Source organism: Saccostrea echinata, unplaced genomic scaffold (assembly GCF_033153115.1).
Source record: "Saccostrea echinata isolate AGI-Se365-2 ecotype Australia unplaced genomic scaffold, CSIRO_AGI_Sech_v1 ptg000052l, whole genome shotgun sequence".
Lineage (NCBI taxonomy): Eukaryota > Metazoa > Mollusca > Bivalvia > Ostreida > Ostreidae > Saccostrea > Saccostrea echinata.
In genome coordinates this window covers 13,444,761-13,733,118 of record NW_026889801.1, presented here as the reverse complement: position 1 = coordinate 13,733,118, position 288,358 = coordinate 13,444,761, and the positions used below count along the sequence as shown (strand labels likewise).

Sequence of the window (288,358 nt, the reverse complement as noted above, 5' to 3'; positions counted from 1 at the left end):
ATGGCTGAAATATTGCCGACTCGGCGTTAAACAATAATCAATCAAGCAAGCAAGCAAATACATATGAGCCGAGTTTGCTTTAAGCATCCGGAACATCTTCAACCCGATACAGGCTGAAACTTGACCAATGAAATCCTTCGTAACGAAACAAATAAACAGTCCGCGGATACAATACAAATGAAAAATTATCGCATACAAATAAGAAATTTTACAATACAAATAAGAAATTATACAATGCAAATGGAAAATTATACAATACAAATAAAAATTATACAATACAAATGAAAAATTATACAATACAAATAGAAAATTATACAATACAAATAAAAATTATACAATGCAAATGGAAAATTATACAATGCAAATGCAAAAGATCGAATATTGCAACGTTTGACATGCCATAATAACCGATATTTTCAATTTGAAATGTGTCTAAATGATTGCAACTTGAATTTGTTCGCCATGTTTACTATTACCTTCACTGCTGAAATTTATAACGCGGTAAATATGAAACAAAAAATAAGGGAAAAGAAATATTTGATTCCATGCAAAAAAATTAACATTATATGTCTTAGGAGTGTAGTGAAATTAATAGCATTATTGTAGGTTTATAGCTTTGTTATGTAAATACATGTAATGACCTCTGACCTGGTCTGTCAACAATACGGTGAACACCCCTTGCAATGCTTGCGCCGTGCATTTCCCATGTGAACCATCAAAGAAAGCATTTTATTGTTTATATTTAAATTCACCTCCAAAAATTTCTTTAACTTTCAAAAAAGTGAGTGAAATATGTAAATTATTGTTATTGATCTTCAGTACGTTATATAGAAGGGACGGCCTGTTCTTCTAAATATGTAATGGTTGTCATGGTAACTACGCTTGATAGGTAGTCTGAAGTCAGCCCTTGCGGTCCGTACAGTTCATTCTATCAATGCTGCTAAAATATCAATCGTTTGTAAAATATAAACCATGCATAGTAAATCTCAAAACTATGAGGTGGGACAAAATTAAGATTAAAAAAAAAAATTATTCATTGATGAAATGAATTATATTTAATCGTAGCAAACAAACTAACGTTTTATTAAATCGCCACAAGAAAAAAATACACCAGCGTGAAAACAAGTTGTCTTCTTCAGCAGCCATGACAGTTCTCAAGTGATGTAATGACTTTTGATCGTTTAATACTGCAGTAGATTACCTTTTGTTATCACTAAACAGATATATAAATGTTTATGAGATATTTTTTTTTTTATTTTTGCTGCATTATTTACGTATGAAGTAAGAAAAATTCCCATATTCAGTTCAAGATCCCGCTCCCAAATTCTCATTGACTGTCCCAAAATAGAATCGGTCAAGGTCAGTAAACTAAGACTTAACTAAATATTTTGGAAAAAATTAGGCTCTGAATAATTACTTCCGAAACATTTATTTGAAAATGTTTCTGATTACATTGTATGATTTCAATTAAAAAATGGAATGATATTGTATGATCCAAAAAGAGTTGTACCCCCCCCCTCCCCCCCCCCCCCCCAGGAAAAGGCTTCATTATTGCAGCAAGAAGTACTTTCAAGTTCCTACTTTCCTACTAAGCTTGGTTTATCTAATAATAATGATAATTTATGTTTCCCATATATCTTATACTGTACTAATTCAAGGATATTAATTTTTATCAAAACAGACAATCATGAGAGCATTTTCTTATATCATATATAAAGTACATTTGATATTCTTAATTTTTATTATGATCTCTTGAACAACCAGTATGTTTTTTGGGGGTGGGGGGTGGGGTATTTGCAAGATAATCTGTTCTGCTTCACATCTGCTAAATTGTGAAAAAAACAGGTGTAGCACATTTTTCCATTTTCATTTCTGCTTTAACAGATTATATACATGTCTATTACCTGTGTATATATAAAGTATATGTATTAGCAGTGCTTAACTCTTTTATTGTTGAGGTCATATTTTGAACAAGTTAAGACCTGCAGTGTTAAAATTGTTACAAAATTTGTTACACCTTTAGTTTAATAACTGATTTGTATAAAAATACCAGCTTAGCACATTTCTTCATTTTCATTACTTTGCTTGATATGTGTCAGCAGTGCTGAACTCTTTGTTGTTGTCGTCATATTTTCAATAAATATCCATAATTTCTTTTATTAAATTTGTTAGGAAAGGTGAAATTTATGTAGCTTTTTTTGTAAGCTCCGGCGTGATTCGAATTCATGACTTGATTTATAGCTAACTGGGGGTCAAACCCATTCTGCGCTACGCCGTTACGCATCAATTTTGCAAAAAAACAAAAACAAAAACCCACCAGAATTATATTCACATTCATTGTTTATCTCAAAAGTACCTTACAATATGAATGTGTCGATGTATCTATTTTGTAAATGTCCGATATGCACATGGATGCATTCATAACAATGTCAACCCGTGCACGCACGGGTCAAAGTCTAGTATATATAAATTAGCACAAGCATTTATAATTACTATGAAAAACAAAACAAAAAAACGCACTATTTCTCGTGCTCATCACTGATATACGCCAGCCAACGACGGAGGTGAATGTATGAGCCGATGATAGAGAGTGGGGTCAAGGCCTGCAGTTATGGTCTCAAAGAAGAATAAACGTTGATAAATGTTGAGAAAGTGATCTTCAATGACGATGGGCCTTAACTTTACATAGAGGAGTGTTTTATTTATTTATTTTTTTTAGATTAAGTACACTTAAGATTTCCGGACAAATACTAATGAATCATAAGCGTTATGAAAATAATAACATTGGCAATGCACAGTTATGTTTCTGAACGAAACTCAGTTAATATCGATCTTTTCAGTGTACGACGTGAGCAGAATACTGAGTATCAAAGTGCTGAAGACATGTTGTGTAATGAATAATGGATGGATAACAGAGGTGGTTTTGTTGGCAGAAGACTCAAATAACGAAAAATATGTACTCTTGCAGACTTAATTTTTCAAAATTCTTCAACGTTTTACATTACCTATGCTGTAAGTTCTAGTACGCTTTTTCAATCATTTGTTTTTCGGCGTGTCTGTAGACTTCATAAATTTACGACTTCTCTTATATCACTTAGACAATTTCAACCAAACGCATTCTTATGTAAAGGAATTTTTTTTTCTTCAAACTAAAGACACTGTCCTCTTCCAATGTGGAGATAATCAAGAAAAAGAAAACTAGTATGGGTTTATTTAGAAATTGCGTAAGAAAAGCTTATTTGGAAAATATTTGCTAGTGTCCTCAGGTAGTGCTGATTCGAGTAAATTAGAATCAATGTCTGGCTCAAGTAAACAGGAAAGAGAGATAGCAGAGGGGTTCAGAATTTTTCACAAGAACAGGAAGAGCATTGAACAAACACAGTTAAAAGAAACAGTGCGACACTAAATCATGATAATTAAATTTGAAGCTTACCGAAATGTTTGGATTATCTTGTGTTCAACCATGGATCTTGGCAAACGTTGGGTTAGAGTGGGGCTGAATTTTACATAATGTTTACAGAGAGCACTATATTTTTGAAAATATTTTTTGTTCAGAACGGCAGAGTCATTTTCGCCTTTTTGATATTGAAGCAACCATCCCAAGTTATGTGAATCCATTTTGATTAAGGCCATTGGCAAGATTCCTGGATTTGTATAGAATTTTAAAGAACTTCTGAGCAGATGTAATGGTACCAAACATGTTATATTCTGGTACATTTAACCCATCAATCCTTTTTATATTTTTGTCAAACCAATATTTTGACAATCTTATGTAAAATTATTATAAAGAGGACCTACATAATTTCCCTTACGATTTCTTCAAAGCCAATTTATTTTATAACAATTATGTATTATATACATTGTTGTATCCTCATTTCCTCTGACATCTAAATCGCAAATATAGAAACAAGACACTGATATACTAACACCGTTCTTTATTTATTAGTTTATTAACTACTTCTCTTAGCATCTTATTATTGTTATTCCCGGTGATACCGGAGGGGACTATAGATTTCCTTCTCGTCTGTCTAGCTGTCTGCCCATCTAGCTGTCCCTCAGCAGTGTGTCTGTCAGTCTCTCCCACTTGGTTTCCCTCACTTTTTTCTACACGCTTGCAGATATTGAGCTGATTTTCTGGCATGTTAATAATCTTGAAGAGTTAGAGATCAAGATCTCATTTCATTCTACTTCGATAACTTTGAAGGAATTACGGCCTTATTAAATTTTCAAGGGTTTTCCAACTTTTTTTTTCTAAACACTTGCGGATATTCAACTGATTGTTGGTATGTAAGTCTATCTTGATGAGTACGGAAGCGTATTAGTGATACGTATTTTTTAAGTTAGTAATTCCAACTTTAAAGCTAATTTTTCCAACTTTCCAACATTAAAGTTGAAAAAGCCAACTTTATAGTTAGAAAAGCCAAGATTTATGCTGGAATTTCAAACTTAAAAGTTGGAAAAAGCCAACTTTAAAGTTGGAATTACCAACTTTTAAAGTTGAAAAAAAAAAAACAACTTTAAAGTTGGAATTACCAACTTTGAAGTTGAAAAAAAAAAAAAAAAAAAACAAGATAAAAGTTGAAAAGCCATCTTCCAACTTTAAAGTTGGAAAGCCAACTTTAAAGTTGGAATTACATGTACCAACTTCAAAGTTGGAAAAGCGAAGATAAAAGTTGGAACTACGAACTTTAAAGTTGGAAAAACCAAGATTAAATTGGAATTAGCAACATTAAAGTTGGAAAAGCCAACTTTAAAGTTGGAATTACCAACTTTAAAAAATATTACGTGACACTAAATTAAATACGCTTCCGTAGGATGGGTTATCGATCAAGTTTGCATTTTCTCCCGCTTCAATGATTTTTTGATTGAATCATGGCATTTTAAATTTGCAATGAACCAGATTACATTTGGCGATAAAGGAGTAGTATTCCTCATGCAATACTCTCCGAATGCTTGTTCGTAATGGTAAAAGGCTGGTTGACTGTTGCTATTAGGTAATTTACTTTATGTAAACAAATTGTCACAAAATATTGGCATGGATTTCTTTTTTGTTCGTAGTTACATGTACTAGATGGTGCCTACTAAACATGACCTAATACTGTTTTCAACATTTGTCAAATCTTTCCCCATTTCCAGCATTGCTACGGTACATAATAGTCTGTTGACTGTCTGTCCCCCGAACACAATGTAAAACAAAGTCACCACTGCTTTCTTTCTTGCTGTAGAAATGATTCTACCCATTGAAGGAAGAAAAAGTGCTTTTGTTTACCTATGTAACATACACTTTATTGGTTTTTACCGCGTAGAGAAAATTACACAGGAGATTACTCTCAATCTCAGTTTTATAAGAGAAAGCTCATCAATTAAACATTTTTTTTTCTCCGGATAACCATGACTTGCCAATTTTCTTAAATCAAATTCCCCTGTTGCTAATTTTGAATAAAAAAAAGATGGGTTAATAGTTATTTGATTTTTGGTGGAGGTGGGGGTCGGGGTGGGGGGCTTCAAAAACCTTTGTTTGAAGTCCAACAACAATAATCTGAAGTCCTACTTCAATGGGATTCGGAATACAGCTGCATCAATAAGTACTTGTAGTGTCTGTTTTTCTGGAGATGCATTTTTCAAGGTTTTTTTCTCTCTATATTTCCATATAAAACTTTGACACCCGCTTCACACTTCTTTCAAGGGCCTTGATTAGGAAAAATAATTTGCTCTTCACTAGATAATAATATAATTGCATTGCAATTCAAAATACCCTTTTGTATACTCTTTTTCAAAGAAACTTTATGCCAACTCTTTTTTCAACTAGCACGGGAGTCGGAAAAAATTAAGTTTTACATTGGGATGGATATCGGACAAGGGATGATAAGAAAATATCACTAGGGTTTATTGGTCAGGAAGTCAGGCATGTGGTCACTTACATTTTAAAAAAGAGGAATATTTTTATAAACATGCAGATAATTATGTCGACTTGCCAGATGCTTTTGTTGTCTTGTCATATAATTATTTCGACTTGTCAGATCTTTTTGTTAACTTGTCATTTATTCTCATGTTTAAAAATTCAACATGAAAATGCGTCCATGCCAAGTTTAGACCATCAGTGGACAACATATTTTTCTGACAAGTCGACATAATCTAACAAGTCGACATAAAAGTCTGACAAGTCAATATAAAGATCTGACTAGTCGATATATTATCTGACAATTCAACATAATTTTCTGACAAGTCGACATAATATTCTGTCGGCCAACATCATTATCTAACGAGTCGACATAACATCTGACAAGCCGACTTGTCAGAAAATTGTGTCGACTTGTCAGAAAATAATGTGCACTTGCCAAAAAAATATATTTACTTGTCAGAAAATTATATCCACTTGTCATCATAGTCCACCCTATAGCTACCTCTAGTGGTCATAATTTAAATAAACTTGAATGTACTCTATGGAATGAAGTTTTCACATACAGTCCCTGAAACGTGCTATTTTCCCACTTGAAAGGTAAGCGAACGCGGAGTGAACGATGTGTGAACTCGAACACAATTTGATAAACGGTTGATAAACGGTGAACGGTGAGCGAACGCAGAGCGCCAAGCGAACGGTGAACATACGGTGAAAGTAAGATGATTTATTCGGAATGCCTTTGATCTTTTCCTTGCATTCACTCATCAGCATTCTTTGTATTCGATAGTATTTTATGGTCAGGTGCTAAAAAACATAAATACCTCTCCCAATTAAATAAACTTTGAAATGCTAATATTACGATACGATTTTAAAATGTTCTGTTCCGAACAAATAAATACATGTAATAGATAATACAACTCCTAAATAAACTTTGGAATGCGATATAATCATACCATGTTAATAGATGGATAAATAAATAAACATTTCCAAATTGTCCTAATAAAGATGATGCATGCACATTAAGTATGCATATTTATTACTGTTTATGTTTCTTACAACAATTTCTGCACATATGTTTAATGTTTAAATTAAGCTGTTTAGTCACAGACGATTTCATAACATTGTAACTGATACCGAAATCTGTAGCTAAAATAGATACAATTATTCTGTAAAATAGATATATTTATTCTTATCTGGTCTATGAAACCATTACAAATGTTGTAGCTTTTAGAGGAGATGACCGACTTACATACATGTATTTCCGTACAATGGCGATTCCGTGTAAAAATCAACAAAATTTACCCTAAATGCGGGTGATTTAATCGAAATATTTACAAATTGGGGGCACATAAAAATTAAATGGAAATATGAAAAGGAAGAAGAATATGTAACAAATTTATTGACATACGCATATTCCATGTGTTCTTATGCTTTAGATAAATAATCAGGCGAAGTTTAAGCGAGGTGAGTTAGATGACGAGAAAAGAGTTGCAAGCCTTCTCTCTATTTTATGTATCTGTCGAGAACGATATACCGGTATTTAAAAACAGCTGATAGAAACAAAGAATCACATTATTGATAACATATTGTGCATATTAGAATACAAAAATAGGAAAAAGGCGACATATTTAAAAGAAAATAAAATGAAAGGGGGGGGGGGGTTCCATACCCCTAGTGACTGTGAAATTGATATCTAAGTAAAGTGCTGTCATGGTTTTGTATTAACAAATAATACAGAGAGAGAGAGAGAGAGAGAGAGAGAGAGAGAGAGAGATTCCGTCTTTGCCCTTCCCCTGCCAAACAAAAATTCTTAAGTTTTAATTATTTTAATACATCAGGCAGTGAAAGTAAGCAACCTTTATCAATAAATCCATTTGATTGGCAGTCATTTCGGTTTTTATTTTCCTGCTTCAAATTTACACAAGTCCACGTGCTTGTCCTGACAATCAAAATTATTTAACACTGTCTCGTCACGCTGAATGCAAAGTGCTATTGTTTCCAAAAAGTTTAAAACATTTTTATACCCCCGTAATCGAAGATTCGAGGATATATAGTTTTTGAGCTGTCCATCCGTCTAGCTATTTCTTTTTCTGTCTGTTCGCATGTTTATCTTTCCAAAAAACTTTAACATTGCCTATAACATTTGATTGGTTGGAGCTACGGCTCTCATATTTCACACGTGTATTCCTTGTGACAAGGTCTTTCTTTGGGTACCAACCTATTTGACCTCTTTACCCTTGACCCAATTTTGAAAGAATGTACCCAACTTTAACCTTGGCCATAAATTTTAAACAGTTGGAGCTAGGGCTTGCATACTTCGCATGTGTATTCCTTGTAGCAATACCTTTCTATGGATTTAAATATTTTCGACAGTTATCTTTATTAAAAAAAATCAAGATCATTTTCTTAGCTGAAGTCAAAAAGAAAAACTTATATAAATTAAAAATGCATAGTTTCTATAAATGTAATCTTCTTTGATTTTACTCTTGGTAAATGATGTGTGAAAAATCAAAAGAAATTCTCAAACAGTATAGAAGTAATAACAAAGGTTAACGTATTTAACCAAACGCAAATAAATTTGAATAGGTGATTGTTAAGAAAATAAGATCTTATAAATATCTTTTCTATGAATAAAGTCTGAAACTTCTCATAAAATATAGGGAAGATTAAATTTGTGAAACAGACAGGACTAAATTTAATAGTTATTCATTATTTAAGATATACACATTAATGGCGTGTTCCCGTGTTGTTTATATTTCATAATTAGGTGTAAAACAACAATTATGGTCTGCATTCTACCTAGATTTATCTGTATTTTACCTATGTAATTTAAAAAAAATGAAAGTTAGAGAATTTATTGAATATTTATGTCTCAATTCAGCCGGTTTTTCAAATAACAGATTAAAACAGAACAAAGTAATGACTAAATAAATGATTTTATGAAATAAGTATATCAAAGATAAAAAAAAAAGTGTTGATATCAGTGGTATGTTACTATTTCCAACTGTTTTCCTAGGTTCATCTTTACTTATTTACCAGTAATGATACAGACTATAGTAATTAAATAATTAACTCACCCTGACAATTTCCCGTTTTGCACACATTTTTTCTTTACAAGAATTTCAAATGTGTGCAAAACGGGAACAAACCACATCAATGTCGTTATCAATGGGAATACTACTTACCAGATGTGAAAAGTGGACACCCTGTAGACACATTACAAAGCTCCCTTGAACAAGTGCAGATTTGTTGGCATCTTTTGCCATAGTGTGGATATGGGCATATTTTACTGCAATTCTTTCCACTATACCCATCAATGCAAGCTACAAATGAAATACATTTCACCAAAAAAAAAAAAAAAAAAAAAAAAAAAAAAAAAACAGAAAGACAAAGCTTTCAGATTTTACGTAGATACTGTATACACTATAAACTATGAAATGATCCAAATTACTGAAAAATGTCTGCTTTGATCTTTCAGATTTACGAAGGGAAGAGATATAAAACTAATAGTAAAAATTTCCTTTAAATCATTACATAAATAAATAAATTAAAAAAGATTAAAAAATAATCAACCTGAACAATTTTGAATTATCTCGTTCCATTCAAATCCTGCACAACACCCGTTATATCTAGATAAATAAATAGAATGGATAAATAAAACGATGGCGGGAAAGTACTGTAAGGAGATATCAAGGCAAAGCTGATGAAAGTGATCAATTAATATATATCTAATCATAATCTAGAATTAATGATTCACAGCACAAAACTTGCCCATCGCATTTTATACTTTCACCACTAACAAAATATATTGCAAAGCATGTGTAAAAGTTTGTCATCACAAAAGACATGTTATTTTGAAACTAATATTACTGATAGTATACAATCTCCAGACGGTCGATATTCCTCGTATAATTTTTAAGCGCACGCATTTCCTATTTCTCGATTGTTATTAATAGTTAGAAGGAAATTTTTATCATCTGAAACGCGGAAATATGTCGCATAATTCTTATAAAAGCTAAGCTAAATCAAATATTTTTTGTTGATACAACTTCATAAAACAGTTTTTAAACATTAATGATATTTTTTAGTGAGACATTGAGAAAATTGTATCATGAAAAGCTAAAAAAGTTGACAATTTAGAAAATAATAAACATGGTTATGCATTTCTTTATTTTATACGAAAACGGAATATTAAAGAAATCACAGTTGCTTACTTAAATTGAAACCAAATGCAAATTACCTGTAAAATATTATTTATTCTGCTCTTGTACCATGTTTGGGATACCTATACTGATTTCAATTCGTATATTTTTTCCCATTCTACATCAAGAGTCAGATATATGTATGGTTCCTATGTATAGTCTGCTGCACACACGTCTCGTCACTTCGTCCCAAAAAAGATCGATCGGATTTAAGTCGGGGGACCATTTAGCGGGCCAATCAAGGACGTTGATGCCGTTCGTTTGAAGGGAATTTGTGTCAACATTGCCGAATTCTCGCGCGCATTGTCAATTTGAAAATTAAACTTTTGCCTTGTCTATACTACTGCAATAAGGGTGCTAAAAGAGCCTGAAGAATTTCGTCCACGCACCCCCTTGAAGTTAGGATTCCTTTCAAAATGTCAGGTTGTTAGCGAAAATGGTGGTTAATCGCACCCTAGACCATGGGCTTACCCCTCTAAATCTGTCGCGTTCAGGGACACAGTTGTCTGGAAGAACATTCATGTAAACGGGGGTTAATTTGACATCTTCCGTCTGTATTGCTACATGTAATCATCGAAAAAGACAACTTGTATCCAACTCTAGCGTTAATTTAGATTTTGCCTGGCCCATTGCAATCTGTAATGTCAGGGTTAATGCGGCTTAAGTTAAACTATTTCTAGTTATTTTTTTTTTAATATATTTTGAAAAATGATTATCAGGAAAAAAATGTTGTTTTTAAGTCCGTCAGTATAAAATGTTGGGGGAATAGTGCAGGTATAGAAGCATAAATAAATAGAAAATCTCTACAATATTAATAAAATACGTAAAAGAATCGCCATCCTGAAAAAGAATATATTTTTTAATCATAACAAGAGGTCCAAGGGCCTTAACGATCACCTGAGTATAATACAACAATTTAGAGGGTACATAGAGTATAAACTGAACTGAAAGGTGAAGCTTTGTTGCCCCAAAGGAAGAAAAATATGGTGACCAGGGTCAACAAAAACAGTGCGACATTTAACTCCGGACAGAACATTGTCCAGACTTTTTACTACCATTTCTTTTTGTGATGTCCAAAAATAAATTATAGCACTTAATGGGATTTCTTAGCAGTATCTACGGGTTTCATGTTGAAGTCTCAAAGATCTTCTTTTTTAAAGATATGAAGTCCTAAAAGTCATAATCCCATGGGAGAATGGAGGGATTTTTAGTCCTAACAACTATCCCACCTTTCTCCCAAGGGATAAAAAGTGTCAGATGGGATATTTTCTCCTATTGGGATTTTTTTCCCACAAATTTGCTCAAATGGGATAAATCCCACGGATATCGACAATGAGTCATTTTCCCCCATACATTGTTAAACCTGAAGTATATCCCATAGATTATGATAATAATATCTCACTCATCATAATCTAAGAGAATTATGCAAAATAATTTAAAAAAAAAAGAATAAGTGAAGTATTCATTAACAAATCATAAATTAGGTTCTAATCTGTTCCCCACTTATCACTATCACCATACAGTATATTAACAAACTATCAGTGCTTCTGTACTATTTTAATTTCTTGTTGAAAACTCTTAGATTGGCCTTTCTTGGTTTTTAATGAACATTTAATAAGACAAGTTATTTTTGTCTCATTTTTATTTATCTATTACTTACAAGTCTACCTGATCATTAAAACTATGAAAGTACCTTTTTGTATTATACAATAAAAATTCTTGCATAATTCTCTTATGCTATTAACCTTTCAAGTGCATTATTTACAGTGATTAATTATCAAAAGTAAATGGCAAAGGGAAATAACTCCTCTTAGTAGAATACAAATTAATAGAGCCCTAGCCAGGACCAGAACACTTGACCAAATGGTCCAGATGTTCAAAAATCTGGTAAAAATACCCTTCCTCATTAAAACTTTGCAGCTATGTTAAGACTGTCCGAAGGCTTAAAATGCACTAAAAATATATACTGTTTTATTTGGTCGGTGCTGTGCATTCAAACTGTAATTTGTGCATATATGTACAGCCAACTTGCGAAGAGAGTTTTATCAGGCATCAAAATAGCATATTTGTATGATGTCACATGACTTCGGTTATCACGTGAGGGTCACAAAATATTTCCGAAATGTTGCACAAAAATCGCTTCGGCACAAGTGAAAAACAAAATTATTGTGAACTTTTTGTTATACGAATCAGTTAATCATATCGTATTCTATATATAGAGTGCTGGGGGCAAGTCTGATTTTTATTTAATAGTAAATATTTCATGAGAACTTCATCTTACCCACACATTTGAGGATATTTTTCACACTAGATGGCAATTTGTACAAAATAGGCTATAAATCAAATTATCCACCAGAAAGATTCAGTTAGAGGACATATTACTTTTGTAGATTCACATAGAATATCTTGAATTTATCCATATTAATCAATTGTGCCAGTCTATTTTATACAAGATGTATAAATTCTAACTCTTTTTGCGGCCTTGTAACGGGGAACATTTCTCAGTTTACTTTCTTGTTATTTTTTGAATACGCTGTATATCAGACAAGGGAAAGAAATCATGATGTCACTGCAAAATTCACCATTATACTAAAGCTTCTAAACAATTCAGATACCTGGTGCAGGTGCAAAGAAGATTTTTAAAGAAAAAATAATTTACTACAGATTCACTATATTATCAATAGAGCCCCCCTCCCTCTCCCTCCCCACCGAGAAACACCAGAGCCTCTGATCCTGGGAGCTGAAGTTTGCTCATCAGAAGTAACCACTTTGTTTATCTGCTTAACACTAAGGAGCAGACGGGATTATTTAATAGAATTAATGTTTTTTCACTATATTATCAAAGGCCCCACCCTTACACCAGCACATCTGACTCAGGGATCATGCAATTCACTACTCTGGAAGAAGCACTCTTGCTCATCATAACTATACACTTAGCTTCTTTGCTTTTTAACCAGAAGCAGAAAAGAATATTTTTAAAGAAATTTTTCTTTTTCACTATATAATCAATAGAGCCCCCCTTTTTTCACCAGAACCCTTGAAGACGATTTTGAAAGAATTAATTCATTTTCACTCTATAATAAATAGAGCCCCGCCCTAACACCAGAACCCCTGATCCAGGGGTCATGAAATTCACAATTTTGGAAGAGGCATCCTTGCGTATCATAACAATGTACTTAGTTTGTTTAAATAATACCCAGGGGAAGAGAAGAAGATTTTCAAAGAAATAATTTACCTTCACTATAGGATCTATATAGCCCCAGCACCAGAACTCCTGTCCCTGGGGCCATGAATTTCACAGTTTTGGAAGAGGCATCCTTGCTAATCATTATAATGTACTTATTTTGCTTAAATAATACCCAGGAGCAGAGAAGAAGATTTAAAAAGAATTAATACATTTTTCACTATATAATAAATAGAGCCCCGCCCTAACACCAGAACGCATGGTCCAGGGCCATGAAATTCACAATTTTGGAAGAGGCATTCTTGCTTATCATAACTATGTATTCAATTTGTTTCAATAATACCCAGGAGTAGAGAAGATTTTCAAATAAGTAATGCAATTTCACTATATGATCTATACAGCCCCGCCCTAGTACCAGAACCCCTGACCTTGGGGTCATGAATTTCACAATTTTGGTAGAGTCACCTTTGCTTATCATAACTATGTATTCAATTTGTTTCAATAATACGCAGGAGTAGAGAAGAAGATTTTCAAAGTAATAATGCACTTTCACTATATGATCTATAAAGCCCCGCCCTAGCATCAGAACCCCTGACCCTGGGGCCATGAATTTCACAATTGTGGTAGAGGGCTCAATGCTTATTACAATCATGCCAATAGTTCGACTGCTTGATGTCCAGGAGAAGAGAAGAAGATTTTTAAAGATTGCATTAATTTTGGTGGTTTTAGCCCCACTCCTCAGGCCCCAGGGGGCAGGGACCGTGAAATTAACAAATTTTGTTCCCCTTCACACATAGATGCCATATGCTAAAATTGGCTGAAATTGGTTCAGCGGTTTCAGAGAAGAAGCTGAAAATATTCAAATGTTAATGCACGACGCACGATGGACGACGCACGACGGCGGACGAAAACAGATAGCAATAGGTCACCTAAGTCACTCAGGTGACCTAAAAATCGCTGATATCTCCATTGTGCACCTTAAATGTACTGCCTTCTGTGCAGATTGTCACCCGTCCTCTGTGACAGGATAACGTCGATGTTTTCCTTTACAAATAAACGTACATAAACTTATTTCAAGGATCTGTTATAACTCGATTTTGTTTTGATTATATAAAATATCTACCTTCAAAGTCTAACATTTGAGAAGCATTAAGCTCCAAACCTAATCGGATGGACATTTCTATAATGCAATATATACAATGAGGTTTCAGAGACATGATTTTGTACATGTGTGTATTAACAATACATTGCTGGCCAATGTATGAAAGGTTTGATTCACTTTTATTTCTTTTTTTTTTTTTTCATTTTGTTCCTGCTTCCTATATCTAACCTATTAAAAGATGATAACGCATTTCCATAATAAAGTGCATTTCCCCTGAATTTCCGATTTTCTCTATTTTGAAAACAATGAAAACAATTTTAAACCTCAGTACTTGAATCAATCTTTTCCTTCCTTATTGGGAATATACAAGGAAATAATGTAATATAAATTTTCAAAAGATCATACTTAGACTTTGCTCTTTTTTTAACAGGGCAAAAAATCTACTTTATATGGCAATTGTTTTATGGCACACAACGGAGCTTACCATGAACATTTGTCCAATCCGACTAATGAATTTCAGAGCATGATCGTCTACTACATATTTACATATTATTTCAAACAGGTGGTTCGGATAAATCTACAAAGTAATTTTTTTTTTCAATATAGGAAAGACAATTGAAACAATTAAAAAAAAATACAAAGATTAGATACTATTAAAGATGTCCTGTCCTTAAATTGTGATTTTTTTTCTGAGTTAAATACTGACTGCGATACTTTGAAATCCCTTCACAAAACTATCACAACCCAAGTGAAAATAAACTATTGTTCAAAAGTAGTCTAAGACAATAGAAAGATAAACCAGACTTGTACGTTTATAAATAAATTGTTTATAAATGTCAGCATGGAAATAGCAAATGTCTATGTACATATTGTACATAATCTGTGGAATGCACGAAAAAATTATTACGTTCTTCCGAGTTCGAGTAGAAAAATTGGAAAACATTTCTGACGTATTCTTATAGTAGCCCATGATACAATTCGATTACTCAGTGTGTAAGTCGCATTGGTACCACATGTAATGCGAACATTTATTTTGACGTAAAAAATACAATTTCCTCGACCTGTTATTTGACTGAACTACACAAAACATGGGCCCAAAGCTAAAAAAAAACTATATCTCTTTACGTTTTATTTTTAATTTAAGCTAAATGTTTTATATGTCGAATATTATGTTCTTTTCCTAAAATTGTCTTAAATCTATCTTTGAAAGCGGTATGACATGTACCCGATATCAAACAAAATGCAGACAATTTTTTTTTCGAATATTATGTTACCCTGCGGTTTTGTTCCTTTTCAGTATATTATACATGTAATTTTAATAAAATATAAAACTTTTGCTCTCCTTTATATTCACATTTAAAAAAGAGATTTGATGATGCTTATATTTATGTAAATTCAATTAAAACTATATAAAGAAACAATACATTAGTTTGTTATCTTATTGTTATCAGATTTTCTCATATTACTTCGTAATCTTTAATGTTGATTTCAATTGTAACTGCCATTTTTAGTGAAATATAGCTCATTTAAAAGAAGAGAATGAAAAAAATACCCGAGCAATTACCTGCTTATTTATTATCAATTCTGAAATATATCTTTAGGAAATGTGAATAAAGGCACCACCTTTGCATTTTCTAATTGAAAATGAGTCAACAAATATATTTTAAGATGAAAAAATGTAGATATCAAAACATTTGGAGAAAATTACGTTTTTCATACCTGTAGAAATGCACTCAAAGAAACAGTATATTTAATGTTATTCTTTAAATGTTTACCCTTTATGAATTTACTTGCTGATCCTGGCCAATGCCACGAACTGCTTGTTGTTTCTCCGTTAGAGCCTATTCCATTAGTTCTATTGGCTTTCAGAAAAATTATCAGTTATTAAACATTAATTTTATTATCGCTATTAATTACTTTAAACTTTCATCTCATTTCAGCAATTGATATTGATTTATCCTCAGATAATGTTTTTACTCTTATCGAAATTTAAAATGACTTCGATTCGTAAAAGGAGAAGAATTATTGTCCGCTATATTTTTTATCAAGATTGTCTTTCGCCACCCGCTATATTAGCCTCAGCTTTGTTCAGAGTTCAGTGTATATTGCTTCACGGATTGTAACGGAACAGACAATCATTGTCATTAAGATAGACTTGGGCGCGACAAAAATGACTTCTGTATGGCTTAACAAATTAAGTTTATTGTCTAACTAGATTATGACCCAGTAAAATGTAACTCTCAATATATCAATTACAGGCAATTGGTATAGGTTATTATGAAGAAATAAGTTTAAACCTACTAGTGAGAAGAAAAGAACAGCCTGTGGACATATGGCAAATTGTCTGGTTACAGTTGCAAGTCTGTTGGCATCTAGAACCGTATTTAGGATACACACAAGTCTTATTGCAGTTAAGTCCAACATACCCATCCCTGCATGCTGCATTAAAAATATAGCCTGCATGTAATAAAGATGAACTAAAGAGAAATAAAATACAATGTAGAAAAATTCTTTACATATTCAGTAAATAAGTACTCACGCAAACATTTTTGTAATGCTTCATTCCATATTGATCCCGAGCAACAACCATGATTTCTTTAAATTAATTGATTATGCAAAGCATTTATATTTATCATGACAATTCTCTTCTGTTTTGAATTTATATCTCTATAGAGTAAAACAGCTATTTAGTTTCCTTAATTCTATTTATCTCTAACCATGTATAGTCAGGTTTTAAAACACTGTGTGACTTTATACGTTATTGATTTCATATGATGTGCAACAAAATTGCTTGAATCATAATTAAAAAAACACATTACAAAAAATACAAACTATATACCCATCACAACCCTGAAGACGTGCACATGGAATAAAGATGAATATTAGAAAATTCTGAAGTGCTATAGACCCCTGCATGTAAAAAAGCATGTCTTCATTGGAAATTCGCATCCAACACTGTTGGTCAACAACGCACGGGAGTTTTGATTTGCTTCAATATTTTAATGACTACAGGGAAATAACAATACGTACTTTGAAAACTGAGTGAATCAAACACTAAGTGGCCTAAATAGTAAAAATGTGTAAATCCATAATTAAATCAGATGAAACTTGTACATAATTATATTTTGTTATCAATTATCATGTTCACAGATGTAAAGAAAGGAGATATAGTTATATAGCGCTTATTTGCCTGTAAGCTAATTCTTTATACATGTAGTCACAAACTGATGTAAAATTATTATTGGTTGTTTGTTTTTATTTAACTACAGACAGAGAACAAAACAAAGTATGTGATAATTTTGATAGTAAATTATGTTTGGAAATTGAATGTTCTTCAAGTATTCAATTACATTTTTAATACTCTTGACATTTACTACTCTTACATTTTTAACTACGAGAATTTAAACACAATACTAAGCACCATATATTTCATTTATTTAAGATATTTCATATATATCCACAAATTTTGCTACATGAAACTCAAATCATAGAACTGGCAATTCGCAGCTAGTTTTTGCTAGATCTCATACACATAAAATAAGACTAGATGCTGTCATAAGACAGTAATACCCGCACTAATGTGTTTGCCTCTAAATGCAGGCACGTAGCATCAGGGGGAGGGGGACCAAAGGGGACCTGCCCCCCCCCCACTTTTTTCGAAGCAGAACTTTTTACTATTGAATATGTTCATGAAAGGGTGGTTGCCCCCCCCCCCTCCCCACTTTTTGTTGCATTATAGTCAAATAAAGGTAATGTAGTAGTGTATATATAAAATTGGGGTACTGAAAGAAGTTGGAACCCACCCCCACCCCACCCCACGAAATAGGATTTTTGAGTTTTGAAAAAAAAATTTTGGCTTGTAAAGTTTTTTCAGGTAATTATAAGTTGAAATTTTTTCTCTGGCTGCCCCCCCCCCCCTTTTCAAAAACGTTGCTGCGTCCCTGAAATGAGCTCTGACTGCTCTCCTTCAAATTCTGGTAATCAGGGAAGAAGCACAGATTTAAATCAAGCATAAAATGCTCAGGTGAACATGCAGCCCATATGGGCCTCTTATGTTAATCAGGTGCGGATCCAGGAATTTTTTCAAGGGGGATCCAACCCAGAAATTTCTTGACAAGCATAAAAAAAAAAATTAAACTCCTCTCCCAAATGTAAAAATCTATTTTCTGGTGGTGGTGGTGGTGGTGGTGGTGGGGGGGGGGGGAGGTTGGCCGCTCACTCTTTAAGCTTCATATGTATAACTTTTCATACCAACTTAACAGGGGTCCGTGTTTTCTTGGGGGGGGGGATCCAAGGTCACTTTTAGTTGCTTTCATATATACATTTCGTATATAGAGGTTCCGTGCTCCCTCCCCCTCTAGATCCCCGCATGTAAATATTTCATTACCAGTCTGATATTACCTAATAATGTAAATTCTGATAAAGTGAGAATTTTTAAAAGATCTGTGTAAAAAAAAGGGGGCGGTGTTAATTTTCTACCCATAATTGGAACTTCTTGAATTTATTGTCAAAACAACAAATATTATCATTTTAGTGCATATCTTTTTTGATGAACTTAAAAAAAATTAGATGCCAAAATGACTTGTGCAAATTTTTATCAGTATTTGGGTAGGACTCGGAGAACCCCTTTCCGAATCTTGACCTAATCAACTTTGTCAAAAATCAACTCCCACCAACGATTCGCCCGTTTTCCTGTCATATTTAGAATAGATAACACAAACTTATGAAAAAAAATTGTATGTAATTATAATATAAATTTTACAAATGTACACCTTTTTGGAAAATTTCTAGACTCGTGCGTGGAATTAAGTCACACTGCGAGCACTACTTTTACCGTTATCATAATTGTTTTGCACATGGTGTATACATGTACATCATATAATAACCACTGGGATTATTAATATTTAGTGTGTGTGTTTTAAATGGATTTATTCTATCAAGTTAACAGTACCTAGAACAGGCGGTAAGTACATTATGAATATATTATTTTAAACATTTAGTATAGAACGGGGTTTGTTTGTTGTTTAACGTCCTTCTCGAGAATTTTTCACTCATATGGAGACGCCACCACTTGCCGGTGGAGGGCTGCAAATTTTAACCTATGGTCGACACTTAGGGCCATTGAGCAGTGAGGAATCTTTTTTTGTGCCAACAACTACTGCAACACGAGACCTCGGTTTATACAGTCTCATCCGAAGAACTGGTCTCCACGTCCCACAGTGGATTCGAACCCGCGACGTAAGGATCAACTCCTTACCCCATGACTCTAGAGCAGATGTTCTAACCACTGCGCCACACGGGCGACTAGAACGGGGTAAAATAATCGAAAATGAAAATGGTTAGGGGCCTATAGGTGGAAAAGGGTCAAAGATCATTGGAATGCCATAATTATACAAATTATACAATGAGACAAGTCCCTGGGGTCATTCCACTCGATCTTTGGAACCGGAAATAATAAAATAGCTTTCATTAGAGCAAAACCCCCTAAGTCATCTTTGTATTATAACACACTAAATAGGATATATGGGGTCATGAACCCCTAGAGGTCATTCCCAACCCCTAAAACTTCAAATGATCATATACATTGTATCTTGAAAATGGTTGAAAACTCTCCCCTTAACCATATATAATATTGTCCCTTGAGTCATTATGCATTAAATGGTATAAAGGTTATGACACCTTGAAGTCATACTCATCCTGAAACTGGAAATGATTACAATATGACCTGCGTCAAAAGTGTGTTAGTACTCTGCTTGACATTTTATTCAGGACCCCCTTGGGTCAGTCCACCCTCCTAGAATTAGAAAATGAAAATCACTCAGAGACCCGCTATTATACTTTGTGTACATGTACATTTGTGTATTATTCACGATTTATTTTATACCAAAACAAGTTATAAATAATTTGTGTGAATAAACGAGTCTGGGGCTGTCAAGGGGGAAAAGGGGAAGGAGTTATGTCTGTATGGTCTTAAATGTTGAAAACTCCTAAAATTTGTGAATATTAACCCGGTTGTTTCCCACTTGTCATCATTATTTACTGATCTTCCCACAACATACATGTGTCTTTATTAAATCAATAGATCATGGACTTTTTGGTCATATGCCTAGCTCTCCCTTGAATCAGGAATGGTAATATAAATATTTCAAGAATGATTAAGAACTAAAACAGGTCTTGCACAATCTCTTAAAATTGATTAAGCTCTGTACGTAGTTGAATTAGCTATACTGGTATAGCTTGGTTTTGCTATTCAAAACACTTTGATTTAGCTATTTAATCATACTTTTTTTAATGTACATTTTTATCAATATAGATAAAAGTTGCACTATGTTGATATGGGTATAAATTTTAAATTAGCTTTGAGTTTTCTGAAAACAATGCATGAAGGAAAATTGCTTTTCAAAAATTGTCTCCTGAGAATTTGCTATCACAGATATATATATTTTGCATGGGGCTATATACCTGGAGTAATCTCTCTCTCTCTCTCTCTCTCTCTCTAACATCTACTTGAGTCAAAATTAAAGTGAAATTATAAGACAATTTTTTTTTTCATTGATGACTTTTTAAGATTTTACACTAATTCATACTGCAGCAAGAATGTTATCCCTCCTAGAAAAAAAATAAGTTTACTCACTATCTTGTCTTTGATCTATATCTATAATTACAAAAGGACACAGCCAGAAGTCTTTTAACGTGGTTTGTTTCAAATTTCACTTGGAACTCCTATTAATTTGCTCAGATCAGTATTTTCAGTAGGCAGAAATGAACTTGATCAATTATGCTTGAAAAGTACTCACTGTGAACAATCACCTGACTTGTTGAAGACTATCATACAAAGGCCTGTACAAAATTGAGGTCATAATTAAATCATCATTATATCTTAGTTAAAATAAGAAGAAACACACTAGAGGTGTGATGAAATATTTAGAAACACAAAGAGTTTTATTTCTCATGCAAAATATTCTTTCTTGTGTAAAACAATTGTTCAAATGAAGGGCCAAACCTTCTTTTAAGGGGAGATAAGAATGAGTGAAAATTTAATGTTATTTCAAAAATCCTCTTCTGAAGAACCGCTGGGCCAGAAAAGTTTAAAATTATGTGAAACTTCATTACTTAGTGTAGATTCAACTTTGTCCAAATCATGACCTTTAGGGGAAGGGTGCGGCCACAATAGGGGATCAAAGTTTTGTAAACATGGGAATGTACAGTAAAACACATTTATTACAAAGTGCCTGGGATGGACGATTTTGCTTTGTTATAAGTGTAATTGCTTATATCCATTAATTTTACAATATATCTAAAAGTCACGGGGAATGAAAATCGCTTTGCTGTAAGTGTCAATTCATAATAGGCTTGTTTCGCTATAAGCATGCTTTACTGTATAAGAAAAAAAATTCCTTCTCAATAACCATTAGGCAAGAAAAGTTGAATCTTATGTGAAAGTTTCATTACATAATGTAGAAATAGATTTGTTCTTTAAAAACTACTCCTCCTACAGATTTGATGCAACAAGTAGACTATACTAGTCTACATATATTGTTTTTGTCAGTTTTTTTCTTCAATCAAATTTTGTCCGAGCCTTAACTTGACAACCCTTTGACATTAAGACTTAAAACTTGAAACATGGAGAGGTGGTATGGCATTGGGGTTGAGGCCACTTTTTTTTTTACCTTGACCTTTTGATAAGGTCAAGGTCAATCTTCACATAAAATATAGTCCAGGGTATAACCTGAGAACCCTTTGACATTAGGATTTCAAATTTGTAACATAGAAAAAAGACATTTACAAAAGATGCACTGCACTAAAATTTTGACCTTGACTTCTTTCTTCATTCAAGGTCAGATTGAGAAAAACACCTCCAAACCATAACTTAAGAACCTTTTGACATTAAAACTTCAATCTTGGAACATGGAGAGGTGGTTTGGTGCATGCAAACAAAATTTTTTACCTTGTTTTTATGCCCCGCCATGAATATGGCTGGTGCATATAGTGTTTGTCATGTCCGTCTTCCGTCCTTTCATCCTTCCGCCCTTCCGTCTGTCTTTCCGTCATGCTTTGCGTTTAGCTCTGTTCAAAGCTCAGTTTCAAAGACACTATCGAAGATATTTTTATCAAACTTCCTATGCTGATAGATATTGATGAGAGCTATGTAACTGCATCAACATTTTTTGACCTTGACCTTTCTTTTGATCTTGTCCTCACTTTTCTTAAGTAAGTGTTTAGACCAGTTTTAAAGATACCTTTCAAGATAGTGTAATTAAACTTCATATGTTGATACATACTGATGTAAGCTATTCAACTGAATCAACATTTTTTGACCTTGACCTCACTTTTCTTAAATTAGTGTTTAGCTCAGTTTTAATGAAATCATTCAAGATATCTAAATCAAACTTCATATACTGAAACATACTAATGAGAGCTATTCAACTGCATCAATATTTTTTGACCTTGACCTTTCCTTTGACCTTGACCTAACTTTTCTTAAATCTGTGTCAAAATTCATCAATGGGAATATACATTTAATTTGATCGCCGAAATATGGCTGAAATATTGCCGACTCGGCGTTAAACAATAATAATCAATCATAATCAATCCAAAAGATGATTAGGCTGTTGTGTAAAATGTAGGAGGACTTCTGGGAACCAGGGTCTTTTTGTAAAAAAAAATGCATCATTTTTCGACCCCCATTTGACCCCCAGGGTGAAAATGAATATTCCGAAACCTTATTGCACAAATACAGGACACCATCGACCACCTCCCAAAAGATGATTAGGCTACTGTGTAAAAATTTAAGAGCAGTTCAGGGAACCAGGGGCTTTTTGCATAAAAAACGTCATTTTCCGACCCCCATTTGACCCCTAGGGTGAAAATGAAAATTCCGAAACCTTATTGCACATCTACATGACACCACCAACCATCTCCCAAAAGATTATTAGGCTACTGTGTAAAATGTAAGAGGAGTTTGAGAAAGAAGAGTGTGACAGACGGATGGACGGACGGACGGACAGACATGAGTAACAACAATATACCCGAACTTTCTTTAGAAATTGCGGGGATAATGAACATAGTAATGTGTGTGAACATATTAATTTTAATCAATTAAATGACGTAAAAAAGACAAACATACAAATTTTCACAAGCAAAAATACTAAAATGAATTGATAGTGGAGGGGTAGAGTTGGTTATTGCAAATTACAATACAATAAAGCAATGCAGATCAATTCTGATTGGTCAATAAGAAAAGCTGGGGTTCAAACAGAATAACTTACAAAACATTGAGGTACTTAAAAGGATAATGGAAATATATACAATTTTTTTTAATCATAAATCAATTTATAGTGCCAATAAATGATTATTTATCTTTAAACTTGTGCTACATGCAACTCACGTCAAAACTGGCAATTCGCAGCTAGATATTGTTATATAGATCTCATACACATAAAAAAGAGGAATATTATGTGAGTAAAAGTGTCATTTAGTCAAATAAATGACGCAAAAATGCAAGCATACAATTCATTGATTGGTTTGGAAATATTTTATACCGGTACTTAAAAGTTAGAAAGTTTTTTCACAATAAATGAACATGCAAATTAAAAGCAGAGAAATGGTAAGGATTCTTTCATCAAGAATGCATTACTTGTAATCTGAAACGCGACTTACTTATTTTCTCTTTAAAATACGACCTTCCATTACAATTTTTTATAATAATTGAAATTTTCACTTATATGGAGACACCAACGATTGGCGGTGGAAGGCTGCAAATTTATATCTATTCACGGCACTCAGGGCCATTAAGCAGTGGGGTTTTTTTTTGTGCCAAACCTACTGCGACACGGGACCTCGGTTTTATCTCATCCGAAGGACCGGTCTCCACATCCAGAAGTGGATTCAAGAATTATTGTATCTTATATATGCAGCACGGGGTATGTATAATTGGCATTATATATTCAATATTGTACGCTTTAGTTTTCTTAAGTATTTCTAAATAAATGAAGAATTGAACAGACATAAACAGCATTTTCTTATCATTGCTGTTCCTTTTAATTTAACAAATTTAAACCTATAGGCACGATTAATTTTCTTACTTATATATTATAAGAGCATGAGTTCTGTATAACCTGTATCGAATGTTCTTTAAAGAGATCTGCTGTACTTTAAGCTGAAACCTTATTCCAATGGTGTCCGTTTCAAGTTTTGAACATTCACAATACTTACCACTGGATAAAATGAACTTCACTGGACTCCGAGCATAGAACGTTTTAATCGAATAAGAAACGGACAAGGCGAGCTGCTTGGAAAATTTTGCCGTCCTTCAGCATCATCTGGTAAGGTGAATTCAAGCCCCAAGTTTATAATTTATGCAACTGTTACATTTTAAAGGACCAACACAAGATTAACATATACCAGTCAGTTAGGGGAATTAAACCTAAAGTACTGGAAAAGACACAGAGCTAAAGAGATCTGTCATTCAGTCATCTTTCAAAATAGACCTTTAGTAACCTTTAAGTGAAATGAATGGCAAAGTTTCGTGCTGTGCAAGACATAAAATAAATTGAACATTTTATTTTATTGTATTTCTCCCATTTGCGTAGGAAAAAGTGACTTTTGTTCAAGATTGAGTACATTGTTGCCTTTGAACGTTTTTCCTTGAAGTAAATTGCTTCTATTCTTTATGCTAAAAAGAATAAAAGTTATAGCCCTAAACAAAATATTTTTCTCAATAATAATTTTCATTTATGTGAGGGTTTCAAGAACTACAAATAATAAGTGATCAGTTAATGGATAAAACAAATAAAAATACAACTGATTCCTCATATGTTTGAAGTAGAAATCCAAGATAAGAGGAATGAAGCAGTAATATGCGCATGAAATGGAGAAAGTAAATGGATAAATTACCGTATGTGAATGATGACATTGTTTTCATTTCCTTAGAATCGTGAAAAAAAATTGAAATATACATGTACATGTACCCTGAAGTTGTTTTCAAGACAGGTGTTGATTTATAGCGAAGGAAATTGATTTATACGTTTTTTAAAGAGAACATTGTTAATATTTTTACAACTCCCTTTTAAACGTACTATGTATTTTTGAAACTCTCTCCCTCATTCTCTCTGAATCTCAGGACAAATACATTTTTTGTTTCTATTTCAGCAAACTAAAACACATTTTATTGTTTGTAAAAAGACACTTTTAAAAGAAGTGAAACAATACTTAAACAAGAGGCCCATTGGCCTCATCGCTCACCTAAGCACATTGGCTAGGGAAAAAACAAATCAATTCAGTATTTAAAAAAAATGACAAGGGGAGGGTGAATTTTAAACTATCTGGTGATGCCCTGAGGATACTTCCATATCATATAACAAATGGCTTTTCTGTTCTTGAGTAGAAAATTTTAAAGATTTTTTCCTATTTAGTTCTTTGTAAAAATTTGATCCCCCCTTGTGGCCTCTCAATACATGTATCTCCAGGGGTCATCATTTTAACAAACTTGAATCTACACTACCTGAGGATGCAGCCATATCAATATGACTAAACATGGTTTTTTTTTTTTTGTTCTTGAGAAGAAGATTTTTCCCTATATATTCCTATGTAAAAATTTGATCCCCCATTGTGGCCCCACCCTACCCCCAGGAGTCGTGATTTGAACAAATTTAAATCTACACTACCTGAGGATGCTTCCTTGTCCATATGACTAAACAAGGTTTTGCTGTTCTTGAGAAGAAGATTTTTTCACATATATATTCCTCTGCAGAAGATTTTAAAGATTTTTTTTACCTATATATTCCTTGTAAAACTTTGATCCCACATTGTGGCCCCACCCTACCCTGGGGGTCATGATTTGATCAAACTTAAATCTATACTACCTGAAAATATTTCCATATCAATATTACTAATCATGGCTTTGCTGTTCTTGAGAAGAATATTTTTTCCCATATATTTCTATCCAAAACTTTGATCAACCATTGCCACCCCATCCTACTCTTAGGGGTCATGATTTGAACAAACCCGAATCTACACTACCTAAGAATGCTTCATGTAAGAAATAAACAACGTTATTCAGCGAACATGGCGTTATGAATAGCAATTGGTCTGATTGTAAACTCCATGATGCGCGCTAGCGCATCATGGGAAATATGCCAGCAGAGCTTTTGCTATTCATAACGCCATCATCACATAATTACCTTTGTATTTCTTATGTTTGCATTCTGTGACGTGAAGAATACAGAAGAAATCCTGGCCTGCATAAGGGCACGGGTGCTTGTGTCCAGTGATGAAAATCATGACAATAAAACTAGTAGACTGGATTAATAATTAATCCACTTTATCTCCAATAAATCACATACAATATATGATATTTGCTTATTGACCACAGTTATCTGGATACAAACCGCGCCGTCTTTTAATTCTCGTAAATTTTTGTTTTGATGCTGTTGTGACGCGTCATGACGTCATCGTCATCAAAACTATCTGAGAAAAATTATTAATAACAATATTATTAAAAAAAAAAGAGAATGTTTTTACATCGCAGGACTGTTAAGGCGTACTACGAATAAATCAACGGAATATATACGTGCATAAGTACATACTATTTTAAACTGAATTAATTTTTGTAAAGCTACTATATTATCGCATGACTTTAATTTTAATTGAAATAACATTGTATACCTCGCTCGGTACGGAATTTAGTTTGGTCACGTTATTTGACAGTCACGTGATAAAAGCATGTAATGTGTACTGTATGTAGGTCATAAACAAATTTCAATATCGCAAGGGCATACCCTAGTTAGAATTAAAAATTTCAGTAATAAATTGTATCTACATAACTTGTAGTTTATGAAAAGTGCTGCTGCTTTAAATAGAATTCGCATTTTATTAGTTTAAATTTCAAGTTATTTGGCTATAGTCGAAATATGTGTGACCTTTGCCATGTATTTTATTTATTTATTTAGTAATGCTCTCGATTTCAGGAAAGCAGCAGCACTTTTCAAGTTAAGAAATGTTTCCGTTATGCATATTCAAAAATGGTCAAGATCTATTAAGTGTATGCCCTTGCGAAAAGGCGATTTAATTAGGCACCTCGGAGTGAAACATGCACACCCTGTACATAAAAGCACGGTAGAATGAATTCAATACATTCTCTCGATAGTTTTTAAATAATGGCACAAAACAAAGGTTTCAGATTTGTAATAATGGTCTACCTAAGATTTGCAAATAATATTCTGTTTAATAATAAAATGCGTTTTTCACTGTGGAAAAATAACTTGATCCGCCTCTCACTGCACATAAAATGTGTCAAATTTTACCATGAAGACGTCATGTCGACAAGTGCATTGCGATCAGTGACTTGTTTATATCTTGCTGTGTGGGATTTAACTAGCGACAAAAATGAATGCAGTGGAAAGTTTTGATGTAGTTCATCACTCTTATGCAGTTTAAAACCGCAAATTATTTCATTTTCTGTTGTTTTGAGGAATTGCTATATTTGTGTGATGTCACAGTAGACATTTCCCGTATAAATTAGGCCCCGCCCACTTTATGCAGCCTTAACAGAGCTGCGATTGATTTTAACTTAAGAATATTTTTCTTATGTTTCTTAAGTTCTTAAAATTCTTTTTAGGAGTTAAAATCGTTCTTGAAATAGATACACTATTACAGAAATTCCGCTTTGTCTGAACGTAAAACAACCTAGCGTGAAGAGAAATCGTTCTTTGTAACTATACGCGTAAAAATGAAGAAATAAATCATAGATATACAGCTCCGTTAATTTGTAAAAACTGTTACTAAACAAATAAACACATTCACTAATTTTTTTTTTAAATTAAATACACCTCAATCAGCAATTTAGTCATTTTAAATTTCTTTAAAATCTAAAATTTATTTCTTTTGCTCAACAATTCATATATATACTTCTGAATGTGTTCTATAATCGGAGTAGCTTGTACTGCGCCAGTGTAAGAAACGAACTGCATTAATATCAGAAAACGTGCGTTCATAGTGTTATGAACGCAACTGTTGAGTGCAGGTTCATAGTGGGAGAAAACAGAGAGTAAGCAAATATTTAAGAAATAAACAACAATGTTGAAAAGTTCATTAGGAAATAAACTTGTTTGGTCACGTGATCAAATCCTGTGAAGCCCGAAGGGCTTCCCAGTAGATTTGATCACTATCCAACGAAGTTCATTGTATTGCTATGTTGTGACGCGCAATGACCTAGAAGCTGTTTGCTCTTGAAAGCTTGCCTCGCTCCAACATTTGAATATTTATATTTACATTGATGTTCAGCAGTCCATTTCAGGAAATCTCTGTTTATAATGAAAGAACAATGATCGCTACTGAGAATAATCTTATTATCATTATATGAGTTCTTTATATATGAAGTCAAAGGCGGTGGCATCGTCTTCAGTTTACATACCTTAAAAGGAATTGGGTTAAAAGGTAAGCACGATTTTAATCTAATTAAAAACATTCTTCACACCGAAGAAAAATCTAATGATCATTTGTTGAATGAAAATATATGTTTCAATAATTTATCTTTTTCATCGATTAAACAACTTAGAAGATGTTTTCCCTCTATATTCCTATGTAAAATTTTGATCCTCCCTTGTGGCCCCATCTTACCCCCAAGGGACATCATTTGAACAAACATGAATGTACACTATGTAACGAAGATTTCATGTAAGTTTTTTTTTTTGATCTATTGGTTCTTGAGAAGATTTTTAAAACAAGACACCAAATGTTCACTATTTCTGAACTATAAATCCTTGAATGAGGGCGTGGCTTTTCATTTGAACACACTTGTATCCCCTTTACCCAAGGATACTTCGTGGCATGTGTGGTTGAAATTGATCCAGTGGTTCCGGAGAAGAAGTCAAAAATGTGAAAAGTTAACAGACGGACGGACAGACGGACTACAGACAAAATATGACCAGAAAAGCTCATATGAGCTTTCAGCTAAGGTGAGTTAAAAATACAAGGCTTATATATGTTTAATTCGATGTTTAAAAGATAGTCAAATGACTCATTCCACGTTAATCTGCTATATCAATATCATCAGATTTTTATGATGAATAAAAATTAGTTTCAAATTGACGGTTTTGATAAAATATGTTTTAAAGCAGTACTTCAAAATCCAATTGTTCTTCTTTGTCGGTTTACTTTTAACAAGCAGTGACAGTACTTAAGGACATTTCCAACTGTAATTCCTGCCAGTACATATATAGCAAAGCAAACAACGGACCAGAATGAACAAAAGATAATTAATTAAACGCATGGGTTAAGATATAAAAACGAATTACTCAATGATCATCATTTAGCTCTTTAAAATGAAATGTGGTAAATCAGTTACCTTCGATTACTGGTTTTATTTTAATTTGTCTTCTATTAGGATTCCAAAAACTTTGTGATAATTTACCTAAATATTGTCCTTGAAAGGGTGCATCCAAAAATGTCTTTTTAATAAATAGCATAATCTGCATTTACCATAATAACCTGTAGAAGTCAAAACTGTACAGCCAGATTTAAAGCTGCAATCCTGTTCCAGACATTCACAATAACTTTTACACTCTTCCCCGTAGTTCGGATAACCACACATTACTGAGCAATTTAGTCCTGTGTATCCCGCTGGACATTCTGTAAATATTTCTGAGATCTAATAAACGTATATTTGAAATGTTTCCATATGAGGAATGATCTTTTTGAAAAGCATTTTTTTAAGTTTGATAAGATTAACAAAAAAAATAACTGACTTGAACAATCCTGATAGATTTCATTCCAATAGTAGTTGAGGCAGCATCCATTATTCCTGAAGTTTGAAATATTATTATACTAAAAATATAAAAAAAAAAACATCAAAATATTATTATACTTTTTAGCTCACCTGAGCCGAAGGCTCAGGAGAGCTTTTCTGATCAAAGAGTGTCCGGTGTCCGTCTGTCGTCTGGTGTCTGTCGTCCGTAAACTTTTCACATTTTCGACCTCTTCTCAAGAACCACTGGGCCAATTTCAACCAAACCTGCCACAAAGTATCCTTGGTTGAAGGGGATTTAAGTTTGTTCACAGGAAGTGAAGCGCCTTCTTTCAAGGAGAGATAATTAATAATTCATGAAAATTTGGTAGAACCTTTTAAAAATCGTTTTCTCAAGAACCACTGGGCAAGAAAAGATGAAACTTATGTGAAAACTTCATTACATAGTTTAGATTCAAGTTTGTTCATATCATAACCCCCAAGGGTAGGGCGGGGCCACAAGAGGGGGTCGAAGTTTTACATAGGGATATAAAGGAAATGCCTTTAAAAGTCTTCTCGAGAACAGTAAAGCCATAATTAGTCATATTATAATAGAAGTATCCTCATGTAGTGTAGTTTCAAGTTTGTTCCAATCATGACTCCTGGGGATAGGGCAGGGCCACAACAGGGAGTCAAAGATTACCATAGGAATATATAGGAAATATCTTTAAAAATATTCTTCTCAAGAAGAGATAAGCTATTATTAGTCATATCAATACAGAAGTATCCTCAAGTAGTGTAGACTCACATTTGTTCAAATCATGACCCCTGGGGTAAGGCGGGGCCAAAACAGTGGGTCAAAGTTTTACATAGGAATAAGTAGGTATAATGGTTAAGGGTCGTTTGAGTAAAACGAAATTTAAGACTTAAGGTCAAGATCTATTAAATGACTTTAGACCGTCTTTTCGGTGCTAGATCCATTATGACGTCATAATCAATTTAAACTTTACTTTTCCGGTACTTTACAGCTCCAATAGAATTATGTAGAAAATAAAGTATTTTCATGGCATTCAATTTGAAATCATGTGAAAAGTAATCCCGATACCTATATTCAATTTTACATTATTTTAAAGAAGAGGCTAAGAACATACAAATTACCGTTTTCTGAGAGACTGTAGGCAATCTGAATACATTTCCTTCGTCTGATATGGAAAAAACTCCCATATTCGTGACTGGCTTTCTTAATTTTTCATTGAAAATGACAGATGGTTTTTCGTCTTGTTTTCTTGCAAATCATGCCCCGACACACCTTATTTGACCGAGCTATAGTTATAAAGCATCATAAAAGGAATTTATTTCTCAAGTTTGAGAAATCTGTAGGCTCTTTTCATTTACTAGATCTTGACCTTAAAATAGTGGAATGACCTTACAGTCCTTGGAATGGACTAACCAAACCAAAGGGTATATAAGGCAAAGCTTTGGAAAAGTCAGGCATTTAGAAGCTAGCTGAAGAAGATGGACATTGAATCAGCAATAAAGAAGATAAGTTATTCCATCATTAATAGCAACAGACTCAATGAAATTGAATACATAATAGATGTGTAGGGGTTGAATACTCAGTATATTTAGACATAATTCCCATATAATACTACATGTATTAGCATGTAAGGGTGGGATGTGTCCTAATTTATGACCTTGAATTTTGGTAAGAGTTACATGTATCACCCTCTGTTTTTAATTAATAAAAAAAAGTAATTTAAAAAAAACTTATCTTGCAAAGAAATCGTTTTCAGTTGTCATTCTATTTCAAATGTTTTAATGCATCTTTCCACCACGGTATTTATTGAAATTCTTAATAATTGAATTTTTATTTTTAAATAATCGCTTGTCCCCAAAGACTTCAATACAATCTTTGTTAATTGAATACTACTTAGTTAATTACATTTTTGAAACTTTCTCTTAGTAAATCCTTTTCTACTGTAAAATGCTTTAAATTAATATCAGAGTATTATGTACGTGATAGACATTTAAGGATAGAGAATTTGGTCCTACTAGGGATGGAAAACCTCAAGGATAAGAGCAATATAAAAGTGTAAAAGTTATAAACACCAGTGGCAAGAATCCTATGGAATTGATGTTTCGTTCTAGGTGTAGTAAATCTGAAGAAGACTGAGACACCTGGTTGTTATCTAACAATGGGAACCTTAAGGAAAAACACGGTGCAAGTAATACCTTACCCAGTCCCTGTCTCCAGATAAGGGAAAATTTAAGTATTGTGTGATATACCCTCAGACAGAGGCATCTTAATAATCATTCCAGTCATTAACACAGCTAGAGTAAAGGGAAAACCATTATATCCTTTGTAAGAACCTGATCATACATGTTAATAGGAACTATCTTTCAAATCTTCCTCTCAAGGACAACTAAGCCATTTTTAGTCAAATTTATACAGAAGCAATCTTAGATATTGTAGAATCAAGTTTGTTCAAATTATGACCCCCAGGGGTTTGGGGCACAACTGAGGGTCAAATTTTTGCATAAGAATATAGAGGAATCATGTTCAAAAAACCTTCTGCTCAAGAACAGCAAAGCCATGATTAGTCAATAAAGATGTATCCTCAGATGGTGTAGATTCAGATTTGCTTAAATTTAGGGTTGGTAGGGTGGGGGCACAATGAGAGATGATTTTATTAGGAAAATATAATGAACAAAAATATCTAAAATTCTTTTGTTTAAGAACAGCAAAGCAATGATGAGTAATATTGATATGGAATCATCCTGAGGTAGCGTAAATTAAAGTTTGCTCCCTTGTTCAATACTGAACTGATTCCTGCTTATTCCTAGCCAATGTGCTCAATTGAGCGATACGGCCAATGGACCTCTTGTTTGATATCTAGTACCCACCACTGAATAAATCAGCAGTGCTTTAAATAGGTTTTCATTTCACCGTTATCTGGGAATATAAATATAAATACATGTTGAACTGCATGTACAAAAGGAAAAACTATATATCTTTCTCTTGCATGTACATATTTTTTTTAATTTTTCGTTTTATTAATTTGATATTTGTAGATAACCATTCGTCTATGCAAAATGGAATTGTGTGACGTATATAGATGCCCTATGATATACATTTATAGAAGAGTGTCAAGTGCCACATGCTTATTATTATTACATCCGTTTCCGTAAATATCAAGTTTGTGTTTGATTTGAATAAAAAGATTAAATCAGTACTTTTTTCACATTTTAAGAATAAAAAAATGAAAATGTCTCAAGTGGAAGTTTGTTGGTTTTAGTAATGTTAATAAAACTAACAAAGGAAAACCTAATGGATAATGGAAGCAAAAAGAAAAAAAAAAAGAAAAAAGAAAAATGAAAGTCGCAATTAATGGTCTGAATCATTTGAATTTGGTTTGATTTGTTAACAAACCTGTAAACAAATGCATTGAAATAAAAATAAAAGATTTTGTTTAAGGAATCTATTTGAACCTTTTTTCAAGAATTAAACATTACTCAATTATACAGGATTTTAAATCATTTGTAATATTATCCACCATTAAAACATGTTTATATGTATAAAAAAAAATCCCATTATCTATTCTTTAAAGATTTGTTTGGCTCTTTGGTCAATGTAGGAAACATTATCGATACTTCTGATGCCGACCTTGATTCGTAACCAACCTAAAACTAATTAAGATAAAATATATATTTGGAATTTGTGGATTTTTTAAAAATGATATTTACTCAAAATTTACTACAAGATAAAATACACACCCATCACAATTAGACGGATGTAGAAGAGTTGGAAAACAACAAATAATATTAGAAAGTACTTATACAATTCTCTAGAACTGGAAAACATCATTCTGATATGAAGAAACGTATGTATTGTGCAAATCACAACAAACTGGAATGCTATACTTCCTTGTTCTTTTCGACACGCAAAGCAATATAATACATAATAAATTAAAATAAGTCATGCATTTTATATATATATATATATATATATATATATATATATATATATATATATATATATATATATATATATATATATATATATATATATATATATATATGGAGAGAGGGGGGGGGGGTTGTCCATAAAATTCGTGGACAACGACGTTTTTGTCGATAGTTTGGTTTTGTTTTGTTTTTTTGTTTTTTGTTTTTGTCAAAATCGCAGTCTTAAAAGATGGCAGATAGTGAGCAAGGCCCACGGTTAAAATATCATGAATTTTGAAATAAAGTTTTCTGATTAAAATGTTATTTTTCTTCATAAAACAAGTCAAAACTTAATAGAAATTAAATATGTCTTAAATAAAACGGTTGTCGTCATATTGTAATAACTTTAGTTACGCTTATTGGACAGTTAGAGAAAATATTAAGAAAAAAACCGCAAAAAATATATTTCAAAAATTGACAGAAAAGGCGACATTTGAACGGAACAGCATACAATCGTAAAATTATCTTTACATATGGTTGAAAAGACGTCAGAGACAGACTTAATATTCAAACAACTGGAAATTAATGGAATGTATTAAGTTAATTGATTCGAAATTGATATATACAATTTTTGAACGATGTGTACATTTTGAGAGAAACTACAAGAAGTAGAAAACTACTGGTATTTGAAGAAAATACTATTATAGGATGTCCCTATTCATAGCGTTAAAAATCTAGCGTACCGTCGGACTGGACTGTGCAGCCTGTATATGCAAAGTGTTTAATACTGACGGCGCTCGAAATTATCGAACATTGTTTTGAATCTTAATAATTTACTCAATTATGGTCTATATGTAAGTATTATCGCACACACTAAGCAGTGTGGAATAAAAAAATGACATGTGTCTAGGAATATGTGATAATAATTCAAATTTATATTTTCATATTTTTGACGTTATCATAAAACTAGCTTAAGGTCAAGATCTAGTAAATGAAAAGAGCCTACAGATTTCTCAAACTTGAGAAATAAATTCCTTTTATGATGCTTTATAACTATAGCTCGGTCAAATAAGGTGTATCGGGGCATGATTTGCAAGAAAACAAGACGAAAAACCATCTTGTAAACTGTCATTTTCAATGAAAAATTAAGAAAGCCAGTCACGAATATAGGAGTTTTTTCCATATCAGACGAAGGAAATGTATTCAGATTGCCTACAGTCTCTCAGAAAACGGTAATTTGTATGTTCTTAGCCTCTTCTTTAAAATAATGTAAAATTGAATATAGGTATCGGGATTACTTTTCATATGATTTCAAATTGAATGCCATGAAAATACTTTATTTTCTACATAATTCTATTGGAGCTGTAAAATACGGGAAAAAGGAAAGTTTAAATTGATTATGACGTCATAATGGACCTAGCAATTAAAAGACGGTCTAATTAAGAAATAAGGTATCATTTTTAAACATCTATCGGGATATAAATACGGGTTGATCACGAGATCAAATTCCATAAAGCCCGAAGGGCTTTATGGTAAATTTGATCTCGTACCAACCCGTATTTATATCCCGATAGATGTTTTAAAATGATACCTTATTACTTATATTTACATTTGTGACTTATTCATATTATATATTAGCCTAATTATAACCTTTAACGCGTGAAATGTTTTATTTTTTCAAACTCAACGGCACGAGTTTGATCTATTGATTGCGCGTTGACCCTTTATGACGTCACTGAGAAATTACGTCGAACGTTTATGACGCGAGGAACCCGTGTTTATATGGATATAGATACGTGTTGAGTTTAATAGTGTTATATAAAAGAAAACATTTGCAAATGTAAATATAGTCATTTAATAGATCTTGACCTTAACGTCAAACTGGGTCGTGTGTCTTTCATATTCAATCTATTTACACCTATAAGTTTCGTAAAATAATACAATTTATTTTCACTACAGAATAAATCAAATTATTATAGCAATGTAAACATAACTCTAGTTCACTTGTACTCAATAACACTGCGGGAAAAATTTTACTGCACCTAGGCATTGTGCCGTCGTATTTTTGACTTACATTACGTCACGCTGTAGTACAACGGTTGTAAACATTTCACGAATCAGCTGTGCGAGAATGACTGTTTTTCTGAAATACGCTTAGAAAAGTCAACTTATTGTTTTCAAAAAGAAAAAAATGCAACCTCGCCAGAATTCCCACAAGGCGGAACCTCAGTCTTCAAAAGAAAAAAGAAAATTTTCGGGGAAAGCAAGACTACCAGAGAAAAAAGCCAAAAGTTTCCCCAGTACACACTCAAGAAATTAGCATCGAGGAAGTGGCCTCATCAGTTTCGGAGCTCATCTTACCAGAATTAAAACAGACTATACAGTCGATCATAACAGAGAGACAAGACAGGGGCCTGATGAACAAGTAACACCAGAACACTCTGGACCTTCAAGCATTGCAGCGGCCGCAAAAGATAAATCTGAACAACAGATTGATGTCATAATCAACCCTACACAGCCGGCGGCAAAAGAAGGTACTAATTTAGTTCCATTAAGTTTGGAATCGAGTAATTTAGTTTCCTGCTTAGAATTAAACGATGCAATAACAAGCGTTGACGATGAATGAGCTATGCATATACCTCAATCTACAAAACAAAAAAATTGTTAAAGGTGAATTTATTGAATTGCACAGTTTACTTGAGAGACATCCAATCAGCGATCAAAAGAACAAAATAGTCTTAAATAATGGTCAGTTAAATCCAGCTAATCAGATCAAGATTCTCGACATTCATACATGGTTAGATGCATTTTTTATTTTCATGAGTATATCCTTAGGTGCACATTCAGACCATGCACAACAGTTGCTTAAGTATAAGGCAAATGTAAAAGCCGCCGCTAGTCGGTCAACAGGATTTGGTTGGAGGGAATATTACAGGCAATTTCGTCTTAAGAAAGCAAGAAATGCTTGTATTCCCTGGAAAAAAAGTCGACCAAGAATTGTGGCTATTATAAATAAATTCTTCAAGTGCTCCTAGACAATTTACTCCCCATCAAAAAGTTTGTAAACTTCGACTCTGCTGCCGAGATCATTCGACAAACCTCGGCTGATTCCATCACTTTTGTGATATGTAGATGAGGTGCGAATCGGCCAAGGTATGCCGAGCGCTACCGAGATTAGAAAGACGGTGCAAATCAAAGGGAAAAAAATACATACATGCTCTAAAGCTTGCATGCAATAAAGATCAATTCTGTTAACAATGAAAATATAGATAGGTTTTTGGTAATTGCTATAAAAAAAAACTAGCATGTTATTTCGATTTAATTACTGGCAATTTCCACTATTCGTTTTGTCATATTTTTTTACGATTGAAAATCTTGAAAAATTGTTAAGTCCTACGAAAATTAGAGCATCAGAAAATTATCTCCCTTGCTTTGAACAGCATTTCAACCAATGAAATTATTGAAAATTTTCTCATCATGCAATTTCTACCAATCACAAAAGAGAGGAAGTGGATAGTCCGAAGACTGCAAAATACTTCAACTCTATATAATCTTCCAAGGAAGACGGTAATAAAACACCTATTTACTGACCATTCGGACAATAGCAAGTTTATCGTCCCCCTCGACAGCAACTATTTCCCTCGGCTGCGCCTCGAAAAATTATAGTTGCTGTCATAGGGAACGATAAACTTACTATTGTCTTCATAGCCAGTAAATATGTGTATACTATCTATCTATCTATCTATCTATCTATCTATCTATCTATCTATCTAATCAACAGAACTTTATATATATATATAAAAGAACAATTAAAAGAGATCTGCTTTGAATGAATGTTTCATTTGAATTTCGATTTCTTTAAGAAATTTGAAAATTGAACGTATAAGGTTTTGGATTATTAATTAATATTGTTTTGTTGAGAGAGTTTAAACATAAACTAGATAAAGGCTTAAGTTTTATTTACATAACATACCCATCACATCCGTTCATATTTAATACACTTGGAAAACGTATAATTGTAAATGACATCCTTACAGCATATGAAATTAGATATTCATTAGTAGCCATGTCTCTTGTCTCCTACATGTTTTTCAACAATCGGGCCAAAAATATTATTTGTACAAGCGATCAAAACTTCAAAATTAATGTATTTCCTTCCGTGTAACAAAAGCTCATGGATTTTTTCCGGGCATAACAACAAAGAAGATGGGCGAACAAGGCGAGAAAATGTCTATTGTGTGACAAAATTATTGATTGAGATCGCTTACTCAGGCATTTACTACACAATAAAGATGTTGTAAAAGCAGTCTTTTAAATAACTGGCACAGCTGATATTGAACAGCTATTGAAGGGAAAACCCAGAACCCAAAATATTAAACCATCATATTAATATATTAAATAAAACCCTAAATGAAATTTCCTTTCATATGACATGTTATATATGATATCAACTTATCGAATGGATATTTTATCATTAATCAACAAGAGAAGACCTCAACGTTTCTTCATAATATGTACATGTACTTTACTTTAAATTTCAGTTTTATTCATTGGCACAGAATATGTAAACGTATGGGTTTACATAAAAGGGGTGTGGATGAATGAATTCCAATATATTTCTTTTAACATTCTGTAGGTCACAGGAACACTTTTTCTTCTAAGTAAAAAAAAAACGCTGTGCAAAATTCTATATCCTCTTTCAAAATCTGATGACAAATAACACATAACTGTAAAATTATTTCAGCTAGGTTAAGCAATATCCCCCAAAATTGAAATTGCTGAATTTTGATTTTAAAAAATCTTAAAATTTTCCATAAATTTAGGCAATTTATATAGGTACATTGTCTGATTCAAAATGATTAGATGAAATCAGAAAACAGACCTGACTTACTTTAAAGGACAACTGTAGATGTATCTAAAATACTCCCCTTTAAAACTTTTTGCAGTCGATATTTTGTAGAGTTATGCTGGGAAACAGTCCTTGATGCCCTTCAAAGAACCAACATTAATCCCTCAGCGCCACCGACTATTTTTGCCCCGAGACGAGCAACAATTTTGGGCTGGACCTTGCAGCTTGGCACAATTTGCACAAGCAAACACTGCGTTTCCATACTTAGTCTAGTCTTTCTAGTTGTGAGACTCCAAGACGCTAAAAATGTATGCCAACGGGTGCATATAAAATCTTGTACCGTGTGATCCAGGAAACGTTCCATTTCCTTGCACAAATCAATGAGGTTGTAGTTGGCCGTTAGCCCAATTTGCTGTTAACCTTCTCCAAGTACAAGAGGCGTCAACTACATACAAATCTAATACTCTACTACGCCCGAGTGACCAGTTGTGTATTATTACAGATGGAACCTAAAGGAAGTAAGAACTTGGTGTCTTTCTTTATGTGAAGGGAAAAGACAAATCTCACCTGACAGGTTTCCTTCAGCGCAAACTCGACCTAAACCACAACTTGGTTGACCATGCGAAATTTAGGCCCTATCAATTACTGCAGCCATAGGGCATTACAGTCCATACATACTACAGTGAGCCTAATATGCGTACAAGTAATAGCTTTTCAAAAAGCTTGCCTGACTAATCAATCAATATCTTATATCAAGATGTACAATTGACTTTCTTAAATCTCATAACCAAATACTGCAGATTAACGAATATCTAAGACATGCCACTATTCAATCATTTACTAGTTAGCCCACGGGCTGACAAGTTACGTTGGGATGAAACTCTAACTTTAAGTGTGATAACGTAGATTATAATTTTGGGGGAAATAGTTAGATGATTCTAAAGAAATTCATATTACATTTACTTTCTTACTAGAGGGCGCACTTCTCTGGTCAGTGATAGATTAATGAGACGGCCTCTTTTTATATACTGGTCTGTTTTCCGTCGTTCTCGACATCGAAGTAAATTATGAACAGTTTTGACTGCCTTTTCTTGAAGTGTTTGAGACAAAAATGCTTCAATGCTGCTCTAGAATTCAAAGTAAATGGACTGTACACTTTATAGCTAGAGCAAAACAAGATATTAACCACCCCCCCCCCCCCCCCGGACGAAGCTCACACGCTGATGGTCTTACCATATACATGTACATGTATTATAAATGAGTTTAAAAATACATCTTTATGTGCAGTTTTAAAATTATTTAGTTTTTCTTTTCAATCGATTTCAGGACCTTTCTCATAATTATAATAACATAATTTTATATGAAATGAAAACTAGTACAGATCATGATGTCTTCTTCATTTTTCCGATTCTTTGCTTAGAACCTTACGGGAGTTAAGCCCATTACTCTATGGGTACTGACCTACTATTGTCACTATCTTTGTTCATCACAAAGCATGAAATAATATGCTACTGGCTGACTTTCTAACCTTGTAACGTACATTGTTAATAAATGTAATATTGAAAGTAAAGGTGGGAAACAGACTGAATCAAGAAGTGATGTCCAATTTACTAGGTCGAGGGAGTTTGCTTATGATTGGACTAGTTCACTTATGGGATAAGTAGAAAGAATAATCAGCAAATCCATTGCTTTAGTGTTGCCTGCCCATATACGAGGGGCATTTCAAAAGTTCTGGCAACTGGTATATAAAATTTTAACTACGTTACGGATTAAAATGACTCTGATACCACTGTAAAGCTTAGGCAAATATGCATTAGTAGTGACGTCATTTTACATTCAAAATGACGCATAGGTCTGCTAAAATGACGTCATAATTAGGTATACTCTGTATACTGGTCGTAAAATTGACTGATAAGGAGAACAGTTTTTTTTGTTGAGCAAAGAGCGTATTGCAAAATTCGCTCATTGCTTGGCTTTACGGCAACAGAAATAAAAGCCGATTTAGATGTAGTATATAGAGACCATGCTCTTTCATATCGAGTAATAGAAAGATGGGTAGTTCAATTTAAAGAGGGTAGAAAATCAATTGAAGATGACCCCCGTTCGGGGCGTCCAGTTTGTGCATATGGCGAAAAAGAAATCGTCGCTGTTCAAAATACGATAGCTGATGATGCTAGATATACAGTTGAGGAAATAGCGGACTTAACTAACATTAATTCGTCAGCAGTTTTTCGTATTTTAAAGGAAAACTTAAAGCTTAGGAAAGTCTGTGCTAGATGGGTGCCGCATCTTCTATCGGAAGAGCAAAAGCGCATCCGGGTAGAAATGGCTTCACAGTTACTAACAATTTATGAAGATTGTGACCAAAGGCGAATAAATGAGATTGTAACTGGTGATGAAACATTGATATATTTTTTTGAACCGGAAACTAAGCTCAATAATAAAGTTTGGATCGGTGAAAATGATACAAGGCCTCAAATTGCACGCAGAAACCGGTCTGTCTGGAGAGTAATGTACGCCTTATTTTTTGATTCTAAAGGCCCTGTTGCTCAAGTTCCGGTTCCAGAACACAGCAGTGTTACTGGTCAATTTTATGCAGAGAATGTATTGTCTCAGGTTGTAGAGCACTATAAAACGACCCGACCAACAACCAGTACTAGAGGAATAAAGCTCCTCCATGACAACGCACCTGCCCATAGATCAGAGGTAGTAACCAAATATTTAAAGGAAAATGGTATTGCCGTTTTACCACATCCACCCTACAGTCCTGACCTAGCTCCATGCGAGTTTTGGTTGAATGCCGTTATCAAAGAAGCCCTCCGAGGACGGCGATTTGAAAGTCGTCATGCTGTCAGAAGTGCCGTATTCCAGTGTATGAAGCGTATACCGAAAGAGGACTTTATATAGGGCAGCATTTTCCACGTGGATTTCAAGACTGAAAAAGTGTGTCCAAGTCAACGGAGACTATTTTGAGGGATATAATTTAATTTGTGATAATGACGCTCATTAATTTACCGCACACCAGTTGCCAGAACTTTTGAAATGCCCCTCGTACAATGTGTTCTTTTAAAAATGAGATAAAATTTACGGTTAATAAAAAATCTGAAGTTTAAGAATCAGGTTAAAAGAATAAACGTTATTTCCATAGAAGTTATCACACCCATTCAATAGAACAATCCAAGAAAAAGGCGCGAAGATAATTTACATGTGACATTTGGCGCGAAATGATTGTGTCACCCCTTTTGTAGAAGGCAAATGGACTGATCCAGTAGTTTAGAAACGCATAAAAAATGTTACACGGACATGCCCGTACAAAGAATCGCAAAAGAATAAACACGTGTATGCCAAAAAACTGAAGGAATTAAACACATCATTATTTTGCATCAGTAATACGATTATTTCTTCAGCAAACTGTATTAGTTTAAATGCAGGTAACAAATTCCAGTGTAAATCGGCTTCCAGAAAATCTAGTTCATTAAGAATGATCGCTCAGTTTCGGATCTTGAAAATTTTAATCGCACGTGGCGTCAGGCAATTAAAAGAAAGTAATCTATGTGTTTGGTATATGTAAAGCGTTTTAGAGGGAATATTCATCAAGTCCTAGAGTCTCTACATTTCTTTCAACTGCTAGTCGTTTTCAGATCTTATTTTTAAAAAGTGTGTTGTCAGCGGATACCTAGACATGAAAAAAACCGTAGAATCGGTTGCAATAACATGTCATCAAAGTGAATCCTTGCAGAAAATGCCAAATCTATACTCGGAAACAGAGCTTTTCTGATCCACCAGAGACTGACGGTTCCTCCTTTGGTGCCGCTGCACTTAGGCGCTTAGGCGAAAATGTCAGATGATATTTTAAGGAAGTGTAACCTCGAATACTTTTTCCGAGTTGTTGGATACTGAACTCATCAAGATTCATCCAGTTATTAGCTGAAGTTTACCCTCTTTATGGTCCATTTGCCGTCGTAAGAACAGATCAATTTCTTGGATTCAAGGCTTGGTACATGTAACTAACGTACTCCTTGCACTACACAGATTGCCAATGAATTTGGTCATCCAAAGAAATTATTAAAGGAATTTCGTAGGAAAGAGGATGATTTAAGCACTAGAGGAGGAAAAATTAGTACTCTGGTTCGAACCATTAAACATCTGTATATTCATTGTCTGCTTGAAATGTGGTAATAAAAGAATCAGTTTTCAAACTTGCAGACTCCACTTGCAGATCAAGATCTTATCCTATCTCAATATTATCGACAGAGGAACTACCTTTGAAAAGAATGAATTAAATGCCATTCCCATAAACTTCCACATTAACCAGACCTGTTTGTGCGGGATATATTAAGATGGTTTAAATTTCACCGTATTCTCCATCAAGGTATTTTCTGCAAACAGTAATAAACCATCAAGAATAAATGTATTGTGGACAAATAAATGTAGCAGTCATATATATGTACATACACCTACGCCTAAAGGGAGTTTATTCAGGACGGTGTCTTTTCATGTATTAGTTTATTATTATATGTACTCATATTATCATTAAAGCAAAAACCAGATATGGTAGCGCCAGAATTACATCCATATTTTTTGTCTTATACAAAGATAGCCATAAAGTATTTTATTTAAAAATACATTGATTTTACCATTTACATGTAGATAAAACATTGATTTTATATTGATATCTATTTTTAAAAGAAATCTGGTGTTATGGAGTAGCCACAATAAATCAATCCACTATTACAAAAATTTCATCCTTTGGGTGACTGATAAAAAACCATCCCATGAATGTTAAACGCATGTAGGTTAAGGCTTCCCGTAGAATATGACAGTGCACTCTGTGCCTTCACATCTCTGAACTACCAAAATATGACGTCATAATGGAAAATGACGTCAGGTCACTGCAAACCTTGAGGTGTTATGACGGGGAGAGTGTCATGAACTTTACACTTTATTTCAAGCTGCATGTAAAATGCTAGATAGCTATTGCAAAATTACACGGGTCGTTAAAGGTTTTTTAAGTTTTATATGTCCGAATATTTTAAAAATACACCGCTTACCTACCCCTGATTGAAATTCAGTATGTTCAAAATGCTTATGAAAAATATACTTTTGAAATGTTCTCTGTTTTATACCCGTGGTTGGAGGTAGAATTTATTTTGTGTGTATAAAAGAGTCTGGCGCAGGTGATTAATGAGGATTAATCTGAGAATTTTTGTGGAAATCTGTAAGAAGAGGTTGTTCTCTAACTGAATCTTGCTTGGGAAAAATGTGTGTTGGCTTTGTTTTAATACAGATTACGATATTATGTGGAAAATACCCTCAAATTTGTAGGTAAGTTGAATTTCTCAGGAAATATTTTGTACCCAAGTAATACTATGACTTTTCCCAAGCACATTTCGGATACACAAGGATACGATGAGTTTATTTATATAACAAAATGTTAATAGTTATTGTGTTAATCAGCTGCGCCGAAGCGATTTATATGAAACACTTCAAAAAATTATAAATGACCGTCACGTGATCAACAAAGTCATGTGATATCATAACAAATATGCTAATATATAGCCGAGGAAACCCTTTATATAAATTGGAAGTACTAAAGTTCAATACTTATAAATTAAAATCAAAACCGACCTCGCAATGACATATTATGGTTTGAGCGCATTTTAAAGCTTCGGGAAGCCTTAACATAGCTGCGAAAATAAAAATGAACGATGCTTTACTTGTAAACACACATTTGATAAATGAATCCTTATTTGGAAACTCCAAGTCTAACATCGATGTCATGTTGAGAACTGATCGATCGGTTATCGAGAATCATGAATGTCTAAATTTTAGATGAGGGGTTATCAAAAAATTCGTAGACTGATGCGATAAAATAAATACTATGTGGGATGTGCTTACAAAATTTAAAGAGAACATTAAACAACAAGAGTTTTAGAAATGTCGACAATTTCAGCTTGATCCTTTGAAAATCTGCCAAATTAATATTTAAATACAAAAGACATAACATGATCACGCGGTGCTTTATGACGTTCGACAGCGTCACTACTTCTCAATATCCGCTTCCTCTGCACTTTCCTTAACGAGATACCGTGGTGTTAAATATTGACTGCAGCCCATCTTGTTTTATTTATTGTCTTTAAAATTTATTGAACAGCTGATTAAAAAAAATATTGTAAATGGATCTATACAAAAGATCCTCAGTTGACTTTGTCAGCCATCTCGGTTGTTGGAGTTAAATTTCTACCGCACGCGAGTATCGTTACTGACAGGTGTGTTTTTCTCTTCTGTTGGACACACAAGTCCTGTGAGAGTGTAAATCTCGAACCGGTGACGGTCTACACTTCAACTGACATTTCGTCTAAAATACGTCTGAATGTACGTAATAGACGTATTATATTATCAATTTTAACATAAATACACACAATTGTCACAAGAAAACTGACCTTCTGTTCTCTCTCTCTCTCTCTGGTATAGTGTCCCGATAGGGCCACTTGCAAAAGTGTAACCTCGTTAGTAACGACACATCGGCGCGAAGTGATACTATGGAATCTGTTCGTGGGTAAGCAAAATTTGTTGGTTCGTGAGTAACTCATCAATCAATTAATAGATAAGTTCACAAAATATTTGTTTGTGGGTGAGAAAATTCGTGAATAAGTTTGACCCACGAAATCCACGAACATCAATTGGTGTCCAACGAACAATGACGATTCCAAAGTAACGCGCCAGCGCGAAGTAATAATGCGCCACCGCGTTGTTCACAACGCGACACCTCATTGTCACTTCGCACTGGAGCGTTGTCACTTGTAAAAATGTAGCAGCGCGTAAGTAACGTTGCATCTGCGCGAAGTGACAACGTGCCAGCACAAAATGACAACGCGCCAGGGCGTTGTTCACTCGCAACGCGACGGCGCGTTGTTATTTCGCGCTGGTGCGTTGTTACTAAAGTAAACGCGCTTATACACTTTTGCAAATGGTTCTATCGGGACACCATACTCTGGCCTGTTCCAAAATTTCAAGTTTTATTTAAAAAGTGGAACTACATAAATTGCGGCAATACCATTTATTTCTTTAGCACTCTTTAGTATTGAAATCACGAAAAGACTTCATAAAACTGACAAAATGAGGTGAAAATTGTAAACTTATAACAATTATGTCAATTCATACCATAGGTGTCGGAACCAGGGGGAGAGCCCCCTCCCCCTCCCAAAAGATAGACATAATATAGGCATTGAAAATTGCGGTTTACATTTTTTCGTTGGTTTAGCCCCCCCCCCCCCTTTCAATTAGCCACCCCACTTTCAATTTAGTTCGGACGCCTATGCATACGACTGAATGAAATTCATTATTTGATGACAAATGTTTATATAAAAAAATTGTCTGCTTTAGAATCACGATAGGTATACTTCATATTGTTAGATTGCGCCGCGTTGCCCTTACGAAATCATCGATAATTTATTAAAAGATAAACCGTATGTCATAAGTTATACCGCATGTCTCCCACTGTGGGACGTGGAGACCGGTCCTTCGGATGAGACCGTATAAACCGAGGTCCCGTGTCGCAGTAGGTGCTGGCACGAAAAAGATCCCTCACTGCTCAATGGCCGTAAGTGCCGAGTATAGGACAAAATTTGCAGCTCTTCACCGGCAAGTGGTGTCTTCTCCATTCTCAAGAGGGACGTTAAACAACATAGAAACAAACAGAAAAAAATACCGCATGTCATAATTTATTCTGTAGACCGAAAAAAAATGATGTTGAATAAATATTTTAATATTTATTTATGTACCTTATAAGCGGTTAAAACTTTACGGCGCCAACCCACGAACATTTTATAACCCCTTTGTGCATGTCAAATAATATTTATTTAACTTAAAAATGTACGACGTAAAATAGCTATTTATCAAAAGTTACCTCACAAATTTCTCGTGAAGGACAAGATCGTTTTCCATACAATTTAAATCGATTATCTATTTTACAGCTAAAATGCCTGCCGTCACTTTACGTCGACGTGTAGCATCTGTCTGGTTATCTATAAGATCAATCGGATTCCCCTGTTATTCTTCCGAGTTGTATAAGATGTATGGATTGTTTTCTGGAGAAGGAATATGATTAAATTTGTTCGCAGATAGTTAATTCTTGAAAACATTCTAGAAGATGTACACACTGAAAAACACGATTTTTCTTGTCTTCTTTTTTTTCACAATTAACAAATCATATTAAAACTACTTTGAATCACCATTCATCGTTATTAGTCAGCCCACGGGCTAGTTACGGTGGGATGAAACTGCAAGTGCGCTTGCGTAATTTGGAATTCTGGGAAAAAGATGTACACGACTTGTTCTAAAGAAACTCGTGCTATTTGCTCCAACCAAAGGGCGTGATTCTTCACAAACACCCTCTAAATAAAGACGCGACCTCGATCTATTTATAGACTGCATTGTTCTTCGTCGTTCTCGACGAAAAATTAAAGAAGAGATTGTTCTAAGTAGGAAATATGATACTATTAAAATATTTCAGTGCTTCTTATAGAAGATGAGAAGTTTATATGCAGAGCACATTTAACACTTGATATACATGTATATATACCCTCAATCGCCGTTGCAAGTTCACGGATTTGTGTGTATTCCTCTGAATGCCTGATGCAAGACTCCATCGATCAATACCTTGCATAAGACATGTACGGGTCGGAATTCACACAATAATCCACTTGCACAAAGGTCCCAAAACAGTGAAAAAAGAATCTCTTTTCACTTTAATGATGAAAGTTATGAAAACGTCAGAAGATCACTTAAGATAATTTACACGATGATAGACATGTAAGTGCCGCTTGTGCACCTGAACCGCGTCCACAGGTGAGAAACTGACCACAGTAGAAATGCAATAGTTGAGAGAAACTGCGCGGATTTATAGACCCCCCCCCCCCCAATTAGAAAGAGTGAGCGAGATGGAATCCAGTATCATTTTAGGGTGTACGTACTGTAAGTGTAAAACATTTTGAATTTCCAGTTTATTACTTTATTTTGGAAGCAATTCTATTCTTTCCTAATGACACTAAAATGGATGCTTAAAGGACAAGATAGGCTAAGACCCCTTTTTGGCCCCTGGTTTGGGGTGTCTTTTAAAATGATGCAACAGTTTATCAATAGAAACCTGTTGTCACCCCTGCCACAAAATGAGTATTGGTTCTAAGTTATGTGATACAGAGAGGTCAGAGGAAGGTCAGAAAATATATCTATTTCCGAATTTTCTCATATTTATGCAAATTTTCATCGATTTTACAGCACATTTTGTTTCAGAAAACATAGAGCACACACTTACCTATCTACCAAATTTATATATTTCATACACTAGTATCAGGTGCATCTTATGTATAAAAATCTCAGATAGGCAAGCTTGTGCTCTATGATTTCCGAAGTGAAAAGTATCTCAAATTTGACAAAATTCCACCGGAATTGAGGAAATTCGGGAAAATGTCCTACTTCTGCATCCTCTTGTGGCCTCCTTGTAAGCTTTGAATCAAAATTAGTGCTGGTTTTAAAACAAGCATCATTTTAAGTTCTTAACTACAAACTATCACAATTTAACTGTGTTCTGATTTTTACATCAAATAAGGGGCCAGATTCGGCCGTTACTATACCTTGTCCTTTTGAAATTGAATTAAATATACATACAGTATGCACCCCTACCCCTTCCCCTATCATGCATTGCCTCGAACCTGCACGATTAAAAACTTTTATCTAATAGTAATTAACGCAATCTAACCCAAGGTCTACCTTCCATTTAAGCATCATAATCTATATCATTTATAGAATTTAACAGTAAAAATGAAAATGTATACATTCTTCAACGTTCAATGATTGGGATCATAGTGGCTTTGTTCATTTCTGAGACAAACTTTCTCTGATGTCCAAAAGAAATTGGATGTCATCATAATGATCACGATTTAACCTAACTAAAATTTATTCTATGCTGTATTATATATTCATTATGTACAGCATTATGTTACAAATAAGAAAACGACTGGGCGAAATTTAACTTAGACGACAATGACTTTTAATGAACACAACATGATGGATAAAACAAATCATATACCATCACAAAACAAGAAAGAAACTTTCTGTATGCCAGTGGCTGACTCTCAGCTTTTTTTTTTAAAAAACCTAACCTTGTAGTGTTTGCAGCTGTAGTTCCCATGGTTTTCCCATGCACGCTGTGGCTTGCATCGTGCAGTGAAAACGAATCACAAAACCAGTGCTTACTGGAGTTGTTTATAAAATGTGTTGGTCAAAATTATCAAAAAAAGAACCTCTACAGCTAGGTAACTGAGTACTTATGAAATTCTGAAAAGCCGTAAACATGGTAAATACGTACGTTTTTCATCACACATACATGGTATACTCTATTGCAATATAGCCACATGTTAATCACAGGGAGCGATGTGGCCTAATTCTGAACTGAACTCCCCATTGAAAGTGCAGTGCGTCCTAATTACATGTAGAAGTAACTTACTGATAAATAGTTTCAGACAGACTTGATCTCTGATTTGAGATATAAATGAGAGACCTATATAATTTCTGCATCAAAATAAGTAAATAAATAAATAAAGCTAATATAGACTGGCCTTGCCTGTCTGAATATGCGCAATATACAGACTCTCTTTCCTACGATAGAGACAGGCAATACCAGTGTAAAGCTAATATACACTTTATACATTTACATGTATCCAGATAGAATGACAGTTTAATCAAAGTACTGAAAGCACTGATAGCAGAAATTTCAGAAAACACGACCCTGCAGGGGAATGTTGCTGAACGACTTGTGTGCAGTATATCATATCTAATGAATATGAATCTGCACCTTGTTCTGTATCTGTTTTGTAGAGCAAACTTACAATAAATATATATAATCAATATGTCTTACTAAAAATAATGAATAAATATAAAAGAGAATGCAGGAGAATTGTATTGCTTCTAATATATTGAGCTGAGCAATTAAAGAATGGGTGGACTTATCTGGCCAGAAAAAATTAAAGTTTCATAAAATGATTATTTCTTTTCATCATATAAATCCCCGATATCTTAACCGTGAAATCATGGTACAGATGTGAATTTAAAATGCTCTTTTCGAGGTAAACTAAATAAATATCGAAGGCATGGTGCCTGAAGATTTCTTGAATATCAATAGATAATCAGTGTCACGCGTTTTTCATGGTCTGAATACATAGTCAGCGCATGTTTGTCGGCTGTTCTTAAGAAAACTGTAGTTGAATATTGAACAAAATAATGTCATATTAAAAGGAGAAGAGTCGACAAACGTGCGCTCACACTTAATTTAACAAAAAACATGTTCAAAACAAAGTTCTCGTTTCCATTGTTATGGCTTAGTTAACCTTGATTTGACTTCGATTGACCTGTTAAATATTACAATTCATCACGTGATGTCCACCTGCGAGTGTACTCGTGAAAACAGTTACATCGTATTCTTAAACCTGACCTTGTTCTAAATCACATCTTTGAGCGTGTTTAATTGGTTGCCGTTTTCAGAATTTAGCAAATTAAATATTGTTTTAATTTTGCGTGTCCACACATTTTTCTTTTTAATTTCATATTGACATCCCTGTAATATGCCATACACATATTCGAATTTCTAGAGAGAGAGAGGGAGAGAGAGAGAGATGTCAACAATGACACCGATCGATAGCCCCGCCTTCTATTAATATTGATTATGTGACCTAAAAACCACTCCGGGTACATGCCAAATTCCGGAGTACGACACTAATGTTTCGTTACTTCAATTTTGATTCATGGCAACAGGACATTGCTTTTGTAAAAATGTTCTACCTAATATAACCATGTATACGTAACTCTTTCTATTGCTTGTAATATATTTTGGATTCACTTCATTTACAGCTTGGTAGAGTAGTCGCAAAAAGATCCAAAATAGGGCGTTAAGTCCACCCATTCTTTATCTTGAGATTCCGACAAATACTTTAACATCATAACTTGAAAATAATGTTTTGGAATTTTCATTTTCACCCTAGGGGTCAAATGGGGGTCGAAATATGACGTTTTTCAAATACAAAAACACCATGGTTCCCAGAATTCTTCTTACATTAAATGCAGTTGTAGTCTAATCATCTTTTGGAAGGTGATTGGTGGTGTCCTGTAGATGTGCAAAAAAGTTGCAGAATTTTCATTTTTAACCTGGGGGTTAAATGGGGATCGAAAAATGACGTCTTTCATACAAAAACACCCCGGTTCCCAGAACCCATCTTACATTTTATGCAGTACCTTCTTAGCCTTATCATCTTTTGGAAGATGATTGGTGTTGCCACGCGGGTATGTTAAGGAAGCATATAAGTCAATTCTCTGGAAATTTAGACTTTTTAAAGAAAATTAAGTTTGATAATTTACCAAAACCGCTGATAAATGTAAACTATTATTATCTATTGCATAAAGATAAAAGAGTGTCTAACGCAAAGACGTGCACCACCACCACGGCATCACGTGACTTCTATTAATAGCGAAATTTTCCTTAGTAAAAAAGCTAACAGAACAACAATACCCCCGAAGTGTAATAATTTTTTTGAGTAAATAATATAGTTGGAAAACATCTGTTTTGCCTAAAAAGTGCTGCTAGAATCCCACTGTCCCGTCAGTAAAATAATAATTCCACACATTCGCACGAAACCTTACCCGATGTTTTGAATTTTATACATATAAACCGAGATTTTTTGTAAAACCAAGCTTAACTCGGGATTCTAGCAGCACTTTCCAAGTATTTTAGGAGGCAAACTTTCCATCTGTACAAATCTTATGTTTTGAAATATACAGCTTATTGTTGTTCTGCTGCATTATTTTTGTCACAAATGACAGAGGAAAGGCCGACCGGGATACGTATATAGCTGACTGTCTTCGAAGAGAATACAATCGATGAAAATAAATTAGCATACCTGTTTTAGTAACTGAACTCCATATGAATTTCACAAAATATTCAGGATATTTGCTTTTAATCTCCATTTTACGTATCTTTGTACATGCCGTCTTAGCCAAATTCTCTTTACACGACATGATCAATTCCCAAGTTACTTGAAGTACACATATGACGTCATCGGTGGTAGATTTTAATCAAAATGACAGATACAGCATAACAAAATAAAAACATTTTATTTTTTTTAATGTTTACACGATTCTATTCATTTTCTAGAGTTAAATTACATCTCTAAATACGAATATTACGAAAACTTGTATTCTAAAATTGACGTCATCTCGCCTACTATGACGTCATAATGTACCACTGATTAAGTCAAGGTAGAATATTTTGTATGCTTCCTTATTACCCCTGCGCATAAAGATGTGCAATAAGATTTTGGAATTTTCATTTTCCCCCTTGTGGTCAAATGGGGGTCGAAATTGACGTATTTTAATACAAAAACACCCTGGTTCCCAGGAAATACCCTGTTTCTGAATTTTTTCCAGCGATGATACAGATTTCAAGTCAACTGAAGTTTATTTTACAAGCAGATGAGAAGAAATCCAATATGATCCAATATGATTTTAATTACTAGTTCTCAACCTTCAGAAAATAAGTGAATTTTTTGTTTACATGTAATTTACTTATTAAGAAGTTTGGGTGTCATACAACGTTACTTGTCTTCTGATTCCAGAACACAAGCTTTTATCCACAATTGAATTTTCATCAAACCATCAGCTCGATGTTGTTCAGCACATTTAGAGGGGGGAAATCTGCTGCAAAGCTCTCTAACAAAATTATAAGCAAAGTATGCCAAGTCATTCTTCAATCGCACTGATTTATTTAATGTGTTGGAAAATGTTCGCCTAACTTTGAAAAAAAAAAACCCATCAATTTTGACTTTGACAATTCCAACGACTTATCTACTGAAGAGTACTATAATCTAAGATGCATAACAAAAGAACAGTTCAAGATTTGTCGTGCTTTGCAACATCAATTCGCAAATCAGCAATGCGTTCAGAAAGAACATGTTTAGCCATTTTGATGACAAAATTACGAACTGGACTACCTAACCACACCTTTGGAACCATATTTTTTTTAAGAAATGTCAGATTCAAAGGAGTATACATAGCGCCAAAATGTCTCTCAGGGATTTTGTCTCTCAAAATGTTAGATTCAACCACATTAGTCATAAAGACTTTGTAGTTAAGCACACAACTCTTTTGCCAAAAAACTATTTTGTGACAATGAAGATAATACTGCAATCATAGTCTTAGATGAGACCTACATTTTTCACAAAAAAAGTTCTGATTACAAATTTCAGCGTTAGTTCTGCAGTCTTTTTAAACATCGGCCACTTTTGAAGCCGATGGTTGTGGTGGGGACAGATGGATACATTTTATCAGTCCAAGGCCCTTAGTTGTCAAATGCAAGAAATATTGATGCAGCTATAACAAAGTATACAGTGCAGGGTTGGCCGGAAAATACCATTTTGTGAGCTCAGTGCTCACAGTACCTCTAGTTTTATTGTTTATTATGTTAAAGCGTTAACTATGTTGTTATTATGTTCCCCAAACGAAGTTTGGGAACATATTGTTTTTACTCTGTTTCTTATTAAGGTCTTCCGACTTCCTTCGGAAGACCTTATTGTTTTCCGTCTGTTTTCTATTATTATTATTATTATTATTCTTTTTTTCATAGTTATGGCGATATCTCAGCTGTGAGTGAGCAGATTTCAGAGATTTTTTCGCGGAAGATGCATCATGTAAATATCTCCAGACGTGTTTTTCATTTTTTTCAAAATTCACTTCCGTTCGCGATTTTTGGGGAAATTTGTATTTTTTAAATGGCATTTTGTCCAGAATTTTTCTCGACAACGGCTAAAGATATGAAATTGAAACTCAATGAATAAATAGAACATCAAATTCCAATATGGGGAACGACCTTTATTTTTCGTCGTCGCCACTTCCGGTCGCAAACGGAAGTGAATTCAAAAAGTCCAATTTTTCAACTTTTTTGTTTTTCAATATTTTTCTTTAGAATTTACAGGGTTTATAGAGTGTTTTACAAAAATTCTAAATATGTATTCAATATTTTGATGCGTGCATTTATTGCAAAGATATGACCGATCCAAACTTTGTCCCACTGTCTGGGGTTCGAATCCTGCTGGAGGTAGTTAATTTTTTTTTCTTTGTTTTTCTCTTTTTTTCAGTTGCTAATGACTTCTCTCTCTTTAAAAGCATGTATGGTAGTTTTTGCTGATTTTTAAAAGCTTTTTTGTCAGAGATTCTGTAGAAAACCTTTCGACATATACTGAATATCTTTGCATCTATAATATGTCCTTCTAAAACTATTTTAAGGATTTCATTCTTGTCCCCAAAGCTTGACCCATTCAAAAGTTGTCACCCCTTTTGCAATAAAACCTTGTTATCGCTACTCCTCCGAAACCGTAAAACGTAGAGATTCCAAGCCTTCAGCAGTGTCTTCGACTCATTTAATACTCTCTTCATTCTATCATTGCTAAAAGCATTCTTTGGTCCCTTGTATGAGTTACTGCCCCTGAAAGTTTATGCTGCTTACATTTAATGAGCTTTTTTTAAAACGGTGTATCCTAGAGACATGGGACCAACTGCATCGGCATGTTTGACTTTGACCTTGAAATATAGGTCAAGGTCAAAGTCATTTAAAAACATAAGAAATTCCTTATATATTTGTAAAATATAGCAATTCACCAAATGACCTTGAACTTTGACCTTGACCTTTGGCCTTGACATTGGGTCAAATGAAAAGTAAGGACATGCATCCAGCTCCAGTATCAGGTAAAAACATAGAAAGTAAAGATTTCCTTGTTTTGTTTTGTTTTGTTTTTTTTGTTTTTTTTTTTTTTTTTTGGAAATGACCTTGACCTTTGATCTTGACCCAAAGGTCATAATCAGACTTAAAAATGTGAAAGTAGTTACAATTCTTAGTTTATAAGAGGCATAAAATAAATAATTCATTCCCCCCCCCCCCTTCTTAAAAAAAAATCACATCAACAACAACGTAGAATATTTCTGTAAAATTCAAACCAGACCTCGGATCGACAACATATTTGGTACATATGTAGCATAGACCTCAGAGAAACTTTCTTGAGAGTTTTACGGTGAGTCTTATAAGTTTATAGAAGTCATGAAGTTTCACGGCAAGAACTACAAGTTCTGTTGTGTTTGAAATTAAAGTGCAGGTGGACGAAGAAATGATCTAAACCTTTTATCGGCTATTTCTTCAGATGTCGTTAGTAGCATTCGATTTTCCTGATATGATACGACATTTTAATACCAAGCATTCTCTCTTTCTTTTACATTTGGAATTTATTTGATTTTTATTTAGAATTAATCAGTTTCCAGAAATAGCGATTTTCGGTATATTAAAAACAATTCTCGCTTTCATTGTCGTGTTTCCCTTCTAAAAATGCATGTTGGGAGTTTAATTTGTGCTACACATATTTAATTTAACCCAAAGAAATGCTTATTTAAATGTTTCATATTTATTTCAGGATATTCAGTCAGAAATGTTAAAATCCGAACCCGATCTTTTAAGCTTACAACAAAGCTATTTTCAAAAAATTCAGCATGCTCACAATATCGATGAATCGGGCTACAGTCCATTAATACATTTTCATTAGGGAACAGTGTTAACGTTTTCTCACGCAGCCCGTCCCTTTTTATTAAGGTCTTCCGACTTCCTTCGGAAGACCTTATTGTTTTCCGTCTGTTTTCTATTATTATTATTATTATTATTCTTTTTTTTCATAGTTATGGCGATATCTCAGCTGTGAGTGAGCAGATTTCAGAGATTTTTTCGCGGAAGATGCATCATGTAAATATCTCCAGACGTGTTTTTCATTTTTTCAAAATTCACTTCCGTTCGCGATTTTTGGGGAAATTTGTATTTTTTAAATGGCATTTTGTCCAGACTTTTTCTCGACAACGGCTAAAGATATGAAATTGAAACTCAATGAATAAATAGAACATCAAATTCCAATATGGGGAACGACCTTTATTTTTCGTCGTCGCCACTTCCGGTCGCAAACGGAAGTGAATTCAAAAAGTCCAATTTTTCAACTTTTTTGTTTTTCAATATTTTTCTTTAGAATTTACAGGGTTTATAGAGTGTTTTACAAAAATTCTAAATATGTATTCAATATTTTGATGCGTGCATTTATTGCAAAGATATGACCGATCCAAACTTTGTCCCACTGTCTGGGGTTCGAATCCTGCTGGAGGTAGTTAATTTTTTTTCTTTGTTTTTCTCTTTTTTTCAGTTGCTAATGACTTCTCTCTCTTTAAAAGCATGTATGGTAGTTTTTGCTGATTTTTAAAAGCTTTTTTGTCAGAGATTCTGTAGAAAACCTTTCGACATATACTGAATATCTTTGCATCTATAATATGTCCTTCTAAAACTATTTTAAGGATTTCATTCTTGTCCCCAAAGCTTGACCCATTCAAAAGTTGTCACCCCTTTTGCAATAAAACCTTGTTATCGCTACTCCTCCGAAACCGTAAAACGTAGAGATTCCAAGCCTTCAGCAGTGTCTTCGACTCATTTAATACTCTCTTCATTCTATCATTGCTAAAAGCATTCTTTGGTCCCTTGTATGAGTTACTGCCCCTGAAAGTTTATGCTGCTTACATTTAATGAGCTTTTTTTAAAACGGTGTATCCTAGAGACATGGGACCAACTGCATCGGCATGTTTGACTTTGACCTTGAAATATAGGTCAAGGTCAAAGTCATTTAAAAACATAAGAAATTCCTTATATATTTGTAAAATATAGCAATTCACCAAATGACCTTGAACTTTGACCTTGACCTTTGGCCTTGACATTGGGTCAAATGAAAAGTAAGGACATGCATCCAGCTCCAGTATCAGGTAAAAACATAGAAAGTAAAGATTTCCTTGTTTTGTTTTGTTTTGTTTTTTTTGTTTTTTTTGTTTTTTTTGTTTTTTTTTTGGAAATGACCTTGACCTTTGATCTTGACCCAAAGGTCATAATCAGACTTAAAGATGTGAAAGTAGTTACAATTCTTAGTTTATAAGAGGCATAAAATAAATAATTCATTCCCCCCCCCCTCTTCTTAAAAAAAAATCACATCAACAACAACGTAGAATATTTCTGTAAAATTCAAACCAGACCTCAGATCGACAACATATTTGGTACATATGTAGCATAGACCTCAGAGAAACTTTCTTGAGAGTTTTACGGTGAGTCTTATAAGTTTATAGAAGTCATGAAGTTTCACGGCAAGAACTACAAGTTCTGTTGTGTTTGAAATTAAAGTGCAGGTGGACGAAGAAATGATCTAAACCTTTTATCGGCTATTTCTTCAGATGTCGTTAGTAGCATTCGATTTTCCTGATATGATACGACATTTTAATACCAAGCATTCTCTCTTTCTTTTACATTTGGAATTTATTTGATTTTTATTTAGAATTAATCAGTTTCCAGAAATAGCGATTTTCGGTATATTAAAAACAATTCTCGCTTTCATTGTCGTGTTTCCCTTCTAAAAATGCATGTTGGGAGTTTAATTTGTGCTACACATATTTAATTTAACCCAAAGAAATGCTTATTTAAATTTTTCATATTTATTTCAGGATATTCAGTCAGAAATGTTAAAATCCGAACCCGATCTTTTAAGCTTACAACAAAGCTATTTTCAAAAAATTCAGCATGCTCACAATATCGATGAATCGGGCTACAGTCCATTAATACATTTTCATTAGGGAACAGTGTTAACGTTTTCTCACGCAGCCCGTCCCTTTTTATTAAGGTCTTCCGACTTCCTTCGGAAGACCTTATTGTTTTCCGTCTGTTTTCTATTATTATTATTATTATTATTATTATTCTTTTTTTCATAGTTATGGCGATATCTCAGCTGTGAGTGAGCAGATTTCAGAGATTTTTTCGCGGAAGATGCATCATGTAAATATCTCCAGACGTGTTTTTCATTTTTTCAAAATTCACTTCCGTTCGCGATTTTTGGGGAAATTTGTATTTTTTAAATGGCATTTTGTCCAGAATTTTTCTCGACAACGGCTAAAGATATGAAATTGAAACTCAATGAATAAATAGAACATCAAATTCCAATATGGGGAACGACCTTTATTTTTCGTCGTCGCCACTTCCGGTCGCAAACGGAAGTGAATTCAAAAAGTCCAATTTTTCAACTTTTTTGTTTTTCAATATTTTTCTTTAGAATTTACAGGGTTTATAGAGTGTTTTACAAAAATTCTAAATATGTATTCAATATTTTGATGCGTGCATTTATTGCAAAGATATGACCGATCCAAACTTTGTCCCACTGTCTGGGGTTCGAATCCTGCTGGAGGTAGTTAATTTTTTTTCTTTGTTTTTCTCTTTTTTCAGTTGCTAATGACTTCTCTCTCTTTAAAAGCATGTATGGTAGTTTTTGCTGATTTTTAAAAGCTTTTTTGTCAGAGATTCTGTAGAAAACCTTTCGACATATACTGAATATCTTTGCATCTATAATATGTCCTTCTAAAACTATTTTAAGGATTTCATTCTTGTCCCCAAAGCTTGACCCATTCAAAAGTTGTCACCCCTTTTGCAATAAAACCTTGTTATCGCTACTCCTCCGAAACCGTAAAACGTAGAGATTCCAAGCCTTCAGCAGTGTCTTCGACTCATTTAATACTCTCTTCATTCTATCATTGCTAAAAGCATTCTTTGGTCCCTTGTATGAGTTACTGCCCCTGAAAGTTTATGCTGCTTACATTTAATGAGCTTTTTTTAAAACGGTGTATCCTAGAGACATGGGACCAACTGCATCGGCATGTTTGACTTTGACCTTGAAATATAGGTCAAGGTCAAAGTCATTTAAAAACATAAGAAATTCCTTATATATTTGTAAAATATAGCAATTCACCAAATGACCTTGAACTTTGACCTTGACCTTTGGCCTTGACATTGGGTCAAATGAAAAGTAAGGACATGCATCCAGCTCCAGTATCAGGTAAAAACATAGAAAGTAAAGATTTCCTTGTTTTATTTTGTTTTGTTTTTGTTTTTGTTTTTTTTTTTGTTTTTTTTTTTTTTTTTTTGGAAATGACCTTGACCTTTGATCTTGACCCAAAGGTCATAATCAGACTTAAAAATGCGAAAGTAGTTACAATTCTTAGTTTATAAGAGGCATAAAATAAATAATTCATTCCCCCCCCCCCCTTCTTAAAAAAAAATCACATCAACAACAACGTAGAATATTTCTGTAAAATTCAAACCAGACCTCGGATCGACAACATATTTGGTACATATGTAGCATAGACCTCAGAGAAACTTTCTTGAGAGTTTTACGGTGAGTCTTATAAGTTTATAGAAGTCATGAAGTTTCACGGCAAGAACTACAAGTTCTGTTGTGTTTGAAATTAAAGTGCAGGTGGACGAAGAAATGATCTAAACCTTTTATCGGCTATTTCTTCAGATGTCGTTAGTAGCATTCGATTTTCCTGATATGATACGACATTTTAATACCAAGCATTCTCTCTTTCTTTTACATTTGGAATTTATTTGATTTTTATTTAGAATTAATCAGTTTCCAGAAATAGCGATTTTCGGTATATTAAAAACAATTCTCGCTTTCATTGTCGTGTTTCCCTTCTAAAAATGCATGTTGGGAGTTTAATTTGTGCTACACATATTTAATTTAACCCAAAGAAATGCTTATTTAAATGTTTCATATTTATTTCAGGATATTCAGTCAGAAATGTTAAAATCCGAACCCGATCTTTTAAGCTTACAACAAAGCTATTTTCAAAAAATTCAGCATGCTCACAATATCGATGAATCGGGCTACAGTCCATTAATACATTTTCATTAGGGAACAGTGTTAACGTTTTCTCACGCAGCCCGTCCCTTTTTATTAAGGTCTTCCGACTTCCTTCGGAAGACCTTATTGTTTTCCGTCTGTTTTCTATTATTAAGGTCTTCCGTTTCAGACGGAAGACCTTATAGTGATTCTACTGTTTCTTTTTATTATTATTTTTTTTTTCCCCTTTTCTTGTCGGAGCGATTTCTCAGAGATGGCTGGACGGATTTTCTTGAAATTTTCAGGAATGATAGAGAATGAAAATACCCCCAGGCGTTTTTTTCATTTTTTCAAAATTCACTTCCGGTCGTCAGATATCTCCGATTTCCGTCTTTTTAAAAAATATTTTGTCCCAGTCATATCTCAAAAACGGTAAGAGATTAAGACACCAAACTCTAATGGTTAATAGATCTTGAGGAGTAGGCAAAACCATTTGGGATAAGAGCGTCAGCCGTCACTTCCGGTTGTCACAGGAAGTGATAATAGAAATCGAAAATTTCAACTTTTCTTTTTTGAATCTTTTTTTGCATCACGTTATTGCATTTCATTTGTAGTTTTGAAATATGTCAGTCCCACCGGAAACAAAAACGACAACTTCCGGTTATAAGAGAAAAACTACATAATTTGGGTATTTTTCTTTCCCATAAATATTTTTTATAGATGACGTATTTGAACTGATTTTTACTTATGTTATTAGGACTGCAAATGTCTAGAGTAACGTCAAAAATCTTTGTAAAATTCACTTCCGGTCGCGCGTTTAGGTGTCCGTAAAATGAGAAATTTTCGGAGTGAGACCTCAGAAACGGTAAGAGATATTGACACCAAACTTTTATGAGTAATAGACCTTGAGGAGTAGACAAAATCATTTGGGTTAAGAGCGTCAATCGTCACTTCCGGTCGTCACAGGAAGTGATCAAAGAAATCGAAAATTTCAACTATTCTCTTTTGGAATAAGACTTGCATCATATAATTGTATCTTTTTCACAGTTTTGATATGTGTTGGTTCCACCCGAAACAAAAAAACAACAACTTCCGGTTATAAGAGAAAAACTACATTATAGGGTTTTTGGATTTTCCCATACATATCGCTTATATATAGAGTTCTTTAAATGATTTTTATATATGTTATTGAGACTGCAGATGTCTAAATTGACGTCAAACATCTTAGTATAATTCACTTCCGGTTGCGTATTTTCCTGCCCTCAAATTGAGATTTTATTCACCTAATTGCTCAGCACCAGTAAACGACTGAAGTCTAAAACTTTCAGGACTGATAGTCAGTCACCAGTTTTTCTACATCATGTGAAAATCGTACGTTGCCGTCAGTTTCCGTCGTGACCGGAAGCGATGCAAAAAAAGTGAATTTTCCAAGTTTTGTTTTCTTTTTACAGAAATGTTTGGCTAATGCAGATGTTAGATAGACTAAAACCATGCAAATCATTTTCACTGGGAGTGCCGGCCTAAAAACCGGACGTTGTTTCAAACATGAGTAGTTTTTCATGGAAACTTTTAGGGATGATCAGTTGTGAATAATTTAGGTGTAGAATGAACATTTTATTTGTTTGGAGTAATTTCAGTCTTGATGAAGTAAAAAAAAAAACATAGAAAGTAAATTTATTTCCGGGATTTTCTCATGACCTTGACCTTTGATCTTAACCTTTGATCTTGACCTTGAACTTCGATGACCTTGACTTTTGACCAAAAGGTCAGAATCAATAATAAATTTACTCCCCTTTCTCCCCTCCCCTTCCCCAAAAAAATCAAAAAAAAAAAAATCAGATTAATATCAGCCTAGAATATTTCTCTAGAACTCATACAACACCTCGAATCGACATAAAATTTCGGGGTTTTGCAGAAGATACCTGAAAGAAAGTTTCCTGAAAATTTGACAGTGAATCTCTGAAGTATATAGAAATTATGAATGTTAACGGCAAACACTACATCTTTTTTTCGTATCTGAAATTTAGGTGCTGATGAACATAAAAATTAATTAAAGCTTTTCTCGCTTATTTCTTCAGTTGTTATGAATAGCACTCGATTCTCTTGATATGATATGATATTTTAACACCAAGCATTCTTGCTTTCTCTAGTATGTGGAATTTATTTCAATTTTATTTAGAATTAATATTAATCGAATGAATGTCGAAAACAGCGATTTTTTCCCAGCAAATAAATTTTCACTCTCTCATTGGCACATTTTTCTTTCTAAAATGCATATCTGAAATTTTGATTCATGCTACTTACATTTAATTCAATCCACACAGAGATGCTTACCTATTATTTCAGGATATTCAGTCACATCCGAACCCGATCCGACATTTTCATATATTTGTAAACAAAGTCTCGACACTGCAGTTCTAATGCATCATAGGCTCTGAATGATTAATTCAATGCATTCCAAATATAGACCAACTCAAATAATTTTTTAAGCCGACAATCTGCATTTGCATTATACACCAATCGTGTTTCTCAATCTATTCAATACTGATCACTACATTCCATAACAAACAAAAGAACACGTGCTTTTATTCCTATTTATTCTTAAACAATTAATTTACTACCTCCATCTTCATCGGAATACGTGGTCTAGTGGTTAGCGCACAGGTCTTATAACCCGAAGGTTTTGAGTTCGATCCATGCTGGGAGAACTTTTTTTTTTTTTTTTTTTTTTTTTGCATTTTCTGCTTTTTTTTCAGAACAGTTGACAAAAGAATCAAGAAAACGGAAGACCTGTTATTCCCTAGGCAATAAGTATCTAGTTATTATTATTATTATTATTATTCTTTTTTTCATAGTTATGGCGATATCTCAGCTGTGAGTGAGCAGATTTCAGAGATTTTTTCGCGGAAGATGCATCATGTAAATATCTCCAGACGTGTTTTTCATTTTTTCAAAATTCACTTCCGTTCGCGATTTTTGGGGAAATTTGTATTTTTTAAATGGCATTTTGTCCAGAATTTTTCTCGACAACGGCTAAAGATATGAAATTGAAACTCAATGAATAAATAGAACATCAAATTCCAATATGGGGAACGACCTTTATTTTTCGTCGTCGCCACTTCCGGTCGCAAACGGAAGTGAATTCAAAAAGTCCAATTTTTCAACTTTTTTGTTTTTCAATATTTTTCTTTAGAATTTACAGGGTTTATAGAGTGTTTTACAAAAATTCTAAATATGTATTCAATATTTTGATGCGTGCATTTATTGCAAAGATATGACCGATCCAAACTTTGTCCCACTGTCTGGGGTTCGAATCCTGCTGGAGGTAGTTAATTTTTTTTCTTTGTTTTTCTCTTTTTTTCAGTTGCTAATGACTTCTCTCTCTTTAAAAGCATGTATGGTAGTTTTTGCTGATTTTTAAAAGCTTTTTTGTCAGAGATTCTGTAGAAAACCTTTCGACATATACTGAATATCTTTGCATCTATAATATGTCCTTCTAAAACTATTTTAAGGATTTCATTCTTGTCCCCAAAGCTTGACCCATTCAAAAGTTGTCACCCCTTTTGCAATAAAACCTTGTTATCGCTACTCCTCCGAAACCGTAAAACGTAGAGATTCCAAGCCTTCAGCAGTGTCTTCGACTCATTTAATACTCTCTTCATTCTATCATTGCTAAAAGCATTCTTTGGTCCCTTGTATGAGTTACTGCCCCTGAAAGTTTATGCTGCTTACATTTAATGAGCTTTTTTTAAAACGGTGTATCCTAGAGACATGGGACCAACTGCATCGGCATGTTTGACTTTGACCTTGAAATATAGGTCAAGGTCAAAGTCATTTAAAAACATAAGAAATTCCTTATATATTTGTAAAATATAGCAATTCACCAAATGACCTTGAACTTTGACCTTGACCTTTGGCCTTGACATTGGGTCAAATGAAAAGTAAGGACATGCATCCAGCTCCAGTATCAGGTAAAAACATAGAAAGTAAAGATTTCCTTGTTTTATTTTGTTTTGTTTTTGTTTTTGTTTTTGTTTTTTTTGTTTTTTTTTTTTTTTGGAAATGACCTTGACCTTTGATCTTGACCCAAAGGTCATAATCAGACTTAAAAATGTGAAAGTAGTTACAATTCTTAGTTTATAAGAGGCATAAAATAAATAATTCATTCCCCCCCCCCTTCTTAAAAAAAAATCACATCAACAACAACGTAGAATATTTCTGTAAAATTCAAACCAGACCTCGGATCGACAACATATTTGGTACATATGTAGCATAGACCTCAGAGAAACTTTCTTGAGAGTTTTACGGTGAGTCTTATAAGTTTATAGAAGTCATGAAGTTTCACGGCAAGAACTACAAGTTCTGTTGTGTTTGAAATTAAAGTGCAGGTGGACGAAGAAATGATCTAAACCTTTTATCGGCTATTTCTTCAGATGTCGTTAGTAGCATTCGATTTTCCTGATATGATACGACATTTTAATACCAAGCATTCTCTCTTTCTTTTACATTTGGAATTTATTTGATTTTTATTTAGAATTAATCAGTTTCCAGAAATAGCGATTTTCGGTATATTAAAAACAATTCTCGCTTTCATTGTCGTGTTTCCCTTCTAAAAATGCATGTTGGGAGTTTAATTTGTGCTACACATATTTAATTTAACCCAAAGAAATGCTTATTTAAATGTTTCATATTTATTTCAGGATATTCAGTCAGAAATGTTAAAATCCGAACCCGATCTTTTAAGCTTACAACAAAGCTATTTTCAAAAAATTCAGCATGCTCACAATATCGATGAATCGGGCTACAGTCCATTAATACATTTTCATTAGGGAACAGTGTTAACGTTTTCTCACGCAGCCCGTCCCTTTTTATTAAGGTCTTCCGACTTCCTTCGGAAGACCTTATTGTTTTCCGTCTGTTTTCTATTATTATTATTATTATTATTCTTTTTTTCATAGTTATGGCGATATCTCAGCTGTGAGTGAGCAGATTTCAGAGATTTTTTCGCGGAAGATGCATCATGTAAATATCTCCAGACGTGTTTTTCATTTTTTCAAAATTCACTTCCGTTCGCGATTTTTGGGGAAATTTGTATTTTTTAAATGGCATTTTGTCCAGAATTTTTCTCGACAACGGCTAAAGATATGAAATTGAAACTCAATGAATAAATAGAACATCAAATTCCAATATAGGGAACGACCTTTATTTTTCGTCGTCGCCACTTCCGGTCGCAAACGGAAGTGAATTCAAAAAGTCCAATTTTTCAACTTTTTTGTTTTTCAATATTTTTCTTTAGAATTTACAGGGTTTATAGAGTGTTTTACAAAAATTCTAAATATGTATTCAATATTTTGATGCGTGCATTTATTGCAAAGATATGACCGATCCAAACTTTGTCCCACTGTCTGGGGTTCGAATCCTGCTGGAGGTAGTTAATTTTTTTTCTTTGTTTTTCTCTTTTTTTCAGTTGCTAATGACTTCTCTCTCTTTAAAAGCATGTATGGTAGTTTTTGCTGATTTTTAAAAGCTTTTTTGTCAGAGATTCTGTAGAAAACCTTTCGACATATACTGAATATCTTTGCATCTATAATATGTCCTTCTAAAACTATTTTAAGGATTTCATTCTTGTCCCCAAAGCTTGACCCATTCAAAAGTTGTCACCCCTTTTGCAATAAAACCTTGTTATCGCTACTCCTCCGAAACCGTAAAACGTAGAGATTCCAAGCCTTCAGCAGTGTCTTCGACTCATTTAATACTCTCTTCATTCTATCATTGCTAAAAGCATTCTTTGGTCCCTTGTATGAGTTACTGCCCCTGAAAGTTTATGCTGCTTACATTTAATGAGCTTTTTTTAAAACGGTGTATCCTAGAGACATGGGACCAACTGCATCGGCATGTTTGACTTTGACCTTGAAATATAGGTCAAGGTCAAAGTCATTTAAAAACATAAGAAATTCCTTATATATTTGTAAAATATAGCAATTCACCAAATGACCTTGAACTTTGACCTTGACCTTTGGCCTTGACATTGGGTCAAATGAAAAGTAAGGACATGCATCCAGCTCCAGTATCAGGTAAAAACATAGAAAGTAAAGATTTCCTTGTTTTGTTTTGTTTTTTTTTTTTTTGTTTTTTTTGTTTTTTTTGTTTTTTTTTTGGAAATGACCTTGACCTTTGATCTTGACCCAAAGGTCATAATCAGACTTAAAGATGTGAAAGTAGTTACAATTCTTAGTTTATAAGAGGCATAAAATAAATAATTCATTCCCCCCCCCCCCCTCTTCTTAAAAAAAAATCACATCAACAACAACGTAGAATATTTCTGTAAAATTCAAACCAGACCTCAGATCGACAACATATTTGGTACATATGTAGCATAGACCTCAGAGAAACTTTCTTGAGAGTTTTACGGTGAGTCTTATAAGTTTATAGAAGTCATGAAGTTTCACGGCAAGAACTACAAGTTCTGTTGTGTTTGAAATTAAAGTGCAGGTGGACGAAGAAATGATCTAAACCTTTTATCGGCTATTTCTTCAGATGTCGTTAGTAGCATTCGATTTTCCTGATATGATACGACATTTTAATACCAAGCATTCTCTCTTTCTTTTACATTTGGAATTTATTTGATTTTTATTTAGAATTAATCAGTTTCCAGAAATAGCGATTTTCGGTATATTAAAAACAATTCTCGCTTTCATTGTCGTGTTTCCCTTCTAAAAATGCATGTTGGGAGTTTAATTTGTGCTACACATATTTAATTTAACCCAAAGAAATGCTTATTTAAATGTTTCATATTTATTTCAGGATATTCAGTCAGAAATGTTAAAATCCGAACCCGATCTTTTAAGCTTACAACAAAGCTATTTTCAAAAAATTCAGCATGCTCACAATATCGATGAATCGGGCTACAGTCCATTAATACATTTTCATTAGGGAACAGTGTTAACGTTTTCTCACGCAGCCCGTCCCTTTTTATTAAGGTCTTCCGACTTCCTTCGGAAGACCTTATTGTTTTCCGTCTGTTTTCTATTATTATTATTATTATTATTATTATTCTTTTTTTCATAGTTATGGCGATATCTCAGCTGTGAGTGAGCAGATTTCAGAGATTTTTTCGCGGAAGATGCATCATGTAAATATCTCCAGACGTGTTTTTCATTTTTTCAAAATTCACTTCCGTTCGCGATTTTTGGGGAAATTTGTATTTTTTAAATGGCATTTTGTCCAGAATTTTTCTCGACAACGGCTAAAGATATGAAATTGAAACTCAATGAATAAATAGAACATCAAATTCCAATATGGGGAACGACCTTTATTTTTCGTCGTCGCCACTTCCGGTCGCAAACGGAAGTGAATTCAAAAAGTCCAATTTTTCAACTTTTTTGTTTTTCAATATTTTTCTTTAGAATTTACAGGGTTTATAGAGTGTTTTACAAAAATTCTAAATATGTATTCAATATTTTGATGCGTGCATTTATTGCAAAGATATGACCGATCCAAACTTTGTCCCACTGTCTGGGGTTCGAATCCTGCTGGAGGTAGTTAATTTTTTTTCTTTGTTTTTCTCTTTTTTTCAGTTGCTAATGACTTCTCTCTCTTTAAAAGCATGTATGGTAGTTTTTGCTGATTTTTAAAAGCTTTTTTGTCAGAGATTCTGTAGAAAACCTTTCGACATATACTGAATATCTTTGCATCTATAATATGTCCTTCTAAAACTATTTTAAGGATTTCATTCTTGTCCCCAAAGCTTGACCCATTCAAAAGTTGTCACCCCTTTTGCAATAAAACCTTGTTATCGCTACTCCTCCGAAACCGTAAAACGTAGAGATTCCAAGCCTTCAGCAGTGTCTTCGACTCATTTAATACTCTCTTCATTCTATCATTGCTAAAAGCATTCTTTGGTCCCTTGTATGAGTTACTGCCCCTGAAAGTTTATGCTGCTTACATTTAATGAGCTTTTTTTAAAACGGTGTATCCTAGAGACATGGGACCAACTGCATCGGCATGTTTGACTTTGACCTTGAAATATAGGTCAAGGTCAAAGTCATTTAAAAACATAAGAAATTCCTTATATATTTGTAAAATATAGCAATTCACCAAATGACCTTGAACTTTGACCTTGACCTTTGGCCTTGACATTGGGTCAAATGAAAAGTAAGGACATGCATCCAGCTCCAGTATCAGGTAAAAACATAGAAAGTAAAGATTTCCTTGTTTTATTTTGTTTTGTTTTTGTTTTTGTTTTTTTTTTTGTTTTTTTTTTTTTTTTTGGAAATGACCTTGACCTTTGATCTTGACCCAAAGGTCATAATCAGACTTAAAAATGCGAAAGTAGTTACAATTCTTAGTTTATAAGAGGCATAAAATAAATAATTCATTCCCCCCCCCCCCCTTCTTAAAAAAAAATCACATCAACAACAACGTAGAATATTTCTGTAAAATTCAAACCAGACCTCGGATCGACAACATATTTGGTACATATGTAGCATAGACCTCAGAGAAACTTTCTTGAGAGTTTTACGGTGAGTCTTATAAGTTTATAGAAGTCATGAAGTTTCACGGCAAGAACTACAAGTTCTGTTGTGTTTGAAATTAAAGTGCAGGTGGACGAAGAAATGATCTAAACCTTTTATCGGCTATTTCTTCAGATGTCGTTAGTAGCATTCGATTTTCCTGATATGATACGACATTTTAATACCAAGCATTCTCTCTTTCTTTTACATTTGGAATTTATTTGATTTTTATTTAGAATTAATCAGTTTCCAGAAATAGCGATTTTCGGTATATTAAAAACAATTCTCGCTTTCATTGTCGTGTTTCCCTTCTAAAAATGCATGTTGGGAGTTTAATTTGTGCTACACATATTTAATTTAACCCAAAGAAATGCTTATTTAAATGTTTCATATTTATTTCAGGATATTCAGTCAGAAATGTTAAAATCCGAACCCGATCTTTTAAGCTTACAACAAAGCTATTTTCAAAAAATTCAGCATGCTCACAATATCGATGAATCGGGCTACAGTCCATTAATACATTTTCATTAGGGAACAGTGTTAACGTTTTCTCACGCAGCCCGTCCCTTTTTATTAAGGTCTTCCGACTTCCTTCGGAAGACCTTATTGTTTTCCGTCTGTTTTCTATTATTAAGGTCTTCCGTTTCAGACGGAAGACCTTATAGTGATTCTACTGTTTCTTTTTATTATTATTTTTTTTTTCCCCTTTTCTTGTCGGAGCGATTTCTCAGAGATGGCTGGACGGATTTTCTTGAAATTTTCAGGAATGATAGAGAATGAAAATACCCCCAGGCGTTTTTTTCATTTTTTCAAAATTCACTTCCGGTCGTCAGATATCTCCGATTTCCGTCTTTTTAAAAAATATTTTGTCCCAGTCATATCTCAAAAACGGTAAGAGATTAAGACACCAAACTCTAATGGTTAATAGATCTTGAGGAGTAGGCAAAACCATTTGGGATAAGAGCGTCAGCCGTCACTTCCGGTTGTCACAGGAAGTGATAATAGAAATCGAAAATTTCAACTTTTCTTTTTTGAATCTTTTTTTGCATCACGTTATTGCATTTCATTTGTAGTTTTGAAATATGTCAGTCCCACCGGAAACAAAAACGACAACTTCCGGTTATAAGAGAAAAACTACATAATTTGGGTATTTTTCTTTCCCATAAATATTTTTTATAGATGACGTATTTGAACTGATTTTTACTTATGTTATTAGGACTGCAAATGTCTAGAGTAACGTCAAAAATCTTTGTAAAATTCACTTCCGGTCGCGCGTTTAGGTGTCCGTAAAATGAGAAATTTTCGGAGTGAGACCTCAGAAACGGTAAGAGATTTTGACACCAAACTTTTATGAGTAATAGACCTTGAGGAGTAGACAAAATCATTTGGGTTAAGAGCGTCAATCGTCACTTCCGGTCGTCACAGGAAGTGATCAAAGAAATCGAAAATTTCAACTATTCTCTTTTGGAATAAGACTTGCATCATATAATTGTATCTTTTTCACAGTTTTGATATGTGTTGGTTCCACCCGAAACAAAAAAACAACAACTTCCGGTTATAAGAGAAAAACTACATTATAGGGTTTTTGGATTTTCCCATACATATCGCTTATATATAGAGTTCTTTAAATGATTTTTATATATGTTATTGAGACTGCAGATGTCTAAATTGACGTCAAACATCTTAGTATAATTCACTTCCGGTTGCGTATTTTCCTGCCCTCAAATTGAGATTTTATTCACCTAATTGCTCAGCACCAGTAAACGACTGAAGTCTAAAACTTTCAGGACTGATAGTCAGTCACCAGTTTTTCTACATCATGTGAAAATCGTACGTTGCCGTCAGTTTCCGTCGTGACCGGAAGCGATGCAAAAAAAGTGAATTTTCCAAGTTTTGTTTTCTTTTTACAGAAATGTTTGGCTAATGCAGATGTTAGATAGACTAAAACCATGCAAATCATTTTCACTGGGAGTGCCGGCCTAAAAACCGGACGTTGTTTCAAACATGAGTAGTTTTTCATGGAAACTTTTAGGGATGATCAGTTGTGAATAATTTAGGTGTAGAATGAACATTTTATTTGTTTGGAGTAATTTCAGTCTTGATGAAGTAAAAAAAAAAAACATAGAAAGTAAATTTATTTCCGGGATTTTCTCATGACCTTGACCTTTGATCTTAACCTTTGATCTTGACCTTGAACTTCGATGACCTTGACTTTTGACCAAAAGGTCAGAATCAATAATAAATTTACTCCCCTTTCTCCCCTCCCCTTCCCCAAAAAAATCAAAAAAAAAAAAATCAGATTAATATCAGCCTAGAATATTTCTCTAGAACTCATACAACACCTCGAATCGACATAAAATTTCGGGGTTTTGCAGAAGATACCTGAAAGAAAGTTTCCTGAAAATTTGACAGTGAATCTCTGAAGTATATAGAAATTATGAATGTTAACGGCAAACACTACATCTTTTTTTCGTATCTGAAATTTAGGTGCTGATGAACATAAAAATTAATTAAAGCTTTTCTCGCTTATTTCTTCAGTTGTTATGAATAGCACTCGATTCTCTTGATATGATATGATATTTTAACACCAAGCATTCTTGCTTTCTCTAGTATGTGGAATTTATTTCAATTTTATTTAGAATTAATATTAATCGAATGAATGTCGAAAACAGCGATTTTTTCCCAGCAAATAAATTTTCACTCTCTCATTGGCACATTTTTCTTTCTAAAATGCATATCTGAAATTTTGATTCATGCTACTTACATTTAATTCAATCCACACAGAGATGCTTACCTATTATTTCAGGATATTCAGTCACATCCGAACCCGATCCGACATTTTCATATATTTGTAAACAAAGTCTCGACACTGCAGTTCTAATGCATCATAGGCTCTGAATGATTAATTCAATGCATTCCAAATATAGACCAACTCAAATAATTTTTTAAGCCGACAATCTGCATTTGCATTATACACCAATCGTGTTTCTCAATCTATTCAATACTGATCACTACATTCCATAACAAACAAAAGAACACGTGCTTTTATTCCTATTTATTCTTAAACAATTAATTTACTACCTCCATCTTCATCGGAATACGTGGTCTAGTGGTTAGCGCACAGGTCTTATAACCCGAAGGTTTTGAGTTCGATCCATGCTGGGAGAACTTTTTTTTTTTTTTTTTTTTTTTTTGCATTTTCTGCTTTTTTTTCAGAACAGTTGACAAAAGAATCAAGAAAACGGAAGACCTGTTATTCCCTAGGCAATAAGTATCTAGTTATTATTATTATTATTATTATTCTTTTTTTCATAGTTATGGCGATATCTCAGCTGTGAGTGAGCAGATTTCAGAGATTTTTTCGCGGAAGATGCATCATGTAAATATCTCCAGACGTGTTTTTCATTTTTTCAAAATTCACTTCCGTTCGCGATTTTTGGGGAAATTTGTATTTTTTAAATGGCATTTTGTCCAGAATTTTTCTCGACAACGGCTAAAGATATGAAATTGAAACTCAATGAATAAATAGAACATCAAATTCCAATATGGGGAACGACCTTTATTTTTCGTCGTCGCCACTTCCGGTCGCAAACGGAAGTGAATTCAAAAAGTCCAATTTTTCAACTTTTTTGTTTTTCAATATTTTTCTTTAGAATTTACAGGGTTTATAGAGTGTTTTACAAAAATTCTAAATATGTATTCAATATTTTGATGCGTGCATTTATTGCAAAGATATGACCGATCCAAACTTTGTCCCACTGTCTGGGGTTCGAATCCTGCTGGAGGTAGTTAATTTTTTTTCTTTGTTTTTCTCTTTTTTTCAGTTGCTAATGACTTCTCTCTCTTTAAAAGCATGTATGGTAGTTTTTGCTGATTTTTAAAAGCTTTTTTGTCAGAGATTCTGTAGAAAACCTTTCGACATATACTGAATATCTTTGCATCTATAATATGTCCTTCTAAAACTATTTTAAGGATTTCATTCTTGTCCCCAAAGCTTGACCCATTCAAAAGTTGTCACCCCTTTTGCAATAAAACCTTGTTATCGCTACTCCTCCGAAACCGTAAAACGTAGAGATTCCAAGCCTTCAGCAGTGTCTTCGACTCATTTAATACTCTCTTCATTCTATCATTGCTAAAAGCATTCTTTGGTCCCTTGTATGAGTTACTGCCCCTGAAAGTTTATGCTGCTTACATTTAATGAGCTTTTTTTAAAACGGTGTATCCTAGAGACATGGGACCAACTGCATCGGCATGTTTGACTTTGACCTTGAAATATAGGTCAAGGTCAAAGTCATTTAAAAACATAAGAAATTCCTTATATATTTGTAAAATATAGCAATTCACCAAATGACCTTGAACTTTGACCTTGACCTTTGGCCTTGACATTGGGTCAAATGAAAAGTAAGGACATGCATCCAGCTCCAGTATCAGGTAAAAACATAGAAAGTAAAGATTTCCTTGTTTTATTTTGTTTTGTTTTTGTTTTTGTTTTTGTTTTTTTTGTTTTTTTTTTTTTTTGGAAATGACCTTGACCTTTGATCTTGACCCAAAGGTCATAATCAGACTTAAAAATGTGAAAGTAGTTACAATTCTTAGTTTATAAGAGGCATAAAATAAATAATTCATTCCCCCCCCCCTTCTTAAAAAAAAATCACATCAACAACAACGTAGAATATTTCTGTAAAATTCAAACCAGACCTCGGATCGACAACATATTTGGTACATATGTAGCATAGACCTCAGAGAAACTTTCTTGAGAGTTTTACGGTGAGTCTTATAAGTTTATAGAAGTCATGAAGTTTCACGGCAAGAACTACAAGTTCTGTTGTGTTTGAAATTAAAGTGCAGGTGGACGAAGAAATGATCTAAACCTTTTATCGGCTATTTCTTCAGATGTCGTTAGTAGCATTCGATTTTCCTGATATGATACGACATTTTAATACCAAGCATTCTCTCTTTCTTTTACATTTGGAATTTATTTGATTTTTATTTAGAATTAATCAGTTTCCAGAAATAGCGATTTTCGGTATATTAAAAACAATTCTCGCTTTCATTGTCGTGTTTCCCTTCTAAAAATGCATGTTGGGAGTTTAATTTGTGCTACACATATTTAATTTAACCCAAAGAAATGCTTATTTAAATGTTTCATATTTATTTCAGGATATTCAGTCAGAAATGTTAAAATCCGAACCCGATCTTTTAAGCTTACAACAAAGCTATTTTCAAAAAATTCAGCATGCTCACAATATCGATGAATCGGGCTACAGTCCATTAATACATTTTCATTAGGGAACAGTGTTAACGTTTTCTCACGCAGCCCGTCCCTTTTTATTAAGGTCTTCCGACTTCCTTCGGAAGACCTTATTGTTTTCCGTCTGTTTTCTATTATTATTATTATTATTATTCTTTTTTTCATAGTTATGGCGATATCTCAGCTGTGAGTGAGCAGATTTCAGAGATTTTTTCGCGGAAGATGCATCATGTAAATATCTCCAGACGTGTTTTTCATTTTTTCAAAATTCACTTCCGTTCGCGATTTTTGGGGAAATTTGTATTTTTTAAATGGCATTTTGTCCAGAATTTTTCTCGACAACGGCTAAAGATATGAAATTGAAACTCAATGAATAAATAGAACATCAAATTCCAATATAGGGAACGACCTTTATTTTTCGTCGTCGCCACTTCCGGTCGCAAACGGAAGTGAATTCAAAAAGTCCAATTTTTCAACTTTTTTGTTTTTCAATATTTTTCTTTAGAATTTACAGGGTTTATAGAGTGTTTTACAAAAATTCTAAATATGTATTCAATATTTTGATGCGTGCATTTATTGCAAAGATATGACCGATCCAAACTTTGTCCCACTGTCTGGGGTTCGAATCCTGCTGGAGGTAGTTAATTTTTTTTCTTTGTTTTTCTCTTTTTTTCAGTTGCTAATGACTTCTCTCTCTTTAAAAGCATGTATGGTAGTTTTTGCTGATTTTTAAAAGCTTTTTTGTCAGAGATTCTGTAGAAAACCTTTCGACATATACTGAATATCTTTGCATCTATAATATGTCCTTCTAAAACTATTTTAAGGATTTCATTCTTGTCCCCAAAGCTTGACCCATTCAAAAGTTGTCACCCCTTTTGCAATAAAACCTTGTTATCGCTACTCCTCCGAAACCGTAAAACGTAGAGATTCCAAGCCTTCAGCAGTGTCTTCGACTCATTTAATACTCTCTTCATTCTATCATTGCTAAAAGCATTCTTTGGTCCCTTGTATGAGTTACTGCCCCTGAAAGTTTATGCTGCTTACATTTAATGAGCTTTTTTTAAAACGGTGTATCCTAGAGACATGGGACCAACTGCATCGGCATGTTTGACTTTGACCTTGAAATATAGGTCAAGGTCAAAGTCATTTAAAAACATAAGAAATTCCTTATATATTTGTAAAATATAGCAATTCACCAAATGACCTTGAACTTTGACCTTGACCTTTGGCCTTGACATTGGGTCAAATGAAAAGTAAGGACATGCATCCAGCTCCAGTATCAGGTAAAAACATAGAAAGTAAAGATTTCCTTGTTTTGTTTTGTTTTTTTTTTTTTTTGTTTTTTTTTTTTTTTGGAAATGACCTTGACCTTTGATCTTGACCCAAAGGTCATAATCAGACTTAAAAATGTGAAAGTAGTTACAATTCTTAGTTTATAAGAGGCATAAAATAAATAATTCATTCCCCCCCCCCTTCTTAAAAAAAAATCACATCAACAACAACGTAGAATATTTCTGTAAAATTCAAACCAGACCTCGGATCGACAACATATTTGGTACATATGTAGCATAGACCTCAGAGAAACTTTCTTGAGAGTTTTACGGTGAGTCTTATAAGTTTATAGAAGTCATGAAGTTTCACGGCAAGAACTACAAGTTCTGTTGTGTTTGAAATTAAAGTGCAGGTGGACGAAGAAATGATCTAAACCTTTTATCGGCTATTTCTTCAGATGTCGTTAGTAGCATTCGATTTTCCTGATATGATACGACATTTTAATACCAAGCATTCTCTCTTTCTTTTACATTTGGAATTTATTTGATTTTTATTTAGAATTAATCAGTTTCCAGAAATAGCGATTTTCGGTATATTAAAAACAATTCTCGCTTTCATTGTCGTGTTTCCCTTCTAAAAATGCATGTTGGGAGTTTAATTTGTGCTACACATATTTAATTTAACCCAAAGAAATGCTTATTTAAATGTTTCATATTTATTTCAGGATATTCAGTCAGAAATGTTAAAATCCGAACCCGATCTTTTAAGCTTACAACAAAGCTATTTTCAAAAAATTCAGCATGCTCACAATATCGATGAATCGGGCTACAGTCCATTAATACATTTTCATTAGGGAACAGTGTTAACGTTTTCTCACGCAGCCCGTCCCTTTTTATTAAGGTCTTCCGACTTCCTTCGGAAGACCTTATTGTTTTCCGTCTGTTTTCTATTATTATTATTATTATTATTCTTTTTTTCATAGTTATGGCGATATCTCAGCTGTGAGTGAGCAGATTTCAGAGATTTTTTCGCGGAAGATGCATCATGTAAATATCTCCAGACGTGTTTTTCATTTTTTCAAAATTCACTTCCGTTCGCGATTTTTGGGGAAATTTGTATTTTTTAAATGGCATTTTGTCCAGAATTTTTCTCGACAACGGCTAAAGATATGAAATTGAAACTCAATGAATAAATAGAACATCAAATTCCAATATAGGGTACGACCTTTATTTTTCGTCGTCGCCACTTCCGGTCGCAAACGGAAGTGAATTCAAAAAGTCCAATTTTTCAACTTTTTTGTTTTTCAATATTTTTCTTTAGAATTTACAGGGTTTATAGAGTGTTTTACAAAAATTCTAAATATGTATTCAATATTTTGATGCGTGCATTTATTGCAAAGATATGACCGATCCAAACTTTGTCCCACTGTCTGGGGTTCGAATCCTGCTGGAGGTAGTTAATTTTTTTTCTTTGTTTTTCTCTTTTTTTCAGTTGCTAATGACTTCTCTCTCTTTAAAAGCATGTATGGTAGTTTTTGCTGATTTTTAAAAGCTTTTTTGTCAGAGATTCTGTAGAAAACCTTTCGACATATACTGAATATCTTTGCATCTATAATATGTCCTTCTAAAACTATTTTAAGGATTTCATTCTTGTCCCCAAAGCTTGACCCATTCAAAAGTTGTCACCCCTTTTGCAATAAAACCTTGTTATCGCTACTCCTCCGAAACCGTAAAACGTAGAGATTCCAAGCCTTCAGCAGTGTCTTCGACTCATTTAATACTCTCTTCATTCTATCATTGCTAAAAGCATTCTTTGGTCCCTTGTATGAGTTACTGCCCCTGAAAGTTTATGCTGCTTACATTTAATGAGCTTTTTTTAAAACGGTGTATCCTAGAGACATGGGACCAACTGCATCGGCATGTTTGACTTTGACCTTGAAATATAGGTCAAGGTCAAAGTCATTTAAAAACATAAGAAATTCCTTATATATTTGTAAAATATAGCAATTCACCAAATGACCTTGAACTTTGACCTTGACCTTTGGCCTTGACATTGGGTCAAATGAAAAGTAAGGACATGCATCCAGCTCCAGTATCAGGTAAAAACATAGAAAGTAAAGATTTCCTTGTTTTGTTTTGTTTTTTTTTTTTTTGTTTTTTTTTTTTTTTTGGAAATGACCTTGACCTTTGATCTTGACCCAAAGGTCATAATCAGACTTAAAGATGTGAAAGTAGTTACAATTCTTAGTTTATAAGAGGCATAAAATAAATAATTCATTTCCCCCCCCTTCTTAAAAAAAAATCACATCAACAACAACGTAGAATATTTCTGTAAAATTCAAACCAGACCTCGGATCGACAACATATTTGGTACATATGTAGCATAGACCTCAGAGAAACTTTCTTGAGAGTTTTACGGTGAGTCTTATAAGTTTATAGAAGTCATGAAGTTTCACGGCAAGAACTACAAGTTCTGTTGTGTTTGAAATTAAAGTGCAGGTGGACGAAGAAATGATCTAAACCTTTTATCGGCTATTTCTTCAGATGTCGTTAGTAGCATTCGATTTTCCTGATATGATACGACATTTTAATACCAAGCATTCTCTCTTTCTTTTACATTTGGAATTTATTTGATTTTTATTTAGAATTAATCAGTTTCCAGAAATAGCGATTTTCGGTATATTAAAAACAATTCTCGCTTTCATTGTCGTGTTTCCCTTCTAAAAATGCATGTTGGGAGTTTAATTTGTGCTACACATATTTAATTTAACCCAAAGAAATGCTTATTTAAATGTTTCATATTTATTTCAGGATATTCAGTCAGAAATGTTAAAATCCGAACCCGATCTTTTAAGCTTACAACAAAGCTATTTTCAAAAAATTCAGCATGCTCACAATATCGATGAATCGGGCTACAGTCCATTAATACATTTTCATTAGGGAACAGTGTTAACGTTTTCTCACGCAGCCCGTCCCTTTTTATTAAGGTCTTCCGGCTTCCTTCGGAAGACCTTATTGTTTTCCGTCTGTTTTCTATTATTATTATTATTATTATTCTTTTTTTTCATAGTTATGGCGATATCTCAGCTGTGAGTGAGCAGATTTCAGAGATTTTTTCGCGGAAGATGCATCATGTAAATATCTCCAGACGTGTTTTTCATTTTTTCAAAATTCACTTCCGTTCGCGATTTTTGGGGAAATTTGTATTTTTTAAATGGCATTTTGTCCAGACTTTTTCTCGACAACGGCTAAAGATATGAAATTGAAACTCAATGAATAAATAGAACATCAAATTCCAATATGGGGAACGACCTTTATTTTTCGTCGTCGCCACTTCCGGTCGCAAACGGAAGTGAATTCAAAAAGTCCAATTTTTCAACTTTTTTGTTTTTCAATATTTTTCTTTAGAATTTACAGGGTTTATAGAGTGTTTTACAAAAATTCTAAATATGTATTCAATATTTTGATGCGTGCATTTATTGCAAAGATATGACCGATCCAAACTTTGTCCCACTGTCTGGGGTTCGAATCCTGCTGGAGGTAGTTAATTTTTTTTTCTTTGTTTTTCTCTTTTTTTCAGTTGCTAATGACTTCTCTCTCTTTAAAAGCATGTATGGTAGTTTTTGCTGATTTTTAAAAGCTTTTTTGTCAGAGATTCTGTAGAAAACCTTTCGACATATACTGAATATCTTTGCATCTATAATATGTCCTTCTAAAACTATTTTAAGGATTTCATTCTTGTCCCCAAAGCTTGACCCATTCAAAAGTTGTCACCCCTTTTGCAATAAAACCTTGTTATCGCTACTCCTCCGAAACCGTAAAACGTAGAGATTCCAAGCCTTCAGCAGTGTCTTCGACTCATTTAATACTCTCTTCATTCTATCATTGCTAAAAGCATTCATTGGTCCCTTGTATGAGTTACTGCCCCTGAAAGTTTATGCTGCTTACATTTAATGAGCTTTTTTTAAAACGGTGTATCCTAGAGACATGGGACCAACTGCATCGGCATGTTTGACTTTGACCTTGAAATATAGGTCAAGGTCAAAGTCATTTAAAAACATAAGAAATTCCTTATATATTTGTAAAATATAGCAATTCACCAAATGACCTTGAACTTTGACCTTGACCTTTGGCCTTGACATTGGGTCAAATGAAAAGTAAGGACATGCATCCAGCTCCAGTATCAGGTAAAAACATAGAAAGTAAAGATTTCCTTGTTTTGTTTTGTTTTGGTTTTTTTTTTTTTTTTTTTTTTTTTTTTTTTTTTTTTTTTGAAATGACCTTGACCTTTGATCTTGACCCAAAGGTCATAATCAGACTTAAAGATGTGAAAGTAGTTACAATTCTTAGTTTATAAGAGGCATAAAATAAATAATTCATTCCCCCCCCCCCCTTCTTAAAAAAAAATCACATCAACAACAACGTAGAATATTTCTGTAAAATTCAAACCAGACCTCGGATCGACAACATATTTGGTACATATGTAGCATAGACCTCAGAGAAACTTTCTTGAGAGTTTTACGGTGAGTCTTATAAGTTTATAGAAGTCATGAAGTTTCACGGCAAGAACTACAAGTTCTGTTGTGTTTGAAATTAAAGTGCAGGTGGACGAAGAAATGATCTAAACCTTTTATCGGCTATTTCTTCAGATGTCGTTAGTAGCATTCGATTTTCCTGATATGATACGACATTTTAATACCAAGCATTCTCTCTTTCTTTTACATTTGGAATTTATTTGATTTTTATTTAGAATTAATCAGTTTCCAGAAATAGCGATTTTCGGTATATTAAAAACAATTCTCGCTTTCATTGTCGTGTTTCCCTTCTAAAAATGCATGTTGGGAGTTTAATTTGTGCTACACATATTTAATTTAACCCAAAGAAATGCTTATTTAAATGTTTCATGTTTATTTCAGGATATTCAGTCAGAAATGTTAAAATCCGAACCCGATCTTTTAAGCTTACAACAAAGCTATTTTCAAAAAATTCAGCATGCTCACAATATCGATGAATCGGGCTACAGTCCATTAATACATTTTCATTAGGGAACAGTGTTAACGTTTTCTCACGCAGCCCGTCCCTTTTTATTAAGGTCTTCCGACTTCCTTCGGAAGACCTTATTGTTTTCCGTCTGTTTTCTATTATTATTATTATTATTATTCTTTTTTTTCCATAGTTATGGCGATATCTCAGCTGTGAGTGAGCAGATTTCAGAGATTTTTTCGCGGAAGATGCATCATGTAAATATCTCCAGACGTGTTTTTCATTTTTTCAAAATTCACTTCCGTTCGCGATTTTTGGGGAAATTTGTATTTTTTAAATGGCATTTTGTCCAGAATTTTTCTCGACAACGGCTAAAGATATGAAATTGAAACTCAATGAATAAATAGAACATCAAATTCCAATATGGGGAACGACCTTTATTTTTCGTCGTCGCCACTTCCGGTCGCAAACGGAAGTGAATTCAAAAAGTCCAATTTTTCAACTTTTTTGTTTTTCAATATTTTTCTTTAGAATTTACAGGGTTTATAGAGTGTTTTACAAAAATTCTAAATATGTATTCAATATTTTGATGCGTGCATTTATTGCAAAGATATGACCGATCCAAACTTTGTCCCACTGTCTGGGGTTCGAATCCTGCTGGAGGTAGTTAATTTTTTTTTCTTTGTTTTTCTCTTTTTTTCAGTTGCTAATGACTTCTCTCTCTTTAAAAGCATGTATGGTAGTTTTTGCTGATTTTTAAAAGCTTTTTTGTCAGAGATTCTGTAGAAAACCTTTCGACATATACTGAATATCTTTGCATCTATAATATGTCCTTCTAAAACTATTTTAAGGATTTCATTCTTGTCCCCAAAGCTTGACCCATTCAAAAGTTGTCACCCCTTTTGCAATAAAACCTTGTTATCGCTACTCCTCCGAAACCGTAAAACGTAGAGATTCCAAGCCTTCAGCAGTGTCTTCGACTCATTTAATACTCTCTTCATTCTATCATTGCTAAAAGCATTCTTTGGTCCCTTGTATGAGTTACTGCCCCTGAAAGTTTATGCTGCTTACATTTAATGAGCTTTTTTTAAAACGGTGTATCCTAGAGACATGGGACCAACTGCATCGGCATGTTTGACTTTGACCTTGAAATATAGGTCAAGGTCAAAGTCATTTAAAAACATAAGAAATTCCTTATATATTTGTAAAATATAGCAATTCACCAAATGACCTTGAACTTTGACCTTGACCTTTGGCCTTGACATTGGGTCAAATGAAAAGTAAGGACATGCATCCAGCTCCAGTATCAGGTAAAAACATAGAAAGTAAAGATTTCCTTGTTTTGTTTTGTTTTGGTTTTTTTTTTTTTTTTGTTTTTTTTTTTTTTTGAAATGACCTTGACCTTTGATCTTGACCCAAAGGTCATAATCAGACTTAAAGATGTGAAAGTAGTTACAATTCTTAGTTTATAAGAGGCATAAAATAAATAATTCATTCCCCCCCCCCTTCTTAAAAAAAAATCACATCAACAACAACGTAGAATATTTCTGTAAAATTCAAACCAGACCTCGGATCGACAACATATTTGGTACATATGTAGCATAGACCTCAGAGAAACTTACTTGAGAGTTTTACGGTGAGTCTTATAAGTTTATAGAAGTCATGAAGTTTCACGGCAAGAACTACAAGTTCTGTTGTGTTTGAAATTAAAGTGCAGGTGGACGAAGAAATGATCTAAACCTTTTATCGGCTATTTCTTCAGATGTCGTTAGTAGCATTCGATTTTCCTGATATGATACGACATTTTAATACCAAGCATTCTCTCTTTCTTTTACATTTGGAATTTATTTGATTTTTATTTAGAATTAATCAGTTTCCAGAAATAGCGATTTTCGGTATATTAAAAACAATTCTCGCTTTCATTGTCGTGTTTCCCTTCTAAAAATGCATGTTGGGAGTTTAATTTGTGCTACACATATTTAATTTAACCCAAAGAAATGCTTATTTAAATGTTTCATATTTATTTCAGGATATTCAGTCAGAAATGTTAAAATCCGAACCCGATCTTTTAAGCTTACAACAAAGCTATTTTCAAAAAATTCAGCATGCTCACAATATCGATGAATCGGGCTACAGTCCATTAATACATTTTCATTAGGGAACAGTGTTAACGTTTTCTCACGCAGCCCGTCCCTTTTTATTAAGGTCTTCCGACTTCCTTCGGAAGACCTTATTGTTTTCCGTCTGTTTTCTATTATTATTATTATTATTATTCTTTTTTTTCATAGTTATGGCGATATCTCAGCTGTGAGTGAGCAGATTTCAGAGATTTTTTCGCGGAAGATGCATCATGTAAATATCTCCAGACGTGTTTTTCATTTTATCAAAATTCACTTCCGTTCGCGATTTTTGGGGAAATTTGTATTTTTTAAATGGCATTTTGTCCAGAATTTTTCTCGACAACGGCTAAAGATATGAAATTGAAACTCAATGAATAATTAGAACATCAAATTCCAATATGGGGAACGACCTTTATTTTTCGTCGTCGCCACTTCCGGTCGCAAACGGAAGTGAATTCAAAAAGTCCAATTTTTCAACTTTTTTGTTTTTCAATATTTTTCTTTAGAATTTACAGGGTTTATAGAGTGTTTTACAAAAATTCTAAATATGTATTCAATATTTTGATGCGTGCATTTATTGCAAAGATATGACCGATCCAAACTTTGTCCCACTGTCTGGGGTTCGAATCCTGCTGGAGGTAGTTAATTTTTTTTTCTTTGTTTTTCTCTTTTTTTCAGTTGCTAATGACTTCTCTCTCTTTAAAAGCATGTATGGTAGTTTTTGCTGATTTTTAAAAGCTTTTTTGTCAGAGATTCTGTAGAAAACCTTTCGACATATACTGAATATCTTTGCATCTATAATATGTCCTTCTAAAACTATTTTAAGGATTTCATTCTTGTCCCCAAAGCTTGACCCATTCAAAAGTTGTCACCCCTTTTGCAATAAAACCTTGTTATCGCTACTCCTCCGAAACCGTAAAACGTAGAGATTCCAAGCCTTCAGCAGTGTCTTCGACTCATTTAATACTCTCTTCATTCTATCATTGCTAAAAGCATTCTTTGGTCCCTTGTATGAGTTACTGCCCCTGAATGTTTATGCTGCTTACATTTAATGAGCTTTTTTTAAAACGGTGTATCCTAGAGACATGGGACCAACTGCATCGGCATGTTTGACTTTGACCTTGAAATATAGGTCAAGGTCAAAGTCATTTAAAAACATAAGAAATTCCTTATATATTTGTAAAATATAGCAATTCACCAAATGACCTTGAACTTTGACCTTGACCTTTGGCCTTGACATTGGGTCAAATGAAAAGTAAGGACATGCATCCAGCTCCAGTATCAGGTAAAAACATAGAAAGTAAAGATTTCCTTGTTTTGTTTTGTTTTGGTTTTTTTTTTTTTTTTTTTGGAAATGACCTTGACCTTTGATCTTGACCCAAAGGTCATAATCAGACTTAAAGATGTGAAAGTAGTTACAATTCTTAGTTTATAAGAGGCATAAAATAAATAATTCATTCCCCCCCCCCTTCTTAAAAAAAAATCACATCAACAACAACGTAGAATATTTCTGTAAAATTCAAACCAGACCTCGGATCGACAACATATTTGGTACATATGTAGCATAGACCTCAGAGAAACTTTCTTGAGAGTTTTACGGTGAGTCTTATAAGTTTATAGAAGTCATGAAGTTTCACGGCAAGAACTACAAGTTCTGTTGTGTTTGAAATTAAAGTGCAGGTGGACGAAGAAATGATCTAAACCTTTTATCGGCTATTTCTTCAGATGTCGTTAGTAGCATTCGATTTTCCTGATATGATACGACATTTTAATACCAAGCATTCTCTCTTTCTTTTACATTTGGAATTTATTTGATTTTTATTTAGAATTAATCAGTTTCCAGAAATAGCGATTTTCGGTATATTAAAAACAATTCTCGCTTTCATTGTCGTGTTTCCCTTCTAAAAATGCATGTTGGGAGTTTAATTTGTGCTACACATATTTAATTTAACCCAAAGAAATGCTTATTTAAATGTTTCATATTTATTTCAGGATATTCAGTCAGAAATGTTAAAATCCGAACCCGATCTTTTAAGCTTACAACAAAGCTATTTTCAAAAAATTCAGCATGCTCACAATATCGATGAATCGGGCTACAGTCCATTAATACATTTTCATTAGGGAACAGTGTTAACGTTTTCTCACGCAGCCCGTCCCTTTTTATTAAGGTCTTCCGACTTCCTTCGGAAGACCTTATTGTTTTCCGTCTGTTTTCTATTATTATTATTATTATTATTCTTTTTTTTCATAGTTATGGCGATATCTCAGCTGTGAGTGAGCAGATTTCAGAGATTTTTTCGCGGAAGATGCATCATGTAAATATCTCCAGACGTGTTTTTCATTTTTTCAAAATTCACTTCCGTTCGCGATTTTTGGGGAAATTTGTATTTTTTAAATGGCATTTTGTCCAGAATTTTTCTCGACAACGGCTAAAGATATGAAATTGAAACTCAATGAATAAATAGAACATCAAATTCCAATATGGGGAACGACCTTTATTTTTCGTCGTCGCCACTTCCGGTCGCAAACGGAAGTGAATTCAAAAAGTCCAATTTTTCAACTTTTTTGTTTTTCAATATTTTTCTTTAGAATTTACAGGGTTTATAGAGTGTTTTACAAAAATTCTAAATATGTATTCAATATTTTGATGCGTGCATTTATTGCAAAGATATGACCGATCCAAACTTTGTCCCACTGTCTGGGGTTCGAATCCTGCTGGAGGTAGTTAATTTTTTTTTCTTTGTTTTTCTCTTTTTTTCAGTTGCTAATGACTTCTCTCTCTTTAAAAGCATGTATGGTAGTTTTTGCTGATTTTTAAAAGCTTTTTTGTCAGAGATTCTGTAGAAAACCTTTCGACATATACTGAATATCTTTGCATCTATAATATGTCCTTCTAAAACTATTTTAAGGATTTCATTCTTGTCCCCAAAGCTTGACCCATTCAAAAGTTGTCACCCCTTTTGCAATAAAACCTTGTTATCGCTACTCCTCCGAAACCGTAAAACGTAGAGATTCCAAGCCTTCAGCAGTGTCTTCGACTCATTTAATACTCTCTTCATTCTATCATTGCTAAAAGCATTCTCTGGTCCCTTGTATGAGTTACTGCCCCTGAAAGTTTATGCTGCTTACATTTAATGAGCTTTTTTTAAAACGGTGTATCCTAGAGACATGGGACCAACTGCATCGGCATGTTTGACTTTGACCTTGAAATATAGGTCAAGGTCAAAGTCATTTAAAAACATAAGAAATTCCTTATATATGTAAAATATAGCAATGCACCAAATGACCTTGAACTTTGACCTTGACCTTTGGCCTTGACATTGGGTCAAATGAAAAGTAAGGACATGCATCCAGCTCCAGTATCAGGTAAAAACATAGAAAGTAAAGATTTCCTTGTTTTGTTTTGTTTTGGTTTTTTTTTTTTTTTTTTTTTTTTTGGAAATGACCTTGACCTTTGATCTTGACCCAAAGGTCATAATCAGACTTAAAAATGCGAAAGTAGTTACAATTCTTAGTTTATAAGAGGCATAAAATAAATAATTCATTCCCCCCCCCCTTCTTAAAAAAAAATCACATCAACAACAACGTAGAATATTTCTGTAAAATTCAAACCAGACCTCGGATCGACAACATATTTGGTACATATGTAGCATAGACCTCAGAGAAACTTTCTTGAGAGTTTTACGGTGAGTCTTATAAGTTTATAGAAGTCATGAAGTTTCACGGCAAGAACTACAAGTTCTGTTGTGTTTGAAATTAAAGTGCAGGTGGACGAAGAAATGATCTAAACCTTTTATCGGCTATTTCTTCAGATGTCGTTAGTAGCATTCGATTTTCCTGATATGATACGACATTTTAATACCAAGCATTCTCTCTTTCTTTTACATTTGGAATTTATTTGATTTTTATTTAGAATTAATCAGTTTCCAGAAATAGCGATTTTCGGTATATTAAAAACAATTCTCGCTTTCATTGTCGTGTTTCCCTTCTAAAAATGCATGTTGGGAGTTTAATTTGTGCTACACATATTTAATTTAACCCAAAGAAATGCTTATTTAAATGTTTCATATTTATTTCAGGATATTCAGTCAGAAATGTTAAAATCCGAACCCGATCTTTTAAGCTTACAACAAAGCTATTTTCAAAAAATTCAGCATGCTCACAATATCGATGAATCGGGCTACAGTCCATTAATACATTTTCATTAGGGAACAGTGTTAACGTTTTCTCACGCAGCCCGTCCCTTTTTATTAAGGTCTTCCGACTTCCTTCGGAAGACCTTATTGTTTTCCGTCTGTTTTCTATTATTATTATTATTATTATTCTTTTTTTTCCATAGTTATGGCGATATCTCAGCTGTGAGTGAGCAGATTTCAGAGATTTTTTCGCGGAAGATGCATCATGTAAATATCTCCAGACGTGTTTTTCATTTTTTCAAAATTCACTTCCGTTCGCGATTTTTGGGGAAATTTGTATTTTTTAAATGGCATTTTGTCCAGAATTTTTCTCGACAACGGCTAAAGATATGAAATTGAAACTCAATGAATAAATAGAACATCAAATTCCAATATGGGGAACGACCTTTATTTTTCGTCGTCGCCACTTCCGGTCGCAAACGGAAGTGAATTCAAAAAGTCCAATTTTTCAACTTTTTTGTTTTTCAATATTTTTCTTTAGAATTTACAGGGTTTATAGAGTGTTTTACAAAAATTCTAAATATGTATTCAATATTTTGATGCGTGCATTTATTGCAAAGATATGACCGATCCAAACTTTGTCCCACTGTCTGGGGTTCGAATCCTGCTGGAGGTAGTTAATTTTTTTTCTTTGTTTTTCTCTTTTTTTCAGTTGCTAATGACTTCTCTCTCTTTAAAAGCATGTATGGTAGTTTTTGCTGATTTTTAAAAGCTTTTTTGTCAGAGATTCTGTAGAAAACCTTTCGACATATACTGAATATCTTTGCATCTATAATATGTCCTTCTAAAACTATTTTAAGGATTTCATTCTTGTCCCCAAAGCTTGACCCATTCAAAAGTTGTCACCCCTTTTGCAATAAAACCTTGTTATCGCTACTCCTCCGAAACCGTAAAACGTAGAGATTCCAAGCCTTCAGCAGTGTCTTCGACTCATTTAATACTCTCTTCATTCTATCATTGCTAAAAGCATTCTCTGGTCCCTTGTATGAGTTACTGCCCCTGAAAGTTTATGCTGCTTACATTTAATGAGCTTTTTTTAAAACGGTGTATCCTAGAGACATGGGACCAACTGCATCGGCATGTTTGACTTTGACCTTGAAATATAGGTCAAGGTCAAAGTCATTTAAAAACATAAGAAATTCCTTATATATGTAAAATATAGCAATGCACCAAATGACCTTGAACTTTGACCTTGACCTTTGGCCTTGACATTGGGTCAAATGAAAAGTAAGGACATGCATCCAGCTCCAGTATCAGGTAAAAACATAGAAAGTAAAGATTTCCTTGTTTTGTTTTGGTTTGTTTTTGTTTTTTTTTTTTTTTTTTTTTTTTTTTTTTTTTGGAAATGACCTTGACCTTTGATCTTGACCCAAAGGTCATAATCAGACTTAAAGATGTGAAAGTAGTTACAATTCTTAGTTTATAAGAGGCATAAAATAAATAATTCATCCCCCCCCCTTCTTAAAAAAAAATCACATCAACAACAACGTAGAATATTTCTGTAAAATTCAAACCAGACCTCTGATCGACAACATATTTGGTACATATGTAGCATAGACCTCAGAGAAACTTTCTTGAGAGTTTTACGGTGAGTCTTATAAGTTTATAGAAGTCATGAAGTTTCACGGCAAGAACTACAAGTTCTGTTGTGTTTGAAATTAAAGTGCAGGTGGACGAAGAAATGATCTAAACCTTTTATCGGCTATTTCTTCAGATGTCGTTAGTAGCATTCGATTTTCCTGATATGATACGACATTTTAATACCAAGCATTCTCTCCTTCTTTTACATTTGGAATTTATTTGATTTTTATTTAGAATTAATCAGTTTCCAGAAATAGCGATTTTCGGTATATTAAAAACAATTCTCGCTTTCATTGTCGTGTTTCCCTTCTAAAAATGCATGTTGGGAGTTTAATTTGTGCTACACATATTTAATTTAACCCAAAGAAATGCTTATTTAAATGTTTCATATTTATTTCAGGATATTCAGTCAGAAATGTTAAAATCCGAACCCGATCTTTTAAGCTTACAACAAAGCTATTTTCAAAAAATTCAGCATGCTCACAATATCGATGAATCGGGCTACAGTCCATTAATACATTTTCATTAGGGAACAGTGTTAACGTTTTCTCACGCAGCCCGTCCCTTTTTATTAAGGTCTTCCGACTTCCTTCGGAAGACCTTATTGTTTTCCGTCTGTTTTCTATTATTATTATTATTATTATTCTTTTTTTTCATAGTTATGGCGATATCTCAGCTGTGAGTGAGCAGATTTCAGAGATTTTTTCGCGGAAGATGCATCATGTAAATATCTCCAGACGTGTTTTTCATTTTTTCAAAATTCACTTCCGTTCGCGATTTTTGGGGAAATTTGTATTTTTTAAATGGCATTTTGTCCAGAATTTTTCTCGACAACGGCTAAAGATATGAAATTGAAACTCAATGAATAAATAGAACATCAAATTCCAATATGGGAACGACCTTTATTTTTCGTCGTCGCCACTTCCGGTCGCAAACGGAAGTGAATTCAAAAAGTCCAATTTTTCAACTTTTTTGTTTTTCAATATTTTTCTTTAGAATTTACAGGGTTTATAGAGTGTTTTACAAAAATTCTAAATATGTATTCAATATTTTGATGCGTGCATTTATTGCAAAGATATGACCGATCCAAACTTTGTCCCACTGTCTGGGGTTCGAATCCTGCTGGAGGTAGTTAATTTTTTTTTCTTTGTTTTTCTCTTTTTTTCAGTTGCTAATGACTTCTCTCTCTTTAAAAGCATGTATGGTAGTTTTTGCTGATTTTTAAAAGCTTTTTTGTCAGAGATTCTGTAGAAAACCTTTCGACATATACTGAATATCTTTGCATCTATAATATGTCCTTCTAAAACTATTTTAAGGATTTCATTCTTGTCCCCAAAGCTTGACCCATTCAAAAGTTGTCACCCCTTTTGCAATAAAACCTTGTTATCGCTACTCCTCCGAAACCGTAAAACGTAGAGATTCCAAGCCTTCAGCAGTGTCTTCGACTCATTTAATACTCTCTTCATTCTATCATTGCTAAAAGCATTCTTTGGTCCCTTGTATGAGTTACTGCCCCTGAAAGTTTATGCTGCTTACATTTAATGAGCTTTTTTTAAAACGGTGTATCCTAGAGACATGGGACCAACTGCATCGGCATGTTTGACTTTGACCTTGAAATATAGGTCAAGGTCAAAGTCATTTAAAAACATAAGAAATTCCTTATATATTTGTAAAATATAGCAATGCACCAAATGACCTTGAACTTTGACCTTGACCTTTGGCCTTGACATTGGGTCAAATGAAAAGTAAGGACATGCATCCAGCTCCAGTATCAGGTAAAAACATAGAAAGTAAAGATTTCCTTGTTTTGTTTTGGTTTTTTTTTTTTTTTTTTTTTTTTTTTTTTTTTTTTTTTTTTTGGAAATGACCTTGACCTTTGATCTTGACCCAAAGGTCATAATCAGACTTAAAAATGTGAAAGTAGTTACAATTCTTAGTTTATAAGAGGCATAAAATAAATAATTCATTCCCCCCCCCTTCTTAAAAAAAAATCACATCAACAACAACGTAGAATATTTCTGTAAAATTCAAACCAGACCTCGGATCGACAACATATTTGGTACATATGTAGCATAGACCTCAGAGAAACTTTCTTGAGAGTTTTACGGTGAGTCTTATAAGTTTATAGAAGTCATGAAGTTTCACGGCAAGAACTACAAGTTCTGTTGTGTTTGAAATTAAAGTGCAGGTGGACGAAGAAATGATCTAAACCTTTTATCGGCTATTTCTTCAGATGTCGTTAGTAGCATTCGATTTTCCTGATATGATACGACATTTTAATACCAAGCATTCTCTCTTTCTTTTACATTTGGAATTTATTTGATTTTTATTTAGAATTAATCAGTTTCCAGAAATAGCGATTTTCGGTATATTAAAAACAATTCTCGCTTTCATTGTCGTGTTTCCCTTCTAAAAATGCATGTTGGGAGTTTAATTTGTGCTACACATATTTAATTTAACCCAAAGAAATGCTTATTTAAATGTTTCATATTTATTTCAGGATATTCAGTCAGAAATGTTAAAATCCGAACCCGATCTTTTAAGCTTACAACAAAGCTATTTTCAAAAAATTCAGCATGCTCACAATATCGATGAATCGGGCTACAGTCCATTAATACATTTTCATTAGGGAACAGTGTTAACGTTTTCTCACGCAGCCCGTCCCTTTTTATTAAGGTCTTCCGACTTCCTTCGGAAGACCTTATTGTTTTCCGTCTGTTTTCTATTATTATTATTATTATTATTCTTTTTTTTTCATAGTTATGGCGATATCTCAGCTGTGAGTGAGCAGATTTCAGAGATTTTTTCGCGGAAGATGCATCATGTAAATATCTCCAGACGTGTTTTTCATTTTTTCAAAATTCACTTCCGTTCGCGATTTTTGGGGAAATTTGTATTTTTTAAATGGCATTTTGTCCAGAATTTTTCTCGACAACGGCTAAAGATATGAAATTGAAACTCAATGAATAAATAGAACATCAAATTCCAATATGGGGAACGACCTTTATTTTTCGTCGTCGCCACTTCCGGTCGCAAACGGAAGTGAATTCAAAAAGTCCAATTTTTCAACTTTTTTGTTTTTCAATATTTTTCTTTAGAATTTACAGGGTTTATAGAGTGTTTTACAAAAATTCTAAATATGTATTCAATATTTTGATGCGTGCATTTATTGCAAAGATATGACCGATCCAAACTTTGTCCCACTGTCTGGGGTTCGAATCCTGCTGGAGGTAGTTAATTTTTTTTCTTTGTTTTTCTCTTTTTTTCAGTTGCTAATGACTTCTCTCTCTTTAAAAGCATGTATGGTAGTTTTTGCTGATTTTTAAAAGCTTTTTTGTCAGAGATTCTGTAGAAAACCTTTCGACATATACTGAATATCTTTGCATCTATAATATGTCCTTCTAAAACTATTTTAAGGATTTCATTCTTGTCCCCAAAGCTTGACCCATTCAAAAGTTGTCACCCCTTTTGCAATAAAACCTTGTTATCGCTACTCCTCCGAAACCGTAAAACGTAGAGATTCCAAGCCTTCAGCAGTGTCTTCGACTCATTTAATACTCTCTTCATTCTATCATTGCTAAAAGCATTCTTTGGTCCCTTGTATGAGTTACTGCCCCTGAAAGTTTATGCTGCTTACATTTAATGAGCTTTTTTTAAAACGGTGTATCCTAGAGACATGGGACCAACTGCATCGGCATGTTTGACTTTGACCTTGAAATATAGGTCAAGGTCAAAGTCATTTAAAAACATAAGAAATTCCTTATATATTTGTAAAATATAGCAATGCACCAAATGACCTTGAACTTTGACCTTGACCTTTGGCCTTGACATTGGGTCAAATGAAAAGTAAGGACATGCATCCAGCTCCAGTATCAGGTAAAAACATAGAAAGTAAAGATTTCCTTGTTTTGTTTTGGTTTGTTTTTTTTTTTTTTTTTGTTTTTTTTTTTTTTTTTGGAAATGACCTTGACCTTTGATCTTGACCCAAAGGTCATATTCAGACTTAAAGATGTGAAAGTAGTTACAATTCTTAGTTTATAAGAGGCATAAAATAAATAATTCATTCCCCCCCCCCCTTCTTAAAAAAAAATCACATCAACAACAACGTAGAATATTTCTGTAAAATTCAAACCAGACCTCTGATCGACAACATATTTGGTACATATGTAGCATAGACCTCAGAGAAACTTTCTTGAGAGTTTTACGGTGAGTCTTATAAGTTTATAGAAGTCATGAAGTTTCACGGCAAGAACTACAAGTTCTGTTGTGTTTGAAATTAAAGTGCAGGTGGACGAAGAAATGATCTAAACCTTTTATCGGCTATTTCTTCAGATGTCGTTAGTAGCATTCGATTTTCCTGATATGATACGACATTTTAATACCAAGCATTCTCTCCTTCTTTTACATTTGGAATTTATTTGATTTTTATTTAGAATTAATCAGTTTCCAGAAATAGCGATTTTCGGTATATTAAAAACAATTCTCGCTTTCATTGTCGTGTTTCCCTTCTAAAAATGCATGTTGGGAGTTTAATTTGTGCTACACATATTTAATTTAACCCAAAGAAATGCTTATTTAAATGTTTCATATTTATTTCAGGATATTCAGTCAGAAATGTTAAAATCCGAACCCGATCTTTTAAGCTTACAACAAAGCTATTTTCAAAAAAATTCAGCATGCTCACAATATCGATGAATCGGGCTACAGTCCATTAATACATTTTCATTAGGGAACAGTGTTAACGTTTTCTCACGCAGCCCGTCCCTTTTTATTAAGGTCTTCCGACTTCCTTCGGAAGACCTTATTGTTTTCCGTCTGTTTTCTATTATTATTATTATTATTATTCTTTTTTTTTCATAGTTATGGCGATATCTCAGCTGTGAGTAAGCAGATTTCAGAGATTTTTTCGCGGAAGATGCATCATGTAAATATCTCCAGACGTGTTTTTCATTTTTTCAAAATTCACTTCCGTTCGCGATTTTTGGGGAAATTTGTATTTTTTAAATGGCATTTTGTCCAGAATTTTTCTCGACAACGGCTAAAGATATGAAATTGAAACTCAATGAATAAATAGAACATCAAATTCCAATATGGGGAACGACCTTTATTTTTCGTCGTCGCCACTTCCGGTCGCAAACGGAAGTGAATTCAAAAAGTCCAATTTTTCAACTTTTTTGTTTTTCAATATTTTTCTTTAGAATTTACAGGGTTTATAGAGTGTTTTACAAAAATTCTAAATATGTATTCAATATTTTGATGCGTGCATTTATTGCAAAGATATGACCGATCCAAACTTTGTCCCACTGTCTGGGGTTCGAATCCTGCTGGAGGTAGTTAATTTTTTTTTTCTTTGTTTTTCTCTTTTTTTCAGTTGCTAATGACTTCTCTCTCTTTAAAAGCATGTATGGTAGTTTTTGCTGATTTTTAAAAGCTTTTTTGTCAGAGATTCTGTAGAAAACCTTTCGACATATACTGAATATCTTTGCATCTATAATATGTCCTTCTAAAACTATTTTAAGGATTTCATTCTTGTCCCCAAAGCTTGACCCATTCAAAAGTTGTCACCCCTTTTGCAATAAAACCTTGTTATCGCTACTCCTCCGAAACCGTAAAACGTAGAGATTCCAAGCCTTCAGCAGTGTCTTCGACTCATTTAATACTCTCTTCATTCTATCATTGCTAAAAGCATTCTTTGGTCCCTTGTATGAGTTACTGCCCCTGAAAGTTTATGCTGCTTACATTTAATGAGCTTTTTTTAAAACGGTGTATCCTAGAGACATGGGACCAACTGCATCGGCATGTTTGACTTTGACCTTGAAATATAGGTCAAGGTCAAAGTCATTTAAAAACATAAGAAATTCCTTATATATTTGTAAAATATAGCAATGCACCAAATGACCTTGAACTTTGACCTTGACCTTTGGCCTTGACATTGGGTCAAATGAAAAGTAAGGACATGCATCCAGCTCCAGTATCAGGTAAAAACATAGAAAGTAAAGATTTCCTTGTTTTGTTTTGGTTTGTTTTTTTTTTTTTTTTTTTTTTTTTTTTTTTTTTTTTTGGAAATGACCTTGACCTTTGATCTTGACCCAAAGGTCATAATCAGACTTAAAGATGTGAAAGTAGTTACAATTCTTAGTTTATAAGAGGCATAAAATAAATAATTCATTCCCCCCCCCCCCTTCTTAAAAAAAAATCACATCAACAACAACGTAGAATATTTCTGTAAAATTCAAACCAGACCTCGGATCGACAACATATTTGGTACATATGTAGCATAGACCTCAGAGAAACTTTCTTGAGAGTTTTACGGTGAGTCTTATAAGTTTATAGAAGTCATGAAGTTTCACGGCAAGAACTACAAGTTCTGTTGTGTTTGAAATTAAAGTGCAGGTGGACGAAGAAATGATCTAAACCTTTTATCGGCTATTTCTTCAGATGTCGTTAGTAGCATTCGATTTTCCTGATATGATACGACATTTTAATACCAAGCATTCTCTCCTTCTTTTACATTTGGAATTTATTTGATTTTTATTTAGAATTAATCAGTTTCCAGAAATAGCGATTTTCGGTATATTAAAAACAATTCTCGCTTTCATTGTCGTGTTTCCCTTCTAAAAATGCATGTTGGGAGTTTAATTTGTGCTACACATATTTAATTTAACCCAAAGAAATGCTTATTTAAATGTTTCATATTTATTTCAGGATATTCAGTCAGAAATGTTAAAATCCGAACCCGATCTTTTAAGCTTACAACAAAGCTATTTTCAAAAAATTCAGCATGCTCACAATATCGATGAATCGGGCTACAGTCCATTAATACATTTTCATTAGGGAACAGTGTTAACGTTTTCTCACGCAGCCCGTCCCTTTTTATTAAGGTCTTCCGACTTCCTTCGGAAGACCTTATTGTTTTCCGTCTGTTTTCTATTATTATTATTATTATTATTCTTTTTTTTTCATAGTTATGGCGATATCTCAGCTGTGAGTGAGCAGATTTCAGAGATTTTTTCGCGGAAGATGCATCATGTAAATATCTCCAGACGTGTTTTTCATTTTTTCAAAATTCACTTCCGTTCGCGATTTTTGGGGAAATTTGTATTTTTTAAATGGCATTTTGTCCAGAATTTTTCTCGACAACGGCTAAAGATATGAAATTGAAACTCAATGAATAAATAGAACATCAAATTCCAATATGGGGAACGACCTTTATTTTTCGTCGTCGCCACTTCCGGTCGCAAACGGAAGTGAATTCAAAAAGTCCAATTTTTCAACTTTTTTGTTTTTCAATATTTTTCTTTAGAATTTACAGGGTTTATAGAGTGTTTTACAAAAATTCTAAATATGTATTCAATATTTTGATGCGTGCATTTATTGCAAAGATATGACCGATCCAAACTTTGTCCCACTGTCTGGGGTTCGAATCCTGCTGGAGGTAGTTAATTTTTTTTTCTTTGTTTTTCTCTTTTTTTCAGTTGCTAATGACTTCTCTCTCTTTAAAAGCATGTATGGTAGTTTTTGCTGATTTTTAAAAGCTTTTTTGTCAGAGATTCTGTAGAAAACCTTTCGACATATACTGAATATCTTTGCATCTATAATATGTCCTTCTAAAACTATTTTAAGGATTTCATTCTTGTCCCCAAAGCTTGACCCATTCAAAAGTTGTCACCCCTTTTGCAATAAAACCTTGTTATCGCTACTCCTCCGAAACCGTAAAACGTAGAGATTCCAAGCCTTCAGCAGTGTCTTCGACTCATTTAATACTCTCTTCATTCTATCATTGCTAAAAGCATTCTTTGGTCCCTTGTATGAGTTACTGCCCCTGAAAGTTTATGCTGCTTACATTTAATGAGCTTTTTTTAAAACGGTGTATCCTAGAGACATGGGACCAACTGCATCGGCATGTTTGACTTTGACCTTGAAATATAGGTCAAGGTCAAAGTCATTTAAAAACATAAGAAATTCCTTATATATTTGTAAAATATAGCAATGCACCAAATGACCTTGAACTTTGACCTTGACCTTTGGCCTTGACATTGGGTCAAATGAAAAGTAAGGACATGCATCCAGCTCCAGTATCAGGTAAAAACATAGAAAGTAAAGATTTCCTTGTTTTGTTTTGGTTTGTTTTTTTTTTTTTTTTTTTTTTTTTTTTTTTTTTTTGGAAATGACCTTGACCTTTGATCTTGACCCAAAGGTCATAATCAGACTTAAAGATGTGAAAGTAGTTACAATTCTTAGTTTATAAGAGGCATAAAATAAATAATTCATTCCCCCCCCCCCTTCTTAAAAAAAAATCACATCAACAACAACGTAGAATATTTCTGTAAAATTCAAACCAGACCTCGGATCGACAACATATTTGGTACATATGTAGCATAGACCTCAGAGAAACTTTCTTGAGAGTTTTACGGTGAGTCTTATAAGTTTATAGAAGTCATGAAGTTTCACGGCAAGAACTACAAGTTCTGTTGTGTTTGAAATTAAAGTGCAGGTGGACGAAGAAATGATCTAAACCTTTTATCGGCTATTTCTTCAGATGTCGTTAGTAGCATTCGATTTTCCTGATATGATACGACATTTTAATACCAAGCATTCTCTCCTTCTTTTACATTTGGAATTTATTTGATTTTTATTTAGAATTAATCAGTTTCCAGAAATAGCGATTTTCGGTATATTAAAAACAATTCTCGCTTTCATTGTCGTGTTTCCCTTCTAAAAATGCATGTTGGGAGTTTAATTTGTGCTACACATATTTAATTTAACCCAAAGAAATGCTTATTTAAATGTTTCATATTTATTTCAGGATATTCAGTCAGAAATGTTAAAATCCGAACCCGATCTTTTAAGCTTACAACAAAGCTATTTTCAAAAAATTCAGCATGCTCACAATATCGATGAATCGGGCTACAGTCCATTAATACATTTTCATTAGGGAACAAGGGAACAGTGTTAACGTTTTCTCACGCACACCCGTCCCTTGTTATTTTATATACTGCTTGCAAGTTCAGGAACTATTTCCTTTTACGGAACTTCTTTATTCCCCTACCGATTCTAAAAATACGCTTGTATTTATTCTATAGTCTCAAACAATTAACTTACTCAATTTTATCGGAATGTGTAGCGCAGTGGTTAGAACACCTGCCTTTCAAACCAAGGGTTTTGAGTTCGATCCCAGGTGGAGGAGGATTTTTTTTTTTTTTTTTTTTTTTGCTTTTTTGGCATTTTTCTTTTTTTCGGCCTAAACGACACGAAAACACTTAAAAAGGTAGAAAGGCCTCTAATTGTTCTCTGAACAATTAGTTTACTTGTTATTATTAAGGTCTTTCGATATATATGATAAGATATGAATATGAAACTTGCTGAGGTGATAGAACATCAAATGTAGATATGTTGATCGACCATTATTTTCCGTCGTTCGTACTTCCAGTCGCAAACGGAAGTGAATTAAAAATGTTAAATTTGTAACTTTTTTGTTTTTCAATATTTTTCTCTGGGATTTACAGGGTTAATAGAGAGTCTTCTAAGAGTTCTAAGTCTGTTTTTATCATTTTGATTGATGCATTTGTTGCAAAGATATGTAATACAAAGATAGATTACATGATCAGTACGTACTGGTCCCTGCTGACAAAGCAGGTAACAACATTGTCTTTGTTTGTAAGACTCATTATATTAAATGTATTTTAGAGGAACTTGGATTTAATTCTACAAGTGGTAATCCAACTTATACTCATAGTTCCCTTTCTAAGGAAGAACTTCTTCAAAATCATATGTCAGTTTTGAATATTTTTAATATTCCAAACAACCAAAATGAATTCGAATTACCATATTTATATTGGATTCCGAAACTTCATAAATATCCTAACAAACAAAGATACATAGCGGGTTCCAGTATATGTTCAACCAAGCCTCTATCTTTACTCCTCACTAAGATATTAACAGTGGTGAAGGAGAAACTTCAAGAGTACTGTGCAACAATATATTCGAGAAGTGGTGTAAATCAGATGTGGATACTTAAAAATTCTAAGGAACTTTTGGAAAATTTGAAATCACAAGATTTTACCAAAATCAACAGCTTTAAAACTTACGACTTTTCAACTTTATACACAACCATTCCCCACGATAAATTAAAGTCCAGGCTTTTTGATATCATTGACAGCTGCTTTTTCAATAAAAATGGAACTCGTAAATATACTTACCTTGTCATTGGTCATTTGCAAAATTATTTTGTTAAAAAACATTCTGATTGTACACACAAGTACTCTGAAGTTGACATTAAAAAGATGCTTGAGTTTCTGATTGACAATATCTATGTGGTTTTTGGAGACCAGGTCTTCCAACAATCTATTGGAATTCCCATGGGTACCAATTGCGCCCCGTTATTAGCAGACCTTTTTTTGTATTCATATGAAGCAGAATTTGTCCAAAATCTTGTATGTGAAAAGAAGAAAACACTTGCTGTGGTCTTCAACTCGACATTTAGATATATCGACGACGTATTGTCAATTAACAATGGCTATTTCCATTCTTATGTCGATACGATATATCCTGGTGAACTTGAGATAAAAGATACCGCAGAGTCTGAAACATCTGTTTCATATTTGGATATTTTACTTGAAAACGATATTAATGGTAATCTAACAACCAAGCTTTATGATAAACGTGATGACTTTAACTTTTCAATCGTCAACTTCCCTTACTTATGCAGCAATATACCTTTATCACCTGCATACGGGGTATATATCTCTCAGTTGATTCGATACGCAAGAGCATGCTCTACGTATGTACAATTTCTAAAACGAGGTAAATTATTGACAAATAAGTTGATGAAACAAGAATATCAGCTGTCTCGTTTAAAGTCATCATTTCGTAAGTTCTATGGTCGATACAATGACCTTGTCAGCAAATACAATTTATCATTGAGTCAAATGCTGACTGACGTTTTTCATACTAATTGTTAGGCCATTACTTACACACTGAATTGTCGACGGATTTTTCCGTGATTTCCCGATCATGACAAGGAGCACACGGCGGAAGTGACCGGTCGGCAGGGGATGCTCACTCCTCCATGGCACCTGATCCCACCTCTGATGTTTGGAGGTCCGTGTTTGCTCTGCTCCTATTTTGTATTGTTTAATGGACTTTTGAGCTTGAATACTGTTCGTTATCTCCATATCTTTCATATGACCGCATTTATTGCAAAGATATGACCGATCCAAACTTTCTCGTATTGTTGCGGGTTCGAATCCTGCTGGGGCGGGAGATTGTTTCTCTCTTTTTTCAGTTGTAAATGATATTTTTCTCTGTGAAGACATGTGTGATAGTTTTTGCTTATTTTTTAAAGCTTTTTTAACAGAGATTCTACAGAAATCCTTTAATAATCATGATCTATGTTGAAAGACTGTGTTACATAAACGCAAACAAAAAATACCTTCAATAAAGTATTAAATGAAGTGAGGTAGCACAGCGATCTGGAGAAAAGTTCGGTCGGAAGACCACTTGTTGCCCTAGCAACAAGAAACGCATCTAGTTATTATTATTATTATTATTTTTCTTCCTGGGTACTTTTTTGTCCGTGAGCGATCTCCGAAACTACACATCCGATTGAGGTGAAACCTTTTTAGGGTTACTAGGCATGTTATGTAGATTTGCGGAACGAAGGTCATTTTGCGCGCACGCGCATGCACGTGCGTGCGCGTGCAATGCGTAAAATGACCAATATACTTGAAATAGCTGTAACTTTTATATTTTTTGATGAAATGCTTTGATACTCAGAATATAAGGATATATTAAAAGTATGAACAAGATGACATGGTCAACATGCACATGCATGCACGTGCGCGCACGCGCAAAGCGTAAAATGACCAATTTACTTGATATAGTTGTAACTTTGAAACTTTTTGATGAAATGCTTTGATACTCAAAATATTTGTATGTATTTAAAGTGTAGACAAGGCGACATGATCATCATGCATATGCATGCACGTGCGCGCGCGTGCAATGTGTTAAATGACCAATTTACTTAATATAGCCGTACTTTATATATTTTTTGATGAAAAGCTTTGATATTAAAAATATACAGATATATTAAAAGTGTAGACAAGATGATGTGGCCATCATGCACATGCATGCACATGCGCGCGCGTGCAATGTGTTTAATGACCAATATACTTAATATAGCCGTAACTTTTATATTTTTTTATGAAAAGCTTTGATACTAAGAATAAACAGACATATCATAAGTGTAGACAAAATGGCATGGTCATTATGAACATGCGCGTGCGCGCAATGCTAAGATGACCAATATACTTGATATAGCCGGAACTTATATATTTTTTGATGAAATGTTTTGATACTGAGAATATAAAGATGCATTTATAGTACAGACGGAATGATGTTGTCAACCTGCACATGCATGCACGTGCGCGCGCGTGAAATGCGTTAAATGACCAATATATTTAATTGCCTTATTTAATGAAGCTTGCAGGAAATAAGACACCAAAAGGGAGTTGGGGAGCGTTTGGGGAACATCTGTAACGGTCCCCGTTACAATTAATACTAGTTAGTTTCGTGATGGTGATAGAGTGTATATAATTATATAGACAAGTAAATAAATCTACTTTTTGAGTGTTTGCTGATTACCAGATTAACTATTCAGATGATCCCTGATTATTATGTATCTGTTGTTTTTAAGCAACATATCTTCATCTAACAATTTATTATGTTTTATTAAATAATTATTAAATTGTCATCCCATTGATTCTTTACAGGGTTGTATTTTACTCAGGTAACTATAAGGCCCTTGGACCTCTTCTTTTTATTGAATTTTGTTGTATTTTTACATTTACCAGTAAAACGTGTTTCGTGATTGCAATAATGATATTCGATATTCAGTTAATTGTACAGTTCTATGGCTCTTGAATAATATTCTGTTCTGGTGTAGATCGAATCAGGAGTTAAATGCAGTCGATAAAAATTCTGCATGCACATACTGCCTTTCACAAACAGCCGTTTGCTTTTGTTTTTATACATGTATGAGTGGTGAGTGTGTTGTAAGAAACAGACATCCTTTGCAAGGGAGTGCTCCGTTTTGCGTCGCCCTTGTTAATCACGTCAATATCAACACACTTCTTCTCGGATTTTTTTAGTGGATACCCATACCGTATTCATACCCAGGTACGTGTACAAATAAGTAAATCATATAAAATCAAGGTTACATCTAGAAAGAGAGGGGGCAAGGCAGGACGTATCTATTTATTGAGTGCATTTCATAATGAGTAAAACGTGACACTAGCAACATCATGTCCATTGTCAGCTTTTTCTGACACCAATGCGGCAAACTCTGTTTCTAAAATGAACAAAAATCAATTTGTTTAAAAAGTATTTTGTATTATTGATTTTCATTGTTAGTCCAAGCAGTTATCTTTTTTTTTCAAATAATTTAATATGACAAATAAAACGTGTGTGCGACCTACTATGCAAATATTTATGACATTTTCCGGAAAGCAATAGTTGCGCACTGCTTGTGATTATTACAGCTAGCGAGATAAACAGCGGTAGGTGCAATTTATACATTTCTGTTTTGAATGAGAGGGTTTTAATATCAAAGTACTGAAGGTACTGATAGGAGTTGATTTTAAGGACGATTTCAAATAAAAATTTTATGTTTTTAACCTTGTTTGCATCTTTTCAAATTATTTACAACATTATTGCTTCTTAATTTGGTATGCGAGTATCAAAAGACTAAAAAAAATGTCACGATATTAAGGAGTCAAAAAAGTAAGGCTTGTTTTGATTTGACCATAACTTTTGAATGATATGCAAAAACGTGTAAGACTTCTTCATTGCTCAAAATTTTTCAGTAATTTAAGTAATTTCAGTAATTTTCCTTACCAAAAATTTGTTTAAAAGTGCCAGAGTGACTTTTTTCGTCAGAATGTGATTCAAGTTGTTGATTCCCCTCCTATATATATATATATATATATATATATATATATATATATATATATATATATATATATATATATATATATATATATATATATATATATATATATATATATATATATATATATATATATATATATATATACAGTGGTGCCGCGTTTATCCGGACGCCATTTATCCGGACGCTTCACCATCCGGACGATATTTTTTGGGAACCGTTATTTTGTCTCATTTATCCGGAAATTCGCGTTCCGTATCCGGGCGGTCGATTTCTACTACAAAACGTAATACTTCATTGAAAAATGACTCGTTTATTCGGACGGTAATTTTCAAAAAAAAAAACTTTTTCACACTTATCACGAGTAGTGTTAATTGTTGTAAAAACATTGGCCATGCAGTCGGATTGAAGGCGGTTACCTGTGACCTACAAACAATAGTGTCTATAATTAGCGTGTGTTTATCCCAATTAAATCAACGTTTATTATGAAGCTCGAAGAATTTAGCTTACACTGTGAATTAATTAAATAAAAATCCGTTTAAAATCATATTGTTAACCGTATATACATCAGTAAATTCATGAGAATATTGAAGAATTGTAAATAAAATGAACAATAAATTATGAGCGATTTCGTAATGCTCTTTATCATATTAATTGCGTTAGTTTAAAATACGATTTTCCATTTCTAAAAACGTTACTAAATGCATTTAAAACACTTTTTTTCCCACAAGATAGTTTAGAATGGTACATAATTGAAGAAATATCTTTCTATTTAATGTACTACCGTCCTTAAACGTATATTACTTTAGAAAAATAATATTAAACTGGCGTTGGCATGGTTGGGTATAGAAGATGATTACGTTTTTCAAGGTATTTTTTAATGATCGAAATTCAAACTTAGCGTCTGCAGAAAAAAATATTGATAATCATGAAGATGGCTTGTGTTTACGTTGGATGTCTTCAATACTTTCACTGATTGCACGTGCCTGAGTTTGCTTGCAGTGCTCAGTTAATTTTATTAGTAACCCATGTAATGATAATACGGGGAATATACGGGGTTAACATTTGAACATTTTCAATGATGATGCTGAACAGTTTTGTCATATCATATGAGCTTCAATAATTATATGACGAAATAAAACAACAGCAGGTCAAAATTTGATCAGCCCATGAAGTCACATGCCAAAGAGAAGACGAATAAACTTCCCCATGTTTAAAACGTAGGTCTCAGCATAAAATTGCCTATCGTCCATTTTTTATTGTGTAAATTACATTTTAATATATTTTTTCTTTAATTAATTACTTCTTTTAAAACTATAAAATAAAAACAATAAACCAAAATATTAAAGTTTCTTTTCTTTGCCGTCAAATTTGATACAAGAATGTGCATATATACATGCTTGGAGAGTGTTTTTGAGAAGTGATTCACTTATCCGGACCATTCATTTATCCGGACGATTTCGTTGGGGACAGAGGCGTCCGGATAAACGAGGCGCCACTGTATATATATATAATCTTTGAATAAATGATTTTTAAATGTACGTTTAAATTTACATATAGAGAAATGGTGTATGTTTTGCTATTTTGCAAAGGCGCCATATTGTTTTCAATATGGCAGATTTTTGTTCAATGCATTATAAAAGAAAAAAAAAGCATAAATTAAAAAATATCCATTCGGAATAATTTCTTCCTTATTTGATTTTATCTTTTATTGTGTCCTGTATCGGAATGCAATCTTTCGTTTACAAAATGACGAAAAGTTGAAAGTTCATTTCAAGTTTGAAAATCTAAAGGGAAGCTTCATTACAACGAAATTCATGTAGAAAAAATGTGATGAAAGAGCTTACAAGGTCTTTATCAATCAAATTTATAAATATTTGTCATTTTCCGATTTCATCCTCATCTTGCGTGAAGTTGTCAAACTTGCAATTTCTGTTTCTAAGATACATGTAATCAGATGTTGTTTTCTTTTAAACTCAGTGAAAATCCCGTTTTAGACAGAATTCAGAAAAACTAAACAACACTCCCAGTGGGGAAAATGCAGGTTTTTTGTTATTACCTGAGAAAATATTGAACTTCATTATTGTCATACGATGAGGGATACGATCAAATAATTACTAATGTTTCATTATAAAAAGATTAATAATTTATTTATTTTTTTTGAAAAATATCACAAAAATAATGAATATTCATTGGCAACGATCACGTTGGCATTTATTCATGAATAAGGTGTACAACTTTAACCATGTGATGTACTCTGACCAAAGTTAAATCACGACAAATACCATCTATATTGGTGATGAGAAAATTAATACAGCAACATGTATACCAGAAATAGAGATTCTTCTCAAATTTATGCCCTCTTTCCAGATTGTATTGTTTGATAGATTTTTTGAGATCAATCACTGTCTGTTATGTTCACTTTTTTCATAGTGACTTGGATTCACAATATACATCTTCACTCTTGTAAAGGTGAAAAAGACTTACCAGATTTTCAAGTCTATTCCAATAGCTTATCTTTGATCTTACAATGTCGAAGTGTAGGGGAAATCTACCAAATTCAGATAGTACAGCAAAACTAGTTGCATATTTATGTACACCAAGTATTAATTTGCAAAATTTCAGTTTATCATAGAATGATTTGGATGACATCCTGTTTATTGTACCGCCAGGGAGGCTATTTTTTTTAGTAAATGGATTAAAATAAACCCAAATTTCATATGCATACAATAATTAAACTAGGGTTAATTGAATGACCAAAACTATGAACAGTGGTATGTCTAAATTTATTGAAACTATGAATTTTTTCTTCCTTTTTTTAATTAATTATTTGATTTATTTTTTTTATAAAGTTAATATACTTTGAGCAAAAGATAAGAGCATGAGAAATGATACACTTAGGTATTTGTATTTAGATACATTACATGACATAACAGTGTATTTACATATAAATAAATTTCGTTTGTTTATAAATTAAACCTTATTCCGTGGCATAATTCATTTTTAAATGTATCGGGTATCATTTTTATATTTTATTTTTACTTTTCGCTGGAATCTAACTAAGATTGCAGCGAGATGAAATATTTCATTACAGGTATATTAAACCTCAAAGCAACATATTTGGTCTTCGTTCGCAAATGTATACGAATCACACGGTTTTGTGTTAGAGGAAAATGGGCTATTTCAACACCCCACTCTGCTCCAAAAATACTTAATGTGCCCCAAATTAGCAAATTTCTAGATCCACTCCGAATTCCGTTCTATCAACAGTGAAATAATTGTTGAGACGATTACATGCACAGCATTAATATTCCTGCAAAAATAAAAATATTACACAAGCCATCTCAATTACACATCTAATAAAAATTAATCCTGTGTATACTATCAATAATTATCATTCCAGGCACAAAACTAAAAGGATGCTAAATTAAGTTTGTCAAGTAGGTCACGTCTGCTGCAGTTTGGAGATTTAGAACTTACACATGTTAGAGATACTGGAGGCACATAATGCCCGCTGTAATAATCAGTCTTGCTCGCTTATGTACAAAAGTCATAAACATTATAGGGTTTACATCAAATGCCTGTATCAATCTAATTTTGTGTTCTCTGTATATGACATGCATTTAAACGTATGTCTGATTATTAATCCCGTTATTATGGGACTCATATTGTCGAAGCATGGTGTTTATGCATTGTTATAATCACGCTTTCCCTTTTCCATGAAAATGACGTATCTAAGCTATTTTAGGAGCGAGTTTCCTATCTTAAAATTAGAATATATGTACTATTTTGTTATTCGCAATATCTGTAAATCTATTTTCTTACATAAATATTTAGGCCTGCCGTTTACTGAGATTATACATTGCATTTTTAAATCTTCACACCCTGCTCAATTTGTAGGTTAAAACTCTAATTTCAACCTTTCTCCGATTTTCACAACATCCTGCATTTAATCGAGGACACCCCCTTGGTAGCTGTTTGTCATTTGTATGTATTGATGCGCCTCTGGCGCGCTGACTATGAGGAGTTGATAAAATCAACTCCCAATAATGTGTTGGTGAAGTAAATATCATAATGATTTTAAATAAACAAGTTGCTGTCCTTTAAAAAAGGATTGCAATACGTGGACCATATGCATGTGTTTCCAATTCAAAGAAAACTTCTAGATTTAGTGATTCTACAAAGATGTAATTAAATTTATTTAATTTATTTACATGTATCTTGTAATTTTTATCATTATTTAAGGGGATGAAGGACACATGGTCACATGACTGTTTAACAACGTCATAGTCTCTGTTTATATAAGTGCAAAACGTGTAAACCATAAGTTCTTGTATAAATTTTTGACAATTTGTTATTACTTTAATTACCAACCTATATAGAGAAATAAAAAAAAATTAACATTCTTGTAAACTTTAACAAATTATGAAATAGATTGATCCACTCCTCTGTTTCTCTAAACTGTGCGTCCAACACGTCGTTGACGTCATACACAATCTGTTAGTACAGCAAGATCATACTCGGTGAATACAGGGGCGGTGTTATTATGTAAAAATAGGTCATAATCAGTATATGATGAAATATTTTGAGAAACGGGGAACACAAAAATTATCTTTGCATGGCTGATGACGGAAATCTTATGTAGGTATTATCTAATTTGGTTATTCAGCTTACGTGTGACGTCATAGTTGGTTTTTCCCGCATTCGAGAAATGTAAACATGACACGTTTTTGTCATGCTTATGTCTTCTTTAACGATGTCCTGTGCAATATTGAGGTCAGCTTCACCATCTGAAATTTTTACAGATAATCAATAATGTGAAGGACTTACATTTCAACGTAAATTTAAAAATATTGAATGATAGAATTTTTTGCAAATTTAGTTTTTTGTTCTTTAAGTTGTCTTAAAAAGTACGTAATTTTCCCTATCCAGATGCAGTGTGACAGAAGAAATTTGCTTTTTCGAATTTTAAACCCTATCCATACTCTGTAATATTTTAAAAGATACATGTCCCCTTCAATATTTTTTTTATCTATGCTTAAAAAATCCAATTATGGACAGAGTAATGAACCCGAAAACATGTAGAATTAAAACTCCACTTAGATACTCTAAGGCGTAGTATTTGTCAATCAATATCTCTAAAATAAGGTAGGAAACCTAATGATTTAATTGCTTTAAGATATGTGGGGCATGCTTAATTAGAAATATACAAAATATGAAAAAAATTGAATGACGGGATTTTTTTTTCAGCCCAAGGTCCTTCACCTCCTTAAGTCTGCTTAATTAGGCTGTAATGATAAAAAAAATCATGACCTTGAAATGATGTGAATATGAAATGTTGATCTAGGTATATATCACAATTGTAAAGTAGCCTTTAAAATTAACAACAGAATTAAAAGAGGCCTGTGACATGACCCGTCTAGTTTTCTTTTGAAGTCAGCCGTACAATAACTGTGATACAGAACACTTTTAGTGGGCGTTTCTTATGCAAATGAGCAGAAACTGTACTGTATCTGAAAAATATCAACGATACAGTACGGTTTATTTTTAGTGATGACGGAAAACTGAATCCGTATCTTAAATGATATAGACATAAGAATCAATCAAATCGCATGATAGCGCTGTTAGTATTTATTCAAAATTTGAGATGAATTAAGAATAGAATTTTACAATGTAAAGTTACCAGTGGCGGATAAAAAAATTTTAGAAAGGAGGGAGTGGGGGCAGTACACAAATGGTTTTCTTCGGAAAAAAAAATGTCAAAACTGGAAAATAGGAAGTTTCGTGGAGGGTAGATTCATAATCAGGCCTGCCACCATATTGTGATCGTTTCGTGTTGATAAATTAAAAGTGTATACAAGTTTAGCAAACATAATTTACGAAAGCCAAAAAAGAAAAGAAAAATCGAAAGGGGGGTGGGATACCGACGCACGCGAGTGAGTGCTGGATCTGCCTTTGGTTCCTCTACATTTTGTTTCAAACATGAAGGTAATATGCCCCATTTCTTACATCTGTTGATTTCAATTTGGAGCCAAGAATTTTGTATACACATGTATGGAGACCGGTCGATGACATTGTCGGACATTTCTCTCAGAATATGACCTCCCAGAAACATTTTTGCTTCAAATACTTTCCTATATATGATTGTTAAGTATCAAAATGTTTTGCAATTTGCACTAAATTCATAGCTTAGATTTAAAAAAAGTCAGCAATAGCTAAATAGAAAGGAAAAAAACCTACGGAATCAAACTAAATTAAATTTTGGGAAAACACATTTATATAATGCATCTCATAACTATAATTATTTAAATTGATCAATTGATAGATACCTGCACGTCCACCTCACTCGGCATTTCAGTTGCGACTGATAAAGATTGGGTACTAAGTCATCTTTCTGCAAAATCATCTGATTGGTTGAGAGAGATATATCCAAATACACATGTAAATTAGCGAGGTCATAAGAAAGGTCATGTCACAAGTCATTTAGAATACTCGTTTTCTACTGTATCGGAGATACAGGGCGGGGCCCGGCTCGAGCTATCGCTCTCGCCTTAAGCCCCGCCCTGTATCTCCGATACAGTAGGAAACTCGTACTCAAAATGACTTGTGACATGACCCATTAATATAACTTGTACGGAAAATATCTTATCATTGGAAAGATAGATGGTACACGTGTAGCACAGATCTGTAGTACGCAAAATTTTTTTGATGTTTCTCCCTTCCCCCACATGGAAAAACGTTGCTACAACCCTTTATTAAGCTATATTTGGATTGTTGTCTATCATTTTACATTGTATTTTGCAAACCTTGGTGCACAAAACTAATGCCAGTAAACATGGTAAGGACTATCTTTTAACACCTAGTAGTTGAATTAAGTTTCTAATTCAACATGTTCAAGCTGTTAAGCTATTTATATAAGTTATTCCTACTTATTAAAATGCTTGTACCATAGAATTTAGTTTGTATATAAGGATATATGTATTAAAGAGAAATTGGTTACACCAAAGAATACATAAATACGATGTGCAGATTTTAGAGCGAGGTTTGCCAATGATTGGCATATTCTAATTCGAAAAGGGCGAATTGTTCTAAGGGCAAGTTGTCTCAGAGGCGAACTCTCTAGCATTCTCACGCATGCGTAGCCTGACGTAAGCCCATGGCATCCGGTTTAACCCCGCTTATATATTTTCTGCGTGGACCTCAGGGTCCACGCAATAATTTGACAGGAAACAAAGTAAATGTACATTAGCGACTTTGTTATTGAGCAAACTCGGTGTAGATCTTGCGACTTTACGTTCATGTACGGCTAGGTGTAAAATGTGGAGAATGGAGGCTCAAAAATGGAGTGTCACAAAGTGCAGTAGGTGGAGTCTCTTATGTCAATTTTAACATATTTGCCTCTTTTATCTGTCATTCAGATTAAGACCATAAAACCTAATTAAATCTGTCAAGACTTCATGGGTTACTCTACTGTGGGATAGCGGCGCGGGACACAAATTTTACCGAAGTTCAGATGTTTCCGTTGCACCCAGCATCTGTTATATAACCAATTTGAAATTTAAATCAAAAGCACAAGCTGTATACCCCCTTTTCGTTTTTGATATCTAAAGGTCATTTTTTGGCTGAATCTTATTTTGATGTTTCTAGGTCGTTTCTCATTCTTTGAGAGAAAAAAGACAAAAGTGCACCAAAGGATAATTTAATGCTGTTTCCGTTTCATTTAGTCTCCCTTATTTTAATAAATAAATAAAAATCTAAAGCAAAGTTGTTTCCCTTGTTGACATGTGAGGGTTTCACAGTTTTCTCATTTATACATATATCTCATAAGATATTGTCAAATGGTCTACACAAAATTGAATTCAGTCAACTTCAAAGAATTATTTTTAATTGTTTAGATAATGTGACATTGTAACAAGTTCCCACAGAATGTTGGAAATTGAGATGACAGATCTAAAAAGCAAGTGCTAATATTAAAACAAGATGTTCTACCTATTGCATTTTCTGACTCAAGAGGCTCCACCCCTTGAACTATCTGACACTCCATTTTGGAGACTCCATCTTTCATATTTTACACCAAGCCGTTCAGGTGCATGAATATTTTTTTTTATACATGTATGTGTATGCATTTATGTAAATAGTTAGAGGCATACTGTGCTGTACATTACATGGCGGAAAGTACATCAACCGAATCTATCGAAATGTAGCTAGATTAATTTTTATTTTCAATTGGCACACAAACAGTACAGAAGGTACATTTAACTTGATTCTATAATCATCTTATCTATAGCAAGTTTTTTTTCTTTTTCATTTTTTTTAAATCAGGTTCAGGATGAGATTTTATTAATTTGATAAAATGAATATTTAAAATATGAAAGTCAGAATGAATCGATTCATATTTCAAATACAGTGTATCAGTGCAAGAATTTTTTTTTAAATTAGAAATTTAATATCTAGAGATCATTTGTCAAAATATTGCATCTATAAATACGTTTCATAATCTGTAAAAGTCTCTTATATCCATCCACAACTAGTTTGGCTATCAAAGGCGGATCCAGCGCCGGCGCGTGGGACGCGATCGAGCCCCCCCCCCCCCAACAATTTGAGAAATCATATGTCCATTATCCTATAATCGTGGAAAAAAAACACCTTTTATTTGTAAGAATTCGTCAGCTTCGGGGGGCATCATGCCCGGACCCCTATTAGGACCCCTAGACCCACCGGGGGCTTTAATGCAATCTCACCCCCCACCCCCCCCCCCACCCCCTCCGTTTTGAAATTCCTGGATCCGCCACGGGCTATCGAAGTTCAAATTATATCTGTGCTGAATGTAAAGAAAAAAAAAAGATTTTTGTTCTTATTTTTTCCGAGACAAATTTGATTTGACAGCAGACATTTGTATTTACAAATTTTAAAATTTTTTCCACTCTTCCCGCACGACTGGCATAAGAGCCTCGTTAAAGAATATAAAGACGTATATAAAATTCAAGTGTTGTCCACTTTTTTTTTCATTTGCATACTAATACATTAATTTTGCATAATTGAATGATGAAAACTTCCATTGATAGAACTTAGTCTAATGTGTTTATTTACATTGAGCCTTCTATCAAAATTGTGAAATTCATGGCTAGGGTAATAGGGGTTCTGTTATTAGGGTGGGACTCTCCTGATTATATAGCAAAAATGCTTAAAGCCTTCAAAATATTTTCTCTACCTATACATATTTAGCAGACAAAATAAATGCATAAATATGATGAGCAAGGGTGCATTTCCGAAATTATGATAATTGTGGCGCAAGGGTCATGGGTTTTGATGTTAGGACGGGCTCTTTAGGTCATGTAGGCCTAGTGAAAATCTTCTCTGCTCTTCAGTATTTACATGTAGCAATCTTTCTAAGTTCATGGTTATAATAACCAAGATTGACTCTTTCAAAATTGTGAAATTCATGGCCCGTGGTGGGGAATATGGCGTAAGGGAGAGGCTCTATAAATCATATTGTGAAAAAAATTTAACTATCCATCTAAATGGGCGTAATCTGAATATCAAGCATGATACCAAAAATACCAAAATACCATAGACAATCATATTAATCTAAAATTATGATATTGCAAAATATCGGGAAAATTATAGTACACGAAGTACACTGATGATGTAATCAGTGATGTCATAATTTCAGCTGTTCTCAAAATGAATTACAACTAGCAAAAAAAAATGAATTTGTAAACATTTATTATAAGCATGATATCTTAATATCTTAATAAGAAAAAAATCCAGACCAGAAAGCCTTGTCTAGTTTTCATTTATTACGGTTATTTAAGAAGTTAAAATAAAACATAATGTAAAGATAAAAGACAGTTAAATCTTGCCCCCCTCCAAAATGAGAACATGGTCAAATTGAAGTCAATCACTGAGAAAACCTTAAAGTGTATAAAGTATATATAGAAATTTTCGATTTGAGCTGAGTGTGTCAGCATACAAGATTTCAGCATCGGAGCATTTTAAGCCAACTGACAGAGATGGTTAAGTTTGCAAAATTGAATGAAAGAGCAAAAGAAGTGGTCATCAGCACATACCAGTAGTTCTGAAATGACACGTTTATAAATATGCGCATACGGGAAAAAAGGTGTGTCGATTGCAGGTTTATAAAGAAAAAAAAATAGAAGAGGGGTGGTGTGGGGGGGATGTCCATGCCTGAAGTGCCTGTGGTTATTTAGAGTTGTATATAATAGCGAGCTCAAGGAGCTCAACTGTATAACTTGTAAGAACAGAGAAGTTTGAAATTTTGAAATGAAATCTGTATATTCGTCAAGCAAATTTTTGTGTCAAAGTGAAATCTTCCCAGAATACCTTCGCTACCGGCATTCCATGCGATACATCTTGGCAAATGTTATCGTAAAGGTGAATTCTTGCAGAAACTACAGAGTCTACAATGCCCTCCGTTAAAAAACTGCATATTTAGAGTCAAATACTGAAATGCAATTTACATACGACGTCATGTGATGTAATGGTTTAGACTGTGTCTCATGTGGTTTGCAGTTTGAAGTTCCAAGTGTCACTAGGCACACCTCGGCCGATTCGTACATGAAGGAGACGGAATCATCCGAGGTTTGTCGAATTTTACAAGTGTAAGCTGGATAAAGGCTTCTGATGGTACAAGCCCAACGGTCACTCCGTAAAACATATTATAATAATATATGATAGTCATTAAAAATAGGATTCCACAACCAATCAAAAATTTAATTGAAATTATAAGAAACATTCATTTATTAAACAATCCCTCAGAACATAACTTCGTCTTCAGTGTATATTGTTAGCCGACACAATTACCGGTACGAGTCGGTATACCGACTCCGATTTATTTTCATAGTCGTTTGAAAGTACAGTAAACATGTAGTACACATATGATAGTTTTCAAATCCCTCCCTTACAAATAAAAAAAATGTTCAAGTAACGCTTCTGAGTATCCTTGAAATGAAGGTCAAATGGACTGTAACAATTATGATATTTTTTAAAAATATCAGACCTGCATATATGGCAAGTTAATTATGCTCATGCTGAAATCTCAGACTTAACCTCTCAAAAGATAAAGAATACTGTGTGTATGAGCTTTGCTTACTATTTTAAACAAGAAGTCTCTGACGTGACTGTAGCTCCACTGGTTTGTACTTATAACAAAGGAAGAGAAAAGAGACACTTGGACTTGAAACTTTGCAACAGTAATAAATAGAATAATGATCCTTGGTTTAGTCTCTTTTTGTGGCAGGATTTATTGCAATAAGACTAAAACTGTAGGAGGTGCAGCCCGTAGAAAATCTTTTACAGAAATTTCTATTTTTACTAACCATGGCAACCCCATTCATGAAGATCTAAAACCGGTATGCTAAACTTTGTAACTTAGTGTAATCTTCTTGTATGCCAAGTTATTTTGTAATCAGACTAAAATTGTAGGAGGAATAGCGTTTTAAAAGTATTTCAATGAGATTTCTATTTTTAGCAACCATGGTAACACCGTTCAACGAAATCAAAAACCGATTTACAGAATTATGTATCTTAGTATAGTCTTCTAGTATGCTAAGTTATATTAAAAATCAGACCAAAAACTATAAGAGGAGTAGCATATTGAAAGTATATCAAAGAAATTTCAATTTTTTAGTAACTATTGCAACATTGTTCATCAAAATCAAAAATCAATACGTAGAATTATGTATCTTAGAGTAATCTACTTGTGCGTCAAGTTATATTAAAATCAAAACAAAACTGTAAAAGGAGGCATTTTGAAAAAAAAAAATGTTTACAGACAGACGGACGACGGACACCTTACTATCGCATTTAAGCTCTTCTGTATGGTGGCATATTGCTGCTCCTCGTGTTCAAATTATTTTTCTATCAAATATGTCGACATGCAAGAAAATATGTCGACATGCAAGATATCTATGTCAACATGCAACATAACTATGTTGACATACAAGAAAATTGCAATCAAATAAAAATTAGAAAAAATCTTCAAAAATCTCAAAATTCGTCCATCTGTGACATTCAACATGCCAGATGCTACTTATTTATGTCAACGTGCTTTTTATTTATGTAAACTTGCGATAAATATGTTGATATGCCACTTATTTGTGTCAACATGCAACTTGGTTATATTGACATGCAAGATGAATATGTTGATATGCAACTTATTTATGTCGACATGCAACTTGATTATGTCGACATGCAACTTGGTTATGTTGACATGCCAGATAAATATTTTGACATACAACATATTTATGTTGACATGCAACTTATTTATGTTTACATGCATTTTTCAGATACAGTGCTGCTATGACCTCAACCTTAGACCTTGAAACATAATTCAAGGTCACTGCACACCCTATAAAATAAACCTCGGACGAACAAATGGACGGACGGACACACTAATTACTATAGGTCGCCTCCAGAGAGGGGCCTAAAAACGTTTTATAATCAACGGTCACGTTTCTGAATCGCCAGGACATTTTATCTTAGGAAATTCAATTTATACTTTGTTGTCCACCTCATATTATAGAAAATAATTTAAACTGCAACATTTGCTTGAATGATTTTTCGATCATTAAAATCAACTTCAGTTTTACCGGAAAAAAACCCAGAACCGTGCCTCATTGCACGTGTCTTGGGTATTAACGAATCTGCACGCTCGCACAAATGTTCAAATAGTACATCACATAATTTCTTTTGCATTTAATTTAATCATTTAATTCAAAATCTTATCATTTTGAAAATCGATCATATTTAAAAAAGTATACATCCAAAATGAAATCACAAATCTATCATATTCATTGTAAACTTTTTCGCCATCCCAGGGGCTTCAGACGTTTACATCGATTTGTGATTTTATTTTTGGATATTTACTTTTTGAAAATTATATATATATATATATATATATATATATATATATATATATATATATATATATATATATATATATATATATATATATATATATATATATATATATATATATATATCCGCTACTCAAGATAACTAAGTTTCATGTCAACATATTTATCTCGCATGTCAACATATCTAAGTTGCATGTTGACATAAACAAATTGCATGTTGACATAAATAAGTAGCATGTTAACATACCAAATAAATTTGCATATTGACATAAATAAGTTGCATTCTAACATATTTATTTTGTATGTCAACATAAATAACTTGCACGTCGTTATAAATAAGTAGATCTAGCATATTGGAAATCACATGTGGGCAATATTTAAGATTTTTTTCTTTAGATTTTTTAAAATTCTCATCTGATTGCAATTTTCTTGCATGTCAACATAGTTATATTGCATGTTGACATAACTATCTTGCATGTCGACATATTTGACACGAAAATAACTTGCACACATGGGGCAGATATATGCCACCATACTTCCGGTCTCTGGCCAGTAGAGCTAAAAATCAAGTCTAGGGTGAAGTTCAATGTCATGGGGTTAAAAATCCAAATACATTTCAAAGCTACTGTGCCAAGCAATACATGGGCAAAATATCAAATTTCTTATACCTAGTTTTCAGAATGTAAGGTGTGACAAACAGATGGAGGGACAGACAGACGCCCGACAAAATGATCCTTAAGTTGTCGCTCTGCTTTGTAAGCGAGAAAAAAAAGAACATGCATAAAGAAAATGCTCATGCAATTTAATGTTTTGAATTATCGACAATCCGATAAAAATCAACCCATAAAACTCGATCAGGCAAGATAGAATATTCAATATCAGTACAAACTACACGTGGCACTATAACTCAAAACAGCTGTTCATAAACATGGAACGTTAATTTTCCCTTAATAAAGTAAGTAAAGTTCTAGTTTATTTTCTTGTAACTATACATGTACATGTAAATGAGTTCATAGGTTTATTTAAATGATATATTTAAAGGTTGAATGTTAGAGAAATATCAAACAAAAATCTGGCAGTCATTTCATACATTATTCATCCGCTTCGAATTCAATGTTACTCAAATCACATGGTCTCTCTTGACCCATTCAGAGGGTGTAAGTTGGAACGAACTTCCGCAAAGAATTTCGACAGTTAACGAGGTTCGCTCCTGAGCTTTTGAGCAGATTTTTATTTTAACCTATATTTAAAAAAATCTGCGTAATGTTTTAATTCTTACAATAAATTTGGATTCTACAATGCCAAATAAACTATATTCAGTTAAAACTCCATGAGTAAATTCCGTACCAAAAGCATTAAGTGAGGAACTATATTTTGTGGCGGAAGGTTTTTTTTAGAAGAAAATGATCATTTTTTCTCTTTCGAAGTATTTAAAGTATGTTAAGTTTGGATTCCTATTTTTACATGCAGTCTGCACACAGAATTATTTTGAGCAGTGAACTGTTTTATACTGGTCCTAAATTATATATTTAATAAACTGTCATGAATTCAATCATCATATTTGATAAATAAATCAAATATATTATGAAAATCAAGAGGAAAAATACCCCTAATTTAAGCTCAAAATTAGCACTATTTTAGTAATATCTAAAAATTAACATCACAGACCCCCACTTTTAACTTTCTTTTCTGAATACACAAGATACCTTTAATCATTCTTCTTAAATTCAGTAAAATGTCATTACTTTTAAATGAGTTTTTTGCTTGTTAAATTTGTAATGCTAGCAAAATGAAATTTTTTGAGTGCAAAAAGGTCAAATAATTGAACGTGCGGAGTAATTTAAAAAAAATTTTCGTTGTCAAAAATTTTAATGGATCTATTCAAGATGAAATAAAACTGTGTTTGTTCCCATAACTTATTTGAATAAAAAATATCGGAGGAAAAACTTAAAAAAATGATTTATGTGTAAGACGTTTTTACAGTGCAAAAAGGTCAAACTAAATGCTCTGTAGCGCCAAAAGAAGCGCATTGACCCCAATTTTTTGTTTTGATTTTTAATTAAGCTATGTGTATAAATTCTAAAAATATGCTTGATAAAAAATTCTCATTACTTTTGATGTCAGGATCCAACCTCCTTAAATCAGAACATTACTTAAGTCTGGTTCTTTGAAATTCAAGGCAAAAAATGTTACAATATTGTCTATTAGTACTACTGTAAGTTTAATTAGAAAAAGGGGACAAACTTTAATTCTTTATAGTATTGATCCAGAACAATTGTATAGTTGCAATTTTTGTTGAAAATTGGTAAGGAAATGAACATTTTCGTCGTGTTATTGTCTTTAAGAATATGCACGTGAAGCAACAAAGGCTTTGGCATGGATTTTTTAAATAACAGTTCATAATACATGAAAAGATTTTTTTTTTCAAAGGGGTGTTCAAAAAGATTTTCCCTATAAATTGACTTTGAGGTAGGCAAAGGAACAATTCTATCGTTCGCAGATTTATTATGTGTGCGTGTCAAATTTATAGCAATTGTCACGAGAAAGCTTAATCTCGTAACTTTATTCATTTTTTTCATGCTTCTCACGTCCTCAAAATTATTTCAAATGACACACTTTATAGTTTTTACTTTGTAATTCAATAGATCTGATTGGTTTGGTAAATTTCACATGAAAAATTATTGCTAGGTTCTCGAGCGCTAGCCTTAGCCTTGAAGCTCCTTGGATGGATCGTGCCTCGCACACTAACCTCAGAAATAATGTTCAAATTTGCTAATGTAGTCATGTGGTCCAATCCGAAATTCTTCCAAATATTATTCCTTTGAAATCTGAGTTACTTTGTGGAACGCCCAATACTATGTTTCTTCTTTCCAAAGACTGCTAACAGAAAGTTTATGCAGAGCAAAATATCAAATGAGTTAAAAGGCAGTTCCGGCGGAGAAATGCGTCGATTTGATGCACATTCCTCCACCAATCACATCCGAAGTTTTTTATGGCAGGCCCGTAGGAAGCAATTTCACTTTGAGGGGGCACAAATATAATTAGATATGGAAATTGTACACATTTTAACATCCGGTTATGTAAAAAAAATTTCCGAGCTTTTATGGAAAGACCCCAGAATATGATATTAATAAACAAGAGGCCCAAGGGGCTTAACGGTCACCTGGGTATAATACAACAATTTAGAGGATCCATAGAGTATTAAATGAACTGAAAGGTGACGCTTTGTTGCCCAAAAGCAAAAAAAAAAAAAAAAAAAAAAAAAAAAAAAAAAAAAAAAGGTGATCAGGATCAACAAAATTATTAGTTTAGTATTCATTAACAGTTCATAAATTAGGTTCTAATCTGTTCCCCATTTATCACTATCATCATAGAGTATATTAACAAACTATCAGTGCTTCTGTACTATTTTATTTCCTTGTTGAAATCTCTTACATTGGCCTCTCTTGGTCTTTGATGAATATTTAAAAAGACAAGTTATTTTTGTCTCATTTTCATTTATCTATTACTGACAAGTCTACCTGATCATTAAAACAATGAAAGTACGTTTTGCATTATACAATAAAAATTCTTTCATACTTCTCTTATTCTATTAACCTTTCAAGTACATTATTTACAGTGATTAATTATCAAAAGTAAATGGCAAAGAGGAATAATTCCTCTCAGAAGAATACAAATTGATAGAGCCCTGGCCAGGACCAGAACACTTGACCAAATGGTCCAGATGTTCAAAAATCTGGTAAAAATACTCTTCCTTATTAAAAAATTTTGCCTCTGATATGTCCAGTGGCAGAGAAGATTTTTAAAGAAATAATGCATTTTTATTACAGATCCACTATATTATCAATAGAGCCCCCTCCCCTCCCCAGCGAGAAACACCAGAGCCTCTCACCCTGGGACAGAAGTTTGTTTGTTCATTATAAGTAATCTTTTTTTGTTTATCTGCTTATCACTAAGAGCAGACAGGATTATTTAATAGAATTAATGCATTTTCACTATATTATCAAGAGCCCCACCCTTACACCAGCACATCTGACCCAGGGGTCATGGAATTCACTACTCGGGAAGAAGCACTCTTGCTCATCATAACTATACACTAAGCTTCTTTGCTTTTTAACTAGGAACAGAAAAGAATATTTTCAAAGAAATTTTGCTTTTCCACTATATAATCAATAGAGCCCCCCCCCCCCCCTTTACCAGAACCCTTGAACCTGGGGCCATGAAATTCACAATTTTGGAAGAGGCATCCTTGTGTATCATAACAATGTACTTAATTTGTTTAAATAATACCCAGGGGCAGAGAAGATTTTCAAAGAAATAATGCACTTTCACTAAAGGATCCATATAGCCCCGCCCTAGCAACAGAACCCCTGACCCTGGGGCTATGAATTTCACAATTTTGGTAGAGTCACTCTTGCTTATTATAACTATGTATTTAATTTGTTTGAATAATACCCAGGAGTAGAGAAGAAGATTCTCAAAGAAATAATACATTTTCACTATATGATCTATATAGCCTCACCCTATCACCGGAATCCCTGATCCTGGGGCTATGAATTTCACAATTTTGGTAGAGGGCTTAATGCTTATTACAATCGTGCCAACAGTTTGACTGCTTGATGTCCAGGAGTAAAGAAAAATATTTAAAGATAGCACTAATTTTAATGGTTTTAGGCCCACCCCTCAGGCCCCAGGAAGGCAGGGACCATGAAATTTTCAATTGTTGTACCCCTTCACCATTGATGCTATATGCCAAAATTGGTTGAAATTGGTTCAGTGGTTCAAGAGAAGAAGCTGAAAATGTTCAAAAGTTTACGGACGACGCACGACGGACGACGTCGGACGAAAACAGATAGCAATAGGTCACCTGAGTGACTCAGGTGACCTAAAAACAGTACCACAATGGAATACTATCGATCTCAATATTATTGTTATTCCGCTTCATTATTGATAATATTGTGAAGAGATATTGCTCAAAGCACAATGACGTTTGCCGTCGAAAAGCCCACTCGAGTTTTATCATTCTGAATTTAGACCCCCTCCCCAACACCAGCACGTAGAGCATGGTCTTCTATTACTTATATTACTAAATAATCGATTTAGCAACCAGTAGTTCAATTTTCTGTGTTTTATAATGGCTACACCTACATGTATCACCTATCGTTTTGAAAAATAATTTTTTTTTTCCGATGGTGAAAATTCTTTAAGACTTTAAAATTCTAATATAATGTTTTTTTTTCCTTTCTCTCTTATTTATTTCAAAGAAAATAATGTATAAACTGATCATTTAATTTAGAATCTTTTACATTAGCCTATTAAATATTGAACCCCTATATAAATCTTCGATTTTTTTGAAAAGCATATTTAATTTGAAGTGATATTATACAAATATAGCGCTTTGTCAATCAATTCATGTATCGACTTCATATAAAAGCATATCAACTTTCGCACTTCGTGCTCAGTCGATAAGCTTTTCTTTGAAGTCGATATGGAAAAGGTCACCCCCTCCGCCCCTTACCCCAAAATAATCCAGCATTGCTATTTCAAGCTTAATTGCATGCATCACTTAAATAGATTTTCTTGTACGGTTCTGCTATACACTGTTTTGTAACTTTGTCTAAAGTACAGTCATTTAGGGTATTCCAAATCACTCCGCATTTCGTGACTCTCGGTAATTTACTTTATCGCTGATCCTCGCACGAAACGTGCACACGTGTGACAACCAAATAGTCATTAAAAGCATGGTTTTTACTTATCACATACAAAATATAAAGAGGTAATATAATATCAACATAATGCGTTAATTAAAAAAATTAATAATTTAATTCGTTAACTTGCTATCCTTTTCGAAGAAAATGTCCGTGTAGAAACGTTGCATGGTATTTCTCATCGATGTCGTGGCGTTGTCGGTGGGTGAAACAAGGCATAATTATTAGGTTTTGATAGAACGGCAATTTTATAAGCTTCTATGAGCATTAATTTTTTTTTTAACATCTGATATATATATTAGTTATGACCGCATTTGTAGCTCCCTACAGTTTGGGGTATTTTCGAACCATGCACTTGCGTGCATGACCGCAGCCGAAAAAAAATTGCTACAAATTTGTTATATGTCAGATATTTTCATAACATTGGTTTTCTTAAATGCTAGGGGTATGGAAGTAATGATTTGCCAAGGCAAGAGCTAATAAAAGTAGCCCTGGTACGATACACACTTGATCAGTGCTAATTGATCCAATACGGACATGCATATATGTACACATATATGTGCAAGTATGTCATTCATCATAATCGTGATATCAAAATATGAGTTGGTTTAATTCGTTTTCATACAATTTTATCTAAATTATCATCATTATCTTTTTTTATTGGTAGCCTATACTCGTAGAATTATGATTAGGTTCGATGTTTTGCATTGGAAAAAAAATCACATGGTTTAAAAAAATTCATAATTATAATTACAGGAAAACAATTTAGAGCCAAAGTAATTTTGGAACCATTACTTTGTTGGTATTTGCTTTTCTGTATGATCCGCTTCTGAGAACGCTGTTTTATAGTGCAACTACAGGGGCTTTAATAACTTTAATATATACAAAAACAATCATCCAGATAATAATTCTTTTTATTTTTTAAGCCTTTTGGTAAACAATACCAACTAATTCATTCATTATAATGTTGTTATCTTTCCGCTTTTAACCCATTTCGAAATACCCGAAAGTGACCTGCATACAATACACTAAAAAGGTGATGTAAATATAACTCCCGTCAAGGTCGCTTATCAAAGATAGACTCGCCCAATAAAGTAAATCTGATTTTTCATAGGATTGGCTCTCCTTTAATACCAAACAACCACTTAAAAACTTGTTAATAAAATCGTTTGCAGTCAAAATGTAATAGATGATTCAGAATACCCTAAATGATGTAGTTTGCTCTTTCATTTTGATTGCTCAAGATCTGTTTGTCATTTTGTTCCATCAGTTAATGATTATTATAATTTCAAACAGTAAATGCTTTAATTTTACAGTATTAAAAGTACAAAATAAATATTGACTGGCCATATGTTACCAATGCGTCATTAAAAAAAGTTACTATTAATATCCTTCCAATCAATACAAAACCCCCCTTTCTTTATTTTACGCTTCTAGAGATAATTGTATGACTTGGAATAATATCAATATAATTAAACATTGTTTTTGGTAAAATTATAGGGTATCTCATCACTACCGGCTTTGTTTTTCATTTAATAGGAAAACCTTGAAGTTTCATTTTACACCTTGTGTCATGAAAACAGCAACCTTTTGTTTTGTAGAAACTGGGTCTCATTTCAAGAATGAAGAATTAGCTGCCTTTTAATTTTGAAAGAAGGTTTGATAACAATAAAGCGGCGTTGTTTTTCATTTAATACAGAAAACCTTCAGTTTTCATTTTACACAAATGCCTTGAGCAAAAGCAGCATAGAACAGCAACCTTTTGTACAAGGAACGGCGTTGATTTCAAGATTATAAACATATTTCGTTATAGATAAAATTCTTGATTGAGCTGCACATATTTTTTTTATCTTGTTTTATTTATAAGTCAGTAAAAAATACTCATAAAATTAATTTTCTATAAAGTATAGATCGGTTTTGTGTGAAAATAAATGAATTTGATTCACGTCACGAAAATCGAGGAACGTTGTTTTTTGATTCAAGAAATTTAATATTCGTGAATGTGCTTTCAATTAAGGAAAAATTAAAATACCTTAATAAAGTATAGAGTGATATACATGTAATTATGCATTTTACTGTAATAAATTAAAAATTGTTTAGGAATTTTAACTTTATCATTGGTATTATGACTTTTAAATTGAAATTATCGTTCCCCTTTTATTAGCAACCTTGAATTACACTGCTAAAGTGTCAATATGCTATAAATATACATACATGTACCCTCACCCCACCTTCTCCTACCACCTTACCACAGGATCATGAAGTCAAATTAAAGTGAGTTGAAAAGACATGATAATGCAGCAAATTTCATGAAAATCCAACTCTTTAAGATTTTAAACTTTTTTTACACAAGAAAATATGTCGCCCCGGACGCCTCTATATAATTATTTTATTCTGTGTGTCTGAAAGTCACAAACCACAGTCAAAATGTGCTATGTTCTCCCTTAAAACATTTTTGTGACATCATTCTTTTGTTTTTACAGTCTCATATTTCAGAGAATGTCCTAGCCTGGTCCAATATTAATTTCAGGAGTACAGTATTATATATCTAATCAGAGGCGTAGTCACAAACTTAAAAGTGGGGGGGGGGGGGGGGGGCTCAAATCCAAGAAAGATCTAAAACGTGTAATATAAAGAAATTAACAGGCCTGTAGGAAGCAATTTCACAACCATATATTTTCAGTTGGGGGCACTATCAATTAACCGAAATTCCTTGACAAGCAAAAAAAAAAAAAAAAAAAAAATGTTATTATTGAGGGGGCACAATGATATATATAAAATAATTATTGGATGGTAGTTGTTGCTGAAAATAAAATACATTTGCCATAAAATGAGGTTTACTATAATTTCAGCATAGCTGTGATTTTGTTCTACATTAAGTGGGGGGGGGGGCACAGACATACTCTTGCCCCCCCATATCTGAAAGGGGGGGGGGCTAGTGCCCCCGCTGCCCCCCCCCGTGACTACGCCTATGCTAATATTGTCCTCCAAAACAATATTGGACTGTGTGAAACAAAGGCTGACGTGCATAATGAATGAATAAGGCCATGAAAGGACCAAAAAAAAAATTATGCATTTTATATAGAAATCAATATCTCGTTATCCAATTCAAGCTATATAGAAATCAATTACATCTTGTAAGATTCCAATTCAAGCTATATAGAAATCAATTACATCTTGTAAGATTCCAATTCAACCTATATAGAAATCAACGTCTCGACATCCACGCTATATAGAAATCAACATCTCGTAATCCAATTCAAGGAAAGAAACTTCCAAAGTAAGATTATCACAAATAAATCCACGAAAATGGTTCACTCAAGAATGTTAGCATTCAGGGGAAGAAAAAGCGACATACGGACAAGTTTACACTCGACCTGCAAAGCCCATACAACTCTAATTTTTTCCAGGAAAAATTAATTTCAATATATTTCTAAATTAATTTACGAACTAAAGATGTGGCGATTTCGATATCCAAGGGACAAAACAGCTCTTTCCTGGAATATTTGCCTACTGGCCACTTACAATCTTTATTCGTTATAAAAAGGATCCTTTATAATGCCCTCAGAATCGCTTAATGTCATGAAGTTGCTCAGCTCTTTTAATATATTGTAATATATCAACTGTCGGGTATGGATGTAGAAAGACCATAAAATATATGCATATTTTATCGTGTTTGCCTTTATTTTGGTGCTCCTTCACAGTCAAATTACACTGACATTTACGTTTAGAACTGTGATATTATTGTTTTAAAAAAATCCTGAATTATTTAGAGGCTTGTCCATTTTGCAAGTAATTGATATGAATATATGAGATGCACGATTTTGACACAATTTAACGTTTAACAAAAAAAAAAAAAAAAAAAAAAAAAACGACGCTTATAATGATTTTTAGAATCACTCTTTTGGGAAAAATATCAATGGCTGGAATAATCAGGAGAATATAATAATTTTGTTTTTTAATTCTCATTTCAAGCAACCTAAAATACAGATAGCTGCATTATTTGTTTTGTGAATCTCACTGTTTTTACGTGATTGAATATAAGATATAGTAATATTAATTAAGGTCCAATGATTGTTTCCCTTACATAATACATGTAACAAGCCTTTATGACGGTCATAATTAAGGCAAAGCATTAAGCTGACGTTAAAGAGATGGGCATCTCTCCTTTTCTGTCTCTCCTAAAGTATGCCAAAGAATCTAAATCGATATTTTCTACAGAACCCAAGGATTATTCACGATACGCATGTATTTCAGGAAACAGTGCTTTGGGTGGCTGTGCACGTTTCTTATGACTAATACACCATACTGCTTGTGATTCTGAGTTATAATTAGGTTTTCTGTTGGATTTCTTACGGGAAATTATATATCAAACATGACATAAGGTAAACGCTTTTTTATGCCATTATGGCATTTTGGCTTCGATATTTTTGGTCATGTTAACTTTCTGTTTTCTTTGAATCAATAATTTAATTATTTTACACGGATCTGTCTGATATTTTTTTTTTTATGAGCTTGATGATTAATATGTTGAATCACGTGAATTTGTCGATTTCTCGAACGCTGTATACATGTAACATCAGGGTGTTGATAAAATGCAATGATAGATAAGTAAATGTAGAAGGTTTCTCATGTATCCCAGGTTACACTTTCCTTACACGTACCTTTCAACAGGTCCAGATGGCCCGTTATGGCCTTGCATAGTTTGATTTTTTATGATAAGAAGAGACATCATTATAAGACCACAGATCATTAACTTGCAAAATTGGAAATATGCAGTCAAAATGTTTAATGATAGACAATGAAATGGGCGGGTACAATTCGACACGGACGTCCGAGAAAACATTTGATTGAAATTCTAGTTTGAAATTCATTTTCAATCCACCTGAACTGTTTTTCAAACCTAAGTGTGAATGTATGATCCAAAAGACAAATAATTTCAATTCCCAAATACATGTTGTTTGAAATTCATATTTATATGAATATTTTAGCCTACAATTTCAAGGACATGCAAAAGTAATAGAAGACAGAGATTATTTTTTTCAGGGGATGGCCATTTGATTCTAGAAGGGGGGGGGGGGTGTCAAAAATTCTCGAGTCAGATCATGCCTTCACATGACAGAATATATTTATCTCTAGGATGACAAAAGATTTTATTTAGTGTTTATCTTCACTGAAAAATATTTGACAAACAAAAGCAAGGAGAGGTTGGCCAAACTAAAAGTAAACTTTCATATTTATTTCCAAGATCGTTCAGCCCACTTCCCAGAACACACATACACATACCAAACAAATAGTTGTTCCTTTATATTTCTTTAAAAATACTGGACAGAAAATTCTAATTTTTATAAATATCAAACTATTTCAAAAATGAAATATTTGCCAACTGGGTCAATCACTAACACCGTGATTCTAGCGTAACTGAGGTGGATTGAAAATGAATTTCAAACTAGAATTTCAATCCAATGTTTTTTCGGACGTCCGTGAAGAATCGTACCCGCCCATTTCATTGTCTCTCATTTAATGTTTTGACCGTAACAGATGGAAATGACGTAAGCTGTATATTTCCAATTTTGCCAGTTAATGTTCCGCGGTCTTATCGACTCTAACCGGTGTGAGTGTAGGTATATATAAATAGCCTTGATTCTTATTGTCATCTCCCTCGGGAGATTGCACATTGAACAGGTCGAGGAAACTATATTCTCTTACGCCAGAATAAACAATATATTTACATTCTAAATGTGACAACGAGATTTACACACTGACTAATCGGTTAAAAATGAGTTAAACTACATTATGGCTTACTACAAAAATAGTTCTGAAATTTTATGCCAAGTTCTCTACTCGTTCTGGGAAGCATACTATAGTATTATAATTTTTTCTTCCGTGCACACGAACGTAAAAGGCAGCAGTTAATGGCTGTGAAATTACTCTAGGCTTAATTTTTTTTGTTAAGGTCTTCCGCTCCCGCTTCCGCTTCCAGCGGGAGACCTTCTACTGATTTTGATGGTTAAGATTATTAGGGTCTTCCGTCTCCAACGGAAGACCCTTCTATTATTCTATTGTTTCTTTTTCACTTTTATTATTAGGGTCTTCCGTCTCCAACGGAAGACCCTTCTATTATTCTATTGTTTCTTTTTCACTTTTATTAGGGTCTTCCGTCTCCAACGGAAGACCCTTCTATTATTGTATTGTTTCTTTTTCACTTTTATTAGGGTCTTCCGTCTCCAACGGAAGACCCTTCTATTATTCTATTGTTTCTTTTTCACTATTATTATTATTATTTTTTTCTGTCCAAATTTTGTGCAGACGATTTTTCAGAGATGGTTAGATGGATTCACTTGAAATTTTCAGAGATGATGTATCATGATGTAAACCTAATACATTTTCTTTAATTTTTGGAAATTCACTTCCGGTCGGATGTTATCGCCCTTTAATCGAATTTTTAGTGACCATTTTGTCTACACAAAAACTCAAAAATGACAAAAGCTAGAGTGCTGAAATTTTCAGTGATAATAGAGGACATGTTCTAGTTGTGCACCTCAGTTTTCAAATTTTCTGGAAGTGCCGAGTATGAAAGCTCGGTAGGGGTCAAAATTTAGGACATAAATCAGGAGTGAATTTTCGAGACAATTTTTATCATATCTTCAAAACTATAAATATTTTCTTAAAACATATTGAACAGAAATTGTGTAGAATTACAAGATCTTTTTTATGATATCAAGAAAAAAGGGCTGAGTCATCACATTAGGGGCCAAGAGGGGCCAAAAGTCTTAAATCCATAACTCTTAAACGATCAATATTTTGATATACATTACTAAAGCAAAAATGTTAATCTGAACAATCTACAACTATATATTATGATAAAAATCTCATATGTTACATACAAATGTAATTAGGGGCCATAAGGGGCCAGAATGCTAAATCTTTGACGCTTTATATCTCGAAAGTGGGAAATATTTTGCTAAGCAATATTGAACAAAAGATGTTCAAAATAATGTGCTACACAATATGTAACGTTTCAATATTTGCTAAGCGTCCCCATTAAGGAGTTGAAGGGCCGGCCCCTAAATATTTCTTTTGCATATATCTCGGAAACGAAAAAAAATTTCTGAATAGTTGTTAAACAAAATGTGTTCAAAATCATAAGAGCCTTAATGTGATATCAAGAAAAAGGGGCTGGCCCCTCAAAATCGGGGCCGATAGGGGCCGAAAGTCTTTCATCAATAACTCTTTAACGATCAATATTTTGTAAAATATTACTGCAGCAAAAATGTTTATCTGAGCAAACTACAACTATATATTATGTTATTCACATCATATGTTACATAATTAGGGGTCGCGAGGGGCCGAAATACTAAATCTTTGACGCTTTATATCTCGAAAGTGGGAAATATTTTGCTAAGCAATATTGAATATAAGATATTCACAATAATGTTCTGAACAATATTTAACCTTTCAATATTTGCTAAACGTCTCCATTAAGGAGTTGAAGGGCCGGTCCCTAAATATTTCTTTTGCATACATCTCGAAAACGAAAAAGAATTTCTGAATAGTTGTTCAACAAAAAGTGTTCAAAATCATAAGAGCTTTAAGGCGATATCAAGAAAAAGGGGCTGGCCCCTCAAAATAAGGGCCGAAAGTCTTTCATCAATAACTCTTAAACGATCAATATTTTGTAATACATTACTAAGGCAAAATAGATCATCTTCACCTTCCTTAACTATATAACATGTTGGTGGCATCATATGTTACGTTATAAGGGGACATTAGGGGCCAGGATGCTAAATCTTTGACGCTTTATATCTCGAAAGTGGGAAATATTTTGCTAAGCAATATTGAATAAAAGGTGTTCACAATAATGTTCTGAACAATATGTAACCTTCAACTTTTGCTAAACGTCTCCATTAAGGAGTTGAAGGGCCGGCCCCTAAATATTTCTTTTGCATATATCTCGGAAACGGAAAAGAATTTCTGCATAGTTGTTGAACAAAAAGTGTAGTAGGGGCCAAGACGGGCCGAAAGTCTTTAATCTATAATCTTTAATGATCAATTTTTTGTTATAGATTACTGAAGCAAAATTGGTCGTCTTAACAATTTATTTATATCATTATCTTTGAACGAAAGTCTCAGTCAAATTCTTATCACATCTTATCAAAAATCGGACGGAAGACCCACTCGTTGCTCGCAACGAGATCGCATCTAGTTATTAGGGTCTTTCGTCTCCAACGGAAGACCCTTCTATTATTCTATTGTTTCTTTTTCACTTTTATTATTATTAGGGTCTTCCGTCTCCAACGGAAGACCCTTCTATTATTCTATTGTTTCTTTTTCACTATTATTATTATTATTTTTTTCTGTCCAAATTTTGTGCAGACGATTTCTCAGAGATGGTTGGATGGATTCACTTGAAATTTTCAGAGATGATGTATCATGATGTAAACCTAATACGGTTTCTTTAATTTTTGGAAATTCACTTCCGGTCGGAAGTTATCGCCCTTTAACCGAATTTTTAGTGACCATTTTGTCTACACAAAAACTCAAAAATGACAAAAGCTAGAGTGCTGAAATTTTCAGTGATAATAGAGGACATGTTTTAGTTGTGCACCTCAGTTTTCAAATTTTCTGGAAGTGCCTAGTATGGAAGCTCGGTAGGGGTCAAAATTTAGGACATGAATCAGGAGTGAATTTTCGAGACATTTTTTATCATATCTTCAAAACTATGAATATTTTCTTAAAACATATTGAACAGAAATTGTGTAGAATAATAAGATCTTTTTTACGATATCAAGAAAAAAGGGCTGACTCATCACATTAGGGGCCAAGAGGGGCCAAAAGTCTTAAATCCATAACTCTTAAACGATCAATATTTTGATATACATTACTACACCAAAAATGTTTATATGAACAATCTACAACTATATGTTATAATAAAAATCTCATATGTTACATAATTAGGGGCCATAAGGGGCCAGAATGCTAAATCTTTGACACTTTGTATCTCGAAAATGGGAAATATTTTGATAAGCAATATTGAAAAAAAGATGTTCAAAATAATGTGCTTAACAATATGCAACCTTTCAATATTTGCTAAGCGTCCCCATTAAGGAGTTGAAGGGCCGGCCCCTAAATATTTCTTTTTCATATATCTCGGAAACGAAAAAGAGTTCTGCATAGTTGTTAAACAAAATGTGTTCAATATCATAAGAACTTTAATGTGATATCAAGAAAAAGGGGCTGGCCCCTCAAAATCGGGGCCGATAGGGGCCGAAAGTCTTTCATGAATAACTCTTTAACGATCAATATTTTGTAAAATATTACTGCAGCAAAAATGTTTATCTGAGCAAACTACAACTATATATTATATTATTCACATCATATGTTACATAATTAGGGGTCGTGAGGGGCCGAAATACTAAATCTTTGACGCTTTATATCTCGAAAGTGGGAAATATTTTGATAAGCAATATTGAATAAAAGATATTAACAATAATGCTCTGAACAATATGTAACCTTTCAATATTTTCTAAATGTCTCCATTAAGGAGTTGAAGGGCCGGCCCCTAAATATTTCTTTTGCATACATCTCGAAAACGAAAAAGAATTTCTGAATAGTTGTTGAACAAAAAGTGTTCAAAATCATAAGAGCTTTAAGGTGATATCAAGAAAAAGGGGCTGGCCCCTCAAAATAAGGGCCGATAGGGGCCGAAAGTCTTTCATCAATAACTCTTAAACGATCAATATTTTGTAATACATTACTAGGGCAAAATAGATCATCTTCACTTTCCTTAATTATATATCATGTTGTTGGCATCATATGTTACGTTATAAGGGGACATTAGGGGCCAGAATGCTAAATCTTTGATGCTTTATATCTCGAAAGTGGGAAATATTTTGATAAGCAATATTGAATAAAAGATGTTCACAATAATGTTCTGAACAATATGTAACCTTCAACTTTTGCTAAACGTCTCCATTAAAGAGTTGAAGGGCCGGCCCCTATTATTTCTTTTGCAGATATCTCGGAAACGAAAAAGAATTTCTGAATAGTTGTTGAACAAAAAGTGTTCAAAATCATAAGAGATTTAAGGTGTTACATGTATCAAGAAAAAGGGGCTGGCCCCTCAAAATAAGGGCCGGTAGGGGTCCTAAAACGATCAATATTTTGTAATACATTACTAAGGCAAAATAGATCATCTTTACACTCCTCAACTATATAACATGTTGTTGGCATCATATGTTATGTTATAAGGGGACATTAGGGGCCAGAATGCTAAATCTTTGACGCTTTATAACTCGAAAGTGGGAAATATTTTCATAAGCAATATTGAATGAAAGATGTTCACAATAATGTCCTGAATAATATGTTACCTTTCAATTTTTGCTAAACGTTCCCATTAAGGAGTTGAAGGGCCGGCCCCTATTATTTCTTTTGCAGATATCTCAGAAACGAAAAAGAATTTTTTGAATAGTTGTTGAACAAAAAGTGTTGTAGGGGCCAAGACGGACCGAAAGTCTTTAATCTATAATCTTTAATGATCAATATTTTGTTATAGATTACTGAAGCAAAATTGGTCGTCTTAACAATTTATTTATATCATTATATTTGAACGAAAGTCTGAGTCAAATTCTTATCACATCTTATCAAAAATCGGACGGAAGACCCACTCGTTGCTCGCAACGAGATCGCATCTAGTTATTATTATTTTTTTCTGTCCAAATTTTGTGCAGACGATTTCTCAGAGATGGTTGGATGGATTCACTTGAAATTTTCAGAGATGATGTATCATGATCTAAACCTTATTCATATTTTTTATTTTTTGGAAATTCACTTCCGGTCGGAGGTTATCGCCCTTTAATCGAATTTTTAGTGACCATTTTGTCTACACAAAAACTCAAAAACGACAAAAGCTAGAGTGCTGAAATTTTCAGTGATAATAGAGGACATGTCATAGTTGTGCACCTCAGTTTTCAAATTTTCTGGAAGTGCCTAGTATAGAAACTCGGTAGGGGTCGAAATTTAGGACATGAATCAGGAGTGAATTTTCGAGACATTTTTTATCATATCTTCAAAACTATGAATATTTGCCTAAAACATATTGAACAGAAATTGTGTAGAATTACTAGATCTTTTATATGATATCAAGAAAAAAGGGCTGACTCATCACATTAGGGGCCAAAAGGGGCAAAAAGTCTTAAATCCATAACTCCTTAACGATCAATATTTTGTTATACATTACTAAAGCAAAAATGTTTATCTGAACAATCTACAACTATATATTATAATAAAAATCTCATATGTTACATAATTAGGGGCCATAAGGGGCCAGAATGCTAAATCTTTGACGCTTTATATCTCGGAAGTGGGAAATATTTTGATAAGCAATATTGAACAAAAGATGTTCAAAATAATGCTCTAAACAATATGTAACCTTTCAATATTTGCTAAACGTCCCCATTAAGGAGTTGAAGGGCCGGCCCCTAAATATTTCTTTTGCATGTATCTCGGAAACGAAAAAGAATTTCTCAATAGTTGTTGAACAAAATGTGTTCAAAATCATAAGAGCTTTAAGGTGATATCAAGAAAAAGGGGTTTGGCCCCTCAAAATCGGGGCCAATAGGGGTCGAAAGTCTTTCATCAATAACTCTTTAACGATCAATATTTTGTAAAATATTACTGCAGCAAAAATGTTTATCTGATCAAACTAAAACTATATATTATATTATTCACATCACATGTTACATAATTAGGGGTCATGGGGGGCCGAAATACTAAATCTTTGACGCTTTATATCTTGAAAGTGGGAAATGTTTTGATAAGCAATATTGAATAAAAGATGTTAACAATAATGTTCTGAACAATATGTAACCTTTCAATTTTTGCTAAACGTCTCCATTAAGGAGTTGAAGGGCCGGCCCCTAAATATTTCTTTTGCAGATATCTCAGAAACGAAAAAGAATTTCTGAGTAGTTGTTGAACGAAAAGTGTTCAAAATCATAAGAGCTTTAAGGTGATATCAAGAAAAAGGGACTTGCCCCTCAAAATAAGGGCCAATAGGGGCCGAAAGTCTTTCATCAATAACTCTTAAACGATCAATATTTTGTAATACATTACTAAGGCAGAATAGATCATCATCACACTCCTTAACTACACTACGGTCAACGCGGATCCCGTATTTTCCCGCGCCCCCGCGATGGTGTTTTAATCCTTTCCGCGATACACCGTCGCGGTTTTATCATCGCGGTGATCGCGGGGACACGAGATTACCGTGACGGTGTGCTCTACAGTATTTTACTCAATGTGAAGTCGATAATCCTTAATGTCAAAGTAAAGATATTAAACTGTGAATATATAAGATCGTTTTTTTTAAAATGTGGCTTAAACATGTTAAAGTCATAGTGTCATATTTTTGATAAGTTCAGGCTTACTCAAATTAAAATGGTCTTTCTATTTGTTTTATTACCTTATATAAAAGATAGGACTTTTCTTTAAATTACACAATTTAAATCAATCGCGTTTTATAGATATTAGAAATTTAAAACAATAACTGATTTATTTTATATCGACTCCGCATTTAAATGTCAGACACAGTTTAAAGTCAATTTAACTATAGAAACGTGGGGTTATTCAAGTTCAAAATCGGCGAAAATTTTAATTTGAACGTAAATAACAAATATCATGTTCATCTACACTCAATCCCATATTTTTATTATTTAACTCAGATGCACCATATATATCTTTAAAATTCTAGAAATAATTTATATTTTTTTTTTCAGTCTAAAGGGTGATATTTGAATGATACTTGGCATTTATTCTATCAAAATATTATCATTGTTGTAGTTTCTAATAAGTAACCTGAATTATATTGTGGAGATCTATAACTCAAGATAATTTTTTTTTATTGTAGTATATATCGATTCGATTTATATTACGCCCTTTTTTCATCATAACAGTTTTTTCATACAGTATTACGGCAATGGTTTTTTTTTTTTTTTTGAATTGAAAATTGCAATGTATATATAACTGGGAAAAAAATGAAAACACATAATTTCACGCCAAAATACCTCTTCCAACATATTCAAATATTATTTACAATAATCCCGAATATTTGAATTAACGATATTGATCACAACCTCATTTATTAGACTTATGGGCCTGAATGAAAAAATGGATAACAGCTCTCAGACTGTTCATCATTCTAAAAGAAGTCAACAATCATTTTTATAAAGCTAAAAGAATTAAATGGTTGCGTTCTCAGCTGATAATTAAGCAGAGAAGTCATGAACTAAATAAGTTGAAACTGACCAAACACGTGTACATGTATTACACAATCACAGCGTGTGCAGTGGGGCGTAGCTAATCCTATCGGTCGCCCACAATAAGACTATGGGTTCTCGGAAAATCCACGAGATGATCAAGCCCTTTTACGATAATCGTGTTTTCAAGCCGTAAAAATTGCATGTATTACATGACCATATTTCAGTAGCCGGTCTTGACACCTTGATCACCCATCATACATGTACAGGTTATATCAACTGATCAAACGCAATCCTGAAATCACAAAAATATCGTTATACTCTTATTAAGAATTAAAGAAAAACAAAAAACAATAAAAGTCTTCTTTTTTTATAGGTCGGCGATTTTGAAAAACTTGGGACTGTTAGAGTAATTGTTGAAACCAAAGAGAAATGTTTCACAAAACAGAAACTTTAAAATCATTTAAGGGAGTGGGTGTTAAATTACACACTGTAATTTTGGGTAGAGAAACATGAGGATTAGTTTCTGTGTGTGTGTGTGGGGGGGGGGGTTAAAATAAACGGCGAGGGACATTTCAGGAAACTTATCTGTATGTATATGTTTACACTATACTGTATATATTTATTTAATCAACACACTTCATGAATGTCCAAAATATACATAGCATGTCTTTAGAAAATAATCAATAAATATGAACAGTACGTCTCATTAAAACCAGCCCCCCCCCCCCCCTTCTCCTATCGTCGTCGATTTTTGAATATGAGATACTTCTATTTTTCTATGTAATATTAATGCATAAAACTTGCTGTTTGTTTAAAGCTTTCAAATTCTGGAGGAATTCTGAATGAAATTTCATTTTTCTAATAGTTCCTGAGAATTTAATGTTGTATTGAATCAATGGAAAATGTTGTATAAAATAATTTGCTACTTATAAAATGGACAAATTATTTCATAGTTTGCGATGTATTTCAAGTTTTACGAAGCAGATTCCTATTCAATATGAATGCAAAATTTTGCATGTCCAGGTATACAATACAGGTAAATCACAACTTTAAGAAATCTAATCTATTGTTGTGCAGACTTATGTGTATATTTATTACATAACACTTCCTGTCTGTGTCAGTGCCAAGGTTCTGACTGTGCGTACTACGAACTCGAACCTAGCCCGGGGACACATAGAACTTTCTATTCCAATTGTATTTTATCAGTGTAAAGTAAATTAAATTTCAAAATCGAATGTTGCATATTTGCACATGCTGTAAGATCATCTGAGCTATTAATAACGTTTTTTGCCTGTAATTGAAGGTAAATAAATTAAAAAAAACAACAACAACAACGTAAATTCAGGAAGGGGTATCACATGCATGAAGATAATGTGTGATGCCCAGAGCATGGGAAGTCAGTCACTAGGTTAACCGTCACTAGAAAACAATCAACGAATGAAAACTTTAACTTTGAATCAGTTTTAAATTTTTGAATTATCAGTTGATTATGGACTGAAAATTAATTCAATTTTTAAATCAGAATAGGGTAAGCTTGCTATTTACGAATAAACATGTATCTAAAGTAAATTAAAGTTTGAATGATAATATTTATAGACAGGATATATTTTTTAAATCATATTTTACAGCCGAATCATAGTTTGTTTTTAATACCTGGATAAATACTGTACAAAGCGCACTAGATTGGAAGTCATGAAAACGAGTCTAGTATAATTATAATACATGTTGTACTTTCATACGTACTTTCTCAAGTTTAAAAATTTTCAAGGAAACTTGAATTATTAATAAGGAATACAGAAAAAATATCTATTCCTTTGAAGATTTTATTCTGAGCGCCCTTTTTTTTTTAAATATTGCGACTATTTTACTTATTTAAAATGGCTAAATGACGGAAAAGTTGTTTTCAATTGACAATTAAATCATTGAGTTATCGGATGATCAATAACTGTGATCTACAAATTTAATGCATATGTATAATTACGAATAAGTTAAGAACAATAAATGAACACACAATATATATATCTAATTGTCTCCTTATCATGCATTCTTTCTTTCCTTTCCTTTTCTTTTTTTTTTTTTTTTAATTTTTGAAAGAGGTGTGAAATAAGTAAAAAGATAAATTAATCAAATATAAAAAGTGAGACCTAAATAACTGCTAAGACTGGTTTTATCCTTTTAATTTTTTTTTTTTAACTTCTATTCATTCTTGTTCTGTTGTGTTTTTTTTCCGTCGGGGGAGGTAACTCGCGTTCATGAAGAGAATAATTTTTTACCTGAGACGGATAACACAAACCGCGATGGTGTGGATTAGTTGAGAACCCGTACCGCGAGAACACGCGGTTTTACCTGAGTTACCTGTGTTAAACCGCGATCAATTTCACACCGCGAGGACTCGCGGTAAATACGGAAACCGCGTTGACTGTAGTGTATATAACATGTTGTTGGCATCACATGTTACGTTATAAGGGGACAATAGGGGCCAGAATGCTAAATCTTTGACGTTATAAGGGGACATTAGGGGCCAGAATGCTAAATCTTTGACGCTTTATATCTCGAAAGTGGGAAATATTTTGATAATCAATATTGAATAAAAGATGTTCACAATAATATTCTGAACAATATGTTACCTTTCAATTTTTGCTAAACGTTCCCATTAAGGAGTTTAAGGGCCGGCCCCTATTAACTTTTTTTTTCAGATATCTCGGAAACGAAAAAGAATTTTAGAATAGTTGTTGAACAAAAAGTGTTCAAAATCATGAGAGCTGTAAGAAGATATCAAGAAAATAGGGCTGGCCCCTCAAAATAGGGGCCGAAAGTCTCTAATCTATAATCTTTAATGATCAACATTTTGTTATAGATTACTGAAGCAAAATTCTTCGTCTTAACAATTTATTTATATCATTATATTTTAACAAAAGTCTCAGTCATATTCTTATCTCATCTTATCAAAAATCGGACGGAAGACCCACTCGTTGCTCGCAACGAGATCGCATCTAGTTATTATTAATTATTCCACTTTTTCTTTACAATTTTTGTGCAGAAGATATCTCGCAAACGGTTTGATCGATTTTCATGAAATTTTCAGGGGTAATGCCTTTTGATCTGAAGATGATCCTTTTTTGTTCAAATCCTTAAAATTCACTTCCGGTCGGAAGTTATCGCCCTTTAATCGATTTTCAGATAACCATTTTGTCGACACAAAAACTAAAAAACGGCAAAAGCTAGAGCGCTGAAATTTTCAGCGATTATAGACGACATGTTGAAGTTTTGCACCTGGGTTTTCAAATTTTCCGGAAGTACCTAGTATGGAAGCTCGGTAGGGGTTGAAATTTAGGACATGAATCAGAAGTGAATTTTCGAGACATTTTTTATCATATCTCTAAAACTATAGAGATTTTCTAAAAACATATTGAATAGAAATTGTGTAGAGTTACAAGATCTTTTATATGATATCAAAGAAAAAGGGCTGACTCATCACATTAGGGGCCGAGAGGGGCCGAAAGTCTTTAGTCAATAGCTCCTTAACGATCAAAATTTTGTAATGCATTACTGAAGCAAAAATGTTTAACTCAACAATTTACAACTATATATTATAAAATTCACATCATATATTACATAATTAGGGGCCATTAGGGGCCAGAATGCAAAATCTTTGACGTTTTATGTTTCAAAAGTGGGAAATATTTTGATAAGCAATATTGAACAAAAGATGTTCAAAATAATGTTCTAAACAATATGCAACGTTTCATTTTTCTCTAAACGTCCCAATTAAGGAGTTAAAGGGCCAGCCCCTAAATACCTCTTTTGCTAATATCTCGGAAACGAAAAGGAATTTCTGAATGGTTGTTGAACAAAAAGTGTTTAAAATCATAAGAGCTTTAAAGTGATATGAAGAAAAAGGGGCTGGCCCCTCAAAATAAGGGCCGAGAGGGACCGAAAGTCTTTAATCAATAACTCGTTAACGATCAATAGTTTGTGATGCATTACTGAAGCAAAAATGTTAATATTAACGATATACAACTACATATTATGATATTCACATTATATGTTACATAATTAGGGACCATTAGGGGCCAGAATGCAAAATCTTTAACGCTATATATCTCGAAAGTGTGAAATATTTTGATATGCAATACTGAACAAAAGATGTTCAAAATAATGTTCTGAGCAATATGCAACCTTTTATTTTTTGCTTAACGTCCCCAATAAGGAGTTAAAGGGCCGGCCCCTAAATACTTCTTTTGCTAATATCTCGGAAACGAAAAAGAATTTCTGAACAGTTGTTGAACAAAAAGTGTTCAAAATCATAAGGGCTTTAAAGTGGTATGAAGAAAAAGGGGCTGGCCCCTCAAAATAAGGGCCGAGAGGGACCGAAAGTCTTTAATCAATAACTCGTTAACGATCAATAGTTTGTAATGTATTACTGAAACAAAAATGTTAATATTAACGATATACAACTACATATTATGATATTCACATTATATGTTACATAATTAGGGGCCATGAGGGGCCAGAATGCAAAATCTTTAACGCTATATATCTCGAAAGTGTGAAATATTTTGATATGAAATACCTGACAAAAAATGTTCAAAATAATGTTCTGAACAATATGCAACCTTTTATTTTTTGCTTAACGTCCCCAATAAGGAGTTAAAGGGCCGGCCCCTAAATACTTCTTTTGCTAATATCTCGGAAACGGAAAAGAATTTCTGAATAGTTGTTGAACAAAAAGTGTTCAAAATCATAAGAGCTTTAAAGTGGTATGAAGAAAAAGGGGCTGGCCCCTCAAAATAAGGGCCGAGGGGGACCGAAAGTCTTTCATCAATAACTCGTTAACGACCAATATTTTGTAATGCATTACTGAAGCAAAAATGTTAATATTAACGATTTACAACTACATATTATGATATTCACATTATATGTTACATAATTAGGGGTCATAAGGGGCCAGAATGCAAAATCTTTAACGCTATATATATCAAAAAGTGTGAAATATTTTGATATGCAATACTGAACAAAAGATGTTCAAAATAATGTTCTGAACAATATGCAACCTTTTATTTTTTGCTTAACGTCCCCAATAAGGAGTTAAAGGGCCGACCCCTAAATACTTCTTTTGCTAATATCTCGGCAACGAAAAAGAATTTCTGAATAGTTGTTGAACAAAAAATGCTCAAAATCATAAGAGCTTTAAAGTGATATGAAGAAAAGGGGACTGGCCCCTCAAAATAGGGGCTGAGAGGGGCCGATAGTCTCTGATGAATAACTCTTTAATGCTCAACATTTTGTAATTCATTACTGAAGCAAACATGTTTATCTCATAAATTTACAACTATATATTATAATATTCACATCATATGTTACATAATTAGGGGCCACAAGGGGCCAGAATGACAAATCTTTGGCACTCTATATCCCGAAATTGGGAAATATTTTGATAAGCAGTGTTGAATAAAAGATGTTCAAAATAAGGTTTTCAACAATATGTAACCTTTTCATTTTTGCTAAACGGCCCCATTAAGGAGTTGAAGGGCCAGCCTCTAAATATTTCTTTTGCATATATCTCGGAAGCGAAAAAGAATTTCAGAATAGTTGTTGAAAATGTTCAAAATCATGAGAGCTATAGGAAGATACAAAGAAAAAAGGACTGGCCCCTCAAAATAGGGGCCAGGACGGGCCGAAAGTCTTTAATCTATAACTTTTTAATGATCAATATTTTAATACACACTACTGAAGCAAAATTTTCGTCTTAATTTATTTTTATCATTATATTTGAACAAAAATCTCAGTCAAATTCTGATCTCATCTTATCAAAAATCGGACGGAAGACCCACTCGTTGCTCGCAACGAGATCGCATCTAGTTAGGGTCTTCCGTCTCCAACGGAAGACCCTTCTATTATTCTATTGTTTCTTTTTCACTATTATTAGGGTCTTCCGTCTTCAGCGGAAGACCCTTCTATTATTCTTCGGTTTCTTTTTCACTTTTATTATTATTATTTTTATTCTTTTTTCTTCTTACAAATTTTGTGCAGACGATTTCTCGGAGATGGCTTGTTCAATTTCATTCAAATTTTCATGGTAGATGCGTTGACATCTGAAGTTAATTCCGGCAAGTCCATTAAGGGAAATTAACTTCCGGTCGGAAGTTATCGCCCTTTTATCAAAATTTAGAGGACCTCCTTGTCTGCGATGGAACTCAAAAACGGCTTAAGCTAGAGCGCTGAAATTTTCAGTGATGATAGAGGACATGTTGCCATAATGCACCTGGGTTTAGATATTTTCCGGAAGTGCCTAGTATGGAAGCTCGGTAGGGGTCAAAATTTAGGACACGAAACATGAGTGAATTTTTGAGACATTTTGTATCATATCTTTTAAAGTATAATTATTTTGTTAAAACATACTGAACAATATTTTTGCAGAATGACAAGATCTTTAATATGATATCAAGAAAAAAAGGGCTGACTTGTCATATTAGGGGCCGAGAGGGGCCAAAAGTATTAACTCAATAACTCTTTAACGATCAATATTTTGGTATACATTACTGAAGCAAAAATGTTTATCTTAACAATTTACAACTATTTATTATAATGTTTATGTCATATGTTACATAATTAGGGGCCATAAGGGGCCAGAATGCCAAATCTTTGACGCTTTATATCTTAAAACTATGAAATATTTTGATAAGCAATATTGAACAAAAGATGTTCAAAATAATGTTCTAAACAATATGCAACCTTTCATTTTTTGCTAAACGTCCCCATTAAGGAGTTGAAGGACCGGCCCCTAAATTCTTCTTTTGCAAATATCTCAGAAACGAAAAAGAATTTCTGACTAATTGTTGAACAAAAAGTGTTCAAAATGATGAGAGCTTTAAAGTGATATGAAGAAAAAGGGGCTGGCCCCTCATAATAGGGGCTGAAAGGGGCCGAAAGTCTTTGAACAATAACTCTTTGACGATCAATATTTTGTAATGCATTACTGAAGCAAAAATGTTTATCTCAACACTTTACAACTATATATTATGATATTCACATCATATGTTACATAATTAGGGGCCATAAGGGGCCAGAATGCTAAATCTTTGATGCTTTATATCTCGAAAGTAGGAAATATTTTGATTAGCAATATTGAACAAAAGATGTTCAAAATAATGTTCTAAACAATATGCAACCTTTCATTTTTTGCTAAAAGTACCCATTAAGGATTTGAAGGACCGGCCCCTAAATATATCCTTCGCATATATTTTGGAAACGAAAAAGAATTTTTGAATAGTTGTTGAACAAAAAGTGTTCAAAATCATGAGAGCTTTAAGGTGATGTCAATGAAAAGGGTCTGACCCCTTAAATAAAGGGCCAAGAGGGGCCAAAAGTATACAATCAATAACTCTTTAACGATCAATATTTTGTAATATATTACTGAAGCGAAATAGTTCTTCTTCACACACTTTATCTAAATAACATGATGTTGATATCATATATTACGCAATAAGGGGTTCTAGGGGTCCAGATTGCATAATCTTTGGCGCAATATGTCTCGAAAAGGAAGAATATTTTGATAAACAGTATTGAACAAAAGACGTTCAAAATAATATTCTGAACAATATGCATTCTTTCAATTTTTGCTAGACGTCCCCATTTAGGACTTAAAGGGCCAGCCCTTAATATTTCTTTTGCATATATCCCGAAAACAAAAAAGAATTTCTGAATAGTTGTTGAACAAAAAGTGTTCAAAATCATGAGAGCTTTAAGATGATATCAAGAAAAAGGGGCTGACCTCTCACATTAGGGGCCAAGAAGGGCCGAAGGTCTTTAATCTATAACCCTTTAATGATCAATATTTTGTTAAACATTACGGTATTAAAGCAAAATTGTTCGTCTTAACAATTTATTTATATCATTATATTTGATCGAAAATCTCAGTCAAATTCTTATCTCATCTTATCAAAAATCGGACGGAAGACCCACTCGTTGCACGCAACGAGATCTCATCTAGTTATTATTATTTTTTTCTGTCCAAATTTTGTGCAGACGATTTTTCAGAGATGGTTAGATGGATTCACTTGAAATTTTCAGAGATGATGTATCATGATGTAAACCTAATACATTTTCTTTAATTTTTGGAAATTCACTTCCGGTCGGATGTTATCGCCCTTTAATCGAATTTTTAGTGACCATTTTGTCTACACAAAAACTCAAAAATGACAAAAGCTAGAGTGCTGAAATTTTCAGTGATAATAGAGGACATGTTCTAGTTGTGCACCTCAGTTTTCAAATTTTCTGGAAGTGCCGAGTATGAAAGCTCGGTAGGGGTCAAAATTTAGGACATAAATCAGGAGTGAATTTTCGAGACAATTTTTATCATATCTTCAAAACTATAAATATTTTCTTAAAACATATTGAACAGAAATTGTGTAGAATTACAAGATCTTTTTTATGATATCAAGAAAAAAGGGCTGAGTCATCACATTAGGGGCCAAGAGGGGCCAAAAGTCTTAAATCCATAACTCTTAAACGATCAATATTTTGATATACATTACTAAAGCAAAAATGTTAATCTGAACAATCTACAACTATATATTATGATAAAAATCTCATATGTTACATACAAATGTAATTAGGGGCCATAAGGGGCCAGAATGCTAAATCTTTGACGCTTTATATCTCGAAAGTGGGAAATATTTTGCTAAGCAATATTGAACAAAAGATGTTCAAAATAATGTGCTACACAATATGTAACGTTTCAATATTTGCTAAGCGTCCCCATTAAGGAGTTGAAGGGCCGGCCCCTAAATATTTCTTTTGCATATATCTCGGAAACGAAAAAAAATTTCTGGATAGTTGTTAAACAAAATGTGTTCAAAATCATAAGAGCCTTAATGTGATATCAAGAAAAAGGGGCTGGCCCCTCAAAATCGGGGCCGATAGGGGCCGAAAGTCTTTCATCAATAACTCTTTAACGATCAATATTTTGTAAAATATTACTGCAGCAAAAATGTTTATCTGAGCAAACTACAACTATATATTATGTTATTCACATCATATGTTACATAATTAGGGGTCGCGAGGGGCCGAAATACTAAATCTTTGACGCTTTATATCTCGAAAGTGGGAAATATTTTGCTAAGCAATATTGAATATAAGATATTCACAATAATGTTCTGAACAATATTTAACCTTTCAATATTTGCTAAACGTCTCCATTAAGGAGTTGAAGGGCCGGTCCCTAAATATTTCTTTTGCATACATCTCGAAAACGAAAAAGAATTTCTGAATAGTTGTTCAACAAAAAGTGTTCAAAATCATAAGAGCTTTAAGGCGATATCAAGAAAAAGGGGCTGGCCCCTCAAAATAAGGGACGAAAGTCTTTCATCAATAACTCTTAAACGATCAATATTTTGTAATACATTACTAAGGCAAAATAGATCATCTTCACCTTCCTTAACTATATAACATGTTGGTGGCATCATATGTTACGTTATAAGGGGACATTAGGGGCCAGGATGCTAAATCTTTGACGCTTTATATCTCGAAAGTGGGAAATATTTTGCTAAGCAATATTGAATAAAAGGTGTTCACAATAATGTTCTGAACAATATGTAACCTTCAACTTTTGCTAAACGTCTCCATTAAGGAGTTGAAGGGCCGGCCCCTAAATATTTCTTTTGCATATATCTCGGAAACGGAAAAGAATTTCTGCATAGTTGTTGAACAAAAAGTGTAGTAGGGGCCAAGACGGGCCGAAAGTCTTTAATCTATAATCTTTAATGATCAATTTTTTGTTATAGATTACTGAAGCAAAATTGGTCGTCTTAACAATTTATTTATATCATTATCTTTGAACGAAAGTCTCAGTCAAATTCTTATCACATCTTATCAAAAATCGGACGGAAGACCCACTCGTTGCTCGCAACGAGATCGCATCTAGTTAGGGTCTTCCGTCTCCAACGGAAGACCCTTCTATTATTGTATTGTTTCTTTTTCACTTTTATTATTATTATTATTATTCCACTTTTTCTTTACATTTTTTGTGCAGAAGATATCTCGCAAACGGTTTGATCGATTTTCATGAAATTTTCAGGGGTAATGCCTTTTGATCTGAAGATGATCCTTTTTTGTTCAAATCCTTAAAATACACTTCCGGTCGGAAGTTATCGCCCTTTAATCGATTTTCAGATAACCATTTTGTCGACACAAAAACTAAGAAACGGCAAAAGCTAGAGTGCTGAAATTTTCAGCGATTATAGACGACATGTTGAAGTTTTGCACCTGGGTTTTCAAATTTTCCGGAAGTACCTAGTATGGAAGCTCGGTAGGGGTCGAAATTTAGGACATGAATCAGAAGTGAATTTTCGAGACATTTTTTATCATATCTCTAAAACTATAGAGATTTTTTAAAAACATATTGAATAGAAATTGTGTAGAATTACAAGATCTTTTATATGATATCAAAGAAAAAGGGCTGACTCATCACATTAGGGGCCGAGAGGGGCCGAAAGTCTTCAGTCAATAGCTCCTTAACGATCAAAATTTTGTAATGCATTACTGAAGCAAAAATGTTTAACTCAACAATTTACAACTATATATTTTAAAATTCACATCATATATTACATATTTAGGGGCCATTAGGGGCCAGAATGCAAAATCTTTGACGTTTTATATTTCAAAAGTGGGAAATATTTTGATAAGCAATATTGAACAAAAGATGTTCAAAATAATGTTCTAAACAATATGCAACGTTTCATTTTTCTCTAAACGTCCCAATTAAGGAGTTAAAGGGCCGGCCCCTAAATACCTCTTTTGCTATTATCTCGGAAACGAAAAGGAATTTCTGAATGGTTGTTGAACAAAAAGTGTTCAAAATCATAAGAGCTTTAAAGTGGTATGAAGAAAAAGGGGCTGGCCCCTCAAAATAAGGGCCGAGAGGGACCGAAAGTCTTTAATCAATAACTCGTTAACGATCAATAGTTTGTAATGCATTACTGAAGCAAAAATGTTAATATTAACGATATACAACTACATATTATGATATTCACATTATATGTTACATAATTAGGGGCCATGAGGGGCCAGAATGCAAAATCTTTAACGCTATATATCTCGAAAGTGTGAAATATTTTGATATGCAATACTGAACAAAAAATGTTCAAAATAATGTTCTGAACAATATGCAACCTTTTATTCTTTGCTTAACGTCCCCAATAAGGAGTTAAAGGGCCGGCCCCTAAATACTTCTTTTGCTAATATCTCGGAAACGAAAAAGAATTTCTGAATAGTTGTTGAACAAAAAGTGTTCAAAATCATAAGAGCTTTAAAGTGGTATGAAGAAAAAGGGGCTGGCCCCTCAAAATAAGGGCCGAGAGGGACCGAAAGTCTTTAATCAATAACTCGTTAACGATCAATATTTTGTAATGCATTACTGAAGCAAAAATGTTAATATTAACGATTTACAACTACATATTATGATATTCACATTATATGTTACATAATTAGGGGTCATAAGGGGCCAGAATGCAAAATCTTTAACGCTATATATATCAGAAAGTGTGAAATATTTTGATATGCAATACTGAACAAAAGATGTTCAAAATAATGTTCTGAACAATATGCAACCTTTTATTTTTTGCTTAATGTCCCCAATAAGGAGTTAAAGGGCCGGCCCCTAAATACTTCTTTTGCTAATATCTCGGCAACGAAAAAGAATTTCTGAATAGTTGTTGAACAAAAAATGTTCAAAAGCATAAGAGCTTTAAAGTGATATGAAGAAAAGGGGACTGGCCCCTCAAAATAGGGGCTGAGAGGGGCCAATAGTCTCTGATGAATAACTCTTTAATGGTCAACATTTTGTAATTCATTACTGAAGCAAACATGTTTATCTCAACAATTTACAACTATATATTATAATATTCACATCATATGTTACATAATTAGGGGCCACAAGGGGCCAGAATGACAAATCTTTGGCACTCTATATCCCGAAATTGGGAAATATTTTGATAAGCAGTGTTGAATAAAAGATGTTCAAAATAAGGTTTTAAACAATATGTAACCTTTTCATTTTTGCTAAACGGCCCCATTAAGGAGTTGAAGGGCCAGCCCCTAAATATTTCGTTTGCATATATCTCGGAAGCGAAAAAGAATTTCAGAATAGTTGTTGAAAATGTTCAAAATCATGAGAGCTATAGGAAGATACCAAGAAAAAAGGACTGGCCCCTCAAAATAGGGGCCAGGACGGGCCGAAAGTCTTTAATCTATAACTTTTTAATGATCAATATTTTAATACACACTACTGAAGCAAAATTTTCGTCTTAATTTATTTTTATCATTATATTTGAACAAAAATCTCAGTCAAATTCTGACCTCATCTTATCAAAAATCGGACGGAAGACCCACTCGTTGCTCGCAACGAGATCGCATCTAGTTATTATTCTTTTTTTCTTTACAATTTTTGTGCAGAAGATTTCTCGGAGATGGCTCGATCGATTTACTTGAAAATTTCAGGGAAGATGTATCTTTACCTGAACCTTATACGTATTTTTCAATTTTTTGAAATGTACTTCCGGTCGGAAGTTATCTCCCTTTTATCAAAATTTAGAGGACCTTCTTGTCTGCGCTGGAACTCAAAAACGGCTTAAGCTAGAGCGCTGAAATTTTTAGTGATGATAGAGGACATGTTGCCATTATGCACCTGGGTTTAGATATTTTCCGGAAGTGCCTAGTATGGAAGCTCGGTAGGGGTCGAAATTTAGGACACCAATCATGAGTGAATTTTTGAGACATTTTGTGTCATATCTTTTAAAGTATAGTTATTTTGTTAAAACATATTGAACAGAATTTGTGCAAAATGAAAAGATCTGTAACATGATATCAAGAAAAAAGCGCTGACTCATCACATTAGGGGCCGAGAGGGGCCAAAAGTCTTTAATAGATAACTCTTAAACAAGCAACATTTTGGTATACATTACTGAAGCAAAAATACTTATCTTAACAAACTACAACTATATATTTTGATTTTTACGTCATATGTCACATATATAGGGGCCACAAGGGGCCAGAATGCTAAATATTTGATGCTTTATATCTCGAAAAGGGGAAACATTTTGAAAAGCAATATTGAACAAATGTTGTTTAGAATGATAGTCTCAACAATGTGCATCCTTTGAATTTTCCCTAAAAAGCCCCTATAAGGACTTAAAGGGACGGCCCCTTAATATTTCAAGTCTACATATCTCGAAAACAAAACGAAACTTCTGAATAGTTGTTGAACAAAAAGTATTCAGAATTACAAGACCTTTCATGTGATATCAAGAGAAAGGGGCTGACCCCTCAAATAAGGGGCTCAGAGGGGCCAAAAGTCTTTCACCTATAACTTTTTAACGTTAAATATTTTGATATTAATTATTGAAGCAAAAATGTTCATCTTCACAATTTGCAACCATATATTTTAAATTTTTTATAAAATATTACGTAATTAGGGGCCATAAGGGGCCAGAATGTTAAATCTTTGACGCATTATATCTCGAAAAGGGGAAACATTTTGAAAAGCAATATTGAACAAAAGTTGTTTAGAATGATGGTGTCAACAATATGCATCCTTTAAATATTTCCTAAACAGCCCCTTTAAGGACTTAAAGGGACGGCCCCTAAATATTTCAAGTCTACGACTCTCGAAAACGAAACGAAACTTCTGAATAGTTGTTGAACAGAAAGTCTTCAGAATTACAAGACCTTTCATGTGATGTCAAGAGAAAGGGGCTGACCCCTCAAATAAGGGGCTTAGAGGGGCCAAAAGTCTTTCACCTATAACTTTTTAACGTTAAATATTTTGATATTAAGTAGTGAAGCAAAAATGTTCATCTTCACAATCTGCAACTATATATCTTAAAATTTTCTTACAAATTTTGCATAATTAGGGGCCATAAGGGGCCAGAATGCTTAATCTTTGACGCTTTATATCTCGAAAAGGGGAAACATTTTGAAAAGCAATATTGAACAAAAGTTATTTAGAATGATGGTCTCAACAATGTGCATCCTTTGAATTTTTCCTAAACAGCCCCTATAAGGACATAAAGGGACGGCCCCTAAATATTTCAAGTCTACATATCTCGAAAACGAAACGAAACTTCTGAATAGTTGTTGAACAAAAAGTCTTCAGAATTACAAGACCTTTCATGTGATATCAAGAGAAAGGGGCTGACCCCTAAAAAAAGGGGCTCAGAGGGGCCAAAAGTCTTTCACCTATAACTTTTTAACGTTAAATATTTTGACATTAATTATTGAAACAAAAATGTTCATCTTCACAATTTGCAACCATATATTTTAAAATTTTCATAAAATATTACGTAATTAAGGGCCATAAGGGGCCAGAATGCTTAATCTTTGATGCATTATATCTCGAAAGGAGGAAATATTTTGAAAAGCAATATTGAACAAAAGTTGTTTAGAATAATGTTCTAGCGGCTCAGAGGGGCCAAAAGTCTTTTATCTGTAACTCTTTAACAGTAATGTTCATCTTCACGATCCTACTATATGTATTTTAAAATCTTCATCAAATATTACGTTTTTTAGGTGCCCTAAGAGGGGACAAAAACCTTTTATTCATAACTCTTTAATGATCAAAATTTCGTTAAACACAACTGAAGCAAATTGTACGTTTTGACTATTTATATATTTATGAACAAAAATCTCAGTTAAATACGTATCTCATCTTATCAAAAATCGGACGGAAGACCCACTCGTTGCTCGCAACGAGATCGCATCTAGTTATTATTATTATTATTCCTTTTTTTCTTTACAATTTTTGTGCAGAAGATTTCTCGGAGTTGGCTCGATCGATTTACTTGAAAAATTCAGGGAAGATGTATCTTTGTCTGAACCTTATACTTTTTTCTCATTTTTTTGAAATTCACTTCCGGTCGGAAGTTATCGCCCTTTAATCAAAATTCAGAGGACCTCCTTGTCTGCAACGGAACTCAAAAACGATTAAAGCTAGTGTGCTGAAATTTTCAGCGATGATAGAGGACATGTTGCCATTGATCACCTGGGTTTTCAAATCTTCCGAAAGTGCCTAGTATGGAAGCTCGGTAGGGGTCAAAATTAAGGACACGAATCATGAGTGAATTTTAGAGACATTTCTGACGATAACTTTTTAACTATGAGTATTTTGTTAAACTATATTGAACAGAAATTGTGTAGAATTACAAGATCTTTTATATGATATCAAAGAAAAAGGGCTGACTCATCACATTAGGGCCTGAGAGGGGCCGAAAGTCTTAAATTAATAACTCTTTAACGATCAATATTTTGTAATGCGTTACTGAAACAAAAATGCTTATCTCAACAATTAATAACTATATATTATGATATTCATATCATTTGTTACATAATTAGGGGCCATAAGGGGCCAGAATGCTAAATCTTTGACGCTTTATATCTTAAACGTATGGAATATTTTGAAAAGCAATATTGAACAAAAGATGTTCAAAATGATATTCTGAACAATATGCAACCTTTCATTTTTTGCTTAACGTCCACATTAAGGAGTTGAAGGGCCAGCCCCTAAATACTTCTTTTGCAAATATCTCAGAAACGAAAAAGAATTTCTGACTAGTTGTTGAACAAAAAGTGTTCAAAATCATGAGAGCTTTAAAGTGATGTGAAGAAAAAGGGGCTGGACCCTCACAAAAGGGGCTGAGAGGGGCCGAAAGTCTTTGAACAATAACTCTTTAACGATCAATATTTTGTAATGCATTACTGAAGCAAAAATGTTTATCTCAACAATTTACAACTATATATTATGATATTCACATCATATGTTACATAATTAGGGACCATAAGGGGCCAGAATGCTAAATCTTTACCGCTTTATATCTCAAAAGTGGGAAATATTTTGATCAGCAATAATGAACAAAAGATGTCCAAAATAATGTTCTAAACAAGATGCAACCTTTCATTTTTTGCTAAACGTCCCCATTAAGGAGTTGGAGGGCCGGCCCCTAAATACTTCTTTTGCAAATATCTCAGAAACGAAAAAGAATATCTGACTAGTTGTTGAACAAAAAGTGTAAAAAATCAAGAGAGCTTTAAAGTGATATCAAGGAAAAGGGTCTGACCCCTTAAATTAGGGGCCGAGAGGGGCCGAAAGTATACAATCAATAACTCTTTAATGATCAATATTTTGTAATATATTACTGAAGCGAAATAGTTCTTCACACACTTTATCTAAATAACTTGATGTTGATATCATATGATACGCAATAAGGGGTCTTTAGGGGCCAGATTGCATAATCTTTGGCGCAATATGTCTCGAAAAGGAAAAATATTTTGATAAACAGTATTGAACAAAAGACGTTCAAAATAATATTCTGAACAATATGCACTCTTTGAATTTTTGCTAGACGTCCCCATTTAGGACTTGAAGGGCCAGCCCTTAATATTTCTTTTGCATATATCTCGAAAACAAAAAAGAATTGCTGAATAGTTGTTGAACAAAAAGTGTTCAAAATCATGAGAACTTTAAGATGATATCAAGAAAAAGGGGCTGACCTCTCACATTAGGGGCCAAGAAGGGCCGAAAGTCTTTAATCTATAACCCTTTAATGATCAATATTTTGTTAAACATTATCAAAGCAAAATTGTTCGTCTTAACAATTTATTTATATCATTATATTTGAACGAAAATCTCAGTCAAATTCTTATCTCATCTTATCAAAAATCGGACGGAAGACCCACTCGTTGCTCGCAACGAGATCTCATCTAGTTCTTATTATTCTTTTTTTTCCTAGACGCCAACTTTTAGACCTCATATCTTGCTCATTTCTCAGCGGATTTTGCTCAAATTTGCAGGGTTTACAAAACTCTATCAAAATGCTGTCAAACATTTCAAAAATTTACTTTTGGGTTATCTCCCTTTAAATGAAAATTTATGACGCTTCATTTCCAGACAAAGGCTCAGAGACTACAAAAGCTGGAGTAGAAATTCTACCGAATTTAAATAATAGAAGCACTGAAGTTGTGCACATCGGTTTTTGTTTTTCAATTTCTGTATTCAAAATGGCGCTAGAGAGGGGTCAAAAATTAGAACGCCTAAAAGAGCGAAAATTTACACATTTTTTCCTTTTTTATCTTCTAAACTAAACATATTTTGATAAAACATGTAGAGTAAAAGTTGTGCACAATTTTAAGGTCTTTCATTTGACACCACTAAAAAGGGTCTGGCCCCTAAAATTAGGGATCTGGGGCCCTTTAAATTTTTTGCTTTGTAACTCAAAAACGGTAAATATTTCGAAATAGCTGCCGTAATTAAAGTTGTTATTTAACATCTTATTGATCTCAAGAAAACGTTATTTTGTTTGAGTCTTGTGTTCAAAATGAGCTAGAAGCATAACACATATACAGGTAAGTGTTTTCTTTCAGCAAGTAAACAAGAGCTCATCATGCGTGTAATTAAAATAAACTTACTTTAAATAATAAACCTAGCTACATTAGATGCTAATATTCTTTAGAATCAGGTTCTTGAAGTATTTTGTGCTTTATTTCCAAATTATTTACCGACAACTTTCCCTTTTATTTAGTTTGTTTTCAAATTTGGATAAACCAGTCTACTAAACAGGGAAACCTCACTAAGATATTAACAGTGGTGAAGGAGAAACTTCAAGAGTACTGTGCAACAATATATTCGAGAAGTGGTGTAAATCAGATGTGGATACTTAAAAATTCCAAGGAACTTTTGGAAAATTTGAAATCAGAAGATTTTACCAAAATCAACAGCTTAAAAACTTACGACTTTTCAACTTTATACACAACCATTCCCCACGATAAATTAAAGTCCAGCTGCTTTTTCAATAAAAATGGAACTCGTAAATATACTTACCTTGTCATTGGTCATTTGCAAAATTATTTTGTTAAAAAACACTCTGATTGTACACACAAGTACTCTGAAGTTGACATTAAAAAGATGCTTGAGTTTCTGATTGACAATATCTATGTGGTTTTTGGAGACCAGGTCTTCCAACAATCTATTGGAATTCCTATGGGTACCAATTGCGCCCCGTTATTAGCAGACCTTTTTTTGTATTCATATGAAGCAGAATTTGTCCAAAATCTTGTGCGTTAAAAGAAGAAAACACTTGCTGTGGCGTTCAACTCGACATTTAGATATATCGACGACGTATTGTCAATTAACAATGGCTATTTTCATTCTTATGTCGATACGATATATCCTGGTGAACTTGAGATAAAAGATACCACAGAGTCTGACACATCTGTTTCATATTTGGATATTTTACTTGAAAAAGACGTTAATGGTAATCTAACAACCAAGTTTATGATAAACGTGATGACTTTAACTTTTCAATCGCCAACTTCCCTGACTTATGCAGCAATATACCTTCATCACCTGCATACGGGGTATATATCTCTCAGTTGATTCGATACGGAAGAGCATGCTCTACGTATGTACAATTTCTAAAACGAGGTAAATTATTGACAAATAAGTTGATGAAACAAGAATATCAGCTGTCTCGTTTAAAGTCATCATTTCGTAAGTTCTATGGTCGATACAATGACCTTGTCAGCAAATACAATTTATCATTGAGTCAAATGCTGACTGACGTTTTTCATACTAATTGTTAGGCCATTATTTACACACTGAATTGTCGGCGGATTTTTCCGTTATTTCCCGATCATGACAAGGAGCACACGGCGGGTGTGACCGGTCGGCAGGGGATGCTCACTCCTCCATGGCACCTGATCCCACCTCTGATGTTTGGAGGTCCGTGTTTGCTCTGCTCCTATTTTGTATTGTTTAATGGACTTTTGAGCTTGAATACTGTTCGTTATCTCCATATATTTCATTTCTTCTTATCATATAAAAACAAACAATAAAGTTAGAAAATAAAACAAAACTTTAAACAAAGACTATTCAAAGCCATTAAGTACATGCCTTTTACATTCACCTTGTGTGTTTACAATTATGTAACCCCTCCCTCGATAGCGCGTGGCAAAGGAGGTCACCGAGGATCAATCGGCCTGTGAACCAGCGACCTAAGGTCATACACAAAACAAACTATAGAATGGCCATTCCAAATACATTTTGTTAAATAAGTGATGAGTGCATAAATATGTTGAATCTTTCAGACTATTTCATAATATCTTTGATTAAGTCGCTAGTACATTTCAATTTATATTTTATTCGCTGAATTACAAGAAAGTTGCATATTTATTCTTATAAACATTGTATTTCTCGATGTTGAGATAATTGCGCTTTGTGGAAAATTACTTTAAAATCATTTCGAATCTTTCATATGATTTCGTCTTACTGTTTATCACTCGCTCGTTTTAATCAGCTAGTCTTAACTGCCTTTCACTTATTCACTTCAAATTCAATGCATTTTGAATGCCGAAAAGACCACTTTGTTTGCGTATTAAAGAAATAGTTTATTTATCTTTAATGTTATTATTTAACAAGTTGCTATTTCTTTCATGAACATTAAACAGCATGTATATAATTTTCACGATAATTGTACGTAGAGGTCACATTTTTAATTGTCAGGAAAATCTAAAATAAAATTAACTACTTTTGAGTTTGTATTATTTTCTTCCTAACTTACAATATTATTGCATACAAAATACTAGGTCGGACGCAAGTAACCTAAAAATTTCACTTGTATTTGAAAATTCTATCGAGCGTCGAAAGAATTTTACCGTTAAAAAGTGTACCAAAAAAACCTTCCTATGCAGATTTCTTTGGGAATCAATTGGCTTAGATAGTTTACTCCGACATGTGTTGACAAAACTCACGCAATGAGAAGCCATACATTTCAAACTTGTGACCTCTTGGTCAGTGCATGTGAAGATTACGCATGGCAATTAGTGTCTGGAAAACGAAGTATGTTTTATAATTGATTTGACAGGTTAAGATTTGTTCTCATTCTAAATTAATTACAAACACAAACCCGTTATTTTCTTTGTTATTTTATACCGTCCCTTATATCTGATAGATTGTTTTAAAAACGTGTTGTTTAGGAAGATTAATCTCATGCATTTGTTTTATTTCATCTAATAAACTGAATTTAACAATGACACGAATTACTGGTACATGCATGTAAGTACGCGTAAATGCGGTTTTATTTGTTTATGTGGAAGAGCGCACAAATTAAATACACTTCGAACTCTGGAATTTCCCTATTTTACTGTTTAAATCATACGTCCGCTCAGCTGACGAGTTGTTCTAATAACGGTAATAAATTATATTCAAGTCCTGGCCAGCGATCGTTACGGTTGGTGACACTGCAATTAAACAGGTCGATACTAAGGTACTAAGATACTAACGGGTATGTATATTTTCACCTAATATGTTCATTAAGTGTTTTCATAAGAAGTAAATTGCTGGATGATATCATGTTCTCCCTGATCACATCGATAGCGTATAGAAACAGCGGTACATGAACAAACGCTTTTGTGTACAAAGCAAACGTGTAAACCAAAAGGATGGGGAAAAAACGACGAAATAAAAACATTTATCTATTAACTGAAATTATTGTCTTTAGACAGATAAAAATAAATGATTATCCGCCTGAAAACATGTGAAAATTATACCCAAATGCAATGTAACGAAGGATTTGGGGTTTAATCGCGAGTATACAATTATAGCAATGATGTGTACATGTACATGCAGAATACCGCTTTTTTATCTTTCGTCCATGTGTTCCTCCTTAACGGAAAAAATTATCAGTAAATTATATTATACCGAACGAGGTTGAAAAATGACGAACTTTTTTTCTTAAAATTAACAGCAATTATCAGACTTTTCTTATATCACTGTAAAAATGCCCTAAAAACTAAAACCGTCTGTTTGACTTTGTCAACGCGTTAAATAGATCGGGTTCGAGATTTTTATTAAATGTCTGGAATATTTCGCTTTATAATGGAAAAAAAAAACACTGGCAGATTTAGAGGAGGTTCAGGGGGCCTCCCCTTTTGTATCCAAAATATACACAAGATTTAATAAATCAATTTTTTATGTGGCTTTGGGCCCCCCTACCCCGACCCAAAACTGGTCGGGCCCCCTTTTCAAGATTCCTGTATTCGCCACTGAAAAAGAATGTGTTGTTCTCTTGGATGTTGATATCTGAATTATGTTTTAATTAAACACCTTCTCTAATATACATGGGCGCCCATAATAGGACGATTATTTGTTTCTCAAAATAAAGTGGTTCTTATAGATGTTAAAAAAAAACTTATTAACGGCTAATTAATTATTTTATTCATCTACAACAAATGTTAGTTTAGTTCTTTGCTTACATAATCCAACTTTTATAAATTAACACGAAAGTCGTGCGATCGTATACAAATACTCAGAAGCAATCTTTCATATTTAATGAACGTATAGGTGAATAAATTTCCTCTCATCACTATACGTATACCCCCATCCTCGAAATAAATAGAAAGTTTTCCTTCCGCAGTCGGATATACCAGGTACATGTCAGTACAAGTGAGGATGGAGCTTTACAGAAGCAGGTGATGAATTCCGAGAGAGATAGGCACTGCCTATTTTATATACATGTACATTCCTAGGGACCTTGTTTTCTGAACCGATGTCACTGTTATTCAAAGACCTAGCTAGAAATTCTCTCCTTCTCTCTCTCTTTGAAATGCAGGCCCGTCGATTGTAAAAAAAAAATGACAAAATAATTTCAATTTTTAATAAGTATCTCACCTTCCAAGCCAAAGACCCAAGGAAGCTTTTCTGTTCATAATTCTTCATCTTTGTTTGCTTTCTTGGTGTATATTAGCGTTATCGTCGTTGTTGTTCTAAAGCTACTTGTAAATTTTTCTTATTTTTAACAAGAACCACAGGACCATAACAACGAAAATTAACACAGAATATTTTTGGTAAAGTTTTATTCAAATGAAGGGTCACATCCTCTTTTAACAGATACATGTAGTAAAAATTAGATGGGGTCCAGGCGCGGATCAAGGAATTTTTTTCCACGGGGGGGGGGGGATCCCAATAAAAAAAAATATTTCAACCCAGAAATTTCTTGACGAGCCCAAAAAAAGAAACTCTTTTCCCAAACGTGAAAAACCAATTTCGTGTGTGTGTTTGAATGTTTGTATTGGGGGGGGGGGGGGTCCTTCACTTTTAAAGCTTCATACCTAAGACTTTTCATACCATTTTAACACAGATACGCGTTTTCGAGGAAGGGTCCGCGTTTTCTGGGGGGGGGGGGGGGGGGCATGGTCACTTTTACTTGGCTTAGTATATACATTAAACTGCCCCCAAACCCCTCTAGATCCGCGCATGGGGTCATTTGAAAATGGTATTCTCAAGAACCCCTGGACTAGAATGAGAAAATTTCCAACATAGCATACATTCATTTTTTTTTTTTCAAATATTGATTCCAGGGAGAAGGTTTGGGCCGGAAAGAGTGTTCATAATTTAACACAGGAATTTATATATCCCCCCAAACGAAGTGTGTGGGTTTGGGGTGGGGGTGTTTTGAGTCTTCTGGAATCACATTGTCCGTCTGTCTAGCTGTCCGTCTGTACGTGATAGTTTGCCAAGGATATTATAACTTTGTTATGAAGAAACTGGAAGGTCAACTTGGTACAAAGATTACTAATGATCCGAGGGTGTGTCATGGTTTTGATCCAACATCATTCCGGCAAGTTCAAGGTCACTGGAAAAAAGTAGCAAGTATCATACTTGATAGAGGAATTGCTTATGACAAAATTAAAGGGTTTGACACGACCTTCATCCAAGGTCATTCCTGTAAGTTCAAGGTCACTGACAGAAAAGTGTAAGATTACTGTATGTGCTATAATTTTGGAAGCTCATACTTGGAACAAAGATTGCTTATGTTCCACCGGTTTGAGATAACATAGTACTAGACTGGCAGAAGAAGTGGCAAAATTCGTGCCTGGATTATAAATTTATAACGGATGGGAGGAACACAGGAAACTTTTTCTCAGATTGCTTGAGAAGGGTTTGTCCTGACCTTGAACAAAGGTTTTTTCAGCAAGTTCAAGGTCACTGGCAGATAAATATTATTTTTTTCCCCATGCTATAACTTTGTTATATAAAATCACTGGAAGTTTTTACTTGATACAGAGATTGCTTATGATCCAATAATGTGTTTTGACCTTGATCCAAGGTCTTTCTGGCAAGTTCAAGGTCACCGACAGAAAAGTGCAATATTCTTTTTCAGGTATATCTTTGTCATTGAGTATCACTGGAAGCTCATAATTTGTTCAAAGGTTGTTTTTGACCTTAACATAGGTTATTTAGGCAAGTTCAAGGTCACTGATATAATAAGTGTAAAATTCAAAAAGGTCTAGTCGCCCACGTGACGCAGTGGTAAGAGTGTCTGCTCTAGATTCGTGGATTAAGGAGTTGATCCTTACGTCGCAGGTTCGAATCCCACTGTGAGACGCAGAGACCGATCCGTTGGATGAGACCGTACAAACTGAGGTCCCGTCTGGCAGTAGGTGCTGACACGAAAAAGATCCCTCACTGCTCAATGGCCATGAATGCCGAGTATAGGTCAAAATTTGCAGATCTCCATCGGCAAATGGTGGCGTCTCCATATGACTGAAAAGTTCTTTAAACAACATACAAACAAACAAACAAAAAGGTCCATAATTTTGTAATAGAAAAAATTGCATGCATTTGCATTTCACTGAAAAGATGATAAATATATCATCCAGAGTGTGTAATGGCCTTGACTTAAATTCGAGGTCACTTAGAATATGATGTTTTGGATGAATAGTCTGAAAGAATACGTGACTGTGAATTTTTTTATGTCGGTGACATACAGATGGTGTTTGCTCTTAACCAGCTGCAGAATGTGTCATGGCTTGACGCAAAGTTATTTGGACAAGTTCAAGTTCACTGACAGGGGAATTTTACATTCCTTAACTGTCTTTCTACTGTTGAAACATTGAAAGTTGATGCCCCTTACAGGATTGTTTATAACCTTAAAATGTTGCATGACCTTGACTCGAGGTCGCTATGTCCTGTCCGGAGCTCCGACGGAAGACCTAATCGTTGCATTGCAACGAGCTCGGCTATAGTTTTTTGTGTTTTATTTTTATCTATATTGTTTTTGTTTTATATTAAACGAAGAAAGGTTAATATGTGTTTTTTGAAGACGTGTTTAATCAAATCAAACATAAATAAAAAATGAAAATTGTCAGTAAATAATTTGTAGATAAAGCTCAGAACACTAAAGTAAGAACATTATTTTAAAAAATACAAGCATGTAATGTAGCCAGGTATTATTTAAAGAACTTTTTATTCAGTAACACGCATGAAGAACTCTTATTTACTTGCCGAATGAAAACGGTTACTTGTGTACGTGTGCGGCTTTTTACTCCTACACTCAACACTCAAACAATTTCATGAGATTTCTCAACACTCAAGCAATTTCATGAGATTGATAAGGTCTTAAGAATAAAAAAATAAGTTTAAAAAAAAAAAAGAAAGCAACATCAGTGACATGACATAAACGTCAGAGCTACAAGTTGAGTGGGATGATAAGACTGTGAAGTAGAAATTAAAGATACATGGCAGTAACAAGATTACTAGGCAGTACCAGGGAATTATGTTTGTTGATATTGTTTACTTTTTTGTACGTTTCAGTTTGTTCAGGGCTTAAGTTTTTTAAGGGAGGAGGTGGGAGGGATATCATCATGTACTCTTTAATTAGTAACTCATTTATATTTACATTAAAATGTAAGAACTTTGAAATTTGTTTTATAATCTCTTATTGATTATTTATTTAAATTGCAACAAAGTAAGAACATTAATTACATTGTATATATTAAGATTTTTTTTATCAATAAAGCAGTATTTGAGCAAAATTACAATATATATAATACATGTACTTTACTGTCACTATATCAACCAATACATTACATAAAAAAATCATTTATTTATTGGGTGGGGTCTCATTTTTCTAAATTTTATTACTCCCTTTTGAAGGAACTTGGTTCTCATATTTGGTGAATTTGTTTTCTTTTTTATCCTCATATACCAAAAATGTTCTGTGTCACTGTTAAATTGATATTGCTATAGTGGTTATAATTTTAGGAAGAAGATGAAAAATATACAAAATTTACCTGTATGATGCACCAGAAAACAGATAAATGGACATATACATGTAGGGCACTTAATCCAAAAAGTTCACTTTAGCCTTATTAACTTGAAAACTGAGTAACATCAGCAGACTCTTTGGTGACTAATTATCAATGATCAAACATGTACATCCTACATATTTATTATCTCCTTAAGGAAGCTCTAAACACTGCACACTAAAGAGTTGTATTTGTAGGCCGGGTAGTTTTATTGAGTTAGAGTGATCTGCCCTTAGAAGAAAAATAGAATAAATGGGAATCTACAGTTAATGACACAATTTCTAATGCATTAAAGTATTCTTAATGTTATATTAGACTAAGATGAAGTAATTGAATACATCCTGATTCAAGTTAACAACAGTGATTTCTGTTCACAAATAGTTCATTGTCTTTGAACATTTTTTGCAGAAATAAGGCAGGTACCCTATGGTGAAAATGAACTAGATACACTGAATATATGTACCTTTATATGATATATTTTTCTCAAAGTCCAAAAAGCATTTTTCATTAGTGCTTAGAGCTTCCTTAATGCAAAGGCTGAAATGTTGAAAAATGCTGAAAATTTAGTTTCAAATATTCTGGTGTACAGTGTAGTGAAGATTTGTTTTCGTTTAAAGTATGGAGAAAAAAAAGGGGGGGGGGGTTGGATGACACAGAAGGGATCTCACTGCATATGACCTTTATATGAGGGGGGATAATGAATATATGTCATGCAAGCATTATGGGCATTTGGCTCTGATATATATTTTAGGGGGTTTCTTGTTAATAAGAAATAATCTATGTGTTTGTTTGTAGGAAATAATGAACAAAGTTGTTGGAATACTGTTTGGACGTGAGAGAGATATGCTTATGGTGATTTTACAATTATATATTCAAACGCAGATAAATTTGCACTGACAAAAGCCAATTTAATCACAGTTGGCACAAAGCGTCCTTGGGTAAAGAGGATTCTAAATTGTTCAAATGAAGTCCTATTCCAAGGGGAGATAATCAAGAAAATGCAGAAAATAGGGTGGGGTCATTAAAAAATCTTCTCAAGATCCACTGGTCGAAAAGAGATGAAACTGAAGTGAAAGCTTCACAAGGAAGTGTAGATTTTAAATTGTTCAAATCATGTCCCCGGGGTGATGGGTAGAACCACAACAGGAGACAAAATTTACGTTGAAAAATCACTGGGCCAGAAAAGACGAAGCTTATGTGAAAACTTCCTGAGGTACATGTAATGTAGATTATAAGTTGATTGAATTATGTCCCCTGGGGGAGGGTGGGTGCCACAAAGGGGGATCAAAGTTTTACTTTTTCGTTTATGACGTTGCACTTCCACGGCGTTCAAAGTTTGTGAAGTCAAAATAAAACGCATACTTTAACCTTTTGACCCCATGTCTGTGTTATGGTGTTTTGAATGCCGTAGCTTTCTTCACACTTTATAAGCAAAATACATGTTGAATGTAAATATATAATTATGAAAAACATTTTCAAATCATCTCAAGCACAGCAAAGCCACGATTAGTCATATTAATATATATATATATATATATATATATATATATATATATATATATATATATATATATATATATATATATATATATATATATATATATATATATACACAGGTGTGTACATATATATATATATATATATATATATATATATATATATATATATATATATATATATATATATATATATATATAGGAACCCTAGGTAATGTAATTTAAGTTTGTTCAAATCATGACCCTCCTCCCTTCCCAGGGTAGGATGGGACCACAATAGGCAATAAATGTTTACATAGGATTTTATAGGAAAAGTCATTAAAACTCTTCTTCTCAAGAATAGCAAAGAGCCATAGTGAATCATTTTTTAAATAATGTGGAAGTATCCTCAGGTGGTGTAGGTTCAAGTTTGTTGAAATCTTGAACCACAGGGGTAGGGTGTGGCCACAATAGTTGATATTTTTTTACATAGGAATTTATAGGAAAAAAGGAAATGTAACACACGTAACAATGCAATGGCAGGAGCAGATTCTGTCGGGGTGCTCCCGGTGCACGCCCCCACTAAAACCAAAGAAAATTATTTCAAATTTACATGTACTTTCACTGTCAAACATCGATGTACAAAAGTAAAATTACACTCATTTTGAGTCAAAATGAGGTTCTCTGTTTGTTGAATTTCAAAAGCCTGCGGGAGTTCTCTCCTGCGGGCACCCCAACTGAATAGTGCCCTGGATCCACCAAGAAAATTGTCTCCAAGACAACAGAGACCGCTTTCCATCTAATAGAGCTTCTTCTAACACAAACCCTGGATCAGCGCCGGAATGGAGAAGGTCAACATCACAAAATCATAAAATGTTTGAATTGTGATTATCAATTTTAATCAGTGTACGACGATTGACAATTATATCTTCAACATTTTCTTTGTACTTAAGCTAATATGTAAACTGATGGAAGGCATGCAGAAAGATGCAAATGACAAATGATACATTCCCATAGCATATTTATATGGCAAAATTTGAGGGACATAATATTGTCTTTCAGGAGAGAGAGTATAATTAGGGGGGGGGGGGGTTCCAAATTCATCTTTTCAACAAGAATTTTTTTTGGATACATGTGGCAGAGTTTTACACCATACATATGCTACTGCAACAAGAAGGAAAGGAGGGGTATCAAAAGGCCAGTTGCCACCTGCAACCCAATCTAATTAAAATTAGATGTCCCGAATCCGCTACCGCTTCTCAAACGTTTGAAAAAATATACTCAGTGTTAGAATTTAGCGCGAGTTTCATCGTGCATATTTCTAATCGTACATAAAAATGGCATTCAAATCAATTTCATTGTTCGTTAAGTAGAAAAAAAACAGCTCCTGTAAATATTCCAATTTAATTGTAAAATTTTACGTTCAGAAAAAAGTGTGGGTAGGGGGCAAGCCCCCTGCACCCCACCCCAAACCATGTGCCTGAATGTTGTGTTCACCTGAGTCAATTGCAAGTGAAATAACTTTCCAGAACTATTTGTATCCATTCAGAAGTTCTCAATCATTTTTAAATTTAGTCCAATGTAGAAAAAAAAAAATAAATCCTTATATTTTTCTCAAAGGTCACGTTCAGGTGACCATAACAGTTTTTTTTTTCCTCTACAATGTTGGATCTCAACCAATCAAATAGTTAAGAATTATTCAATCATGTAATAAAGAAATTCATTTAATGACTGTGTAAAGTAGTGACCTCTATTGGTCACGCCTTTACACAGATGGAAACATGCTGCCTGGCCTAATCGAATTGGTTTAAGTGATTTGCAGATTTTGTCTTTGTGCCCCTGTACATGTAATAGAAGATTTGTGGGGATATAGTTTTTGATCTATCAGTCTGTCTGTTTGTTTGTACGCAAAATTTATCTTAATCTTGACTTTGGAAGTTTGACATACTATTAAAAAAGGTTAACCTTGCCCATAACTTCTGAACATTTGGGGCTAAGGCATTTATTTTCCACATTTTATGTGACAAAATCTTTCGTTAGATACCAACACCTTTGACCTCTTGACCTTGGAGTTTGTTTTTGATTTGTTTTGTTTTGGTTTTTTTTTTTTTAACTTTAACCTTGCTCATAACCTCTGAAAGTTTGATTCTAGGGCTTTTATATTTTACATGTGGCTTCTTGTGACAAGACTTTTCTTCATGTACCAACATTTTTACCTCTTGACCTTGCAGTTTAACCTTTTTTTTTGGATAACAACATGTTTGACTTCTTGATCTTGGTGATCTTGGTGTTTGACCTAGAGTTGAAAAAGTTTAGCCTTGGCCATAAGCTGCCATACGGGGGCATCAGTTTTGTTTTTTGTTTGTTTTTCATTTTTGTTTTGTTTTGCTTTTTACTTGTTTTTTGTTTGTTTGTTTGTTTTGTTTTGTTTTTTTGTTTTTTTTTTGTTTGTTTGTTTGTTTGTTTGTTTTTTTGCTTTACTTTGTTAGCATTTGTTTTTTGCTGAAGTCGTTTTTATTTTCAAATTTAAGATGGACTAATTAAATGATAGAGATCAGCAAGGCCATGGGAGAGGTGCCTAATCTATCCAGTGGGTATTTCAACTCAACGCTAAAATACCCCTGTCAATATCTGATGATCAAACGGTATGGCAACTTTGAAGATAGTCTGAATCTTTCTGTTACAGTAAACCAAGCCTGTTTGATTTCAGAGTTTAACAATAAACTTGGATGCACAAGGATATTGAATCTTCAGAATACTGATATTTTTCTGTGTTTAACTCATCATCTTCATGTAGAAGTCCGTTTTGTACATCAAGAAATCTTGAATTATCACTACTGTTCGAGATTTTAGTACATGGATATACAATCTCCGTTCAAGTATGTACATTCGGGTGGAAACGGCAATTACTTCCTGGGGATTGTTCTACAGTTGTGTGCATAGAGGATACAAGGACTATTTTGAAGTCATTTTCCATTCGTCTTTCCAATGGAACACCTGATAATATATATTACAGGGATGTAAAGACCTACATCAAATGGCCTGAAAAATATGATGGTAAAAGTGAAAAATATATTGAAGAGGATTTTGTGCACAGGATATATGGAACAAAATCAAAGATATACATTCCCAAAGCTATCGAAAGTGAAGGTAAAGTAACACTTTATATTTATATATATAATCATGTATTGTTAAAGGGGCCTAGACATAGTTGCATTGTTTACAGTTTAAATTTCTATTTTTATTCATAATATAGCTTCAATTTAATACGCAAGTTTCGAGATTATCTCCCTTAGTGCGCTTTTTCGTTACGAAGGGGGGTTTTATTTCCCCGTAAACTGGCAGGTGGGAGAGTAATTTATAACGTTAGGTGCCTACATCATGGATAAGCCGATCTATTAAAACTGTTTTTGGGGGTGCACTCATCAACTCGAAAATTACCTAATTTAAGTAAAGATGTCAATTTCTTTCCACAGGTACTTGTGGACAGGACCCCCTTCCCCCCGCCGATATTCAACCTTGGGGCTTGTTGGACATTTTTTTTTTCACAAATTATATCATGTGCACCATAGAAAAAAAATCGCGAAAACCCTAAATAATCGTTCCACACAAAAATCCCCACTATACATTATAAGAGAGAAAGGTATGCCACTCCGGTTTGTTTACGTTGTACCCCCACTGGTCCTTCTGGGTTTAAAAAACAAGATTTTATTTTATTTTAACCTAAAATGTCGGTTCACACTGTCTCTATATATATTTCTGTCTTAGTTCATGCTATCGGATTGACTCTGCATCTCGTAAGAATCCCACTGTGTTGAAAAATCCTTAGGTAAACGCAACGGAAGTGCATAGAGAATATATTACCTATTAAGATAACACCCGAGAGAGATTATTACGTCAGGCCAATACTCTCGGACGTTATCGTAATAAGTGATACATTCTTGGTGTTCTTCCGTTGCGTTTACCTAAGGATTTTTCAGGTCAATTAACCTACGCAAGAAGGCACGCTCGGGAGAAATCAGTGAGCAAGCAAAATTAAGCAACCCAATGAGGGATTGCAATTCACAGAGAATGATCTTTTTTTCTGCAGGGAAAATTTGGATAGCTGAGTTTTAATTTTGAAAATTTTGTCATCTGGTAAACGACATTCCATGGCAATGGGATCCACCTCAATACAATAAATGATAATAATTGTGTTAGGTATACAGGTTTTGTTGGGATTCAAAGGAATTCCAATATTGTTGCAAAGGGATATAAAATTGTTCAAGTCTGTTAAGCAGCTATCGGAAGCAGGGGGACCTCTGAAGAAAAAATCATCAATCATGTGGGACATACCTAGAGCTGAAAATTTGTTGAGCATGATCCACTGTAACGCAGTGCTGAGTGTTTCAAAAATTTGACAGGAGCTACTAGCGCCCATAGGGAGGCATTTGTCGTAATAATAGAAATTATCCCATTTAAATCCCAGCAAATAGTAGTCATTTGGGTGGACAGGGATATTGCAGAAACCATCCTCAGTATCACATTTAGCCATTAGGGCTGCAGTGCCAAATTGTTTCACTAGTGAAATTATAGTGTCTATGGAGTAATAAGAAACATGACTATTCTCTGGAGGGATTTGAGAATTAACCGAGTTGTTTTCTGGGTAGGACAGGTCATGAATTAGACGAAATTGGACTTCTACTTTTTTTTTAACAACGCCAAGAGGAGAGATAACCAAGTTTTCAAATTGAGGATAAGTGGAGGGCTCTGATATCCTACCCAACTTCAGGATGTTTGTTAGTGGATCCATGATTTGAAGAATGTTGAGATGTAGGGGTACCTAGAAACCTAATCTAAGAATACTGGTGAAGCCCGATATGATTAAATCTGAAAGGAAGGAATTGTATCCTTTAAAAATTATTTTTTAAAGAATTTCTGGTTTTACTGGAGTTTGAAGCTTTAGACGACTGTTTTTCATCATTTGGGGGAGTTTGGGGCATTTAAGCCGGGAGTGTTGTTCTTTGCAGTACTGGCAGGCATATGCTTGTAGGGACATCGGTTATTTATTTTTTTTTTTTTGGGGGGGGGGGGATTCTCCAATTTTGATTTGCTAAAATATATTTTTACGTTACTTGAACTCAGATAAACAAACATGAATTTTGCCTACTCATTAAATTTATTATTCATTGCTCAAGAGACGTACAATTAGTTATTTCTTTTCTTCTGTTCAACTACATTTATATATGTTTCTAGTCTGTAAAAATGGGATTGACAACTAGAGAGCTACAGTTCATTCGAGAGAGTGTACATTTATTATGTGCAGTGAAAAATGCACACAATACACACAATTTCGAAGTTGTATATATTAAGAAATTTATATTTCAAAATGCCAATGCAACACATATGTTCCTATTTTATTCTGCCCTCTTTTAGCAACGAAACTTTCCACACACTTATCCCTCATGGGCCTACATAGTATGACTGAGACTATCAACATATTTTGTCTGTTCATATACTAGAACATGTACTTGTAACGTTTACAACCATTATATAGCCTGTCCATTATCAAATCATTTTAACACTACTCTTAACATCTGAATTACTTGTCATTAAGGTCTTCCGTCTCTAACGAAAGACCTTGTTGTTCTTCGGTTCTTTTTTCCCTATTATTATTTTTTTTCTTACCGACTTTGTGCACACAAAAATGCAAGTTCTCGGAAATGACGCGGGTATGTTAAGGCTACACCCAGAGATATCCTACTTGCCTTCACAATATGACGTCATAGTAAGCTGTATGACGTGAACTAATGAAATAATGATTTCTTAATATCTATATTTAAAGTTTAATTTCAGGTCCAAGAAAAGAATGGAATCATTCAAAACATAACATAAACTAAATCTTGTCGTTTTTGGGTGGTATAAATAGCTAATTATTTAGCACGGGGGTTAAATACCAAACCCATGACGTCATAACTATTGATCAAATATTTGCCGAGTGAAATGAGAATTCGTGTAAACAAATATATGAAATGGGAGTTTTAAGGCATATACCATGAATGTTATGTGTGATTCATAAGGAATTAAAGATTAAGAATCAGGTACGCTGATATATTCTTATCATGTTTTCTTGTAATGAACATAGTCAGTGCTTTGAAATCCAGATCAGCCGTTCCTCTGTCGTTCTATAACAACAAAGATGCAAAAGTTCAACACTATGCTGCATACTTTGAAATTTAATTTTTCTTTGTATCGAAAGCTTGTATTCTATAGTACTTGGAAAGTGCTGCTAGAATCGTGTGGTTAACATGAATTGATAAAAATTCCTTGATCGTATGTATAAAATGTAAAAATTTTGGTAAGGTTTCATGCGAAATTTTGGAATATTTTTTTCTGTGTCAGGAGAGTAGGATTCTAGCAGCATTTTTCATGGCCCAGTGATGTTTTTACATAATTATTTTCACTAAAAGAAATGAATTATCTCCGGGGTAGTGTTGAACTTTTCACTTTTTCATTAAGGCAATTTTTCTATTTATAGACGTCACGTGATGACGTCGTAGTGGAGTGCTTCTTTTAGCCTAAGACTCAATGACGTCTATACAATGGGTAATAATAGTAAATGTTTTATCTATGGTTTTTCCGATTTATCAATGTTACATTTTACGAAAAAAGTCTAAATTCGCCGAAATATGATCTGGGTACTGCCTTAACATACCTGCGGAATTGGTAAATTTTCACGAAACTTTCAGATCTGATAGATACTGTCCTGAACCTTATTGGAATTTTTTTTTCCGTTGATGATCTCTCTTCCGGTTTTGAGAGATGAATGATATTTTTTTATTTCTAGAAGGACTGCTTGCCCTGAAGTGTGCTCATAAACAGTTAGAGATATGAAGTTAGCATTTCAGGGATGTTAGAGGAAACATTGTACTCAGCTACATTAAAGAAAGCCTGAGTTCGCATTAGTTAGGCATGGTGTACTACGTATCATTGTGACGTCATTAAAAATTTAATAAGAAGCAAACATAAATGCGTAAATAAAAGATTGTATGCATTTGTTTTATCCATTATTTATTTGAGAATAGAAAATCTCAACATTTGAAACAACACTGCCGAGTATCAAGAGACAAATCTTGTCATATATATATATATGGCGTCATTCGCTTTGAATTGACGCAGTATAAGTTGCCAGAGGAGTGGATCCATTGGTTTAATGATTACAAAGATGATTAATTGAATACAAAATCATTGTAAATTTTTAAGTTTAACAAACAAAACTGAAAATAAAGCAATTCTTGAAACAACTACACGTAAGTAAATAATTAATAATCAGGACCTTATCTAGTTGCCCGGCGTCAGAGAATGTATTAAAAAATCGATAATACGATAAGCATATTCTCGATAAACCTTAAAAGTGGAAAGACATGCACTAGAGTAGACTGTTTAAGTTGAAATGCGGAATATCAATTGCTTATAACATGTATAATCTAAAAAGTGCTGGAAGTTGATTCTGGTCAAAAGAATATTTTTTTTTTTAATTCTTACGATGTAGAGGCGAAGTTAAACATTTTTGCTAGTACCGTATATACTCGCCTATAAGTCGTTTTTTTGGGAGTTAAATTTTGGTCCAAAACTCTATGTCCTACTTATAGGCGAGTTATAAAGAGATTGGTATTTTTCTGGACAGCGAAATGTAGCATTTTATATATATTTCCGACGATTATTGAAGAACAAAGTCTATATATGTATAATCGTTTATGCATTCAAAGATTATACATAAAGTACAAGTATTTACTTATTATAATAATTTTATTTTTATCTTAAGTGTGCATTACTTATTTGTTTAATGATTTAAAATTAGATATCGGCGTTATTTCGAAAAATATTAATGGAAACCAGGTAAAAACATCAGTGCATTGATTTCAACTTTCAAACGATTCTGGCAAAAAGTTGTACCGACTTACAAGCGGGTCAATGGCAAATCCCTCCAAATTAACCTAAAATACAACCGACCTATATACTCGCCTTGGCACTTATAGGCGTGTATATATTACAGTGCACACATTCTCAGTAAATTTGCGAGTATTTCCCAAAGAGCATAAACTAGCTCCTAGCACGTTTTAGGTACAGGATGTTAACCTCTTTAATGTATACCAATTTTTATGGCAAAATGATTGACACATCCTTGCACTTTCACAATTTTTAATTTTATTCTAAATACTGAAGAAAAGTGGCAGTTTTGTTGTGTATTAATGAAAAGTATTAAAACTATAATCCAGAAAATTCAGAGTAGAAATGTTCGAAAGCAAAACCCACTCACAGTATTGTCAGTCCGTGCTCAGTGGTGTGTGCAGACTTAAACAATTGAACACACCCGGTGAATTGTAAACATTAACAATAACAGAGCTCGTGCCATGTTTACAAAAACAGTTTACGTTTTCACGGGTGTATTCAATTTGTTAAACTCTACACAACACTGAGCACGGGCTGACGATATAAGTGAGGGGGTTTGCTTTCGCACATTTCTACTCTGAATTTTCTGGATTATAGATGTAATGTTTTTCATTAATAAAAAGAAAATCGCTTCTTTTCTTAAATATTAAGGATAAAGATAAAATTTGTGAAAGTGCAAGGATGTGTTAATCAAACGCGTCCAGGAATTCGTAGTTCCAATAATTTCCAGATAAAATAAGTTTTTAACTGTATTTTCGTGTGAAATGCTGTTGCAATATATAAGTCGTGATATTATACAGAAATTTTGAGAAAATATTAACTTCAAATCTGTGTCTAAGCACCTTTAAGAAGATATTAAGATAAAATTTTCCATCGATTTCCTTAAGATAGTTGAGTAGACGTGCAATTTGGTATTCTTATTTGTCTAACATAAAGGCACCAGCGCTCGGTAGGGCTCGAAAAAATGGCTCAGTAACATCTCGCTAAATTTTTCACGGTTTTCGTCATATCTTTGCATCTACAAATATTTTGTTACCACATATCGAACAAAAGTTGTGCAGAATATCAAGGTCATTCAAACGATATCATGAAAAAGGGGTAGGCCCGTCAAATTAGGGGCTTAGAGGTGCCAAAAGACTTTATACCTTTAACTCCTTAACGATCAAAATTTTGTGATAAATTACTGAAGCATAATATTTATCTTAAAAATCTGCATTAATATATTATAAAAAAAATTGATCCAATATTACGTAATTAGGGGCCAAAATGGGCCAGAATGCTAAATATTTGACACTTTATATCTCGAAATGGGAAATATTTTGATAAGCAATAACGAACAAAAGATGTTCCGAATAAAGTTATTGTCAATTTGCACCCTTTCAATTTTTCCAAACGGCCCCATTAAGGACTTGAATGTCTGGACCCTAAATATTTCTATTTTATATAGCTCAAAAACAGACAGAAATTTCTAAATAGTTGTTGAACAAATAATCTTCAAAATCATAAGACCTTTCATTTGACATAAAAAGGGGCTGATCCCTCCAATTAAGGGGCTCAGAGGGGCCAAAATAGCAAATCGTTGCTGGAAACGAGAACTCAACTGGTTATGTGGTATATTTTATTTATTCAATAATACTGAGTATGTTTGTTTTCTTTTACAGGGAATGCTGCTATCAAGAAAGGAACCTTTCCAAAATGTTACAGATTTTCAAGTAAGAGCAAATTTCTTAAACTCAATGACATCTTTGTAATACATGTGTGGTCAGTTCTGTAAATCTGGAGAAATTGTGGACATATGCATCTTAGTTTTTCTTCCGTGCAATGTAGCTTTGTTCAAATATTTATTGGATCCAAGGATAAAGACCTAGCAGCAGACGATGTTTAGAGATGGACAAAGGAATGGGTCTAGAATAAGTGATGGTTAAGAATCGAGATGTATTTTTTCATCAAATTGTTTGAAATGAATCCGTTGAGTGAATAGAGTTTTTTTTTTATGATATCAATAAGAACTGTGTGTGGCATGTCACGGGCCAAATCAGACTGATTAAAACTGGGGTATAGCAAATCAAAGTACTGAAAGTACTGATGGGAGTTGATTTTAATGCGAAGGGTTGATAGTTCCTTTCAAGATGGAAAATCTGAAGCAAAGCTTCTTTAAAGTGATATACATGTAAAAAAGATATGGTGATAGATCTTGCAAGGTCTTTATCAAGTAAAGGATGACTGCACTTAATGGTTTTGGGTCTTTTTCGGTCGCTTCTTTTGCTTTTTAAGAATCCCCGATCTTTCAACTTGAATCATAATTTCATAAATATTATGAATTTTGTGGAAGATTACGCAAGGCGATGGGCCAGACATGCAAAATAAGACCTAGGCACTTTGTCAGAATGGATAAATGTTTCAGATGTATGTTAAAATCTCGCATTAAGCGATTGAGGGGCAATATGAAAACCATCTTTCCTTCTGTGTTCAGTAATCCAGAAGTGTAAAAAGAATAAGATAGACTACACGATCAGTATGTACTGTTGTCAGCTGACAAAGCAGGTAACAATATTGTCTACAAACATTGTGATTGTACACACAAGTACTCTAATGTTGATATTAAAAAAGATGCTTGAGTTTCTGATTGACAATATCTATGTCGTTTTTGGAGACCAGGTCTTCCAATAATATGTTCGAATTCCCATTGGTACCAATTGCGCCCCGTTATTAATCAGACCTATTTTTGTATTGATTTGAAGCAGAATTCATTCAAAATCTTTTACACGAGATAAAGAAATCTCTTGCTGTGGCCTTCAACATTTAAATATATTGACGACGTATTATCAATTAACAATAGTTATTTCCATTCATATGTCGACAAGATATATCCCAGTGAGCTTGAAATAAAAGATACCATAGAGTCTGACACATCTGTTTCATATTTGGATATTTTACTAGAAAAAGACGTTTATGGTAATCTAATAACAAAGCTGTATGAAAAACGTGATGACTTATGCAGCAATATACCCTTATCATCTGCATATGGGGTGTATATCTCTCAGTTGATTCGATACACAAGAGCATACTCTACGTATGAACAATTTCTAAAACGAGATAAGTTATTTCCAAACAAGTTGATGAAACAAGAATTTCAGTAGGCTCGTTTAAAGACATCATTTCGTAAGTTCTATGGTCGATACAATGACCTTGTCAGCAAATACAATCTATCATTAAGTCATATGCTGACTGACTTTTTCATACTAATTGTTACGCCATTATTTACACGCTGAATTGTCGACGGATTTATCCATTATTTCCCGGTCATGACAAGGAGCATACGGCGGGTGTGACCGGTCGACAGGGGATGCTCACTCCTCCAAGGCACCTGATCCCACCTCTGATGTTTTTGGAGGTCCGTGTTTGCTCTGCTCCCGATGTGTATTGTTTGAATATTGTTTTTTTATAAATGTTAAATAATAACGATAAAATGATTCTAGGTTTTTGTCCTTTCTGTTTTCCAAATACATGTATAGAGAACGTACACTTACCTGCCCTTGATTGAATATTAGGTATGCATGAGAGGTGGAGCTTATATGGTAAAAATGTGTCTAAAATTAGACTAGATAAATAACAATGGCTTGTATGAAAAAAGGGATCACTCTTTCCTACATCCCTCTCGATTCTGTATGGCACAGGTACACTACTGACGATGCATGTCCATTTAAAAAAAAAATTAAATCAATGTCAGACGAACACAATGTCCTAGTTAGCACAAAATATTCTACCGTACAAGTTATGTGACAAAATTAAGTATTCACAAAGTTACCTGAGGTAAGAAATCATGTGGTGAATTATAAATAAATATTCAACACGTCCCAACCCTTGGTTATAACAGAGAGAAAGAGTGCAAATGTAAGAAGGAGCAGATTTTTCTCTTTTAACCATGAGCACATGTGTGTCAATAAATCTCTTTTTGATACATCATTATCAATGCAAATATACAACTACTGTGAAACAGAAAAATAGACAAACATGCACTGACTAAGTAGGAAGTCAATACAATATTATCAAACTGAGATTCAAGAAATTCTGATGACGCCAGGCTTTGAAAACAGAGTCGGACATCGTAAATACACGTGTTCATTTAGTGTAATTATATGAAGTAGATTGGATGTTGATCATCCTTGCAATTAAATTTCAATATTTAATCAAAAAGTGCAAGGGCAAGGCGACAACCCAAGAGGCAGGTTTTTATTTTAAATTCTTTATTTTATTGTATATTTTTTAAAAAGTGATGCTCATTTCTTTGTAATTCATTAGGCAATTTAAAATTTCCGGTTAAATGATGCAAAATACCCTATTTTTGAATACTGGTGTTTGTTTTCAATGAATAACTTAAATATCTCAGAAATCTGACTGAATAAGCATCAGTTTTTTCGATAGGAGAGATACCAAGGAACACAATGAAACATTGTGCAATTCAAATATTATTTGCCTTGCCCTTGCACTTTTTGGTTAAATTTGACATTTTATATTTTGACCTAACATCGGAGCTCACGTGACTGTAGAGGGTCACATGATGACAAAAAATACCGATGGACAAACTCTTCATGAAGCCATAAAGATATTTCAGATAGAGTTTCATGCAAAAAAATAAGACAGTTGAACTTTCAGTGTCTCGTTTTTGGTGCCTTTTTATAGAAAATGTTGCCTTAACTTTTGAACTGCGATGCCGAAACTCAACCCCCCAGAAAATTTCGCCTTAACCGAGCCGAATGAATGGTCGGAATGAAGCAGAGATTCACACGTTTTCAGATCGCGATGGAGATGACCAAATCCAGATAAGTTCTCTTATTTACGCTATGTGGCCGGAAGCAGAGGGGATATTTAAGTCATTTGCAATCTCTAATTGTGATGAGAAGAAGTTCAAGTAGGTTCTTGAAAATTTTGACAAAGACTTTGTTCCAAAGAAAAATGGGATTCACGAGCGCGCCAAATTCCACATCTGGAGTCAGCGCCAGGAAGAGTCAGTAGAGGAATATGTCCGAGTTGGCGGTCCACTAGTACTAGCTGTGATTTCAGAGACAAGAACGACCAAATTATTGATAGGTGAGTTGTGGGCATTATCGACAAGGAACTTAACGAGAAACTACAGCTTGAATCTAACTTACACTCTCAAAAGCTGTTGATATGGCACGTAATTCAGAGTTTCTGAAACATCATATTAAAAGACTTACAATCTAAGAAATTAGATGCAGTTAGAGTTTGACAGCAAAATTTGCCAACCCCTTTAAACAATTATAGCAGACAGCTTAAAGCCAAGGAAAAAGTTTACAGTAAGTGTAACAAGTGTAATCTAAAGCACAGTCCCGGAAACTGTCCGGCATCAGAAAAGAAATGTCTGAAGTGTGGGAAAAAAGGACACTTTCAGGTTATTTGTCGCAGCATGCCAAGACACCTGGATGAAGTTCAAGATGCATGTTCATCATCTTATTCATTCTACATGGGTTAAATCGACTTGAGCGGGTCAGACAATACAGATGCTTTGACTGTGAAATTGAAGGTGTGTTGTAAGTATATTACATTTAAGATTGACACTGGTGCTGAAACATCTGTGATATCTGAGGCTACATACAATTCATCGCCAGTTAAGCCCAAACTGCAGACATCAACAAACCGGTTGTACAGTCCAGGAGGATCAGTAGAGTATAAAGGGATGTTCATCACTAAGACTTTTCACAAAAACACTGAGTTTCGTTTTCGAGTGTATGTGCTTAAAAACTCTTTTAGTGGTTATAAGTTGCTCAGTCGAAGTGTAGCACACAGTATGGGGCTCGTGATGAAAATTGAGGTAATACGGGATGTAATACGGGTACACATGGATGCGTTAAGGGCCCACTAGTCAAGATAGCGCTTGAACCCGGACCCACTCCATGCTGTGTCACAACAGCACGCTGGATTCCTTTTACATTGATGTCGAAGGTTGAGGGAGAACTAAACAAAATGGAAAATGCAGGAATCATCGCAAAAGTGCAAAACCGATAGATTCGTGTGCACCAATTGTGACGGCATTCAAGAAAATTAGGGATGTTTGCTTGTGTGTTCATCTTAAGAAACTGAATTAGGCAGTCAAGCGTGAACATTACATGTTACCCAACCTGGACGACATTGCCCCGAAATTGAACAAGGCTACAGTCTTTTCAAAGCTCGATGCTAGTAGTGGTTTTCACCAGATACCCCTTGCTCCATATAGTTGCCAATTTACTATCTTCAAAACTCCCTTTGGACGATATTGGTTTCAGCGGGTACCTTTCGGGATAACGTCAGCCCTGAAATATAATAGCGTCGTATTTCATACATATTAGCAGATATCAATGGAGCTATCATGGACGATATCATTGTATACGGAAGTGCAGTGGAGGAGCATGACAAGCGTTTGCACCGTGCACTGGTCTTTAATTAAACAAGAGTAAATGCGAGTTCCGGAAACAAAGCATTGAAAATTTTGATCACTTGAATAGTTCAAACGTGTGCGTGCAATACGTGATTTGACGGCACTAACAAATATGACTGAAATTAAGGGAATACTTGGAATGGTGAATTATCTTGGACGATTTTTACCAAATCTCTCCACCGTCATGCAGTCTTTTACTGACCTTTTCAAGAGTGACTCGGTATGGGTATGGGACAACCCCCAGGAAGAAGCCTTCAAAAGGGTGGAGGAGATGCTAACAGAAACGCCTGCATTGACCTTCTATAATTCTTCAAAGCCAGTTGTGATTAATACAGATGCCAGCAGCTATGGTCTAGGAGCTGACATACTTCAGCAGTTCGATGGTCAGCTAAAAACCTATTGCTCTTTTGTCGAGGACATTAACGCCGGCTGAAACCAAATATGCTCAAATCGACCGGACACCCTCTCGAGAAGTCCGTTAACCGGAAAAGCCGAGGATACAGAGGTGGAAGTCGATCTGTACGTAGACTGTGGTGTAAAAAAAATTTAACGATGTCTGACCAACGACTAGAGCGCATTTCATTCCGGAGTCCCTTTGAACAGAGACCTTAACTGACATACATTCAGGACACTTAGGTCTGAATAAGTGCCGTGAACGTGCACGGAGAGCGGTATGGTGGCCAGGTATTTCAACCGACATTGAGCGTACTGTTAAGTCCTGCGAATTCTGTCTTCTTCATCAACCAAAATAGAACCGAGAACCTTTGAAAAACTACTGTCCTCCCAGGTCGTCCCTGGCAAAAGATTGCTACATTACTGAGTGAGCTGTAAGGTAGACATTTCCTTGTAGTTACAGATTTTTTTCTCGTTATCTGGAAATTGCTTACCTGGATTTGTTGACTAGCGCTCATGCAATTGGAAAACTCAAGAATATATAAGCTCGTTGGGGTATTCCAGAGGAATTGGTAACCGACAACGGCACCAAGTTTACGTCAGACTCTTTCAAGAAGTTTGCAGCTAAGTATGGATTCGCGCATACATACGAATACCAGTCCTCACTATCCACAAGCAAAAGGCGGGAGCGCAGTCAAAACCGCGAAACGCATATTACAGCAGGATGACGTCTTTGTTGCGCTTATGGCATACCGCTCAACACCCATTTAGACATCAGATCTAGAGTCAGTCGAGCAAAACTGATCATGGGACGCAGAATTCGAACCGTTGTTCCAGTCAAACCATCTTCACTGGTACCAAAGTGGCCAGACTTTGACCAGGTGAGGAGACATGACGTACGAAGAAAACTACGAAGTTTCAGTATGATAAACAATTTGGGGTTAGGAAACTCCATCAACTTGGATCAGGGGACCAAGTTCGTATTCAGACTGACAAAGAGAAACAGTGGACAGATAGCGGCACGATCACCACTGGAAATTACAGAACTTGATCATACTTATTTAGGAGAAATCGAAGGCATTTGCAACATACTGGATACGTGAATACTGAATTGTCATATTCGGCAAGTGGATGGTATCTGCTAACAGACAGTAAGTCAAGTGTCGTTTCATCTGATGTTGAACCGCCCTCAGAGCAACCTAGCCAGGAAGTTACATCACTTCGGTGGCAGGGGATAGTTTCGTACTAAAGAGCCGTTCAAATTTCATAAAAAAACTGAGATATCCCCTGTTTGATGTGATATTTTATGTAGAAAAATGATTAGAATAATTATGGGACACATTTGCAGTGTAGCAGAGTGCTTGCTGAAAAAAATGATGTGCAACATGTAGGTGTCACTATGACGCTTATCATATACAGAGTTGTAAATGCGAAACTAAGACACGTGGTCAGTTGCAGAGGAAATTCAGCTGAAAAGCAGTAGGCCTTAGAAGAAGGTGTGTATCTCAGAAGGAAGGTGAATGGCCCCATATCAATTGGTGAATTTTCATTATGGCATGCATTGATTTACAGACTACTGGGTGTTTTATCCTGCTCGCTCGGGCCTGGGGGTGGGTTGTATGGGTGCGAGTGAGGCCCAAATCTTGGAAAAACAAGCCAAAATTTGGGGAGTCCCAGGTGCATTTTTGGTACATGTGCACTCTAATAGGCAGATTACATGTAATTTGTTGATATAATTTGTGAGCCATGGGCATATGAAGTGTAATTAATTAGCCCCTGGAACACTGTCCCCATGTACATGTTTTTATGGATGGCATGTATATGTGTACCCCCTCGGCACATGTTTGGCATTAAAAAAAAAAAAAAAAAAACTATCCTCTGCCACCTTCCCAGGAAGTCCAATATCGTAACTCGTTCTGGTCGCGTCGTTAACAAACCCATCAGATTCACAGACTACGAATGAATTTGTGAACTCTTTGTGTTATAACATTTGGATTTGTATGTAGCAAGCAATGCATGCAAGATGAGATTTGTAAATGTTCTTATGAGTTAAATGCTTATGTTTCTATTCTAGTCATTTGTCTTGAAATCCTTGTCATATATTTTCAGAAGGGAGATGTTTAATAAATGTGTTCTTGTATGAACCATCTAGTTTATGTGTGACCTTTTTATGGACGAGTTAACGTGAACCTTTTATGTGTAGTTTTAGCGCCATATTAAATAAACGTGTGTTTGAACTAAGGGTTATATTCATCGAAACAAGCCATCTAAACAACACCTAAATAAAAATCAATCCTTTGTATACTATCAATAATTATCACTCCAGACACAAAAGTAAAAGGCTGTTTAAATCAGAGGTTAAGTTTGTCCAGTGGGTCATTTCTGCTGCAGTGTGGAGATCTTATCTTCTGCATTAGACTTTACACATATTGAGATCCGGAAGAACAGTACACACTGTGATAATCAGTCACGTGCGCATAAGCAGGTAAACATTACAGCTAGATGTTGTCTTTACATCAATTGTCTGTATGAATCTGATAAATTTTTGTTCTTTGTATATACCAACATTCATTTAAATGTATGTCTGATTATTAATCCTCTTCTTATGGGACTATAATATTGTCTAAGAATAATATTATAGTTACATGTTAATGCATGGTCATAATCACCAAGAATAAACTTTAGCCTTTCCCTACATACTGATGTAAATGACGTATCTAAGCTATTTTAGGAGCGAATTTCCTGTCTTGAAATTAGAATACAGGCAATATTTTCTTATTCGCAATACCTGTTAATCCATTTTCTTACATAATTATTTAGGCTTGTTGTTGATCGACATTTTACATTGCATTTTTTAAGATTTGCATCCTGCTTAATTTGTTTCCTAGAATTGTAATTTCAACCTTTCTACCATTTTCACAACATACTGCATTCAATCGAGGATTCCATTTTGGCGGCTGTTTGTTTATTGTATTTTCATATTAATACGCCCCTGGCCCGCTACTGTGAGGAGCTGATTGAATCAACTCCTAAAAATAATTTCCCAAAAAAATGGCGTGAAACTCCTCAGATAGAATACCCGATTTCGCCAACAAAATACTAACAAATCATTACTAATAATACTAATAAATTCTAAATTATACTTTCTATTCATATCTCATATAAATATACTACATTACTATGAATATTCATTTCGAATTCCGTACATTTTCCGAGATATGCTGAAATCAATTCCAAATTAATTTGATCTATTTCGCTTTACCCGAAATTAGCTTGGGCCCATTGGTCATTCACATGCATACATGTACAAAAGGCTGCAGCGAACAGTTGCATAGTATATGCGTAATAATATATCAATAATATTGATTGATTCACTCAGTGTCTCTAATAATTCCTTTAGTCTAGGGTAAAAACATTACAAAACTACTGCTTTACAGCCATGTTGTTTATTAATGTTAAAAGAGCTACGATTGAAAGAGATTTTCCAGGAGTGTACGTACTACATGTATATACGTAAGTACTATATACTTACGAAAGTTTTAAAAATTAAATCGTTAAATATTTTGTTGCATTGGTAACTTGGAAAGACTATATGATCAAATAAGATTATGTTATGTTATAGGGACTGAGTGCTAATGTGTATGTAAGGAAATGTTCAGAACGTATAGAATAAATTCTAGTAAAAATTCGTTCCATCCTTACAATTGAGGCTGAAGCTTATTTTGAGCAAGGAAAAATAGGTCAATTTTGGAATCGATTTCAACATATCTTAGGAAGTGTACGGAATTTCGGAATGAAATTTTGTAGTAATGTAGTTTTTTTTATATGTGAAGCATAATCTTGTTTATTAATACATGTATTTTATTGGCAAAAGCGGGTATCCTATCTGAGGAGTTCCACACCTTTATTTTTTTTTATATCCCAAGATTTTTCAGTCGGAATGAAGCGGTTTAAACGTCTGTGTCTCAGGTTAACATCATGACCCAAAGGTTTGAATTCATATACATGTATTAGATTAGAACGTCTATTATCTTCGTCAAAGATATGTAATTTTCAGTATTTTACAATTGGTACTCAGTTTTTGACTTCGATAATAGATGAATATCCTCCTTATAAATGGTGCTAGCGATGGGTATTTCTATCACGCACAATTGTTTGTTACCCCCCCCCCCCCCCCAACGAACCACACCCCAAAAGTCATAAACCAGATTGTAAGACAAAGTGATATCCTTAATTTTTACCCGAGAATTTAGACTGATGTTAAAGCAGACTGGCATATAAAACCGAAGGAACACAAACATGCTAGAAACATTTTCAACAAAACTGTTAAACAGACTTGTATATCATTTATATATTCATGTACATGTATCCTACCGTACAAGTACTTTGTAAAAATGTGGTGATATTAATTGTTGAAAAAGGAAGGAAGTGACAGGAGGAGTCGAACAAATTTTATCCACAAATAGGATTATAGTGACACTAAGGTTACAAGTAATGTTAATATGAACAATACCAGCTCATTTAAGGCTACAAAAAGGAGGCGGGGCCTTATTTATACAGGAAATGTTAACTAAGACATCACACAAATCTAACGATTCTTTAAATTGCAACAAATGAAATGATTTGCAATTTTTAACTCTGTAAAATAAACTACATTAAATTTTACTTTAAAATGCTGTTTTGTAGTTAGTTAAATCCCACATATCTAGGTACATGTATAAATAAGTCACTGATCGCGATGCACGTCAATGTGACGCCATTTCGTAAAACTTGACGCAGTTTGCATGCAGCGAGAGGCGGATCACGTAAAATTTTCACAGCGAAAAATGTATTTTATAATTGATACAATATTATTTGCAGATTTTTAAGAGGGCATTAACTTGGATGCAATGTCTTTTTTATGATTTTATTCATATATTTTCAGTACATGTCCTAGTTAACTGATACTGTCGTACATGTATATTTGTATGTAGGTATATTGATCAGAGGATAATGTAAGGGTCTTAATAAATCGTTCTAGTGCAAGGGCATACACTCAATGGATCATAGTAAGCTTGTACACATAAACGCTAGAGATGTTAAGGTATTTAAAAATGCTGCGATCCTGGTGAAATCTTGAAAATGAATCAATTATTGCTATATTTAATGTAGTTGGCAAAAAAATCAGGTGACTGCCACATCACGTGACAAGTCTAAATAGAAAATCAAATCGTCCACAATATTTAGTTAATATAACCATATTTACATTTGTCCGGTATTAATTTAGTAATAAAAAAGAATCGCCGTTCTAATTAAGAATATATTTTTTATCACAAAAAATCGCCGATATTTAAATTGGGCATTTGAACTGTACTGCGTAGGATACATTCTGCACATTTTGTTGTGTATGACAAAAAAAAAAAAGAGTTATCTATGCAAGAATTGGGTACAGAACAATAATTATAATTTAAAAAAAAAAACTATTAAAATTCATTTAATTTTATAGGCAAAAGAAATGGGTTTCGATGTTGGACAAAAGGAATAACATTCTTCTGTTTTGTTCTTCTTTTACAGGTAAGTAGTTTAAAAAATCTTTTTCTCGGTGAATTTTGTCATATTGTGTTTATATCCTTTCTCTCTGCTTTTGTCATACTTCGGAATCATATCTTACACATTATCAAACCTTTGGTTCCAAAGGTTGTCTAAGCCGAGGGTGGCAATGGGGATAAGCTCCTATTACCTATGAAATGCTTCTCACGGCGTGCGCCTCTAAAAGCCTGCTCGTGTAAATTGCATCAAGCCCGGCGGAACTGCTACTACTGATAGAAGAAGGGGTGCAGGCGAGGTACCTGGCGCCTGAAAACCAGTACTTACGAGGGTACGTTAAGGCAGTACACAGATCATATTTCGGCGAATTTAGACTTTTTTCGTAAAATGTAACATTGATAAATCGAAAAAGCCATAGATAAAACATTTACTATTATTATCCATTGTATAGACGTCATTGAGTCTTAGGCTAAAAGAAGCACTCCACTACGACGTCATCACTTGACGTCTATAAATAGAAAAATTGCCTTAATTAAAAAGTGAAAAGTTTAACACTACCCCGGGGATAATTCATTTCTTTTTGTGAAAATAATCATGTAAAAACATCACTGGACCATGAAAAGTGCTGCTAGAATCCTACTCTCCAAACACAGAAAAAAATATTCCAAAGTTTCGCATGAAACCTTACCAATTTTTTTTATATTCTATACCTACGATCAAGGAATTGTCATCAATTTATGCTAACCACACGATTTTAGCAGCACTTTCCAAGTACTACAGAATACTAGTTTTCGATACAAACAAAAATTATGTCACACAGTATGCGGCGTAGTGTTGAAATTTTGCATCTTTGTTGTTATAGAGCGACAGAAGAAAGGCTGATCGGGATTTCAAAGCACTGCCTGTGTTCATTACAAGAAAACATGATAAGAATATATCAGCGTACCTGATTCATAATCTTTAATTCCTTATGAATCACACATAACATCCACGGTATATGCTTTAAAACTCCCATTTCATATATTTGTTTACATGAATTCTCGTCACGTTTCATTTTCACTCTGCAAATATTTGATCAATAGTTGTGACGTCATGGGTTTGGTATTTAACCCCCGTGATAGATACTTAGCTATTTATACCACCCAAAAACGACAAGATTTAGTTTATATTATGTTTTTGAATGATTCCATTCATTTCTTGGACCTGAAATTAAACTTTGGATATAGATATTAAGAAATCATTTTTTGTGAAGATCACGTCATACAGCTTACTATGACGTCATATTGTAAAGGCAAGTAGGATATCTCTGGGTGTAGCCTTAACATACCCGCGTAGTGTAGATTGGGCTCATCAGTCTTTGAGGACAACTCATCTAAGAGAAGGAAAACTCTGATTCAAAACCTCCGCTGCCTTGCGACCATATCCATTCATGGGAAAAGGCTAGGTTAAGGAAACAACGCATGGGCGGACTGCATGTGCTCAATATCCGGGGATGGAAAGAAGTCTAGGAAAGAAACTCCAAAATCAAATCACCTCTCCTCGAGATTATTAGAGGTTTGCGTAGGGCCAACAACCCTGAAAGCTAAGTTACAGAAGCATCAACGACAGACCAAAACCAACATAACCTGGGCCAGATTGGGCCTATTTCAAGGGGAACTATGATCGTGTGCAATGAAAGTCGAAAAGAAGCTGCAGGGCTCCCCCTCTTTCTGAAACCCAGGAAAACCATCAGACCCGCTACCTGGAAAATCAGAATAATGTATGGAGCAGGAAGAACGGCGCAGGTAGCAAAGGATATGAAGCACTAAAACATTTGTCTCCTAGGACTGAGTGAGACGAGGTGGCTACAGACAGGACAGCTGAGGCTGACCACCGGTGAAACAATGTTGTATTCAGGACACAACGCGGAGGGAGCCCCCCTCCTCCCCCCCCCCCCCCCACACACACACACCGAAGGTGTATGCCTGATGTTATCCCTGGACGCACAACGCGCTTTTGTCAGATGGGAACCTGTCAACTCCCTGATAATAACATCTGAGTTCAACACCAAGAAAGGCAAGATCAAACTGAACATCATCCAGTGTTATGCCCCCACCAATGATGCTGATGACGGAAAGAAAGACACCTTTTACCATCAGCTACAGGCAATTGGATAAAACAGGGAAGAAGTATACTCATGGGCGACTTCAATGCAAAGACTTAATCTGACAACACCGGCTACAATAAAGTCATAGGCACACATGGAATGGGTTACATGAATGATAATGGCGAGAGATTTGCAGACCTATGCTCCCTTAATCAGCTTGTAATAGGAGGAAGCGTCTTCCCTCATAAACGGATTCACAAGGCCTCATGGAGATCCCCTGACCATGTTACGGAGAATCAGATCAACCGTATTTGCATCAACAAGAAATTCGAAGAGCATGGAAAGATGTCAGGGTGATGAGCAGATATTTCATCAGACCACCATCTTCTGATGACGACATTAAGACTACGCCTCAATAAGTTTAACAACATGACAAACACGAGGACAAGATACAATGTGAATGTCCTCAAATCAAAGGAAGTGAGGACAGCATTCCAGCGTAGCCTGCCCAACAGATTCCACAAGGAACAAAGAAGCTCTCAAACAAGTTCTAGCGGACAGCCAAGAGGGTGAAGGACAAGACTAGCAACCCTCTCACAGCAACAGAAGAACAATTGAATAATTGATTGATTGAATGTTGTTTTACGTCCCGTTCGAGATTTTTTCACGCATATAGAGACGTCACCATATACCGGTGAAGGGCTTCAAATTTAGACCTTTACTTGGCACTCATGGTCATTGAGCAGTGAGGGATCTTTATCATGCCAACGCCTGCCGTGACACGGGGCCTCTGTTTTTAAGGTCTCATCCGAAAGACCCGCAACTTTCAATTCAAAATACCGAGCGCTTGACGAAGGAACAGTTGCAACCTATGTTTTATCGACTTAGGTCAGTCGTGGCCGTGATTCGAACACATGACCTTCCGATCACGGAGCGAGCGCTCTATCGACTGAGCTACCGTGACGGTGTAACAACAATTGAAGAGATGGGTAGAACACTTTGGAGAGCTATTAAATAGACCAATACCAGAAACACATCCAGACATACAGCCAGCCGATACAGACCTCCCGATCGACTGCGAAAAGCCAACAAAGACAGATCAGGGGAGCAATTACCACACTTAGGAATGGAAAAGCGGCAGGGCCTGACGAAATACCAGCAGAAACCATCAAATCTGATACAGAGACAGCTGTTGACATCCTTTACAACCTCTTCAAGAAGATCTGAGAGGAAGAAAACATTCAGGAGGAATGGAAAGAAAGCATTCTTATCAAGCTGTCAAATAAGGGAGATCTGAGGGAATGCGGTAACTACCGGGGAATCAATGGTCTTCAACAGGATCCATCTCGAGATGATGAAAGAGGCAGTGGACCCAAAGCTTTGTGACCAGCAGGCTGGTTTTAGACGCAACAGATCATGTGCTGACCCGATAGCCAATCTGCGCATCATCATTGAACAATCACTGGATCCGGAATGGAAGCCCCCCCCATATCAATATATCAACTTCATCGACAATGAGAAAGCATTCGACAGCGTGGACCGAAAGACACTATGGAAGACACTGAGGCACAATGGAGCACCTGAGAAGCTTGTGTCCTGATTCGTAACACCTACCAAGGCATGACATGCACAGTTGTCTATGCTGGCCAGATGTCTGAGAGTTTCGAGGTCAAGACAGGAGTTCGACAAGGATGTTTGCTGTCACCATTCCTCTTCCTCTTGGTCATTGAATGGATCATGAGGACTATCACATAAGGCAGGAACAATGGTATACAGTGGACACTCCTGACGGAACTCGACGATCTCGACTTTGCCGATGACCTGGCTCTCCCTTCACACAACCACAGTAAGATGCAGAACAAAACAACTCGCCTTGATACAATGTCAGCAAAAACTGGACTCAAGATCAACTTGAAGAAAACAGAATTGATGAAGATCAACAAAACTGCCCAATTACCAGACACAGCTGGTGGCGAGCCAATCAAAGAAGTTGAGTCCTTCATCTACCTGGCGAGGTTGGAGGACAGACAGGGTGGCACAGACCGTGACATAAAGTCAAGAATTAGCAATGCAAGAGCAGCATTTACCATGCTAAAGAACATCTGGGCCTCAAAGAACATCCGTATTACTACCAAACTCCGGATCCTAAACTCGAATGTTAAGGCCGTCTAACTGTATGGAGCAGAGACATGGAGAATGACCAAAACAACCCTGCAGAAGATCCAGACATTTTACAACACTTGTCTCAGGCGCATCTTCAACGTCCGATGGCCTGAAAAGGTAACAAATGAAGAACTATGGAAGAAAACAAGACAGGAATCTTTAGATGTGCAAATAATACGAAGGAAATGGGACTGGATTGGACACACTCTAAGGAAGTCACCATCCAGCATGACACAGCAGTCCCTGATATGGAACCCACAGGGCAAGTGAAAGAGGAGGCGTCTAAGAAACACCTTGAGGCGTTACTCAAAGGCACAGCTTAAAGCACAGTACATGACCTGGAACAACGCAGCAAAAGCAGCCCAAAATCATGTTCGCTGGGGTCTGTCTTTGATGGTCTATGTTCCTCACGGAACGACAGGCCTTAATAAGTAAGTAAGTATCAAACCTTGTCAGTTTATTAATCTTGGAGAGAAGTCGATTTTTGCAACTTCAAAAGTGTACTCATACACCTAGCCTGCATTTTAGCACCTGAGCCATTCACTTGACGTGTTTCTATTCGTTCCCACCCACTATATATGCTTCAAATTAAAAAAAAAAATGTTTTCAGCGTTTTGTCTGAAATAGCAGAGCCAAATTTAACCAGTTTTTGATTTTAGAATCATAGAGGTACATACATTGTAAGGTTTGTTCCCAGCCACCCCTTTACTCTTACTAATTATGCAAATTCATGCAACCCATAAATATCTTTTTCTATATTCTTTGGTGTCTAGGAGAGAAACGTTTGTAAGTTTACGGCTAAAAAAGTTATCAAAAAAATAAGTGCGTATGCCATTCAGACGGGGTCTGTCCTTATCATAATCATATATCAGATAGTAAGGTATGTCACTCGTGAAAATAGTTATATCAAGGATTTTTTGAGAATTATATTTAGATAAGGACTCATATAGCATGACTCAAATGGCAAAGAATATGAGGGTCAGTGTGCATTTTACTGAGCTACGGGTCAATTAAGTTGACCTTTTTGCGCTTAAATTGTAACTCTTTGGTTAATTAATTTAATCTTTATTTTATTTTATCAAATGTAATTATGGCAATAAATTAGGGATGTCAACAAGTACCCGGTTAACCGGGTACTCGATCGAACGTCCGAGTATTGAATACTAAAAATGGTACTCGGTTATTCGTATGTATATTTTTCTTATTTCAAAGTATATATATTTCTTATTTCATAGTAAATATTTTTATCAAAAATTAACTTAATTATGCATACGGTAAATAACGTGTCGTCATCTACACCTGTAAACACCCGTTATCGCCTGTGGCTGTGTTTATAAAATTATTAGTGACCAATCACCTGGTACACAGCTGTCCTCACCTATTGTTGTTCTTAATTTTTGAATGGCTTCAATGATTGTTTTCATTGTACATCGTTTAAGTATGGTCTATTATCTTCATTTTTAAATTATTTAGTTTATATACGACAGCGAAAATGGACATGCATAGAAATTCCGCTACCCATTTTAAAAGTGAAGAAATATTTAGAAATAACGAAAGATTGAAAAAAAAATGTTGAAAATCAGTATGCGTAGTAATACCGTGGAAACGACCATCATATGAAAAAATATATATTAGACTAGCGATCCAAACAACGTCCTTCCTTCTCTTTCCCTAGTTTAATCATCACAAACCTGCGTAACAGATTGTCCTCCTTTTGCGTTGATCAAGTAAGAACTGTAAACCAATTGTAATTTTTGATATATTAATTGTGTTTTTTGTGTTCATTTGATAAATAAATTCAGTACCACAAAATCATTTCCGTTGGAATCTATATTTATATACGTTTATAAACGTGATAAAAACAGCTTTGGGGTTTGACCGAGCTTAACGTGGCTCAAGAAAATTAACACACTTGTATTGATAAATTTTACATTTTTACCGAGTACCCGGGTACTCGATCGGAAAAACGTCCGAGTAACCGATTATCAAAAATTGACCGATCTGACATCCCTACAATAAATATAATATTTTTTTTACGTAAAATAGTTTGAATGATATTTATCATGAACAAATCATGCAAATTGATGCGCATAAATTATTGTGTGACCTTTTTGCACTTAAAAAGTATCATGTTTTTAATTGAGTGTTGCATAATTTGTATTGTTTAATTTAAATATGTTATAAATATAAAATATAAAAACATCAAAATACAAATCAAAAGGTCTTATAACAAATAATGTAAATGTGAAATATATATATATGAAAGTCCTGTCTTTTCTGGAGAAAAAGTTAATACATGTACCAAAGTTAAAATTTTTAATAAGTAGGTCAAACATCTAGGTTAAAGTCATAAAATCAAAAATGTTTTTATGTTGCCTGCAGAGCGATACTCAGGGACCACTCTACCCGGCGTCTGTTTCGCTGTCCATCCGTCTAGCTGTCTGTTTGTCCGTCTGTCTAGCTGTCCGTCCGTCCAACTGTCTATATGTCCGACCGTCTCTCCGTCTGCCACACCTTATATCTTGAGAACTGTAAAAGATATGTACGTGATATTTTGGACATATATTGCTTGGCACCTTGCCTTTTGTAAAATACCATGTTTACCGACCTCTTGACCTTTCAACATGATCTTTGATATACTTTTAAATATATACAGCATACTTTTGACATTAAAGAGATACATTTATGCTCTTTAGCATGTGGACTGTATGGCATTAAACATCATGAAAATAACTAGCGTTACAACCCACATGACCTTGACCTTTGACCTACTTTGCAAAAATACTCCGAACGGTTGATATAAATTGTGTCTCTTTTGATTTTGTGGGGCAGGGTTTTGATATTATAGCATTTATATTTCATGTTTATGAGCTCATGACACTGTACTTTGAAACTGTATGCTATACAGTAGCTACACAGACTGAAATTTGAATACTATGAAAATACATCGGGATCTGTATACCAAAAGCACCATTGTTGACTAATAATATTGCAGTAAAGAAAGTCTGAAATCTCTTTTGGAGACATCCTCACAATGTCAAGGTTTTGTGATTTCGGAACTCTACTCGAACCCTTGACATAAGTCGCTATTTAAAAGTTGGGTTTGTGATAACACATGACGCGTAATGGGTAATTAAAAACTAACTAATGAGAATATATTTTTTAAATCCGTTGTTTTCAAATGGTCCAACTCCAGACCATATCTTTTGTGATTGTTAGGATGACGATCTTCCAAAATTAATCCCCGTTGTTTCATTTAATGTAACTAGTGACAAATCCTACAATATCGACACTTTCCATTTTAAAGACGAGTTATACTTGTTTACAAAACTTACCTACAATAAAAGTTGTTTTCTGATTGGTTCCAGTCCTAGACCAGGAACAAATGAAATAGTAGCTTTCTAGCCCAACTTTTAAATAGCGACTTATGTCAAGGGTTTGTGTGGAGTTCCGAAATCACAAAACCCTGACATTGTGAGGATCTTTTGGAGGATAGTTGGATTTAACATGTATTAATCGTGTTTTAAAATAAAACATAAATATTTCTTATATGTAATATCAATTTTATTATTCACTCTAGCTTTGAAAGTTGGGGAATCATATTCAAGCATTGAAGTCTTATTTTAGGATGTCGTCGGTCCTATAACACACCTGGCTGTGCCGACAAATTGAATATAATAATTTAATAATTAATGATAATTATAATAATATAATTTGTCGGCACGGCCAGGTGTGTTATAGAACCGACGACATCCAAGAATAATAATTCATTGCTTGCTTATATTTACATTCTCTAATTTTCTTTCTTCATAATTGTTTATTTAGTTATTCTTTATTATGAATTTAGCGCCTTTCAGAACTGGTATGCTTAATAGATTAATTTAATAGGGTAGTTATTTTTTATTATTATTAAATCGAGTCAATACAATATACATTTTGAAAATGCATGTAGTTCCTATTGTATTCTGCCGCGCGGTGACAAGGTTTCGCGTGTGATAAAGAGATTTGAACGTCGTAGATTTCTAATGGATTTCATATATGAAATTACTCTGAATATAAATATTTCTATTTGAATGTCAAATTTTACGTGATAAATCCTACTTTATTGGTTTTAATATTTGTGGATTTTTCCTGTGCGATTATAAATCATAACAATGCTTGTGGCAAATAAATAATTCACCATCCTTCGTTTTATCGTTATCTTTAATGATGCTATAAAACAGGCGACACATGTGTTCCTTGGAACATTCTAGTTGCTGACAAGTTGTCATACTGATAGGTGGTATTAAATATGAAATCCCTATCTTCTCTCATTCAAAAATAATTACCCATGTAAAAAAGATTTTAAAATAAAATAACAAAAAACTGTAGGTTAAATTTGAAGGTTCAGGTAAGGAGGTCAAATACCAGAGCACATTCGGAAAGGTCTTGAAACAGGTAATGCACATGTCAAATATAAAATATAATATTCTCTCATTGAAAAGTTATCGACATTGCTAATATTATTGAAGATTAGGTCAAACTTCAAGGCCAAAGTTTCGGGAACAAATCATAGTGCCTTTGGAAATGTCTTGTCACAGATAATACACGTGCCAAATATGAGAACGTTATCATTTTTCATTCAAATCTTCTCACCAATGTTAAAATTTAAAGGAAAAAAAAAATAGGTCAAATCTCAAAGTCCAGGTCATGAAGTAAAAATCGTACCACTTTGGGGAAAAAAGTTTTGTCACAGATAATGCGCATGTTAAATACGTAAGCCATATCTTTTCTCATTCAAAATGTATTATCAATGATGAAATTTTTGAAAAGTAGGTCAAACTCCAAGGTTAAAGTCACGAGGTCGAAAATCGTAGCACCCTCGTAAACGCCTTGTCACAGATAATGCACACACACATGTCAAATATGAAAGCATTATCTTTTCTCATTCAAAAGTATAACCAATGTAAAAATATTTGAAAGTTACGTCAGACTTCAAGGTTACAGGGGCAAAAATCATAGTATATTTTGAATGGTCTTGTCACAACAATATATGAAATATGAAAGCCCTCTCTCCTCATTCAAAAGTTGCGACCAAAATTAAGTAATGTTAAAATTTCTAAAAAGTAGGTTAAGCTTCAATCTCAAGGTCACGGGGTCAAAAATCATAATATATTTGAAAAGGTCGTGCCATGGGTAATGTACGTCTGAAATATGAAAGTCTTCTATTTTCTTCTTCAAAAGTTATGACCCAGTCAAAGTTCTTGTGACAGACAGACTTACAGATGTTTGAGATTTATGTCCTCTCGCTTTCGCGAAAACAGGGGACAATAATATCATTGAAATTGTAAATGTAACAGCAGTCGAAATATTAATAATCTATCAGAATTCAGCACATATGAATGCATATGCTTGTATTTATTTCTGATGATGCAGGTCGCATATACTATGCCTAAATCTTGAATTTTGTCTTATTTCGTTGAAAACTGCAAAAAGTTTATATTGCCATTCACAAGTTTAGGCAATCAAATTTCAGCATGCGTGCATACAGTTGTTTTCTAGATATAAATCCCATATTCCTTCTTATAGGGTTTAACAATATATACTTTTTTGTTAAAGAATCTGGTTGGATTAGACGAGCTATATGCCCTTACTCGTTTAGAGGCTAATCAAGTACTTTTATTGAAATAAACTCAATTTATACTCAATTTACACTAACTTACCTGGATCCGGTTGCACGAACGTTAGCTAAATTTAACTGGCCGTTAACTTAGCGGTGAGCTAAACCGGTTGCTCAAAAGATAACTAAAAGTTAAAGCCTAATTTATTTTCTGATTTAACTAACGAATTTAATTGAGGTTACCTAGGTACATTAAATATTTAATTAAGCATTAAAATAAAAAAACCGCGGACATTTCAAAACCTGTTTGATTGGAAAGAGGAACTTATACAGAGATAATGGAAATGTCTGACTGAAGCAACATGCAAATTCAATCTCGTTTTCAATTTAGGCAAGATTGTATTATACATGTATATATTCATGTATAGATATATGTTGCAATAATATCTGCGAAGAACAAGACGAAATCATCCTATATGAGTGGAGATGTAAGTACTTTTTTATCCGATTATGCATACAATAAATTTCATTATATTTTATCAAAATGATCATCATTTAAATAAAAATAACCTCAGATAAGTAACCGAAAAGTAGGTTAATCTTTCAATTCAAACTTAAGGCACGTAAAACGGAGAGGGGGGTGGGTGTTCCTCTCCCACTTTTTGAGTTTTTTTTATCATTTCAATTTCCCTCTCAAAAATCAATGCCTCGTGTTAGAACTTAATACTGATTATATACTTTGTAATTGCATTGTTTATACTGCGTGTAAAATTACTATCTTTCAACGTAAGAATTCATATTTGAAGTAATTATCTTTAAAAATACATTTAATATATTGTACCAACAAATTGAAACATTTTTGAATTGACGTCATTTTGATTATTGCGTCAGAAATATTTCACCATAGGTAAGGGAAATGCGCGTGTAGAACGATTTTATCAGAGAGTTAACTATAAGACATCAATTAAATCTTGGTTAGCTGATTACACAAGATGAAACACTTCCTTTAAGTTTGGCTTAATGGTGGCTTATAGGTCCTTAATGGTGGTTTAATGGTTGTCTTTAAGTCACCATTAAGCACCTTTAAGCTACATTTAAGTAATAAATACACCACCATTAAGTTACCATTAAGCCTTCTCAAAGTCCTTAATGGATGCTTAAAGGTAGCTTAATGGTGGCTTAATGGTGGCTTATAGGTGCTTAATGGTAGCTTCTAGACAATCATTAAGTCACCATTAAGCCACCATTAAGCCAGACTTATAGGTGCTTAATGTCCAAACTCCATTAAGCTACCATTAAACCACCTTTAAGCCACCATTACGCAGTCGATAAAACTGCTTTTATGGGTTAAATATTATTTTTATAATGATTTCTTCACAAAAACTATAAATGTCGAGTTTATACATTTATTAATTCGGCGAAAATAATATAAAAGAAAGAAAATTTAAAAAAAAAAAATAAATGGAAAAAAGCATTCCCAACAGAATTCGATCCCACGACCTTTAGATTGGAGGGCGAACGCTTTAACCACTGAGCTATCGAGGTTGTTGAAATTGAAGTGAAATATAACAACTTTATTTTTAACAAAACTTGTTTGGAATGGTTACAGGTACCTGTACATGTATTTTTTTCTGATGTTTATATTTATTAATCAATAATACAAATAATTATATTTATATATATTTTAAAAAAGAAATTTTTATAAAGTTTTATATTACGTTAATATTTCTTAACCGTGGACGTTCGGTGTGATCGTGTGAAACAACTTTTTGATTTTAAGTAACTGAATTCCTCGTTCTGTTATTCGCAGATTTATAAGCATGAAAAGATTGAAATTCAACAGATATAACAAAATTTTGTTATTAAAAAGGAATATATCATCGAAAGAAAACGATGGGGAAAAAACAGATTATAGTTCTTATAAATATGCTGAGGATATTTACAATTTTTGACAATCTTTGCGTAACAAGTAAGTTATAAAATATTTTTGTAACATATCATTTTCAGTTTTAATTCTTTTTATATCATTATGGGTATCAAAATAATTGTCTTTTTGTGTACAATTATAATTTCTAATTTGATATATGCTTGCGTAAATTTTAAGTTTTGTAAAAATAATATATCATCAAAATCTGTCACTGATACGTTCCCGTGTATAGTTTCCTGTTAATTGACCGGGGACTGGTGGGAACACCTAATTAAGGTCTATTGTCTAACTAGTCGATATACTGTACACGGATTATTTTACGCCGCTTCTCAGTGTGTATAAATCTGGTCGGATGCCCTGTTTAATCTGATCAGCTGTTCTTCGGAAAATTGATTTTGAAATAACAATCATTGAAGACCGACTATATTTTGATCAATTCTTACTGCTGCATTATTTTAAATAAATTCTTACTTCTGTATTGTTTTAAATAAATTTTACTTCTGCAGTATTTTAAAAGAAAGGAAAAAATAATGGCACTTAACCACGAATTAATTCAAATTATTCATGAAGAAATGCAGTGATGGGCAATATGATCTATACCTATATATTTTTTTAATATCTTAAACATTTCTCTTCCCAAAGAAAAATTAAGAGACTAAGAGATATTCCAGTAGAAAATGACTCTAATTACAACATTTCCTATGAATTCGGCAGCGGAACGTGGCTCTCCTAAAACGAAAGAAAAATATGTGATTTAAAAAAAAATGATATATATTATGTATTTATGGATAAAAATAATTTTAATACAAGTATTCAAACAAACTGATTTTAGGGAGCGAAAATTTTAAGGCATTTGGTGAAGCTGTTCTCAGTTCCCGAGTTTATACGCATTGACAAAAATGTTAGAAATAGCGAGAAAAAAAATTATGAATTGAATAAGTATTTGCGTAAATGATTCTGAAACAACTTCAAACTTAACAAGTTAGTTTAAAGACTTGATACTGGATGCGTTAAGGTGGTTTAATTAAGTTTGGACATTAAGCCACCATTAAGCTGCAGATTAAAGGTGGCTTAATGGTAGCTTAATGAAGTTTGGACATTAAGCACCTAGAAGATGCAGCTTAATGGTGGCTTAATGGTGGCTTAAAGGAATTAACTTCTATAAGCCACCATTAAGCTACCATTAAGCCACCATTAAGCCATTGCTTAAAGATGGTCTTTCGTCCTGTGTTAAGCGTTAATTGACTGTGGAACAACAACAATTCAACTGACAATTATGTAACTTGTTAAAAATTTAACGTGTAGTTACGGCATTAACTTGAAGTTAAATTAACTATCGTTCGTGCAACCGGATCCTGAGCATATAAATGTGCACAGTACTTGTCAAAAAGATGATATCTAGATTCTAAACAAACTAAACACTTTACCTTTCATTTTCTGCCACGGAATGTCTAAAACAGGTAGTAACTTAAATTTTGTAATCTGTATCTTGAGTGGTAAAATGTATAGATATTATTATTATGTATATATAATTAAACGTATAGTAGCGATCTTGTTCGAAGCGTTTGTTATAAAAATAAACAAAAAATGGGACCACACTTCTTCCAATATTTATTATAATTTTACCTGGCATTTTAAATACATGTAATTTATTGTAAATGGGTTCATATACATATATTTTATTTGCATTGAAAAATATTTTATTCCGAAAGCAATATAATATTATGATTAATATTTTTATGTTTTATTAGGCTGTGGCTTAGATCATCATTCGTTCGGATTAAAAATACAATAAGCAATTAAATATTGGCTGACAACATTAAGAAATTTTGAACGCTTCTAGCTCCATGAAATACTTTTAGTGACTCCTTTTCTGAAAAAAAAAAAAAAAAAAAAAAAAAAACAGCGTCGGGAGGGGGTGTCCATATTGGACAGTTATAGTTGAACAATGCACTGGACAGTGATTTGAAGATCACCCCCTCCTTTGAAATCATATCTTGAGTGAAATAAAATATTTCTACTGATATGTCACTAACTATATGTAGGAGTAAATCGATATATTTTGCTGATTCCCTGAAAATCACCGTAAAAAGACTGATTCCTTGCAAAAAGATGCGTCATTTTCACGAACTGATACACATTTATTCGGAACTATTCGCAATTTCTTTTAATCGTATGAAAAGTTCCGATATGTTCCAAATAAAACCATGAATATTCATAACGCTGCTCGGTTAAAGTTACATAAAAGGAGGCGGGGCCTAATTAACAGAATACCATTTATTCAAATGCAATACTTTTCTATTTAATTTATTCATTTATTTTATGTACATTCTGGGTATCCGATATTTCCATTGCATGACATATAATTGCACTGCATATAAAACAGAATTGCAAGACTTTACGAGTTAACTGGTCTAATTTTTGTACCTGTATAATAAAAGAGTTAAAGTATATGATTTAGGGAGTCAGAAAAATTTCAGTTCCCTTTGAGCAAGTTTGTTCTTCGGGAACTGGAATCTTGCTGACTCTCTCAATGATATAACTTATGTCGAATGTATTCTTCTAGATTCTTCACTGAAAAATAGTAAAAATGAATTGAAAATATGCAAATGCATACGGGCAAAACAAATCTGACATTAAGTATGATTTTAAATTAATGTTGGAAAAGCTTACATATTCATACAGCCAGTGCTGTGGTGACACTCTGTCTCATTGTATTGACATTTGTGTTGACAATTCTCTCCGTAGCTCGGGTACCTACATTTTTCAAAGCAGTTTGTGGCTGTATATCCTGTTGGACATTCTATAAACATGTATAAATAAATGTTTCCGACTTCTTTTTCTTTCACAAAAATTGTATTTGAATTTTTTAAACCTTTTTTATTTTGAATTTTGACGTTTATTCCAAACCTGTTTTCACTAGATAATGATAAATTCTTGGTATAAATATTTATTACTCACTGACACAAGCGTTTCTCTCCCAAAAGTATCCATCACAACAACCATGGGCGTTCCTAAAAAGTATACAGGTTTTTAAATCCTGATGAGATGTTTAAAGCATTAAAAAATGGATTGCTATCATGTGGCGTATTACTTTAAGACTGTTTAGGAGAAGTTACAATGACAAAATTTATTACGAAAGAACATTGTTCAATTGAAATGATTTTTTAACATTGTTTTGAACTGTTAACTTTCAGCGTAATATTCCTAATCATAGTTGTGTGTTGATGGGATTTACTGTTATCGTACAATTATAAGGCCTTGCTTTTTCTTCAGCGTTTTGAAATTTCATTGTTATTTCATTTTTAAAGGAATATGTTCATGATAACTTTAAACTTTAAACATATATATGCTAACTCGTGCAATGCCTTACAAAGTTGATAAACATTATTTTTCCCCTTTTAATGATTTCATTTGCATAAATGAATTGATATTTAGATTTAAAAATTTACTAGTAAGGTTTGAAATGTTTTTCGAATTATATGAAGCTTAGCTAACTAGCATATGAATAGAAAGTTAAGAAAGTTTTTGAATTTTACATTACTCGAGACAGCCGTCCATGTTTAGAACACTAGAAGGACGGTCTAATTTGATCCAAAGTAAAATGAAAACAGCATAAGGATGTAGGTCAGATAACATTATCTTCCAAAAACCACTTCTTCAATATTTTTAAAACGTTGTTTAGGTTTAGGCGATGTTTTAATTCTAATAAATAATTTCCGTATTTCTCGATTATGTGATGTGCATTCTAAAATTCAAGTCTGATATTTAATATACGATTTTATTCTTAGATAGAAAATATAGACGACATTAGTTTAAGGATATCCGCTACTCAGCCTGGAAGGATATGTGACAACGCACTTCGAAAAAATTACGCAGTTTGAAATTGTTTATCACAGTGCGTTAAAATTGGAACAAAATCAACGCACTTTGAACAAATCTTTCAAAGTGCGTTAAATTTGGGACAAAATCAACACACTTTGGAAAAAAGTCAAAGTGCGTTAAGAGTGAACATCAACATTTTTTACCATGGAGACACTTAACGTTCTTTGAAGAAATATGTATTAAAAAAATTCTGGATTTAAATTTTAGTAATAGACAACATTATTTTGTTTTATTTCTTTCGAAAAACTGATGAATTGATCTACCCTCGTTGAAAACGAGGAGAAGACATGTATAAGGTCCCTCTGCCCAACTCTTTATCTTTCCTACCCAAACATAATTATGTATTTACATAGATTTACATTGAAATACTTTCTCTCAATAAATTTTAGTTAACGTAAAATGGGTGAAAAAATTGAGATAAGATTTCCTATAGTATATATATATATATATATATATATATATATATATATATATATATATATATATATATATATATATATATATATATATATATATATATATATATATATATATATATAAGAAGAGAAGCTCAGGGGCCATATAACTGATCTAAGCAACAATAGCCAACTTACTATGCCTTGGCCAAAGTAACTTTACAAAATCAAATACAATGCAAATAAAAAAAAGTTGTATAAAATACATATATATTTTTTTCATACCTCTTAATACTAAACAAACTGTAACTGTTAAGAACAGGCCATCATATTGTGCGGGAATAAACAATTTTTTCATAATTCTAAATACTTATCAAATAACTACAAAAAGAGCATCATATTGTTTTGTAACAAGGATTACTCTTAAAATCTTTATTTAACTCAAAATGTCTCAAAAGGAATTAAAATTGAAATCTTTTCGCTGCAAAACTTTACGAGTTAACTGGTCTAATTTTTGTATCGGTAGAAAAAAAAAAAGGTTTGCTTTTTGTGGACTGGAATCTTGCTGATTCCCGCAATGTATATTAAAACCTTTTCAGATTCTAATTTGTTGATCTTTGATTACCCTAATGCTTTTTTTTTGAGCAAGGTATCTTCCTCTTTCAATTAATCTTGCTATTTTATATTTAAAATTCTGTTCTACAGATCGTTCATCGTCGGTAAATTATGGCTGATATTAAGCTTCATTCCATGAAGAGAAGATCCTTACAGGGTTGTATTATACTCAAGTGACGGAGGCAATTTTTTTAAAATCCAATTTTTACTCAGAATATAGGAGACAAGTTTCATGTCTCGTTTTTTGTATAATTTTTTATATAGTTCATCAATGCAAAACAACATTGATTATAATTTTAAATGTATTGAATGTATGCGGAGTATTTTTACAAGAATATGGTTTAAATTATGTCAGGATGACGCAAAATGCGGAAAATGAAAAATGGGTGTTGAATGTAATTAAGCAAATATTAATTGATCAATTTGAACAAAAAATGGACTTCAGATTGTGCTACATCTTGTAAAGGCAAAATTTATAATCTGTTTACTAATAGTACTATATCATCTAGAAACAATTTAAATACCAATGTGTCAATGAATACAATAATTACATCAGTAAGATTTAGAACCAGTAATCATAAATTACCAATCGAAACAGGCCGACGGAGCAATATACCTTTAAATTAAAGATTCTGTAATCTATGTGAAAAATGATACTGGAGACGAATACCATTATATTATGTCAGGTACAGGTTTAAACGATTGTAGAAAATTGTATCTACCATCAACATATATATAAGGCGACCAAGTGCTTTTAAGTTATCAAATTTATTTTCATGTGAAAGGGTATCCGTCATCAATAACCGTAGTAAATCCATCAATATAGTTTATAACTAATAGGAGAGCTACCCTTCCAGGTTAATGTGAACTGTACACTTTTGCATCATATATCTTGCTTGATATTGTTTTTGTATTTTCTCTGTGTTGTTTTACACAATGTGAGAATAAATCGAATTGATAATAGTAGCATAATAGAATCTCACAATGCATTTAAGTCAAGGTGACATCTTTTTTTTTTTAAATAATTGGAAATTAGGCAGTCAATTATTCCATAGTTATATCTGGTGCCATATTGTGTCTGAAATCAGTTATCGGTGTTGTTATGCATCAATGTTTGGGCATAATTTAGATCAAAACACCCAAGTTGCCTTTATTTATCGCTAGTTTTGCAATCATGAACAAGCATTTAATACATTCTTTCTAATTTGATTAGAATTACCTACTTTTTCTGACTTATTCGATCTCTTCAGTATAATAATTACTTGTAAATATTTTTTTTTTTTGATATACAAGAAAAGTTACCCCCTTTTATTCAGGACAAAGCGTTTAGGAATAAATAAGTGGGATCACGGAGATTTTTTTTATATACAAGAATGAGTGAACTGTAAAGTTTAAATAAAACCTTCTTTCTGTCATAGCAAAGCATGCAAAAAAAGTCCTCAGCCTTTATTCACCAGATGTCCTTTCTAATGTAGTAAGAAGCTGAGGATACACCACTTTTCTCGGGTAGGGGGATAGGGGTTTTACACAAATTCAAACAAATATCGGACAAGGAAATTTTTGACAAGAAAAAAAGCTTAACAACTTGTCTGAACCCGAAAAAAATCCTACTTCGGGGCGGGGATTGGGGTAGGACAAGTCACTTTTCTTTGTATGCGTGACCTTCCTTTCTATTTTACTTGAGGTTTGTAACCCCTACCTGTCTAGATCAGCGCGTGAGATTAAAGACATTACTACAACAAGAATTTACTTACTGCATCATTAATAACAGTTAACACTACCACCTGTGTACATGTAAGTACCGTTATTGAAGCTGTGTTTGACTTGTCGATGACGGATGCAATAAATCACCGACGAAGCCTCTGTGAATTCTTTACAAGTCCACAAACTCAAATGTTATCACGGACATTGATCTAGAGAGAGAGAGAGATTCCAACGGATCATTAATAATTATAAAAAAGGAGGCGGGGTTCAGCTAAGCTAGCTCCTGCCATTTTGACGGAAATCAAATCAACCTCTCTTTTCGTCACCAAATAGAAAGAAGATACTTCCATAATTGTTTATTAATAGTTTATTGCAGAACAAATTTGGATAAGTGACACGTATTTTTGTGTATTTTTATAGACAATGGAGGCAAATGTAAAGTTAAGTAAAATTTATTTTTTGTTGTTGACGAACGAGGCCACGGCCTTATTAGGGCTGTCGGATGATAAATTGGCTAGCCCTAAAATCAATTATGCATTACATTAAACATTACATTATACATTATGCCACATTATCATTATCATCATACTTAAGCAACTGCTGTGCTTGGTCTGAAGAAGCACCTAAGTATATACTCATGAAAATAAAAAATGCATCTAACCATGTATGAATGTCGAGAATCTTGATTTGATTAGCTGGTTTGACAGACAACTGACCATTATTCAAGACTATTTTGTTCTCTTGATCGCTGACTGGATGTCTATCAAGTAAGCTGTGCAATTCAATAAATTCACCTTTAACAATTTTTTTTTGTTTTGTAGATTGAGGTATATGCATAGCTAATTCATCGTCAACGCTTGCTATTGCATTGTTTAATTCTAAGCAGGAAACTAAATTACTTGATTCCAAACTTAATGGAACTAAATTAGTACCTTCTTTAGCCGCCGGCTGTGTAGGGTTGAATATGACATCAATCTGTTGTTCAGATTTATCACTTGCGGCCACTGCAATGCTTGAAGGTCCAGGGTGTTCTGGTGTTACTTGTTCATTACGTGAAGATGCCAGGCCCCTGTCTTGTCTCTCTGTTATGATCGACTGAATAGTCTGTTTTAATTCGGGCAAGATGAGCTCCGAGATTGATGAGGCCACTTCCTCGATGCTAATTTCTTGAGTCTGTACTGGGGAAACTTTTGGTTTTTTCCCTGGTAGTCTTGCTTTCCCTGAAAATTTTCTTTTTTCTTTTGAAGACTGAGGTTCCGCCTTGTGGGAATTCTGGCGAGGTTGCATTTTTTTTTTTAGAAACAATAAGTTGACTTTTCTAAGCGTATTTCAGAAAACAGTCCTTCTCGCACAGCTGATTTGTGAAATGTTTACAACCGTTGTACTGTACAGCGTGAATGTAAGTAAAAAAATATGACGACACAATGCCTAGGTACAGGAAAAATTTTTCCCGCAGTTTTATTGGGTACAAGTGAACTAGAGTTATGTTTACATTGCTATAATAATTTGATTTATTTTGTAGTGAAAATAAATTGTATTATTATTAAATGCTGTCTGCTCATTTTTCTGCACATGCAAGTACTGTACTATGTTCAGGAATTTGGTGGAATTATTGAAACACAATTCCTAGCTATGTTTTCCCTGTGATTCAATTACGCTGAGATAAGGTCTTTTGTGCAAGATAACATATTCAGTACAAAGATATATACTTTTACTACCATTAACATATCAATAACATCTACTTATGATACTGAAAATCCATTTTTTTTTAAAACTAAATGTTGGTCAATTTAAAAAAAGAAACTGATTACAATATGTATATTCAACAGAGAAATTTCATTATTATTCGAATACTTTTTCGAATAGCTTACAGAACTACATATATACTGCTTCAACTGAAACTTATTTCAGGTGTCTAATCAATGTGTCTAATATAGAATCCTGAATTTCGATTAACTTTCAAGGCACATAGTATCGCTCATGAGAGATGGTGGGGGGGGGGGGGGGCAGAAAAATAATTAACTTAAATGAAAAATCTTCAATTACTCCTCCCACCAATGAAATATTCTCCAAAGTCAAAAAACCTTGTGTGAGGGTGTGTGTGTGTGTGTTAGATTATACTGCAACGAAAATGGGCAGGGAAGAGGGGTTGCAGTCATTTGAACATTTTCATCCTAAATTAACAGCAAAAGATTTTGTTTGGAAAACAGGGGGGGGGGGGGTGCTCCCCCTGCTCCCACCTGATACGACTTGCCTGCTTTCTACATCTTTACTTTCTGAAGTACTGCTATATATGAGTAAATTGCACTAGGGAAAATAAATATTTAACAAAAGAAGAACATAATTATGTTCTCATGTTCTCTTATTTACGTTTGATGTTGTTCTCATATGCCCTTAATTGAAAATAAGTAAATAAATAATTAACTTACTTACTTACTAAGGTCACAAAGGGGATTATTGACACTCGATGTAAATGAAAAGTCTCTATGTCGTATCTTACTTATCTTAGTTACTATGCTACCGTGGATATTGAAACATAACACAAACACAAAAAATATTTATTGGGTGAGAAATGAATATGCCATTTATTAACCGAAAATGATAACTATAGTATAATATAATGATGTTTATGGGGAGATCACAGACATAATTACAGTAATACATGTTTTGCGAAGTGAAATGTATTTCATGCCGGTCTGAACACTTCAGTTTTGTTATAGCACAATGGTAGACAATTCTTCTTCTAACACCTGTATCACTGTGAATACAAGATCATAATGGATTGTCTTTCTTTATGTTGCACTTTGTTTTAATTATGCAGTTAAGAGTGATTTGCCCTTTTATATAAAATATAGTAAATGTTGTAGTTTGAAATAAATTAGATTATTCCTAACATTTTATCACACCAAAAGAAAGTAATTGATTGTAATAAGCATTATTTGCATGATCTTTCCAATGTACCTACAAATGACGTGATATCTGTTTACTACTATGGCCGACAGCGGCCGCCACTTTCTAATAAAGAATATTGTCATTTTGTCAATTTTCGTTGACAAATTACAACTAAACTGGTAATGCTATATGTACATGTAAAGATTTTACACTTACAATTTCCACCAGCGAAAAACATTAAAATTCTTTCGTGTGATATGTTAAGATACATAAAACAGGTGACTTGAAAGGGAGAAGGTGCATTTTAATGATTTTCACCCTTAATTAGCCTGAGATATCGTAACCCAATTAAGGAGTCTCGTGGGTGTAAGTTCCAAACATACGATTTTTGAAAAATTTTGTATGGTGAATTGTCAGTTCATAAGTAAACTCTGTGCCAAAAAAGAAAAATATTCCCCGGCTAGTTTGTCAGGTAACAGCGCTCAAAATATGGTCATTTTTATTGGTCCTACGTGTAATTTTACATAGGATTATATAGGGAAAACGGACAATACCTTCTTCATTTTACTATTAAAAAAGACACAAACATAGGATTTATTTGAAATTTATACCAAATCATCCTCAAATATTCACCTTCTGAAAAATAAAAAAAAAATTGGGTGTTATGGACTAAATTTTCTTTTCATTGACAAAAGTTCAAAAACTTTTACTGGTTTATCTGTTATACTGATTTATCAGGAAATGCAAGTTTTGAATGAATTCATAATAAATGCAGAATGTGTACCCATCAATTTCTTACATTTAGTTGTCTTTTAGTTTTAATCACCTATGTCATCATAATAGATCATTTAATGTTCAAGGTCATAATTATAAGGTCAAGGTTACGAAATAAAATTAACTAGAACTGTCCAAAGTGGACTTATACCCCCCGCTAGGTTTTTCAGAAAAGGTGCCAAGTCACTAATACTAGGATTGGTGTTCAGAATTTGTTTAAACATTAACTGGTAATTGATCATCATAAATTTTTAATAAATGAAACTAAGGCGTAGCCTAATTGAACATCAATACTGATTATATGGACCGAACACGAATTATGAATTTTTCCTTTCAGTGACCTTGAACTTGCACAAATGACCTTGGATCAAAGTCCTGACACACCCTTAGGTCATAAGCAATCTTTGTGCAAAATGGTAACTCACCAAGTTTATCCATAAGAAAGATATGGACCCGACAGGATTTATGAACTTTTTCTTTCATTGACCTTGAACTTGCATAAATGACCTGGATTCAAGTTTTTGCATAAGAAAGATATGGACCAGACACAAATTATGAACTTTTTCTTTCATTGACCTTGAACTTTCCCAAATGACCTGGATTCAAGTTTTTGCAAAAGAAAGATATGGACCGGACATGAATTATGAACTTTTTCTTTCAGTGACCTTGAACTTGCCCAAATGACCTTGGGTTAAGGACATGACACACCCTCAGGTCATGACCTTCAGTTAAGGACATGACACACCCTTAGGTCATGAGCAATCTTTGTGTGAAGTAGAAGATTCTAATGCTCCTCCGTAAGAAAGATATGGAACGGACATATATGCACAGACAGCTAGACAAACGGACAGATGGACAAGGTGATTCCTATATAACCTCCAAACTTTGTGGGGGGTATATTATAATAATAATTAATATAATATGCATTTATAGTACATGACCGGATGGTATTCTTGCATATGTTTTATATACATTGCAAGAGAGAATGCATGATCATATATCTCGAGAAATATGCATGCTTGGCATGCTTGCAAACATTTTTTCAATAAACTTTCCAAATTTTAAGACCACAGGTCAGGGCCAATTGTAGGAAAGTTGGAATAAAAACTTTAATAAAACAGTGGCTTTACATCTTCAATGTCTAGAATATATATGTATATTTTATATGTTATGAGACTGTGTAGAAAATACAGCAACACTGATCATACTGATATAGGAATAGAATCAAATTAAAATGCATGTATGCATCTTTTGAATATCATGTATAATGACAAAAATATAACAGGTATAAAAAAATATAGAAATAATAGAACGATGGTAAACAAGCATTCTGTGAGTATTGCCATAGCAATACTAGTCCCCTATTGGCAAGTGAAATCTGGTTCCCATGAAAAATTGAAAATGTCCTAATTCAGTCAAAAATCAATGAAGCGGAATGAAATTCAAACTTGATATATCAATTAATTTAAAGTCTTATTAAAAAATTAGCTCAATATGTTCAAGCTTTTAAAAAAATTGTGAAAAACCATTAAAAATTTAAAAGGTCATAGTTCCGTCAAAAATCAATGAAGCAAAACCAAATGCAAACTTGATCTATAACTCATCAGGATACATTCACATACCAAAAATGAGCTCAATATCTCCAAGCGTTTAGAAAAAAGTACGGAAAACCAAGTGGGACAGACTGACAGACAGAGAGACAGCTAGACAACTAAACAGACAGACAGATAGATGGGCAGACAGAAGAAGAGGAAACCTATAGTCCCCTCTGGTTTCACTTGTAGGGGACTAATAATCAGATTGCTTTAAAGCAAAATTTATTCCCCTTAAAACACTGCATACTTTACAAATAATTCCTAAGTTGCATGTAAATAAGTATTTCAATCCACTTAATTTCATAAGAACATTTTTAAGGCTAGTCAATATATAAAATATTAATTATATTCAACTAGTACATGTGTATTACAGACTGAGTCATGTCAATTAAGATATATACCAGATTTAGAGCTAGATATAGGCTGCTTGAATTGAATCATCATCAATAACATACATATAAAGAATGAAACAAAGGAAGCATAAAACTTATGAATATGCAACATCTATGATTTTTCAGTTTTATGAGGACTACAGTGTATATATATTCATGGTGGAGAATAGATTATTGAAATGTGTTTCTCACGTTCCAGCATGCACCATACTTTTGAAATATAATCTCCAAATATTTCATTTTATTATTGAAATGCATACTGCATGTATATATAATATATACGGTGTACTTTACATGTAAACAATAACGCACATTTATAATTAACACATCATAAGAACTGGTATGCTTATCTTGCTTAGTGCCAGGTTTGTGTCATCATATTGTACAGAAATCAGGGATAAAAAAGTTACTTTACTAAAAAAATTCATGTATTCTAATTGAGAAAAATTTATTAGAGCAATTAAAAGAAAAGGAATAAAGGTTTTCAACCTAAAGGTTCTTATAATCAATTGACTTTATAATTTTGAAAGAAGAAGTAGGCTATAGTTATCAAATCCAAATCTGCAAGCAGAAATATATATATGTACATGTAATTCTTTTTCTAGGCAAGCATTCATGTACAAAATTCAGTGACTCAGTGGTATGCCCCTTTCTAAAATTTTTTGTTATTGATAATTAACTAAAATTTCATTTCATATGATGCATTCTAGTCCTATAATGACAAAAAAAAATATACCCTTATAAATTATATTCAATAACCTGTAGCAACCTTGACATTAATATCAAATACTCCCCGACCTTTGACATTGTCTGTTGGGTAAAGCATCTTTCCTTAATCACTGTTAATACACTTTGTTCATGGAGCCACAATCTGGGCACTGGACATACAGAATCCTTTTCATTGTAAATTTTTCTGATCTACTCCTTATTGAATGCATTTTACAGATGATAAAAATAATAATATCAGGGGAGTAGCTCCAATTGTGGCAACTGCCTCATTAGATTTTTCAGCAACATCCCTTAATACATTGCAGAAAATATTTGTTTTAAGGTATGTCACTCGTGAAATTTGTTATATCAAGGATTCTTTGAGAAGTATATTTTGGATAAGTACTCATATAGTATGACTCAAAATCGCTGAGAAAATGGGGGGTCAGTGTGCATCTAACTGAGCTACGGTACAATTAAGTTGACCTTTTTGCACTTAAATTGTAACTCGTTGATTAATCACTTTAACCGTTATCATATTTTATCAGATGTAACCATGGCAATAAACATAATCTTATTTAACGTAAAATAGTTTTAATAATATTTATCATTGAACAAATCATGCAAATTAATGCGCTTAAATTACTGTGTGACCTTTTTGCACTAAAAAAAGTCTCATATTTGGGGTATTAAAAATCTAAATAGGCAATAGAATATTTTCTTGTATCAAATTTTTTACAATTTAAGTGCTGATCGGTCAAAAGTATCGAGTAGTTTAAAATAATGAAAGAAAAAGTTGGGGTCAGTGATGTAAATTTTGAAATATTGGTCAAAATATGGATTTTCTGGCAAAAAACTGTGTTTAAAATTTTATCTCGACTTCTTTAATATATCTTCATTTTTTGGCAAAGTTTGTTGAGTAAAGGTGTAAATTTTGTTATAAAAATATAAATTGAGACCTATATTTAATATTCATATTATCATAACGGAAAATATTCCCTGAGTAAAAGTATGTGAGGCTAAAGTTCCAAGATATTAAATTTAATAAATGTGTAGATTTGCAGAATTTTCTGCTTAATATCCTTCCACCACAAGAAATAGTCCCTTACAAATCTTGCTTCTTTATGAATTTTTGAGCAGTTTTTTAATTGAATGTTGAACATTTTAGATTGTTTAATTGAAATATGTTATAAAGATTGAATTGTAATAAACACTTTTTAAGTAAGAAGTTCTGACTGAACTTTTCTAAAAGGCTGACGAGTGACATACCTTAAAACTAATGGTTTTCATCCCATGTTTACTCCTTTATCCCGTGGATATCACTTATTGGATATTTTTTTTGATATTTGATAAAAGGAATGTCCCGTGATTTGTGGTTGGATATGATTGTTATCCAACTTGTGTGCTTTTATCCCCTCGCCAAGGCTCAGGGATAAAAAAAAAAAAAAAAATACACAACTTGTTGGATAAAAATCATATTTAACTATATATCATGGGAGATTCTATATATATTTAACATTTAAACAAATCTATAAAATGTTGTATTTTCATATAAAATTAATAAAATATGTATTGTACGTATGTTGCATTTCCATAGCAAAGTCTAAATAGTGCCATATTTCTTTGTAACAAGAATAAAAAGTAAAATGTAGGTATAAGAAATAAAATATCATTTTTTGAGTTTCATCGGGATATGACATGAAGTTGGTGTGTGATCAAATCTGCTATAACACCCCTTGGGCATTATAGAATTTGATCACCTGACTGACTTCATGTCATATCCCAATGAAACTCTAAAAATGATATTTTATTTCTTAAATGTGTTAGAAGTTTGAACATGTTGAAAAAACATTTTTTATTTAATATATTTAACCTTTTTTAAAAAAAAAATGCAGCATCTTAAATGATTAAATGCAAACTGTGTTTAAATATTGAAACTGGTAAACCTTACGAAATTTCTGTCCAAGACAAGTATGATTTTTACATTCTAGGCCTAAAACCCTATAAAAGAACAATGCATTTTTCTTCGGGTGGCTTCGCCCCCTGAACCCCCTTCATAGCTCCTCCCTGGACCTGCTGGGGGCCTAAGGTGCTCCCCACACCCCGGCTGCAATAGTTTTGCCTCACTATAGAATTTTAAGTCAAGCTAAGCCCCTGAATATACCTACAGTAATCGTTAACACACAAGATTGTTGTGCTTACCTTGTCATTCATTTTGTAAACACTGAAAATGCAGCACATTACAGAAGTTGTTGAACGTGAATGAATCGCTAAAATGTACATAGAAATGATACCCATATTCTTATTATTTTGTTTACCATCTCTGACATTTCATTAAAGCGAAACACCCTGAACTATAATGTTGAGATCCCGGGTTTCTGATTGAACACGGTGAAAATGAAGGTGTTTACCGAAAAACCGGAAGTGCTCACATTTATATTTCTGATTATATTCTAATGAATTTAATTCACTGAAAACTCCTAGAAGTATTGCTTTTTTTTATTATTTTAATACGAGTGACCATTTAAGACTGCATAAGAATTACTTTCAACTTAGCTTTTGTTTTACGACTTATGCGCGTCATCATGCGCAGAAGGCGCGAATTTTTAAACCCGCGACCTGCCTTAATCCTAGATGCTAGACGTAAAAACGTCATCCTGTCACCTTTCTTGTCGTATCATTACATGTGAAAATATATTTTTGGGAATGTAATTAAAAAAGGCGGATAAAAGTAATACGCTTGTTGTAATGGATATATACATGAATATATCTCCTCAGAGTGTATGAGACAGTTTGTAGAGGTAGAAAAACAGAATTTAGTAGCTCTACACGTGAGCATCCAATCTTTTTTTAATGTATCAGATATGGAAATGTACCCTTTTTGAAGCAATGACAAATAATAGCTTTTCAAAAAGCTTGCCTGACTAAACAATCAATATCTTTGGACATATAAGCAAGAGAAGTGCTTTATGGAGCGATATAGTTGTGATACTTCATTACACAAGATGTACAATTGACTTTCTCAAATGTCTTAACCAAATGTTACAGATTAACGAATATCTAAGACATGTCACTGTTTGGTCATTTATTAATTAGCCCACGGGCTGACTAGTCACGTTGGAATGAAATTGCAAGTGCGCTTGTGTAGTTTGGATTTAGACGAGTTAGACGAGTCGTTGAATAGAAATTCATATTACTCTCTTACCAGAGGGAGCGCTTCTTCATGCACACTCTCTGGTCAGTCATAGCTTGATGAGGCGACCTCTGTTTATACACTGGTCTGTTCTCCGTCATTCTCAACGACGAAGTAAATTGTGAACAGTTTTAACTAGGAAAATTGTCTTGAAGTGTTTGAGACAAAAATGCTGCTCTAGGACGCAAAGTAAATGGCCGGAACACTTTATAGCAAGAGCAAAACAAGATACTGATAACCCACCCTAGACAAAACTCAACTGCGATGATGGCCTTACCATATATTATGAATGAGTTTAAAATACATCTTCATGTACAGTTTTAAAATCGTTTACAGTATTACTTTTCAATCGATTTCAGGACCTTTCTCATTTCTTCTGTAAGAATTTTTTTTTTCATGAAATGAAAACCAGTACAGATCATGATGTCTTCTTCATTTTGCCGATTCTTTACTTACCTTACTTGAGTGAAACCCATTCCTCTAGGGGTACTGGCCTACACTCTTGTCGCTGTATTAAAAGGAAACCCTTGTTCACCACAAAGCATGGAATAATATGCCACTGGCTGACTTTCTAAGTTTTTTTTAAAAAGCTAACCTTGTAATGTGCATTATTATAGGCCGCAGCAGCGGCCGATCTATTTGTGGTTGTGTTAAAATTTGCACATGGGGAAATGATTCTCCATTGCCTCGTTGAAATAATTTCTTATTGATAACATACATAAAAGTTTTGAATAAAAGTATTAAAAAAATTTAAAACTAAGTCTCAATGGTTGTTATTACGGTTCAATTTGTTTTACATTTGTCATCATTTATCTATTAATTTATGAATGTATAAAAAAGTTATTACATGAACTGCTCCCCAACATGGGCTTCCGTAGGATATTAAAACGAAACGCATTGAGTTACCAGATATGAATTACAGTGGCTAAAATATATCGAACTGAATTTTGTTTTGAATACACAAGTTGTAAATGACACAATGAATTTTTTCTGCACTTCCCATTTATTGTGATATACATGTATATCTATCACAATACTGATCGGCATTATAACTTGACAAAAATCCAACCCCCCCCCCCCCCTGAATCCGCCACTGAATTATACCTGTAAAATACGAATGAAAACGTGCAATGATATTATCAACATATACTTCCCCGCCCAATCCATAACTATATTCATAAGTGAGGCTCTATCCAAGCCCATTGTTTTAGAAAAAGAGGTGAATTATACAGCCACCACGAGAAATCCCTTTCCGCTTGAGCGCACACAATACAAGTAACCAACAGTACAGAGATCATGATAGTCCATGCAGCTAGTGATGACACAAGGTCATACACTAACAACCGAAACTGCACATAGTTATTACGGTATCGTATTCTTTCATGAATTTTCTTTCTTCGATAATAGAATGTTACTTTATTGAACTACTTGAATAAACTGTGATTATTATTATTAAAAAAAATCAATTAATACAATCAGGGACGTATATTTTATGCTATAAATGTCCCTGATACAATATTTTCATGACATAACTATACTGGGAAAGTAGACCCTTCGAGACTTTCAAGACATTCGGCTAGTTAGTGGTAAAAAAAATAGAATTAAAGGGTGCATTCATGTTAGAAATTATAATTATAATTACCCCCCCCCCCCACCCCCCACCCCCATGAATAAGTAATAATTTCAGAATTTTCCAAAATAATTTATATTTATTCTTCAATATGAAATATCATTATTTGTTTATATTGCAAATTATATGAATAGTATAGTCAAGTAGTTGAAAAGAGTTATTAGGGTTTCTACACAAAATCCAAATTTTCTAAGTGTTGGGAAATTGCACATCAGTTGTATTTTGGTACTCAGAGCTTCACATGTGACACATTGGACGTGCATTTTAAAATAAAGAATTGGATATTATATATCAAATGTCGATATTTCTAATTTTATCAGATTTTACTTTTAATTATTTATTTTTTAGAAGAGCCTCATTTTTCATGTTTACATAGAAGGTAAAAATAAATCTCAAAATTTTAATTTTTTGTTCAAATTCTTGAAAATTTGGGTAGGCCGGTCTTGAAAAAACAAGTGGCAAAAAACTAAGTCATTCAATCTAAAATGCTGGAAAATGCACCATTTGGAGCCATTTTTAAGAAAATTTCTCGGGGGAGGCCCCACGAACCCCCACCAATGGGAGGGGGACACCCCCTCTCATGCCCTCCCCCTTCGGCCCTCAACCCCCCCCCCCCCCGAAGAACTTCTGGATCCGCCACTGTAATTCACTTGATTTCAACAACAATAATTGTATTTGAATAAATAAAACGATCTTCTTAAGTTTAAGTATTTATTTCTTCCCATTTCATGATTACATGAAACCTGAATAGCGATCGTCGGTGTGGCTACCCCCCGGGCTTGATCGGGTCCTTAATTCATCAGATCTCTCGTATTAAATAGGAATTTAGTTCTTGAGATAGGATTTCTCATGCAATGTTTGTCATACTAGGATTATGTAGACTCTTAATAAAACTCCATGATTTATGGAAAATTATTGACACGTTTATTAAAATATTTTCTAAAAATAATCGTATCGCTGTCAAGTCAAAATAAGTTGTGAAGCAATCCGTTTATAATTTACCAATCATAACTAATTAATTATACCAACACTCGGATGCTCACAGGTATAGTGTCATCTACAGTACCAACCAGACCCAACCTGACACAAAGCAGTCCCAGAGCAGTCCCGGGGACTGCTTTCTGGGACTGCTCTGGGTCTGCTAAAGCAGTCCCAGAGCAGTCCCACAGCGGTCCCAGAGCAGTCCCAGCAGTCCCAGCGGTCCCAGAAAGCAGTCCCAGCAGTCCCAGAAAGCAGTCCCAGCAGTCCCAGTGGGCGGGGTTAATTAATTTAATGGGCGGAGCTTACTCAGAAATGAGATTACCAATAAACAATGTAACTATAAAAGGCAGTTGAAATTGATGATCCATTTCTTTCTGAGCAGTATCAATCCTCATGCGACAGTCATTCTTTAACTGTTAAGAAAATCACACTACGCGTATAGAAACAAATAATAAATATTGAACAAAGAAGACGTTCACACCTATAAATAACATGAATATTTAAACACAGTTTTGTGGTATATTAATTTTTCACCAAAATAAATCAATTTCTAAATTACTGTGATTGATACTGGTTTCCATATTTATTTATTTTTTTTTTTTTTGTAGATAATTAAACTTGAGTTATTTATTTTCTATCAAAACTAGCTTTAAATAGGCCTTATAATTATAGAGGCCGATTTCCATACTATACTCTGAATGCAGTTTTCTTAAGTACTGGAGCTTTTGAAAAATTCTTTGTGTATTATATTTCAGTCATGATTATTTTCACTGACTTGCCAATTTAATAATCGTTAAATTATCTATGTAACAGAAAACAATAATACTTTTATAATATAAACGTTTGAGTGTACGTCTGTAAATCACGCGAATGGAACCCTCAGATTATGTTCAAAATTAATTAATCCCGAAATAAATTTATACACATTTATTGAAACGAAGATTTTTTGCAGTACATAGATTGAAATTAGTGTCATTGTTGACCAGCATGTTCAGTGATGTGTAACACTGATACCCAAATAACATGCATTGACTTTCTGCTAATCATGCCCGAAGGCGATTGAAACTTCAGGTGTTGACACCATTTTATACATTTGTATTGCTTTTCATTAATCGGCCAGGAAAACACAAACAAAACAAATAAGAAATAAGTCACAATTCCCAATATTTTAAAATGTTTATAAATTCACTCTTTTAATTACTTGTTTGTGAATCAAAAACAAATTCATAAATAAATCCCCCAATAATTGTTCACAAATATAATGTTTTAAATGACTGAAGAATTGTAGAATAATTTTATTTCATGGTCATTTTATAAATTATTAGGTTTTATTTGAGGGCGGTAAAATATAGCATGGAAAGCTCTTTTTAGCATGCATATGGTTTTAGCTTTTTCAATTAAAAAAAAAAAAAATCCAGTACAGTACGTCCCTCTGAATGTCTTATTGTAATGAAGAGTTTGTTTGTTTGTTGTTGTTTTTTCTGTTTGTTTGTTTGTTTTTAAATAGTGCTAATGCAAACTTTGAGTACATTCCGTAACTTGACGGCATTAATTAATTAGATAGGCCTCGATATTTTTTTTTCAAACACCTGTATTAAAGTTTTAATTAGCATTAATTAATTAAATAGGCCTATATATATATATATTTTTCAAACACCTGTATTAAAGTTAATAAAAGTCATCTCCTGACTTCCCTTTTAACTACTTTCATTTTTTAAAATCAATTCTAGACTACAATTGTGTAAATTTACAGCCCCTGAAGACATTTAGTAATTACATGTATATCTATCTCTACTTATCAAAATGTTGTAAAACAATCCTTGGTTTCTTTTTTATTCTTTATCTTAAACACCTCTCTGCTGAAAGTAAACAAAACAACAACAGGGAGCCTGCAAATTCAGAATACACAAGGGGCGGAGCTATCATGTCACTCAGAACCTGTTTCATGAAAGTGGAACAAAGCAGTCCCAGAAAGCAGTCCCAGGGACTGCTGGGACTGCTGGGTCTGCTTTCTAGAGCAGTCCCACAGCAGTCCCAGAGCAGTCCCAGAGCGGTCCCAGAGCAGTCCCACAGCAGTCCCAGAGCGGTCCCAAAGCAGTCCCGGGGACTGCTTTCTGGGACTGCTTAGGTGTCAGGTTGGGTCTGGTTGGTACTGTATGTAAACACCCAGTGAACGCCTCCATGCCAGTCCCAGGCGTTTACCGTTATCCAGGTAAGTACAAGCTGCATTAATTTTACGCTTGATTGGCTTGTACACACGCGCAATCAAATCTACGAGAGATAGAGAGTAAAAACCAATGAAATGTGTGTAACGGGACCCAGGTCTTGGTTCGAGAGATAGAGAACTTCGAGAGATCAGAAGTAAATTTGCTTAGTTATATAGAGGAAAAAAAAGGGACCGGAGGTTCACTTCGAGAGATCGAGAACTTCGACAGATCGGAGTTAGAGCCATCGAGAGTCACCTGTACATATATACAAACACAATATGTACACCTTTATATTATAAAATTTTCTCAGAGTCCAAAAAATATTTTTGTGATGTTAAGATCTTCCTGAATTAAGATAAAATGACGACTTAATGGCAGTCAAATTTTGTACGAATGTCTTGCAATTCTTTGTAAGAGTTTATGCTTAACAATTAATTTACTAACTCCTTCCATTAGTAGAGGAATATCAAAGTAATAAAGAAGAAAACATTAAAAGTAAATCAGTTCAAGCTAACTTGCCAGAAAAGGGACCTAAAGTCAATATGTGTTTCAATTATTATTAATAAAGCTTCCAGTAAAATCTTAGCTGTAGATCTGTAGCTACCTGGTCTAAAAAAATTGGGATGGACGACCAGCGAGCTACAGTGCCATCTAATGAAAAAAGTGTATATTTATTGCGCTGTTTCTCGATTTATTTCTCTGTATATTTAAGCTGCCAACTCATTACTAACCGTGTATTCCTAACATATTTATTTACTTCTTCCACAACAAAACATTCCGTAAAACCATTGTTAATACCCTCCTGGGCCTGTAATTGTGACCATCCAAAACTCCGCCTATTTATACTGCCATTTTGGGTGACAAGACAATTCGATCGAGCCAACGTGCTTCGTGCACAGTTTTGTTGTGGAAGTAGTAAAAGAATGCGTTAGGAACACGTTTTTAGTAACATTTTGAGATATACAGGGAAATAAATCAAGAAACAGCGCATTTTTTGTGCGCAATAAATATACACTTTTTTCAATGGATGGCACTGTAGCTCTCTGGTCGTCCATCACAATTTTTCAGACCAGCGAGCTACACATGTAAAGCAGTTAGTAAAATCTTTGCTGTAATACATGGGTTAGTTCATTCAAACAAATCTTGCGGTATACGCTTTCCCTTAAAGTCTAGACTTATCCAACTTAGAGTGCTTTATTGTTTTATCTACATGTATTTACTATATCTTATTTTGTTTATTTATTTATTTTTTCGCACAAATTTCATTTTGTAAATGACCAGTTATTTTTCGGTTGGAAAGGGGTGGTGGGGGTAGTGTTGGGGGGGGGGGGGTTACTAGTTTTGTTCTACAACTTAATATAAATTCTCTCTTGCCGTCCTCAATTATTACAATTTTTTGTAATAATTTTTTTAAATACTTAATTCAATGAACAGTTAGCATGGTATGGTATATTACATGTATACGCAAGTGATTTAAGGCTAGGTATAGGCGTTTCTATGCAAATGAGCTAATAAAAATGCAAAAGAGGTATATTTATTATACAGAGAAAACTTAAATTCATTTTCTTTTACATACCTAGTTCCCAAGGCATGTTATAGCTAATGCACATTATGACGTCATATTATGACGTCATTGTTCTTTACTTCTCAAAGTAATAAAACACATCAACAAACGGCTTTGGCGCAAGGGCATACCCTATTTTATTTTAAGTAAATAATGTATAATTTTACGAAGAATATTCTGAAGATTAATAAAAGTGCTGCACAAATCCTATGCACTTTCTCTTTTGATAAAAATTTGAGGAAACTAAAACTGGACTGTGAATTTTTACCCCGTTTCAACTCAAAACTTTACAAATAGCAACTAAACAATTGATTGGTCGACATTTGTGCAGTAATATCACAAATCCTTGGAATATTCTGCTTCTAATTAGACCCTGTTTCTTTAAAAATAAATAGGGTATGCCCTTGCGCCGAAGCTATTTTGTTGATGTTCTTTATAACTTTATGTAGTAGAGAGCAATGACGTCATAATATGACGTCATAATGTGTACTGGCTATTACTTGTCGTGGGTACCAAGTTTTCATTAGAAAATAAGTTTTAACCTTTTCTGCATAATAAGTATAGCCCTTATGCGTTTTAATTAGTTCATTTTCATAGAAACGTCTATACTTTGCCTTAACTCACTTGCGTAAACGTACTTGATATTTGTTAATTTTATCGGGACCGATAAGACACATATAAAGTAAAGCAGACCTCTCAGTACCTGCATGCAATATTTAGGTCTATACTTACATAGAGTATCCAATAAAATGTGAACATTTTACATGTAACTTTTTCAAAAAAATAAAAAATAAACAAATCTGACAATGTTTAGTATACATCTACTATTCAAAAAAAAATCTTTTACAGGTTGTTAATCCTCAGCTGATCCTTTCCTGTCCAGAGACAAAGGATACGGTTGTCTATGTACCATCATGTCCTCTGAGCATGTCAGAGCTTGAACAAGCCAGTCGTCTCAAGAATTGTTCATCATTTTCACAGAATTGTACAACTTCAGACTTATTTATTTATCACTGCTTGCCCAATCACTACCTAAATAAATTTGTTGAAGTGTGTGGTGTAGCCGTCGACATTATATACGGTAAATATTGGGATTTATTTCTGTAATTTTATTTTAGAAGAGTTGTACTTTTTATTTTGTCTTTTCTGTTAAACAATAATTTTTCTTTAAATGTGTCTTATTGTAGGAAAAAAAACCTTACTTGAAACTCATTTCTTTAATGTAAAAAGGGGGAAAAGTTTAGTAGAATTATTCATCTCATGCAATACAACTTCCAGGTTGTTTGAAGAAACACATTTTGAAAAAAAATGCTTTGTACATGTATACATTCATTTGGTATTGATCAATGCATGAACTGTCCGCTACCCAAGCTGATTTAATATACACAATTTTTGAACACCTTAGAATTATGCTCATTTTCTTCTTATTATTTTTTAAGCATGAATTATTTTTTTTAGGACACTGTGCAGAATACAATGAAGGAGGGGGTGTTATACAGGAAAATTATCAAACAGATTGTACAAAATTTTCAAAACCTTGTCCAATAGAAAGTTACTCCTCAGTTGATACATATAAATGTAAGTATGCTTTTGTGAATGTCACGAAATACTCACAGATCTTCAGTGCCCTAGAATGACACGCAGATTTTCTTTTTTCTTTCTTTTTTTTTTTTTTTTTTTTTAAATAATGCCTTCTCTTTCACTCTAAAATGCTATAGACGTACTAACACTACATGAATATAGTAGAGATGTTTTCATTTGCTTTAATCTAGGGATGGCAATTTGTAACTGGTAACCCGATTACTCGGTCAGAACAATGGCATTCAGTTAGAAAATCTGTAATCGGTTAGTTGGAAAAAATAAAATATATGTCAATTTTAACGCAATTATCTTCAAATTCATTTTCGAAAAAAAAGAAGAAAATGTTGATAATTTAACGTTTTCACATATCCAAGCTGACTTGGAGATAATTATGGTTTTCCGTATTGAGATTTTGGGGTAATTGGTCATTTTTTACTGTTAAAACACTATGTCGTTTCCCCGACCGTCCTGAAATTCTTTAATGATAATTAAATCACCGTTTCGCACTGCGAATTAGTATGTTTGTCTTTTGCAGTTACCTATCGAATAAATTACTACACAAACATTGTAAATTAAGTGATGTAGTTCAGACTCAATTTAATTATAGTGACATTGCAGAATGAACTTACGTGAGATCTGCTCTGGAAAAATATCAATGTCTGATTTCTCAGACATGATTTAATTTGTGGTTTTCTTAATTTTTTCTAATCTATTGAAACTGAAATAAAATATATATCCATGTAGTTTTCTGATCAGGAATCAAGACAAATAGAATGATTTAAGTACAGGTCCACGAAACAATCAGGCAGGATGTGATGCAAGGGGTTCTCAGAAATTAATGATTTTTCACCCACTGTTTTTTCTTGGGCTATAAGCCGTGTATGTGGAAGGTAAAATATTTGGGTCACTATGGAAACATGGCCAAAGAAATTTCCCTAGCAACCGCCCAATTTTTCTTTGTAGATTGTCGAAATTTCACTCATTTTGAAGGCTTTATAAGAAACGTAAATAAAGAGATTTTCTCTTATTTAGTGTAATAAGAAAGATACATTTCTAAAGTGTTCTGGCAATGTAATAAAAAGAAATTACATTTTGTAGTATATTTGCTACAGACACAGGTAAAGATACATGTTTACCATTTTTGCTGATTCAGCATTTTGCTTATTTTCGCAAAAATCAAGTCGATATTATTCATTTTACCATCTTAATACAACTGTTTCATCTCTTTCGTGTAAAATCACAGGAAAGCCTCTCTAAGAATTTGAAATAAAAAGTTTTGCAAATTTGAAAATTCCTATCTGTTGCTAAGAAACAAAAATGGATGGTTTGAAAAAAAGGATACTTGTAAAACATTGGAAGAAAAATCGTATAATTTGTAAACATTGAGTACCAAAAACATATTTTGAAATAATAAAATATTTAATATTCTTCCTTGTATACTTAAGACTATTTTACAATAAGGTATCTCCATGGCAACAGCAAATTTTCCTTAGCAACAAAGCAATGAGAGTTATTTTTAGCACATAATCATCTAAGCTTTTAAAGGATTGTCTGATTTTTATTGTTGAATTGCTATTGCCCAGAATCAACATTGTCAAACATTTTTTTTAGAAAGTATTTTTAAGTTAATTCATCCATAGCAACAGAACTTGTCTACATAGCAACAAATATATTTTATAAGGAATCAGTATGTAGCAATTCCTCAACAAAATCTGTGTCTTTAAAGGATGTTTACGAGGCAAAAACATTCCCCTTGTGGGAATGAAAAATCATTTATTTGACTTATGACTCTGGTATTTTTTTTCACTTTCAAATTTTAACTCAATGACCTACTTTTCTTGCTAGTGGCCAATTGAGACTTGAGAGTCCTAAAATTTCTTGCAAATTCCCGAAAATTTTGCATCATGATCAATATTTGCATCGAAAACTGGATAATCTTATTTCTGACAAGTTTTAAAAAATGCAGTAATCTCGTTAAGAAAAGAATTATTGACTTTTGATTAGGTCCACTTTTGACAATGCAGACCTGGTGAGGTATTGATTGACCGAAGCCGAAGGATGAGGTTAATCAGTTCCTGACAAAGTCCGTATGGGCACGACTAGGCCGAATTTAATGTCAATAAAAAATGTTTAAATTGTAATCATTGAGTACCAAAAACAATTTTTTAAAGAATAAAATATACAATATTCTCCTGTGTAAACTAATGGCTATTTAAAAATTTTCCATCTCCCATGGCAACAGAAAATGTTCCTTAGCAACAAGGCAAGGAAAGTAATATAAAGCACAAACATGTATTCATGAAAGTTTTTAAAAATATTTATGTTACATTTTTGCAATAAAACTGAATTTACGTAGTCCGAATGACTACTCTATTTTTTTGTTGAATCTGCCTATGCTATTGAAAGTGTAACACATATCCAAATATCCCACATAAAAACAAAGTTTTTGGGCGGGGGGGGGGGGGGGAGTACAGTTCATACTTTGTACAGAGATTGCTTATGACCCAAGGAGGTTTCTTGCCCTTGACACAAGGTCACGCCAGCATGTTCAAGGTCGCTGGCAAAAAATGTATAAAAAGTTGTTGTCCGGTCCAACACTTTGTAGCGTAAGTGACTGAAATGTTTCTAGGATGTTAACTGAGGATACAGTACAGTGAGTAATTAAAAGAAATGTGATCTGTCCAGTTAATCATTGAGAAATATATAGTCGGCTCGGTAGCTTTGCTCTGTGAGTAGTAATCATCGGCCATTCAATAACATTATGGTTGCATGTTTAATGCTCCAGTATGCCTAGGAATAAAAAAAAACTCTTATTCTACCTCAAATTAATACTCCAGTGAATTTCTGATTAAACCTGCTCAAAAAAGATCACGGTCTGAAATAGAATCTAGTTATAGTAGTCAAAGTGAAACTTCCCTAATGGCAACTAGCGACGCGACCAGCCATGATCACAATGAAGAAATAAACAAACTTAACTCTCTCTTAGACAGTATCTCTAAAGATGAAATAGCTACAAAGAAGGCTGTAGAAGTTATACTCAGTAAGGAAAACTTCAAAAATACAATATCAGAGGCCCTTGTAGAAAAGGTGACTCAACTTGAGTCACAGGTTGAAAATCTAACCCTACGGATGGACGATATGGAACAATATTCCAGGCGTAACTGTCTGAAGTTTACGGGAATCCCCGAGAACCCAGACGAATATACCGACCAAATTATCTTGAATGTAGTTAAGAAGTATGTCCTTGATACACAAGATGCAAAAATAGGTCTCGATTGCATCAGCAGATCCCACAGGGTGGGCAGACCACTCAAAAACGATAACAATCGTGGAGACCAGGGCAATACTCAACGTCCCCGTGATATCATTGTTAAATTCGTTTCATATAGAGATCGGGCAGTCATTTATGCAAAGAAAAGTAATTTAAAGTCATTCAACGAAAATGAACAGAACACTTACAAAATCTTTATAAACGAAGCATTAATAAGGAAACGCTCAGAACTTCTCTTTCATGCCAGAAAGCTCGTGAAAGACAATGTGATAGACCAGGCTTGGACCTATGATGGAAATATACTCGTTAAAACACTAGCCGAAAAACCCCCCCAAACTATTAGAAGTTTTGACGACTTACAAAAACCCCAACATTATGGTGACCAGTACCGAAAAACAACAGCTACAATGACATCCACTCCATTGCATAAGTCTTGACACGAACACATGGTTGTTCAAATCTTAGTCTCTCAGACGCTTAAGGGGATTTTCCCATTTCTATAAATAATACCCAGTTCATTTTCTTTACTTACGTTAGTATTTATTATTTATTGTTTGGAGCTGCACTGCAATACGCGCCAGTTAAATGTACCAATAATTGTTATATGTACCTTGACCTATGGAGAGAACGATTATAGGCATTATGCCTGCTGTTCAATCCATTTCATTTGTAATGAATAAAATATATTTTAAAACTAAACTAAACTTTCTAGCGGAGAATCATTGGATACTCATACTTAGTACAGTAATAGCTTTGTTGACCTAAGTGTGTTAAGACCTTGGCCCAAGGTCATTTTGGTTAGTTCAAGATCATTTGCTGAAATTTTTTTATAATTTTTGTCTGGGCAATAAGTGATTTTGTAACGGTGAATCTCTGGAAGCTCATATATGGAATAAAATTTGCTGATGATCAAAGTGTTTGTCGACATCGACTCAAGGTCATTCCAGCTAGTACGTATTCACTGGCAGAAAAAAACTATGTAATGGAGAATTACTGGAAGCTCATACTTGGTACAAAGATTGCTTTTCACCTGAGAGTAAAGCCGACCTTAACCCAAACCCATTTTGGCGCGCAAGTTCAAGGTCACTTACAGAAAGTATAAAATTCTGGTCTGTCCTATAACTTTGTAATTGAGAATTAATAGGCTTATACATTGTACAGAGAATGCTTTTGAACCGTTGGTTAGTCATGACTTGACCCATATTGGTTTTGGCAAGTTCAAGGTCACTGACAAAAACATATTAAATGCTAGTCTGCACTCTAACTTTGTAATGGAGATTCACTTGTAGCTTTACTTGAAACAGAGCTTGCTAATGATCCGAGGGTGTGTCCTCATATTGAATAAAGATTATTCCTGCAAGCTCAAGATCACTGGCTGAAAAGGAAAAAAAAATCTTGTCAGGGTTATTTTTCTTTTACCCTTGACTTTGACGTTGTGACCTCAAAATCAACACTGATCATACTTTTTTTTAGGGGGGGGACCAATTTGAAGTTTGTCATGCCGAGGATTTTTAGCTAACTTGAACGAAGGCTCAAGTGAGCTTTTCTGATCAAAGAGAGTCCGGCGTCTGTGGTCGTTGTCATTGTAAACATTTCACATTTTAATCTACTTCTCAAGAACCACTGGGCCAATTTCAACCAAACTAGCCACAAAGTTTCGTCGGGTAAAGTGAATTCAGGTTTGTTCGGATGAAGGGACACGCCTTCTTCCAGGGGATATTATCATGATTTCTTGAAAAAACTAATGGCATCATTTAAAAATCTTCTCAAGAACCATTGTGCTTGAAAATAGGAAACTTTTGTAAAAGCATCCTCAGGTAGTGTAGATTCAAGTTTGTTCAAATCATGCCCCCGGGGGTAGGGTTGGGCCACAATGGGTGATCAAAGTTTTACATAGGAATACATAAGAAAAATCATCTTCTCAAGAACAGCAAAGCCATGATTGGTCATATTTATGTGGAAGCATTCTCAGGTTGTGTAGATTCAAGTTTATTCAAATTATGACCCCCGGGGATAAGGTGGGGCCACAATGGGCGATCCAAGTTTTAAATATGAAGACAAAGGGGAAATCTTTTAAATTCTTCACAAGAACAACAAAGTCATGATTAGTCATAATAATATAAAAGCATCCTCAGGTAATGTAGATTTCATTTTTTTCAAATCATGACCACCCAGCCAGGAGAATAGAGGTGCCATAAAAGGGGATTGTAGTTATTCAAAGGAACATAAAGGATATAATCAATAAAAAATCACTATGAATGGCATCAGTCAGCATTCAATTCAAAGATGGATTGCATTTGCTGACAAGGTCATTGTATCGACCATAAAACTTGCGAACTGATGACTTTAAACATGACTGTTAATATTCTTATTTCATCAATTCGTTTGTCAGTAGCTTGCCTCCTTTTAGAAATTGATCTTACCTAGAGCGTCTCTTGCGTATCGAACCAAAACAAGCTTAGATTAAAGTTAAAGCACAAACTTTAATTGTTTATTTCATGAAACAACACTATCACTATTTTCAGTGTAGTTCTTTTATTTTTTCATTAAGCTCGTTATATCAAAATGATCTTTAGTTATTACATGTAAATATCCCGTCATAACTAGGCTAGTTAATAATAAAATCTCGAGTTAGTTATCTCGTAGCAATTTAATTCTGGTTGTAACACGTCATTTGATAGAATAAAAGATTTAGTTTATACCGTATAACGTACGTTGCCTACGTCACAATGACTTACTCCAAACGTATTATTTGGCTTGAAGTTACTTTTAAAATATGCTTAATTTGAAGGCATTTTTTACGGAAAATTGCCTTATTGTCTTAATGATGGAAAATTAAATTATAAGAAAAGAATTTAATTAATGGCTGCCCAAGTTATACTGGTATAACCTGGGTGAAACAGTTTACGTTTTTTTATTAAACGCTTCGCGGTTTATAAAGCGGAAACTGTCCCAACGCAGATTATACCGTGCAGTATAACTGGAGTAGCTATTAAATTCATGAATTTAGTTACCTCAATAAAATGAATTTCCTATTATTTTTTTATAACGAGTTAGTATCATATTATAATAATTTTTTAATCTCATTCTCCAGGAGTTAGAAGTCTTGTTACAACGAGTTTGTTATCTTATTAAAATGTTTCAACGAGTTAGTCATTTTTTTTATGATAATTAATTAGCTATCTTGTTCACGAATTAGTATCTCATTATAACATATTACATATGTAGTTTTTTTTTAAATCTTGTAATTCAGGAGACAGTAGTCTCGCTACAAAAAGTTTGTTTATTTGGGTTTTCCGTCTTAGCCAATCTTGATAGCTTTGCTTACATTTTTATCAGCCAGTCAAATTGCGCACAAACTCCAGTACCGAACCTTCTAAACTCCTTATAAGTAAATGGTTAGAATATTTATAGTTTTGATATACAGTACCGACCGAACACAACCTAACACCAGCGCGAACCCAAAGCGCACCCCGGGTTCGCTTCCTGGGTTCGCTCGGGGTCCGCTGCGGGTCCGCTTTCAGAAAATTTGGGACCGCTCTGGGTGCGCTTCGGGTTTGCTCTGCGTTCGCTCGGGGTCAGCTCTGGGTCCGCTAGAGCGAATCCGGCGTTCGCTTTCCGGGTTCGCTTTACGCACTCATGCGTGAAGCGGACCCCGCCTTAATCTTGCCGCCAGTAAACCCCGCCCCTTGTATATTCCAAATACAGTAGTGAAATCGATCATTACTGTTTTTATGGCGATCGAAACATGTACATGTAAGTGACAATATAGAGAACGTTAATAAAGAATAAGGTTCACTTAGGGCCTTTTTTGGCCCTGTGAATTTCTGAAAAACTGAAACTGCTTAGTTTTAGTTTACAATGCATTAAATTTCATTTAGACATTTGGCGATTGCGAATCTACCAAAAATGACGTAATTTTCTGGCTAGTCAATGCATTATGATGTCATGAAATGCGTCATTTTCCTCATATCATGAACAATTCTACAAAAACAGCCAATTTTTAAAGCTATTTTTCGATATTTCATATAGAGCGCAATCTCTGATCTAAATATGCAATTATTTACTGATAGAATCGTTTCTGAGGATTACAAAACATGTTTTATTTTTTAGATCAGAGGGTGCGCTCATATTATTTTTCTTCTCTGAAAGTACTTAAATATACATTTTTTCCTTAAAATTCAAGAATATTGCAATTCCATAAAGCTTGTTTTCCAAGACCTGGACTTTAAGGAGAAAAAATTTAATAGGAAATGAGAGCACTAAGTCTCTACTTTATCTTGGTGTTTAAAATGGAACATAAGGTGTTAGTCAATAAATTGGTATATTTACAGGTCCATTTTATGCATAAAGTGAACCTAGCTCTTTTCAAGAATTACACCGTACATTCGACATAGAATTATCACTTTTATTTTTCTTAACTTACAAGCTAAGTATATCTCGAAAGAAAAAGAAGAAAAAGGTGTTAAATTTATTTTCGATGTATCGGAGGGAGTGAAATTGATAAGAGTATCTTAATAAAATAAAAAAGCTTTCAAATTCATTTGTTTACATTATTCATGCGTTTTAAAATAAGTTGGAACTTCCAATTGTAATTGCAATTGCTAAATCGTAATTTAAATGTTTGAAAGACAAACAACTGAATTATGATCTTATCTATGAAATAGCTGAGACCTACTGTACACGTAAAATGCTAAGTTTCCATATTTATAGAAGTTAACATTTAAGCTAGGTTGTCGTCCATTACATGTATAATGATAATCACTAAAATTTCTCATACAGTGTAACTTGAGTTTCGTTTTACAGATCATTAATTTTATAATTTACTTCCATGCTATAAATCATTGTTTTATAAGGCGAGTTTAACTGAAGACTTATTAAAAAAACAACAAGAATCAAAAAACCAAAACAAAACAAACAAACCGAAACTAATAACTGGTCCAGTGTTAAGAATATATTATTTTTTTAAGTTGTTTTCAAACTACATGTAAATGATCATTTGAATAGTTTGTGTTCCTTACTGGTTCACCCCCCACCCCCACCCCGCCCCACTACACACATGTACATACTGGAGCGGCATGTTAACAAACAAAATTCTAGAAAGAAAACAAACAAATTATGCATTCAATAACTGTAAACTCGCATGAATAAGTAGATGAAATTTTGATAATAACGCCCGATATTTTTTTTTTATTGTTTTATTTCGATGAGCCCCCCACCCCTCTCCGTACTCGAATTGTATTCTATGGGCCGGTTGTAGCGATGTTAATTTCAAATAATATACAGTGTTCTCTCTCTCTCTCTCGTAAATCTATTTTACATGTACTGATTTTCAGCATTCAGGTGACAACAAATTACATGAATATGTACTCTTCATGCAACGTACCAAAGAACTATGACGTTTCCAAATTCAAAAATAAAAAAAAAAGAATAATAATTGAATTTCTCATTGATAACGTGTCCAGACGAGGTACATGTAACTTAAGGAGCATCGAATTTAGGGGGAGTATATACTCAGGTACACCGTGACCATGGAGACAGTATACATCCAGCTAGTAAGTGTCAATTAAAAAAACCCACCGCAATTGCTCTTAACACCCGCAATATCTTCGAAATAGGTGGATGATAACCGACACGTGATGACCTTGGCTTCACTTTGAAACTATAATTATTAAAGTGTTAAAATTAAATAATTATGACAATAACAAAGTCGAAATAGAGGTACCTACGTAATGAAAAAATATATGTACGTTTTCATATTAAAGTAACTTTGCAAGTTCAATTTACTAAAGTTGGAATTACGTGTACTTTTCATGATCAAGTATAAAACGTACCCGTCTAGTATTATCCATATAAAGTATTTCGAAAATTACATGTAGCACATGTAAGAGGTTTGTGAACATGCAAACCTGTATATGCATGTATATATCAACGCGAAGGAAAGTGATAAGCATTTCTGCGTTTTTTTTTGTTTTTGTTTTTTTTTTTTTTTGTTTTGGTTTTTTTTTTTACTGACTTGCAAGAAGTTACAAAAATTCAAAAACATACAATGTAAGGTCTACATGTAGGATCATTAGAATTGACAAAATAATCTCTCCCTATATACATGTACTTAAATCAAGCTATTTATTAAATTCTGGTAAAAGATTAATTAAAAAAAATATCACAGTATTTAAAAAAATGAGAATTTTTCCTCCAATTTACTGTACGTATTGAAATAATAATAACGTTTATACTGTACAATGTATATTCAATTTCTTTTCATGATCAATTATTAAGATCGATAATTTCGATGTTGATCTGGATAAATTAAAACGTGCATATAAATTGAAATAATAAATAAAAAATAATTAAATAAAAGCACGTACATGTTCTTATACTGTATCTTGAGATAATAAAATTCTATAATTTATCGAAGACCTTTTTTTTTAAATTCTTTTTTTTTTTTTGGTAACAATTGTTATAACCCTTCTTTTTTTCTATTATGAATTGAAGTACTTATTGTCTGATAAATTTACGCAATGTATATTTATATACTCGTATTAATGGATTTTAAAAATATAAAGAAAATAAATATGTAACTATACATGTAACTTGATAATACCTGGATAATAAAAATATATAATGTATTAATAGATTTTAAAAATAAAAAAAATAATGTAAATAGATATGTAAATATTGCATGTTGTCTGGAGAATTAAAATATATAAATATAAAATCATGTTTAAAAATCATATTAATAATATTTTTACACTGTACATTCACACGCTTTGCATGTGCAATGTTTAGATTACAAACTGGCATGTTGACTGGTCGGTGCGCTGATGGTCAACGCATTTTATCCCTTATCCTGATTGATAGACCTGTTCGGCATGTTGATTGGTCGATGCGCTGATCAGTTTATCGCTAATCCTGATTGACAGCTCTGTTTCGCAACACCGAACGCGCGTTCGCTTTCTGGGACCGCTACTGAATTTGGGGTTCGCTTTCAGAGTTCGCTCTGGGTCCGCTCTGGGTTCGCTACGGGTGCGCTCCGGGTTCGCTCGGGGTCAGCACTAGCGGACCCCAAGCGAACCCGAAGCGAACCCAGAGAGCGAACCCGGGGTGCGCTCTGGGTTCGCTTTCTGTTAGGTTGTGTCTGGTCGGTACTGTACTATCTTTCACCTTTGTTAAACAGTTTAAACTGTTGAAAAATAACTATGATATCTTGCTACAAAACAAAATACACAGTATCTTATGGCCGTTAATATATATATTTGATGAAGAAAATAGGTGGATTGTGAAAAATGTAAAAATTCCTGATACTTTAAAATACAGTTATTGACTTTTGAATTCGGCCTATTTGTTACTATACGGACTTTGTCAGGAACTGATTAACCTCAGCCTTCGGCCTCGGTCAACCAATACCTCACCAGGTTTGCATTGTCACAAGTAGACCTCAACAAAAGTCTTTTTTTAATTACGAAATTACTGGGGTTTTTTAAACTTGCCAGATGTTAGACTATCCGGTTTTCGATGCAAATATTGGTCATGATGCAAAGTTTTCAGGAATTTGCAAGAAATACAAATTTTAAGACTCTAGAGTCTCAATACACCACTAGCATGAAAAGTAGGTTATTGATTTACCATTTGAAAGTGAAAAAAGAAATACCATAGTCATAAGTCAAGTAAGTAATTTTTCATTCCCACAAGTAGAATGTATTTCCCTCGTAAACATCCTTTAAAGACACAGATTTTGTTGAGGAATATCTACATACTGATTCTTTACAAAATACATTTGTTGCTATGTAGACAAGTTCTATTGCTATGGATGAATTACCTTAATGTCAGTTCTGGCACTAGCAATTCAACTATAAGAATATGTCCCAAAAAACTTTCAATGCTTCGTTGCTAAGGAAAATTTGCTGTTGGCATGGAGATACCTTATTGTAAAATAGTCTTTAGTATACAAGGAAGAATATTGAATATTTTATTATTTTAAAATTTGTTTTTGGTACTCAATTTATTCGATTTTTCTTCCAATGCTTTACATTTTCTCCTTTTTTAATTAATCAAACCAACCATTTTGTTGCTTAGCCACAGATAGGAATTTTCAAATTTGCAAAACTTTTTATAATTTCAAATTCTTAGAGAAGCTTTCCTGTGGTTTTACACGAAATAGATGTAACAGTTGTATTAAGATGGTGAAATGAATAATATCGACTTGATTTTTGCTAAAAATTAAGCAAAATGCTTAATCAGCAAAAAATGGGAAGCCTGTATCTTTACCTGTGTCTGTAGCAAATATATTACAGAATGTATTTTCTTTTTATTACGTTGACAGAACACTTAAAAAATGTATCTTTCTTATTACACTAGATAAAAAGAATCACTTTATTTACGTTTCGTATAAAGCCTTCAAAATGATTGAAATTTCAATCTACGAAGAAAAATTGGGCGGTTGCTAGGGAAATTTCTCTGTTCAATATATTTTTATTGTCCAAAAATTTTATTGACCTCCTACTTACACGGCTTATAGCCCAAGAAAAAACTGTGAGTGAAAAATCATTAATTTCTGAGAACCCCTATCTATCACCTTTTATATATAGGTTGCCTGATTGTTACGTGGACCTGTACATAACTTCTAACGACTTTATTAGTCTTCTTGTGTATATGAATATAGCTACTTAGGGAAAAAAGTATATCAAGAAAATGCGTATTTTGATACGGTTAACCGGTTAATCGGTCGGAACGTCTTGCGGTTAAACCGATTAGCAATTCTGTATTCGATAGCCATCCCTACTTTAATCATGAATGCAAGGACCCTGAGGTCCAAGCAGAGAATACATGTTTAGTATAAGTATCTTTACTGGCATATAGATTACATATAATATTGCAACAAAGGTACAATATTTTTTTATGTTGATTTACAGGTGTTGGTCAGGTGCTTTTTAACAAAAATGTAATGCATTTTTTTTAATAGGCAAAATGTTCCGTCTTCCCAAAACATTCAAACACGTGAATTATTTTCCAAGTTTTTAAAGTATGATTTTCGCGTAGGAATTAAGCAGTTCAATAAATTTTATTATACTATGTCTTACATTTAAAAATACTATGAATTAATTTCACTCAGTGTAAAAATTACAGATTAAAACAAAATGAAATTCGTCTTCTATATTGTTTGGTGAACAAAATATACATTTCGTTAGATAAAAATGGAAGCTATGGGGGTACTTAAATTTTGCGCACGCTCCAAAATACTCCACAAGTAGGCATTAGTGCAACTCGACATTACAGTTGCATGTAAGTCATCCTGACCTCAAATTTGACAAAATTAACTCTCTCATGGCTGACACAACTCGCCACCTTTACTAAGACAACTAGACCAAGCTAGCTGAAATTATCAATTTGAAAGTTAATTACCTTAAAGGTACTTTTTTCCGCGGGGTCATAATTCCGTGGAATCACAATTTCTGTTAAATCCGGAAAAAAGTACTTCTACAGTAACTAGATATTTTTTATTAAACGGAATGATTATATATTTTACATCTAATACAGGGTATACCGTGTGTACTTCTATTATTTATTAGCATATCAAAGATCTGAAGCTCCACAGAATGTACTATATCTTGTTAAAACTTCTTGAAATATTGTATGACGTTAGTCGCTCTCAATCACATTCTTCACAGTCCAGATCAAGTTTTCGTCGATGATCGTCTTCCTTCCCCTCTCGGGTGGTCTTTTACTGAGGTTTAACCGTCTAAAATTCTCTTGCTATTTGTACACAGATATCGGGAATACCGCTGAATTACTACATGTTTCATCAAACATATTTGAAATTATTTTGGCGTTTTCTCGAACATCACACATAATTTGATAAAAATGCGCTGCTCCCTCAAATCACGAGACGTCATTTTTGCAGTTGTTTTACCTTGGGATCGCATCGGAGAAAAATGGCAATATTTCTGTTAGTATTTCAATTATTATGCCAGAAATCTAAATACGTAATAATAAAACAATAAGAAGAAAATTTAGGGAAAACTGTCGAATAATATCACGTATTATAGAAATTAAATGAGTATAATTTTGGACTCCGAACGATTGTTTATTGTTCTGTTCTCTTTTTTGCTTTTGTTTTTGTTTTGTTTTGTTTTTGTGTTTTTGTTTTGTTTTGTTTTGTTTTGTTTGTTTTTTTTTTTATTTTTTTTTTGTCATGCTCCGTACATCACCACCAGCAATATCAAAACAGTTATAATTATAGGAGAAATTAATAATAAATTTAAAAAAAAAATCTGAAAATCTACTGGAGTCTCAAAGAAGTATGTTTCTATGAAATTTCAATACTATTTGACGTATGTAATTAAGAGTAAATAAAAGCAGAGTCCTCGCAATTTTTTAATAGTCCTCATAATAATATTTTTTTTATTGTTGTTTAACGTCCCTCTCGAGAATTTTTCACTCATATGGAGATGCCACCACCTGCCGGTGGAGAGCTACAAATTTTGACCTATACCCGGCACCTAGGGCCATTGGGCAGTGAGGGATCTTTTTCGTGTCAGCACCTACTGCGACACGGGACCTCGGTTATACGGTCTCATTCGAAGGACCGGTCTACACGTCCCGCAATGGGATTTGAACCCTCGACATAAATATCAACTCCTTTCTCCGGGACTCTACAGCAAACGCTCCAACCACTGCGCCACGCGGGCGACTTAGTAATATTAATATGCAAGTTTCCCCAGATAATGCTGTTACTTTTTTTTTCAAATCATTACTCTTCGAGGGGTAGGCAGGAGCCACAATAGGCGATCAAAGATTTACATTGGAATATATGAGAAAAATGATTTAAAAATCTTTCTTTTCAAGATCAACTGGGTCAAGATTAGTAATATAAAAAATGTAATGTAATCATCCTCAGGTGGTACAGTTTCAAGTTTTGCAAATCATGCTGTCTTGGGTATGATGGGGCCTCAATAAGGAATCAATTTTTTAAATGGGAAGATATAGAAGAATGTATAAAAAAAAATCTTCTCAAGGAGAGCTAGGCCATTGTAAGAAATATTCATATGCAAGCACGCCCAAGTAGTGCAGATTCATTTTTTTCCCTTTAAAATCACGACCCCCAGTTGGATAGGTTGGAGTCAAAATAGGGGATCAAAGTTTCAAATGAATATTTTTAAAGATATTCAAATTTACAAAAATACCCTTAGTTTTAAATCTATGCAAGGTCACACTTAATTGCATTCACTTATATTGAAGCATTTCAACGTTGTGTAGATCTTCTCCTTTAAGGAGGCTGGGGGTCAACAAATTAACCATCAGATATAACTTAATTTTTGAAATATGATATCTTAAGCTGTCAACAATCATTTGGCAAACAAAAATTTCATACATTTTAGTTTTAAAATTTGATCATTTCTGTATATCTTTATATGGAGCTCTTCTTCTAAAGGAGATCAATATAGTCTGAAAATGGCCACAACCACCCAGCCCTCTTAATGGATCAAGGGAGTAAGGATAAAATCAAGAGATTTTTCTTTACATAATGCATGTTAACTTTTTCTGCAGAACAGCAAAGTTATGATAGTGGTGGTAGTCATAATGATATTTAAGTATCTACATGTATTCTGGCTGGGTTATGCATGACCCTTTAGGTCTCAGAAAAGGTTTAAGAAAAGTTCAGCCAGAACCCCTAACTTCAAAACTTTATTAAAATTCGATTCTTTTTAATAAAACAATGCAACTTATACAACATTCAATATAAAAACTGCTCACAAATAAAATCATAATGAAGCAAGATTTATGGGGAACTATTTCTTGTGATGGAATGATATTTAGAAGAAAAATCTTCAAATATACATATTTATTGAATTTAAGATCTTGAAACTTTAGCCCTTCAAATTTGTACTCAGAGATTTTTTTTTCCTTTATCATCTGGCAGGAGTATAAGTTTTAATTAATATTTTTAGAACAAATTTTGTACATTCACTCAACAGATTTTGCCAAGAAATGAAGATATATTGCAGAAGTAAAGATAAAATTAACACAGTTTTTAGCCTGAAAATCGCTTATTCTGACCAATATCTCAAAATTTACATCAATGACCCCAGCTTTTTTCTTTGATTATTTTAAACTACACGATACTTCCAACCGAACAGCACTAAAGTCATAAAAATGTTGATACAAGAAAAAAATTATTGCCAAATTAGAATTTTAATACCCCAATTATGAAACTTTTTAGTACACAAAAAGATTACACAATTATTTATTAATTTGCAAGATTTATTCAATGATAAATATTTTCCAAACTATTTTACGAAAAATTAATTAATATTTACATATATTGCCATGATTACATCTGGTAAAATATGAAAAAGGATTCAATGATAATCCTAAAAAAAATCATTGATATAACTATTGTCACTAGTGACGTACCTTAGGTGAAATAAATAATACGTGCAAGATCAATGTTTCATATCTTGGCCGTTCTTCTATAATCTCTATAATTACAGCTTTGGCAATTACGAAGGGTCACATGTATCAAAAAGTTCGTGGACTAGCGCCTTAAAATTATAACCGGTTTAAGTACAACAATGAATTTTAACACATCTAGTTGATATCAACTTTTCTATCTATAGAATAAACCATAAATCATAAAGTTTTATTTTTAAATAAATTGTTAAATAAATGTTTCTGTGAGCAATGGAATTTCCAGGCGGCACAACCTGAAACATTGCGTTTTTTTCTGAGTGACATGAGCATTTGTCGTTTAAAAAATCCCGTTAATTCAGGCATGGTATGACACAATTGTTCCGTAGAATTTGCAATTTTTACCTCATTCTGTAAGTTCTATGAAATTTTATCGTGAACTTTATATGGTGTGTCCAAACAATTGAGGGCTTGAAAATGACGTCAAAAAGGGAGAGGGATTTCTTTTTCCAGCATTCTATAGCTATCCCCCCCCCCCGGAAAAACCAGTGTAGACCTAGGAAATGTTTAAACGGGTTACAGAGGAATAAAATGCATCCAGAGTACTTTTTTTAAATGCTAAAAAAGATTCAGAGAGATGAGAGATGCACAGTTAATGTCGATTTGTAGTCAGGGTGTCAAAAGTCAGTCATGTCGAAAAGTGACGTTGATCATGTTGATCATTGAACTCCGACAAGCAAAATATGCTAGCATAGTAAAGTGAGGATCTTTCCCTATGTATAGATCCATTTACAATATTATATGCATTGAAAGCAGCCGTTCATGACATTGATTATTATAAACAAGACGGGTTTAACTTCTTACTTAACTCCAGGTAATTTCAGCAAGATAAGTGTATGAGATAGAGGAAGCTGTCATTGAAAATAAGGACGTCATGAAATTGAACGGTGATAGCGCAGTGTGATCACACAATGTCTTTTTAGGTCACCTGAGTCACTCATGTGACCTATTGCTATCCGTTTTTGTCTGTCTTCTTGCGTCGTCCGTCAACATTTGAGCATTTTCAGCTTCTTCTCTGAAACCGCCCAACCAATTTCAACCATTTTTAGCATATAGCACCTATCGGTGATGGGGAACAAAAATTGTGAATTTCATGGTCTCTGCACCCTGGAGCCTGAAGGTTGGTGCTAAAACCACCAAAATTAAAGCAATCTTTAAAAATCTTCTTATTTACCCCTGGACATCAAGCAGTCAAACTGTTGGCATGATTGTAATGATCATTGAGTCTTTTACCAAAATTGTTAAATACATGGCCCCAGGGTCAGGGGATCTGGTGCTAGGGTGGGGCTATATAGATCATATAGTGAAAGTGCATTATTTCTTTGAAAATCTTCTTTTCTGCTCCTGGGTATTAAATAAACTTATTAAGTACATAGTTAGGTTGAGCAAAGCTGCCTCTTCCAAAATTTTGAATTTCATGGCCCCTGGGCCAGGGTTTCTGGTGTTAGCGTGGCGCCATTAATTATATAGCGAAAATGCATTCTTCTCTTGTGTATGAAATAAACTAACCAAGTACATAGTTATGCTGAGCAAGAGTGCCTCTTCAGATACTGTGAATTTCATGATCCCTAGATCAGGGGTTCTGGTGTTAGGGTGGGGCTCTATTGATTATGTAGAGAAAATGCAACAATTGTTTGGAAATCTTCTTCTCTGCTCCTGGGTATTATTTAAATAAAGGAAGTGCATGGCTATGATAAGCAAGAATGTCTCTTCTAAAATTGTGAAATTCATGGCCCCAGGATCAGGGGTTCTGATGAAAGGGGGGGGGGGGGGCTCTATTGATTATAAAGTGAAAACTCATAATTTCTTTCAAAATATTTTTTTCTACTCCTGGTTATAAAGCAAAGAAACAAGTGTATAGTTACGATGAGCAAGGATGCTTTTACAAAATTTTTAAAACTTGTTGCCCCAGGGGTTCTGTTGTTTTTTTTTTTTTCTGAAGGGGGGGGGGGGCTCTGTTGATAATATGATGAAAATGTGTGAATTCTTTGAAAATCTTGAACTAATTGCATAGTTATGATGATGAGGGTACCTCTTCCAAATTTGTAAATTTCATGACCCTGGGTCATGGGTTCTAGGATAGGATTGTGTTAAATAGTGAACATGCATTCTTTAATGCTCCTGGGTATATTGGAGGCAAACAGAGTAAACGTTTTAATAAGCAAAGATGTTTTAACCAGAATTTTGAACATCTGGACCATTAAGTCAAATGTTCTGGTCCTGGCCAGGGCTCTATTAATTTGTATTCTAATGAGTGGAGTGAAGTTATTCCCCTTTGCCATTCGCCATTGCTAATTAATCACTCTAGATAATGTATTTGAAAGGTTAATAGAATAAGAGAATTATGCAAGAGCATTTATCGTATAATACAAAAGTACTTTTAAAGTTTTAATGATCAGGTAGAATTGGAAATAATAGATGAATAAAAATGAAACAAAAATAAGTTATCTTTTTAAATGTTCTTCAAAGGCCTAGTGAGGCCAATGTGAGAGGTAATAATATGGGGTTAAAAATACACATTTTGCTAAAAGTCTACATGGTAATAGTGTTAAATAGGGGACAGATAAAAAAAAGAAAAACTATTTTATCATACACACTTTCATTACAACCAAAAATCTTTCCGACTTCTGTTCATGATTATATGCCTGAATGATGACACATTTTAGTCCTTTTTAAAAGACATTATTTGTTTCCTGCCTTACTTTTAATCGTAAACCTTCTTTATTCCATTTAAAGTGTTTACAAGTAAAAATTTCCCTTTTACTGGCCTTTTACTGGCACGTGTATCTAGAAAAGGACATTTTTGTCACAATTGTCGGAAGATGCAATATCCTATAACGATTGATATATTCAATATCACGCTCATGTTTTGGAGCCGATTGTCTTTCTCAGATTTTAAATTTCCTTATTTTGATTTTTAACTAAAATAAGAAGATAATTTTGTACGCTTAAACAATAATTTTTATATATGTCCATTTTCTAAATACAACTGTATATGCACTTAAGCAAATGGAATGATTAATCACAGCCCTGTGTAAACTGAGTGGTGTTTGTTTATGTGATTTTAAGCTTATGTTTATTCTTTAAACGATTTTACGAATTATGTTTATAATGAAGCAAAATCGCCCTTCCCTGACACTTTGTTATAAGCGTGTTTTACTGTATGTTACAGGTACAGTATACATCTACATGTACGAGGGTTGTGCGGAAAATCGTGGACAATGCGTTTTTATCGAAAAATAATGGGTGCACAAAGCTGAAATTTTCAGCAAATGTTTATTTATTATATTTTAATATATCCTATTTTTTAAAATAAAATGTAGAATGAAATAAAAATTGCATTATACTTGAATGTGTAGAGGGTATGGTCCTACGGCGCACGGTCATCAAATGCAGGTTTCATTAGAGAATACACAAGTATTATTTTGAAATAAAAGTATAACATAGATATGGGTGGGGTAAAATTATCATATGTTTAGTCCACTATCTCTCATGTCGTCATTTAGAAAATTTCAAGGCATTTGCTTAATTTTGGGCAGTTTCCCGAGCATTTGAAATGGGAATGTGGTCAACACAACACACGAAAAATGGCGACGTTTGACGACGTTACGGCGCACCGGAGAGCAGTTCAGTTTGATTTAGATGTAATAATTGTAACGGTGTCTTATTATAAATCTGGAGCATGGAAATATAAATAAGTCCGTTTCAGGGTTCTACTGACATCTCCATTTATTACATTCACAGATGAACACATAGAATAGTTGGAATAATGGAACAATGAAGGAATTTGGAATAATGCCCTGAAAAATCACAATAACAAATAATAAATACATAGCATAAAATATTCTGATATATCCGTATCAATATAGTAATTACAATCTGCGGTTAACAGATACACTGCATAAAGGGAGGTAACTCTGTACATGATTTACATACAATCAATGCCCCCTTTTAATATTACGCTTTGAAAAATATAAAAACATTAATATCATACCAATCTATGGGACTGAGCCTCTCCCATTCATTGTAGTCACAATATGGCTCACTGTACACGTATGTCCAGATCATAAAACTACAAATTATCATAGTTTACATAAGTAAACCTATCATCATAAAAACATCTAGTAGATATATATAAAATAAAAAATACTTTCAATAAATAGTTACTCCTTAAATACTGTCTCTCAAATCAGATTCTGACCGTGCTAGTGCTATGGAATTCACTTTGGCAAAATTACAGATTTTACAGTTAAATCAAATATTAGAAATCATATTAAAATTAGTATATAAATGTTATCTTACCTTAATAGAGAAAAGTATTGTCTCTGTCAATGTCAGAAGGTCGTAATTATAAAACTTGGTAAATACAACCCTTTCTGGACAAATACTGGACAAAGAATGACCATAACAAACAACTTTTTGGAGGGAAAAATACTGAACCAATAAAACACAACCTTACAAAGTCCAAACCAATGAAAACAGTGAATACTTCAAACCAAAGACCAAAGACCAGAACCTTCATAACCCAAGGCAATAATAATTAAGTACAGGTACTGCCTGTTCTACTTGGGTGACATTTAAAGATTTAATAATGCATTTATATTTACAATTTAAAAACATATGAAATAAATTATAGATTTATTAAATAAATTAATAAATCTAATACTGTAACACACTTCCCCTCCTTTTTAAATGACTTCCACGTCATTCAAATGGAGACTTACCACTTATCTGGTACTCTGGCATAATCAGGAAAATCTGAAATTAAAACAGAATTTATACAATTAAAACATTATAACTTTTCAGTAATCATTTTTAAAAATGCTTTTGACATATCTCTGTCCATTTTTGTTAGCTGTGATGCCATATTCTGAAAGTATATCAATTTCTCTTTCCACTCAGGCTGTTGTGGTATCTGTTGACAACATACATAATTCTTCATCCATGCTGGCTTCTTTTTAACTCGTCCTGATCTCCTCGGTAACTCATCTGTCTCAATATCATCAGGACTGTCATCCTCATCAGCATGGATATCATCAACATGGTCATCATGAACATCATGGCCATCATAAGCATCTTGGTTGTCATCTTCTTGCAGATTACTTCCATCATCATCAAGGTTGTCTTCATCAATATCATCCACCATTCCACTAGCATCTGGCTCATCAGATGCTACACTATCCGCTTCCCCTGGCTCATCAATGGTTTCAGCACTTACCTGGTCGTCACCAGTTACAATGTTCAAACCTACTGCCTCCTCAGACAATGCCTTAGACTTTACAGGGTACTCCACTGTAAGACACAGATCATCTTCATCATCATCAGATTCCATCTGATGGAGGATGGCAGGCTCCTGACCTCTCTTACACTCTTCTCCATTTTTCCTCTGTCTTTCCCTAGGAACTGGAATGGGTGTCTTGGCTGATCCAAATGGTAATAAAAGATTTCTGTGAAGAATTCTTAACTTACCTTGGTTATCTTCTCTTTTAACTTTGTAAACCGGTATTGATGAATTTGGCTGACTTATGATGATGTATGGCTTATCTTCCCACTTGTCTTGAATTTTATGCTTCCCGTCGAAACTTACAACTTTGACTAATACCCGGTCTCCTTCTTTCAAAATAACTCCTCTAACCTTAGTGTCATAATGCCATTTTTGTTTTAGCTGGGAATTCTTAGTTGCTGTTTCAGCCTTCTGGTATGCATCTTGTAGATTCCTCTGTAGTTTTTCTAAGTAAGTTGATGTTGAACTTGATTGAGAATTCCTTTCTATTCCAAAGACTAAGTCAACTGGCAAATTTGGTTCTCGGCCGAACATCAAAAAATAAGGAGAAACACCAGTTGTATCATGTGTTGTACAGTTGTATGCATGGACTAATGGGTTGATGTAATTTTTCCAGTTATGTTTCTGTTCAGGATCCAAAGTGCCTAACATGGAAATAAGTGTTCTGTTAAACCTTTCTGTGACACCGTTGCCCATTGGGTGGTATGGTGTTGTACGGGATTTGGCAATTCCAGTCAGTTGACATAAATCTTTGATGATATTACTACAGAAATTAGCTCCTTGGTCTGAGTGCAATTTTTGAGGTAATCCATAGTGCACTATAAAATGGTTGAAAATGGCATCTGCTGTGGTACGGGCAGTCTGGTTCTTTGTTGGTACTGCTACAGCATACTTGGTAAAGTGGTCTGTAATCACCAAGATATTTTGGATATTACCTTTCGATGGTTCCAAGGTTAAATAATCCATACAAACCAATTCTAAGGGTTGAGTTGTTTTGATGTTAACTAACTCTGCTCTCTGGTTGTTAGGAGTCTTAAACTTGATACACCTGTCACACTGTTCTATCCAATTGCTGACATCAATATACATCTTGGGCCAATAAAATCTCTCTCTTATTAAAGCTATGGTCTTTTCTCTTCCGGGATGACCCATGTCATTGTGCAGATATTGTAGTATAAGATGACTGAATGAATTGGGAATGATGAACTGATGATGAATAATCCCATCAGTTTTGGTTTCTCTCACAAGCAAATCATCTTTCAATTTTAACCTCTTGAAATTTCGATGAAGAATAGCCTCTGTTTCATTCTTTACTGTATTCTTGGGAGGTTTTCTTCCTCCTCTTATGTATTCAATCATCATTGAAATGGTGTCATCATTCCTCTGTATTTCTTTTATATCAATATAGCTACTGTCTTTGTCTTGTGATCGTTGTAATAACTGGCATACCGAATGAGGCAAGAAAACTGGAAGGGTCTCGATATATGGTTGTTGATGTTCTGAATTAATGATGGCACTAATAGCTTCTTTATCCATAGTTTCTGTTCTTTCAGGTAATCTTGATAAAATGTCTGCATCAGTATTGGATTTTCCAGGTTTGTACGTAATGCTGAAATTGTATGAAGATAAAGCAGCTATCCATCTATGGCCAGTTGCATCTAATTTGGCTGTTGTTAAAACATATGTCAAGGGGTTGTTGTCAGTGAAGACAGAGAAAGTTTGTCCTGTGAGGTAATCAGAAAACTTCTCTGTAATAGCCCATTTTAATGCTAGAAATTCCAATTTATGGGTTGGGTAATTTCTTTCTGATTTGCTAAGTCCCCTACTGGCATATGCTATGACCCTTTTAGCTCCATCTTGTTCTTGATACAGAACCGCTCCTAAGCCACTTTGACATGCATCGGTATGTAATTCAAATGGACTGTTGAAATTGGGATAACCAAGTACAGGAGCTGATGTTAGCTTTTCCTTTAGTGCATTAAATGCTGATTCCTGGGACGGTCCCCATGTCCATGTTGGTGGAGGCGGTTTCTTTTTTCCTCTTGGTTTCTTTCCTGTAGCCATGATGTCGATCAAAGGTCGAGCAATCTTGGAGAAATTCTGAATGAATTTTCTGTAATATCCAGCGAATCCTAAAAATTGTCGTACGTCTTCTGGATTTTTCAGAATAGGCCAGTTTTTGACTTTAATAACTTTGTCAGGGTCCGCCTGTACCCCATTTTCAGACACAATGTGTCCTATATACTTCACCCTTTTCATGAAGAAAGAACATTTCTTTGGGGATAACTTCAACCCAAACTTCCGGAACCTTTCAAAAACTTCTTTGAGGCGGTGAAGATGTTCCTCAATAGACCTAGAAAAAACAATGACATCATCTAAATATATAAAACAAATTTGCATATGGAGATCTCCTAAACATTGTTCCTGTAATCTTTGATAGGTAGCTGGAGCGTTAGCTAATCCGAAAGGCATTTTATTAAATTCAAAGAATCCCAATGGTCCGACTGTAAATGCTGTTCTTTGTTTATGTTCTTCAAGAATTTCTATTTGGTGATAGCCGGACTTCATATCTAAAACGGTGAAGTAGCAATTACCGGCAAGCGAGTCCAAAATTTCATCTATCCTAGGCAATGCATAATTATCTCTCACTGTTTTGGAATTCAATTGCCTATAATCCACACACATCCTCAAAGAGCCATCTGGTTTCTTCACTAAAACAACATTGGAAGAAAATGGAGAGTGAGATGGTCTAATTACTCCACTGGCTAGTAGCTCTTGTATGTGGTTTCGGACTTCTCCAATCATAGCTGGTGGTATGCGCCTGTATTTCTGTTTGAAAGGTGTAGTGTCTGACAACTCTATGTGATGATACACTTTGTCTGTAGTAACAATATCAGTTGAACTTGTTGAAAAGATGTCTTGGAATTCTGAAATAAGTCCTTTACATCTTTCTTTCTCCTGTTCTGACAGAGTCTCTGAAATGTGGACCTTCTCAAAGATGTTCTCTAATACTGTTGGTGATGTATTAGGATGAGAGGTTTCTGCAATGGTAACAGGCTGCATCTCACAAAGAAGTACTCCTGGTGCTATCGACACTGTCCGAGTTGTCACATTACTTACTTCTACAGGTGTTAAATTGTCATCCTGACAGTTGTAGTAGTGCAAGGTAGGAGTTATATCTAAGTCTGATGGGATGCTAGATTTGAAAGTTGGCTGCAACATGGCTAGCACCTTCTGGTATGGAACTTTCTTGTCAAGGTATGCATTGACAACAACTTTTCCGTTAGGTGGAATCAGGATTCTTGATTTCTCTGCTGACTTCAAAACAGCAAGTCTATTTCTGTTCCTTTCTAGTTGTTTTTGTCGAAGAGCAATACATCTGAAAGCCAGATACCATGGTGCATGCATATCAGCATCCTGAAGAAATCTAGAACCATACTCTGTTCTGGTAATGTCCATCAGGCGACTTAAGATATTTGTTCCAATCAAAACAGGTACATTAGCATTATACTTGCTATCAGGAACAACTAAAAAGATACATTCCTTCAGAACTTCCAATGAAGAGAGTCCATGAGTGGCTAAATCTGCAATGACATATCCCAAATAAGGCATCATCTGCCCATCAGCACATTCAATGTCAAGTTGTTCCTCTAATGGATAAAATGCTGTTCCATCTCGCAGATGTGTCTCAAAAAATGTTTGCGATATTGTGGAGACAGTAGCTCCAGTGTCCAATAATGCAGAACATGGAACTCCATTAATAGCCACTTGAACCTCATTTGATGTTCCTACTAATTCTTCCGATAAGTTGTTGGGACTGTTTCTTCTTCTGCCAGACCCTTGTCCCCAGGATTTGGCCATCTGTAGTTTAAAGATTCCTGACTCTGCAACCAATAGCTATATGTCCTTCTTGACCACATCTGTAACATACGACTTTATCAGATCTCCGATCCTGTTGCTGATTAGTCTTCTTAAAAGTAGTAAATCTGGGCTCAGGCATCCTAGGAGTGTAGCCTCTACTAGAATACTGTCCTCTTCTTCCTCTTTGAAAAGGCTGTCTGTTTCTGTTGTTATACGAACTATAGTTGGGTGGTTTATAATAAGGCTGCTGCTGCATTGCCTTCAGCTGGTTTATCTGAGCTTGCAAAGCTTCATATTTGTCGTCATCAACTGCAGTTTTTTCTGAGGAGATCCCTGATTTTACTATGGCTGGCTTTACTTTTGTTGATTTGGTCTGCCCTGGATGTTCTGTCTCGATCTTTCTCACTTCTACTCTTAATTTGTCAAAATCCTTAATTGAGTGAAATAAGTATCCAGAAATATCTTTTAAGTCTTGTCGCAGACCTTTATAAAACATTGTACGTAACATTTCATTTGCCGCATAGTTCTGGACCTTCCCCAACTTCATGGCAGTGTTCAGAATTTCCTCTAACCTGCAGCTCCAAGCTGAACAGGTCTCATCTTCCCGCTGTTTAGCACTGTAAAATTCGGCTAAAATGTCTTCTTTTTCCAGAACATTTCCATAAATGCTGTCTAACTTGGAAAGAATTTCTTCTACAGTGGCACCAACTCCTAATCTCATCACAACTTTGGCTGCCTCTCCTTTCACAGATCTCCTAATGGCTTGTAATAAGGATTCTTCTGAATGAACTTCCCTTATAAGACAGGTAACTTCATACTTCCACAGGTCATAGGAAGTTTCACCTTTTCCATCACCTGAGAACATGGATATCCGTAAAGGAGATTTCAGATAAACTTCTTTAGAAGATGATGATGCTGCAGCGACTGGTTCTTTGGATTTGGTCTCTGCAATAGAATGACTGGCTGCCCAAGTTACAAAACTTTCTGGATTGATCTTCATCTTTTGCAATGCCATCCAGAACTGTTTCATGTCTTCCTCTGACATTGTACTTTCTGCTGCCTCGGCTTTATGTCCTTTAGGTTCCATTTTAAATTCTGTCGTAATTGCTGGCTTCTCTTTGGGCCTAGCATCTAAAGGTTTCTCTGTTTTTGTTTCAGTTGTAGTCTCTGATTTGTCTGCTGTCTTAGCTTTTGCTTCGGACATGGTTGTATATACAGATCAATGGCAATAAAATATTATGTACAAATAAAATAATATACAATGCAATTTTCAGGAGGGTAGTTCTAACTGAACTATAAAGAACACAGGGCAATTTTAATGTAATGAATTTAAAAGAGGGAGTTCATAACTGAACTACTGAAAAGGGATTTTTTTTTAAGTAATGTATTTAAACAGGAGGGTAGCTCAATGCGCGAGCTAATTGCAAAGGGTAAGGTTATATGTACTTAACAAAAGTGAAAGTAGAATTGCACTTCCGGTATGAAGTTGCACTTCCGGTACTGCAGTTAAAGTTTAAAGGCAAAATTCAAAGTACAATATTTCTTGTGATACCCAATGTGTAACTACTACACTAATCTACATAATTACGAATGCTGTATGTCGATAATGATGATCTCTAAATAATGTTGTATTTTAACTAAAAAAAATAATCTGCTGAAAAATAAACAGTTGTAGAACGCTCTGTATCGAATATAAATGTCAAAATCAGCTGGTAACAAATTCAATGAACAAGAACTGAAAATAAACTGCATTTACGATCCAAAAATCTCCTGAAAAAGAATAAGGGTATCAGACTAACTATACTATACCTGATATTCAAAGTTAATAAGAAATAAACAACAAACACTGACGATATAAAACAAATTAAATCAAATTTTAACTTTTTGTTCACAAAATCACGTTTTCTAAAGTCGTTTCCGGTTAAAACGGATATCGAGCTCGATCGAAATTACGCAATCGGAAAAGTAGGCAGTGCTATAGAAAATAAACCGAACCCGATGATAAATAAATCAATACTTTAAGGGAAGTTTGGAGAAGATGACAGACAAAACGCTATACCATTATTCTAAAAAAAATATGAACTTAATGTAAAACAACTTTTCACTGTATCAACACCCACTGCACACTGGATCAGACGACAGACTCAAAATGAATAGGCTACACTTCAAAATACCATACTTGAGCACTAAATAAACTACTTGACCAACTGCAACAAATTAATTATCTGTCAAAGTGTCAAGATGTCCTTGTCAAAAGGGATAGATATTATTTACTACATTATTGTAAGTTCTGATTTAGTAAATCAAGGGTATCTGGGTACTTGGATGGTGCGCAATGTGCAATACCTCACTTACCCATACGTCTTCCTCTCCGGTACTTCAATTCTTCAAATAATATAACTTATATGTGGGTACCCAATAAAATAGCTAAACTATAGTAAACCTATATACACTTTGACAAATTGTTGATCAACACTATAACAGTACTGGCCAGCTATTAAAATAATATGATCTACCTCTAGTTAAACTAGAATATATACATGTATTGCTAGTTGCTTGAAAGCACTGTAAAAATTCTGTTCAAAAACTCACCGATCAGCTGATACTCCAATGTCACATAGCAAAAATATACAACAATCACAAAAAAATGATACTACTCACACAAGACATTAAGCTCACAGTTTGTCACAGTAATCACCGGCAATATATGTCCAAGTCAATGCGTTGGCCAATATAGTGGTAGAATTCACACGCACAGCTGTGTCTATTCAGGTGTAACAGATCACTGATTATCTAACTGGTCAACGGGAAAGTCGAACACTATTAGGAATGTGTCATCTGAAATGATGTTCAATCAGGAGAGGTCCCTACATGGGCGCCATTTTGTAACGGTGTCTTATTATAAATCTGGAGCATGGAAATATAATTAAGTCCGTTTCAGGGTTCTACTGACATCTCCATTTATTACATTTACAGATGAACACATAGAATAGTTGGAATAATGGAACAATGAAGGAATTTGGAATAATGCCCTGAAAAATCACAATAACAAATAATAAATACATAGCATAAAATATTCTGATATATCCGTATCAATATAGTAATTACAATCTGCGGTTAACAGATACACTGCATAAAGGGAGGTAACTCTGTACATGATTTACATACAATCAATGCCCCCTTTTAATATTACGCTTTGAAAAATATAAAAACATTAATATCATACCAATCTATGGGACTGAGCCTCTCCCATTCATTGTAGTCACAATATGGCTCACTGTACACGTATGTCCAGATCATAAAACTACAAATTATCATAGTTTACATAAGTAAACCTATCATCATAAAAACATCTAGTAGATATATATAAAATAAAAAATACTTTCAATAAAATAGCTACTCCTTAAATACTGTCTCTCAAATCAGATTCTGACCGTGCTAGTGCTATGGAATTAACTTTGGCAAAATTACAGATTTTACAGTTAAATCAAATATTAGAAATCATATTAAAATTAGTATATAAATGTTATCTTACCTTAATAGAGAAAAGTATTGTCTCTGTCAATGTCAGAAGGTCGTAATTATAAAACTTGGTAAATACAACCCTTTCTGGACAAATACTGGACAAAGAATGACCATAACAAACAACTTTTTGGAGGGAAAAATACTGAACCAATAAAACACAACCTTACAAAGTCCAAACCAATGAAAACAGTGAATACTTCAAACCAAAGACCAAAGACCAGAACCTTCATAACCCAAGGCAATAATAATTAAGTACAGGTACTGCCTGTTCTACTTGGGTGACCTTTAAAGATTTAATAATGCATTTATATTTACAATTTAAAAACATATGAAATACATTATAGATTTATTAAATAAATTAATAAATCTAATACTGTAACATAATGACGACCTAAGAAGCTTTTAATTACTACAGAAGAAGAAAAAAATTAAAAATATTACTAGATGTTTAGAATACAGGTGAAATTTTTTAAGCGGAAGCTTTTTGTTCGAATCCCCGGGTAGAACTAAACATACGAACAAACAGCTATTGGCTAACGAAAGACTCTGACACTGTACATCATCGATATAAGATTGCCTATTTAGTTGAATGATAGTGAGGGTACTGTCCAAAACTTCAGAAGGCCCCATGTGTGTGCGAGATTGGTTCCTCGACTGATTATGAAGGAATAAAGGGCAAACTCGAGTATGTGCTTCAATGAAATTCCCGATTTAAAGTGGGGCTCACACAACTTTTCTTTAGCAAAGAAGAAACTTGACCCTGTTTCAGATACTTTGACGTTATCATCTGTGCGGCGTTAAACGATACCACACATAATATAAAATCTCATATTTTTGTTAACTTGAGCATCTATCTTTTTCAAATTTGCTAGGTATATTGCTGAAAAGGTTACTAAAGTGAAGTAAAAATTTTTGAACGCAGTGATGATTATTTTTCACTCTAGACAACTTGTCCATGATTTTATCGGATAACCCTCGTAGTTATGTGGATTAATTATTACCTGTGAAAGGAAGATATGGTGAGATTGGAATGAGGTTGAAATAATAATCTGTGAAAAAAAAAATTAATTTTGTTCAACTGAAAATATATTTGGATGTTGAAAATGTAATAATATAATTATGTTCATGTATTACAGATGTAGACTGTTTCAATATTACCCCAACGAAAATTCCAGATACAACGGAAAATAATGAGAGAAAAGAACATGGTTCCAAGAATATTACGGAATCTCCAACAAGCAATGATTCTAGCCCAGACTCTGAACATGTGTTAAGAAGGTATATTTCGATTCTGTGTTGACATACTTTTAGCATTGATTTGTGAAATTATGAACGACATGAGTGTTTCCGCTACCTTTGCTTTCCATGAACTTTTTAGGTCACCTGAGTCACTCAGGTGACCTATTGCTATCTGTTTTCGTCCGTCGTCGTGCGTTAACTTTTGAACGTTTTTAACCTCTTCTCTAGAACCGCTCGACCAATTTCAACCTAATTTGGTATATAGCATCTATGGATGAAGGGGAACAAAAAATTGTGAATTTCATGGTCCCTGCCCCCCTGGGGCCTGAGGGGTGGGGCTAAAACCACCAAAAATAATGCAATCTTTAAAAATCTTCTTCTTTACTCCTGGACATCAAGCAGTCAAACTGTTGACATCATTGTAATAAGCATTGAGCCCCCTACCAAAATTGTGAAATTCATGGCCCCAGGGTCAGGGGTTCTGGCCCCAGGGTGGGGCTATATAGATCATATAGTGAAAGTGCATTATTTCTTTGAAAATCTTCTTCTCTGCTCCTGGGTATCAAATAAAGTTATTAAGTACATAGTTATGATGAGCAAGAGTGCCTCTTCCAAAATTGTGAAATTCATGGCCCCAGGGTCAGGGGTTCTGGTGTTAGGGCGGGGCTCTATTAATTATATAGTGAAAGTGCATTTATTTTTTGAAAATCTTCTTCTCTGCTTCTGGGTATTAAATAAAGGAAGTAAGTACATAGTTATGATGAGCAATAGTGCCTCTTCCAAAATTGTGAAATACATGGCCCCAGGGTCAGGGTTTCTAGTGTTAGGGCGGGGCTCTATAGATCATATAGTGAAAAAACATTAATTCTTGGAAAATCTTCTTCTTTGCTCCTGGGTATTAAAAAAAGTAACTAAGTACATAGTTATGATGAGCAAAAGTGCCTTTTGAAAAATTGTGAATTTCATGGCCCCAGGGTCAGGGGTTCTGGTGTTAAGGCGGGGCTCTATAGATTATATAGTGAAAAAGCATTAATTCTTTGAAAATCTTCTTCTTTGCTCCTGGGTATTAAATAAAGTAACTAAGTACATAGTTATGATGAGCAAAAGTGCCTTTTGAAAAATTGTGAATTTCATGGCCCCAGGGTCAGGGGTTCTGGTGTTAGGGCGGGGCTCTATTGATTGTATAGTGAAAAAGCATTAATTCTTGGAAAATCTTCTTCTCTGCTTCTGGATATTTAATAAAGTAACTAAGTACATAGTTATGATGAGCAAGAGTACCTCTTCCAAAATTGTGAATTTCATGGCCCCAGGGTCAGGGGTTCTGGTGTTAGGGCGGGGCTCTATCGACTATATAGTGAAAATGCATTAATTCTTTGAAAATCTTCTCCTCTGCTCCTGGGCATTAAGGTGATAAACTAAGTACATAGTTATGATGAGGAGGTGGGCCTCTTCCAGAATTGTGAAAGCCATGGCCCCTGGGTCAGAGGTTCTGGTGTTAGGGTGGGGCTCTATTGATTATATAGTGAAAATGCTTTAATTCTTTGAAAATCTTCTTCTCTGCTCCTGGAGCCCGTTTCATCAAAGGTCGTACGTCCAGTCGTAGCGCTACGCCGGCGTAAAGCTGGGACTAGCACAAAGATTTGCGTTTCATTAAATAGCGTATCTTTACACCGGACAAATGTTAGGCCAAAATTTTATGTCGGCGTAAATTCCGGCATAAACATAAAATAAAGCGATTTTACTGATCTGAAAACGATTTAGCCATTCCTTTAGAAGAATTACGGTTCTAAGAAGTCTTTATAATTAAACGATGCATTATTTAATTTCACAAACTATGAAGATTTTTCGGGGGGGGGGGGGGGTTTACACCCACTCGGGGAGGTAGTTGACATGCGGTATTTAGCTACATAACTTACTTTAATAAATTTCTTCATAAAAGATTGCCTTATTAGGGATTCATTTTAACACCATCTCTTAAGTTTTGACAATCCTGCAGTTATATCCGTTTGATTGTTGTATTTTGTAAATCGACTATACAATACACATTTTGTTGTCATAATTTTGACATAAAAGCTATTTTTTCTGACATATTTTTCGGGGGGGGGGGGGGGAGTAATTTTTCCACAAAAGCACAGTTATCTTCTTTATCTTTGGTTAATATCTATATTTAAAAAAATATAATTTTTAGCTCATCGTAAAACCAAGTAGGCTTTTTTTTTTTTTTGAAAAATAACTTGCTCGAAAACTTCATTATGATTTAAGGTTGTCAACAAGTTTCTCAGATGGAATTTTTGTTTACTGATGACCCTGCCCCCCTTTAAAAAAATCACGGACCCGCACCTGTGTCCAGAAAAAAGTTGTTAACGTTCAAAAGACGAAAAAAAATCCAGCTGATTTCGTAAATATACTTAAAAGTCAGTATATCCTGATATTGAATACTAATTAAAGAGGATTTTACCTTAGGGACAAGGGGCAGCAGAATCACTCGAAAGCTTCTGAGAATCAGCTGTCAGATCTAGAGAAACTTGACTCAGAAACGACTGTAATTTTACAATTATAACACCCATGGATGACATATTAATAATGTTTTAAGAAATGATTGATAAATTTCTAAAAATATTTTAAAATGAATACTTGCCTTTATCGAGAAAAATAAAAAGAATCCGCAGTTTTAAAAATAAATACTACATTTTTTAGGAATAAACTGAATGGCGTACAAGGTAATGTCATACAAGAAATTTATTTTTTCATGATGATGCATATTTTGTTTTATGTTATCGATTCTTAATAATTTACTAGTCCATCTTATGCCCATTTACATATATACATATATTCAAGTGCATAAAATTGTAACAGATTCTCTCTCTCCCCCTCCCTCTCTCTCTCTTCCTGTATCAAAAAGGGGGTGGGGATAATATAAACATTCCAAAATAAATATTTTCTTTCCATTCATTTACAAGAACATTTATTTCTTTTCTCAGACCTTAAATTTTGAAGGTTAATCGGATGGTGTGTTGTAAGAATTTAATATTTTATAATAATTTGATTAAGGTGCATGTCTTCTACAAGGTCCCTAAAAATTCATTTAATTTTTCATTAAAGTTTATGTATATATGCATTGTACACAATACGTATGTTTATGTTTTTTTGCGCATGTGCAATGCAGCGTTGTCAAGGACTTAGTCCTGAGCCTAAGCGTATAGTTTACGACTAGATCTACGCCACTTCGTGAAACGCAAATTACGCCCGATTAAATTTTGGCGTAAGCCCCGGAAGTACATCTACGTTAAGGCTTATATTTTCGACTTTTGATTAAACGGGCCCCTGGGTATTATTTAAACAAAGTAAGTGCATGGCTATGATGCATAAGGATGCCTTTTCAAAAATTATGAATTTCATGGCCCCAGGGTTAGGGGTTCTGGTGTTAGGGTGGGGCTCTATTGATTATATAGTGAAAATGCATTGATTCTTTGAAAATCTTCTTCTCTGCTACTGGAGATTATTTAAACAAACTAAGTGCATGATTATGATAGACAAGGATGCCTCTTCCAATTTTTTTAAATAATGGCCTCAGTTTTGGGGGTTCTTGAGGAAGGGGGGGGGGGGCTCTATTGATTATATAATGAAAAAGCATTAATTCTATTAATTAATTAATCCTGTCTGCTCCATAGTGTTGAGCTGATAAATAAATTGCTTAGCTATGATGAAAATGGGAGCTTCGAACAGAATTTTTAAATCTTGTGGTCCTAGGGTCAGGGGTTCTGGCATAACAAGGAGGGGGGGCTTTTGATAATATAGTGGAAAAGTGTTAATTCTTTGAATTCCATAGTTATGATGATGAGGGTAACTCTTCCAAATTTGTAAATTTCTTGACCCTTGGTCTTGGGTTCTGGTGTTAGGGTAAGGCTTTGTTGAATCTGTAGTGAAAATACATTGTAACTGTGAAATTCTTCTCTGCTTCTGGGCATATCGGAAGCAAACTGAGTAAAAGTTTAAATGATATGAGTAAGCGTATTTCTACCAGATTTTTATACATCTGGACCATTCGTCTAAGCATTCTGGTCCTGGGCAGGGATCTATTAATTTGTATTCTGCTGAGAGAAGTTATTCCCCTTTTCCATTCACCTTTGATAATTAATCACTGTAAATAATGTATTTGAAAGGTTAATAGAATAAGATAATTATGCAAGAATGTTTATCGTACTTTCTTAAAGTACTTTCTTAGTTTTAATAATCAGGTAGACCTGTAAGTAATAGATAAATAAAAATGAGACAAAAATAACTTATCTTATTAAAAGTTTTTCAAAGACCATAAGAGAGGTCAATGCTAGAGATCTTAATATGGGTTTAAAAATAGTACAGAAGCACTAATAGTTTGTTAATAGTCTGCATGGTGATAGTGTTAAGTAAGGGACAGATTAGAACTTAATTTATGAGTTGATACTGAATACTAGACTAATTATTTTGTTGATCCTGATCTTCCTACTTCTCTTGCTTTAGGGCAACAATGTTTCATCTATCAGTATATTTAACTTCTAAATTGTTGTATTATACTCAGGTGACCGTTAAGGCCCTTGGACCTCTTGTTAAAAAATATTTTCAACTTTTTTATATTTTAACTCAATGTTTCAATTAAATCTGCCAAAAGACATATCTTGATCAAAGAGGTTAAAACGTTTAATTAGGAAGGACCACTCTGAACCACAGTACCAGAATAAGCATAAGCTAAGTATAAGTTGCTCATATATGTACAGATGTACTAAAGGAATACAGGGCTTATTCAATTGATGTTTAGGAGGCCAAGAGGCACCAAATTATCGCACGAATTTTCGTTTCCCCCAAACCTTGACGAATGACTCAAATTTCCTGATTTAATAATTTGAATATTTTTAAGTAAAATACATAACTTATAGTTCGATTTATGTCCAATTCAAGCTCAATTAATGGATTGGACCAAAACGTCTCAAATTAAAGCTTAACATTGTAACATAAATTATATTTAGAAATATCCAATACTGAATGAGTAATCCTCTTAAGAGTAAAGGACACCTAAATAAACACTACGAAATCGAAACTATATAGTTAGTACTAAATGAATTCTTTGGCTTTCTTTGTGTCTCTATCTGCGTACATTGATCGTGCTCCCGTTGTTAAAGAATGTAAACAACACAACAGATTACAGATTGTAGTTTTGGGAATTTATTTATGCACCCAATTAACGAAGTTAACCCTCTCTGATGTACCCACATAAAATAATCTAATTAAATACTGTAGTTGATAGTCATCAAACTTTTTACATACGTGTACCATGATAATCATAACATCCTATGATTTTTCCAATGATTTTTGTTCAAAGATCGTTGTTTTCCCTTAACTACATGGAGAAACCTTAGCTTGGATGTCTTTAGAAACCTTTATTGAAACAACTCCGCTTAATGAAACAAACATCATAAAGCGGTATAACTGCAATGCTTAATGACATTATATATCACGACGCTTAATGAAACAACCAGTATTGCAAGAGTATCGCTTAATGATACATTTGTATAGCAGGTATTGTTTCATTTTGAATAATTTCTACTGTTGACCTTTAATGCAAAAATTTATATAAGGTACTCCAATTGCAATGCTTACTTTTTTGTTTCAGTAATTGGAGCTGTTTCGTTAATGTTTCCTACAAGGTCTTCTATACATAGGCATAGGTTGTCTTTGACAAGTAATTCATGACTCTTTAGATAGGGTTGGGAGGTATAGATACTGTACTCACTGCGATTTTATAGGTCGCACTTGCATGTGCATGTACTAGTCGTAGTCGTGATATCTAGTTCCAAAAATGATGGCAAAAGAAAGAATATATGAACAATTTAATTGCATGTAAATTTCCTTTAATTAAACATGTCCAATGCATAACACTGATTGTAGTGTTGCTGCTGTTATCATGGATAAAGGAAATCATTATAAAATCATTAAGAAGTTTTTTTTTAAACTTACTTGTAGTAAAAACTGCCATTGAGCAGCGAGGGATCTTTTCGTGCCAGCACCTACTGCGACACGGGATCTCGGTATATATAGTCTCATCCGAAGGACCGCGGTCTCTACGTCCAGCTGTGGGATTCAAACCCGCGACGTAAGGATCAACTCCTTATTCCGCGACTCTAGAGCAAGCTCTCTAGCCACTGCTGTATCTATGAGCTAACCTAAGCAGAAAGCTCAAATGAGCTTTTCTGATCAAAGTTTGTCCCTTGTCTGTCGTTGTTGTCGTCGTTGTCGTGTGAACTTTTCAAAGTCTCATCTACTTCACCAATTTCAACCTCCTGGAACACAACCCCTCTGGATCTGCCCTTTAATCATATCAGAGGCGTTTACTCAAGAGTTACATTGTTTTTATGAAAAAAAGAATAAAGATGAACATTCATTAGACTTAACAGATTTCAAAAACACAATAATTAATCCTTCGCAACAAAGAACTCAGTGAATAATATACATGTAAACACAACGTAATATCCAACAGATTTGAGCTAGCTCAAGGAGCGATGAAGTTTTCACGTCGGTAATCTCTAGCAGAGAGCAATCTGCAAACTTCAGGTGTTACTTAAGCTTGCAGGGTGCCCTTTGTTAGGGATTGTCTCGATTAAATCACTCTCGGGAATGTGTTTAGATAATGGAGGAGACCCGGTGATGCCATAACACCCATACTAAACCCCCTTATTGAGATTATTAAATATTATTAAATAAATTTTTTTTGGTAATTTAAGAACATTAAAATAAATGTTTACTGAAACACAGGCTTTCGTTTAGACTTTACTTTGCGTTATATTTTATGTTTTAGTTTGCTGACTTTCCGAATTTGACTTAATTTTACTTCATTTGATTTTTAGCTTAACATTTGAAATAAAGTAGAATTGAAACAAAATAAATAACACTAACACTTTTACAAATTTATTTCGAGATTAAAAACTCTATAAATCCCAAAATCTGAATTTTCACAACTTAAATAGTCTTATTTAATGATAAACAGACGAACAAAATGGAGATCTCAATATAAAAAAAGCGCAGACAGCTGTAACTCTCCCCATCCATTGCATGCCTTTACAAATCATATTGGTCTACTCGGTAACTTACATCGGGATCAAATTGCTTTTATCAAAATGAACGTAAAGCTAGTAAAAATGAACAGCTTCAGCCAATATTTATGCTGTTTATTTGCATAGACATGTGAAATACTTTTCAGATACGTTACAAAACCGTTTCATTTTACGCGCAAAACACTGTGTAAAATGAATTTATACAATTTTATGTTTCGCTGCGTAGAACATACGTTTCATGATCTGACGCGAACCAGTTAAATTACGGCGAACCAGTTTATAAAACGAACTGTTGAAACTGCAAACTACGAAGCCTCAATAGGCAGTTTTTCAAACAATTCAGCATCTTCCTGTTTTAAGCTGAAATTACGGATGAGCGGTATATGGTGTTAAAATAGGGATTTCATGGTTTAATCAATATCGATTTTACTGAAACGAAATTAACAGAACTGAATTACTTCACGTCCTCTCCCAGAGTTCCAAAGCACACAAGCGTATTTGAAGTTCTTCGTGTGGTAATTAGTCAGCCCGCGGGCTGACTAAAAAAATCTTTAAAAATCTTCTTCACAGGAAAAGCAAAGCAATGATAAGACTTAAATGCATATTTATATGGAAGCATCCTCAGGTATTGTAAATTAATGTTTCAAATCTTGACCCTGGGGCTAAGGATGGGGCTACAATATATGATCGAAGCTTTCCATGGGAATTATGGGAAAAATCGCTTAAAAATCCTCTCAAGAGCAGCATAGCCATAATTTGTCATATTTATTTGCAAGGTAGTGTTAATTCATGTTTGCTTACATGATGACCCCCGTGGGATAGGGTGGGGCAACAATGAAGGATCAAAGTTTGACATAGGAATATGTAGGGAAAAGTTTTTAAAATCTTTCCTCAGATAATATAGATTCAAGTTTATACAAATCATGACCCCGTGGGGTAGGATTGGGCCACAATATGTGATCTAAATTTTACAGAGGAATATATATGGGAAAATCTTCTGATGAAGAACAGGAAGCTTATAGTGACTGAGGTGAGCATTGTGGCCCATGGACCTCTTGACTTGTTTTAAAAAAAGCATATTAGCAATGAAAATGGTTTAAAAGAGAACTGGTGTAATTCAAAGTGCGATGTCCAATTATAATTCATTTTCAACTGCCTTCAAATTACTGGTAATTTGTAATACCTCTGCAAAAAACAATCGTCACATTTTTTTTTTCAGAGCACTAGCGAATTTTTTTTTAATCTGGTAGAACATGTACAATAAACTAAAATACATATGTGAATTAATCATTTTATCTAAAATATGCATACACATAACTTACTGAAGTCTACATTTTGCTTATTCGCTGCATAATTTTAATTTTTGATTTATTGATTAGAAAATCGTATTATATGCTTATAAATCTTTCCTACTGAAATGGACAGACACAGGTAACACTACATTGAAAGGCATGATCATAGAAAATTTCAGCCTTTCATAGCGTTATATAAATATAATTAAGACAGTATAAATATAAATCAGAAAATATATACAAGTATTACGTTCAATATTTAGATCTTAAATGAGTAAATAGAACGCAGTAATAACAAGAATGGTATGTATATATAGATTATTATTTATTGTGTAATATTAACATGGGGATCGTCGTTTATGTGAGTTAACACCAAATGCTTAAAAACGAGTGCCACTACATGTATTACCTCACCTGCTTAGCTATTGGAAAATAATTAAATGCACTTACAGATAGTTTTAAAATCTTTCTTACACCTACTGTGCCATTTGAATATATTACACTAAAGTCTTGCTGTATATCTGTAATCTAAAGTTTATACAATGTATAATGCTTGTTTTTTTTTTTTCTTTTGTTTGTTTGTTTTGGTTGTTTTTTTTTTTTTTTTTTTTTTTTTTTTTTTTTTTTTTTTGTTTTGTTTTTTGTTTGTTTGTTTGTTTGTTGTTGTTGTTTGTTTGTTTTTTTTTTTTTTGGTACGAGTAAGTATTTTTTCCATCCACCCAAATAGCAGTACAACTATTAAAATTGTTCTGAAATCTACCTGCATGAATATTTCAATATATTATTCCTTTTTGCTCCTTTTTTTTTGTGTGTTTGAGCGCTAAATGCATATTTTAATACAGGTTTCCTTTATGTACTATATCTTTCTGCCAAGTATTTGGAAAATTAATTTTTTTTAAAAATTGCATTCGAGTTTAAGGGGGCTGGATACAGTTTAATGGTCTTTTTTTCTTATTTTAATTCGAAAATAACGTCAGTATAAAAAGTTGAACTTCCCAAAAATTTTCAAAATTTAATGATCACGATATTCTTCATACCATACGTCAAACATCTGTGTTCGTAAACATGGGCACGAAGCCTCTTATTGTTAATGTTTACGTTTTATAGGATCTGTTTAATTTGTTAACTCTACACACATCAATGAACACGAACTGACAAAACTGGTATGTTGGTTTTGCTTTCTCACATTTCTGGATTATAGTTTTAAATTTTTTCATTAAATTGATACACAACAGACTTTTCGGGTTTTTTTAAAATAAAATTTACTTCGTGAAAGTGCAGGGGTATATGTCAATCAAAAGTCGTCCCAAAATTCGTAGTTTAAATCAGAAAAGAAGTTCCTTAACATAACACGCTTTTATAATGTTTCTGTCTGATACGCTCTAGCAACATGTAAGTACTGATATTATACCGACAATTTGAGAAAATATTATTTTAAATCTGTTTCCAAGTCTCTTTAAGGTGGTTCCCTAAAAATACTGCAAGTAATATTAGACTATAGTTTACTTTAGTAAAGTGGAGGTTACTATTGTTAACTATTATAGTAAGTCAATGTAATCACTGTAGTAAATGAAATTTTTCCAAAAATATCTATAATGTCAGAGTGAACACTTTAATGTTATACTGTAGAATTAAATTTAAGTGTCAAAAATATCATTAACATAGATGAAAGTTATTCAAAGTGTCAAAGTTATTCCTTTAGTAAATAAATATTTTCTGTGACTGAAATCTCGTGTACATGTTATATCGCAATCTAGGTATCCAATAATGCATACTTTTTAATATTAAATAAACATATCTGTTTATTTCATGCATTTACAACATGATACATGATAATTTCATACACGTTGTTTGGAATATCTTTCCTGTTAAATTTTATTTTTCGATACATTAATTTTTAACGATTGATATGGCAACATATTTCTAAATGACTAAATTAGGTTTGTCTCTCATTTTAAAATCTATCTATCTATCTTTCTATCTATCAATATCAATATATATATATATATATATATATATATATATATATATATATATATATATATATATATATATATATATATATATATATATATATATATATATATATATATATATATATATATATATATGTGTGTGTGTGTGTGGGCGGGGGGTGTGGGTGGGTGGTGTGTGGGTGGGTGGGTGAGGGTGTGTGTGTGTAATAAAATACATGGGAGACCCGCAAATGTTTTGTTTATTAATTGAGTAACAAGTAACACTGTTGCACTATTCAAATATCATTAAGAAAAAGGGATCAAAATAAGGTATATCTGAAGTTTATTAAATCGAGGAGTGAAAGATACTAGTATGGTTAATAAAAAAAAATTATTGTGACACACACACACCCACCCACACACACACACACACACACACACACACATATATATATATATATATATATATATATATATATATATATATATATATATATATATATATATATATATATATATATATATATATATATATATATATATATATATATATATATTGATAGAAAGAAAGATAGATAGATTTTAAAATGAGAGACAAACCTAATAGTGATCACAATATTAAGTCAATGTTTTCACTATAATAAATGAAAGTGTCAAACTAATCTAAATTACTTAACTATACTCCCCATAGTGTCAGAGTAGCTTCATTTTTACTATAATTCACTGTTAGGTAATATTAATGATGTTGTAAGAGATGACAAGTTTGCACTGTGATGAGTAATAAAGTCCAAAGATATACATTAAAAGTAGAGTATTCCAAGGAACGCATGTTTTGCCTGCTATAGCATCATTAAAGACATAAATAAATTAAAGTAAAGGGTGGTCATGCATATTCTTTTTTAAATATTATACTAGCTTAATAGTTAAAACAAAGAAAAACTAGAATGTTCCAAGGAACGCATGTTCCGCCTCCTTTAAAGCATTATTTAAGATGTAAATAACTCTAAGAGTGGTCAGTTTTTTCTGCTACTAGTATTATAGTTCATGCTTTTGCATGCAAAGAAAAAAAAATCCACGGATAGAAATGCTTCGATAGAATACAAAATGCAGAACTTGCAGAACTTACCGGTATCAGACTACCACTTTGGTGTAAAATTTCATTCTCGAGTATTAAATATTGGAATCACCTGAAAACTTCTGATTCTTTGGCTTTTAAACTTTACCAATCCACAAGTTACTGCAATTCTTGGACTAAGAAATTATTTTCTATTCTTGATAATCTGGGATTTTCAGACATTACAAAATGTAAAGGTTCAATTCAACACCTTTTACCAAACGTAAAACAAAGAATCATTGACCGTGCACTCAGGAGCAAAAATCAAAAATCTTTGGTTCAGAAAAACTTAAACTTTATTTAAAAAAAAATATACACAAGAAAAAGAAGCCCATATGTTGATTTACTCAAAAAAGATCTGAGAGGTCATCTCTTAGAAGAATTAGATTAAGTGCACATAAACTTGCAATAGAAAATGATTTTTGTGTCACCTACAGAACAGACCGACACTTAGGGATCACTTAACCAGGCGTCTGTCTTGTTAAAGTTAACAAAAACAATTTTTTTTTCTCTTGCAGAGCTTTAGCTATTGCCTTTGGTGTGATATTACCCCTCTTGTCACTGACAGTGATTATATTAAGATATGTATTGGTTAATCGAAAAATGAATAAAGGTAAGTAGGTAAACATCATGTGATTCATATCGAAATATTTTGTTGAAGAAACTTTCTTTGCAGGTACCTTCAAGCTACTAGTGAAATGTATGACATCAGACGTATTTCATTGTGCTTCCACTTATTTGCATAACATTCCTTCTCTCTGTATCGTTCTTCTCTCTCGTTTATAACATAAGATTTAAAACACTAAAAGGTCAACAGTTTAATGGAATCTATTTCATGCAATAATTGCTTGTTTTTGTTAACTTTAAATGATATAGACTGCAATGTTGCATATTTTTGACAATGAAATGGAGGAAAAAAATTATGGTCTATATGCGTGGAAAAATTACATACCCCAAGATCATCAATTATTGCTAATTCCGACGGTACTTGTACGTGTATGGTGAGAATCGTGCATGTATCATCGTGCATAAACAATATTTTTTTTAAAATTATTTATTTATTTTCAAATATCACCTGGAATATTGTGGAATATCGAGGAAAAGGTGAATTGTGCTAGTTGACCACACAGGAACCCTGCTTTTATTCTCCTCATGAGCACACATACCTTAACTTATAGTAAAAATAGGGTAAAAGAAGAAGCCAAACCGTATTTTACATGTAATTAAATAAATTTCGGTTATCCCATGCGATATGAGTTTTTGAGTTTTGCCAATTATCAGCATATTTAAGTTTAGAATACACTGATAAGCCCAACAGCATTTTTCAGTATTGAAATATAGGCGGAAATGTGTATCATATTTAAGTATTATCTACTTTGCGAAGATTAGATTGACTAATGCGCGATTATTTTCTTGTAGAGAACACTTACCAGCCTGTCAGGTAAATGAAAGCTTTTTTTAAAAAAAAAAATATCAAATCAAGCTAGACCTGTTGTTTATTGTTTTATAGTTATTAATTTAGTGTATACATGTACATGTAAATTATGACTTTTAACTATGTAAATATAGTAACCGATGCATGCCTAAATGTCTTTGCGCTCTTGATATTAAAAAGAAGATCGATCCTGTGAGAGGAGGAGATATTCATTACGCATTATTTCTTTGAAAATATTCTCTGCTTCTTGGCATATTGAAGGCAAACAGAATAAAGGTTTTAATAAGCAAGGATATTTTTACCAGATTTTTTAACATCAGGACCATTTGGTCAAGTGTTGTGGTTCTGGCCAGCGGTCTATTAATTTGTATACTACTGAGAAAAGTTATTCCCCTTTGCCATTCACTTTTGATAATTAATCACTGTAAATAATGTATTTGAAAGTCAATAGACTAAGAGAATTATGCAAAAAATGATATTGTATAATACAAAAAGTACACTCATAATTTTAATGATCAAGTAGACTCGTAAATAATAAACAAATCAAAATGAGACAAAAATAACGTATCTCATTAAATGTTCTTCAAAGACCAAGAGAGACCAATGTGAGAGGTCACAATATTGGATTAACAGTGGTACAGAAGAACTAATAGTTTGTTAATTGTCTGCATTGCGATAGTGATAAATGGGGGATAGATTAGAATTTAATTTATGAGTTGTTACTGAATACTAGACTAATTATTTTATTGATCCTGATCATCCTGTTTCTCTTGCTTTTGGGCAACAAAGCTTCATCTATCAGTTTATTTTATACTGTATGGATCTCCTAAATTGTTGTAAAATACTCAGGTGACCGGTAAGGCTCTTGTATATTGTTCAAATCATGGCATCTGGGGTGTAGGGTGAGACCACAATAGGGATCAATGTCTTACATTGAAATATATAGGAAAAAACCTTTTAAAATCTTCTTCTCAATAACCATCGGGCCAGAAAAGCTGAAACTTATGTGGAAGCATTCTAGGGTAGTGTAGACTCTTACTTGTTCAAATCATGGCCCCTGGAGGGTAGTATTGGGCCACAATAGGGAATCAAAGTTTTCATTTGAAATATATATGAATATCTTCTTCTTACTTGTTCAAATCATGTCCCTGGGGTGGTAGTGGGGGTGGGGAGTTATGAGGTCACAATTAATATTACAAGAGGGAAATTCCGGTGAAGAATAGCAGGGCCAAATTACTCAGGTGAGCGTTGTGACCATGGACCTCTTGTTGTTCGAAAAAATGGATTAGAATTCCCGCGATCATGATAAATACACCGAGTATATCAATGCAAGGAAGACTCAAGGTGGGTCAGATTCTCGAGAATACTAAAAAGAGATACTAAAAAATCCGAGAAATGCATTTTTAGCACACCTGAACGAAGTTCGGGGAGCTTATGTAATAGCGCCCCAGGTTAAAGTTTTTGGAGCAAATTTCATATATTTCTAGACCCTATATTAATCATAGATGCATGGAAGATTCTTCTAATATGTAAAGGTACATGTAACAGATGCTGCAACATCAGCTGAAAATGACTATGTTCATGGTTTGGAGCAGGTTAAAGTTCTAGGAGCAGGTTCAAGGTTTTGGAGCGGTCTCTTTTCCAAGTAACTTAACTATTGATCAAATCTGCATTGATAAACACTACCGGCTTGCTACGGATGTTGGATCTGAACAATATTCTCCGGGTAAGCGACCAGGATTAAGTTTTTGGAGCAGGTTCATTTAAAGTAACTATTTTCTCCTAGCTACCTGGACCAAACTTGTATGGATGATACATATAAGGATGCACACTACCAGAGTTGCTTCAGATGCGGGATTTGACCTACATTTTCTAGATGAATGACCAGGTTAAAATGTGTGGAGCAAATCTATTACCAAGAATATATAAGGCCTATCTAAACCAAATGCGAGGATGATGCCTCATGAGATGAACACTTTCAAACTTATTTCAGATTCTGTATTTGACTTTAATTTTCTGAATAAGTGTCTAGAGTCAAATTTAAAGAGAAGTCCTTTCCAAAGGAACTGCAAGCCACATCAGACAAAAAAATGCATAAATGCTGCATTTAGGGATGCAAACAAATAGATTATTAGTTTAGTGTGAAGCTTTTCCATGCTTAAAATCAGCATTCGCTGAGGTGTGCTCTGTAATCTCTAGTTACGTATTATTATTTTTTTGGGGGGGGGGGGGGGGTGCAGACTGCAAATGTGGTTTAATTTAACTTATGAATAATGGTTCCAAATGCATGTAACTGAGATTTTGGTCACATTTTGAATGTTTAATAGTGTTATATAAAAACAGAAAAAGTGATTAGTCAATAACATATAACCATCTCTAATATTTTCTCTGCGTTTTTTTTCTAGTAAAGTATGACTTCTTAAAAGACTTGTTTTATTTCAAATGTTTTATGCATCGCTCCAAACAAGATCTACAAGGACCATACATGTACAGTTGGAAATGGATACATGGAATAATTACATAAGATTATTGTACAAGCTATGAATTTTCTATGTATCATCTTAGCTGCAAAACTGTAGCTCTGAATATATATATATATATATATAGAGAGAGAGAGAGAGAGAGAGAGAGAGAGAGAGCGAAAGAGAGAGACAGGCAGACAGACAGATCGGAGAGCTACAGTGCCCACTATTCAATAAAGTGTATATTTATTGCGCAACAAAAAGTGCACCTTTTTCCGATATATCTCTCCGTGTTTTACAAACTCCTCAAACTATTACACGTACTAACCGTGAGTACCCAACATATTCCTTTATTATTTCCAAAACGAAACATTCATTACGTGTATAACCGTTGTCAATTGCCTTTTTGCATCAATTTGGTCCAAAACTCTTCTTGTAAATATCAGCTAAGAATATTTTGAGGTCTAATAATTTGTTGAAAGAGCTTTTCTGCAGCATAAGAAAGAATTCCAAAACCGAGTGCAACTTTTTGTGTGCAATAAATATACAGTTTTTTTTTTCTATGGATGGCACTGTAACTCTCTGGTCTTTCATCCCATTTTTATTTTTCAGACCAGCGAGCTACAGATCTGCAGCTAGAATTATCTATAAATTACTGGCTTTATCCAAAAGCATTTCGAATGTAACCTCGTAGGCAGAATTGCAGAAAAAAACTCATAACAGAAGTTACTTTTTTATTGTAGGATGAGTGTACAAGGAGAATCAGATGTCAAAGATCACTCGTCAAATGAATAGATTTTAAAGAGAAGCAGGAATTATTTTTATTGAGTGCTAAGGTTTAAAGACAGGATATTATCATTTATATTTTTATTCAAGGCAGATCGCTCCTTGGGTGTGTACAAAATGGAAGCTGAACTTAAAAGCAAACATGTACATGTATACAAGTTGTGTACCGCCATTTGATGACTTGGACAAACCTGCGAGCTACCTTAAGAAAAGGAGGAAAAATTATGATAAACTTTTTTTAAAATACCTAACCAAAGGAGGTTCCACAATATCTTTGAATTTTTCAATCAGCTTATATCAGAGAAATGTAAAACATTTTTGAACAGCAGTTATGAATGATTAAAAACATTGATTGCATTTTCAAACTTTTTGCAGAAATTAAAAGGAAAGTTGTAAGTGTTCAACGTCTTTTCATTTTTTTCGGAAACAAAACAAAGTAAAATGATTTGAATTTTTTTTTTTATTCTCTTGATTTACATTAAAATGATGGTGTTTTAAATAGTAAATAGACAGGCTAATTTCAAAAATTTGATAGGATCAAATTGAAAAAAAAAATCTCACACACAATAATAATAATACATTATCGATTCTACACCTTGATTTCGATCTGGGTTAACATATTCATTTCCTTGATTTCAGAATAATGGTGTTCATTTGAGTATGGTATGTTTTCAGTTTCTTCACTTGGCTGTCGTAAAATGTTTTGTCCTTTAGACTTTAGTGCTCGACAAATAACGTAAATAATGACAACAAGGATTAAGGAACTTGAAACAACTACTGCACTCAAAGAAATAATGTTATTCTTTAAATGTTTAACTCCTTTCGTGAATTCAGTTGTTGATCCTGGCCAATGATACACACTACGTGTTTCTCTGTTAGAATCTGTTCCATTAGCTATGTCAGCTTCAGTAAAATTAAAACAATATTCAATTATTTGACATTATATTTCATTAATGCTAGTAATTATTTGTATTTCTCATCACGTTTCTGCAATTGAAAGTGATTGCATCCCTTAAAGTGTTTGCTCTTATCGAAGTTTAATTGGTGTGATGAAACTCTTATTAATAAGTACGAATTACGTGTATCGTCAAACCAGATGAAAAAGGAAGTAACTGAGTTGCATTATGGTAACCAATATAGGAAGAGGTATACATATTTTGTTGAAACGTGAATATATTATACCTATATCTAGCCTCTCGCTTTCTCTCTCTCTCTTTCTCTTTCTCTCTCTCTCTCCGAATGCACCCATTGCAAGTAATTGCGATAGGTTGTTATTAAGAAAGAGGTAAAGACCTACCATTCTGAGAAAAAGAACAGCCTGTCGACACATGGCAATAAGTCTGGTCACATTGACAAGTTTGTTGGCATCTAAAACCGTATTTAGGATACAGACAAGTCTTGTTGCAGTTAAGTCCAACATATCCATCCATGCATGCTGCAATTGAAAACAAGATGTGTTTGTGAAACCTGTATGGCAGAGCATGACGTGCGAAAAAATTCTCGAAAGTTAAACAAAAAGGTGAATATCAAGAGATCAAAATGGCTGTACTCAAAGAAAGGTCTTGTCACAAGGAATACACATGTGAAATATGAAAGCCCAAGACCAACCGTTCAAAAGAAAGAGGGCGTACAAGGAGAGGACAATCCCCCGCTCTGGAACAGTTCATAGAAAAGTTATATTTTTTTAAAATAATGTTTTCCGTAATGTCATCCTCAACGCATTTAATTCAGTTCTTTTATTGAATGACTTTTTCATTGATAATTAGTTTTTAAAATTGATAGTAAAACATATTTAGTGGGAAATGGGTTTAAAAGAGTCAAAAAATTGATTTTTGAATATGAATGGGTCAAGTCTCCATTCTTCATTAACGTTTAAATGACGGAAAAGTAAATATAAAATCTATTTCATGTTTCAAAAAAATGGAGTTTAAACCCATTCTATATGAAAATGGAACATTTCTGAAGAAATTCACGCTTCAACAAACTCGTTTATTTAAAACACCCTGACACCAAACAATAAAGACGAACAGACTTCGTAGCGTAGTGGTTAACGGTTTCAGGCTTGCGCACTACCGTGAGCTTTGGAGAAAGTTCGAATTATGCGTAAAGGTTTTTTTTTATCTTTCTTTTCCACATACCTTAAAAACACTTGTGAAAAATAAATTATTTGTCAATAATCTATTCAACAAAATATAAGGAAGCAAATATGTTAAAGATTATGTTGACGATATAATATTTGAAAAATATAACTTTTCATGAACTTTTAGAATTGAAAAATGTCTTCTCTCAGAGCGGGCAATCGACCGCGCCTTGAACGCTTTCATTCTTTGTGGTCAAGATTAATGTTCTTCAAAAGTAAGTCAAACTCAAAGGTCAAAAGTATTTTTGTTTGTTTGTTTGTTTGTTTTTGTTTCTTTTTTTTTGGGTTTTTTTTTTTTTTTGGTTGTTGTTGTTTAACGCCCCACTCGAGTATTATTCACTCATATGCGGATGCCACCATTTGCCGATGGAGGGCTTCAAATTTATACCTATACTCGGCACTCAGGGCCATTGAGCAGTGAGGGATCTTTTGCGTGCTAACACGTACTGCGACAAGGGACCTAATCTATACAGTTTCATCCGAAGGACTAGTCTCCACGTCCCGAAGTAGATTCGAACCCGCGAAATAAGGATCACCTTACTCCGCTACTATAGAGCAAATGCGTGGAGACGAGACCAGTCCTTCGGATGAGACTGTATAAAGCGAGGTCCCGTGTCGCAGTAGGTGTTGGCACGAAAAAGATCCCTCACTGCTCAATGGCCCTAAGTGCCGAGCATAGGTTAAAATTTGCAGCCCTCCACCGGCAAGTGGCGGCGTCTCCATATGGGTGAAAAATTCTCTCGAGAGACGTTTAACAACATACTAGCAAACAAACAATAGAGCAAATGCTCTAACCACTGCGCCACTCAAGCGACTCAAAACTATCTGTACGCATGGAAAGGTCTTACAGTGTACAAAAAGAAACACTCTTATGAAGTATGAAAGCCCCAGCACCAACTGTTTAAAAGTTAGGGGCAAGGTTAAAGTTTGGTAAAATTTTATTAAAGTAGGTAAATATCCAAGGTCAAGAGGTAAAATAATTTGGTACCTGAAGAAAGGCCTTGTCACAAGGGATACACATGTCAAATATGACAGCCATAACTCCAACCAATAATTAGTTATTGGCAAGGTTAAAGTGTTTGAGGACAAGTAGATAAACAAACAGAATAACAGACAGAGAGGGACGGACAGAGCAAAAAAAAAATGCCTCCGAAACTTCAATTAAGGGGGCATAAAAAGCTCGCCTTTAAAGATTTCAATAAAAAAAAAACTTTAAAGCGTTCGAAAAAAAAAAAAAAAATTCCAGAAAAAGTACACTTTCAGTAAATAACTACTCACGCGAACATGTTTGTGATGTTTCATTCCATACTGATCCTACACAACAACCATGATTTCTTTAATTAAAATGATGATGCATAGCATTAATCAAAATCAAATTGTTTTCTGTTATGATTGTATATTTATAGAATTAAACTCCTTCATAGTTTCAATATTATTTAAATGTATACATGTAGAGTCATGTCAAAAACCACTGTCTGAATATACGGTATTGATTAAATATGGTGTACAAGAAACTTGTTTGAATTATCGTTACAGAAAATCAACATTACAGAAAGTGCAAATTACATACCGGCCATCACATCCCTGAAGATTTGCTTGAGGTATGAAGATTAAGGTTATAAAATTCTGCAGTACTAGAGACCCTTGTATGTAAAAAAGCATGTCTCTTTTTATAAATTCACATCTCATGCTCTGTTGCTTGACAGCATACGGAAGTTTTATTTTTTTTAATCTTTAAATAACTGCCGGGATATGACGATGAGTTATTTGAAAATGTAGTAAATCAAACAGGAACCTGAAAAGTAAAATTGTGTTAATCCATGCTAGTTTTTAAATTAGTAAAAGATTATCACTTTCTTATCTCATGCCATCATTAAGTATACATGTATATAAATAGAATTAAAGAAATGGGCTATAGCAATATTGTACATGTACTTATATGCTTGTAAGCGAAGTTTGTAATCACAAACAAGTGTAATACTTGCATTGCTTATTTAAACTTCATTTTAGTTCAGTCAGAGGTCAATACAAAACACCTAATAATTTTGATGTTCATAAGTGAAATATATGGAGATAACGAACAGTATCCAAGCTCAAAAGTCCATTAAACAATACAAAATAGGAGCAGAGCAAACACGGACCTCGAAACATCAGAGGTGGGATCAGGTGCCATGGAGGAGTAAGCATCCCCTGCTCGACTAATGTAATAAAATTAATGTAAAAAACATTGATGTAATAAAATTAATAAATGATGTTTGAAAATTGTACCTTCTCACATGTAAGTATTAAATATAATATTTTAAAATAATATTGTACATTACCAACACTGTGGAGTTTTAGGCAATAGGCACACACCAAGTTATGATTTTAATATTTTTCAAATATTTTATGAGTTAGAGAATTTTTTTTTTTATCAGTAAATGTGCATTAAATTCAGACTTTTTCATCAATTGATTGCATTACTCTGAAACGGGACTTAATGATTTTCTCTTTCTTAGTATTATTTCCAACTGCGTGAACAACTTTTAATCGTACTTATCTGTCATTCGTGCGTGAAGTATTAAAATATATTCATGACTGTACTAGTTTCAGAATTCAGGCATGAAGAATTAGAAAGAAACCCTTTTCTTCCTGTTCCTTTTATTTCAACGTGTTTAAACCCATAACCATTGCCATGTAGTTTAATTATAATATATTCTTACTACTTTTGGTTTGCGACACAGACTGGCGTTCTCACTTTAGCAGTATAATTTGTTTTAAAACACGGAAATATGCACGATTATGTATCGGTCACTCTCTAAACCGTGTTTGATTGTCAATCATGCTGTTATTAATAATTAAGTTAAGCCCCGTCTGGTTTGTATTTCACCAAATATTGTTTAAGTTTTAAGATTGAGCTTTGTTTTGCAAAGAAATTTTTACTAAACTGGAGATGGAGGTATCGGAATGGAAAATCTTGTTCAAGTATCAATAATATATATTTATATTAAGGGAGAAGGAAAATAAAGTATATTCCCCATAACCATTAATACAGAATAAACAAAAAAAAAAAACTTCCATGAAAATTGATATAATTAATTTTACATGTATATACATGCATAGTGTTACAAATGAAATCGAATATACAATTAAATACTCCGTTTAATAAAATATGGAACAGCAGTTGAAACATTGATGATACGAAAGCATTATGGAAGTGGAAGTCAAAGAAGATTCATTCTTTTTATGCTTCCGTAATGGATTGATAAATGTTGTTTTACGTCCCCTTCGAGAATTTTTCACTTATATAGAGACGTCACAATGTACCGGTGAAAAGCTTTGAAATAAGACCTTTACTTGGCACTAAAGGCAGTTGAATAGTTAGGTTTCTTTCTCGTGACAAGGGCTACCGTGACTGGGGCCTCGATTTTAAGGACCCATACGTATTTGAAGAATCGGGGGTTTATAAATGTTGTCCTGTCCATCCGTCTGTCTATCCGCAAAAACTTTAATCTTGCCTATAACTTTTGATTGATTGGAGTTTCACATTTCACTTGTGTATGCCTTCTTGTAAGACCTTTCTTTAGGTATTTACATGTTTGATCTTTGTGTTTGACCCACTTTAGCAATATTTTACCAAATTTTAACCTTTGCCATAACGTTTGAACAGTTGGTGTTATGACTTTCGTTCTTCACTTGTGTATCCATTGTGACAAAACCCTTTGCGGAATAATATACTTGAACTGTTGACCTTGACCTTAGAGTTGGACCCACTTTTACAAGTCCTTTAACATTGGCCATATCTTTTAAACAGATACAACAAGGGTTTTCGTATTTTACAGGTGTATTTCTTGCTACAAAACCTTCCTTCGGATACCAATAATTATGACCTATTGATCTCGACCTTAGTGGTTGACATACTTTTGAAATACTTTAACCTTTGACAAAGCTTTTGAGCAGTTAGAAGTAGGGCTATTATGTTTCACCTTTGTATTTCTTTTGACAAGACTTTTGAGACGAGTCTTTTCTTAGAACAACAACATTATGAATTTCTTGAACTTGGAGTTTGACTTTGATATTGTATTTGAGAAACTTTAAACTTCGCCATAAGTTGTCGTATGCATACGCGGGCATCAGAGTTCTACAAATATATCTTGTTTTATTTACATCCAATTGTTTCATCTGCATGCTCTGTGCGGATTGTCATCTGTCCTCGGCGGCTGTATAAGGTCTTTTATTTTTTACAGTTTAATTAAATAAATCTTTTTCAAGGATCCGTCAAAAGTAAAATCATTTTGTTTTGGATCATACTATTCTAAAAGTCTACTTTCATAGTCTAACATTTGAGCAAGCAACAATCTTAATAATGTGGAGAATTTTATATGCAATATTTAGAATAATGATTGAAACACACGATTTTTTCACATATTTAGATAAGCACAATACATTGCTGCGTCAATGTATAAAAAATAAAATTGCATGTACTTTATTTTTATACTTCCATTTCCGTACTCTCTATAACCCATTTTAGTAAATTTATTTTAATATTTGGCTATCTATGATTTGACAACAATGAAAATAATTTTAAGCCTCTGCACTTGAAACAGTCTTCTCACTCTTGATCGGATATATACAAGGAAATACTGTATATATATATACTGTATACAGGGCTATTTTCGCCTTTTCACACTTGCGAACAATTTTGACGTTTCAGAAAACAGATAGACGGGCGATATGGAACATCTAAGAAACATTTCTTTTGTGGTCATTATTACATGTAACAAATTTCCCCTACCAAAACGTATCGTTTTAATTGGCTTCATGCTTAGTCATGTCTCACCAAATTGTTGACTCTCCATGTAGCGAGAGTAATCTTTAAGGTCAATGGGCCTTAAGTGTTTACAGAGAAGAGGTTCTAAATTATTATTTTTTTAAACCAAGTACATACTCAGAATTTCATAACTAATTACTAGTAAACATAAGTGTCAGGAAAAGAAAAAAAAAACTGGAATGTTACTTACACCCTATATATCAGTTCTATGTAATGACATTGACATAGACAATGCAACAATGTTTCTGAACGTAATTAATATTGATCGTCTCAGACTTGCATTAGACAATGTATATAGTGTGCACGAAAAATTGACAATCGAAGAACTCCAGACCTGTTGGTTATGGAATACTGGAGTAATAACGGCTGATGATTCATCAAACAAAAAGTATGTACTCTTGCAGACTTTTAATTCTAAAACGTTTTACCTTTCCTGAGCTGTAAGCTCAAATAAGCTTTGTTTCTGATCATCTGTTTTCCGGCGTCTGTCTGTAGACTTAACATATATTCAACTTCTCTAAAATCATTAAGAAAAGTTCAACCAAATCTTTACAATGTACACCTTCGTAGGTAGAGGAAATTCATTTTAAAGTGATAGCCAGTTTCCTTTTCTTGGGAGAGATAATCAAGAAAAGAAAACACTAGGGTTGGTTTATTAAAAATAATGTACTCTAAGGACGACATATTCAGAAAATATATATGTGCAAGTATCCTCAGTTTCGACAGATTCCCGAAAGTTTGAATTAATCTCACTGTGTCTAAAGACAAGAAATAGATAGCAAAGAAAAATTTTTACATGTGACCAAATAAAGAAAAAAAAAGAAAAATCAAGAGAAGCAGTTCGACGCTACATGTAAGACGTTGTTATTGATTTGGAAGCATTCCAAAAGCAGGAATTGTATTGAAACTCTTTTCAGTCTAAGATGTTGGCGAACCTGGGATTAAGGTGGGGATGAATTTTATGTAATGAATACACCCGTGTGTAGAAGTTCCAACTCCCCGTCGATTCTCATTCGGAAGTCACTTGGAATTACTTGGAAGTATTTGGAAGCATTTGGAATTCCAAGTACTTCCAAGTCATTCGGAAGAATTTTATTTGGAAGAATCTGAATTTAATTTGGAATCTATTTGGAACCATTTGGAAGTGCAGAGATGAAACTTAGTCTATATGTTTAATGAGCAGATGTTATGTTGTCAGGTGATCTGGTTCGAGGAGACTTGTCTCGGGCTCGACCTCGTGAATTTTGAAATCAGGCGGTTCAAACCTAAACAGTGTTGCATCATCATCATGATCGCATTAAAAGAGGATTGATCTTCTATGAAGTATATGTAGTGCAATGTAGATAATTAACATCTTTTAAGTTCATGACTCGGTGGTATCTAAATCTTCATTTTATGCCGCACTCCTCTTTGAAAAAAAAAAAAAAAAAAACAGTTAGACACTGTCGGATTGATCATTGCTGAAACTGTGAAAAGTGTCTTTTGTCAGTGCATGTTCTGATGATAATACAAAGTGTTCGACTTTTATTACTTCCGTAAATACATGAAGCCAGGAAATACCTAAATTATCGCTATTCTTCATTTGTGACTTGGATTTGAATTTTGCAAAAATATCGGTGAATATTTTAATTAAAACAGTTTTACACGATAATCTTTAACCAGGAAGGTTTGTCTTTTTCAAATGCAATGAATATCAAACATTAAATGATGCCAAAAGAATAGTGTTTTTTATGATATATATTATCAAATCGCTGGTTGTTTGTTATCTGAACAACATGTTTAAATATAAGGCAATGAAATCTTGTTTTTATTTGTTGAATCACATTTGTAATAGTCATTCGGAAGTCATTTGGAAATTTCTAGAAAAATCTGAGTTTTAGTCATTCGGAAACAACTTGGAAGTAACTTGGAAGTCATTTGGAACCATTTGGAAATTTGTTCCAATACTCCGAATGGTGATTTGGAAATTCAAAATGAAGAATTCCAAGTGATTAACTTGGAAATTCCAAATGCAACTTGGAACTTCTACACACGGGATTAGGGAGTACAAACTTTTTGAAAATCCTTTTTGTTTTTCAGAAGGGCCGAGGCATGTTTCATATTGAAGTAACCGCTGAAAGGTTTGTGAATACAATCAACTTGTTGTTAGTGTTGCGTCTATTTCTTTTTTAACTCTTTGTTTGCAATCCATCAGAAATAGTCTGAAATATTAATAAAAATATAATGCAACTTTTCTGGAGAAGAATTTTTCAAAATTTTTTTGAAAGCTTTTTATTTCCATATAAAACTTCGATTTCTGCTCCACCCTTCCCACAAGTTCTTTGATTTGAAGGAAAAAATGCTTCTTTACTGCTGAAGATACCCTCATTGCAAATCGAAATTCCCTAATCCCAAGGATGCTTTGTGCCAACTCTTGCTGTACATGTATTCAGCGCTGAAGTTCTAGAAGGAAATTGAAAAAAAAAATATTAAGTTTCAAGAGGGAACGGATACCGGACAACGGGTGATATGAAAAGACCACTCAAGCTTATTGCTCAGACAGTCAGGTACTTACAAAGAATTATGTATGTTGCCACTAACATTTTATAAGAAGTGAATATTTATTAGACAATTGAAATTGAAAATATAAAAAAAATAAAATGGAGGTATTTCTGAACCATGTTTTATATTTTCTGTATTAAAAATATAAAAGAGTACACAAAATTTGGTTGATTTTTTTCTTTAGAATTTGTTTTCTGTTTTAAATTTCATGCCCCCTGCCCCCCACCAAAGATACCGTAATCTGAAAAATGCAACGGCACATAATGTCAGTAAGCGTTATATTTACTTTTGTTTCCTGAGGGTATATTTTTCATTTGACCCAATGTAGAGAATCGGTCACCTCTTAAAAGGTTCATATTAACTTCACTTAACAGGGGTCCGGATCCCCTCCACCCCCCCCCCCCACCCCCCACCCCCGGACCCATGCATGAAACTTTTTTTCGAAAATTAATGACTTACTGCGTGTTATTCATTTTATACATCAAAATGTATGGCTTCCCTTTCCAGGTAAACATCAGATGATGTTAGATACAATTGGGGATGTTCTCTTATCGATATATTAGTTATAAGTATACAGGAGTACAGTGGCTGCAACGTTATTGTTGACAACTTACACGAACGATCACGTTACACGAACGATTCCGCACGATTAACGCACGATAAATCCTGTTACACGAACGATCCCTCACGCACACGATTCTACACGTTACACGATCTTACACGATTGTTAACGCAAACGCACGATTCTTCACGCAAAATAGTTCAAATTCTTTAGGAATGGATATTTTCAAAACGAAATAAGCCTTAATATTTATTTTAGATTTCAAATAATTATTGATATTATTTCATCGACTTTGAAAAATAATAGAAAAAAATAGAAATGGATATTTCTGAAACTAAATACATTAGATAACAAATAATTATTTACATAATTCTCCGACTTAAGAAAACTGTTGTTTTTTTCTTTCTATCAGAAGATGTACTTGTACATGTAGATGGACCGTGAGTTTTGATTGAATTAGATTTCATAATATGCAGGAAGGGATAAGTCTGAAGAAAATTGGCATGAAAATGAATTAAATTATAAGTTTAATCCATGTTTCCATTTGTGAATCTCTAAAATCAACAATTATTTTACAAATCATTTATTTGCAGAAATTATAAAAATAGTTAAAAGTAAGCTCCAGAGATAAACACTGATAAACGAAACCCCGACAATCATGTCGTGTACATGTACATTCGCGGACTAAATATTTATGTAAGCGTAGAGAGTTGTATATTTATTTATTTGTAAAAATATCTTTTTTTGATCTATTGATTTTAAAAATATCTTGACCATAATTAGCAGTAGACATGATTAACATTAGAGAAAAAAAAAATCCTTAAACATCTAAGTACGGTTTATCACAAAAAATCACGCGATTTGACGAGAACACAATATTGTACGACTTACTATATTGCTTATTTCCAAGCGATAATTAGTTCGTTCTGCTTTCAATTATGTAAATTGCCTTTCATTCATTTAATTTGGATTGAAAAAAATTTAGACAAGCGAAATGCTTGTATAATAAATAACATTCCGATAAAAACTTACAAAACGAAATTTACACGTTTCTTAACGCACGATCACGCACAATTAAAACTGCAAACGATTGAGTCTGATACACGCACGATCTCGCACGTTACACGAACGATTCTAAACGATTGGTTTGTCAACAATAACGTTGCAGCCACTGTATCTGGTGTCAAACTAACACGTGGTAAAACAAGTGTTGGGTTCTAACAGAAACATGAAAGTGCTCTGGTAATAGACAGAAAACAAAAGAATGATGTTTCATTTATTTATTGATAAGGAAAACTGACGTAAAGCAAATTAGAAAACACTTGTAGAACACAAGATGGCTGCATCCGAACTATTTTATTACATTTTTACGCAAAGTAATTAGGTCACATATTGTATTACAAAAAACAATTACAAAAGATATGAAAAATATAACAAAAACTTTCGAAAATGGCCCTATGCTCATATGAGAAAAAAAAAATGGCAGCATCATCACATTTTTTGTGTGTTTGTGTGCTTGACTGGAAATTTTAAAGTGACACTGTGACAGACAAACGGGAAAATTGACAACAGTAGAATTTTTGCATGATACAGGCAAATTTTGTTCAGTACTTGAAGATATTAGGTTTCAGAAAATTACAGATTTCAGAACCTAAAAAATCTAATTTAATGGAGAAAAATAAAAGTAAAAAAAATCTTTGTATAACCCATCACAAAAATATTGCTTCACTTCTTCCTCTTTATTGTATGCATGCGCTGAAAAGTTAAAGAATTCACCATGGTTTCAATTCCATAGATATAAATGTCGGATGACCTAGAATCTTGAAACAATCTTCAAAAAAGATAATCAAACTTAATCCTTACTTCTGCTTGCCCCAATTCAATGTTGTTTACGAGTTTCACGCTAAAAATAGAGGACGCTTGACCTTGACATTGTTGACATTGACGATAAAAACAAAGCGATAGATACAACATTTGTTTTTCCGGCACTTATATTTTTGAGTTTTTTTTCTTGCTTTACAGTGCAGTTGAGTTGTCAAAACTTCGCTATATTCATATTTCACAGAAATCTTTTGTTTTGTGTTACAATTAATTTTCTTAAAAGAAACACATGGTTTTGACTCATTATGCAACTTTAAGAAAAAACCTGCTATTACGAGAAATTATCAAATTTGCCATATTTTGTTAGAAAAATGGTCAATTAAGACAACGCACAAATATCTTCTGACGAAGCTTAATAGGCTTATAGACGGTATCTTTTGAAATGTAAGTTTTCTTTCAATGAAATATATGGAGAGAGCGAACTGTAATTATTCAAGCTCAAACAAAAGTCCATTCAAACAATGCAAATTAGGAGCAGAGCAAACACTGATATTTAAAACAATAGAGGTGGGATCAGGTGCCAAGTCAAAAAGTATTTTTTTCTAAATCAGTAGTATTGAGAATATTTTCCCCTCAATTTAAAGGCATGTAATTAATTCGATTTGCAAGGTTTGTACTTAAGTGCTCAGAGGTACAGTACCAACCAGACCCAACCTGACACCTAAGCAGTCCCAGAAAGCATGCAGTCCCAAAGACTGCTTTGGGACTGCTGTGGGACTGCTATGGGACTGCTTTGAGACTGCTTTGGGACTGCTCTATAAAGCAGACCCAGCATTCTCAACAGTTTCCGGGACTGCTTTCTGGGACTGCTTTGTTCACTCATGCGTAAAAAATGTTCTGATTTACATGATAGCTCCACCCCCTGTGCTTAAAGAGCGCTATTTTTTACCGCCCTCAAATAAAACCTAATAATTAATTTTATTAAATGACCATGAAATAAAATTATTCTGCTATTCTTCCGTCATATAAGCAATGTGAACAAGTACATGTATTTTGGGATTTATTTATAAGATTAGTTTTTAATTTATCAACAAGTTATTAAAAAGGTACATTTATTTAGAAAATAAACATTTAAAAATATCGGGAATTGTGTGGTGTCAAAACTTGAGGTCTCAGTCGCCTTTGGACATGATAAGCAGAAAGTCAATGAATGGTATCAGTGTTACACATCACTGAACACGCTGGTCAACAATAACACTATTTTCAATCTATGAACTGCAAAATATCTGTGTTTCAATAAATGTGTATAGATTTATTGATTAATTTTAAACAGAATCTGGGGTTCCATTCGCGTGTTTTACAGATGCACACTTATATAAAACACTTAAAACTGAGTGTTATTGTTTTCTGTTACATAAAGAATCTGACGATAATCAAATAAGCAAGTCAGTGAAAATAATCATGACTGAAATATAATACTCGGCAAAATTTTACAAAGAATTTTTCGAAAGCCCCAGGACTTTCCAGTGAGAAAAATGCATTCAGAGTATAGTATGGGAATCGGCCTTGCTCTATAATTATAAAATCTATTTAAACTGATTCTGATAAAAAAGAAATAATTCATTGACAAGTTCACGGCCAGGAACACGTTAAGTTCCTTTACAGCACCGTTGTCAGAGACCTTTAAAGTTAATTAAGCACTAAAATTGGTTCGTTGTCATGACCCCACAGGTGAGGTTAACATAATGTCCGTCCGGTGTCATTCAAAATATACAAAACTTTTTACTGAATGCATAAAAAATCATGTTTTTGTTCAATTCCAGGAATACACTTAAAAGTATTTGGAAACCGATACAGCATTCAGTGTTCATGACAAAAAGTTATGTCTCTGTTATCCTATATATATTCTGAGTAGTTTTGATTGGCGAATACATACCATGGTGAAAAAGCATGGATGTGCGGTGAAAAAAAATATTTTTCTTCATCAATCTATTTAAAAAGCACTTTAATTTCGTAGTTTGAAAAGTAGCTCTATTTTCATTTCATTAGACAAAAACAGCCTTTTGCAGAACGCATATGCATACTATATGAGAATTTGAAATTTATAAGCAAAATGGCCGTTGTCAGTACATGTTAAGTTGATATGGTCCGGTGTCACTTGTCTTAACATGTAAATCTGTCTATGTATGGTGCGGAAATGATCAGATTTATTTATTCTTAAGGCACATAATATCGGAAGATGTCCCAAACTTAAACTTTGAATTAAAATTTGAAATTTAAAAAACTTCAATAAAGTAATTTCAATTCCAATTCTACTAGGTACGTGCATGTATTTTGGTGTGCATATCAGCAGTAACAAAAAATAAAAAAAAAAAAAAAACCATAATAAACATACTGAATAGTGTGCGTTTTATTTTACTATTCGTAAAGAAGTAAAGATAATTTTATGAGTTAAAAAATACTCGATGCCGAAGTCTGTTGGTTGGCTGCTTGCTTGCTTCATGTCTATTGAACACTACTGACTGCCTATTGAGGCATGGTTTAGATCTGTACTCGGCACCTGTGGACATAGAACAGAAAAAAAAGATTTATTTCGTACCAACGTCTGACTACTATGATACGGGAATTATACCGGTCTCGACGTCCGCGTTGAAATTCGAACCAGTGACGTAAGGATCAATTTTCTTGCTCCTCCACACTAGATCGAGTGAAATGCTCTTAGACTAAACCACTGCATGCGCTTCGTGCTGCAAAGGTGTTCACCCTTAAAAGTCTAACTTTGAAGCTCAGGAAAATCTTAAATTCCTTTGCCATTAAATCGTCCACCCAATGATATATTCAATTATTTTTGTTTTATAATGAGATTGGTCCTTTGAATTTAATTTAAATTATTAAGGTTTTCTCATAGAAATCAGTCCCATGTTATCGATGAAACATGCTTTTAAATTTTCTATCAATAGCACTTGTTCGAAACCTACGGCGCTGTTGGAGGGTCAGATAAAAAAATATTTATTTGCTAGGACGAATAATATAAATTCGATATTTGTTCGGACAGATTAGATATTTGTTCAGACAAATTAGATATTCATTCGGACAAATTAGATATTTGTTCGGTCAGACAAATTAGATATTCATTCGGACAAATTAGATTTTTATTCGGACAAATTACATATTCGTTCGGCGAAATGATAAATGTGTGACCGGTTTTCCTTTCCAACATCTTTTCCCTCTATTTTCAGGTATAATTGATAAATAGAATGCATTAAACAGTAGTGTACAAATGTTGTATACTGTACAATTCTGACAACGGACTGATGACAACGGACTGACTTTTCGTAACTTGTCATAACAACGGACATAATTTGAATTACAGCAAAAATTTTCAGTTTTACTTAGCATTGGACTGCTTTGTGTCAGTTTGAGTCTGGTTGGCACTGTATACCTTATCTTTCAGCACTTTTAAACTCACATTCTTCATACAACACTACTCAGTATTTTCTACATTTTCAGGCTGCGTGTACAAATGCATTTACTTATTTATTTAACCTTTATTACTTAGATAACATTTACCATTTATTTATATTAATTATTTCAATTAAATAACCCAAAATTAATGAGAATTTTACAGTATCGGTATTATTGAGATGAAGTGGTACTTAATAATTAATAATTTCAATTTTTCTGAGAAAATAGACTTACCATACCCTTTATTAATATTGCCGTTGAACATGCAGTTGACCAGGCGACATTTTTTGTTTACAACGGGCGTTCGATATTGAACACTCGTATACGGAATGTTTCGGGGCATAGTCGTATACGTAATACAATTCTTAAGACTTTAATTTATTTATTTATTTATTTATTTATTTATTTTTTGAATGTTTTTGTCATAGACCATTTATCAGCTTTATCATAAAAAATAATATAATCTTTGTATAACTGAGAGATTTTAGATACGAGATAAGAAAGTTTACATGTAAAAATTATTTCACTGTCTTTTTTCCCTAAAGAGCAAGGAAAGGCCAGGCTAATCCATATTGGAAAAAAAAATGGCTTAAAATACATGTATGTGCAATCATTTTCTTATTTTTTTTCTGAGATCTGGGGATGGGGTAGGACAGAAAACATAGAAATTTTACACAACTCATGTGTACATGCCATTGGGAAATAATTCTCCAGAACAAATAAAAATGGCCTAATCCTTATCCTCTATTCCACCCCTCTGCAAGGCTTTTAAGAAAAAAAAAAAAAAAACGCTTAGTAAAAAGGAAGTTTATCTGTCATTGCATTTTAAAGCTTGTTTCCTGAAATCTCACAGCATATTTATTTATACAAACAGGGTGTTACAGAAAACATGCAACCAGTTTGATTTTTTTTTTTTTTTTACATTTTACTCGTGTTTCATTTAATACCATCCACAAACATGTTGAATTAAAAGGCTTAATTTCAAAATAAATCTTGTAAAAATAAAATTAATCCTGCAAATAGATAAAGAGTTTCAAAAGAATAAAGAAAACTTGTAAAATTTTACCTAGTTATACAAATATACGTCATAATTAATTCATATAATAAAATTTCCCATTTTTTTTTTATTTTCAATAAAATCTTAAGCCTAGTTACTATAATCTAAATATGAATTTTTATATATTTCTGCTTGCATATCAATAAAGTGAGGAAAGCAAATGTTTACATGTTTTCTGAAACACCCTGTACATATACACTTAATAAATACTACACTTTCATCTTCCTGTTTTGGAAAACTAGTTGTACATGTATAGCTAGATATATTTCGTACATATTGTAGCCTTTATCCAGGTTTGCATATATTTATAGTTTTTAGAGTGGATCGGAAAGACAGAGTGAAGAGACATGTATCGCACTAAAGCTGGTGAGGTTTAATTCTATTCATTCTACCTTATTGTACCTTAATTCAATCTTTTCACTTGAAAAGCATGATTATTTCACAACTAAACTGTAAAGTTTGATTCAGTTCTGCAGCAGGTTTGCTTCAAGTCGCGCAGAAACAAAAATTATTCACAGGAAGAAACCCTTTTGTATGCAGATGGTTACCATTAGCTGCGATCTTGTAGCTAATACTGCAGCGATTGCTGCAATCTTATAATAAATTGGCAGGAATTCAACTTTTCACGGACATAATGGATATTATGATTAAACTATAACATTGAGTAGGAAAACAAAATACGTATTATATTCTATTTATAAACTGTCATGCGTATGATTTGTCATCGATATAATAATTCAGAACAAGACTTACAAGGTGTTTCACAATATATGTCACACTTCTTAAGGCAGAAAAAAAAAATACAACAAAAGTTACATATACAATTTATATTTTATTTTAATCAGCAGAATATCAAAATTATATGAATTCAGAAGTATTCAGGATGCTCCATTTCAGTTTCTATGGCAACGATTTCCTAAAATGTTATACTCCAAGTCTCTGACCACTGATTTGTACGTTTCACAGGATACTTTACAGATGTTTTGTTTTATATCTGGCTTTTAAGAATTCCCAAAGTACATGTTTATTTTTTTTTTATTTAGAGTTGCATTTAAGGACGACGGACCTAATTCGAAATTTCGCGCCACTGCGCAGAAAACCGCGCATATGCCTTGAATCAGATTGACGTAACTATGTATCGCAAAAGATAAAAAAAAAAATATACATTTTTAATTCTTTTGAAGAGTTTTAAACGTTTCCTCTCAATTCCAGAATATTGTAAACATTTCGATTTATATTCATTTGTTGATTCTATAAATAAATTATTTTTTACGACATTTACCGAAAGCGCATATCAACAATAGCCTGGTCCCCTGGCTCATCCTTGCAGCGACGCGGAGTACACGAAGCAAAACAGGGACAGGGAACCAGGCTAGGTGTACAAAAACACATATGTATGATGTTAATAAAAAAGAAAGAAACGACGAGAGAACGCTTTATGTATACTACGGCCAAAATGTACGATCCTCTCCCATTCTTGGTTCTATGCCTTTGAGCGGACTCTGAATGGTAACCGTGGCTTGAGACGATGATCATGAAGTTCAAGTTGATGTTTCTGACGAAGACGATTAACTGTGGTACCCGTATTATTTTTGAAGACGTTTTAAGACTCAGGGGTATGTCATCGATTTGAAAGAACGATCTTTTCTGAAGAATGTCTAAGATATATATTGGCATCTCATTCTGGAGTTTAACTTAATGAACATAAAAAGTTTTTAAGTGCATGTTTGTAAACATGTAAATGAAGTAGAAAACACACCAAGAACCAGGAATGCCAGGACCTAAGCGAAAACTTTCTGATTGACCATGTTGACATCAACAATGAACATTTGGAACAGGTAACCGTATTTAAATATAGGCCTATATATTTTTTCAATGTTACATTTGGTATTATTTATTCATAAATATTAATACAGTTTTTCAATGCATGCATGCATGCGCCGCAGGTAGGTTAAGGCTTCCCGTAGAAAATCGCAGTGCACTCTGTGCCTTCACTTCGCTGAACTACCAAAATATGACGTCATAATGGAAAATGACGTCAAGTCACTGCCAACTTGAGGTGTCATGACAGGGAGAGTGTCATGAACTTTACACTTTATTTCAAGCTGCATGTAAAATGCTAGATAGCTATTGCAAAATTCACGGGTCGTTAAAGGTTTTTTAAGTCTTATATGTCCGAATTTTTTGAAAATACACCGCTTACCTACCCTTGATTGAAATTCAGCATGTTCAAAATGCTTATGAAAAGTATACTTTTGAAATGTACTCTGTTTTATACCCGTGGTTGGAGGTAGAAAATATTTTGTGTGTATAAAAGAGTCTGGCGCAGGTGATTAATAAGGATTTATCTGAGAAATTTTGTGGAAATCTCTAAGAAGAGGTTGTTCTCTAACTGAATCTTGCTTGGGAAAAATATGTGTTGGCTTTGTTTTAATACAGATTACGATACTATGTGGAAAATACCCTCAAATTTGTAGGTAAGTTGAATTTCTCACGAAATATTTTGTACCCAAGTAATACTATGACTTTTCCCAAGCACATTTCGGGTACACAAGGTTACGATGAGTTTATTTATATAACAATATGTAAATAATTATTGTGTTAATCAGCTGCGCCAGAGCGATTTATATGAAACACTTCAAAAAATTATAAATGACCGTCACGTGATCAAGAACGTCATGTGATATCATAACAAATATGTTGATATATAGCCGAAGAAACCCTATATATAAATTGGAAGTACTAAAGTTCAATCCTTATAAATTAAAACCAAAACCGACCTCGCAAAGACATATTATGTTTTGAGCGCATTGAAAAGCTTCGGAAAGCCTTAACATAGCTGCACAGACAAATCTTGTCAATAACTTTGTAAAAAGGATTTTGGATGCAACATAAATTGCATTAAGGACAATTCCTAATTAGGGTAGCCTAGTTTATAAGCATAGTTGATTCTGATAGAATTTGACCGAGCTGAACTAAGCCAGATAAACCTGGCTACATGCTAATAGAATCAAATAACCCAGCTTATGTTGTGAGCAGTATAAATAGAAATATTGTAGTTCTATGGTAAAACATAACTAAGATAGAAAGGACTGCAAATGTATAATAGTTCACTGTCTTCACCAGAGTATCTCCATCAAAAGCTTCTTGTCATAGAATAAACCACTTTCAATACAAATATCTCCAAGGACACAATGTCGAAGCCGCCTGACATGCCTGAGCCTTTCAATTTTTTTTTGCTCAGTCAGTCCTCCAGTCTTGATGCGAGTGCAATACCATCTCACAATATACATATATTATTGACTGGGTTCAAAGGAAACGTGTTAAGATGAAGGCAAACAGTTGGTTTTAGAGGTCAACAAAACATTTTGCCTGAGAAAACAGTTACTTAATAAATGTTTTGTTACTGTACCTTGTACCTTTTATTTTTTAAAATACATGTATCTTGTGCTGGCTTCCTTAATCTAAATTTCCTTTACCAGCACTTTGATGAAACTTGTGATCGGTCAATTCCGTCACTGTAAAACACAAATGAATGCTAATGAGATTTAGCTGATCCTGTCCATTGTGTTATGTAACCGGTCCAATATCTCATCGGCAGGTCCAATATCTCACTCCGAGCTCAAACATTGATTTTTTTAATGACCACTCAGTAAAATATTGGAAATGTTAGACTTTTTAAGTGTAGATTTAAATAGGAACTGGTCATTCCCTGTTTTACCAAAGTGCTGAATCATCAGAATCAAGTATGCTACATGTATTATGTGCCATATTATATAAGTGAACCCTTGAATCATTTGTTTTAACTATGATAATTATATTTATCTGAATTATCTCACAAAACTGTTTCCTCCAAAATTATAAGTTGCCTTCATATCTTTTACAGTGCACAAAGCTTTGAAAAAATTAACATGATTAAACAGCTTTAAAAATGTGTATACTTGAATCACACTAATCATGCTAATTGGTCGTTATGATGCTATCTTGTACATCACAATATTCACATGTATTTTGAATTTCAAATTTAATAATTGATTTTTTTTTTACCACAGAAAACAATCTACAGAGATACATGTACTGAAGAAATACCTGCTGTTGAAAAAAAACCCTAGCTAAGACATGTTTGTTTTTATTTAGTACAAACAACATGATCAGGTAAGTTGAGTGTGTTGATACTTTTGAAAAATGAAAACACCACTCTTGTTTAAAAAGGGAATAAATGTGAAATATGTTCTTATTTGCTGCTCCTGTTCTTTATACACTGCACATGCTCATTAATCATATGCTTTATTAGGGTTTGAATATGCATTTTGACTTTGAGTATATTCATGTATTTTTTACTATCTATTTATTCACCTAACTTTGAAATGTATGATTGTACTTAATTTTATATATTGTTTGTATCATGTAAATCCTAAGTTGGTTCCCATATTGTGATTATATTTAAACTACAATATTTAATAATACGTTTTATATTTTTTCCCTCAGAAAAAATACATAAAATTCAAAGTTTTGGACAATGAAAAAATCATCATAACTAGTTACATGTGTAAACTGTATACTTGATAATGATTAAATATTTATTTATCTGAATATCACAATCATTTTTTGTGGATTTCTTTCCAGGTAGAAACAACAATATAACTCAAATTGCTGCATCTATTGGAGCACCCATCTTTAGCAGAAATTTTACTTGAATTTACAGCATTTCCATCAAGGCATCAAAGCATGAATTGATCGTTGTAACTTGCATGTAACATCCCTTGCAAGATTATTTAACCCTTATGAGAAATCACAAAATGCAGTGAATGACTTGAAATTTAGACCTTTGCTCAACACTAAGGCCCGGTGAGGAGTGAAGGTTCTTTAGCGTGCCAATGCCTGCTCTTACATGGGACCTCAACTTTTACTGTCTCATCCAAGACCTCCAACTTTCACTTTATTGTGCCAAGTGCTAGTGTTGCCGTTTGGGCTGGAACCCTCGACCCAAGAACCAGGAGGGAGCATTCCACAAAATGGGTGATCACAACACCCATACAGTGAAGATTCTGAAATGTTCAAATCATGACCCCCAGGGGTAGGGTGTGGCCATAATTGGGAACCTCCAAGCATAATTAAGAGTTGCAATTACATGTATTTTATAATGGCTCGTTGTGTACTCGTACATAGGAAGAACAATGAAGACGGAAAGGTGTATGTAACAAAAGTAAATGAAAACTTAGCTCAAGCAATTTTCGGGAGGAGTGATTTTGTTTTTTCAAATACATGAGCATGTCATAATGATTTAAAAAGCGTTAAAAGCTGCTTTTTTGTACATCTTCCACAAATGTATTGTTACAGCATCAGAATACATGATTAGCCACTGGGAAAACTATTCATATAAAACAAATTGCATATTGTTGTTGTACATTTACACAGCATGTACATTACTCATTACATTTACAGATGTGATGAAATATTTAGGTACTCTACATGTAGTTACTTGTACGGTTGGTGTGAACCGGTTTTACCAAACATGAAAACATTTTTGTTATTTCTCATCAGAAAAAAATAAAACTGTAATAAAATTTTGGTTAAAAAAATTAAAGTTTGTATACCTAATAGGTAAATGAAGTGAAATCATTATAAACAAACACAAAATATTTTTGTATATTTCAGCACATTTTGATACTGAATGGTACTTTTTCAACGCTTCATAGTTACATCTTTTATACCTGTCATCATTTTTTCCTGAAGTGTGAAATACTTTATGAATAAAGTATTATATTTGTGTGTTAACTCCTTATATTCTTTACAATGAGAGCAGCCTCAGGGTAAAATAATACAGGTGCATGATTGTAAAATGTTTTTTTTTAAAGGTTGTAGAGTTTACTACCCATAGCATGCACGTCCTGTAAAAAGACACATGAATTCTCAATTGAAATAATATTTTTGTAAAGATTTTGGGTAGTAATTCCCAAATGACAAGCTGATGGATATTTTCTTCCCTATTTACATGTATCACTATCAAAAGTCTTGGAATTTGTAGATTATTATTAATTTATAAAGATAAGAAAAGAGGATACTCCTACAATTTAAATATTTATTCTACAGTTTATCATAGTTCATTAACATGATTAAGACATCAGTATTCAATCATAGATTTTATATTTTGTCTTTTAAGTTGACTATTAAAGCATATTTAGTGGAAAATGAGTCTATCAGAGTAATTAAAAATGATTTTGATTATGAATGCCAAATTTTGCCATATTTCAATTTAAAACTCTTGGTCCAAAAAATACAGAACCCTGTACAAAAAAGACTTATATAAGCTCTAGTTTATATAGATAATAAAGACAGAGTAAAGTGTCGGAACAAGACAGAAACCAAAAAGTCCTATCTTGAAACAGTTCCTTAAAATTCACTTGGTCTTTTACCATCTATGCATATCTATAATTTGATAAACACTGTATCATATACATGTACATGTATTAGAGTTTAGTTTGCTCAGAAAACTTCTGAAATGAACAGGCTTGCAGATAATGATTTGTTACATCAGGGACCTATAGGACGCGGATCACGTAAATCATACTTTGAGACCATCCCTAGAGTATTATACGCGCATAATTCACGTATATCATACTTGGACACCATCCTTAGAGTTTTTTTTTTTAAATTGGCAAACCACTTTTAATTATTATCATTATTTAGTATTAAAGTAAGTTAAAGAATAAGTACATGAAACATCAGAATTTATTTGGCCAAGGTATTTTCAATGATAATTTTCCCCAAAATGTGCCCTACACCAGAGTTTGACATGCCCCCCCCCTGAAAAATTAAGACCGATGACCCATTTATTTTTTGGCATAATTTGCTAGTAAATTGTCTTGTTTACATAATCCTTTAATATGAATAAAAATTCTATTGCAGAATTTTTTTAATGATCACTTTTATACCGTACACTGGCAATTTCCCATTACTTTCTATAGTAATTATTGGTTTCCATCACCAACTTTTGAAACGCTCCCCATTAAAAATCTACATCGATGACCATATAATTTTTTTATTGATTTTAACTCACCAAAAGTCACTTTACCTCATATCAAAATTTAAATAAAAACTCTATTGCAGAAATGAATTAGGTCCGTCGTCGTTAATATATCTTTTTGAAGATTTGTTAACATCTAGCATTTCTATATTTAGAAATCGCGTCATTTGCCACCAGCTTATCAATGGCAGCTTGCATTGGGACTTCACATCCGGGTTTTAAACTTAATGTGGCATCTCTCTCGAGAGATGACAAAAAGTAGATCAAACTCCAAGGTCCATGTGAAATTTTATTGTTACCCAAAATAAATTGTCACAAGGTTTCAGTTTTTCAAACGTGGATCAAACCCCAAGGTCTAGGTCTGAAGTTAAAGAGTATTTAAACTCAAGGGATTTTCTTATCACACAGAAGATATATTTAGAGTATAGAAGCCCTGGCACCAACCGGTCAAAAGCTTTTGTCAAAGTTTAAGTTTGATAAAATTTTGCAAAAGTGGGTCGAGGGATCACATATGTTTGTATTCAAAGAAAGATCTTGTCACAAGGAATATATATGTAAAATATGAAAATCCTTTTTCCAATCAATCAGAATTTATTTGCAAAGTGAAAGTTTTGCGGAAAAAAAAGTCAGACGGACGAACAGAGCAAAAAACTATATATGTAGTATAAAAATGCCCTGATATCAAAACATCTGTTTGAATATTTTTACGTTTATGTTTCCTTATACCCTGGAAACATCTATTTGAATATTCTAAGTCAACATTTCTTACTTTACGATGAAGTGCTTTAAAAATAGCACATACTCAACATATTAACTGGAAAACTCAATTCTTTTCAAGAGTTGATAATCATATACTACAGAGAATTATATCTAAATTATTTTGAAGCATGCAACCACAGAGGATAAAACAGTCAAGTTTTGAATGAACTCACACTTAGTGAAATTTTTATCCAGGAAAAAAGTTAACTATTTTGATCCCAGTTTGTTTTGCCTGCTTTCATTTTCCTTTTGAAAATTATTTTGCCTCATTCTGTCGATTGAATGAACTAGACCTCAATATCACATTATTAATAAGGGTTTCATTGCTGTCATGCAAAGACGTTCTTCTGAAAATATGTGGTTTGGCAGAAATAAAAAATTAATTAAAAAAGGATACTTTAGATACTCCTTCAGGGTCTTGAACCACTTTTCCGAAGTCCCTTAGTTGGGAATTTTGTAGCCATGGTAAATAGATTTCATGATGCCCTGGAGAGAAGACTAATAAGCTGCAGCAATTCTCCTCTATAAAATGGTTTAAAAATCCCACTTTTCTAGATGACCATTCCGACATATGAAGTGGAAAGTGTGAAATATTACATATTAAAAACCACATTCATAAATATTCAATATATTTAATGATGTATTTTCTCTTGTAGATTTTCTTTTTTTCAGTAAAAAAAATCATTGATATTTTCATTCTGCCTCCTTAAAATATTGAAGATCATTTATCTAAAGAAAAAAAATCTGAAACTAATGAAATTCACTACCTGTTTTATCCTTTCTTACACATATTTGCATCACTACAGAGAAATTACCATTCAGAACTTACAAGGTTAGATTTTAGTTATCTTGAATATACGTGTCTTCATGGTGTTTTTAACTTGCAGAATGAGCTTTACATTGGTATGTGATACTTACTGTACATGTAAATTTATACTTTACCCACGACCAGCAGCTTTTTTCTCTGTTTCAAGAACAGAAGAGGTGTGTATTGGATCACCACACTCTCTTTTAAGAAGATGCAATTAATACTTCTCTCTCTCAAACAACAAATCTTCTGTCTGACAACTTTCTTTCTCTTGCATGCTTTCCAAGTCAGTGTTACTTGAAATAAGATTAAATTTACAATGAGTTTTGAGCAAGAGAAAATAACTCGGATTTATTTTTTTGGTACAATGAAAATACGTGCATATAGCAATCAATCACTAGATTAAAGAAAACCTGGTTGCAATTTTACATGATTAGAATTTTTAAAAAAAATCAAAGAAGGATAAACCACTGAATCTTGTCTCCAGACACCTTTTTCATGTCAAAAGAGAGAAAATAGTACATTTATAATAAGCTGTATAGTAAACGTGACAGTTCATACAAATAATTTCTATTAAGAGTTACAAATGAATAAAACATAATTGAGTTTTTGTTTTACAAACACATCTTCACACTATCACATATACAGCTAAAACATACTGAGTTTTTTTTTCACCTTTTGAGTAGGGTTGGGTTGGATCAGAACTAAAAAAAAACATGCGTTACAATAAAACATTGGGCATATCATGCAGCAGGTCAATCAAACAATGCTCGCACATCTGCATTAAAAACAGAAATGAAACACAAATGATAAATCATTATTAGTTGCTTAGATGCATTTCAAATAAGATACAATAGCCAAGGACAGAAGCTTCAATATATCACCTCTACTGTCTAGATATGCACACAAATACTACTTAACATTATATTCTTTCCTTTCTTTATCTTCACATTTACTGACATTGTGCAATATATCGATGTTCATATCAATAAAAAAGACGTTTTTATGAATATTTTCATTACACTTGTCTATCGAAATTCGCTAATCTATTTCTGAAGTACAACACAGGCTTTTAGATCGCTTTACTTGAAAAACAAATGCGGTATAAAAAAAGTAAAGGTGGTGAACTTTTTAGAAAGTGTACCAAATTTCGCCAATGAAATATTGATAAACAAAATTATCTAAAATTAACTTTGTTTTTATATCTATTCGTGCATAAACAAACCGAAATTCCATATATTTTCCTAGAATGTGAATATCAATTCCAAAATCGACCTACCGGGTAATTTTTTCTTTACTCGAAATTAGTTTTGACCTCTCGTCATCTATCGGTATACAGACGGCGTTTGAACTGCGGCGAACAATTGCATAATTTGTGCATAAACTATCAAAATCTATATCCCATTAAAATAGAAAT

At 33.6% G+C, this 288,358-nt stretch overlaps 1 protein-coding gene and 1 long non-coding RNA gene across 11 annotated transcripts; both read left to right on the top strand.

Annotated features, from left to right (window-relative positions):
* Positions 1 to 100,650: 100,650 nt before the first annotated feature.
* On the top strand, positions 100,651 to 262,347 carry LOC133203844 (uncharacterized). Of its 9 annotated transcripts, XM_061339639.1 has the most exons (10): positions 100,651 to 100,773; positions 162,528 to 163,146; positions 169,590 to 169,640; positions 180,243 to 180,310; positions 215,443 to 215,674; positions 216,052 to 216,171; positions 245,720 to 245,861; positions 257,787 to 257,881; positions 258,688 to 258,709; positions 262,042 to 262,347. In XM_061339639.1, exons 5-10 carry the CDS (start codon positions 215,521 to 215,523, stop codon positions 262,271 to 262,273), a joined length of 765 nt encoding a protein of 254 aa, XP_061195623.1. In that variant the 5' UTR covers positions 100,651 to 100,773; positions 162,528 to 163,146; positions 169,590 to 169,640; positions 180,243 to 180,310; positions 215,443 to 215,520; the 3' UTR covers positions 262,274 to 262,347. The 9 variants fall into 9 exon arrangements, with proteins under 9 accessions (XP_061195623.1, XP_061195622.1, XP_061195624.1 ...); XM_061339638.1 differs by lacking the exon at positions 162,528 to 163,146; XM_061339644.1 differs by lacking the exon at positions 162,528 to 163,146 and having other exon boundaries at positions 100,653 to 100,773; positions 262,046 to 262,164.
* Positions 262,348 to 269,199: 6,852 nt separating this feature from the next.
* LOC133203871 (uncharacterized) lies at positions 269,200 to 284,060 on the top strand. 2 transcript variants are annotated; one of them, XR_009723491.1, is made up of 7 exons: positions 269,200 to 269,289; positions 270,981 to 271,021; positions 271,234 to 271,447; positions 278,659 to 278,713; positions 279,391 to 279,963; positions 282,400 to 282,502; positions 282,974 to 284,060. It is a non-coding gene; the product is annotated as an uncharacterized LOC133203871 (long non-coding RNA). The 2 variants fall into 2 exon arrangements; XR_009723490.1 differs by having other exon boundaries at positions 279,391 to 280,185.
* The last annotated feature ends 4,298 nt before the right edge of the window (positions 284,061 to 288,358 follow it).

Bases quoted from the DNA above. Each gene is read 5' to 3' on its own strand.
- LOC133203844 (XM_061339640.1), top strand. From the start codon at position 215,521: ATGTCAGAGCTTGAACAAGCCAGTCGTCTCAAGAATTGTTCATCATTT. The intron at 215,675-216,051 runs GTAAATATTGGG...TATTTTTTTTAG, and splicing joins AGCCGTCGACATTATATACG to GACACTGTGCAGAATACAAT. The intron at 216,172-245,719 runs GTAAGTATGCTT...CATGTATTACAG, and splicing joins CTCAGTTGATACATATAAAT to ATGTAGACTGTTTCAATATT.